Source organism: Lytechinus variegatus, chromosome 1 (genome assembly GCF_018143015.1).
Source record: "Lytechinus variegatus isolate NC3 chromosome 1, Lvar_3.0, whole genome shotgun sequence".
NCBI classification, from domain to species: Eukaryota; Metazoa; Echinodermata; class Echinoidea; order Temnopleuroida; family Toxopneustidae; genus Lytechinus; species Lytechinus variegatus.
The window spans coordinates 37993104-38262001 of record NC_054740.1 but is presented as its reverse complement, the minus strand read 5'-3'; the positions used below and the strand labels follow the sequence as shown (position 1 = coordinate 38262001).

The following is a 268898-nucleotide window of genomic DNA, read 5'->3' as shown; positions in this document are numbered from 1 at the left end:
CCACCTCAGAAAAATGTTGATTTGAATCAATAGAGAAAAATCAGAAATGCACAATGCTGAAGATTTCATCAAAATCGGATGTAAAATAAGAAAGTTATGACATTTCAAAGTTTCGCTTATTTTTAACAAAATAGTTACATGAACGAGCCAGTTACATCCAAATGAGAGAGTTGATGATGTCACTCACTCACTATTTCTTTTGTTTTTTATTGTTTGAATTATACAATATTTCAATTTTTACGAATTTGACGATTAGGACCTCCTTGCCTGAAGCACAAAATGTTAAAATAATGGAATTCCACGTGTTCAGGGAGGAATGAAACTTCATTTCACATAACAATGACGAGAAAATCAAAAATGTAGTGAATGAGAAATATCCTGGGGGCAGTCGAATATATTGCTGTACACATCGCGTGACCAAAAAAAACCGCGTTCAATAGTTTAAATGGGTGGGTTTTTTTTTAGTTTCAGACGCGGGCCACGTGTGCACTTGTTAAGGATATCGAAAACAGCAATAAAAAAGGGTAGTTTTGAAAGACTGGTCAATAGTAAATCGCAGGGTCAAACGTATTTGGGGTATGTTTTTTTTCCAAGCTTTTTTTTAAGACTAGCCAAACGTGTTTACGGTATAGCTTTTTCCCCCGGGGTCTTTTTCTGGCGACAACTTGTTTAGGGGCCAAAATGTGTAAATAAAGCCAAGAGAAAAACTCGTTTATAGGGTGTTTGGAATAATTTGGCCATGCGTATGTACAGCAATACATTTGACTGCCCCCCCCCCCCCGGATGAAATGGTGCGCAATCAAGAGAATTATGCTTCTCTTAGACCAAACGAATTCACCAAATGAGTTTAAATCATCCTTACTCAGTAGATACCGCATCATATGCAACTTCATCAAATTTTCTATGTACATACAACAGTAGGAGAATACCTTTTAATTGACAAAACTATATCTATACGTAAGATCGTATCTTTTTTGTTTTAAATGATATTTTATTTCTTCCTCTTAATATGATTTTACAATTCCAAAATCACAAAACAAGATATTCACGAAAAAAGTATCGCATATAGAAAACAAAACAAATAAGGGCATATAAATTCATATCAAAATTATCTCAAAACAATACATCTACAATATTCCTTTAAAGCCTGTGTATAGCTTTGGTAAAGGGTCAATAATGTGATTGATAATCGAATGACAGTCTTACTGAAGCGTAGAGATCGTTAGATATTTTTCCAACTACACTTCTCTGAGAAAATTTCAAATATTCAAATCTTGGATAAATAGCGCCCTCTCTCGGCGATGCTTGTTTTAAATTAAAAACAAGTGGAATGCCTCTGGCCGTCTCACCTGCATCACGCGGTTCAATATAGCAGCAGTGCTGACTTTGAATACTAATCTAACTCACACAAGATGTTCAGTGATACATGGTTACTCTTATAAAGACCAATAAACTTACAGAGATATGATGGTTATTCAACAAAAACCCCCAACATAGCCAAAGTTCATTGACCTTACATGACCTTTGACCTTGATCATGTGACCTGAAACTCGCACAGGATGTTCAGTGATACTTGATTACTCTTATGTACAAGTTTCATGAATCAGATCCATAAACTTTCAAAGTTATGATGGTAATTCAACAGATACACCCAGTTCGGCCAAAGTTCATTGACCTTTGACCTTGGTCATGTGACCTGAAACGCGCACAGGATGTTCAGTGATATTTGATTACTCAAATGTCCAAGTTTAATGAACTAGACTAATAAACTTTCAAAGTTATGATGGTAATTCAACAGATACCCCTAATTCGGCCAAAGTTCATTGACCCTAAATGACCTTTGACCTTAATCATGAGACCTGAAACTCGCACAAAATATTCAGTGATGCTTGATTACTATTATGTCCAAGTTTCATGAATCAGATCCATAAACTTTCAAAGTTATGATGGGAATTCAACAGATATCCCCAATTCGGCCAAAGTTCATTGACCCTAAATGACCTTTGACCTTGGTCATGTGACGTGAAACTCATGTAGGATGTTCAGTGATACTTGATTAACCTTATGTCCAAGTTTCATGAACTAGGTCTATATATTTTCTAAGTTATGATGACATTTCAAAAACTTAACCTCAGGTTAAGATTTCGATGTTGATTCCTCCAACATGGTCTAAGTTCATTGACCCTAAATGACCTTTGACCTTGGTCATGTGACATGAAACTCTAATAGGATGTTCAGTAATACTTGATTAACCTTATGGCCAAGTTTCATGAACTAGGTTCATATACTTTCTAAGTTATGATGTCATTTCAAAAACTTAACCTCAGGTTAAGATTTGATGTTGACGCCGCCGCCGCCGTCGCCGCCGCCGTCGGAAAAGCGGCGCCTATAGTCTCACTCTGCTTCGCAGGTGAGACAAAAAATGGCATTCAAGCACTTATTTTATAAATTTAGTGATTAGATATCCAAAAGTTACAGACAAAGAACATATCTTGAAAGTTTCAGCCCATTCCATGATTTGGAATAGGATTTAATTAAAAGACAAAAACACACAGATATTTTAATTTGATCGGGTGACCCGATCAAGTTAAATTTCCATGTAAAATCGCAAAATTTATCCTGTAAGACACATTTTTTATTTGATTTGATTTTATTGTTTACTTCTGCAATTACATCATTCGTATATAATACATTTTCCATAACATAACAAACATAGTATATTGAGAACTTTTTTGGCATGAATCATAACTAAATGTACTAAAATTATCATTACAAACAAAACTGATCTCATACCAAATTAGTTAACATTTACAATTTGCAGGAGAAGGATTGTCATCATAAGCAGATTGCTTGAAAAAATGACAACCCCAGGTTAGAACTCATTGATTAATATAATACATTAATACAGCAGAATCGATATAGTACATTTCATGAAAAACAGCAGTAATGTAATTTGAGCAATGAAGATGGAGATGATAAGGATGAAGATGATGGTGAAATGGTGAAGATGAAGGCGATGGAGAGGATGATGGTGATGATGCTTTAATGATGACACATCGACACAGAAATTTTACTTCAAATATTCTGATATCAACATAGATTTAACGTTTGCCTTAAATGAGTAAGAGACGTGGATCTTTTTATAGATTCAGGTAGAGAGTTCCACAAATCAGGACCATGGTGTCTTATGGATCTCTGCGCAATAAGCAATTTGGGGTTGATTAAATGGAAATTAGAAGAGTTCCGCGTAGGGTATGAATGGATAGATGTGTTCATAGTATAAAAATTGTGAAATGAAGGTGGGAGCATGTTATTTACGTATTTGAACATAAGCAGTAAGCTTTGAAATGAATTTATGTCAAAAATAGTTAGTCTTTAGTTTATGGAATAATGGATTTGTGTGTGATAAATATTGCGAATTAGTACAAATTCGAATTGCTTTTTTCTGTAATAAGTATATTGTATTAATTTTAGTTTTTGCACACGTTGCCCAAACTATATTGCAGTACGATATATACGGCAATATTAATGAATTGTATAGTAGAACGAGTGTAGTATGAGGAATTATGTTTTTCATTTTGTAAAGTACACCTACGTTTCTGGAGATGTTAGTAGTTATACAACGTATTTATGTTCATTCCAATTTAAATGTTTATCTATTGTGACACCTAAAAACTTTGTTTCTTTTTTCCTTTTGAGTGGAATATTATCTATGCTTATGTCGTATGGAAACTCAGTAATATGTGAACTTGTATGCGTAAAATACATGAAGTTTGTTTTGTCTATATTAAGTGAGAGCCTATTACATTTAAACCATAAAGATAGTTTAGGTAATTCACGATTAAATGTATCTACTAAAGTTTCTAAGCTAGTGTTTGAACAAAAAATGTTTGTGTCATCGGCAAATAATACAAATGATAATAAAGGCGTTACAGTAGTCAAATCATTAATATATATAGAAAAAGTAAGGGGCCAAGGATCGATCCTTGTGGAACTCCGCATTTTATTGACTAAAAGTTAGAAGAAATATTGTTGTGAGTGACATATTGTTCTCTATCGGACAAATAACTCTCAAACCATGATAGAGCGATTCCCTGAATTCCATAATTTTCAAGTTTTTTAAGTAAAATCTGGTGGTCAAGAGTGTCGAATGCTTTGCTTAGGTCCATGAATACTCCTATTATGTGTTCTTTATTTGTCATTGCATTTGTAATTTTATCGTATATTTGTATTAAAGCCTCATCAGTTGAATGCCCTTTCCTGAATCCATATTGGTTTGAATTTAGAAACTGAAAAGTATCTAGGAACTTATAAAGTCTTTTGTAAATAATCTTTTCTAATATTTTGGATATGCTGGGGAGAATAGAAATAGGCCTATAATTTGTTATTTCGTGTGGATTGTCTTTTTTTAAAACAGGATTTACCTTTGCAATTTTTAGGGAATCTGGACATTTACCGGTGCTGATCGACAGATTAAAAATATGACACAATGGAGAGACAATGTAATGTATGATCTGCTTAAGAAGGAAAGTACTAGTTCTATCATATCCCTGTGATTTGCTGGATTTGAGATTTTTTGTTATTTCAATTATTTCCTGAACATTTGTGGGGTTAAAGAATAGGGAAGAATTGATGGGTGTGGGAAGAAATTTTGCAAAACTTTGGTTTGGTCTGGCAAGGTTGTTAGCCAAAGAGGGTCCTATGTTAACGAAAAAGAAATTAAAGGTATCAGCTACATCATCTGAATTTATTGCAGCAGCATGAACTGTGAAATTGTCTTTAGGTAATACTTTGGGTTTCTTGCCAATCAAATCATTGATTATCTCCCATGTGGCTTTCATGTTTGATTTAACTTTGTTAAGTTTCTGGGAATAAAACAATTTGCGAGAAGCCCGAATTATATTGGTTAGTCTATTTCTATAAGTTTTATATTTATTTTTGTTTTGAATAGAAGGGTTCTTTAAAAATGTCTTGTATAGTTTATTTCGGGTGTGTATGGATCGTAGAATAGCTTTAGTGATCCATGGCATTTTTGCTTTCCTTTTTTTGATAGGTGATAGAGGAAAATTTTTATCGTAATATTTCTGCAATTTTTGGTTAAAATTTGTGTAAGCAATATCTGAATTTGACTCATTAAATACATCTAACCATTCCTCAATCGCAAGATCACTTTTAAACGATTCAATATTGATTGGTGTTTCTTTACCATACATTGTAGATTTAGGTGAATTTTCTTTTGAAATATCATTATCACATAATAAAAAAAAAACGGTAAATTATCAGCTATATCAGATATTATTAATCCGCTGGAAGTATCTCTGTTTAGTATGTTTGAAAATATGTTGTCGATAAGTGTTGATGAATGGCTATCAATTCTGGTCGGTTGATCTATGTGGGGATAATAACCAAATGAATGCATAGTGTGTAGGAATAGATCGTTTTCATTATTTTGGGATAACAGGTCAATGTTAAAATCACCCATTAAATATATTTGTTTATCTTCTTTTGTTATGATATGAAGGCATGTTTCAAGCTCTTCGCAAAATAAATTTGCATTGCCATGAGGGGGTCTGTAAACTAACCCAATAATTATATTTTTGCCTTTCGGCTTCATGATTTCTAAGAATAAAGTTTCACTTTGTTTTAATGATATTTCTTTTCTTATTTTAAACTGCAAATGTTCATTGATGTAAAATGCTACACCACCTCCTCTTTGATCTTCACGATCTCGCCTAATAAGATTATAGTTTTGCAAGTTGAATATGTTAGGTGAATTATTATGAAGCCATGTTTCCGTGACACCAATAATGGAGAATTTGAAATTATTTAGAGTAAAGAGTAATGATTCCAATGATTCAAAGTTTTTGTTCAAACTTCGGGCATTAACGTGAAGCAAACTGAATTTGTGTTCTGTGTCTCTAAATTTAGAAGTAAAATCTTCAGTTGAGTAATATTTATTACATGATGCATTGTTTGTATTGAAAATAGAAAAAATGTCTATGTCATTACTCGTGAAGAAAAAATGATATTACCAAGATTTTAAGATTTTCATTTTATATCCTCCACATCATAACTGTTATAGGGAATATCCATTCATATTAGCTAGCAATGAATTGGAATAGTGATAGGTGCATTTTGGTGGATTTACCAAAACTACACACAAGCTTTAAAACATTAACACGAAAATGTGTTTATGTCAAATGTTATGACTTTTTTAAAAAGTGCATGACATAAGAAAAGAAAAACGCATAAAAGTACATAATATAGAACAAAATCATACCTCAATATTTTTATCATGTTAATATCAAAATTATGTCAAATCAAATAAACCACTTTTTTCATGAAACTCTGATCCTTAAGATCACGCACCTCACACAACCTACCACACAAACATATCCACCCCCCCAAAAAAAAAAGACCCGCGCTCACACACACACACACACACAAACCCTCAGCACACATATCATACAACAGGTAGCACATCCGTTCCGGTCTGTCAGTCTGTAACTTGTATCATTGACAAAAAAATAAATAAATAAAATAAAATAGAGTACGATAAATGAAAAGTCAAAGAAATGTACCAATTTGTTCCCATTTTCTTAAGTGTACTCCCAAATTCCCTGTTTTCTTGGCTATATTATACTCTTCGTTTCTGTATACTTTAATCATATCTGTTGTTTTTTGTAGCGACGGTAGCTCGCCCTTTTCTCTAGAAATAAAAATTGTATGTTTTAGCAGAAAGATAATACAGTTTATTGCATGTATTCTCACACATTTACCAGATAGACCGATGAAAATTGTTTTCAAATCATCAATCCTAATTTCCTTTAAATGAAGCTTTTTGATGACCTCCTTCCATAACTGTTTAACCTTTAACAAATCTAAAAATAAATGTTGGTATGTTTCGACCTGTTGTTTACAAAAAGAACAAAAATTGTCTGACTTAAAACCAAATTGGAAGAGCTTCTCTTTTGTATACTCTGCCCCATGTAGGCCTAATAGTTTGTACTAAAACTCCCTTTGTTTACTATATATCAAAGCATTTTCAATCTCGTAAAGGTTTCTTTCAACTCCCCTATTTCAAGATCATATTCACAATGTCCATCAAAAACCTTTAATGTGTACTCTTTTTTAAATTGCTCAATAAAGTAATTATATACTGGTCAATAGTAAGCTCGTATCTCTGTGCTATTTGGAGTCAGCAGCGCCCCCATTTGACAAGAATGGTGCATAAAAAAATAAAAAAATCGTGAATCTACTCGAAAAAAAAATAAAAATAAAAGTATAGTTTAAGCTGCACTTTATTCAAATCCATGTCATTTTCATCAAATTCGGCAAAATTGTGGAGGAATTCGCTGAAGGGGAATTATCTTAAACAGATAAATCTAATCAGATATCAACAATTTTCTTGAATCAAAATAAGAGCTATTTGTGCTTGATTTTCCTAATCATGGCCCGTATTCTGAAGTCGGGTTTAACTTAAACTCAGGTTTAAAGTTATGGTTTAAGTATGGACACTCCGACAGCCAATAATCACTAACAAACAGTAGAGTCTATAGAGATATCGTACTGCAGCTCATTCGGCTCTCAAATCATTCATAATTGTTTAGGAACTATTGTCTGTCTTCACCATCGACGAATCAGGAAAGAGCACAGTAAACATATATAACAAACAGACAACTTAATAAAAAAATGTTGATACTTTTGGCTTCCCATACTTAAACCACAAATTTAAACCTGAGTCTAAGTTAAACCCGACTCCAGAATACGGGTCAATATGTGTAACTACTTTTTCTCTCCAAAGAACTTTGATTAGTGTGCCAGGGGCGAAGCTATAGAATCAAGAGATTCCGAAGCTGTCCCGGTTCATCAACTTACGATAAAAAACCTCTCAGCTCTGATTTGAATGTTGTAGAGAATACTAACATTCAACGGGGTTCAGAAAGATCTAGAGCTGCACAAACAAAATGAAAAGAATGATGATTCAACAATAAAATTTTATTGAATGAATGTCAATGTTAATGACATGAGCCAGCTATTGGGGATAGTTTTCTTTGTTATAAGATTATGGCAGCCAAATTGAATGAGGATGAACAAAGGGTAACTGATCGTATGCGAGCGAAGTGTACCTCATCCCCTCAGTATACAAAATGGAGTTACATGCACTGGCGGATCCAAATTCTCAAATTTCCGTTCCAATGAAGGCATATAGCATTTTCTTATTGAGAAAAAGAACAAAGAAAGCCGCTCTAATGCATAGCATTTTCTTGTCGAGAAAAGAGGACGAAAGAAATCCGCTCCAAGGATTTTTTTCCGTTACGCCGTTCCGGTCGCATTGATCTGCTACAATGAGCCGCAATTTTGGTGAAAAGCGGCCGCTGAGCGCTGTCCGACCATCGCCTCTGCGCTAGCGCACCCGGCGCGGGTGCCGCCGGGCTAGCTGCATGCACGACAGAGGTAAAGATCATACAAGACATGTTAGATCAGCAAGGAAAAGATAGAGCCTTTCCAGTTAATATAAGTGATAATTATTGACCTTGAATGGACTCCTATCGACAAATGAGTATTATGATGTGATAAGATATTTGAATTAGAGTTTAAAAAATCATTTTAGGTCAATAATTATCGTTGATATGATTAAACTCAAACATGTTCATGCCAAAATGATTTCAATTAGTGAGTGATGAAAGGATTTATCTTGGCCAGTTCGTATAGTAGAACAACACTTTATCACATACATACCGCTACCATTAACACACTGAAATAGACGAGTTCGGGATTTCTTTGAACCACTTGCATAACTTCCCAGAAGGAAAAACCAGTTAGACCAGTATATTTTTTTTACTGGTTTCCAGTATAATTTTACTGGTTTCCAGTATATTCTTACTGGGCCAGTTGATTTTTAACTGGACCAGTAAAAATCAACTGGAGACCAGTTCTAACAATTGCATTCCAGTTGAAGCAATTAGTAATACCAGTTAAATTCTTTTTCATTAAACTGGTGCTACTGGTCCAATAAATGGTTTCTAGTAGATTTTTACTGGTTTCCAGTATATGTTTACTGGTTTCCAGTATATGTTTACTGGACCAATTGATTTTTAACTGGACCAGTAAAAATGAACTGGAGACCAGTTCAAATAATTGCATTCTGGTTACTGGTCCAATAAATAATGACTTTCAAGTCAGATCATTTAATAACAAATTATGAAAAATGAATCTTGCAATTCAGAGAAACTTATCGTTATCATTTATCATTGTTATCATCATTGCTCTTATGATTATCACAATTATTATCATTATGATATTATTATGATCATTGTTGTAATCATTCTTATTACTATTATTATTGTTATTGATATTGTAATTATTATTATTAATATTATCATAATTATCAAGTATTGATATTAACATTAAAATAATTATTTCCTCTAATTATGATTAAGATCAAAGCAAGATGTATTCCTCTGATATATAGTCAACTGGTCTAAAGTAATTCAATGTTTGAAATTAAACTGGTCAAGACCAGTAATACCAGTAATTCTGATGATGCTGATCACGTGGTTTACCTCATTTGCATATTTCCTGTTTTTTATATAAAAATCAGGATTTATAATGGAATATCCTTGCAATAGCACTCATTGTTGTTTGAAAACCTTCAAAATAAGTGTGTGAACTAATTCACAATGAAAATGTGTAATTTCATACATCACATTCAAAATAACAGCAGAAAGATTAATTTACTAACTATCTTTTCCATCACATTTCACTGGCCATGGTATATAACAAACCAAATGCATGTAACAAACTGATCCAGTAAGACCAGTACGAGGACCAGTTCGACCAGTTTGAGGACCAGTTAGACCAGTATGAAGACCAGTATGAAGACCAGTGAGACCAGTAACAACCACCAGAATCAAGACCAGTATAAAATTCCAGTACTTCAAGACCAGTTTGATTTTTAACTGGACCAGTAAAATTTTAACTGGACCAGTATGACCAGTTAGACCAGTAAACCGATGTTCCAATTTCCAGAGTTACCAGTTAAAATTATACTGGTCTAACTGGTCCAGTGGAACTGGTTTTTCCTTCTGGGTTGGATAACAGAAAAATAACAAAGTAAAATTTCAAAATCATAATGGATCCAAATAGATATTGATATGATACGTATATAGTTTAATGTAAATGGTATAATAATAGCAACTGATGTTCATTTTTTTTCATAGTAATACCTCATTGCAGCTAGTCCAGGTGGATATCTATGGTAATTACCGCATGAATTTTGAAATGTGTAGCGAACCAGGGATTTAAATCTAATAGGTGGTTCTTAGGTACCGTTCCCGGGGGCCACTTACATTGACGAGTGGATACCATGCGCGACCAAAAAAACACGTAAAAAGGATGTCCTTTTCACGATAGGGCACGTTACGTACGTAACGTGAAAAGGGTGTCAAAAACACAAAAATAATGAAAAAAGGGTATCTATTTCGTTAGGAAAATTACGTGTTTAGGGTCGAATTTGCGGGGATGATAAAACAAAATTAAAATGTTTTATAAAGGATGTCCTTTTTGCCCCAACAAGTTCAAGTTCAAGTTCATTTATTTCTTTCCACAACCAAAATACAATGCATACATGTACGATATCAATAAAGTTAAAAGAAAAAACACAACAGGAATAAAAGTTTATGGACAATGAGCTAAAAAGATATCGAAAATATGGGAAAGAGGTGGTCTGTATAGAAGCAACGCTTGTTAAGCACAGATCACCTTTGATACAACAACAAAATATGTATGATACAATATATAATTAAACGTCTGCATTGAAAAAAAAAATGCAGATAAGAAGCAAGAAAAAAAAGTATAACATAAAAAAGAACAACTAACTAGAGTAGGGTAGAGGAAGGTAAGTACACACGACAAAACAGGGGCGGGGGGGTACTAATCCAGTTGTCTGTAGTAAGTATAAATGAATAAATAACAGATCTAGCATTAATACTTAAATATCGCTATGAGGATTTTTTTAGTTAGACACTCAGAATCAAGAGTTGAAGAGGAGTTTAGGCCTACAGAGGTTATATATATAAGTCTAAAATTATACATTATTTACATTACATATATAAATCCAAGAAAAAAAAACAGTCTATAAATAATAGAATAAAAAATAGTAGGATATAGAAACAGAAGAAAAGGAAAATAATATCAATAATGCAGCACGACATGTAGCACGAAATGTCACGTTTCAATGTAGGTGTACAATATACAAAATTTTAGTTTATGTTTAAAAACAGATAAGCTGACACACTGCCTGATAGAATTGTCTAGAGAGTTCCAATATTTTGGTCCAGCATATGCAAGTGAATTAATACTGAGCTGAGTTCTTACTGATGATACATGGTATAAAGCAGCTTGCCCCGTAGTATTTGTGTATTTGGTTATTCTTAACAAAAATAGATGCTATAGCCATGGGTACTACGTGTCCTATTTGCGCGAGGTGTAGAAGGTGGGGTCGTACTAAACCACTGAGGTAAAGCCGACAACCAAAGGACCCGTAACAATAAAACATTCCTGTACTTGTTTAGGGGTTCATTTCAGGGAATATTTGCCAAGAGTATCGTTTTGTTTCCAATACTTGTTAAGGGTAGGGTTTCACACGCCAATACTTGTTAAGGGGTGCATTTTCAGAATATGGAAATTACGTGTTTAGGGTGCTTTTCGAGACCCCATGGTCGCGCATGGTATCCACTCGTGAATGGAAGTGGCCCCCCCCCCCCCCCGGGGTACCGTTCTATCGACCTGTTTTGAAGGGGAAATTCACCCTGATAAATGGTTTATTGTTAAAATAGCAGAAAAAATATATTGATGAATGTTTGCGGAAAACCCATCAAATATTGGAAGTTTGTGTTTTTGATCTGTGACGTCATATTTACTTGTAACTACCCCATATTTTATGCACCAAAATGTCTACTTTTCAATCTTTTTTAATCAGTTGTTCATGATTGATAATAAAAAAGCTTTCAGGAGCGGATGTGAAATTATTTGTATATCAATAAACTTAAAGTTCAATTAAAACCATTTTATTTTTTTTCAAATGACATTTCATTGATATTTTTATTACATGGGGAAAACTGCTCGCAAATGACGTTCCCGTTAACGTATTAATGTTAGTACCTTTTTAAATCTTGCAATTTTTACCTCTGCCATTTTTACCTCCGCCATTTTTACCTCTGCCATTTTTACCTCTGCCATTATTACCTCTGCCAAAAATGTTTAAAGTGCATATTTCCTTTTATAGCTTCGTATGTAAGTGACTCGTTTGACTAACACAGGGCTCAAAATGAGTATTCACAAAAACCAGAGCAAAAATTAAATCAATATTTAAACTACATTGATGGCTCTTTCTTTCTCTAATATTTCCAAGAGCAGAAGAGGTTTAATAAATATGAAAGTTGTTTTGCTAACTGTGTCTTCAGTTCGCAGCGTTTAGGAAACTTTAAAAGTTTAAGACTGTAAACTCTAAAACTATAAAAGTTGGCATTAATGTGGGCCCAGCGTTTGTAAAATATAATCCCCATGTATGTTAGAATCTACTTGATACAACTTGAATCATATAATTATACCAATTGTAATTACCATAATATTAAAAGTTATATATTTCTACACCTAACAAACTGTTCTATCTGTATTAACGTTTCTCTTCATGTCATAATATGAACATTAATTTCAGTTGTGTCACAATTTTAATTGGGAATCTTGTACAAACTGCGAAAATGAACCATTTTATTTTCTGTCACATGGGAACAACCAAATAAACACAACACTCACATCAGCCATGCCTTTAAATCAGAAACTTTATTTCTAAAGCACTCTATGCTCTATCTCTCTCCAATTAACAATGTTCTTCAATTTCCACGCTACAAAACGTTACATATTCTTCCAACAATTACCACACTGCATAACCGTTTAACTGCCACTAAGGCTCTGCACAAAACAGATCCTGTATTGATCTGATCATGACCTCTCTGAATATACTCCTGATCCAATACTAACACATAACTTAATATCCGAATACCTTTAACGTTATTAAACACATCATTCTGAACAATCTCTACAATACGGCATAAAATATGCGCCTATAATAATCGTTCTCAAAATCCAAACAGGCTCAACAATTTCATACGTCACCATCTTTGATGAATAGTTCATACTCCGATCCGAGGAAGAATCATTGTTTTAAATCGACAAAGTCGGAGTCCTGTTGTCGCCCACCTTGCTAAACAGCACTCCTTTGGCGTCCAAAGCGGTTTTATTAATATTCAGAGTATTTTGCAGTTTTATGCATAAATTATGGTAATTAGGGATTATTTGCATATTTCAAAAAAGTTTGCCCAATATCTTTTCCAAACCTTAAGACACATTTCTAGTATTTGTTATTTACATAACACATTTATTGATACTTTTATTCAATTTAGATTTCCAGAATCATTCGAAAAAGAGGCACTTTTTAGTGAAAATGTGTATAGTTTATATGCAAATTAGGTAATGAAATGTGAGGTTGCCGCATTTTTTTTCATCACATTTCTTTTGCTACTTCCACAAAGGCTTTGCATCAATATTGACATTTCTATGAAGTAGCTTTCCATTTTTACAAGTGTATTTAGCAAATTACTAATTTTAGAGGCTAATGCTAATTAGGGTTAATTTGCATAGATACAGAGTGTCTTTTTGGATAAAAATTTTCCAATGGGTTCAAGCAATATACATGCCAACAGACACATTGTACTAAAAAATGCAGCGTGCACCTCTTTTTTGCAGTTAGCGAGTCTACTATTATACATTGCGCCAATACAGCATAGTTGAAAGCATGACGCCGGGGCATGACGTTCCTGATTTGGTTATTTTTCCATGCACGATACGTTATGACACATGAAATACCCAGTTGGACTGAATTGAATCCGTACAAAATGGATTTACTTATTCCGCTCCATTGACCTTTTGAATGAGTGCCTTTACGGATGATTATTTTCAATCGGCATGATCAGCATAGGCGGATCAAAGTGGGCCCGAGGGGGCCCGTCCCCCCCCCCCATTGGTGCAGAAAAAAAAGGGAGTAGAAAGAATCAAAGAAAAGGAAGGGGATAGTTTAGGGACTTGCCTTCTATACATTCTTTTCATAGATAAAATTATTGCAACACACTTTAGTTTTGTTTATGTTATTGATCTGTCTGTATTATAATGAATATGTATTGTTACTTTGATTATATTTTGAAAAAAAATTGAACGGAAATAAATAAATCAAAATCTAGTTACATATGCATGCATCTTGTTCAGGATCACAAATATTGCCCAGAGTGTTCAATTTTCAGGACAAAATACATAAAATTTTGAAAAACTTTAGCTCGTGCTTCATGCTCGCACTATTTGAATAGGGTTATTGAGATTACTACAAATTCATGATGTTTTATAGAAAATAAAGCCAAAAAGTGACTAAAATTAAGGACCACCCCTTGAAACAAGTAAACAAAAATCAACTTTGAGCGGCCGATATCGGGGGAAAGAATGGGTGAAAAAATCCGGGCTCTTCCCCTAGCTCCCTATTAGCTATAGATGGATTTGCCCCGGATCAGTGATCATCAACTCGAAACTCTTTATCAACACCCCTATTTGATATTGTGCACTGATGTCAAAAGTTCGCATTTCGTCTGATCTAACAAATATAGCCAGTATCGTTTGGTCATCCCATTGCAAATCGAAGGTGGTGACGGTTATCAAAATGACGCCAAGAACGCGTTCCAGTCGAGAACGGAGTGATGATGACGACACACCATCGGATCCATATCGTCATCTCGTATTGTTGGTAACGTTTCTCTTCCTCGTTCTTGAAGCTGGTATTACCAAAGCGTTTGGAGTTCTTCTCACCCCAATGGTTTTCCAGCTTGACAGCAATTTTGCAAGTGTTGGCGTCGTATTTTCTTTACCGTGGACAGTGGCACACTTTGGCGGTTAAGTAATACGTTTTACTACTTATAGGCCTAAATCTAAACACATACGCAGGTGACAGAATTATCTATCATGTTGACAACATCTCAATATATACAATATTGGATATATTTTAAAAAAATACAAAAATCTATTTTTGATAGTCAGGATAAGACCATCAGTTATACATAATGTTTTGAAAATGTGTCATAACATTAGCTAACGAAATCAGATATAATTATGTATTTATGTATGTATGTATGTATGTATGTACGTATGTATGTGTGTGTATGTATGTATGTGTGTATGTACATATGTGTGTATATACATATATATCAATTTTTTGCAGCAGCTCGGTTCTCTTAAATGTTCTAAGGTTGTCAAATATACCCTACGTTTAAAAATGTATACACAATACTATTATAGGCATTAATTGGCCTCGGATGTTTGAGATCTATAATGTCCTTGGCCTTGTCTCGACCTGGCCTTAGTCCAGGATAGAAGAGGCGTAACCTTGTTTTTTTTATAAATACAATATTTTTTGATGGTTTTTTGTCAATTCGAGGGTGCTGATTACAAATCTGAATGATGCCACTCGTGCAACCTTGAGCATTTTCCGCAAATTGGCAAAATCCAATATGGCCGCCAAAATATGCAAATTACCGATAAAAATCCTAAAATTGTCCGCACATTAGCTAGGAAATGCATGAAATTGTGTGGCAGGAGTGGGATACTCCCTGAAAAAATAATTTTTGACAAAGTATTTATTTTCCTCATATTCAAAATGGCCGCCATAGTCCATTGTATACTCTAGTATGTACAATATGAATAGGGAAAACTATAGCTTTCACAAAAGTGAGCACCAATCCGCAAAAAAATCGCCATGTATGAACGAAGTGATATATGCCAATCATTATTACTAACAAGATATATCATTTATTACATCATAAATGGGAAGATTTCTGTATTTTGATATCTAAAATGGCCGCCACTGGCGCAAACAATATTGCATACAATGCAATGGGGGCCAAAAATTTCACAAGAGTGATCACTAAAATGCATATTATTAAGATTAAACGAGTGGAATACTGACTAAAAACATAATTGTTAACGAAATATATTATTAATATGCCATGTATGTGATGAATGTTGTATTTTGATATTCAAAATGGCTGCCAAAGGTATTATGCAATATGAGAAAGAGGGGCAAAGAAATCACAAGAGTGATCACTAAAATGCATATATATGTGATAAATTAATGGGATGCTGTTTAAAAAACATATTTTCTAACGAAATATATCATTCAGGTTTAAAGTTTGTGTTCAATACTGTATTTTTACTTTCAAAATGGCCGCCAGAGACATACAGTATTATGCACAATGCAAAGTGGGAAACCAATATTCACAGGAGTGAGCACCATAAATGAAGGTATTAGTGATCTATGAGTGAAATTGTCTGAAAACATAATTTCTATTAAGAGATATCATTTATTCTGCCAGTTAGGTGATAAATACTGTTATTGGAAAGTCAAAATGGCCGCTACAGACCCTTAAGATATTATGCACAATGTGAATGGGAACAAATTATTTCAACAGAAATTGGCTTTGCCTGGCCAAATGGTGATGTATGAGTGAAATATCGTCTGAAAACATGATTTATAACAAAATATATCATATCTTATGTAATTTAGGTGATAAATACTGTATTTCAACATTCAAAATGGCTGCCATATGCCCTTTTTGTGAATATTATTTGTCTACACTCAAATTGTATATTATACGATAAGGGCTTATGTTGGCCATTTTCAATTTAAAAATGCAGTGTTTATCACCTTAAATACACAACATTATGATATATCTCGTTAGAAACCATGGTGTTAGACAATATTTCACCCTTGCATCAGAATTCACAATTATAGGCAATATTTAGAGTCAAACAAAGCAAAATTCTGTCAAAATTATATGTCCAATGTTAAAATGTACATAATACTTTTAGGACCTATGGCAGCCATTTTGGATTTCAAAGTACAGCATTTATAACCTCCACAACCAATATGTGATGTATTTAGTTAGAAATCATGTTTAAGACAATATGTTTACTCGTATATCACAGTCATATGCATTTTATGATTCTCACTCTTGTGAAAATTAGTTTCTCCATTCGCATTGTACATTATGGCGGCCATTTTGAATGTCAAAATACAGCATTTGTCACATAAATGGCATATCAACAATTATGTTTTTAGTCAGTATTCCACTCGTTTATCTTAATAATATGCATTTTAGTGCTTACTCTTGTCACCTTTTTTGCCCCGGCCATTGCCATTGTACATAATACTCTTTATGCCACTGGTGACCATTTTGAATGTTGAAATACAGTATTTATCACCTAAATTACATAAGATATGATATATTTTGTTATAAATCATGAATTCAGGCGATATTTCACTCATTCATCACCATTTGGCCAAGCAACGCCAAATTCTGCTGAAATAATTTGTTCCCATTCACATTGTGCATAATATCGTAAGGGCTTCTAGCGGCCATTTTGACTTTCCATTAACAGTATTTATCACCTATCTGGCAGAATAAATGATATCTCTTAATAGAAATTATGCTTTCAGACAATATTTTACTCATAGGTCACTAATACCTTCATTTATGGTGCTCACTCCTGTGAATATTGGTTTCCCACTTTGCATTGTGCATAATACTGTATGTCTCTGGCGGCCATTTTGAAAGTAAAAATTTAGTATTGAACACAAACTTTAAACATGAATGATATATTTCATTAGAAAATATGTTTTTAAACAGTTTTCCATTAATTTATTACATATATATGCATTTTAGTGATCTCTTGTGATTTCTTTGCCCCACTTTCTCATTGTGGATAATGCTTTTACGGCCCTTGGCAGCCAGTTTGAATATCAAAATACAACATTCATCACATACAAGGTATATTAATAATATATTTCGTTAACAATTATGTTTTTAGTCAGTATTCCACTCGTTTAATCTTAATAATATGCATTTTAGTGATCACTCTTGTGAAATTTTTGACCCCCATTGCCATTGTACGCAATACTGATTGGGCCAGTGGCGGCCATTTTAGATATCAAAATACAGAAATGTTCCCATTTATGACGTAATAAATGATATATCTCGTTAGTAATGATGATTGGCATATATTACTTCGTTCATACATCGCGATTTTTTGCGGTTTAGTGCTCATTTTTGTAAAAATTAGTTTTCCCTATTCATATTGTACATAATAGAGTAAACAATGGATTATGGCGGACATTTTGAATATCAGGAAAATAAATATTTTGTCAAAAATTATTTTTTCAGAGTGTATTTTACTCCTGCCACACGCTTTCATGCATTCCATAGCCAAAACACTTGTTTAAACATTTCAAACAACTTCTGTGCGATTCACATAGTAAACAGCGTTGTGTAAATTATTTTTAACAGTGCAGAAAAAAATGACATCATTTTCCTTCTTTATATTACAGCGGTATTCGTGAAGCCACTGGCCAGTAACATTGGTCTAACCAAGATATCAACAGCTGGGGGGTTGATAGCTGGAGTTGCCATAACAACGTCCTCCTTCGCACGTACAACCTCGGCTCTCGGAACCCTCTTCTTTCTTTTTGGTAAAAACATAATCCCTTAAAATCATGGATTGAAATTTCAAACAAAAAATATAACCAATTGCGGTGACAAAGTGAAATTCTGAAATTGTTTCTAGCCTTTATTATCCAATGCTATATTTCTGTCTTTCCATTTACAGGTATTGGTCAATGTATGGTATTAGTTCCAGCAATCATCTGTTTACATGGTCACTATAAAGGGGATTTCGCATTCGCCAGCTCCTTTGTCTTCATGGGTTCCCTGACAGGAATTCTCATCTTGCCCATCCTAACTAATGTCTTGCTCGAAGCCTACGGACCACACCAAGCCCTTCTCTGCTTAGGTGGCCTTTGCCTTAACATGTTACCATTCGGTCTCGTCTTAAAATTGCCAGAGGAAAGGCAAAAGAGACCGCCTGCGCCAGCACGTGAATATCTCCTAGAGGTCACTGGTACTGGTTCTTCAACTGACAAAGAGTTTGCTTCGGATAAAAATATAAATCAAACTAGCCAGTGTCATAATCTCTCTAAAAACACTGAATATTCCTCCAATCTCACAAATAAGAGCACAGATCCAAATGCTGACATCGATCGGTATCTCGTCGGCATACGAAGACGATTCTTGGAGCTGCTGTCAGATCTAAAGACATTCCTTATAGAAGCAAAGTTTTTCATGGCTTTCGTTTTGCCATGTGACACCCTGGGTGCATTTACTGTCATCAGCTGGACCATTTTCATCGTACCCTTTGCAATCTCTGTCGGAATCCCTGAATCCAAAGCAGTCTTCGTTGGAACAATGGGAGGTGTCGGTGGCCTGGTTGCAAGGATGTTAAGCACTGTCATCTTGTATTTTCATCCGACCTGGGTGTCTGGTCAATACAACGTGTTCTGCTCCTTGACATCTCTGATGTTCTTCATTCAACCCTTGAGGACGTCTTATTCCTACATCCTTGTCTGTTCCTTCTTCTTGGGCTTTGGTCTTTATGGCAGCTCTTGCCTTATTGAAGCATTGATTGCCAACGTCGTCAAGCCAAATGTGTTTCCCGCAGCGATGTCTATCTCGTATCTTTGCAAAGGCGTCAGTGCAGTCCTGACTACTTACATTACTGGTACGTCAATTTGAAGAAAATCTTGTTACTACATCATCCGATGATACGTTAAAGGACAAGTCCACCCCAACAAAAACTTGATTTGAATAAAAAGAGAAAAATTCAACAAGTGTAACACTGAAAATTTCATCAAAATAGGATGTAAAATAAAAAAGTTATGACATTTCAAAATTTCGCTTCATTTCACAAAAACAGTTATATGACCGAGCCAGTTACATCCAAATGAGTGAGTCGATGACGTCATTCACTCACTATTTCTTTTGTTTTTTATTATTTGAAATATGAAATATTTTGATTTTCTCGTTATTGTCATGTGAAATGAAGTTTCATTCCTCCCTGAACATGTGCAATTCCATTATTTTAACATTTTGTACTTCAGGCAAGGAGGTCATAATCGTCAAATTCGTAAAAATTGAAATATTGTATAATTCAAACAATAAAAAACAAAAGAAATAATGAGTGAGTGACATCATCAACTCTCTCATTTGGATGTAACTGGCTCGTTCATATAACTATTTTGTTAAAAATAAGCGAAACTTTGAAATGTCATAACTTTCTTATTTTACATCCGATTTTGATGGAAATCTTCAGCATTGTGCTTGTCTACTTTTTCTCTATTGATTCAAATCAACATTTTTCTGAGGTGGACTTGACCTTTAAGGGAGTGGTGTTATGGCTTCAAGTGAGACCTCACACGAAGATTGAATTGGAGCGGGTAATGATAAAAGGGCAGTGGGTACTTTTTTTTTCATCAGTCAGTCAGTAGGCAGGTCCCAAAAGTGTCTTCTTTAATCCAAGTTAACGGGGTTTTGTTTAATGAGCTTGGTGCGGACCAAAACACCTCTTTTCATTTGGTCATTGCTGCTCTAATGGTGCATCGAATTTCATGATTTTGCTATCATTGTAAAGAGGAAGAATCATTCTTACATGTCATGTGTTTGAATTTATTCAAATTCTTTGTAATGTTGGTGTGAAACTTTTGAGCTAAAATATGCTACGAAGTGATTATTTCAACCTGACAAAAGCTGCTGTTTTCACACTTTGTTTGTTTGAGCCCAAATGAATTTAGGATCATGATAAAGCTGAATATGTATGCTTTAAAATGGTATAGGTTTCAAACAAGGATTGGTTTATTCTGGTCGCATCATTTAAAGAGAGGGAGGGGAGATTTTACACTCAATTTTAATTCAAATGCTTCAAAATCTATCTATTCAACAATAATTCATATTTATTCTGAAATAAAAAGAACAAATCAAATTTTTAGCTGGCCACTATCCAGAGCCACAATGGATTGATTTCAATAACGAGAAAAGGGTTATGACTGAGAGAATAAGATAATAATAAGAGAATAAGTACCAACGTAAGCCCATGCATCATTAAACTTACCATTGACTGTTTAATATGTCGTCTATCAGTTCAGTTTAGTTCAGTTTTATTATTCAACCAATCATAAAAACAGAGAAAAATACAATGTAAAACAATTAAATGAAAGGTTTGGACCCCTATAAGAAGCAGTGCTTTTGAATTGGGGCCCAACATATATACAACACATTAAAATTGATACAATACAATACATAATATACAAAAGGGGCGGGGGGAGAAAAAAGATAAACAGATTGGCTGGACATCATTCAACACTCTCACACACACACGCCGAACACACCATACAAACACACATCCTAATCATCTGAAAGCAAATCATGCAGAAAGAAAAGTGAGAAAGTGAGGTAGAGAAAGATAGAAAGAGAAAAGGAAAAGGAAGAGAGAGGAGGGAGGAGAGAGAGAGAGGATAAGAAGAGAAAAAGGAGATGGTTAAAAAGAATGCAACAATACACCAACAATGGGTTAAGTCTCTGAAAAAATATCTTTTACATAATTCCCTAAACCTTGACAAAGTGGTACTAGACCTGATATTATCATCTAAACCATTCCATTTGCTTAGTCCTACATACAAAAATGAATTCAATGTTTTGGTAGTGCGTACACGTGGTTTGTGTAATAAAAATCTTTGCCTAGTATTATACGAATGGATGAGAGAATTATTTACAAACATATTTTTAAAGATTTGAGGAACATTACCAATATGAAAATTAAACATAAATATGAGTGTGTTTAGTGTTACAAGCTCCTGAACTGGAAGAATCTTCAATTGTACAAATAAAGGATTACTATGAGCGTTGTAATCAGAATGAGCAATTATTCGAATTGCTTTCTTTTGAAGAATTTTTAATTTGATGTAATGAGATGAAAATGAATTACCCCAAAATGATATTGCAATATGATAAATGTGGTAATATGATTGAATTGTACAATAACATTAATATCTTAGATGGAACAAAACACCTTAGTTTATATAATATGCCAATACTTCTTGATATTTTTAAAGAGATATTATTAATATGAGTCTTACAGTTCAGGAACTCATCCACAGTTATACCAAGGAAGGATATCGATGGAACACATTGAAGTGTAGTATTTTCAACAAATATTGCTTCAGGATTTTCGGGGACTCTCCTGTTCTTTGAACGAAATATGATATACTTATTTTTTTCATAGTTGAGAAGTAATTTATTGCTCTGAAACCAGGATGTCAGTTTACATAATTCAAAGTTGGCTGATGATATAGTGTGTGAATATTTTTGTGAGATAATATGACAACTGTGTCGTCAGCAAAGAGAGAAAAACGAAATATATTTGAGCATTTTGTAATATCATTGATATATAACAAGAACAGGAGAGGCCCCAAAACAGAACCTTGTGGAACCCCACATGTTATTTTTTTATAAGTTTCAAATGACACCATCGACCACCACATACTGTTTTCTGTCCATTAAGTATGGACACAGGGTCATGACTGTCATGACTGTGGGTATAGACACATTCATGACAGTTTAGATAATTTTGTTTGACTCGTAAACATGCAGCTGCATACAACAACATGAAATCAATATTTGTACATTTTCAATTCATTATTTTTTTTATTTCATTCATTGATTTTAACGGTACTGCTCTCACTCTCTTGTCGGGTTTTATCTGTTTTACAGGATCGCTGTACGATCTGACGCAATCCATTGATATACAATTTCATATTCTTGGCGTCTTGCAGGCGATCTGTGTCGGCATCTTTATCTCGCTCCTAGTCATCAAGAAGCGATCAGGGAGTACCCGAAGCAGAGAATTATGATGATTCATTTAAGGATTTTTTTTTTTACAAACCTGGGCCATAAAGTTACTATCGTATTAACTTTGCCATCCAATGGTACCTTCCCTGAAATCCTTGGTTCTGATTGGATAATTAGCATTGTCACCATGGCAGTCACCATTGGATGGCAAAGTTACTATTACTTTTATGTAACGGGGCCCTGTGAAAACATGGGAAGGTCATTTGTACATAGAGCTATTACAGTGTTTTAGAGCTCCATGCTTTGTACATGGAAGCTGCTTATATACACGCAAGTCGAGGGGAAATAGTGTCGAAAAGGGTATACCGTTAGTATACAGTCAGATGTCGTTGACGTCTTTGAGAAAAGAGTCCTGGGCCCTGTTGTACAAAGAGTTACTATTGATCGGATCAATCCATCAGTGTCATAACTCTTTTCTACGAAAAATTTGCACAATGTCCTTTTTATGCAAAGAGAGGCGCAGTGAATTAGCTTGAATTTTCAAGAAAACAATGAATGCATGAATATACATCACAGCTAGAAAATATTTTGAACAAACATGCATAATAGATGTTGACGTTGCTTGCCGTCGATAGTAGCGATTGATCGGATCAAGCGTAACTCTTTGTACAACAGGGCCCAGATTACATTTCTCGTTAGGTTTAGGGTTGCATGCTTGGTCATGCGGATTACACCATTAGTTCTGTTCGATTTTGTTTTATCAGGGACGACGTCCCTGGTTAATGAATTTCTCCCGGGGCCGGGATGATCATAACAATAGAGGGTTTTCGCTATCACGACGCCGCCGCTGTCTCCAACACACCAGTTCCTTCAAAAATACAAGTCAAATATCACAAAGGAGAGCGGCATGAGAGGTTTTGTCGAAGATTGGGGGACTGAGACAGCGGATCATCCGAAGATCTGCATCGGAGGAACAGTATTATTGCAAATTCTTATTATAAGAACCTTTCTTATTTAATCTATTGTATGCATGGAGGAGATTTTGGATTGTTGGCATGGGGGCTTAAGACTGACCATTTATACCTCTGTCATTTTTACCTCTGCCATTATTACCGCTGTCATTTATACCTCTGCCATTTATACCTCTGTCATTTATACCTCTGGCATTTTCACACCGAGCCGCTGTCCCGGTTCACCAACTTTGGACAAAAGCCTCTCAGTATCTCCATTTTTATTTGACTTGCATTTTCAAAGGAATTGGTGGATTGTAGAGAGCGGACGCGTAGTGATTGCGAAAACTTTGTGTGGGTAAATTTCGAAAGCTCATTTCTCGGATGCCGTCTCCTGGAAATAGCAACCATTATCACGATTGTATTCTTCACTTGTCGAATATGCTACTTCTGTAAAGATACATGCTTACATTGTTTATCTATTTAAAGAATTATCTATATACCGTTCATGTATAAAAAAAATATTTGATTTTTGTAGTAAGTCGTTTCCATTTTATTTGATTGCTTAATTGGTCATTTTTTGTAATATATTGGGGGGGGGGGGCTATGAAATCATTTAAGCTGGGCCTCTGTCACGGCAGCCAATCGGTGTTCATGGGGGGGGGGGGGAACTAAATTTGTTGTTCTCTAGTTGTAAGGGTTTATTTTTAGTTTGGGGGAGGGGGTCATGCAGTGGTGAAACAAGTCTAAAATTTTGTATGGGGCCAGACATGGCGTTAGGCCTTGGGTAAAATTCACAAACAGCTGTCCTATAAAGAGAGCGAGGAATAATGTTGATGTTTTCAATAAAATAATCGAATTTTTTTATATAATTTGACATGACATGAAAGAATACATCGTATTTCACCCCCCCCCCCTCCTCTGTTCCTTTCCTTTCCCATTTTTTTCTGTTCCCCTTTTTTTGGTCATGAAACGTTCCAGGGCCCAGACCCACTAGACACATACATTTTCTAATAAGAAATGACACTATGAGCCATAACGTTTCTTCAAATATACATTTATTACTTTTTTCCACTGGAATGATATTATTTCATGTTTATATATATATAACTTTATTCCATAATCCTTAAAACGCGATTTGACAATGAAACAACTCCATCTCCATGTTACAGAAAACAGAAATGTAAGAGTTGCTTTGATGAAAAAGATTTCATTAAACAAAGTGAAATTTGATATGAAGTACACTATTCACTTGAAACTACTAGAAAATTCTCATTTACATGACTGAACAAAATAATATTATTTAAGAGAAGAGTGTCTAAAAACTACTTGAAAAATAATAATTAACAAGAGTGTCGCTAGAGCGAGCACATTATACACCCGTCTGTAACACGGAAAATGAGTTATTGGTCAAGCAAGAAAAGTAGAAGGTGGCAACTTCACCTTTGACCTTCTGACCTCAAAATCGATAGAATTGCTAAGATCCATGCTAGTATCATACACACCAAATTATATGACCCTAAGTTAAGTTGAACTAAAGTTATCGCTTTTACAAGGACTGCGGAAGGGATAGATGAAAATATGTCACTGTGATTTTGACCTTTTGACCTTCAAATCAATAGGCTTCCTGGGATCCAGGCTAGTATCATACACACCAAATTATATGAGCCTAGGTAAAGTTAAACTGAAGTTATTGCATTTACAAGGACTGCAGAAGGTCAAGAAGAAAACATGTCAGTGCGACCTTGACCTTTGACCTCCAAATCCATAGACTTCCTGGGATCCACGCTGGTATCATACACACCCAATTATATGAGCCTAGCACGTTTACAAGGAAAAGTTAACGGATGGACAGACAGATGGGCCGACACCGAGCGTGATACAATAATACGTCCCGTCAGGACGGGCGTATAAAAAATGTAATCACCAACTTATTATGATTCTACATACAATATATCGATAAATTTAAAGAAAATCAAAATCATCCAACTGCTTTGAACTTACAGATTTTTTTTTTATTTTCAAGAGACTTGGAAAATGTTCAATGTATGCAAAATTACCTATAACTTACCAAGACTAACTATTAACTGCGAGGACTAGTTCCACTACTCACATAAGATTTTTATTGCACACACTTTAGAATTATCTAGCAATGCATCTCGTGGATTCAATACTGATTATCCAAGACTTCTAAGGCAGGAAGCAATAATGTCCCATATTTTTTGTAGACAAAATATAGTACGAAGGGGAGCCCCATTGACTGTGTACCCAAAAATTTAACTTTTTAATAAGATTAATCATGATTTTTGTATAATTTCACCAAAAAATCCTTACATTCTTGTGAGCCAAAATCTCATTAAAAATTGACAGAAATATATGATTTTCTTAGAAAAAACCTCGGCCAGTCATTTTCAGGTTGAACAAAAAGATGGGGCTCCATGTCTGCGCACCCATTTACTTTACACACGAGTTTGGTGTGAAAGACGGCAGGTTGAGGTCATCACATGAAATGCCAGAAATTCATTATTTTTCCACTGTTTTGAGTCAGATATTTCAATTAATATATTTCTTTGTAATGCATGTGTAAATTTTGTAATCGCTTACCTTCTTTTACTAGAATCGTGCAGAATCACACAGATATTAGTATGGTGTTATCTGTTTGATAAAAATAAAGTACATGATTGAACAGCATTCAATCTCCAAGCACATTATAATGTGGGCCTTATCAGAGTGTTAATATTAACTTTCTCATGTTTATTTCTTATTGAAAACACCTGCTCTTTGTATCAGTTAAACAAACAACTCGCATTTTATAGATGATCTTCATTTATCCAGTAAATATCTGATGTTGGAGTATCATAACATTTGTTTTTTTGTAAGTCAATTAAAATTCTTTGTTGTCAACTTCTTAAAGTCAATATTTTTCCTTTAAATGTCAATCTGATTACAACATACATGTATTGTCTTTCAAGGCATAAACATGTACAGTATATCAAATCTTCATAAACACACAAGTAAAAAGTGTTCATGAACATGAAGCACACAATTTTTTTTTCAAAATTCTTGATCTGCAGTCAATAACCTTATAAACATAATTTTTCACTAATCCATTCCATAGGAACTAATAGAAATTATACAATGAATTCAAGAAGTTCTAAAATTAGATAGAGAAAGTAAGGAAACTCTCAATCACTCTTTCATAATATGATTATATAGTTGCTAGGTAAATTGCCCCTGGCAAGAATTGAATTAAACTTATTTTAATCACTGACAACAATAGCACAACTCAAATAAAGAATAGGAAATTCCTGACCAACATTAAAATCAGACTGATATCAGAATAGCAGAAGAATAAATAAAACACTTGAGCTTGCAAGATTGATATAACAGTACACAATTCAGTATCATACAAATGTCCGCAGGGTATAAACACATATTCTACAATGCATAATCATCCTGAGCTGATTGTTTTGTTCCACTTTTTCTTGGAAAATATCATACTTAAAAAGAAATATTACTATAGAATGTTTCAGTGACGGATTAGGGAAAACAAATATATATATCATGTTGACGTTTCTGGCAAATGCAGTATAATCAATATATTGCATACGAGAAATCCATGTATACCAAGTCCTACAATGAACTCCTTTGATTCTGACATGTCAGAATTGAAATATATATTTTCCTCATTTCATTCAAATTCTCTTTTATTGTAAAGCCATGAAATCCAGCACATTATAAGAATCGCTATAAGTTACATTTTAGAACTTTGAAAATGTAATTCTGGGAAGCCAGAGTACTCAGTAGTAGTAGTAGTGATATACACACTGTCAACCACAATAAACATTTCAGAACACTTACAATTAACAAATTAGTTGAATACTACAAATAACAAACACTAGAATTGATTGGCATCAAATTGACAATTTCAGTAGCTTATTATTAGTATTATGCTACTTGACATTGATCACATTGATTGTGATAAAGGCTCCAGGTAGACTATGTCAAGAAATGCAATGGTGAGAAAATTCCCTTTTTAGAAAGTAGTATGGGAAATGATTAAATACATATTAAATTCTACATGGATCAATCACATTGTAAGTGTATCAATATGAGGTCTGAAAAGTTAAGACTAATTTTCAATAAATTTGCATCTTGTGCCTTGCCAATGTCTTGGTGTAAGTCTATCCTCAGCATAATCTAGTAAAGTCATTAAACTGTTAAAAACTCATATCAACCAACACATGTCTCCTGTGTATAAACCTTCAAACACATATCAGTAATACCAGATGTGGGATTTTTGGACCCAAGGCCCGAATTCACAAAGGTTGTTTTGAAAACCCACGGTTGAATCCATGGTTTATGCAGATTTCCTGCATAAATTATGCTTAATTTAGCGGGTATTGGGCAAGTGTACAAAAAATGCTGATGCCCGCTTTTGTCACAGTACGCTAATTTGACGCCTGTTCCCATGGTTAGATACGCTATTTTATTAATGAGTCCACTGTTTGAAGAGTGGACTCATTATTCAAAACAGTGGACTCAATAATATAGTGGGGATAACCACAGCAACAGGTGTCAATTTGGCGCACTGTGGCAAGAGCGCCCATCAGCATTGGACATTTTTCAACATATGCTGTAAAATAAGCGTAATTTATATAGGAAATCTGCATTAACCATGGACTCAACCATGGGTTTTCTAAACCACCTTTGTGAATTTGGGCCAAGGATTCTAAAACAGATGATACATCATCAGCTAGGCATAAGATGTGAATCCAAAATTAATCTTATTTCTCAGGCATACAGTAAAATTATAAACCTAGTAAATATGAATAGAATCTTAAAAGGTAAAAAATTCTTCTAAGACCCCATTCCAGTAAGTTGCAAAGCCATTGATTTTTTTTCATTTGGTTTTCATGTGTCTATAAGTCATGCAAATGAGATTTTAAGCTACCTAACTAGCATGATATTCTGAGAGTGCAGCATTTAAAAACACATGGGATATGAGAATCTTACAAATTCATATCTAGATTGTCAATGACTTAAGAAGCAAAATATGAAATATACCTCCATGAAATTTCATTAAAAAGCAGAAATATCCCATATTAAATGATAATAATAAACAAATAAAGATGGTAAAAAAAGTTAAAACTAAAACTGGCACTACTATTAGTAGTACTGATAATAGGAAACTAAATCATTATAAATGACTTTCTCATTCAAAGATTAACAATGTTTCCACAAAATGACAGATAAGCAGTATATTTGAATAAGAATATGAACAGAAATAGAATATTGAGTACAACTAGAAAAAGAATGCCAACACCACCAAACCAATTTTCAATGCATTATTTCTATTTTTGAACAGGAGCATATATCTCTTAAATCAATGTATTACTGTGAAACTCACAGAAAAGGCAAGCAGGTTATCATGATTAAAACTCGTGCTATTCTAAATTGTTTATATCATTTTAACTCTTTATCTTCTTGTGAATGCATCATTTAATAAATAGTGCTATAGTTAATCATATCATATATTATCATTAAGTCAGTGTTACCATCTCATAACAACTCATATCTGTGTCAAGCCACTACACATTAATCTAATCCCCAGATTTACTGATGATGTTTTGTAATCTTTGACCATTCCTATTTCCAATTACTCTTCCTTGAAAATTCATGTTTCATCCATTCAAACTATTATTTGTTTCAAATGATGTGTGAAAGAGGGATATTTAACCCTATATAGCCCAGGCTATTTTGAAATTGCATAGCCCGGGGAGGGGGGGGGGGCCTATTAGGCACCCCCCCTCAGATCTCGGCCGTTTATCGACCGATTGCGACCAAATTTAGTGTGTGGGTGTCTCATTATGTATTTTACAAGAATGCATTGTCAAATTTGTGATATTTATTGTCATTTTTTATTCATCTAATTAATTATGCAAATATTCAAATTTTTTCAAGGAATTTTCATTTTTTTGTAGTTTTCCCCCCATTTTTTGAGAAAATGCAATGGAATCAAGCATGTTAGTAGCCAGTCATGTAATCTAAAAGACAGCTCACTCAACTGTATTGAAATTGTACAATTATTAGATTATAATAGTAATTAATTATGCGCATATGCTAATTTTTCTCGAAATTCTGAACTTCACATATTGATTACCACGTCTGGGCATACATTTTTTTTCTAGTTGTGTACTGAAGAAAGGTGATATTTACTTTATATTTTTATTTACTTATTTTTATTTATTTACTTTCTTATTTTTATAAAATTATATCATCAAAAAGTGAAAATACTTATGCAAATTAGAGATAAATGAATATTCATTAGCAGCCAGAAAGTTGAATGTTTCAAAGTAATTTATTAGATGTTGGATAATATTCTTGTTTCCTTCCGTGTTTCCAAATTCTTATGTATTTCTTTGTTTTTAATTTATTATATATTTCTTTGTTTTGAAATCTCTTTTTTTATTGTTCTTTTTTTAATCTAGAATAGTTGGTGATAGCCCAAAAGAAAGTTATGTGAGGAAAAACAGAAAAAAACATTCATCTGACAACACTTCTTGTAAAACCCATACATTGTACACACCGAAAATTGCCATTTTCGGTGACATTGGTCACAAATATGTGCTATATCTCCGCAAGTGTACCCCCAATTTTCGCAAACAGGGTCTCAAAATGTGCGGGAGATGTGAAAGAAAAAAGTCATGAAATTTCAGCGTATTATTTTTTGCATTTAGAAATTATCGCAAAAAATGTCGAGGGGGGGCCTTTCAGGCCCCCCCCCCCCCAGGGCTATATAGGGTTAAGGTTAAGAGCATGACATGTACTAGGAACCTTAAAATTTAGAATGACCAAATGGCTGAAAAACCACATAGAATTAATTAGGTATAAACACAATTAAGTAAAGTATGGCCATAAATAATTGAACCGGCTCCGAGTCCCAGCATTGGCATGAAAATGGTCATTGATATTTTTCTAAGTTATTGGTTTCAATGAATAGGGTGAAATCAAACAAGCTGAAAATTTCATGAAAATCGGATGTAAAACCAGAAAGTTAGAGCAAGAACACTTTATGAAATAAGATGAAACTTAAAATTTCATCTCCAATTTTATTATACATCCCATACTGATGAAATCTTCACTGTTATTTGATTGTTTTCATTCAATTCATACTAACATTATCTTGAGGTGAACTTTATCTTTAAAAAGGTGATTTCAACCTTTATTGGCTTCGAACAGCAATCAGAAAACCTTCACATCTCTCTCAACAGGTTTCAGGTTTCTATAACCCAAATATGAATTAACACATTTACAGTTAAATGTCATATCGAATACAAAAGTTAAGGCACTTGACAAAAATATCATGACATAGTGTGAAAGATTATTGTCATTGAAAAGATATGGCTCAGCCATGAGTATTGTGATTGTATTGGAAGCAAGGAAAACATACATGAACATAAAGACACAAACAATACATTCATCACTCATATTGTAATTATTCTACAAAGAATAATTTCATACTTGTGAGAATGCTCAAGTATTAGAATATAGTAATGTACAGAGAAAAGGTCTTGGTGATTTTATAAAATGAAATTTTGTCTCGTGGCAGGTATTCTCCTTTAGAAAAAAATAAAGATATACATTTTTTTTCTAAAAAGCTCTTTTATTGCATGGTTTGTTTATGTCTGAATGTATCCTCTTTCTATCTAACTGAAGTTTTTATTTTATTGAATGTAAAAAGGAAAAAAAATCCACTACTATTTTTGAAATATTTTCTAATATTCTGCTGCAATATGCAGCATTCCTATCGAAAAAAGTAAATATCTTTATTCCATGCTTAAAAAGTCAATATAACTTATGATGGAATTATATGTTATATAGTCAAAAGGAATACAAAAATAGTTCTGAAACTTTTGATATTGAATCACAGTTCCAACATTTGATATCTTAGTCTTATGTGAAATATACAATGAAATATATTACTAATGCTAATAGAAACATTTCAGCAAGTTTAGTATTGATAAAAATGTCAAACACACAACACATTTATATATGAAAAACCTAATGAAAATTATCATCAATTAATCAAGAATGTTCTATTTCTTAAGTTCAATCCACATATAAGAATCAATGAAGGATCTAACAAGAAAACATGATTTAAATGTACTAATGAAACAAAGACAGATATCTGCATACTACTGAATCTTAGCTGGGATGGCTGACAAATCTATAAAACAATATATCATTAAAATATGAAACCAAATATGGTCAGAAATAAAAGAATGAAAGTACTGGTATATTCAATCAAGAAATTGCATTCTGTGCAAGGCGTAACTCCTGTGACATTATTTGGTTGTTTTTAAGATTATATTTTGCTAACATTCAAAGATGCTTGAACAATTAATGCATATTTGGGGCTTACACACATTATGTGTCATACATGTAACATATTAATTTGTTCTACTATTGCTATCATTATATCACCATCAATACCTCACAGATTTATTTTGTCACTGATTGCAATCTAATATCATGAAAATCAGAGTGTCCCTATCAGGAATGGTTGTGAATTAAAAGTAATGTGCATTTCTTTTTATAAATTCAACATATAGTACTCAACATTTAATCAATACATTCTGATTTTGGAAATTTTTGGATCATGGACCCATTTCATAAAACTTGTTATGATAACAAATTTCCAATAACAGTTATAAGCTACTGAAATCCTTCAATATGATTGGCTGATCGTAAATTTGTTACTATTACTTTTATAGCGCATCACACATAGAAGATTGCATGTCCCTATATGCAAAAAGTATAGGAAAAGAAAAGAAAAAAGACTAAGACTGGGATATAATAGCTAAAGTTTAAACATAGAAATGAGACAAGAAAAAGTTTTAAAAAACAAGCCATGTTTGGATTTGGATAAGCTTTGATATATCAATAGAAAATAAATCTGGGCTTCATGACACAAAACTCAGAGGCTTATCACAGGATTAATGTTCATGAGTGATTTTTTCTGTAAGTGATCAAATTAATCAGTCATAAACATCAGTCCTATAACTAATTGCTAAAACTATTAGCTTTTTATGACAGGGCCTGGATGATTAAATTGTAATCCATCATTTAAAAAAGATGTGAGAAACAAAGAGAGTACACATTAGACATAAAACTCACACAGTGAACAAAAAAATATCTGCACTTAACAAAAATCTTTCATCAAAAGATTGCATGTTTTTTAACTAGTTCCCTTAGCTTTTTAGAGTTTGGTTCCGCCCAGGTCCACTTTAAATTCTCTTTACCCTCGACGCAATGAGACATCACTGTTTTGTCACCATCGACAGATAGACACAGGTGCGAGACTGGATGATAGATGATATGACGTTCCTGGTGTATTAAAAATCAAAGTGAAAACTCTGAGTAAATATTTTGAAAAATATGTTGACTTGATAAATATTGAATAATGATGCATCGACACATTCATTATCTTAAAGGGGAAGTTCACCCTGACAAAAAGTTTATTGTAAAAATAGCAGAAAAAATAATGAAAAATATTGCTGAAGGTTTGAGAAAAATTCATCAAATAATTGAAAAGTTATTAGAATTTCAATTATTTGATTTGTGACGTCATATGCGAGCAGCATTCATACATAGCGAATGGTAAAAAATCAATGAAATGTCATTTTCTCAGAAAATTGAAAATGGTTTTCACTCTAACTTTTGTATATCAAAAGACAAATTGTTTCACACCCGATCATGAAAAGAAAACAAAATTAAGTCATCAGGAACCATACAAAATTTGAAATTCATACATTTTATATTACATAACACATGGGGCAGCTGCTCGTTTATGACGTCATAAATCCAAAATTTTGAACTCTAATAACTTTCTCACTCTTTAACGGATTTTCCTCAAACCTTCACCAATATTTTTTACTATTTTTTTCAGCTATTTTTACAACAAAGTTTTCTTCAGGGTGAACTTCCCCTTTAAGTAAAGAAACATCTACGTAGCTCAGGTATGGGATTGTAGGCAGAATAGACAGATTTGCAGAGAAACAGTTTTAGTCCCACTTTTTCATCATGCACATGACATGCAAGAGACTGAACGATCATGATCATAATGTACATGTATGGTAAAGGGAAAATGAAACTAATTCAAAAGCTCTTTATAAATTACTGAGTTGATAAAAAAAATTAAACATGTTGGATGAAAAAAAGATTCATTGATATCACAAGGTTCCCAGCTTATTAAGACAACGAAATTTTTTTCCTGATTTTACCCTGATGAAGTTTGAAACCCATTCCCAGTGTTACATGTTTTGTAAGTTGTTGCAGTGAATTACATGTATTTTTACTAACAAATTTTGTACTGTAGTCAGAGAGGTTACACTAAAAAAAACACAACACCATAACTAGTCATTTAATGGATGTTGTTTTGATATGCAACAAAATATAACAGAGTCTGACTGACTATCATGCTTTCGACTTTGGAGCAAATGAAAATTCCCTGGTTTTTCCCTCATTTGAGGCATTTTTCCCTGATTTGAGGTATCTTTTAAAAAAATCAAATTCCCTGATTTTTCCTTTTCCCTGACTGGAAAAAATGAAATTAATTTTCCTTGATGGGTTGGGACCCCTGTATCAATAACACACTGTAACTACTGCTATCACTTTGTTTCAAGAATACTCTTCCTTACTTGTATTATCAGAAGCATTGGTACAAATCATATTAAACTTTAATCACCAATTCAGACTTGTTCAGAGATGCAAGAAAGTGCAAGTAATTTTTCAGACACAGGAAATCTTTTCTGTGTTGCCTTGCTACAAAATACTTAAGGCCAAATCAAATTGAATGCAAATTTTGCAGAAAATAGTCTGGTTCAGAGTAAGGCAAATTAACTTTGATGCCATGTTTTTGGACAATATTTTTATTTTAAAAGCATAAAATGTGAAGTTTATGAGAATGAGTGGACTAATTTGTTGCACCAGGTTAGAATACTGCCAACCATTGTCGCATCATATCTAAACAAGATTCTACTGTTTGCATCATATCTAAACAAGATTCTATTGTTGTTTATTCAAACATTCATAATCTGGGGTTACTTTGTCATTTTGGTAGTCGAGCTGGCAGAAACACTCGTCGTCGTATCCCAATTATTGTTGACCTTTTGGTAATTTCTTATCACTTACTGCTGTATTTTTTCCATATTTTCCTTCTATTTTTCTTACTCTCCCCTTTCTGCTGGTCTTCTTTTCCATATTATCCCTTCATCTTCCCCTCCTTTACATTTCCTATCTGTCTCTTTCCACCCACTCTCTTCCCTTTTCCACTCTTTTCATAATTCATCCTCTCTCTTCTTTCTTTCTCTTCCTTTTCTCATTTGCTTTTTTTATATTTACTGTTTCCCGTAATATTGGTTATCTCTCACTATCTTTCTCTCTCTCTTCTTTTTTTTCTTTATTTTTGTCCCCATATTATATGGTAATACATGTATGCCCTAGTTGCGTTCTGTTTGAATTACACCTTCACACTTCTTGACGGTTTCTACATGCTTTATCGATCAAAATGTTACTTTTTAAAGTGTTTTTTTTTTCATTGTTTTTTCTTTCCTGGTATATCTTTTATGATTGTGTAATATGATTATCGGTTGGTTGTGATTTTTTGCTTATATTTCATCTTTATAATATTGTACTTTGCCTTTGTTTATACTGTACACTGGATTTTTCAGTTTTTGGACTGTTTTGCAAGTTTTCTTGATTGAATAAAAATACCATATTACTACATACTACTTGTTATGAATATTGCCATCAAATCTCACCTCATCATAAACCCAGAGCTGATTTCCTCCTCCATGATGGCAGGGATAAAGGATAGGTTCTGCACCTTCCCTTCCGTAGGGGAAGTCAACGCACTGCTTACGACCTTTTGAGCCTGGTCTGAAATCATCATGCCATGTCATTTCCCAATACTACAGGGTGATAATAATAATAATATAATAACAATGACTGTGAATTCATATTGTTCAATCTTTATGTGGACATCAAGAATACAGTGTAGGGGGACCAAAGGCTATACAGCTATTCATTTAGGTAAATCCTTCAATTCTTGGTTAGGATACTGATACAGCATAACATCCAATAGGGAAAAAAAAACTTCATTCACACTCTTGCTGACATTCCATGACATATCTTCTCAAAAAGGGAAGCCCTAAATAATTGGGATGATATAGCTCTGGACTACTTGTACTACTAAAAGTACTATCAGGGGCAGATCCAGAATTTACCAAATGTGAGGGGAGGGGGGCAAAATATTTTTTGAAAGTAAAAATCGGGGAAAGGGTCAAAGTTCATCACTTTCCCCTGAAAAAATAATGACATACAAAAACAAGAGTGTCACTAAGGTGAGCACATAATACGCCCGCCTGTTACACAGAAAATGGTGTTATTGGTCAAGCAAGAAAAATGGATGGTGGCGACTTCACCTTTGACCTTCTGACCTCAAAATCAATAGAATTCCTGGGATCAATGCTAGTATCATACACACCAAATTATATGAGCCTAGGTTAAGTTAAACTGAATTTATCGCATTTACAAGGAAAAGTTAATGGACGGAAGGACAGAGATGGACAAACAGACGGACGGACATCGATACCATAATATGTATAAAAAACAGAACCACTAAAATATAAAACAAAATTAAAACTAATCAGGAATGCATGGCTAGAAGTAATGCTGCATCATCTTGTTCGACGGCTCCCCCTTGATAAAAAAGAACTGATCTCGCTTACCTGTGAACCTCCCTCCCTTTTGAATCTCGGTGAACATTGCTCTATCCTCAATTCATCTTTACCCGCCTGGGATAACGTGAGGCACTTTCCTGTACTCATATGTGTTATCTGTAAATCAATACATAGAGATCAAGTCTGCATGATGATACAAATGATATGAACCATGAAATCGCTTATTTTCCAAGCATATTTCATTTATTTTCACAAGTTCTAATTGATAACAGCCTGCAGTATCTGTATACACAAATTTTGATCAATGTGGATATTTTTTCAGCAACCTTATAAGGCCATTAGAGCCTTTGAACTTCTGATTTAATTCTTGTACTCATCAAGAATTGTAAGGAAAGGAAAGGGATAGGAAAAAGGGGGATGAGAGAAAGAAGAAAATATTAGAGAAAGAGAGAATTAGAAAAGACTGTAGGTCTAAATGAAAGATACAAGATGCAGAAAACAGAATGTGCTGAGGTACATGCATTTTTTCTTGTTCAAAACAGATTGTTGCATCTTTCAAATCCTCTCTCCTCTTCAACCTTTCAAAATCAACCAAGATATAATTTGATCACACAACGCAATTGACAATTCGATGTTCCATACTTTGTGAGCATGCGCCAAAAAAAAAAAGATAAATTCTTTACAGGCAACATCGGTACAAATATATCACACAGGGAGTGCATTTCAATCATGCCTCCTGCTTGCTTCGGGTTTCAGCGATGGGGAGCAAGAATGAAACTTGAACTTGCAATCCAAACTGCATTCCTTGACAGGAAAAAAATATATAATCTCAACATGGGATCATCATGCATGCATGAAGCATATAGAAGAGGTATGCTCACACTTCCATAGTTTCCGCGATACGAATTAATGTCTACCAACGCCTGGAATTCGAAGTCCAAATAAATACCCAAAGAGGAAATAACTGAAGACAGAATAGATAGCACCAATGGAAACACAGAAATAAATGGCATAAACACAGACGCATCATGTGTGCTCACATTAAGGACACAAGTCAACCAGGAGATGTTTCATAAAGCTGATAAGTAAAGAATGAATAAAGGAGAATATGAAATATTATGGCAACAAATACCATGATAGTTGATAGAGAGGGGAAAAGTAAACAGAATAAACTCATGAATGAGGCAAGATTGTTATCAGTTCTATTTTAGTCTTAAACAGTACAAAATACTGCAATAAAATTTTAAATTTCTTAGAAGCAGGAACAATTTTTTTCTTCAACATTACATACTTCAACATTTGGATTGTTCCAACTTAAATGGAGAGCAAGACTTTATCTATGCCTAAAAGATCAGTGGATTCTGTTTTCATTTAATTCAAGAAGTACAACTAATAAAATATCTCAAGCTTGTTCTGCTGGCTATAAAGCACATTAAATCATGACTTGCATTCAGACTTACATGCCCCTTGGCCCCGCCTTCCGGCTCTACTGGAGGATAATACTGAAGGATGTCTGGCGCCACCTCAGTCAGAAACCAGGTGAAGTTTTTACACTGCAGTCTCTCTCGCAGGGCCATCTGCTTGCTTATATCACCAAAGTTTTGCCCCTTGAGGTACGGCCGACGTTCATAGAAGTACTTGCCCCATTCATCCATCCATACCTCAACCACTCTTAAAAGATTCTGGAGAAAGAATTGTAAATTTGAATGTCAAATAAAGTGATGAATTACTACAATAATTTTTCTCAAGACACATTATACTGCCTTAAGGAATTAGTGTTTGCTCGAAGGTGTAGAAATAAGCAAAATTACATGCATAATACATAGACTCAATTCTGTCTAGTCATATGCCCTGAACATGAAAATACAAGAATAAGACTACATGAATACAAATTCTCAGTTCAACTATATCCCTTTACAAAATTATACAATCTGGACAAATTCGCTAAATGTGGGTTCTAAATAGACTAACATTTAATTCTAACCACTTGAGCTCTCCTCTCAGTCTCAACATTTCAAATAATTTAATTGCTATCCCCCTTTTTTACAATTACAAATAAAGCAAATTATCAAATCTGTTTGACCAAAAAAATATATTTTCAACTCTATGAATAAAATGAGATGGAGCGATGTGGATGGTTTTACCCCAATCATGAGGATGTGCCAAGCTAATTTTCAGCTGAAAAGAGCGGTATTTTTATTCTCTCTTTGAAGAATCATGCCTGCCAGAACAAACTGAGGAATCTTCACACATCATTACTCAAGTCCATCAAACTCACTTTATTGATCACACCTGCGCCTCCAGGCACCGTGTAAGACATGAATTTTCGGTAGATGTGTCCGACCCGCGAACACGGTATCTCCTCCATTTCACCCCCGCACATCCATACCTGGGAGAAAATATGAATAACATGTAGAGATCTAGGAATAAATGATTCATATGGTGTTAATTTGTCAGAATAACCAGTGACAATTAAAGAAAACTGCATTGTTCTCAATGCAGCTCAGGGCAAGAAGGGATGGCAATGGGACGAAAGAAGAGGTAACTGTAGAGTGAAGAAGAAGAGAGATAGGGTATGGTGGTTGAAAAGAGAGAAATTTAAAAAGAGTTGGAGAAAGAGGAGAGATAGATAAAGAGACACAGATACCCTTTTCATAAACCTATCCTCCAATTAACCGCCTTAGAGTAATGCGGATAATTCAATAAAAATTGCGTTCATAAACTCCGAAAATAAGCCGCATTATTTTTACGAGCGCCCGTCCTGAAAACGGCGGATAATCGCCATGACAACTGGACATGCCCCCTCCGATGCGGTTGTGTTGGAAAAGGGTGACCTTGTGACCGCACCATGGCAATTATCCGCATTATTTGGAAATGCATTCATAAACTCAAAATCTTATCCCGATGCCGCTATTATGCGGATAATAGCAGCATCAGAGTAATGCGGATAACTCTTGTCCTCCAATTTTATGACCAAATTATGCTGCTATTAGCCGCCTAATTCATAGTAATTGGGTTTATGAAAGGGGTAAGAGAGACAGATAGAGAGAAAAAAGGTAAGAGTCACAGCATGGCTTTAGAAAGATATATTGTTCATAAGGTTATGGCAGAGGGAGTGTTCCATAATGCTGTTAGTGCCTTTTACTGACACATCAATATATTTTTCATCACAATAACATCACAAATCATAGGGGTTTCCCTATAACTTTTTATTGAATCAGCATAGAAAAGAAACAATTTTTTAAATTGTCTTTTGTCTACCATTTTACCCACAATATATCTTACTTTACTTTGAATGACAATTACCTGAAATACATGTATGTACTCGAATAGAAAATGATGAAAGCCTGAAAATATTGCATTATGTGACACTTTATATTCAAATTGTTTATGGCGTCATGACTAATAACTTCACAAATGGTTACAAAACACCCCTAGATATTGCCTATACTTACTTTGAAAGACAGATCATATTGTTCTCCTCCCCATATTTCTAATCCTTCATCATAGCCACCCAACTCCTCCATGAAATACTTCCTGTCCACTGCAAACAAGCCGCCAGCCATGATAGGGGTTCTAGAGGATGAAAAATATCATGAAATGAACATTACTTCAAAAGGATGAAATTCCATCATCATCATTTTTATCACCCTCATTCTGATTATACTCATTTTGTTCATCATTGTTTTCATTGTTACTTCCTTCACCGACACCTCCATCATCCAAATCTCTCCCTAATCTCCCTAATCCTTCACCTCCTCCTAATTCTCCCCCTTCTTTGTCATTCTACTCATCACCATCAGCATTATGATCATCAAATAAACTATTTTTTTTTCTTCATCATCACTATTCTCTATTCCCTTTCTCTCCCCCTCTCCCTAATTCTTTCTCTCTCTCTCTCTCTTTCATAATATTCTAATGGAATTTAAATCAAAATCAAACTCAAAATTTCAATTATAATTATGTATGCCAAATAATCCCATAATTCATTTTCACACCCATTTCCTGACCCCCTTCCCCATAGGTTTACCATCTCATTTCTTCTGTTTTGTTTGTATTATCATTGTTACCTTTTTCACTTTTATGTACTTTTATATCTTATGTATTGTGTGCCCCACTCATCAAGCTTCTGCTTTTAGGGGTACCCTAATCATTTAACTTATTTCTTTAATTGTGCTTTCATGTATTATTTGTATTTAATGATTGAATGAAATGAATTGAAATGAAAATTGAAAAATTCACCCTTTATCAAGTATCCAATTAAAACCTGGGTGGAGAGGAGCACATGTAGATACTGCTGTGGTTGGGATTTGAACCTTGGACCTGACAGTTCTTTCTGTCTTATTCACAACACTTACAACTGTTAAACAAATTCTTTCTTTTTCTCTCTCTTTCTTTCTCAATCTGATACCCAATTTCCCCCTATTCAATATTTCTCACTCGACCTTCCTTTCAACACTATCTCTCTAATTCTTTTCCCCATTCCCATCTCTTCCCCAACATGTATTTTCTTTTCTCTCACCCTATCTCTCATTTTTTCCCGTCTTGCACATACACACCTCCTCACCCTTACAGACACACTTTACAGTACAGCACAGGGGATCGGTTGGAGGAATTGCTGGATAGAAGCTGATTCATTATTGATTCTATATGACCACCGCTAATATCAAAGCCTGTCGGTACTGTGCCGTCGTGAAGGCAAGCACCAAAGCATTTAAACAGCCTGCTAAATGTTCCTTTCATCTGAGCATATGTGTGAAATTTGCCCACTAGGGAGAAGTTTCCACATGGGGCTGTAATAAGGTAATACCTGTACAAAGATGATGATAATAATAGTATATTGAACTTATATTGCCCTTTATCCACTATGTAGAGTGTTCAAGGTGCTGTAAATATATTTTTTTCATGAAAATAAGAAGAATAAAAAAGAAATGTTTCGGGTGTTTTTTTAAAGTAAAATATTTTTAACAAGAGATGCTCGGCAGGTTGCGCAGCTGAGCACATGTATCCCCCAAACCCACCGTGTCATCCGTCATTGCGATATATACAATGTAGAGCTCACACAGAAATTTGACCAAAAAATACAATTATCATGGCAACAATGACCCTAGCATGCAGGTCCCCCAAGTCCATCTACCATCCAAGTGTGGTTGAAAAGCGACTTGTGGTTGCAGGGAAAGAGAATCTTGCTTGTTAACTTCAAAGTTGACCTGAAAATGACCTTTGACCTTACCATGTGACCTCTGACTGCAGCATAACATGCAGGTCCCCCAAGTCCATCGATCACCCAAGTTTGGTTGAAAAGTGACTTACGGTTACAGAGTTAGGTGTCATAAGAGAGTTTTGCATGTAAACTTTAATGTTGAGCTGTAAATGACCTTTGACCTTACCATGTGACCTCGGCCCACACCAAAATCAATAGGCTTCTTCGCTATACCATACTCAACCTTCATGCTAAATTTGAAGACGATCGGAGAAGAAATGCAGTTGATAAAGTGCTCACAAGGAAATCTCTGTGGCGGACGCGGCGGCCTGCACATAAAATAAGGGAACAAATGATCTTTCCCCAAGATTTTGGAAACATTGGGGATCACATGATTCAGAGAAAGTCCTATTTATGCCAAGATAATACTATTCCAGGTCAAGAACAGAAATTGAGCATTAAATTTATCATATGATTATAAAAGAGGTTTTCCCCACACCAATACTTGTATGAAATCAGTATATGATTTTTATGCACGTATTACACACTTACAGTAATTTGTAAACAAATTTTCAGCATTACTCCTGTATGTGTTTAAGATCGCATGCTCGATCTGTAATGAAAATCACAAGTCAGAAAAGAAATCACACATAAACATAATTTAACCCTTAATAAACACATAGCAGTAATGCCCAAAATTTGTTTACAAATTATAATTTCCTCCTATTAAAGCCTAGTTGTTCACTACACTTACAGTAGTTCCATGACATACAGATATCATTCAGAGCATTTATAAAATATTAAGACTTCATTGAAGCTTACTACATGTAAGTGTAGTACATTTGAGATGACACTTAATTCTGCAACCGACCACTTGATCTTCATGAATGTCAAACACATTGTGGATACGTCTTTGAATATTGGAGGGGAGAAAATTGACTAGCCCCCCCCCCCCCTATGTGCCCCAAGTGTATGGGTAAAGTTAACACTAGTTTCTGAGGGTAATGGCCCTTCAAAAAAAATTCTTTGTAGTTCAGTCAGGCAAATGTAGGAATTCTGAATACAATACAAATAAATATATAAAAATAAATAAATGAATACAATACAAATAGCAATTTTTCATACTTTGTCCGCCCCTATCCCCACCCCTACCCCTAGACACGCTATACTCCCATATAGATATTAAAATTACACAATGCTTGCAATTTTACATTCGTTTTTAAAATGGAGAAGTAATTTTGCATTTTCATTAATTTTATCTGAATACCTGTATATATTGGTCAAAAAGCACATCCCCTGTAAAATATTCGACATACATGTCAACCAATAAAATATTTTCTCAGATACATGTATTAAAAAATCATAAGTATGCAAAGAAAAAAACAACAACTTTGCCGAGCAATAGCAGTCTGAAGGCAAGGGGTGGAAAGCTAGACGAATGATCTCTCAATAATTCAAGCTACAGCTCTCTGCAGTTCTCCCTATTGTGACATATAAAACAGGCATTAAAGAGCCACAAGGTAGTTTCAGACCGCCTCGAAGTTTGCCAGTTCCAGGTATTCTCTGATCGGGAAATTTACCCCGATCAGAAAATACCAGGTATTTTGGTAATGTGAAAGCAAACTACGCGTAATTTCCCTGAAAGAAAATACCCGCTTAAATAGTAGGTACTTGGCGAAATTACGAGTACTTGGCGAAATTACGAGAACTTTTGTGGGGATTTTTCCAAGGTCGCAGGTATTTTGGCCATGTAAAAGCAAATTACGGGAACTTTTAGCCCAGCGTGTCGTTGGGCGCGGCGGCGTGGGTGGATGCTGGGCTAGTGATTTTTAATCTCGCGCCTTGCCTGCCTATCAGACCACACTGCGCATGCTCGTAACTTTGGGAACTTATCCCGAAGGATGTGTTTCGGGGCGGTGCGAATGCAGGAATAATTAACGGGTATTTTTTAGCCTTAAAAGTTCTTGTAATTTAACAGGGATTCTTGTGATCGAGGCGGTTTGAAACCACCTATAGTATAATGAAAGATTCATGGATAAAGGCTATCAGTGGTGGTGGAAATAAGGAGGCACCATAAAATCCCCCTCCCAATCTCTTTAAGAAAAAAATTGAGAAGAAATCCAGTCAATTGAAAATTTCTTTCCTTGCCAAATACTATACAGTATATCCCCCAACAAAACTGCATCCTAAAATTTGTTGAATACATTTGTATTTTGGTACAACTGTCAAACCACATGCATCTTCCCCCTCCCCTTGCTACTCTATAAAATCCTCAATCTGCCCCTGGCTTGGGAGAAAAGATCCTTGTTGGGAGACATGCTAAATGGCAAAAAGGTACGTTCTTCTGTTCAGGCGGGTTATCATTTATTCACCCTGATGGGGTGCAAAATATATGTAGGGCTGGAAGCAAAAGTGTTTAAAAATTTAATTGGAAGAAAGGTTCTTGAAAGCAGTTCTATTAGATATGACTTTTAACCAAAAAAAATACTGATATCTTCAAAGATTTTTTTAACAAGTGCACACCAGGTTACCAATAATGCATGTAGAATTTCCATTTATTTGAAAGCAGGATGATAAAAGAGCATTGTACATTAAATGCCTTGCTCACGGGCATAGATGCCACGGCCGGGGATCGAACCCCAGACTTTCTATGTATAGCCAGGCACCTTAGACCACTCGGCCACGGCACCTCCACTTAGAATTTTCTTCAAAGATATGTTTTTGAATGTTCATGTAAAATACAAAAGCAAATTTTCAATCATTCTATATATTTAGCAAGCCAAGTCTTGCTTGATAAAAAAGTAAGCAAAGGAGAAGACGACAGGTTTGATAACTATCTATTTGCACTATTTTATAACAATATAATATTAAAGAAATATAATTTGATAACAGGCACGTTTTCCAATACCATACAAGATGAGAAAACCTTAATAATGATTTTTTTTTTGAAATTCAATTTTATATTTGCCAGTTGGGGGATTCCATATATCACGTGACCAATGAAAATCATACAGATAATGAAAAATAAACAATTCAATAGCTGATTAAAGTAACATTGGCTAGATTCAGAAAAAAATAAAAGAATATCGCAACTGAATGTACGAATTTTGTTGATTTAGTAGGGAAGCTACTTATACGTATTGGAGTCATATTCATATTAAACACATTACGTAGGAGTTGCTGATTGATAGTGGACATTATTTACATGTATGTGCACTATCAGAGCTTATTACTGACATGTTCAAACTCATAATTTTGCCATGTATTTTTTTTAAATTACATTCTGGATTCTTGCAATATTTAAAGCTTTTCTTTTCTGCCAGATTCAAAGTTTACTGTTTTAAGTTTGGTTGTTTAATACTTAATTTTGATGTATGTTTCAATAATGTACTGAATTGTACTAAATAACAAACATTTTGTGTATATGCTTTGAAAGAAAAGAAGAAGAAAAAACCACCTAATTGAATAAAGCACATATAGGAGTGAATATGATAGGGAAACATGAGAGATGCACACCAATCCCAATCTTAAAGGGGAATAAAACCTTTGGAACAAGTAGGCTTTGGTCAAAACAGAAAAATCAAAGAACGAGAACAAAGAAATTCTGAGAAAAATCGGACAAATAATGAGAAAGTTATGAGCATTTGAATATTGCAATCACTAATGTCATGGAGATCCTCCTATTGGCAATGCGACAAGGATGTGTGATGTCACATGCGAACAACTTTCCCTTACATGAACTATGAAATACCCCCAAAATGTCTCTTTTTGCTTTTTCTTATGGTGATACAAACTCTTTATCCATGATGTATTCTTTAAAAATCTGTATTACATGCCCTCCTATAGAAAGAACACATGATCTATTGATAGATGTGATAAAAGAGGCAGTTAAAGCGAAATATATACTTACAATGTAAGTAATGGGGAGAGTTGTTCACAAGTGACATCACACATCTTTGTCGCTTTGCAAATGTGAGGATCTCAATAGCATTTATAGTGATCACAATATTCAAACACTCATAACTTTCTTATTATATGTCCGATTTTTCTCAAACTTTCTTTAATCTGTTTCTTTGATTTTTCTGTTTTCACACAACCTATCTTGTTTCAAAGGTTTCATTTTCCTTTAATTTGTTGGGATAGGTTTGGGAGTTATCTTGAATGCTCCGAGATGAAGAATACAAACATTCATTAATAATTGACCAATTGATTTGAGCTCTCTGATCACCGTGAATAAAGAACGCATTTGATCGTGATGGGGAGTTGGGGACATGTACTATTCATGCATTGCTACAAGGAATTGACAAGCTCCTATGACTTGTGATTTCCTACATATCAGTCTATTCATAATAGCCTACGGGGATGTCTTTTCACTATTATAAAATAAATAAAACTTAATAAATAATAAATCATTATGCATTTAATAATCATTTAGGATGATTGAGAGAAGAATCCAAATGGAATACACAATTTGTTAATAGGAGAACAGAAACTAAAAACTAGGTATGTTGAAATGTTATCCTATGCAAACTACATGTAACACTCATTATATCACAATATTCAAATCTCACTAAATTCATTTCTGTTCCATTTTGCTTACCATAAAGGATCACTCTCATGACTATGTTTTTTATTGTCTTCCTCATTTTACACCAAAACATTCAGGATAAATGCCCCCCCCCCTCACTAAGGTCACTATCCTCCCTTTCCTCATACCTGAGGAGGTAACAAATAACAGGAGATATAATTTCATAAATGCATTCTATAAATTACTACACGTATGTATCCTAAAATTTCGTTCACATCAAATTTAATTCCATCTCACCTGAAAGGATCACTTTCATGACTCCGCCTCTTATTCTCTGCTTCGTTGATTGGGATGCGTTTATAGTAAAGCTCCCAGTCGAACGCCCCCCTCATCACATCACCTGCCTGGGACTCGTAGTGGAAATCCTCATTACTGATCACATCAATCATAGGACAAACGATGCGGCGATGATTAAGAGCAATCCGTTCTAAAGAGTAAAAAAATAATACAAGGATATATTAGACAAATAAATGACAAATTAGAACAGGACGTGTTGCACACACGATGCATCTTTGATGCATAGTGATGCATTTTAAACAGGGCAAAAAAATTGACAAAGAATACAAAATCTCAAAACTATAATAGACTATACTCAACAGTATGAACTTCACAAGTGATCCATCCATACAAGGACAGATAAAACTTACACTGTGCATTTACTTCATAAAGTCACTGTCATGTATTGATTCACATTTGTAATGAATGATAACATAGCCATAGTATGTATCAAATGTTGCATATTCTTATTATTATTAGCATACATGTATATCAAAATAATTTTTATTCAAATCTTCGCTCCTGCTGTATTTTTTCAGGTAAAACAGTGATTATGAAAGAAATGTCTTAAATATACACTGATTCCTTCATTTATATACTACAGAGTCCATAATGCAAATAATCTACCAAATTTACTCTGTGGCCATGCCTTTTCTTTTCATTCCTTCATCATCCTATATCATATACGGAGTCGCTGGTGTTGAATGCTTAATTACAGTTCACAGACAGACTTTGATTTTAGCAATGCCTCAGGATGATCAAGAATGCTTGATTAAACATGTGGTGCAGGGAGAAGTGTGAACAGATCTATTGAGTTACAGGGTATGGGGGAAAATGGAGCAGACAACTAGATAGAGATATTCTCTTGATTTATTTCTTTGCCTTCATATTTCCCTCAGTGCCCTATTCCTTGCGGAGGGAGGCGGCAAACATGGGCAAATTCGTCTGGAGTCTATTTTGAGTGTTGTGCAAGACATAAAAGACTGAAGATTTCAATCCCTGCACAGTATTATGAACATTTTGATTTATCGCGTTCTATGTGTCTTCCATTCAAAAATAATTTTACAGCTCCAAAGAAATTCCTATTTCAGAAGAACAAACTGAAGGCATGGATGTGCTGACAAACTGATATTTCTAGCAATAGCTTCATGCAAAAAGTAAAGAAATCAAAAAGCTCCTGATATTCAAATCAAGCCAAAATAGAAACTTTCATCACATTATTTTTCCCCACCGACGGGGGGGGGGGGGGGGGGGGGAGGGCGTCAAATGTATTACTGTACACACGCGTGGCCAAATTATTTCCAAACACCCTCTGAAAGAGTTTTTCTCTGTGTGCAAACTAACCCCCAAACAAAATTTTCGTGAGCTTCATTAACACATTTTGGCCCCTACAGAAGTTGTCGCCAGAGTATGACCACCCCTATTAAACAAGTTTTGTCTTCTTGCTAATAACTTATCTCTCACCTGATATAGATAAAAATTTTCAGTAAAATGCTTGTTTGAATTTACCCCAGGGGTCAGTCAAATATATAGCTGTACACATGCATGACCAAAACAACGCATTTAAAGGTGTTTTTGCAGTTTTGGACGAGGGCCGCACATGCACTCATTAATGGTTTAAAAACACCCATTTTCAAGAAAAAGGGTGGTTTTGAAAGTATTAAGGGTATGTTTCTTTTCCACAGCTTTTCTTCTTTAAAAGACTAGCCAAATGTGTTAAGGGTATGTTTTTTCCCCGAGCTTTTTCCTTGAGGTCATATTCTGGCGACAACTTGTTCAGGGGCCAAAATTTGTAAATAAAGCCTGCGAAAACCTTGTTTAGGGGATTATTTTGCACACAGAGAAAAAACTTGTTTAGGGGGTGTTTGGAAATAATTTGGCCACTCATGTGTACTGTAATACATTTGACTGGCAACCCCCCCCCAGGATTTTACCCTATTGATTCAGCTCAACTTTTCTTGGGAACTTGGCAATTACAAAGAAAAAGTCACGAACACCACAAGTCTGATGCATGGGGAAAGGAAGTGATATGAAGGAGGGACGTAACAATAGTAATAGAACATTTAGACAGATCAGGTTGGCTGGCTGAAGGAAACATTACACCATAATGATACACATGGGACTATCATGGAGACGGGTGTGATCAGAATTACATGAGGGATGAGAGAAGGCATGAGATCTCTTTGCGATCACGGCATAACGATAAGTTGGTGCCAAAATGGGGAAGATAATGAAAGCAAATATGGAGAGAAGAAATGTGATTCTTTTTGTCTAGATTAAGTAAGAGTGAAACACATCATAAGAAAATATTTGTCATGTACAAATTATGAAGAGAATATTCCTAGATGAGCAAATGAAATACCACTCACTGGCATCAAACTGCGCAGCAAAGCATAAAGATGGGGGTCAAACTGAGCAGCAAAGCATAAAGATGGGGGGGGGGGCTATCTGTCATTCTAGATCCCAGTGCCTACCCTAAATACAACTTTGAGTGTGTTCTATTGGAGAAAAGAATATATAGTACACATCATTTTTTTGTAGTTAATAAAACATATAAAATTGTGTGCAAGAGGAAATCATCATAGAATCTGTGCAGCTCAGGTGGTACATGTACATGTATGTATATACATGTAGCACAGCTGTTTGACTACGTTATATGAATAATAATCTATTGGTAAAAGGATTCAATCAATATTTGACAATCAATACAATCTGCTTCAATATGGTATGCTAGGCTGTGAAAAAATGTTTTGGAGGTTAAAATGATCCAAAAGCTTATGACTCTAATTCAGTGGGCATTGGACTTGGTCATGAAAATAATTCAGAAAAATAACAACGTAATAAAATGATGGATGCTGGAAAGGAGAGGGAGAATGGGAGAGGAGCGAAGGGATGGGGAGGAGAGGGAGGGGAGATGGGGTATGAGATAAGGGGGAGGGGAGAGGGGAGAAGGGGAGAGGTGAGAAGGGGAGGGGGAGGGGAGAAGGGGGAGGGAAGAAGGCAAGGGGAGGGGAGAAGGGGGGAGAGAAGGGGAGAAGGAGAAGGGAGGGGATGGGAGAAGGGGAGGGTACAGAAGAAGGATAAGGGAGGGTAAAGAGAGAACGAGAAGGGAGGGGAGAAGGGGATGGGGAAGGGGAGGGTAGAAAAGGAGGGAGGGGAAAGAGAGAACGAGAAGGGAGGGGAGAAGGGGATGGGAGAAGGGGAGGGTACAGAAGGAGGGAGGGTAAAGAGAGAACGAGAAGGGAGGGGAGAAGGGGATGGGGAAGGGGAGGGTAGAAAGGAAGGGGGGAGAAGGGGAGGGTAGAGACGGAGAAGGGAAGGCAGAAGGAGAGGTACATGTAGACAAGGAAAAGGAGAGGAAGGAGAGGGAAGATGGCAGGGGAGGAGACTCAGGAGAGAGAGGTAGAAAAGAGAGGAAAAGTGAAGAAAAGTGAAATAAAAGGGAGTAAGAAGCAAGAAGAGAAAACGAGAGAGAGGGATAAAATAAGTAGGAAGTAGATAAGGAGACAGAGAAAAAAAAAGAGCAAGAGAAACTAATACAGAGCCGAAATAATAGGGGAACAGCATTTGAAGATAACACCATTCAGAAAGTGTGGAAAATATTACTGTGCATAATGGGAAAAATATCTTGCCTTCTTTGGTCATGATCTAGTGTTCTTAAAAAAAAAAGGCACAAGATCTAGATTTAATGCGAATCTGAGGACGAACGCAATCATGTTCAGACTTACAATATTGATTGTACCTTATTGTGTAAGATCATTATTTTTAGCAGGCTAATTATCCAAACTGGTCTAGCAAACAAGCTTTGGCAAAACTTTGCCACGAACAATAGCATGTCATACTCTACATAGTTCTTGCCTTACTCGGCATCATATATGAAAATCATAAGACTTTTGGAATAAAGAGTGATCTATCTGGTTCGGGTTGGTTTTAAATTATATTTTGATCGTCTCTATTATAAAAATCATACAGAAGTTTTCTCTAGTCTGAACAGGGCTTGCAATTGAAGACGAGTGAGAACCATTGCTCCTGTGAGAGAAATCTGAATCTGTTTTTATGAGACCTATCTTATTCCAATATGTTTTGCATTCTGTGATAGAGATCAAGAGACTTGATATCTGGAGTATTAGGATGTGGTCCAAATAAAACTCTCAACAAGGAAGAAAAAAAGGAGAGTTAGAAGGAGAGGACAATAAGAGAGATGGACAAGAAGAAGAAGAAAAAAAAGAGAAAATGAGCATGGATGAGAAAGGACATTCAAAGGAGGGAGGAGAGGAATGAAGATTGAAGATTAAAGGTTAAGTCTACCCCAGAAAAATGTTGATTTGAATGAATAGAAAAAAAACAAACTAGCATAATGCTGATAATTACATCAAAATCGGATGTAAAATAAGAAAGTTATGACATAAAAACTTTTGCTTATTTTTCACAAAACAGTAATATGCGAATCTCAGTGACATGCAAATGAGATGGGTGATGATGTCCCTTACTATTTCTTTTGTTTTCTATTGTTTGAAATATACAATATTTCATTTTTTTAACGATTTGACAATAAGGACCAACTTGACTGAACCACATAGTATCAAACAATGCTAATTCCACATGTTCAGGGAGGAATTAATTGGTGTTTTACTTGACAGAGAGGAGAAAATTCTAATATTTCATATTTCATATAATAAAATACAAAAGAAATAGTGAGTGGGTGATATCATCAGTCTCCTCATTTGCATACAGACCAGGATGTGCATATATTAAACTGTTTTGTGAAATTAAGCGAAACTTTAAAATGTCATAACTTTTTTACTTTACATCTAATTTATTCTAGTTGGATTTTTCTCTTTTATTCAAATGAACTTTTTGTTTGGGTGGACTTGTCCTTTAAGAATAGGAGGATAAGATGTACTTGATGAGATTAAAAGGGAAGAAATAAAATAATAATTATGATAATAAAAGAAATATAAGAAGTGGAAAAAAGGAAGAAGGGAAACGATGGTAAAAAAAATGTGAAAGATAATTTAAAAAAAAAGTAATTCATTTGCCATAGGTTGAACAAAATCAATAAAAACTGGGTTGAAAAACAAGTATAGATTCCACATTTTTCACTTCTGAACGTAAACAGGGAATTAATGTTTCCCCCCACCGACTGATCTTTGCAAAGCTATTTCAGGCGTTGCTGCACCATCCCGAGTTTGCTCAATCTCGAGATTTTAGCCCGATCAGCCCTCTTCGCGATTAATCTCGAGATTTAAGAAACCCCGTCTCCACCATCGCAAGAAGAGCGATTCTTGCTCCAGCGAGGCAACAAGCCCGATATTCCGAGCATGCGCACTTTCGATCTTCACTAGCACTTTCGCTGAATTCGACCGTTGTTATGCAACAATCCTTCCTGCTCAGCCGCGCTATAATTATAAGCGAGTGAAGAATTATTCGTTTAATATGATGGCGGAGGAGGCAACGACAGAGGGGGAGAGAGAGAGAGAGGAAAAAATAAATGCTATTTGCTCACATTTTGCGAAGGAATAAGACGACACTGCTGTCAGTATTGTTATCGTCGATATAATGAGCGCCTACCCCATCGGTCTGGTCTCTCCCAAAATCCATTCACTGGGGGGCTGGGGGACACCATCGTTGCTGATTGGGGAATTGATGAACGCTATTCGCGATAAAGTTGACTTTCGCATGCATTCGGTACAATCGCGATGTGTTTATGTTTTGACCAAGGCGGAAATGGAATGCGAATTGCATCATGGTCTGAAAGTCATGAATAAATTAACCCAAGTCCAATCCCGAGTGCGTCTGCACCTACGAATTAGCGCGATAATTCGTAAATAGCGCGCTATTTTGCAAATAAACCCGAGTTGACTTGGGATTGCAATCTCGAGATTAATCCTACGAACTAGCGCGATAATTGCGTCTGCATTACAAACAATCTCGAGATTTTTCAGATCGGGATAATTTGCCAGATCAGAAATAGCGCGCTAATTTGAAAACTCGGGATGGTGCAGACGGCCGTTTTGAGGTGCTTTTATATCGCATCTCTCAGATGCCACAGTGAGACAAATCTATCCACCTTCTAACCACTGACTGCTTCACACCTGTGCGGAGGGTTTGAATTGTCAGCCTGAGGTGACAAACATCGGTTTGGGTGGTGAACCCAAAGCACACCTATCATTTACACCAGGGTATTCATGTCATCGTCTTTAATGAAGACATCCACCGGGTATCTATTTCAAGTATTGCAATGAGGTATCCAAGAAGCTTGTAAGATAACTTTGAGGGTGAACTTAGGGCACATCTAGCAAATACACAAGGGTGTTCATGTCAATGTCTTAAATATTATCTGTTACTCAATTTCAAAGTATCCAAGAAGCTTTAATACAAGCAATAGCTTCCGGATTTGAACTGTAGAAACACCTACCGAATACACCAGGGTCTTCCACTTCTCTGATCAAAATGTCTCCCTCTAACTCCAACTTCCAAGATATCAAGAAATCCTCTTATGGATAAAGGTATTGTTGAGGAGGTGATCCTAAGAAACACCTGCCAAATACACCAGGGTCTTCTTGTCAACTTGTCTGTTGGAGAGATCTTACTTGTAACTCCAATTTAATGAACTCTAGAAACATATACCAGGGCAATTCAAGATATACTGTATGTTTTCTAGAGGCAAAGAACCCAAGTCCCATCTAGATGTAGTTCATACCATTTCCTTCCCAAATTAATGGGAAAGGTTACTGTTTAGACCAGGGTAAACACTCTGAAAACTTTGAGCATTATCCTTGCATCTCATGTGGATTTTCATTTATTCAAGTTGTTTGTAATGTAATTTGTAACCATGGTGAGTCTAAGTCTTTACTAAAACTGATCAAGTCTAAATTGTGACTTACAAATACAAAGAAATTAAATAAATTGGCCTATATACATGTACATGTATTGTCCTGGCAGCAATGTACATATTTATTTGAACTTCTACGAGCCCAGACATTTCATAAAAACAATGACGCATCAAGCCTGATGCAACCCAATAGGGGTAGCCAATTTCACATTACAACATCATGAACCTAAGAAAGTTATGCCTCTGGCAAGAATGAATCTCAAAAGGAAAAGCCCAATAGACCCTACAAAAACAGTTCCAGTTCTCGGAGTATGTCGCTTTGACAATATGAAAAAGGTTATGCAAACATTCATCAAAAGGATCTGCAATCGATACGAACAAATCATCACAGACTCAAAGATGGTTGGTGACAGTTTCTCACACCTTTATATCATCTGAAGACATTGCCAAGCAGGAATGGATACATGTTTACTCAGACCTGTTCAGTGCGTTCACACGGATGTTTGAGACTAAGGGTGCATTTATCGGCCACTTTTTTACCCTAGAATCATGATCTGAATCATGATTCAAATCATGATTCTGCAGAATCATGATTGCGTTTAGTCGAAATTGAATATAATCATGATTAGAATCACAAACATGAAACACGAAAAAAGGGGCGTTTGGAAAGACGTTTCTGCAGAATCACGTACGAAAATGTTTGAATAAACGATATCGTGATTACAATCATGATTCTATGACCTCACTGTTGTGTCGGGCTACTTTCGGTTTGACTCTTGCCAGGCTCAAGGCGCTCTATTGCTCACTGTATGTACAGGATTATGTACTATGCATGCATTTCTTGTCATGTTCAAGTTCTGTGTTGGTCATCACACTACTTTTCATTTTTTGGTCATGTCTTCAACTTCAAGTTCTAGTAAATGAATTAACTGGACAGACAATGATCTCAGTTGTTGTTGAGTATACAGTATCAATATTAAATTGGATCTACGCTGAAATTCACTTCCGAACATCATTTTGGATAAACTAACAAGATGAATAGAAGCATATGGACCCTATATGATAGAAGTAAATGAGGTATAGACTGAATTCTGGAAGCAAAAGATTTTTCGAGAGCAGAAACACATGCGAAAAACTTCCTGTCAATCTGCGCACTAGGGCTGCGTTTATGCGACCTCAACCCAGAATCATGATTTGAATCACCATTTGAATCATGATTCAAAACAGCAACATGAATCACGATCCGACAGAATCAGCATTTATACGACCATCTTTCTAACGCTGTTTCTCCATGAATTCGGGCCGATCCAGTGCGCATAACAGTGCACAGTTTGACCCAGAAAGTATAGGTCAACATTTTCGCGCGTGTTTCTAGCTTCACGTCGGCTGCTAGATTTTTGCTGCCGCCGGAGCTAACGCGCGATCGTTTGTGCAAGTGCAACGTTTACTCGGCTTCCGAAAAATAAATCTTTTACTTCCAGAATTCCGTGTATTGTACCTCGTATTGTTTTTGTTTACTTGTATTAAATCTTATCGGTTCATCGAAAATGGTGTTCGGTACGTAGCCGTAGTACTGGGCACGAATTCTTTTAATTTTGTCTCGACAGGCGGTGCCACATCTCCGTTGAAATCCCTCCCTCGCAAGCGCCGCTGAAAGGGACTCGTAGATCGTCTTATTTCTGTGAATCCCGGTAAGGGATGCTTGTGCTTCAGGCCTGAGCCCAAAGCACAAGCAGAGCCCTGAGTTCGTCGTCAGTCCAATTTGTGCCTTTTGATGAAAACAATGAAATATACAAATGACGCTACAGTACAACCCCGGGGGTACAATACACAGAATGATAATTCCTAAATGCAATTGGCATATACCGGTACTAGTACACTGGCAATACTGCTACACGAAAAGTAAGCTGCATGCACGAAACACAGCGCGCGCCTTTGAGTCGAACCCGGAAGAAGCACGACACAATGACGTCATAGAATCATGATTCAAATCACGATATCGTTTATACGACCTTTTTCGTTCGTGATTCTACAGAAACGTCTTTCCAAACGCCCCTTTTTCCGTGTTTCATGTTTGTGATTTGAAAGACGTTTATTTCCACTTTCGACTAAACGCAATCGTGATTCTGCAGAATCGTGATTTGAATCATGATTCTAATCATGATTCTAGGGGTAAAAAAGTGTCGAATAAACGCACCCTAGATTAGCCCGAATCTGAGAAGAAACAGCATTGGAATGAAGGTCGTCTAAATGCTGATTCTGTGATATTGTGATTCATGTATGTGTTTTGAATCATGATTCAAATCATGACTCTGGCTTGAGGTCGCATAAACGCAGCCTAAAGCCTACATTCATTTTGTCCTTTAGATCACAGAATATGAATCCTTCACTCAAAACTTTGACTAAGTTACCAGTATTTTACTATAATCTGGAGCAAATTTGATTTTCACTATTATATCCCTTACTTATCAAGACTTTGTATTTAGAGTGTACACAAGGAGAAAAAGAATAGTTTTACTAAGAAAAAAGTTTGCCATGAAATAGTTCATTTTCCTTGCTGACGTCATGCATAGTCCATTTTTTTCCCTATGGAAAAAGTGAACTATACTTTTTTTCTACCCCCCCTACCTCGCAATTCGCGAGCTATGCGGCGCAATGCAAGCAGAGCACTGCTCAGCCTAACGGTACTCTGCACTGCGTGCCACAGAAAACTTTCGGCGAGCTGCACTAACCAGGTGCGCTCGCTGAACAGACAATCTACAATGTACACTGCAAGATTTATTATTTTCTCAACTTCTCAACGATTGTTCTCTATCAACTTTTAAAAATTGTTTCGCTGTAAAATAGTATGAGTGGAAGGGATATAAAACAAATATACAATGACCCATTCTCGGAACAGGCTAAAACTATTCGCACTCAGGAACATCACATAGTACTATAGTACTATGTGATGTTCCTTCGATGTGAATAGTTTTAGCCAGATCCTCGAGAGTCATTGTATATTTGTATTCACTGCCAATGAGCATACTATTCAAGCAAAAAAAAGATAACAAAAAATAATACAAGGACTGCAGATCTAAATAAATGTGAAAATCCCAGATAAAATTAAGATTTAAAAACTTCATGAATTTATAAATATCTTCACCAATCAAATATAAGTTGGGAAACAATCCTGCAAATGTTGTTTTGCTTTTGTATGTTTTGACAACATACAAATCATGAGTTGACTCTGTAGTTCCGGATTATTTGTAGAATTAAAAAGGCCCATTTAAAAAGGCTTCGGCTTCTATTTGTTTCTAACCATTCTTACCATGTGCTTCCCTATTTTCTTTCTATATGATATGAACTTGAACATTTTACAACAATATAAAAGGACTTTATGTTACAGTTGTTACCCAAACAATACTTTCACCACCAGGTAATCAGCAATTCCCACAATGCTGAACATTCTCTACTCGTACGTCTGAGGCCTATTAATCTTTGTTTTTGAACATCATCTATTTCCGAATACTATATGGTTTGTAACATGTACGCATACAATTGTTTTGTATGAAGATCTGTTAGAAGAAAAAAGTTTGTGCACTGGTTGCTGGAGAGGACACAGTAAAGCACAATATTTTGCACAATATTAACATTAAAAAACATATGGGAAGGCGAATGTCCTTGTACAGACATACATGTATAGTTAGCATGGTACCAAATTGAAACTGAAATTCACAATCATGTACTATAAAAAGTACTTCAATGAGATGTTTATCAACAGTCATGTCAAAATGAAGTGTACATGTGCATCTGTGCATTTTCTTCAATAAAAGCACATGACATTCACAGACAGAGTAATAAATGAAAATTAAATAACATAAAACCACTCTGCAGGGCCAAAGGTGTGTATATTATGGAGTAAATATGGTTTCAGTGGTTGTTTTTAATTCAAATAAAGAAAATCCGCTTCTTGTTGCCTAAGTAACTGGGTGCTCACTGTACAAAGTCTATTGGACTTAAATGAAATCAGTATTCCACTGGCTAAAGAATTGGGAATTAATATTGTATCCAAACACAACACAGAATACAAAATATAAATAGTTTCTGACTGTTCCAATGGCTCCGATGACTGGGAATGGCAGCATTTTAACAATGTGGGACATGATTCAAATCTCACTATACAGTATTACAGCATCCATTGCCAGGGGGCTCAAAATGATGCAAAGTTGATGAATGTACCAACTATAAAAGTGCCAGCCCCCAATGTTTGATTGCTCCCAACGGGTAGAAATGTTTGTGTGCAGGAAACAGGAATCAAATTACTACTAAAACAATAGACATGCCCAGTTGTACACAAGACACAAATATGGAATATAATGACTGATTAATACTTGATTCCATTTCAAATTGGTATTTAATTTCCCCAGATACATGTACATGTAATTGGTTGTTAACTAGCCATCATGTCTCCTGAACATTGTATTTGGAGAGAATAATACCTGCCTCAATGCACCAACATTGCCATCAATTACTGAGGATTGCTAAATAATACCAGTAGGTGGTTTCAAACCGCCTCGATCACAAGAATCCCCGTTAAATTACGAGAACTTTTTTAGGCTAAAAATACCCATTAATTTATTCCTGCATTCACACCGCCCTGAAACATACCCTTCGGGATAAGTTCCTGAAGTTACGAGCATGCGCAGTATGGTCTGATAAACAGGCAAGGCACGAGATTCAAAATCACTAGCCCAGCAGCCACCCACAGCTCCCGCACCCAACGACACGCTGGGCTAAAAGTTCCCGTAATTTGCTTTCACATCGCCAAAATACCTGCGACCTTGGAAAAATCCCCGCGAAAGTTCTCGTAATTTCGCCAAGTACCTACTATTTAGCGGGTATTTTCTTTCGGGGAAATTACGCGTAGTTTGCTTTCACATTACCAAAATACCTGGTATTTTCTGATCGGGGTAAATTTCCCGATCAGAGAATACCTGGAACTGACGAACTTCGAGGCGGTCTGAAACCACCTATTGAGGTTTTCCGATTAAGACCAAATTGGTTGGATGGTCTCTTGTGAACCATCCAAACAACATTGGTTTCATACTCCTATTATAGCCATGAATATTTCAGACTGTACTACTGAAAATGTCTATCAAGGACCGTCTGCACCATCCCGAGTTTTCAAATTAGCGCGCTATTTCTGATCCGCCAAATTATCCCGATCTGAACAATCACGAGATTATTTGCAATGGAGACGCAATCGAGAAGTATAACATAGATTTCCGCCTGTATTCCTTTATGGAATATTAATAAAATTGACTTGCATTGAACTGAACTGATAAAGTCAAAATTTGGAAAGGACTCCCTAAATCTGCATCTCAAACCCAAACCCAATTTAACCCAATACTAGACCAACATATATTGCTTGTGTAAAAATGGGAATATCCTGGTTAAGGGTATGGCCGAGAAATTATTGAAATTCCTGTTTAGGGTATGCAAATCTACAGGTATGACATCTGCATAAAATCAATGTTTTGAGTGTCACAGAGGCTTGCCCTTGAATCTTCGTTTAGGGTGCCTTTCCAGGGCAATTTTTATGGATGCTGACCGCTATTATGCTTTTCACACTGCACTTTTTTCTTAACCCCGGGAAACTGGTGGGGCTAAGGGGGGGCGCCTTAGCCCCACCAATTTCCCCGCTCTGTATGGTAAAATCATAATATTCATGAGCTTTGGGATAGTCCGGGGTTAAGGAGTTAACCCCAGCTAAGCAGATAGTATGGGGTTAAAGATAGTCTGGAGTTAAGGATAGTATGGGGTTATTACAGAAATGCAATGTGAAAAGCATATATGTCTTTAAGGAATTTTAAGACTCACCTAACAATGGTGGTAGCCAGTTGTAGTTTGCCTCACAATGAGAATCAAGGAAGAGCACCACCTCTCCTGTAGCAGGCTTGGCACCTAGCAGTCTGGTCCTGATCAGACCTTGTCTCTTGTCTAAGCGGATGATCTTCACCTTAGGAAACCCTGACATGTAGTCATCCAGAGGTCCTTTTAAATAAGCTGCAAGAAAGGTTTAAAAAGAAAAGAAGTTCATGCAAGGTGTTGCTCTAAGAAGGATAAGTTTATCTGCTGATGGCCAGTCATCAAACAGTCTCCGAGTGAAATCTCTTGACCAATGGGTAAATGTTAAATAGAACTGTGCTTTTCTGAGGACCTTTCAAATGCATATGCTGTAGAAAGAGTCCCCTGACTGTATTAATACAGTGCCTTCCTGCACAATGTATGATCATTGTTGCCATTCTCCACCAAATTGTTACCAGTACAAAGAGCAACAAATGATACTGGAGCATCTGGACCATCTTGCCTGGTGAAATAATGTGTCATAGGACAAGTTCCTGGAGTATTTTGTTCACTTTTCCGGCAGAAAGTTTTACTAGCATGTTTCTTGACTGATATCATTGACAACCTAAATAAACAAATACTACCTTGGCAATTTTTGTTTCTTCCATTTACACATTATTTCTGACTACACTTGTATAAGTTGACTAAAGCCCCTTTTACACCTTCACGGATGCAACACGGATGCAACACGGATCTCAGTCCGTGATGATCCGGGGTGCCAAATTTGTATTTTCCTAGCATTCCCGGAGTGAGTACGGAGTTAACTGGTTATTAACACGGATATGTACGGAAAAGTACGGAGTCTACAAGGATAGGCAAGGTAGCAATAGGGATCCTGTTTGATATGCTCCCGGAGCCATACCCGGATGATCACGGATGTTACTGGGTCTTTACACGGACCTTACCACTTCTTGTCGCCGGCATCTTGCTAGAATGAAGTTTCGTCCATTTTTGCAGCATCTGGAGCATGCTCGTGCTTGGTTATAAATACGGACTATTGTTCATGTACGCAAACAATACAAACATTTGACCCCGGATAAAGCCGGTATCAACAAGGATCACCCGGTTCTTACAAGGAGCCTCCCAGATGAATTCGGCAGCTACACGGATGTACAAGGAGGCTACAAGGATGAACATGGATGATTATCAATCCGTGTACTCCGGGATGAAAAATTGAACATGTTCAATTTTTCTCCCGGACATGCCGGTACATCAAGGATGGCGCCGGATGAGTAGCCGGAGTGTACACGGTAGTCCCGGACTGTACACGGATGACCCCGGACTGACAATCCGGGATGATCCGTGTTGCTTCCGTGAAGGTGTAAAAGGGGCTTAAAAGTCATATTCACTCATGAAGCCACATTCATACAAAGAAACCCATGATGAGACCTTTGAGAGTTTCAGTTTAAGGGTAGCCCTAATAGACCCTACCTATAAAGGAAATTCAGAAAACTCAGAGAGGAAATTATTAATTTGATGCCCTGGCAGTACAGTAGCAGAGATACACAGAAAAAGAGATTGTCTGCAATTCCCTTGTCTACCATTGGATCTACCATCAATTGGAAATTCTCTGAAACATCAATTGATTTTAAAAGGTATCACAACTATCTATAGGCAACTACCCTACACTCTATAACTTACACATACAAGCATGGCAATCAGGATCTTTTAAGCTTTTGGTGATATGATTTGAGTTAATATCACACATTTTAGACTACAGCTACATTTACATGTATAAAGAGAACTATAGAATCTTAGGAGTTATACTAGACAAGCTCATGTATAGTGACTTTTCCCTACGATTGCAATTCATGCATGTTTTTTTTCAAGTGAAAAGCAGAATGGTACACTTCATTTTGCTACAATCAGACAAACTTTTGATAGATGATCTCAACAAAATAGTAATTAGCCATTTTTAGCATTGTTCTGGTGAAATGTTTATCATTGTGAACTTTCATATATTTTTTTTCAAGACATAAAGAAAATATGCAAAAAGGCTTAAAACAGATGATTTTCATTATATGCTCTACTATCCAAAGTACATGTGTGAACAAAACAGATATTAAAGACAGGGAAGTGGGAGTTCGGGCTGAACATTTGTGAGTAATCCCATACATGTACGTACATTACTATGTGGAGTGCCTCTATCAAAGCGACAGCAGCATAGAGTTAATTTCTTATCACTTCTGTAATTGCATATCTTAAGAGTATATAGGGCCGTCTGCACCAGCCCGAGTTTTCAAATTAGTGCGCTGATTCTGATTCGGCAAATTATCCCGATCTGAACAATGTCTAGATTAATGGAGACGCAATTATCGTGCTAATTCGTAGGATTAATCTCGAGATTGCAATCCCAAGTCAACTTGGGATTATTTGCAAAATAGAGTGCTATTTTGAGAATTATCCCGCTAATTCGCAGGTGCAGACGCATTTGGGATTATTCATTCACGGCGTCAAGACCATAATGCATCAATGCCTCGCTCGAGCAGGAATCACTCTTTTTTGCGATGGTGGAGACAGGCTTTCTTGAATCTCCAGATTAATCGCAAAGAGGGCTGATCGGGCTTAAATCTCAAGATTGAGCAAACTCAGGCTGATGCAGCACCACCTCATAGACCGTGCACTTAATCAACACTTCCTAATCACTTTCAATCTCATGAACAGAAGTTGTTTACCTTTATCAATTACACAAAATGATAATTAGTTTTAGTGGATGTAGTTCAAGAGATGTTTGAACTTCAGAGGAATGCATTTAGGAAGTAAAAGTACTACAAAGTGATTTAGGGAAATAGAAAGAAAAGAAAGAGGCAAAATTACCAGAAAAAATTGGTGAAGGTTTGAGGAAAATCCATTAAAAATCAAGAAAGTAATCATAATTTTAAGTTCATGATATGTGATATCATAAATGAGCAGCTGCCTCACATGTTATAAAACACATACATGTAAATATCAATGTTTAAACCTTTTTATATTTTAGTCACCATGAACCGTTAAACTTCAATGGTTCATGATGGCATAAATATTTAGGTGTTTCTTTCAGGAGTGGGGTTGCAATAATTATCTATTGATATATTGACTTTTACAATGACCATTTTCACTTTTTTGAGAAAATTACATTTTTACTATGCAATTTCATTGCTTTTTTACTATGTTCATGGGGAAGCAGACGTCACAAATTAAAACATTGAAATTCTATTTTTTTTTTCAAAAATCTTAAAAGGATTTTCCTCTGACCTTCTCAAATAATTTTTATTACTTTATTCCTATTTTTTTTCAATAATTTTTTTTTCAAGATGAATTTCCCCTTAAACAAAGTGGTATTCAACAATCAGAAAGAGGTAACAATACCCTGTACGCTGTACCCCGGACAATCTGAACATTGAAGATGGCATTAAATCAAATGGCTACAAGCCAGACTGGTGACAAAAAAAGAAAAAATGATTCAAAGAAATATCAACTATACAGACTACAAGAAACTTGATGTTGGCACTGTGAATCACCATTGCTGACATAATAGATTAATTAAAGGGGGGTTTTCTGGGCGGAAAATATATCTAAATAAACAGGGTGAAATTCAATGTCAGAGCGATTCAACAAATTCTGATAACAAATAATATTTTGTTGAAATAGGGCCATTTCACATGTGAATCTTGAATCATCATTGTATTGATGACTGCAATTCGTCTTTAAAATCCTCAGACCTTTCGCACGCTCACTCGAAAACTGTGATTTGAATTCCAATTCCCGAGCGAAGGCAGTATATGTCCTGGTGTATTGGTGACTTGTCAATCAAAGCACTGCATCGATACGATGAGTGCATGACAATTGTATTATCTACGGAAGTGCTTGAAAGGACACGTAAGCTCTGCCCCCAAAAGATGTTTGGGAGGTAAAGCCTTTCACACATAAAATTTGTACCGAGTGAAACTTTACTGGAACTCACCTCCGGAGTAGAATTTGAATTCGTGATTGTGATTAGTGTTCGTGATTCTAGTTTGGTTTCACATGCGCTAAAAAATCTGCAATTTTTTTCACTATATCAAAGGGTGGTAAGTTTCATGCATGCCAACATGAATATTCATTAGGTGGGTTAATGATGCCATGCCCCTGGTTTCCTTTTTGTAATATTACATGAAATCATAAAAATTTGATTTTTTTTTTCATCAGTCTGTGTGTATGAAATATCTCCTTAGTAACAAAATAATTTGCCACAATTATTATCCTATGCATTTAATTGTCGATCCAATTTGTTTAATTCTTGGCTGAAATTTTTTCATTGAATAATATAATTTCTGAAAATAAAAAAGAATAAGTGGGGATGTATATGACATCATCAGCTTGAATGTAGCATATTAATGAAGACATGCGAAGAACTACATTTTTTCACTGAAATAATGCAAGGCTTTTAACATGTTGTAACTTTGTTATTCCTTGTCTGTCTGAATATATGATGAAATTTTCGTGTTTTGTTTGTTGTGATTTTTCATCTGTTCATATCATATTATTTTCAGCCCGGGGAGCGTTTCATCAATATTTTCATCCGACAAGTTGTCAGATCTGACATCTTTCCATGATTTTGATTGGCTGAGAGGCACTGTTCCTATGGTAACTGTCGGATAAAATGGGACTTGTCGGATAAAACGTCTGACAAGTCCTTTCATGAAACGCCCCCCTGGAGTACCCCTTTAAACCTCTTTTCTAGTGGAAAGTAACCACAAACCATCATTTATCACAACTATCCTGTCATGTTCCCCTTTGTTCTGAAACCAAATTTTATTTACTTTAGATAAATAATGCTAGAGCTTATTTCTGTTCCTCCTGTCGTTATCCTTTTATTGTGATGATATCATTTGATTTAAACAAGGCTCTTTTCTTTTTATTTCCTGTCATGTTCTCATTTAGTTTCGTCATCAATATTTGATTTAATCTAGATAAACAATGCTCTTAATAATATTTCCTCTTTGTTTACTCACCCATAGCATGTACACAAACTTATTAAAGTTATCAAATGACTCATTAATCACCACATGCAAGCAAGTTTTGTTTTGTATGATGATGCTAAATGTATTTCCTGAAATTCAAGTTTGTATTCCTAACATGTCAGAGTGTCATTGTGTATCTGATACATGGTATCAATTTCACTTTCTGTGACAAACTCATAGCAAAAAAAAAATCCTGTTACTAATACAATAACTACAATCGTTAGAAATATACAATGAATGCAATGATACAAAATCAAAGTCTGAATATACACATTTTTATACACAATACCATATAGTGATTTATGACACTACTTAGTACGAATTATTATCTCATGATTAATAATACTTTGACCCACTTTACATATACCTTGAAATTCTACTTTGGGTAAAGATCATTTTCATAATTCATGCCAAATCCAAACCAAAAAACAAAAAAAAACATAGAAATAAAACCATTCTATGTGAAATTTTAAAAGGGATCATAAAAAATATCTGCCTATTATATGAAATTAATAAAGGTCATAATCTCAAATATTTATCACAGATATGTACGTGAAAACAAAATGGGCAATAGTGAAAACCCATATTCTAGATGTGTTTGAAAACATTTTCTTTGGATAGGCCTCTATGCTGGTACATATACAATTAATATTCCTGTGTGAAGCAACCTTAGTGGATTCAATAAGAAATTCTGGCTTTAGAATTTAGGGAGAGGTACACTATACACAAACTGATTGCACTGTAAATATGAGAGACAAATTCAAATTTGAACATCTGTGACATGGTAATAGCTGAAATTAAAAAATTGATTGATCTGAAACTTCAAAGCACTAAAAGAGGATGATCAAATCAAAAAGAGAAATACGAAATAATTAATAGGGGAATGTGAAAGGAAATAAAGGGGCAATTACAATGGAGAAAAGAAATTGGAGATTGGAAGAACAAATCATGCATAGAAATTATGATAAAGCAAGGGAAGAAAGTAGAATGGGAATATACCAATGAGAGATGCAACAGAAAGAAAGAGACACACAAAATTGAAGGCAACCCAACAAACAAAGAATATGAATACTCTGTGAGAAGGATATATCTAACTTTGTAATTTTGGTGAATCTTCATGAATTAAAGAGTGCATGATTAGTGATATTTATTTCTTTTGCACTAATTATTAAACAGACACTACAAATTGAACTACTTTCATTAAAAAAAATGTTGCAGACTGTTCATGATTACTGATATCTATAATATCTATAAGTACATGTACTACTGATGGGCAAAGGAAGTAAACTTGTTTGCACATCATTGAGTAATTTCTTTTTGTAAAAATAGTTTTTCTTATTGTACTCACTTCATACCAAATATATGCCCATCATATACACAAAGGAGTTGATCAGATTGTACTTGATAAAATAGCGATAGAAATTAGGTCCTTGCATATCAAAGATGGTATTGCAAAATGTAGGATACACTTTTGAAAGGGTCATGAGCGACACCTTTGAAAACGAACCAGCACTACTTCAGGGGCGGAGAACTCTTTGACACCTGATCCCAAAACACACATAATACAGACATCAAATTACTCTGTAAATCAATTAAATATTCCATCACCGTGACACACAATAATAATCATAGAATTTGCCATCTGCGTAGGACCGGTGCATAATTACAATATATATGAAATAACAGGCTTTTTATCTTCCATCATTTTGAAAGTTCTGCACACTTGCAATGCAACAGACTGTCCAGAGCTGAATAATTGATATTTTATAGGTTTCTGACCTACTTAACAAGCTCATCTCACATGTTTTATGCACACCCTCAGTGTTTGGCACTTACCAGTACATTGACATTGAAGTGACAATAGTGCAGCAGTGCACACAGGAATGAGGGGGGGGGTAAATTTGTCAGGCATATAGGCAATATAATTTTTTTGCAAAAGACCATTATTTATCGTCCCAATGGATATACAATTTGTACAATTGCTAGGTTTTTATATTGTGCAAAATGTTGTTGCATGTGAAGTAATCAATTAAGTAGAATTTTGAGAAAATAATTGTAAAAAATATGAGAAAAAAAATTCATACAAGCCATCAATCATGTTGGAGAGCGAACATAACTGTATTTTCAAGATATTTTTTATCCACAATAATCATGCTTATCCCTCTTTACAGATATCATTTTTTTCATGCCTATTCAAAATTAATAAACTAATGGAAATGGAGGATGTCTAATTTGGCAACCCCAAAAGCCATATTTTTATTTATAATGCTTAAAGACTGACAATGTACGTGTAATTCTTTACATCTACTGTCCCTTTAATAATATTCCTAAATGATCTTGACCTATCCCAGAGTGTCATGTTCCCGGGGCGAGCAAATCATTTATAATCTAATAATTGAGTTGTGTTGATGAATAGTGATACAGACAGGAGGGCAAAACAAATGAAGAATAACTTGGAAGTAAACAAAATGCCCACCCCCCCCCCCCCCCTTCTCACTTTTCTATAATTACCCTCATGAAATACCAGATTTAAAACTCATGTTTAAAGTTGACAAATAAGAAAAGTTACAAAGAATTCACCCAAAATGAAAATTAAATAAATAATAGAAATAATAATGAGAGATGTGTGTTCATCAAAATGGTGATCAAAATGTCTGTTGAGACTTGATCAAGAATGATTAGTTGTCTACATGTAGCATTAAGAGATGTAATAAAAGAATTGCAACAAGAGGAGACATTATAAAGAGGTGGAAAACAGTACTTCGTACACACAAAATAGGGAGAAGTTATGATTGGAGGATTAACAAAAAAAATCAACAGCAAATAAACTGACATTCTATTTTGCTGTAGGCCGGAAAGGACTTAGTTAATAACTTTTTAGTAATATTGTCAAATGATTAATGAAACCATTTTGGATATTACTTCCTTTACCATTTTATAAGAATTACGACAATTCCTCATTTTCAGGTTAAGATGGTAATAATAATATATGAAAGAATAAAAACCCTTTGGCTTGGCTTTACTTCATTCAAGAGCCGAAAATGACTGACCTTTTGTGCCGCATTGCATTTCTGGCATGGTTTAATGAGGGAAGAGCATCTACTAGGCTTACCTCTATCACTGTAATCATCCACCAAGATTATCTCATGAATGAGTTCTGGAGGGGAACGGTTGAAGACGCTGTGAACGGTTCGCTTCAGGGTGGAGAGGGCTTCATTATGGAACGGGATAATGACACTGACATTGGGCAGCTTGGCAAGATAGGTGATTTCCTTACATCTATTGAGATGAGAGGGGAAGAGAAAGAGAGAGATTAAGGGGGAGGTAAAGAGAGAGAGATGGAGTAAGAGCGAGAGACAGAAAGGGGGAGAAGGAAAGCGAAATAAGAGAAAATAAATACAACAGATAAACACATGTTTCATCTTCATAATTGTCCAGGAATTTGAAAAAATAAACCATAATTAAAAAATCCCCTTCATTTTCGCAGACTATTAAATAATCATATAATTTGTATTCTGAAACATGAATTTGTGCATGCTGTATACCCCTCCCAAAAGCTGTGATTTCATCTAGAAATATAACATGGTTAGTATATGGAGATGAGATGGTGAAAGTAATCTATTCAATAACTCCAAGTAACAATGGTCCCGGATATAGCCTTTATCTGAACGTCGGAAGGACAGAAGAGCAATTCTCGATTATGCACAATATGCTCCAATCTTTACGAGCTACACAACCAGACATTTATGGGACTATACAATATCTCTTCAATAGACAAGTGATACTCGATTCATTAATTTGATGGATGAATATATTTCATTGAGCGTTTCAACAAAGCTAGATGCTTTTAGATTTCATTTTGACATTTACATGACAGCAATGAACGTTTCTCTCTGTATAAAACAATTCTATCTATACATTTCTTAGTTTAGTGTTCACATAATCTTTTGTTCATCTCTGTGGCCTGCATGTGAACACATGAGAGTTGATATCAAAGAAACATGTACACTGTATTTATTTGAACAAGGCATCCCATTCTTCAAACACTAGTAATTCCATCAATGTATTACATACTACAAAACTGCATGACAAATAACATGATTGAAACAAACAATTCACTTCCTCTGTGCTATAAGAGAGATGAGATCCACCTACTTATTAATTGTCATAGCATAACATCTGATGACAGGGGTATAGGCAATACATACATACAGAATCATTGTTAATTAAACTTTATGTGAAAGGAGAAAAAAATCATAAGAGAAAAGAGACAGTTTGAAAGAAATTTGACAGGGGATGAGAAATTATGTTTTAAAAGTGAATAGTCTCAAATTGGTATATTGGTGAGCATATTGATATACATGTAGGTCCTAAAAAGAAGAAAATAGCATTCTGAGTGGGGTTTTTTTTTAAGGTCAAGTCCACCCAAGAAAATTGTGGATTTGAATCGATAGAGAAAAACCAAACAAGCATACATTGAAAATTTAATCGAATTCGGATGTACAATAAGGAAGCTATGATATTTTAAGGTTTCACTTAATTTTCATAAAACAGTTATATGCACACCTCAGTGATATGCAAATGAGAGAATCGATGATGTTCCTCACTCACTATTTCTTTTTGTGTTTTATTATTCTAAATACACAATATTTCAAATTTTACAGATACGACAACTTGAATTAACCATAAACTTTTAAAATGGAAATTCCAAACGTTCAGGGAGAAATAAAATTTCGGTTTACATGACAATGAGGAGAAAATTTGAATTTTTAATATTTCATACTAAAATAGAAAAGAAATAGTGAGTGGGTGATGTCATCAGTCTGCTTATTTGCATACTGACCAAGATGTGCATATACATGTACATGTAACTGTTTTGTGAAATTAAGCGAAACTTTAAAATATCATAACTTTCTTATTTTACTTGTGATTTTGATGACATTTTCAGGGTAATTCTCATTGGATTTTTCTCCTTTTATTCAAATCAACTTTTTATTGGGGTGGACTTGTCCTTTAAATTTCATTCATTTTATGTACTTAAGAAAGTGGAGAAGTAGTGTAGTCTAAACCCTACATCCCACTATCATGTATGAAACCATTTTGAAACCTTCTTTCTAGCTTTGTACTTTCTTGTATGTCCAGTTCTGTTCAAACTATCATCTACATGTACATGAATCTGATTTAGTCTGCTGTGCAAACCCTTCACTTTAATCGAGGGTCTGAATGTGCTATAGTCTTTGCGTGGAGACACACTTGCTGACCAAAGTTGTAATCAGGGTCTGTGCCTGCAGACTAAATCTGATTCACCATTTTGTAGCAACTTTACCATTTTGGTTGGACTCCCCTTCACTATTACAGGATACAACTGTTACACTCATCATTATCAACAATACATTTTAATAACTTCTATCATTTAAGTTGATAACACTAAAAATACAACATTGGCAATATATTTTCTGAAAGAGATGTCCACAATATTAATTTACAAACCTTTGGTTTCTGATGTCTGGTAGCGCTCTGTCAAGAGAGATCATATCACTGACCCTTTCATTGAAACCATTAGCACTTGTGTCTTTCTTCTCGGTTTTCTTCATCTCTGGAGTCAATTTTACTGCCACACCCCTTTCACCAGGACCTAGATGGGTGATCAATGAAACAATTTCTGAAAGTTAAATCAATCAACCTGTCTAACGAAACATTTCTGATGATTGTCAATTTTGTAAAGGAAATGCAGTGAAATTGCAATGCAGTATAACCTGTCTCTAAAGGCAAAGGGAGACAAGAAACTTTTCTCTTGGGGCAAGTGGTCTTCATGGATAGGTTTCTGTAATGCATGCTTCAATGGGGATATCATTTTCAGGGAAATACTGACTGTACAGTGTGCAGCCCTAATGAACTCATTTTCCAACCATTGGTAGACAGTATAATGTAGCTACATGTATAATGTACAGTGGTTGCTATGGCAAGAGCTGACTAATTAATTTAAATGAGGACATCCTTTATAACATACCTGTTCTAAGCTTGTCATTTTCCATTGCTCTGGAATCATGCCAGTCTTTTCTTTTAAGCTCATGTTCACCAGCAGCGAAGTTTACTGGGTCATTCACTGCCTCTTTGTTCTACATAAAGAAAAGGATTTTTGAAAAAGAGAGCTCTGTCTATAAAACAATAAGTGATATATTTCAACCTCACTAGAACAAAAGAAAAGAAAAAATATTTGATTTAAGTTGAGCTTATACTGTTAGTACATGCATATGTGACATGATCAGACACCATCAGCAATTGCAAATAAACATTCTTTCATGAACTATTTTGCTGGTTTAATTTTACTCTATTTATTCAACTCAAGTATTCACCAAGTATTTCTGGTGGTTCTGGCCTTCACAAATACACCCCACAATTTTCTTGCTGTAACCAACATCCCCTCCACAAACATTCAGTACTGAGTAATAGTGCATGTACTTCCAATTCCCTGGTTGTACATGGGATTAATCCCAATATGTGGTATACATGTACATGTACATACATCTTGTGAAATCTCATACCACCCTTTACCATCAGACACTATTGCTCTTGATCAAGAGAGACATATTCTTTGACACCGTTCCCATTACACATTCTAAAACTGGTTTACTGGAAACCGGCTCACGAAACCAGTTTGTAAGATCGCTTTGCCAGCGTTCCCATTTGATCACCCGAAAGTGGTTTTTAAAACCACTTCACGTAAAGTGGTCTTGCTGCTACAGGAACACACTCAGTGGGGTGACAAGTTTCATATGAAATTTGAAACCACAGCGTAGGCATTCCACATACAGTGTGTGGAGTAGCACGCTCGAAATGTGCAAAGATCGCTTCCCGAAGAACGGTCGTGTCCTAACGCTAAAACCAGTTTAACCAGGCAAAGCGATCTTCAAAACTACGCCACAAGGTGGTTTTCTGAACCCGTTTGGAAGATCGCTTCCAAGATTGCTTCGACCGTTCTCATTAAACCAGTTTCCACGATTAAAACTAGTAATACAGTATACAGTGTCATGACGTGTACATGTAGCACTGTGAAGTGTTCAGAGTTACAGCAAAAAAAAAATTCACTTGCATAAACTAAAACAAATCTGTTTCTGAATGGGCCTATTCCTTTTAATAAATTCAATACCGTACATCTTTCTTGAATCTCATGAATTTATTTCGCCAAATTAAATAGAATACAGTATACGGTAGGCATGGCAATATTATTGATTTTGTGCAGGCTAGTTAAAGCCTACAGAACTGTCTTTCAGAAAATGTCAATGACACATTATCATGGGTGAAAGAAATGTTACAACACAACATCAACAAACCCCATGAAATCATCACTGTCACCAAACAATCTCTTTCTACCTACGGCCTGTTTCATAAAGATTTGCAACTGTTGTAACTTTGCCATGATGGCAACTACCATAGTTAGTAACCATGACCATGATGACTTTGATTGGCTGCTGAGTCCTGTTGCCATGGTAGTTGCCATAATGGCAAAGTTACGACAGTTGTAAAAAAAAAAAACTGTTATGAAACGGGGGGGGGGGGGTGCCCTGGAAATAATTTACTACCCCCCTTCCTCCATGTCTCCACTCGCACACATACATGTATGTCATGTGCGTCTCCCATTAACCAGCTAACAGACATTGATCTACAATGTCTAGATATTATATTACCCTTACTAATCCAGTAACTCCGTCTTGGATTAGGATGTAATCTTTCCTTACAGGATATCTAATCTTGTGTTCATACAATCATGACTTTACCCATTTACAATGAATAAAGTGAGTATGTGCTCGAATAGTGATGTTTGATTCAAAATCAGCACTTTCAAGCAGATGTTTTCAGACTTTCCAGGGGAATCTGCCAGAATCTGCTTACCCGGATATCTCAGATATTGTTCCATGTATGTTCACTATCTACCTCTCTGAAATATACATGAATCTGAAAAAATCTTGATCTTTTTTTAAAAAGGTGATGAATGTTTACATGTACATGTATGATGAAACTGCACAAGTTACTTGTACATGTACATGCAGGCTTTTTACTACATTTATTTATTGCCATCTTTTTCAAAATTCTAGGCAATCTGAGGTTAGCAAATGCTAAAGATAATTCATTAAGCCTACAAGAAGAATATACATGTCTTTGAATCTATTATTGCACTGCAAACTTGTGCATTTATTTTGATGAACATGAAAACACAATGGGAAAAAACATTGACTTAATTTCTTAAATTTAAGGTTTTCCCCCTAAGCCTAATAAAAATACAAATTTGCCTGAGACATAGGCCAATAAGAAAACTAATTATATTAGATTGTTTGGAAAAAAGAGAGTGACCAAATTTTAATAAATTGTCATTGTTTTATGAGGAATGAATTTTGATAGTTGAAAGAGAGCAATGAAACGTTAAAGGTGATCTTCAAACCTGTACCAAGTAAAAATTATACAGGACCATGTACACAAGTGTACAGTATATGGACAGATGTGTTTACACTTGTATGACCACAAAGCATGTAAACAAGGGCCAATTCATAATATTACATGTACATGTAGATTGTTATGTACTAAAGTAAATCATATACTGTATGCACGCCAGCCAATTGCTACTAAAAGAATATAAGTAAGGCACTGAGGTGGCTTGGCCTGGGTAAGTATTACCATTTTCAAAGGAAAAGAGAAGTCCACATGTACATGTATGCAATGCCATTACCACATTCAATAACTGTAATCTGAAGACTAAAAGATTGACTGCAAATGAAAAAAAAAATGTTTTTAAACAAATGTCTTTGGCTCTTTATCCAGAATAGAGTTGTCTTTCAATTTATACACCCAGGCTTGTATACACTCCATAATAAAGTATAATACCGGTATACATGTAAAAATATTGAAGATGGCCTTTAAACTTTGTTGTCCTTTCTTTATAAAGCAAGAGAACATCTGCTCAATTTGTCTCTCACACAGGTAGCTAGCTGTCTCGTGTACATACATGTAATCATTGGTAATCAAAACACATGTTGCACATTACATACAGTATTTGCACATCCGTCTGCTTTGCCTTCAGCCCTTTTTGGCAACAGTTCCACATTTAGTGATTCGGATTCACAACATCTCTTTTAATTTATATCCCATTCATTGCATTGAAAATATGAAGAAAAATTACTGATTTCTCAATCTGCTATTCATAAGTACAAGTAAGGCTTCAACAAAGAACATACATTGTACATGTAAGTACTGACCCCCCCAAAAAAAAAAAAAATTTTCAAACAGTATGCCAGCTTCAGTGAAGAGCATTAATTTTCCAAATACAACCTGTATACGTACATTTTTTCATACAATGCAAATAACCATGCCAGGCATACTGCAGCATGACTGATGAAATATACCAGATATAAAATATTTCCTAAATAAATTCTCAAGTCAAACTACAGTGTGAGGATTATTGTGTACAAGAGACTGATAAAAACATATTTTTCATTGCAATTTTCTGACCATACAGCACCATATAAAACCATTCTAATATGAGTAAACGGCATAAACCTCCCATCTCCTCAGTGTGAAAAAAATCCTGAATATAGATTCGACTGTTTCCACATGTGCATTAAATGCTTTTATGCTTCAATCAAGAACACCACTGATAAAGCATTGAAAGGCCTATCATCTAGAATAACTGTTTCTACATCCAATGACATCACACTGTATATTGATTCAGCATTCTGGTTGTACATGTAAGAGAAAAGCTTCCAATGTTTTAAACAGTCCTACATTTAAAAAAAAAGGCTACACAGAGGAAATTTTTGTGAATCAGTTAAAATCTGGATGAAACTGCAATGTGATATCAGGAAAATCATTCCCTGGTTCTGTGGCTTGAAAATGAGTTGATAAAGCCTGGTCTCAAGCTTTTTATAGCCAAAGAGAAGGCATGCATCCTTTTTTAAGGATTCAAACATTCCATGAAATCTTAACCCTCTTTCTTTACTTTGTGAATTTGAGCCAAAAAAATAGCTCTCTGGAACACATTCAACATGGAAAAATGTTGTCTCCAACCTATTAAAGGGGAAGTTCACCCTGATAAAAACTTTGTTGTAAAAATAGCAGAAAAAATAGTAAAAATTATTGGTGAAGGTTTGAGGAAAATCTGTTAAAGAATAAGAAAGTTATTAGAGTTCAAAGTTTTGGATTTGTGACGTCATAAACGAGCAGCTGCCCCATGTGTTATGTAATATAAAATGCATGAATTTCAAATTTTTTACGGTTCCTGATGACTTAATTATGTTTTATATTTATGATCGGGTGTGATATGATTTGTCTATTGATATACAAAAGGTACAGTGAAAACCATTTTGAATTTTCTGAGAAAATGACATTTCATTGATTTTTTACCATTCGCTATGTAGGAATGCTGCTCGCATATGACGTCACAAATCAAATAATTGAAATTCTAATAACTTTTTAATTATTTGATGAATTTTTCTCAAACTTTCGTCAATATTTTTTATTATTTTTTCTGCCATTTTTACAATAATCTTTTTGTCAGGGTGAACTTCCCCTTTAAAGACCGGACACTGTGTGCACACTATAGCAGAATGTACATGTAGGCTACAGTGCGTACATGTACATAAGAAATCAGTTACATGTACCTGGGTACAGGCATGCATAAAGCAATTTCTTATTGATCACTAAGTACACAAAACTGTCATAAAACTGAAGTCACACTAACCTTAAGCTCGTATTAAATAAATTTGCACTATATTAAACTGCATTTCATCGCATGGCTAGCAGAAAGGCATTAGCATTATTTTTTACCGAAAAATCATTTTGGGGTCTTTAGTGCTGTATGTAGTTCTGATAGCACTTCCATTTGGTATTCAATTGTATTGTAATTTGTAATTGCCTACAATAACGTAATAATGACCTACATGTAATAATGCATTGTGAAAGGACACAAGCATTCCCTGTCACACCATTTAATACTAAAAAACTACTTTCCAAGGCTTGGGCAAGTTAATGCCCATCTGCCAGCAGCGCAAGGATTTATTCACTCGAGGCAATCTTACAAACTGGTAATAAGAAATTAAGGAATTATGAGGAGATGGGCAAAAATTACATAGATGTATTGCAGTTCAAAGACTGTCTATGACCAACAAGAGAAAAAAAATTGGTTCAATTGTCTAAGTTTTTTTTTTATTTGCTTACTGTCCAAGTATGGTTTAATAAGTAGAAAAAACTACAATACTTACTTTTTCAAAATGTCTTTCTTCCTTCCAATGATTATTTTGGTCCCCAGGAGCATTGAATTTTAGATGTGAGTCACGATCATCTACTCGTGGAAAGTTTTGTCCCTTATCACTAATTGCTGGCTTTGAGCTTAAGAAAGCATACATCAACACGCACACAACTATAAATACAATTAGAAAACGGAGAGTCCGTCGTGTTCGAATCCTAAATATGTTCATGATGAAATTCAATTTCACTCCAATGGGTAGAATTGGGAACTTTCCGAGCTTATAATTGTGAAATCTGGAGTGTTATCACAGAAACATGGCTCAGAAATTCTTAAGATGTCTTGGATGAAATCTGTCCAATATCATAATCAGCAAGGCAAGTTTGCAAAATCAAAACACAATGGATACAGCACTTTATCCTTGATTTACTGATAAATAATTCTAAGCCATCTGAACAGCAAATGATTTCATAACAATACTAGTACACTGTTTTGACATCCCTTTGTCTCCTTTGCTCTTCATGACACCAATGTTGTTGTTTCCATGAAAATGAAATGTTCCTCCATTCAATCCTGCATCTTTCCAGACAAAGTATTATTAATTTGAATCATCTTCATCTAAAATAAAAGAACATGAAAGAAGAGTTTTTTTAGTCAAAGAACTTTGATCACTTAAATTTGATCATCAATGATAAAGTTTTATTTCTTGTATGAAAATCACCAAAAGAAAAAGGTTACTGTCATGTATGAACTTTCTTTATACCTTTATACCTTTATACCGCATCTACTGGAAAAATACAGTTGTGTCTGCAGTCAAGTTTCCAGGTCTATCTTGTACTGTACTTTGTCTTCCTAGCTTGGATAAATCACTATCTGTGCTATTTGTCCTTTGCTGTGCCAATGCAGTGACTAGTACTAATCCCATGCATGAGCATAATGCCATGCAGACCAAAACTTGTCTAGTTTTGTTTTGAAGTTATTGACTGTTCTATTAAGATATATTGTCATTTGTTAAAATATAAATGGAAAAACCATCAGCAACTTTAAATAGTGTAAGAAAACCTTAACTTCTCAACAAGCAAAAGGAAATATCAAGCGATGTCTTTAAAAAAAAAAGAAAATATGATACCAATCGAGTTTAAAAGCACTTCAACTTTGATAGCAAATTCCATCTGATAAAAAAAACATTGGTTTTGTCTCTGCCTTTCATCTGAAATAATGCACACTTTCAGGTTTGGCCTTAACACTCACTTGATAATCACATGATCAACATAGAATTTTCATATTGTGATAATGACAAATCTCTTTTGAATCAGATCGAGTCTTGAATATTTTGGACCAAAACAGTTAATAAGCCTTTAAAGATAAATGAAAGTAGTTGCAGTAAACACTGATTACACAAGAAAGTGTGTGAAACCAAGCTTAATTGTCACTATATCATTAAGGATCTAGATCTGGTACAGTTACATAAAACTGAACTTTGTGAAATCTTGAAATCTATGCTGAAAAATGTTCACACTGAAGATAACCAACACAGATAAGCGCATGTGGGACAGTGTATTATTATTGCTTTGAATGTTGGCCAGACGCTTGAGCCTTGACCCGAATCCTGTGCTCATTTGCTTATTTCTCAGCAATTACACAATTTCTTCCAGAATCCTTTGGCACATATTTTTCATTTATACAAACAGACACTTGTCTTTGGACTTTGGTGGTCACTTCATTGGCAGAGATGCCAAGTTCAAAGACCAGCTATGCGTGAGATTTTCTGTGAATCTGAGTGAGATCACAGACATTGTGTACAATGTATATGGGGATAGGCTGTGATAGTTGCGTGAGACAGAGTTTTGAGGGGATGAACAAGAGTCCAAAATGCTTGAGTCTCACGCATAATGCGTGAGACTTGGTAGCTCTGCATTGGATTCTGTACAAACTCATTTTGAATTTGAGCTCCTTGGTGTTAGTTACACAACTGGACATGCTGGAATTTAATCATTATTTTTTAATTTTAGGCATATAATCTGAAAGTGAAATCCAACTATCCAAGACAAGAAAAAATATGATGTACACACACACAAACTGAGGAAAAATAAAACACCTTTTCTAGTCAAATGAGACATACCCTGATTGTAACATCGCAATTCACAGAATCGTGATAACCCCAATAAATTTATGTGAGCATAAATGATAAAATTGCATGCACCGGTAATTAGTTGTTATTACCGAACGGTACCAGGAAATTGAACTTGGTATTTTTACACTAACACTGACTAAGAAATGAAATAGTGCAACTGTGATCCATTACCTTCGATATCTTTTATCTGCTAGTATCAGGCCCAGTTCAAACATTCGCAAATTCCTTCCTCAACTTAAGGGCTCCAAGTTAAATTTACAGAAGCACCGAGCTCGTGACGGCGTCCGCAACAGCATCTGCATGAATACCGGTATGCTTAATCCTCGCGATGCCCCCTTGCTTGCATTGCGCTCGCTCTCTCCGGCCCGTTCCCGCAGCGACACTCGTCTAATGCAATGCAGCTGCTGCAGCAGCCCGAGGAATCTCTCACTAGTGTTTCATAACCGGTGCGGAGAAAGTGGTGGTGACTTTGGTATGGGGGGGGGGGGTACGCGTACGTCTGAAGTAGAGGAGAGGAGGATGTGGGAGGAGTATTGATGCCGGGGTATAAAGATGGAATGCAGCAAATATTTTCGTTGTTAAAATCACAAAACTATAGGGTCCATGGTAATTAGAGCATACAATCTCTATATAGTGTTGAAACCACGTACTCCACTAAATCCGCACCTGCCCCATAATCTATATGCAAGCAAAGGGTAGGATTTGGTCGGGGAGGGGTGGGGGGGGGGCTCAGCCGTTGCGGCATTCTGCTTTCAGCCATTTTTTCAGTATTTCTGACAGGGGCGGCAGAACGGGGGGGGGGGTGCAAGGAGGGGGCACTTGCCCCCCCCCCCAGAAAAAAAATCCCAGTAGGAAAAAATGCCATTGTACAAAATGGAAAATGCTTTTTCCCATGCGCGTAGCCAGGGGGGGCGGTGGGGGCGGTCGCCCCCCAAAACGTCCCCAAAAAAGAAAAAAAAAAGAAGGAAAAAAGAGAGGAGAAAAGGGAAGGGAGGAAAGGGAAGAAAGGAAGGTAGCTTTGTGTTGTTTATTTCTTTTTATTCTTTATTTTTTTCTCAAAAGAGAAACTCCTTCACTCTTCTTGCTCTAAATTTATAAATGAATTTTGCTTCCGCGCTGCGCGCGGTTAGATGACAATATTGAAGTTCTCCATTGTTTCCCCCACCTTTTCTCTAACCCTGTTTTTCCACCTCAGCTATGTGCTTCTTGCCAGTTAAAGTTAAAATTGTATACATTAGGGCATGAATTTGAGTAAGGTTAGGCCGAAGTAAATATATGAAGTTTTTTTCAATTGATCGCGCAACTTCTGGGCTGGTCGGCTCCGGGCGGGTAAAATCTTTATATCAGTTTCTGCCGTCACCTCCATAAAGTCAACTTCTCCCGCTTTTCAGCTCATTACTAAACAACCATAATTTGGGGGCAAACAGGTTCCTAATTTAAAAAGAGGAAGGGTATGAAATTCGTGTCGTATTAAATAAAAAGTACAATATTTTTTATCAAATTGTATTAAACTTCATGTCATTTCCCTGTATACATTCATCTCCTGTCCTGTTTTGCGCCCTCAGTTTGAAATTTTGAATGACACTTAAGTTTCTTTATATTCAAAATGAAGCGCTTCAGGATAAGTCAAAAAAATTAGGCATCTTTTTTATAAAGATAGATAGTTTCAATAAATCGCAGAAGTTTCAACTATTTTTGCGCACTATTTTCCTTGTAATGAAGTTCAATAATCTTAGAAAATCAATTGAATTAGAGCCGATTGGGTATTCATCTACATTTGATGAAACGTCCGCCCTTTGAAATTTCAGAGTTTCATTGCTCTGCGCGGGGAGGAATATCTTCCTCTACCAATCTTATCCTCTGTTTTGCGAGTTAAAAATATGCACTGTTGCTAAATTGTTTGTAATCAAATCTGATCTTTCCAAAGAAAGTATTCAATATATCTTTGAGAAAACCCTTTTCTCGGGACCCTTTTTATGGCAAGAAAAATTGATAAAACGCTTTAGCTTCCGCGCGGAGTTATTATCATTTTAATTTCCTCCATTGTACATGTATATACCTCTTTTGTGCATTCAAAATCATTTGAAAACAAGGTTCAAAATCGCAATATAGTCAACCAAATTGGAGGTACTAGAGACAAGAGAAACGGCTCCTTTTAATTTTAATTTATGAAACACTAAAAGCTTCGCGCTTCAGGGGGAAACTCCCCCTCCCTGCACCCACCCCCTAGGGAGCGCGCTTCGCGCGCTCTGTAAGTGTTGGCACGCTTTGCGTGCATTTACCGCCCCTCCAAAATTAAATCCTGGCTACGCGGTTGCTTTTTCCTTCTTTTTTTTCTCTCGGAAATAAAGCCATAATATCTCTTATCAATCAGATATCATCTAAAAAGGCTTGGCTCAACTCAATTACCGGGTAACTACAAAACACACAACTACTTCACTCGCAGAAGATAATCTCAGATGAAAACGTCCATTGTCACCAAAGTGCCCTTTTTGGCTTTGCCTCCCAAACAAAAATACGTTCATCTGCCCCTGATTTCTGATAATTGAAACTTTCAAAAGGTGTTTGAAATATCGTTTCAGTTCAGTAAAGGCCCTTATTAATCAGCTTCGTTTGATTTGTTCTGTCATAAGTTGATTCTTTTAGCTTGCGCATCAGAAAATTAGATACGAAGAGGTACGTCTGTGCAAGTGGGTGAGAAAAAGGATACACCGACGCGTTAAATGGCCAGATATAGGCCTATACCGCCCAAATTGCTCTGCTCCCATATTATTTCAAATCAGCCTTCAATAATTATAACTTCATGAATTTATAGAGTCATGAAATAATAATATTCAATAAAAAAGAATGGGAATGGATTGAGAAGTAAATGCTTATTCCCATACAATTAAGTATCAAAAAGTTGGTGTGAATTATTACAAAGAAAATCGAACAAGAATAATTGAACATTTTTTATTGAGATTAACCGGAGTGTGAAAGAGAGTAATAGTACAAGTATTTCATAACGGTTTGCTTAAAATATTTGGGGAATGAAACCTTTGGAACAAGTAGGCTTGTGTCGAAACAGAAAAATCAAAGAATAAGAACAAAGAAAGTTTGAGAAAAATCGGACAAATAATGAGAAAGTTATGAGCATTTGAATATTGCAATCTCTAATGCTATGGAGATCCTCCCATTGGCAACGCGACAAGGATGTGTGATGTCACACATGAACAACTTTCCCTTTGATGGACTATGAAATACCCTGAAAATGTGTCTTTTTGCTTTTTCGTATGGTGGTACAAACTCTTTATCCATGATGTATTCTTTAAAAATCTGTATTACATGCCCTCCTATAGAAAGAATACATGTTCTACTGATAGATGTAATAAAAGAGGCAATTTAAGTGAAATATATACTAAAGTAATGGGGAGAGTTGTTCAAGAGTGACATCACACATCTTTGTTGCATTGCCAATGTGAGGATCTCCATAGCATTAGTGATTGCAATATTCAAAAGCTCATAACTTTCTCATTACTTGTCCGATTTTTCTCAAACTTTCGTTGATCTGTTTCTTTGATTTTTCTGTTTTCACACAAGCTTTCTTGGTCCAAAGGATTCATTCTCCTTTAAAATAATTGGGATATAATGGTGACAAGTAATGTCTGATGCATTTTGTATATATATATATATATATATAATAATCAAAATAAATGAAGAATAGTCAAAGAATGCTCAAATATTTCACTTTAACTAGTTTCGTCTTTAATTCTTCAGAAAGTGAAATATTGATTAACAACAAATTCATGTGTGTGTATATGATATATACACACACATATATATATACATACATAAGAAATAACCAAGGGGACGCGGCTAAAAGGAAACAACCTTCTTGGATTTCAACCCCCGCCAACACGACGATCATCAATGTTTAGAGTAGAGGGCAAAAGCGGCGGAAGCGGGGGGGGGGGGGGCCCTAAAAAAAATTGATAACCTTTTTTTTTTCTTGTCAAATTTTTTACTTGTGTCCATCCCGAAATTTCTGGTGGACCCCCCCCCCCAAAAAAAAAAATGTTTTGGCTTCCGCGGCCAATGGTAGAGGTTACGGGACGGGATGAAAAACTCGAGGTGCTTTGTCTGAATGAGTCCACGAAGCAATATGGCACTGGTTGGACCCAGAGCATATGCCTCCATAGTTGGAGGAAGAGTGGAAGGAAAAGATAGACTCGGGGTCCGTACGAATATGTTTTGTAGGCCTTAAATGAATGTTTTATTTTTTTTCAAATCTGTTTTTGAATTGGTGGGGGTAGTAATGGGGTTTTCCATCACGGTCGGTCAGATATGAGGGCTAATTAAGGACATCATAATTTATTCGCAGTCTCCTTGTGTTTCTACACCAAGTCAGACATGGGTGAATTAAGAATTTTGTCCTGTTGCCGATGGAAGAGAGTCGGGTCATTGCAAGGATGAAGTTCATTTCTAAAGATATAACTTAATTCCATCTGTAGATGAGAGTTTATGTTTGAACCACAAGATGGCGCACGACTGTATCTTCTGACTCAAAACTGTGGGAGGTGGTGAGTTGAAGTGAGCTTGTGTGCAGAGGCGTCGATCCTGGGGGGGGGGGGGTGGCAGGGGGGCTATCGCCCCACCAATGAAAATATTGGGGGGCAAACATATTGTTTTGCCCTCCCCCCAATAATTCCGCTGATCAATGTGTAAAAATAAAATAAGATTGTAATGTTACACAGAAATCAGCAAGCGAGATTGAGATACCAACTCGTTCTTTATCTAAAATTGTGCTCAAAATGTCCGCTTTTTAGATTGGAATATAAAAAATTTCAGCTCGCGCTTCGCGCTCGCATCGTTTATGTAGCAAAAACGCAAAACTCATGATTAAATAGGTGAATAGAATGTCCCGTTTTCATTATTTTCTTAACCTCAACAGAACTCCCTGGATATATTTCTTGTTCTTTATCAAAAACGTCCATTAAACTGTCTTTTTTCAGATCGAAATATCAAATTTTTCAGCAAGCGCTTCGCGCTCACATCTATTGTTCTTTTAGATACCCATCTTAATCATTGGTACCAAAAATGCTTAGACTATCAAGCTTTCAGTTCAGAATATAAAGAATTTTCAGCTCGCTCTCGTCACTCGCATTATCTGTGTAGTGAGATACATGTATCTATCCTCATGAATTACTACAAACAGTCCTAAACAGGAACCTTTTTCCTGTTTTCATGTCAGTATACTAAAAAATTTCAGCTCGCGCTCGCATTAACTTATTGGTGAGATATCATAAGTCATATATATATATATATATATAAATACCTATGTGTCTGTGTGAGTCCCGTGTGTGAGTTTGTACTTTGGGTGTGATCGAGTGCCTTTGGAACTTTGATTCATGATTTTGCCCCCCCCCCCATCTGAAAAATGGATCGACGCCCAGGCCTGCTTGTGTGAGTGTCTGGGGAGAGAGATGGGGGGTGGAGCTATGGGGTAAGGTGAGTGTGTAGGGACATTTTTTAGGCTAATAATCTTCCTAATTAACCTTTACACTAATCTTTAATCATTTTCTTCTTGTACGATTTATATGTGCAAAAGAAATTATTTTCTATTCTATTCAGGTAAAAAAGTCATCTTTTACAAAGTCTGTTTTTTATTTATTTATAATAATGGTAATTATTGGTACATCAAAAAACATTCGTTGCAGCAAAAGGCTGAATTGCAAATGCTAGTACAATTTTTCTTCTCCTTAATTTCATGGAGCTAGGCGCTTATCATATTTCCTAAAATGAAAGCAAAGTTAATGGGAAAACAAATTTTCAAATAAAACTTCAAAGGATCGAAATTTGAGACGCCTTGATCAATTGATTGGAGGGAGCATGGCAGTCCAAACGGTTTATATTCATCAACTTGGTGTAAACGCATGGATGTAGCTACAGAGGGGGCAGGGGTGATCGGCACCTATGATTTTTTAAGTTATTTAAATTGAGGGACTGAGGAAAGGGGGAAGGGAAACTAAAGGGATCGAAGAGTATAAAAAGTAGAGCCTTGGGTCGTGTTACGGTAAGATAACCATATAATTCAATGGAGAAAATGTCGGCGTCCCATATAAGTCGTCTTGCCCTCTGCCGACCACCCCGCCCTACACCATCGAGGTAAGTTGTGTCCTGGTGCCGCCCCTGTGCATTCGGTCCCTCCTCTCAGAAGCTTCTCCAAAATTTTATTAAAGAGCGCCATCTCTCGATAATTTTCGGTCATTGAAATGTACACATGTGTGTCATGCTATGCCTAGTATGGTGTCATGTCACAGGAACTTCGAGCAGTCTGGAAGTAAATTATCTGCAAGACAACCATAAAAGAACGGCAATTCGTGCACCTTTTTTTTGCCAACTTCGGATAAGAGTAAGAGGAAGAAAAAAAATTTGGTCTTTTATACGGTAAGCTAAGAATAGAACGTAGAGTATGTTGTCTAGTGCATGATGCATCATTTGCGAGCGCGCGGTTTCTGTGAGCTGTGTGGATGTGGAATGAATGAATGAATGGGGTTAATCAATGACAATGGCAATGTTCACTGGCGGAGGTGTAGTCTGTAGTGTATAGATCTGTAGACAGTAGTGTAAGTGTTAATACTGTGTATTGGCATTATATGGTGCAACACCATGCACTATCTTTGTGTGTAGACATAAATCTAGTCCAGTTTTTAGCTAGTAATATTTTACCCGCATTAACTACTGAAGCTGCCTAGCTAGAGTAGAATTTATTTAGAAAGGGTTTTTTTTCATGAAAGTGTCTTTAGGATCATAAATAACGTTAGGCCTAGGCTGTGCCCTTTTTAATTTGCTGATATTTTTTTAGTTTCAAAAATTGTTTTGACATAGGGAGATTGCCTTTGGCTACGACGTAGATCATCTCTATCAATATTTGAAATAAAAAGTAGGCTCTAAAGTAGCTATGTGCGAATACGGGGCATCGCGAGCGCTGGTTTTGGTGGCACGGTTTTCGCGCGGGTTTTGCTGCGAGTGGCATCGCCTCTGTCTGGGAGGCTCATTGAAAATGGGGTTTAATGCGCATGCGCACATAGTAGGTGCAATCTCGTGCCTTTTAACAGACAGCTGAAGATGTGCTCTTTCTGTCCATATAAGTTTCAATGTGGAAACTCGCCTGTAAAGTGTGGATATCGGAGCTTGAAAGTTCATCAAATTTTTGGACGCGTAAATGTTCGAAATTTTTTTATGGTAAGTAAAACAAGAATCCGATTAGGTATACAATTTGACTGGAAATATATTTGAATTATCAAAAAATCCAAACTTACGCGATTCTGACGTTGCGCAGTCCAGATATAAGAGATGCCAGCTACCCTTGTCACAGCCGGTCTCTCGGCAGTTGAGCTGCCCGATGCGCCTGCGGTTGGCAGGGTGATGCTACCCTTGTCACAGCCGGTCTCTCGGCAGTCGAGCTGCCCGATGCGCCTGCGGTTGGCAGGGTGATGGGAGCGGTCGATAGTGAGTCGTTCATGCTGGATTGAACTAGATCGTAAATTGCTTACTTGATGATTATGTTGTGCCTTTTTTGGGAAATCTCTGTCATTATACCGTAGATAATTATTCTGATATTGATTTTAATACATACATTTGTCACAGAAAGATTTTATCATCCCAAGGTTATGTGACTCAAGTCAAAGAGTCAAGGTGGTTGTTTATCGTTTCATTTGGAAACTGGATTTGCTTTTGACAGTGGAATATCAATGTTGACTTTTCTAAAATTAAATTCATGGGTGGAAATCCCAGGGGGACACGTCCCCCTACCCAAAATAATAGGGGGACATGTAACAATAATACATTTTTTTTTCTTTCTTTTTTCGTCAAACTTTTTTGGGTTAAAATGAACAGTTTGGGGATAAACTTTTTTTTTAACTTGTCAGAGTTGCCAGCATCCATAGGCGGCGAAAGCTGGGGGAAGTGTACCCCCCCCCCCTTAATTTGAGGTGGGGGACGATCCCCCCACCTCAATTTTTTTTTTTGATAACCTTTTTTTTTTTTTTTTTTTTTTTTTTCAAATTTAGTTTTCTGCGTCCCCCTATAATTTTTGGTTGATAACCTTTGGTGTATTTTTTTGATTATCAAAATAATTTGGTGGTCCCCCTAAAATTGTTGGCTTTCGCCGCCGATGCCAGCGTCCCCCTACCTTTGGGGCCAATTTCCGCCCATGATTAAAATGCAAAAAATTTGTTGTTTAATTTTTCACTCTCAGAGGAAATATTTCACTTCCACATGGCTCTATTGTCTATTTTTTTTTCTATGTTATTCATTTTTTTTCTATTTTATTATAATTATTTTTTTTTTTCAAGAAGGGTGCAGGAGGGGGGGGGGTTGTGTTCATAAGTTGAAATGGGGATGGGATTTGTATAAGTTTTTGTGTCACTTTTGTTCTCTTGTTTTGAGTGTTGGAGCTTTGATGCCTGTTTTTGTTGCTGTTCAGAGCTTTATTTATGTGCAGTGATTTCACGCTAGAATATGAACTTATTTTTCATTAAAAAAGGAGTGCTCGAACATGGCCTTTGTTGTAATCATACATATCTAAGAAATGCATATATTAAAGCTTAATTTTTATGTTTCCTTCTTGATACTTGAATTACATGCAATGCTACATCTTTACACCCTCAGACTCTGCTGCTCATCCTTCCTAAAAAAAATTGGAATCGAATGCCCACGGTCTCCAAAATGAAAGCTACATTATCCATCTATAAACAAATTGTTGAAACAATAAAATACATAAATAATTTGTGAAACAATCAAATACATCAGAAAAGCACACTTGTATTTTTATACCATACAAAGTACATGTACAAAAGGAATGATATTTTTCATTTGTAAAAAAAAAAAGACCCCATACATACATGTACACAATACTAAAGTTGAAAAAGAGCTAATTGTAATTTATATCAGAAAAACAAAGAAATACATTAGAAATTACAAAAACAATACTTTAAACAAATTCATTTAGGAAATTATCTACATGATGCTGTGTTGATGCCAACTATATTATATACAAATTATCTCTCATTATCACCTTCATTTGGCAAAAAAGAGGCGAGTAATTGTAATTTGCATAATTAATTAGAATTAATTAAAATAAATCATTTTACACATAATAAGAAGAAAAATTACCAAGTGAAATGATTACACATCAATTGAGTTTTCTTTCACCTTTCCATTGATACCTAAATTACTTCAAAGGGCTCAAAAACAAAGAAGTTAGAGCCCGTTGAAGACTTGGGTTCAAAATGGTCACAAAATGGTCACAAAAATCGGTTATGCACTCCATTGACTTTACATTAAGACAATGACCACAAATTTGGATCAGTATGCGCGACTTAAACTGGAATAACTTTATAATTTCTTGATGAAAATTTGAGTTTTTGGTATCATTTGAAAGGTCTTTTTAAGGGCTTTCAAATGATACCAAATTCATTGAGATTTGAGGATTTTCATTTTTTTTGTCACATACCTATCTAAAGGACTAAATTAAGTTTAGATGACTCAGAGTCTAATTGTAAAAAAACCTAACCCAAAATCTAGGTTATCCTCTTGGCTTGCAGCTGCACGTAGCAGAGTCCCTGTGTATAGCTTGTAAACTTTTGGAATCCATTTTACGCAATGAGATCCTTGATCATATGAATTCAAATGGATTTTTTAGTGATAGGCAGTATGGGTTTTTGCCTGGTCGTTCTACTATGCTGCAGTTGCTTAATGTTGTTGATGAGTGGTCTAAAGCTCTTGAAGAAAGGGGTACAATTGATGTAATTCATTTAGATTTTATGAAGGCCTTTGACAAGGTACCTCACCGTCGACTGCTTGAAAAGGTCCGTAGTTTTGGTATAAATGAACATGTGGTTAGTTGGATCGAGGCATTCCTTGTTGGAAGGAGACAGAGGGTGTGTGTGAATGGCGAGTTCTCAAGTTGGGGTCATGTAGAAAGCGGAATTCCGCAAGGGAGTGTCCTTGGCCCTGTGTTATTTTTGTTATACATCAATGATCTTCCAGACGTTGTTACTGAAAGTAATGTTTATCTTTTTGCTGATGATACCAAGCTATTCAAGTTTATAAGAGATCAGAATGATTGCAATTCACTCCAGAGAGATCTTGACCATCTGAAATGCTGGTCAGAAAAATGGCTGCTGAAATTCAACCCCAAGAAATGTAGTGTACTCTCTATTGGTAACACGCAAGACCAGCAGGAAGCTTTTCCATACACTTTAATGAATGATGCGCTTGAACATGTCACCACCGAAAGGGACTTGGGTGTTGTAATTGATGATAAACTCAGCTTTGAAGAACACATGCAATCAAAAATAAACAAGGCCAACAGGCTTATGGGCTTGATCAGACGAACTTTTGTTTATCTTGACAAAAATAACTTTGCTCTGTTATATAAGTCGCTTGTCCGACCACAAGTTGAGTATGCCCATGCTGTGTGGAACCCTATACTGAAGAAACATATACATGCATTAGAGAACGTACAAAGAAGGGCAACAAAATTAGTCCCTGAATTAAGGAAGCTTTCCTATCCACAACAACTTAAACGGTTAAAAATCCCAACTCTGGCGTATCGAAGAGTTAGGGGTGATATGATTGAAACATATAAACACTTTAATTGTAATGATCAATATACAAAACTTAATCTAGAAGAAAAATATAGTGAACATACCAGGGGTCACAGTAAAAAATTGTTCATACCAAGGACAAAGACCCAAAAATATAGGAATTCTTTTTATGTTAGAATACGTAAGACATGGAACAGCCTAAGTAATGATGTTGTCACTGCCCCAAGTGTGCACAGTTTTGAAGCTGCCCTGGATAGATGCTGGAAAAATGAGCCAATAAAATATGACTATGAAAGCCCTGTTCCCGGAAGTGAGCCAGCCATCTTGAGGAGGAGAAACCTAGAACTGAATACAGAGGCATAACATGCCTACATTCAGAAACTTCCCTAGGTATCCCTAGGTATGAGCCTCAATTTGTTGTAATTGTATGACTGGATGGGTTGTTTTCTCTGGACAAGGTGGCATTTTCAGTAACATTTTGGTCAATTTTTCATTAATCAATTGAATGTAATGTTAGCCAATTACAAAGCAGAAATGTTAATTTTTTTTTATATAGAATGCATAAATTTTGAGAAAATCCAGAGCAAGAAGTTTGAGATTTTATTTGCTGAAAAATCAAAACATCAGATCCCTTTCATTGAATAAGACTACTGCAGAGTTGCAGAATGAATAAAGAGCTGGGAACAAAATGTCAGGGTATTGCAGTCTTCACTTTTCATTAATATTTTCAATTTCATGATTTACGAATATCATCTTTTTTTTATTTGTTCTGGAAACAGCAAAAGGAAAACTGGGTGAAGGCCCAACTTACAAGATACTTTGGTGTACATGTACATGATAAGTAGATCCTTAGTGTAGTAGGTTTCACTCGATGTTTCGACAAGTGTGTTCTTGTCGTCCTCAGGAGACAAGAACACACTTGTCGAAACGTCGAGTTTGGGTGGTCCTTTTCAGGACCAACATTTGTCCAAGAAAGATACATGGTGTACCGTGAAACCTACTACACTATTCTTCTTTGCCATGGAAACCTTCAGAAGTTATATACTAGATCCTTGATTGGGATTGAAAGTCATGTAGGATGGAAGATTCAGAACATTGTGAGGGGCAGGGGCTGAATGAAAGGGATCAGATGACAGTAAAATATTCTGCTTTGAAAATATGCCATCTTTTTTTGTTTGCCTTGTGTGGTCATCAGATTGCAATTCAAGATCACCATACATAGGCTCTGTAGTTTTACATTTTATACTCCTGGGAGTATTGAGGATATTTGTTTTGAATGATTTTATGAGCTGTCTTTATCACGTGTAAACTGCATGACTGGATGGGCCTTGCTTGTATTTGGTTGACTTTTCCTTATTCCTGGCAGTGCAGCCAGGTACTGTAGTTATTGCAGTATTCAATCATTTTTTGTGTGTAATTTTTACATTGATAGAATGACATGTTGAAGGTTTGATTCTATTCTTTTGTGGAATATGTGTAGCAAACAGCTGATTTCAAACTGATTGATACAAATGTGTTGTGTGTATATTAAAATAACATTCTACAGAATAAAAGTAAAGCAAAGTACAATAGAAATAAATTGAACAATAAATAGACAAAACTGATGGTCTCCTAAGTCTAGATTTACCAATATAATGGTTGATACACGACTTAATTCTTGAATTAAATTAGCAAGCATTGATTGGTATTCTGTAAAGAAAAAAAGGCAAAAAGCCAAATCGATACAAAGAGGATCTATATCATCTCTCTTTCCAGGTTCCACGACCAGTGGGCTGTTCTCTCTCTGACTAAAGTATATAGTCAGTCATATCAAGATGGCCTCCTCAGAGAAACTCACAAGGATTGCCATCGTCAACAGTGACAAATGCAAGCCCAAGAAATGCAGACAGGAATGCAAGAAATCATGTCCAGTTGTCAGAATGGGTAAGAAAAAAGAGGTCTATTTCTTTTAAATTACTCTCTTTCTAGGGAGTGTAGCTGCATTTGTATGTAAAAGGTTAACCAAAACAGCTAATTTATCTTTAAAGGAGATTTCACTTTTCAGACAAAATCAGGAAGTCGTATGTTTTTCAACATATATTTCTGGCTTGAGCGTATAAAATTACGTGTTTTTTTAATGATTTATCATTTTCATTTCATCTTCAATCCTAAATAGGTCTCTTGCTACCATGGATGTGATAAGTCCAGAGTCGGGACTGATTTGATTTGAAAAGAATTGGGTGTAAGGATTATTACTGTAATTTCTTTGTTGACCTAAAGGGCCATCAAGAAAGTTCCAGTCAACACTTTGGTATATATACAAGATTATCAATTTCTGTGATGTTATGGAATCAGAAAAGAATTCATGAAAGTTCTGCCATTGTTTGCTTGGTTCAACTCGCATGTATTTGTTTATAGTGTCTGTGTAAATACTGTATGCATTGTATAATTTTCTCTCTCTTTTTTTTTGATAGGTAAACTATGTATCGAAGTAGTCCCAACCAGCAAGATAGCAGCAATATCAGAACAACTTTGTATTGGATGTGGTATTTGTGTCAAGGTAAGTACTATGGTTATTGATCTGAATTATATGATCATTGTCATAAACTCTGATCACAGTTTTGAAAATAGCAGTTAGGTGGATGCTTCATTATACTTTATATGGAATAAACTGCTAGAAAATTTATTTAGGCAAATTATTTTATGAAAATGACAATTTTTTTAGTTATATCCATACGATTTCATAACCCTTCTATTGAAAAGATGGAAATAATTCAATTGATTTTATTTGTATTTTTTTTACAGAAATGTCCTTTTGAGGCCATTCATATCATCAATTTGCCAAGTAATCTTGAAAAGGATACCACGCACAGATATAATGCAAATTCATTTAAGCTACACAGGTAAGTCTATGGGAATAACTGATCTTATTTGATTAGGGTGGTGACCCCATAATTGTGTGTCCTTTCATTTGCATCTCTGAGGCTTGTCATCAATTTACAAGATAGTGGGAAGACATTCATCGCAGGAAAGCAATGGTTGAAGGCTTTATATTATTTGGATAAAGTTTTGGTCTCGGAAAGGTGAAAATGATAAATTTTTCTTTATCTGGATGTATAATGAACTCCTCATGTAAAGGTGAATGAATTTTGGAGGGCAGTATAATAAGTCTGCATGCATTGCTCTTATATTCTCTAGATAACCACCCTTTTTTTCATGTCCATCCTCGTTCTTACCTTTAGTGTTTCGTACAAATATATCTAAGCTTACTGGAGGCCACTCCTTTCATTTATCATTGAATGTAGTGAGTTCCATTATTGGTAAAAACTGAAACTAAAAGAAATTAAGAGGAATAAGTTCCTCCTGACCTTCCCCATCATCCCAGTCCACTGAAAAGGTTCAATAACAATGACTTGGGTGAAGGGGGGGGGGGGGGGGTTACATAAAATGATATTCTTGATTATGTAATTGATTTGCATCTTTCATGTAAAAGGACCCAGAACTTAACAAATTTCTATGGAATCCCCATAAAACTGAAATTGTCAAACCCTCACTAATACTGATTGTTGAATTGTTATATTATTTTTTCATGGATGTCCAGATTACCCACCCCAAGACCAGGTGAAGTTCTAGGTCTAGTAGGGACTAATGGAATTGGCAAGTCAACAGCACTGAAGATACTTGCAGGAAAACTCAAACCAAATCTAGGAAAGTTTGATGTAAGTGTTAAAATCAACCTTGCACTTACTGAACCAGATAATGCCTGAACAAAGTAACTAGGAATATTAAAAGGAATTCATCAGTCAACTTTTTGATGATGATGATGATGACAATGATGATAATGATGGTGATGATGATAGCGACGATGATGACAATGATGATGATGACACTGATGATGATGGTGATGGTGATTGTGACGATGATGATGATTGTGGTGATGATGATCAAGATATGCAAAACAATGATCTTTAAAGATCATTCAAAACTGCCAGTATCTTTTTCAAAAGTAGAATTCCTATTCCTAACTGTGTGTACATGAGTTTGATTCTTGCACTTTTACACCTTGATACATTTTTTCAGGCATTAGCTTACTTTCATTCAAGTGTATGAATACCACCAATCTAGAACTAATGATTACTTTGCAACTTTATGTCACTTTTTTTCACACCCAGTCTCCTCCAGATTGGCAGGAAATCTTGCTCTACTTCCGAGGTTCTGAGCTCCAGAACTACTTCACCAAGATCTTAGAAGATGACCTGAAGGCTATCATCAAGCCTCAGTATGTAGACCAGATCCCAAAGGCTGTTAAGGTTAGTCTAGACTGTATATCTTGTAGGAATTGTTGGGGCATCGTGGTCTAGTGGTTACGACTCACGTCTTTCAATGGGGGGGGGGGGGGGTGCGTGGGTTTCGATTCTCAGCCAAGGTGTGTTTTCCTTCAGCAAGAAATTTATCCACATTGTGCTGCACTCAACCCTGGTGAGGTGAATGGGTACCCTGCAGGATTAATTCCTTTAATGCACCGAGCGTCTTAAGCAGCTGGAGCTACAGCCAGGTTGATATTTCATGCGCCATTGAATAGGAAACTAGATAATATCGGTACCCTTATAAATGCTATATATTATTATCAAAAATTAGTCCTTCAAGTGCCTGTGTGTTGTCTGTTGTGTAAATGCTTTCCAGGCTATGGCCAGGGTGACCATATTCAAAATTCTTACGAAGTACATGGAGACCTAAAATGATAACATGATATGCATTATACAGATATGGAATATCATTATTGTTATTCCTGTATGTCCAGTGACGCTGAAGTGTATGTACTCAAAACAAGCATGCCTTTTCAAATTCAAAAGATAAAAAAGTTCATATTTTAGATTCAAGAGAGTACGGTCCCCTCTTTATTATTATTTTGTTCTTCTCTTTCTCTCTGCCCATCTTCTAAATTTTAGGGTACCGTTCAACTCTTGTTGGATAGGAAAGATGAGACAGACACACAAAATGACATATGTGAACGACTCGGTAAGTCTGTACATTGTTTGCTGTTGGTGATTTGAGAGTTATTAGCGAACTGTCCTAAAGAATCGGTGGCTCTCATATGAAATGTGCACACATACAAAACACGGCTTTTGTATAAACCGAATCTGATCCTAATCCGCATCTTCTCGTTATGCTGATTAAGAGTTTGATGATAATGTGCAATGGCACTTTACAATGAGTAATGTGCTAGTGAATGAAATTCATCATATGAGTAGTACTTCGACTTAACCTTGTTGGCAAGGGAGTGCAAAACACCCAGATTTTTTTCCTTAGAACAAGTAAATTTTGTTGCCGATCAGTGATCTCTCAAATGATATGTGACATGTCTGTGTGCAAGATATTACAGATTTAAACAGACAACATCTACTGAAGCACTTCATAAAAAATCCTCTTTTTCAAATAAAGTGATAAAATTGTGCTAATTATTGTCGTTCTTTTGATGTTTCAGACCTTACAAAAATCAGGGATCGCAAAGTAGAGGAGTTATCTGGAGGAGAGTTACAAAGATTTGCGTGTGCTGTAGTATGTATACAGCAGGCTGATATGTAAGTAGCTTTCAATTTCATTTGAATATATCGATTGGGTCATGTATTAAACAAATCATCTTTCATTATGGGGATAAATACCAGTCCATGCCATTGCTTTCATTGAACAAGACATCATTCTACATTCCTGTACTGGACTCAAGTGAGCAAAATGGGTACTTGACTTAGGGCACAACTTGTCAAAATTGCCCTTGTTGCAAAAAATTATCACTTGTTTTCATGCAAGATGCAATTTAGAATTAAGTGAGAAAGAAAGCATTTCCTTGTTGATAATTGAATCACCACATTTTTATTTACAGTGGAGATATATACATATATATTGATTATGGATGTGCTTTTTGTACCATATGCTTATATGATATCACCTGCCTTATAAAATTATCATGCAAGGTGCCTAATCCATCAATGTCACACTGTGAGCTTTTAGATTCATGACTCTTGCCGTGTAAACAGAGGTTCATGTGTTCGAATCTGCGGCCTAGCATCCTTTGGCAAGGCATTAATCTGCAATTTGCCACTCTCCACCCAGGTGCCAAATGGGTACTTGCCAGGATGTGAAAGTCACAGTAGCTTGTTCAATATTGTGTGCACCTCAGTGGCAACTGGTTGTACTACTCCCCAGGGAGTGGAGGATGTGCATACCTTGTGTGCAGGAATGACTGATTGAATCCGATGACCAGGGTAATTGGAACTCGTGAGCGCTTAGATATGTACAATGTATACATATCTCTTAAGTACATTATGAATGAAAATAACCAGATTACTATTATTATTACATGTTTTGTTTTTATTTTCTTTTGAAGCTACATGTTTGATGAACCATCTAGTTACCTTGATGTTAAACAACGTCTCAAAGCAGCCCAGGCCATCAGATCACTTATACGTTCTGATAAGTAAGCTCTACCTTTTTTTTCTTCTTCTGCTTAACATTTCATTCGCTGGTGTTTGATGGCTGAAAGGGGGCTGTTACTGCTAAACAATGCGTATAAAAAAAGGGGACAGTTTTGAAAAGTCTATAAAAAAAAATTGTTTCAAATCATGATATCTATATTTTGATGTTAATAGATGTTCTGAAATCTTATCTTTGGAATATCATTTTAGAAAATTAATTTTGGTCATGCTTGAGCGAACACGGGATGTCTTTGTCGGGGGGTTCAAGAAGAGGCTTGCGCCAAAGTGGCAGTGAAAAAATTGATCAGAATTCTTGCTAATCAGCAGAATTTCTTTTCGTTATCTTTGCCATAATTTTTGTCTCACCTGCATAGCAAAGTGAGACTATAGGCGTCGCTTTTCTGACGGCGGCGACGGCTGTGTCGACATCAAATCTTAACCTGAGGTTAAGTTTTTGAAATGATATAATAACTTAGAAGTATATGGACCTAGTTCATGAAACTTGGCCATAAGGTTAATCAAGTATTACTGAACATCCTGCCTGAGTTTCATGTCACATGACCAAGGTCAAAGTTCATTTAGGGTCAATGAACTTAGACCTTGTTCGGGGCATCAACATAAAAATCTTAACCTAAGGTTAAGTTTTTTAAAATGTCATCATAACTTAAAAAAAATATATGGACCTAGTTCATGAAACTTGGACATAAGGTTAATCAAGTATCACTGAACATCCTGCATGAGTTTCACATCACAAGGTCATTTAGGGTCAATGAACTTTGGCTGAATTGGGGTATCTGTTGAATTACCGTCATAACTTTGAAAGTTTATGGATCTGATTCATGAAACTTGGACATAATAGTAATCAGGTATCACTGAACATCCTGTGCAAGTTTCAGGTCACATGATTAAGGTCAAAGGTCATTTAGGGTCAATGAACTTTGGCCAAATTGGGGGTATTTATTGAATTACCATCATAACTTTGAAAGTTTATGGATCTGATTCATGAAACTTGGACATAATAGTAATCAAGTATCACTGAACATCCTGTGCGCATTTCAGGTCACATGACCAAGGTCAAAGGTCAATGAACTTTGGCCATAATGGGGGTATATGTTGAATTACTATCCTAACTTTGAAAGTTTATGGATCTGATTCATGAAACTTGGACATAAGAGTAATCAAATATCACTGAACATCCTGTGCTAGTTCCAGGTCACATCAAGGTCAAAGATCATGTAAGGCCAATGAACTTTGGCCATGTACAGGGGTATTTGTTGAATTACCATCATGTCTCTGTAAGTGTATTGGTCTAGTTCATAAAAACGTGGACATAAGAGTAACCAAGTATCACTAAACATCTTGTGCGAGTTATAGTAGTTTTCAAAGTCAGCACTGCTGCTACATTGAATCGCGTGATGCAGGTGACACCGCCAGATGCATTCCACTTGTTGAATTATGCTGTCAAAATTCATGTACAAATTCATTTATTTACTTGAATTACTTTGTTCTTTTCATTTAAACTTGTTTTACCTTTGAATTTTCGTTTGTAAGTAAGAAAAGAAGATTTTTATTTCAACCCAAGAAGAATTGCCTTATTATATGGGAGAACTTGTAATTATTCAAATGTGAAACGAATTATGTTATGGTACAAATAAAAGAGATGAATCCTATTTTCAAGGGGTTATTGATTCCTTGACCAAGTTAAATTATTTGCTTGACAGGACAAACAGGAAGGGATTCATGTCTTTCAATGGCAATGGTGTACATGTATTGAGTCAATTTTAAAGGAGCTAGATATGGCAGATCGGGTAAAATGTATTAAAGAGGTGTAAGCAAGCGAAGCGAGGAAGCAAAAATGTCATTTTTTTAATTAAAATATCAAATTTTGTGATATATTTTGACATAATATTCAGAAAATAAATCATATTTCACTTTCTATCTTTCCTTTAATTTCTTTCCATTTTTTTCTTAGTCATGATTTTTTTAATGGGGGAGCACTTCAGAGCCCCCGCCCATCTGTATGCCACTGTTCAAAGGCACCATAAATTTGTAGCACACATTGAAAGGATTTGAAAAAAAAAAAACTCTCTCCCGTACTTCAGATGAAAATTTTTTGTTTTTGGTTAAAGAAGGAATATTGAAACCTAAAGGAGAACATATCAAAAAGAAACAACAACAGAACAATTCAAGCAAATAAACAGATTTAAAAAAGAATTTTGACTGCATAATTCGAAAATTATGTCAAAGATATTGAAAAGGTTAAGAGGAAGTCTGCTGTTTAGCAAGAGGTCCGATCATCATATCATTTTATGGCATTTTGGCGAAAGCCTCCTTTTTAATCCCCAGAAAAAACATTCCGTGTTCGCTCAAGCATGGACAAAACAGTTTTTTTTAATAACATTTGAAAGACAGGACTTCAGAGCACCTATTAACGTCAAAATATAGACATCATAATTTGAAACAAAAATTTTATAGACTTTTCAAATCTGTCCCTTTGGTTTTTGATACGCACTGTATAAATAGGGATGATTGAAACTCTCAGTAGGGTTACACTATCCGCTTGATATTACAATATACAAGACTTTGAAGTGTTTTAAATTTAATGTAGTTTCCATTTTGGAGCTTAAAAGTGGAATCCAATGGAAATAAAATTGTTTTAAAATGAAAAAGTAAGATGAAAGAATCTGATTGGGGAAAGTTTGAACAAAATTGAATATTCCAGTTGGATATTCACATTGGCCTGACAATGTAGACATAGAACCACCAGCCAATATACAAAATGGCTGAAATGAATTTTCTGAGGATTTTTTTTTTACTTTGTGATTCCCCCTCTCATATGCTTTGGAGAAAACCATATATTCCTGATAAGTAAATACAAGACAAACAAGTAGTCCCTACCACTTGTCAAAATCTAACAATGACATTGCCAATTTTTAATTTGCATTGTCTTGTTGTTTAGTCATGTTTTACAGTGAACCATAAGTCACCTTTCTTTTGGCATATAAGCAAAGTATGTAAATACTACAAACTCAAGCTCACAACTTTTCTTTTGGATCTATGTTACCTTTTGACCAGTCTTCCAAGATGGGTCTGGTTTTGACTTATTCTGGTATTTTCTCCATATCTTTATTTATAGGTACATCATTGTAGTGGAGCACGATTTATCAGTGTTAGATTATCTCTCTGATTTCATCTGTTGTCTCTATGGTGTTCCCAGTGCGTATGGTGTTGTCACATTGCCATTCAGTGTTAGGGAAGGTAAATATTTTGTCTTCGTTTTTTTTCTCCAAATGACAATGCGAAATCGTTGTATCATGTTAGTGATTATCAAGAGCAATCAAGTATTTCATGAGGTTTCATCTAATGTTGATTTTCAAATTTAGACAGCAACATGAATCATGATTCAAATCCCTGATATGAGATACAAATATTGTGTTCAGTGTCCCCCATTCCTGGTCGTAAAAGTAAACAACTGTCAGATCTCGATTTGGAGGAGAATTTGAAAACCAGCAAAGGTACATTTTGAAACGCGATCAGCATAGATTTTACCCCTCTCAGCGTCACAAATGAAAAGAAATGCAACGCTGAACATGAATGAGTTTGGAGCTGTCTTTAACCCTTTGCATGCTGATGTTGCATTGCAATCTTGCACAGTTGTACGGTTAAATTCAACAATCGTAATAATTACTTTTCCACACTAACTTTATATTAGAGAATAAATGACAAAAGTTCTTGGACAACATCAATGGTTCAAAATGGAAATCTTGATTTCAAAGAAAATAAAATGGAAACAATTATTATTAATCCCCCTAAAAATAATTCAGCGTGCAGAGAGTTATATGTACTCACATTGGAAGCTTCACTGATGGTTGGGGATCGATGATTGTTGTATAATCAGCTTCAGATTTTCAATGGCCGTGTTTATGCTTCCACTTTTCAGGCCAGAATCAGCGTTTCCAAACGAGATAAGCCCAAAACACGGTTGGGTCCATGCTTATTTTCATTTAAACGCTGTTTCAAAACACCGATCGTAAACTGACAAAAAGGTGCGTTTGTAAAGGTCGTCAGACCAGAATCAGGCTTTCTGGGGAAGTATGAACAGAACCACGATCTTAAACGTGTTTAAATATTTGGTACATGCTTCCGCGGTGAGATGAATTATCCGCGGGCAAATACAGTTGCATTGCTCCATGTTATCTCCACGTAATAACAACACTCAGAAAAAAACTTTCGAAAAAAAGGCGCGCCCAATTTGACCTCGCTTTCCTGCGAAGCCAGCTGGAGATCATGATTTCGCCTCTGAAAAGTTAAGCATAAACAGCACTCCCAGAACCACGTTTATGATCGGCATTTGGAATCGACATTTGAAAACGCTGATTCTGTCCTCGCAATGGAAGCATAAACACACCCAATGATGACTCGTGTACTGCTGGTCGTGCTTGTGTTCTGTGCTTTATAATTGCATTTTGAATCATGAATTATGTTGCTGTTTAAATATGGAAATCAACATTGAACACAGTCTAAGACAACTATGTTCCAGTTCTTCTCGTCTTGGGCTATTTGATATGGGGAAAGACTTGGTTAGGATTGGCACTTGTATGTTCTTTATCAGGATTGTAATGGGTTTGACCAAGAGTATTGATAGAAATATGTGAATACTCATGACTTTTTTTTCACTAAGTTACGCTTGAATGAATCAGTTTAGTTGTCTGAATCAAGTGACTCAATTTCTTGATTAATATTGTGAGGGTGATGTATCACATAACTGAAAGACACCATACTGTTAAGAAGACATCTATAGATTTAATATAGCATATCTCGGTATGTGTTAGTTTTTTATAAAAAAATATAAATAAAAGATTTATTTATTCTTACTGCAGTCAAGACAATTTCAGTTACTCCAGCATTGTCAATATAATGTGGAAAATATTATCTTTTGATGACTCGAGGTCGAAATTATAATTAAAAAATCATTTTTTCACCCTGTCTCATTATTGGACTTCTCTGTATTTAGGAATCAACATTTTCTTGGATGGCTTTGTTCCGACGGAGAACCTGAGATTCCGAGAGACGTCACTGGTCTTCAAGGTCTCTGAGAATGCAGAAGAGGAAGAGATCAAGAGGATGCGACGATATCAGTACCCAGGAATGAGCAAAACATTAAGTATGTGGGAAAGGTGGACAAAGATGGAGGTAGAGGCGAATGAGAGGAGAAGGAGGGGAGAGAGAGATCAAGAGGATGTGACGATATCGGTACCCAGGAATGAGCAAAACATTAAGTGTGTAGGAAAGGGGACAAAGAGTGAGGTAGAGGCGAATGAGAGGGAAGGAGGGGAGAGAGAGATCAAGAGGATGCGACGATGTCAGTACCCAGGAATGAGCAAAACATTAAGTATGTAGGAAAGAGGGACAAAGAGTGAGGTAGAGGTGAATAAGAGGAGAAGGAGGGGAGAGAGAGATCAAGAGGATGTGATGATATCAGTACCCAGGAATGAGCAAAACTTTAAGTATGTAGGAAAGTGGGACAAAGAGTGAGGGAGAGGCGAATGAGAGAAGGAGGGGAGAGAGAGATCAAGAGGATGCGACGATATCAGTACCCAGGAATGAGCAAAACTTTAAGTATGTAGGAAAGGGGACGAAGAGTGAGGTAGAGGCGATATGAGAGGGAAGGAGGGGAGAGAGAGATCAAGAGGATGTGTCGATATCAGTACCCAGGAATGAGCAAAACATTAAGTATGTAGGAAAGGGGGATAAAGAGTGAGGTAGGGGCAAATGAGAGGGAAGGAGGGGAGAGGGAGATCAAGAGGATGCGACGATATCAGTACCCAGGAATGAGCAAAACATTAAGTATGTAGGAAAGGGGGATAAAGAGTGAGGGAGAGGCGAATGAGAGAAGGAGGGGAGAGAGAGATCAAGAGGGTGCGATGATATCAGTACCCAGGAATGAGCAAAACATTAAGTATGTAGGAAAGGGGGAAAAAAAGTGAGGTAGGGGCGAATGAGAGGGAAGGAGGGGAGAGGGAGATCAAGAGGATGCGACGATATCAGTACCCAGGAATGAGCAAAACATTAAGTATGTAGGAAAGGGGGATAAAGAGTGAGGGAGAGGCGAATGAGAGAAGGAGGGGAGAGAGAGATCAAGAGGGTGCGAGGATATCAGTACCCAGGAATGAGCAAAACTTTAAGTATGTAGGAAAGTGGGACAAAGAGTGAGGTAGAGGCGAATGAGAGAAGGAGGGGAGAGAGAGATCAAGAGGATGCGACGATATCAGTACCCAGGAATGAGCAAAACTTTAAGTATGTAGGAAAGGGGACGAAGAGTGAGGTAGAGGCGATATGAGAGGGAAGGAGGGGAGAGAGAGATCAAGAGGATGTGTCGATATCAGTACCCAGGAATGAGCAAAACATTAAGTATGTAGGAAAGGGGGCAAAGAGTGAGGTAGAGGCGAATAAGAGGGGAAGGAGAGGAGAGAGAGATCAAGAGGATGTGATGATATCAGTACCCAGGAATGAGCAAAGCATTTAAGTATGTAGGAAAGGGGGCAAAGAGTGAAGTAGAGGCGAATGAGAGAAGGAGGGGAGAGAGAGATCAAGAGGGTGCGAGGATATCAGTACCCAGGAATGAGCAAAACTTTAAGTATGTAGGAAAGTGGGACAAAGAGTGAGGGAGAGGCGAATGAGAGGGAAGGAGGGGAGAGAGAGATCAAGAGGATGCGACGATGTCAGTACCCAGGAATGAGCAAAACATTAAGTATGTATGAAAGGGGGACAAAATTGTTAATAAGCAAAACTGCAATTCAATATTGTCCGTTGTCCTGGTATAATTTTTGTCCTTTCCTTGCATTTCAGAGTCATTCCACATGGATGTTAACCCTGGAGAATTCACTGATTCAGAGATTATTGTGATGTTGGGAGAGAATGGAACAGGGAAGACCACTTTCATCAGGATGATGGCTGGTATTCTAAAACCAGATGAAGAAGGTGGTAAGTAGATCATCTAGCATTTGCCCTTTGTTTTTTGTCTCACCTGCATAGCGGAGTGAGACTATAAGCGCCGCTTTTCCGACGGCGGCGGCATCAACATCAAATCTTAACCGAAGGTTAAGTTTTTGAAATGACAGCATAACTTAGAAAGTATATGGACCTAGTTCATGAAAATTGGACATAAAGTTAATCAAGTATTAATGAACATCCCGTTCTAGTTTCAAGTCACATGACTATAGGTCAAAGGTCATTTTGGGCCAATGAACTTTGACCAAGTTTGGGGATATTTGTTGAATTACCATCGTAACTTCGAAATGTTATGGATCTGATTCATAAAACTTGGACATAAAGAGTAATCAAGTATCACTGAACATCTTGTGTGAGTTTCAGGTCACATGACCAAGGTCAAAGGTCATTTAAGGTCAATGAACTTAGGCCAAGTTGGGGGTATTTGTTGAATTTCCATCATAACTTTGAATGTTTCTAGATCTGATTCATAAAACTTGGAAAAAAGAGTAATCAAGAATCACTGACAATCCTGTGCGAGTTTAAGGTCACATGACGAAGGTCAAAGGTCATTTTAGATCAATGAACTTTGGCAATGTTGGGGGTATTTGTTGAATTATCACGAAAACTCTATGGCCCGTATTCTGAAGTCAGGTTTAACTTAAACTCAGGTTTAAAGTTGTGGTTTAAGTATGGAGAGCCAGTTGTTACATAAATCACTAACAGTAGAGATATCATATTTCAGCTCATTTGCCTTTCAAATCATTCACAATTCTCTAGGGAGTATAAATAGATGATTGTCTTCACCATCGATGAATCAGAAAAGAGCACAGTAAACATAAAAAACATACAACTTAATAAAATTTTTGACACTTTTGGCTTCCCATAATTTTAGCACAGAGTTAGACCATGGTCTAAGTTAAACCTGACTTCAGAATACGGGCCCATAAGTGTATTGGTCCAGTTCATAAAACTAGGACATAAGAGTAATCAAGTATTACTGAACATCCTGTGCAGGTTTTAGGTAACATGACCAAGATCAAAGGTCAATGAACTTTGGCCATGTTGGTGGGAGATGTTGAATAACCATCATATCTCCGAAAGTGTTAGGATCTAGTTCATAAAACTTGAACATATTAAAGAGTAAACAAGTATCACTGAACATCTCATGCGAGTTTCAGGTCACATGGCCAAATTCAAAAGTCATTTAAGGTCAATGAACTTTGGCCATTTTGAAGGTTATTATTACATTGCTGTCATAACTTTCAAAGTTTATAGATTTAGTTGATAAAATGTGGATATAGGGGTAATCAAGTTTCACCGACATGTCTTAGGTCGCATGATCAAGGTCAACTGTCATTCATTGTCATTGAACATAGTATTGTATCATGACATGAATTGTGTTTTTGTGAATAATTATGTAATAGTTGTTCTCAAAGTCAGCACTGCTGCTATATTGAATCGCTTGATGGAGGTGAGACTGACAGAGGCGCTCCACTTGTTTTATGGGAATGGAGAAACGATCACTGCTAGCCATAAATTTTTTTTAAAAAGTTGACATTCAGGAAAAACATCTTAATTGGAAGATCCATGACAAAGGAATGCCTTTCAGATGCCTTAATTGTCAAAATATGACCTGAATATTGACTGAAAAATTATGTGTAGTCCTATACATGCATTTATGTGACCAGTGTATTTGATCTTAGCAGTATAGAAATAATATTTGATCTTTTTCCTCTTTCCATAATTTTGCGGCATACACTAGTTATTTGATTCTTAGTGAGTGAACAACATTTCTATGTGTCTCCTGCTCATGAGCAAACTATGAGAGTTGTGTATTTAGTGTATTTCCATTCTGGGGCAAATCACATACTTCCACATATATTGCTGATGTGGTTTACGGTACACCATGTGGAGTGTTATAGAAGCAGTGGATAGAAGAAGAGAAGGAAGTGGATAGGCGAGAAAGTGGAGATTTGAGAATAGAGTATTCTTTCTTGAGAATAGTCCTGAAAAGGACTGTAAACCAGAAGGAATGTTGAGTGAGAACAGCTTGAGTAGTAGAGCTGATGAGGAGATGCTGGCTTGCGTCGGCGAGTAGAGATGATGAGTAGTAGAGAGACTCGACGTTTCGGACAGGTTGACTGTCCGTCTTCAGGAGTGAGTGTTCGCTCGGCGTGCGGCGGTACTTATGGCGTGCGTGCGGACGTGGGGGAAAGCTCTAGGCCGGCGGTCACGGCGGGCTGACGTCGTAGGTGGCGCTCTGTGTGTGGGTCGGCGGTTTTGGCGGGAAACGAGTGGGCGTCGTATGCGGACGTGGTGAGTAGACGGCTGCGTGAGTTACGGCGGCGTGTGTGTGTGTCGGCGGACTCGTCGGGTGAGCTTCGGCGGGAGTGAGTGGGTGGCCTGGTGTACGGATGAGGTGTTGGGTCGTCGGCGGAGGTTGTAGCGAGGTGTCGGCGGCGGTGGTGTGTGTGTCGGCGGAGTTCCTGGTTGAGTTGGTGATGCAATCAGACTGCTGTTTTGGGTAGGAGGGCTCGGTGGAGTGACGGTGGACGGCTGGTTGTTTGTGGATTGGTTAGAAGTTTGATGGTGACGTAGGATTGGGTGCCAGATGCTGTTGATGTGGAGGCCAGGGTCTTGAGGCACAGTGTTGTGTTGATGTATCTCAATGGCTTCCCTGACCCTTCTGGTATTCCAGTGCCGGATGTTGGTGATTAGGTGGCTCCTTTCCCATTCTATGCGGTGATTCTCTTGTTGTGCGTGCTTGACGATGGCGGATCGGTCCCAGTCGCTGCGTCGGTGGTGGGTCTTGTGTTCCTTGAGTCTGGTGTCGAAGTCTCGGCCGGTTTCCCCAATGTAGACTTTACCGCAGTCGCAGGGGATCTTGTAGACGCCTGGTTGTTTGTTGGATGGGTGCTTGTCCTTATGAGAGTGAAGGATGGAGTGTAGTTTTCAAGAGGATTGGTGTCTGACGAGGATGTTGGCAGAGTGAAGGATGCGTTGTAGTCGGTGTGAAGTCTTGCCGATGTAGGGTAGTACTATGGTGGCGACGGGCTTGGTTTCGGATGGGTTTTCGGTGCTGTCGGTGATGGGTTGATGGCTGGGTGGTTGAGTCTTGATCCTTCTTCTGGGGTAGTGGTTGATGGTGGTGAGTGCATTGGTCACGTGCTTGAGTTCTTGATGTAAGTGTGCCTTGTCGCTGAGTTGGTGGGCTCGTCTGATGAGAGTGTCGGCGACTGATTGGTGGATGGACGGATGGTGGTGTGAGCGGAAGTTGAGGTAGCGGTCTGTGTGGGTAGGTTTTCGGTACACCTGGTGAGATGGGAATCCAGACGGTGTCTTAGTGATGAGAACGTCTAGAAATGGAATTGAGTTGTCGCGTTGGGTCTCCATGGTGAACTTGATGCTGGGGTGCTGGTTGTTGAGGTGGTTGAGAAACTGGTGAAGGTCGGGTGTGCTGTGCGGCCAGATGACAAAGGTGTCGTCGACGTAGCGGAGCCAGAGTGAAGGAGGTTTGTCCGCAGTCTTGAGTGCTTGGTGCTCAAAGTGTTCCATGAAGATGTTAGCGATGATTGGTGAGAGAGGTGACCCCATGGCTGCTCCTTGTAGTTGTTTGTAGTAGTTGTTGCGCCATTTGAAGGAGTTGGAGTTGAGACAGGTGAGGAGGAGGTCGAGGATCTGGTCTGGTGTGAGATTGGTTCTGGATGCTAGGTCTGAGTCGGTGATCAGGCGTTGCTTGATGATGTCACATGCTTGGTCTACAGGTACGCTGGTGAAGAGGGAGACGACATCAAAGCTGACGAGTGTGTCGGAGGGCCGGATCTTGGTTTTGGAGATGACGTCTATGAAGTGCTTGGAGTTGGTAACATGGTGCTGGGTCTGGCCTACGAGTGGTTGGAGGATGTTGGCCAGATGGCGTGCTGTGTTGTAGCAGGGTGACCCACGAGTGGAGATGATAGGGCGGAGAGGAGTGTTAGGCTTGTGTATCTTGGGTTGTCCGAATAAGATAGGTGACTTGGCTGAAGACGATCTGAGTTGGAAGTAGAGTGCCTTGGGTAGTGCATCGGATCGATGTAGGGTCAGCAGTTGTTGGTTGATTTTCCTTTCGTTGGCCTGAGTTGGGTCTCTGTTGAGTTTGGAGTAGGTGTCCTTGTCTTGGAGAATCTCTTCGATCTTGTCATCGTATGCGTCTTGGTCCATGATAACGGTGGCGTTGCCCTTGTCAGCCTGAAGGATGTGAATGGCTTGGTTACGTCGGAGGTCCTGGATAGCAGAGCGTTCGTCTTTGGATAGGTTCTGTTTAGGTGGCTTGGCGTCGGAGAGGGCATTGGTTACCTTGAGTCTAATTGCGTTGGCGGCCTCTTTGGAGAGAAAGCGGAGCTTGGGTTCGACTTGCTGTACGGTGTCGGAGAAAGGGATCTTCTTAGGAGCTACGGCGAAGTTGAGTCCGAGAGAGAGTACTTTGTGTTCGGCTTGGGTAAGTTGGTGTCGGCTAAGGTTGATTACGGTATCCTTGGTTGCTTCGGTCGAAGGTTGTTGGTTGGCTTGCGTAGGCTTGCGGGAGTAGAGTCGGTCGAACTTGTTGATTTGCTTGAGCTTGGTGGACTGGAAGGTTTTGCGAGATGTGTAGTCGTTGAATGCCTGAACTTTATCTAGATCGTCTGGTTTGAGTCGTCGGCTAAGTTGAGTTTGAGTAGAAGTGATGCTTGAGTTCAGATCGTGGAGTTGGTGTCGGGTGCGTGCGATGCGTTCGCGAGTGAGGTCTAAGCTGGCTTGGTGCAGGATGCGTTTGGCTTTCGGGGTGTCGACGGAAGATTTGAGTTGGAGTCCTGGCGGTATGATGTCGGAGTCGCGGCAGCGTTTGAGGAAGGTGAGGTGGTTGGTAAGCTTGGCTGATTTGACTAGGTCGCGCTGAAGTTGCCTGGCGGTGCGTTGAGTAGGCTCCCCGTAGAGCTGAGTCAGATGTTGTTTGAAGGTTTGCATGGTGGCATGTACAATTGCTGATGTGGTTTACGGTACACCATGTGGAGTGTTATAGAAGCAGTGGATAGAAGAAGAGAAGGAAGTGGATAGGCGAGAAAGTGGAGATTTGAGAATAGAGTATTCTTTCTTGAGAATAGTCCTGAAAAGGACTGTAAACCAGAAGGAATGTTGAGTGAGAACAGCTTGAGTAGTAGAGCTGATGAGGAGATGCTGGCTTGCGTCGGCGAGTAGAGATGATGAGTAGTAGAGAGACTCGACGTTTCGGACAGGTTGACTGTCCGTCTTCAGGAGTGAGTGTTCGCTCGGCGTGCGGCGGTACTTGTGGCGTGCGTGCGGACGTGGGGGAAAGCTCTAGGCCGGCGGTCACGGCGGGCTGACGTCGTAGGTGGCGCTCTGTGTGTGGGTCGTCGGTTTTGGCAGGAAACGAGTGGGCGTCGTATGCGGACGTGGTGAGTAGACGGCGGCGTGAGTTACAGCGGCGTGTGTGTGTGTCGGCGGTGTGTACATCAATGGTGGCGTTCCGTGCGTGTTGGTCGGCGGACTCGTCGGGTGAGCTTCGGCGGGAGTGAGTGGGTGGCCTGGTGTACGGATGAGGCGGAGGTTGTAGCGAGGTGTCGGCGGCGGTGGTGTGTGTGTCGGCGAAGTTCCTGGTTGAGTTGGTGATGCAATCAGACTGCTGTTTTGGGTAGGAGGGCCACATATATGTTTCAGTGGATTTTTTTAAAGCAAATATGACACAACAGTGGAAGCATTCTGAGAATACATTTCTACCAGGTACCCATTGGATGGAGAGTGGCAAAGGTAGATTTTGTTTGATTAAAACAATAGATAAGATTTATAATCCACTATACAGAGTGCTCATGGCACACAATGAATGAAATAAGAAAATGAATATGTATATCTGTATTTAATATAGATATACATATTCATTGATAAATTGAAGAATAGTATACAAATGATGCATGGGTTAGAGTGGGTCAGTAGGAACTCTGTGTACAAGGTAACTTTGGCATGGTTTAGACCATGATGCCAAAGTTACCGCGTGCACACAGTTCCACTGACCCACAAAAGAAACCCATGCATCATCTGTTTTATAGAATGGAAAAAATTTATTGAATAAACCACAAAAATTAATGATTTACCGGATGCATGATAATTTCATGCGTCTGGTAAATTCAATTTACCAGATGCATGAAAAAATTGACCGGACGCATGATTTTTTTTACCAGACGCATGATTTATTTACCGGATGCATGAAAATTCCAAAATGTAATGCAGACACTTTGATAACCCTGGACAACATAAATATGGGCTTAACTGGATAATATGTTGGCACAAAGGCATTATTATACCCAAAATGCCAGATAAAGCTTTGCATTGAATAGGCCTAGATCTAAGTTGAGGCAGCCTCCGACCTCCAATAGCTGTGTGTGTATGCCCGGGCTGCACCGGAGGCCAGCGGCTGCCTGGGCCTGCAGTGGATATTTGGCAGTGCACAGCCAGCCCAGGGTAGTAGATCTAACGTTAGATCGTATGTCTGGACTTCTCAACTAATGAGTATGCGGGCAGTTTTAATCCCTATGACAATTACGGTGCCATATTTGTACTTACAGATCATTTTGCATCCTTTATTTGATTCATTCTGCCTAACAGTACATGCGCGATGACATCACAATGACCTTTTCGGGCGATAGCTTTTTTACAGTGGATATCGTTCTTGCAGCCCAGTAAAAATTCTTGCATAGCTCTCAATCAGATTTTAGGGATTTTCTCATCCATTCTAAAATGATAATTATAGCTGGATTTCTAAAGCACTCTTTGCCTGAAGATACAAAGCGCTGCTATTATTATTCCACTTTTAGCTTCGCTGCCCATACGGACACTCAAGCATTTGAGGTTTTTCTTCCTACCTGTACCTGGTACCCATTCACCTCACCTGGGTTGAGTGCATCACAATATGGATAAATACCTTACTGAAGGAAAACATGCCTTAGCTGAGAATTGAACCCACGTCCCTCAGATTGAAGTCACAACCACTAGACCATAATGCCCTTTAAAGAAAAGGAGTCAATGACACTTGAGGATCAGAAGCATTAATAATTGAACAATTTTGATGCTTTTTTTTCATGTTGCAGTGACAGTCCCTCAGCTTAACATCAGTTACAAGCCACAGAAGATCAGTCCAAAGTCTCAGGGTACAGTCAGGATGCTACTCCATTCCAAGATCAGAGATTCCTATGTTCATCCACAGTTTATCACCGATGTCATGAAGCCACTTTTAATCGAGAGCATCTTTGACCAAGAGGTAATCATTGGTGATGGTGATGAGGCCTCTTATGACATTGATGTCGACATATGAAGGATTTTCAATGTTTCCGACATGTCGACATGCATGCACCAACATCAACATGTAAACATGAAATTCTAGCCCAAGTCATGAGTGTAAAGCTTACCTGAAAAGTTGGAAGCATTTATGCACAGTAATTAGCGCAATTGAAAGGTTTATCGAGCTAAGCAGCGCATTAGATTAATAAAGAATCCTGCGAGCTGCGCGGCAGCAGAAATATGCTGTTCATCTATGTATTATTTTTCAAATAGACGTGAGCAGCAGCAAACAAGTGTTTTCGTCAAAGTTGTGACCGCTGTAATTGAGCGTTTTCGTCATTTCACGAAATCACAGAAAACTTGCATTCCTTCGATTAGAGATCATTGCGCGGATCGCCGCAGAAGTGGTACTGAAATTATTGATAGATTTTTATTTTCTTTATTGTCAATTTGAGGAGCTTGCGTTTGCAGCACATATGCACCAGCGTATACTACGCAATGATCACTGTTGCAATTGGTGATTCTAAAATTGGCTCTGAGTGTGATTGCGCAATGCTTTTGAGACCGGATCTTTGTACAAATACTTGATTCTACAGAATAAGTATGGATTGAATTGGCAATTTTGGAAGCTTAGTCGAAATATGTTTTCCTGTATTGAGCCTGTATAGATCTAGATCTAGTGTGGGGATATCACTCGTGTCAAAGTGAATACATTTGATTGAGAGAGTGGTATATGCCACAATCGAATGATTGTAAAGACAGAAAAAAAATGTTAGGAAACCTAAATTACGGTCCCTTTTCCATGTCAACATTGTCGATGTCGGGATTAATTTTCAAGCGACATGTCGACATGGAATTTTGTTCCCGACAACAGCACTAGATGATGATGGTGATGATGAGGAGAGTGGTGGTGATGGTGAGAGTGATGATGATGTGTAGAGTTGTCTTGGTATAGCGGTTCTGACTCTCGTCTTTCAATGAGAGGATCGTATGTTCAAATTCCACCCGGCGCTAGCGTCCTTTGGCAAGAGTTTGATCTGCATTTGCCACTCTCAACCAAGGTGTTAATTGGGTACCCGATGGGATGCGAAAGTTATTGTATATTCTAATTTGTCAGCGCCTATTGAGGCTGTGATGAATGTAAGGAATGCTCCCCAAGGAATGGAAATTGTGTACTTTCATGAGGGATTGAAATGAATCCAATGACCAGGGTAATAATATGCTGGAAAGTGCTTTGAGCCGAAATATAGGGAATGCGCTATAGAAAAACTCGCTATTATTATGATGATGGTGATGGAGATGATGATGATGGTGAAGGTGATGATGATGACGACAACGATGACGACGATGAAAAATTATGGTGATGATGATCGCCATCAATATAACTAATGAATATGATTTTGATGTTTATTATGCTTCATATTAATTTCTTGATGATAGTGATGCTTTGATTGCTTAGAAATTTGAAGGCATCAAGTCAATATTTATAATCTAAAACAATGGTAATGAGAAGCAAATCCACTGATCAATAAAAAATGAACTGCTTGAGAATTAAGCCACATCTGGCTAATCATAGCATGAATGCTGAATTCAACTGAGTGAAGTAAATCGAAAAAAATCCCCTTTAGCTACATATTCATCTTTTTATGGATAACAGGTTCAGAACTTATCTGGTGGTGAGCTGCAACGTGTAGCCTTGACTCTATGCCTTGGTCAACCAGCTGATGTGTATCTCATCGACGAACCATCTGCCTATCTTGACTCAGAGCAGCGTCTCGTTGCCGCTAAGGTCATCAAGAGGTCAGTTTGACTTTGATAGATAATTACTGACGCCTAACATCGTATTAGCATCTTTTAAAAAGAAAAACAATTTCTATTCTTCTTTGTGTTAGGGGTTGATACATTCTGTGCGTGAGAATATAATAATCATATGAATGGCCAACACCTATACATGTACCAAAATCAATGCTTAGTATGTTTTTATCGATGGTACCCAACTAGGTTTTATTCAGTAGAATATGATGAGGAACCCTTCGCAGGGGGAACCAATTTTCTCATAAAGCACTTCCACCGGATTAGAAGTCATTCTGAAATTAATGAAGAGGGGCTTGCCAGTGTGGACATTCAAGTGATTCAGTTTATTTGTACAAGAATTAACTCCTCTATCTATTTCTTGATGCCCTGTAGGTTCATCCTCCATGCGAAGAAAACAGGATTTGTAGTGGAACACGATTTTATCATGGCTACCTACCTGGCTGACCGAGTCATAGTGTTTGATGGCATTCCATCTATCGAGACCAGAGCTAACACGTAAGTCTGATGATGACTGCAGAGATACTATTTTCAGTTTGCAACAACATTTTCAGACAGGGGAGGATTCAAGAGTTGAGACGGCCGAGGTCATTTTAACATTAGGATACCAAACTCCTGAATGTGTGAAACGAACCTGACGGGCATCTGCAATGTGGTAGAAAGCCGGTTATAAATCCATATTAGATGATATAATATAATAATGAGAGAACAGTGTTTGTATAGCGCAGTACACCTTACAAAGGTCTCAATGTACTTTAGGAAAAATATGGAAGATAAGATGAGGGAAAGCTGTTGATAATACTATGATATTATTATATGATGATGGTGTATAGGCGCATATTAAGATTCCTTTTATTCAGCCTTGGCAGACCATATTTTCTCCATCTAGTGTGGCATCGAGATGTTTTCCACACTTATTTTTTACCCTAGCAGAAGGAAATATTCTAGAATATATAATTGCAAGGCTTCATTCTGCAGCCTAGAGGATCTTCTATGATTGTTACTTATTACATAAAGTTTCATTATTATTTTCTCGTTTTGTTTTGCAGGCCACAGTCATTGCTTGTCGGAATGAACAAGTTCCTCGGGTCACTCGATATCACCTTCCGCAGAGATCCAACAAACTTCCGACCTCGCATCAACAAGCTCAACTCTGTCAAGGACACGGAGCAGAAGAAGGCAGGCAACTACTTCTTCCTTGAAGATTAAACACTTCCAATCTAGCTCATTATCAAGTGTTATCTACATGGAAGCCGTAAGGCCCCTTGATTCCTTCGGAATAAGTCAGTTCGGGGTTAATACATGTATGCAATGACCTTGAAATTGATCAGATATTTCAAAACACAGAGAGATTTGGGGTAATGTACCCTAAAGTTAAAGGGATGTCCAATGAAAAGCTTTAGTTCCCTTTAGAATAAAATTATTCCAACACTTTGGTATCATGGAATACACTGAGTGAACAATGATGTGATATTCCTAGTTGGTTAGGATTCCAAAGTTCATCTGTGAACGTGTCGTGTTAATTTATTCCTGCCTTTTAAATTCAATAAGCCACAATGATTGAAATCAAGCCCTTGCACATTGCATTGTAAGCAATCTTCTTGCAGTTCTGACATCATTGAGATTTAGATTTGACCTGGTTTAATTACAGAATTATGTTCAGATCTTATCCATGAATTGGCTTATTCTTTGAGGAATGTCCTTGAAGGTCAATAGGGAGATATGTCATTACACGGGGTTGCATCTGTTCCATGAAGTTCTGCATATTATATATTTCAGCACAGACTATTGTGTGGCAACCGTTAACTCTGCATTAGTTGACCTTCATAAGTCAAATAATTGCCCAAGTAGAAACAGTTTTTCAGACCAGGGCTCCGTTGCATAAAAGTTACTATTACGGTAACTTTGCCATCCAATGGTAACTACCATGATAACGCTGATAAACAGCCAATCAAAATCAAGGATTTCATGTAAGTTACCATTGAATGGCAAAGTTACCATTATGATAACTTTTGTGCAACAGGGCCCTAATCATGCAAAACATGTCATTTTTTTTTAAGTTAAATGTCACTTTCAATTTGTAGAAAAGGTTTCATTCCTAGAATATTCAAATTTGAAATATAGACCTGTGTGTTGTTTCATTAAGCTTTTTGTAACATTTCAAATGACTTAGCAATTAAACTATTGCATGCCAAAAGTTATACTCCTTCATTTTTAATTATCATCTTCTTAGATTGAATCTAATTATGTATTCTTAATGATTATGTTTTCATGCAATTGTACTGCTGAAAGAAACACTGAAAATATTGAAAATTTGTATCTCTTTGGTACTTCATATTCCAGTCATTTGTTATGTTGTATGCAACTCTACAAAAAGCTTCATGAAATGCCCACCTGGACCCTGTCACACAAACTGTAGTCATTGATTGTAGGGCAGATTCTTACCCTTGATTACATTATGTGCAATCAATTGTACAATCAATTACTACGTTTTGTGTAACAGGACCCTGGTCATATGAACTGACTTTATAAGGGAAATCTGTTAATTGTACTTTTAGGGGATACCTTATCTCTCTGTTACTCCATGTTAAGTCATGCAAGTCATTATCAGGTGCATTTCTCCTTGCAAAGACTCTCATTCCAATTGAGAGTTATTCTGATTTTTATTCCACTTTGTGAATAGGACTTCTTTTTTTTGCTCATTTTAAATAATTTATTTATCTCTCTTGTTGCTTCATCTATGACCTAAGTTTCCACTGTTTAAAGAGAAAAAAAAATGATCCTGTTCTTTTTGGGTTCATCTCTACAGGTATATTATTGTATGTTTAGAGGGCCTTTTACACAAATTCGTCATGTGCAGAGTACAGACATCCTTAAGGGATGGGTTTTAAATTGAATTCATGGTGTAGTGTAAAGGGCCACATTCTGTACTGAGGGGATTGCACAAATAGAGGCTAATTGAATTCAAAGCCCAGTATATTATAATGTGTATTGCAGTCACGTTGCTTTGTTCCAATCACTGTATTTACGATAAGAATGAATTCACAGTTCAGTACATCAGTGATACTTCGTACTAGTGGTAGTTATATATTTTTTTCAAAGAAAATGCCAGTTCTCCGATTATTTATAGACCTGTTCAGGGGTGTGAGAGTTCAGATTTTTATCTGATTTCAGATTTTTTGTTTTGATTTTCAGCTTAATTTCAGCTTTTTTTGGCTTTCCTCTGCACAGAAAAAATGGGAGCTCGTTCTATTTCAGATATTTTCAACACTATTCAGCTTTTTTCAGATCTTTTTATTTGTGACCACTCACACCTCTGTACTTCGTACTAGTGGTAGTTATATAATTTTTTCAAAGAAATGCCAGTTCTCTAATTATTTATAGACCTGTTCATGTTTTTGCCTTTAAATTACACCAGCAAAAGACCGGTTTATGCGGTGATTGAAATCTTCAGCAGATGTCCATGTTAAGGCGACCGCACACCTTACTATTGGTCTGCGACTCAATTTTGGAATAAAATGTAGTAGAATTTGATTCTAATATTGACACTTGGAATATCTTACTGTGTAATGTTCTATATCATCGTACGAATACTTATGTTCAAATCTGTGACTATGCTATCATCCTTCTTAGAATAAAAGCAAATTTAATATCTAGTTGTAATGACATCATAGCAGTCATACGATTGGCTACGATTTGAAACTAATTTGGCCTTTACTCCAAAGGCTTACAATGTTACAAAATGGTTATATTAGTATTCTTTCAACTAATTTTAACCTCAAATAAAATATGTTTCATTCACATTTTTATAAGATGAGCAAAATGCGATTTGTTCCAAAATCGGATCGCGAACAGTCTTAAGGTATGCGGTGGCCTTTGTGTCAAGAAACAATTTTCAAGCTACTGAGTGTGCAGACCATGTTTCATAAATGTGTTATAAGCTCCTGTTACAAGCCACTAATGGTGCCATTGATCATTTGGTCTAGGAACAAGTCGTACAATTCTAACATTTTTTAATTGGCAAAAAGTTTTGCGATAAGGGCAAATAAATACAGAGAAATAGCTCCTTTTTTAATAATGCCACATTCTTTTACATCGCCCGCATACCGAGATAGTTAATTTCATACTGAGAAATTGGTTCTATTTTTGGGATGGAATTGGCCACAAGAAAATGACAACATGTACATTTGGAATGACCTCTAGTCTATTATAACAATTCTTTGTCATGGGACTCTTACTGTATAGAACTATCAGTGCACACATATTTAACTAAATAATTATAATTTATGAAGTGCCATGGCAAATATTGAACTGCATTTCCTTGAATATTTTATCTTTTTTTTTGCATGTATTATAATTCAAATGCAAACTATGCATTGCTCTGTAAGAATGCAATGGAAATTTTGTATTGTAATTGAAGTTCAGATGGAAACAGTTGTTGTATATGGAACTTTTGATTCTAGTGGCATTATCAGCTGCCTTTGTCTTCTGATCATGTGGGCAGAATCAGATTTTATTTTATAAAGATATAAAAATGACTTGAAAACAGGTTCAAATGTCCATTTTATAATGTTCAAAATGGTACGACTTCATATGTATAATCATAGAACTGTCTATTCTGATTAAATTGTGTGCATGAAATGAAGAAATGTATCAGATAAGTTTTTTGGAGTTTGAATGGGATCAAGGTAACAGGAGTGGCACCAAGATATTGTTATTGGGGATGGGGTGTGTACTAGGGGGGGGGGGGGGGTGGGCATGACAACCTGAATATGACAGGTTTATAATGGATGATACAGAATTACATGACTCAGAAACATTTATATTTTTCTTTCCCCCCTTTCTTCTCTCTTTTTATTCTCCTCCCCTTTCTTGTCTCCCACTCCTTGGAAAATCATGGGGGGGGGGGTGGTGGCATTGTCCCCCTTCTGCCCAACCTTGCATGGTACACTTGTGTGTTGAGCAGTGGAGTACAAGTGAAAAAGATACAAAAGAACCCAGGTGGCATTTCATAAAGTTATGCACACCTTGATGCACGATTACTCAGTTGAATGAGAAACCCATTTTTTTCGGTGTGAAAAGAACTGGAGTGAATTCCCTATAACCATAATAAATTTCACAAGATAACATATTTCATACAAGGCATAAATGAATACATATGAAACAACAAAATATACAATCAACATAATGAACATACAAAGTATGGATATATCATATACATGGCTTTATTATTGGATTTCATCCAAATGAATATTAAAATTATCAATTAAATTACATGTCATTCCATTGATTTCTGGATTGAGTATGAAATAAAATTCAAAGATTAGATATCATGTTGCACATGTAAAGCATAACACATTGGAACTGTATGATTTTTGATAAAATGAATTATGAAATTTCATATGAATATCAAAATGTTAACATCTTGATGACAAGTTAAGCTCACTTTCTAAATGAATATTAAATAAGAGAGAGGGTAATTATAATTTCCTGTCCTTCGCCAGGGGACATAAAGTTTAATTGGAACAGCCAGTACATGCATGTGAGAAACCAATGAGGGTTCCATTCACCTGAAGAGAATGTATTATTTGTGGCGATTGCTATGAAGGAAGGAGGAAATCAATTGTGCTAACAATCCTATTGCACTCATCTCAGGATACCTGCGACCCATCTTACAAAGAGTTGCAATTGATCCGATCAATTGCAACTATGGAAAGCCAGCAAAGTCAACATATAAAATGCATGTTTGTTCAAAAGATTTTCTAGATATGAATGTATATCCATGAAGTCATTGATTTCTTGACAATTTGGTGTGTTCTTGCTTACAAAGGACATTTTGCAAATAACCTGTAGAAAAAAATCATGGCACTGACGATTGATTGGATCAATTGTCACTCTTTGTAAGACGGGGCCCTGAAATTCAGTGGAAATAATGATTGAAATATATTATCAAAGCAACCTCACACACATGGGTATTGCAAGAAACTTGCATTCAATAGCAACTCACAAACCATTAAGCTTGATTCACAATTAAGCATAAGCTTCTTGCAACATCCTAATAACTTTAATATTGGCAGACAAACTGAGACTATGAAAAGTGGATTTGGGTTTCAAAATTATGGAAATAACACAAATAGGCGATTCCACGCTAGAAAAATCAGCCATTTTCACAACATTTTTCAACCTGCTGTCCAAACAAATGAAGAACTTCAATTTGCTTTGTGGTAATATCAAAGTACTACTGGGTAGACATGCATAAAACTGACAACCAACAAAAATATGTTGTCCATGGGTGAATTAGAGTTTAAAATGTTGTGTGTCGTACGGGACATTTCTGCGTCCCGTACGACACAACATTTTCACCTATAATTTACTGATAATAAATTTTTTTGTGTTGATTATTAGTTTTTCACATGACTACCCACTATAGCTTTATCATTGACGAAAAAGAATATTTTATTGCTCAAGCATTGGGCTAGGAATCTAGAAATTGTCAAAATGTCCCTTACGACACAAATGGAATCGCCCAAATTGAGTTGTGTTAGGGCTTCAGAATGAAAGAAAATTGGTCTGAATTTGCACAAGAGGTTTAAACCCTATGGGGGGGGGTTACAAAATCATGGACTATAATTGCGCTTGATTCGGCATGTACACTGAGAAAGGACCAATAAATACACACTGAAATAGGCACAGTTATGCATGAAAACTACATGTCCACCGTATGGTACCCCATCTTGGTTGAAACTTCTTTTGTGAATTCCTCCCATTATGATATTCTGAGCCGAGCTGGCCAGCTTATACATGAAGCCTATAAATTGCCAACAATAATAAACGGCCAAAATGGTTTGTCAGTAATTTTAAATGAAACATACAGCTGCAATTTATACGAACATATTCATCTGAACAATCACAATTTCTTAAAAACCTCATGAAAAGTTAAGCAAATTTGGCTGTTATCAAAGTTGTTTTAGGCATTGATTTCCACAACATAAAAAGGTAACAATGTCAAAACAAAATACAGGGTGTCCGTATCTCATAAAGCTATTGTGTAGCACTAAGCAAGATGGCATTTTGCGTTGCCATTATGGGTACAGAGTTCTACCTATTCAATGCCTTCCCTCTTCCCAATGTTTATGATAACACAATGTTTCTGGTTTCAACGTATTTCATTCTCTTGTTATTTATTTAACCCTTGTTCCTGTCAATACAAATCAATTTGATGGTCTAGCAGATCAAAGAAAAGGAAATTCAACATTTGTGTTGATGCTCCAAAAGTTTTGCACAGGGAAACAGACGATTTGCCTTTTCTTAGTTTTTTTGCAGAATTCATTATGCACATGCCAAACCCTACAAACCGTTGACAACATTTCTGAACCCAAGTGCAAATTTTAGCTTATGAATAAAAACACACTGCATTTTTGTAAATAGCCATGCCTGTAAAAACCCATGTTTACATAAGAGAATGAAACCTTTGGAACAATATAGTTTGTGTGAAAACAGAAAAATCAAAGAAACAGATCAACAAAAGTTTGAGAAAAATTGGACAAATAATGAGAAAGTTATGAGCATTTGAATATTGCGATCACTAATGCTATGGAGATCCTCACATTGGCAATGTGACAAAGATGTGTAATGTCACTTGTGAACAACTCTTTCCATTACTTTAATGTACATGTATATTTCACTTAAACTGCCTCTTTTATCACATTTATCAGTAGATCATGTGTTCTTTCTAAAGGAGGGCATGTAATACAGATAAAAAAAAATACATCATGGATGAAGAGTTTGTATCACCTTAAGAAAATGCAAAGAGACATTTTGGGGGTATTGATTGATTGATCGCATTTATTCTTTAGAGTCCATCAAAAGGAAAGTTGTTCACATGTGACATCACACATCCTTGTCGCATTGGGAGGATCTCCATAGCATTAGTGATTGCAATATTCAAATGCTCATAACTTTCTCATTATTTGTCCGATTTTTCTCAAACTTTCTTTGTTCCTATTCTTTGATTTTTCTGTTTCGACACAAGCCTATTTGTTCCAAAGGTTTCATTCCCCTTTAAGTACACATACATGTAACATGGAACCTTGTACAATAGAGTTGCCACTGTATTAACAGATATAAAGGGAATCTTGATAAGTAATGTAATCAATACAGATATCATTCCACTTGAAGAGACAAGTTATCCATTTGATGTATTTTTCCCATCATAATTCATGAAGCAAGACAGATTGGTAAGATTCATACATTTGAGGTTGCGATCATAACGTCTGGGATCAGGAAATCAGACATGAAAAATTTCTGCAAAACGATAGGGCTTGAGTGTCACAAAAGTCAAAGGTTTTAAAGATAGAGATGATTAATGGTTGATACTGGGTTTACACCTGCATGGTGTGAGATTTCCAGTGGGAACTTTTATCTGTGAGCATTTTCACAAATTCTCCATTATACAGTATGATTTCTTGAATCAAATTATCAATGACTATTGTTATAAGCTACACAAATCCTTACTTCTGATTTTCATTGAAAATCACTTTGGCCGAATTCACAAAGGTGGTTTTGAAAACCTACGGTTGAATCCATGGTTTATGTAGATTTCCTGTATAAATTACGCTTAATTTAGCGCGTATCTGGAGCATGTATAAAACATGTCCAATGCTGATGTGCGCTTTTGTCACAGAGCGCCAAATTGACACCTGTTACATGAAGCATGGTCAGATACGCTTTTTTATTCATTAGTCCACTGTTTGAAGAGTGGACTCATGAATAAATTAGCGTGGATAACCACGGCAGCTAGCGTCAATTTGGCGCACTGTAACAAAAGCGCGTATCAGCATTGGACATTTTTTTTAATATACGCATTAAATAAGCATAATTTATACAGAAAATCTGCATAATCCATGGACTCAACCATGGGTTTCAAAACCACCTTTGTGAATTCGGGCCTTTTCGTTTCATGATACAATCCCCTGGCTTAACCAGGTTCTAAAAATAAATTCCACACTTGGCAGCTGTAAGCATCTCTTACTGAGGAAGCTTACGCATGGTGAAGAATCCGAAGGTGACTCAGTACTTTTTGCCGCAACATGAGAGTTCCATCAATAAACATGTTGATCTGTTCTCACTGAAAGACCTTAAACAACTTTCATTGGCAGAAGTTATACCAGTAGTTGGGAAGTTCCACAAAACCATCCGTAAATTGCTACCAAACTTGATGTCATATTTATTATCATAGGGACAAATGGATTCGCATCCATTGACACATTTCCAGTTAATGGGTTTTCAGTGAGTTTATGAAACTAGACCTGTTTGCATACATTTCCGGTTGTTCTTACATGTACATGGCATAGCAACAAGTACAGTGTAAAAAGACTTCAGTAATTGATCCATTCATACCAGGTTATTGAAATACCTTGTTGCTAACGCATGTCCCTAAAACTAAATATTTGTAAATGTCATGAACAGGTCTTTGATGGTTTTGTGAAATTATACCATATTCCATCCAATGACGGTCAGAAGGACTTCAATGCAGCAGCAGGAAAAGAAAGTCTCTTGCATACCAAGCTTACAAGCACTTCTTCAACGTTGCCTCACATCAAGAAATTTGCCAGTGTTATTTATGAATCTGCTTCATATGCCATAGACCATCGTTGAGATAGTGGATGTTATCAATCCCAATTCCCTTGTTGACGTTCATTCTGAATGGATGAATGAAAGAACACATCACAAAGTTATGCAATATTAAACAATATCAAAATTAAAAATGAAAGCACAATTATTGCACCATACAAATGTGGGAACTGTACAATTTTTCTCTCTCTGTATCATATCAAATTAATATGAGAGATGCCAAGTAGCCAAGTTTTGTTTTCCTCTTCCAGTGTGGGTACTGCTTCCAGGTGATGAAGATTCACATTCTACATACACACATTATTTCAGTATGTCTGTGTATGTCCTGCAGGTTGCTTGTCTCTTTGAACATATTTTCTTCCTTGTTTAATATCTTTTCATTGTTTGTACTTGTTAATATATTTATACATGTATTTGTTACTCGTATGCAGGGCCCCCAAGAAAAACAGTGCTTAGTCCACTGATGGGGTTACCCTGGGTACACAAAACAAAATACATAAGTAAAAATAAATAAATTTGAATACAAGGCAAACACTGCTTGTCCCCATACGAAAAATCCTGAATCTCACCGAAAAAAAATGTTCAGAGTTTTTGCATTTACTGCATTGATTTCAAAGTCAATCAATTTTTAAAAGTGGAATTACTACATAAAATGTGTGTTATACTCTACATCCTTTCTGAATAAAAAAATGTCCAAGGTTAATAAAATTTCTTTAAAGATTGAATTTCAAAGTAAATCACAATGAATTACCACCAACTTACATTTCTTCAGAAGACATCTTCATTAATCCTATTGCAAGGGCATGTGTCTTGCCTTCAGCCATTATTGCCTAAAAGCACAAATTGTGTTAAGGAAATTAAATATACAAGATTTATCAGAGCTAACTGATATAACTACATGTAGTTGCCTTTGAAGGAAGTACACATTAATATTGTATTCAATCATACACTCTCCAATAATGTACAACACATGAAATTAATAATATTTAATGAAAAGAACATCAATGAACACATAGACTTCACTTAAGTGCTTTGCAACCCTGATTATCAGTAAGTGCATTTGCCAGTATGCTTAAAAGTTCTCGCCAAGGGGTACAAGTGAGATACACAGTCCATAAAACATGATGATACTACTTGTAGTTTAACAAATTTCAAAATATATTCTCCTTTACATGTACAACCACATTTTTCACAAGCATTCACCTTTCACCTATGGCCAAAAGCTCAATTTCTTACATGTAATTGTATGTTTATCATATTCACAATCCATTTTTTATATGAAAAATTACATTTTGCATTATTTTTTGAGTGGCTCATCTACGGAAAGTGAAAAGGGCAAGCGCTGATATTGCACCCATTCCAAACTTTTGCGGGTTGCTTCTTTTTCTCATCACAATTATAATTCAAGGTCCCCCTTTTCATACAATATGGCCCTAAAAGCACTGGTCTCCCAGCAAGATGAATAGAAACATATACCACTGTAATAGTTAAATCTTGAATAGTAAGAGAATAGAAATTAAAGGATACAACAATTTTGTCTTTTTCAGATGGAGCTAGTTTAGCCCCTGGAGATGTAAGACCCGGACACATAATGTTAGCACCGCTCAGTACAAAACGAATAGCTCCTTTATCTACTTGCTGCCATGGTAGTATCGTTGGATCTGTATTTAAAAAAGTGGGATAATTCATTTCATTTTGATATTACATTACATTAGTCAGATTTAAAGTTACAACCACAATTTGTACAGAACTGATTAAAAAAGTGCCAATGTCATGATTCTACAAATGTTGGGTTACATGTATGCATCTCAAAATCAATATTATAAAGAGTGATCGGTAATTGTAAAAAAAATCAAATTTTAGAAGGCAAATGAAGAATCTACAATAAGTATCGGTCATACATGTTCATGTAATTGTAAAGGACAGGGGGATTTTTTTTCTTCAGAAAACTGCAGATTTGCATCTAGGATCCATTGTCACTATATCATAAAAGTCAGCAATCTAATTACAAACAGAAAGATAAACATGGAGCTCTTTCTTTTTCACGAGAGCGTTAACATAGTAGAAATATCTGGTATATTTCAATGGAAAACTAATAAAGCATGTAATTACAATTTCTTATTTCAAAAATTAGCATTCCATAAAGGATTTCTTTAAAGCATGAGACTGTCAGACAAAATATACCCACAATTACTTATATTTGAATAGATAGGGGAGACCAGGGTTAGTTGGAACATGGGGTAAGTACCGTAAGTTGAAACAATGTAATTTTCTTTAACGCCTGTAAAATAAATTCATGCAATACTGCCCTCAATTTATTGCGATTATAATTCAACACTGTTGTATTATTAATAGCAATAAATTGAGGGCAGTATTGCATGAATTTATTTTACAGGCTTTAAAGAAAATTACAATGTTTCAACTTACCCCATGTTCCAGCTAACCCCGGTCTCCCCTACAGAATTAGTTCTCTTTTCAACATCATGCATACTCCACACTGTATATAAGTTGGAGAATAACAACAATTAAGAGGGACACACTTTTCTTGACCTTTTTAGAATAATCATTTTAAGGATAAAGAGCAGGTCAAAATAATAAATTATACACATAAAACTAACACAGTAATAAACAATCCAAGGATGATAATGTTTTGAAGGCTGCCAAACTGAGGAACTTACATTTATGTAATAACTTGAGACAAGGCATGTAGGGTCCATCTCGTTGCTTGAAGAAAACTGGTTCGCCTCCAACGGCGATGATCTCTATCCTCTCATGGCTTCAAATAAAATTCAAGTGGTGAAAGAGAGAAACAAGAGATTGAGTATCAATATGCCATATAGACTCACTAATCTAGTGGAAGTAATGGAGGCATGTCTTTTGGATTCCTTTTAATTATTGGTTGGTTAAAACCATTCTTGTTAAAGCGCATGTGGCCTTAGCATTAAATTCAGAAGTACATTGTGGTACACTGTATATTGAGTCTTACCCCTGCAATTCCCTGGACAACAAATCCTACCTGGGCTGTTTTGAGGTGTTTTTTATCATTATTGGCATCCATTTTAAAACTTCTTTGGGAAATAAGATTCTATAGTCTCTGGAGCTTTGATCCATCTCACAGATTGAAAAACAGGATCTAGTATGTACAGGCAGATACAGGTAGAGTGAAAAAAAAAGTTCTTGGGAACTGCTTTGATGAATATCTACTGAACCAGTATGAATTGTACATGTATGCAGCACAATACATAAAAAGCATTCTATTTTCATCGTGAACCTAATGTAGCTTATCTATCCTTTGGCAGTGCCACATTTGTGCTGGATCGCTGGTACATACCGTACATTATATGGCCATTGGCCAGACAGTGTGCTTACTTTATCGCAGCTGGTGTGTATCACAAGCTGCTCCAAGTAGTAGCCAGCTAGCTCATGTAGTGGTGTGCAGTGTACAGCTTTCATGATATTAATGGTTGTGTCAGAACAGGCCATGCGATCATTGCCTCTACGCTCTATTAATCAGGGTGCTACATATGAACTTGCCCAATTGCCCAGGGCAAGTAAAAGTTAGAGTCGGGCAAGTGTCTTGAAGTAAAGACCAAAACTACTTGCCTGAATTGGGCAAGCAAAAGAGACAAAGGTCAATGGTTTATAAAACCGCAAAACTTTCTTTTGAAGAGGTAAAACTTTTTTTTCAAGGTTTTTTTCAAGCTAGTGAAATATATTTTTGGGCAAGTATATTCCAACTATTTAAAAATTTACTTGCCTGACCGGGCAAGTGCTTCTAAAAAGTTATGTAGCACCCTGCATTAATGCATGCGAATGGCTTCTCAGTGAAACTAAGTACCCAGAGAAAGTGAAATTGAGGTCTACAAAAGGGGGTTGTCAAAACAGCACATCCCCATTTCACATGAGCACCTCCCCCACAAAGAGAGCATGGCAAGGATTAAGCACCTGCTTAAAACTGAACAAGCATCCAAACATAGTGGCTGAGCTATGCACAAAAATCCAGTCCAGTTCAAGACAAGCAATAGTACAATAATAACTTGTAAATGCCAGAAACAGAACTTTTTTAGGCATTTAAACTCCACAAACCTTTTCTGACTTTTCACATCCCCTCAGCCAGGCAAAGCATGAAAGAATGTATACATTCCACTGGCTCCTGCTTTTCTGACCCCCCCCCCATACAAAGTTATTTCAAGGGTTACTTCCAGTAAATCATCAATAAATGTTTGGGATTCCCTTGTTAAGAAATCCTTACACTTACCACTTAACAAGATTATATGATTCCTTCTTTGGTAGAATTTGATCTTGAAATTCTCCTAACCCTGGATAATCTTCAACCAGCCGAGCTCGAACCCCACGTATAGCTGATGACTTCATTTGTGTCACACCTGACACATTTTCTTTTGCAACAAACCTGCAAGAAATAGAGAAAAATACACAGGCTCGACACGTTTTTTATTAATAACTTGGAATCACATTTGTTTACATTTCAACATGGTCCTACTTACAAGAGTGTCTTGGCTCCATGATGAAAATATCAATATCATATCATACTAAAAATTTCATCAAGAGAGTCCCCTTGGCTAGGTACAGGTACTTGGATATATAATAATAGCGGCATACTTAACCAGGGTAGCCACTGTTCTTCTAGCGGGCCCTGCTATTATTACCCAGCTAAGCTAAGCTACTGATTCAGGTGCACACAGCTTTTTGAGGAATTATTTCATGCCGGTACCCATTTACCTCACCTGGGTTGAGCGCAGCATAGTGTGGATAAATTTCTTGCTGAAGGAAATTACACCACTCTTCATTTTGCATGCTTAGACTTGACCTAACTAGAATAGATTCTAAAAGTAATAAATAGGCCTACATGTAGATCTAAATAAGAATTTATTCCATGGACATGCATTGATAGTATCCGAATTGTCTCTCCTTGTAGAAGCTTATAATTCATCAAATGCCTTAGATTTCTTTCTCATTTAATATCTCACAATTTTTGGAATGTATCTTGAATTCTTGATTGATTACTTGATTTTCTAATACTTTGCAGTATATATGTTCCAATCATAACTGAAAGTCTATGTTTCACCTTCATAGAATTATTCACCATTCCCTATACCGTGTATAGCTCTTAACTTTATAATTCATTAACCCTGGACTATCACACAGCTCATGAATATCGATGATTTTAACATACAGAGCGCGATTAATGTGCAATTTCCACTTCTGTGATTGGCTAATGCTTAGCCCCACTTTTCCTTAGCCCAATTTCGTTTCACACTGCATCTCTTAGCACCGCAATTGTTGTGCTAGCACCACAATAAGTCGGCTAACCCTGCTTTTTTGCAGGGCCAGATACATGTAGTACCGTACTATTTACCACTTTGCTAAAACAAGTGTGAAAACGAAGTGGGCTAAGCTTAACCCCAGGAAATTGGTGGGGCTAACCCCCCCCAGCCCCACCAATGTCATGGGGTTAAAGAAAAAAAGTGCAGTGTGAAAAGCATATGAGGCTTTTTTCGTTGATTATGCTTTGGCTATGAATCTTGATTATCTGATATTCTGATTGGGTTATAGTTACACATTAACATGATCAATGTATTGTCATGTATTCTAATTTATTTCAAACCTTAAGTTAAAATTCAAACCAATTGACCAACCACAATTTTTATAATTGATGAACGATTATGCTCACTTTAATTTAATTTGTATTAAGTCCAGGGGTGGTATTCTGAAAACGTTCTTATCTTTGTTCTTATCTCAATGAGATAAGAAGACGCTAAAATCATTGCAAATCGGTATTCTGAAAATCTTCTTAACGCGTTCTTATCTCTGTAAGGACTGCCTCCTTCTTATCTTCAACACGCCCATTTTTAAGATATTACCAATCAAAATGCGCTTTATATTGGCAGTTTAACCAATAGAAGCGTTCCTTATTTGTGAAGAGAATATCATGGGCGCTGCGCGTACACTGTTTCTGGCGCATTGCGCGAATAGGCATTTTATACGCAATGACTGATTATTATTTCGAGACACGTGCACAAAATAAAAAAAGAAAGTAAAGAAAAGGGTAAAGAAAGCAGTTACGAATAAGAATAAAACAGGAAGAAAGAAAGTAAGTAGGTCAGTAAGAAGACAGAAAAGGGTCAGAATGAAGCAGAAATTTAAAAAATAAAAGGATCAAAGCAGAAAACAATGAAAGAAAGAAAAGGTAAACGAAAGAAAGCAAGAAAAAGAACTTAAAAGAAAAAAAAAGAAATAAAAAAGGAAAGAATACAAGAAAGAAAAAGGAGGAATAAATAGAATGATAATCAATGATAAAAATAGGAATAAAAAATTGAAGGAAAAATAAAGAAGGAAATTAAAGGAAAGAAACTTAATAAAGGAACAAAAACGAAAAAGGACAAATTAAAAAGGATAAAATAAAGGAATAAAGAAAAAAAAAGTTAGAAAAAACGAATGAAAAAAAGTAAGAAAAGGAATGAATAAAAACATGTAAAAAGTGAAGGAAGAGAGAAAAGGGGAAAATGAAACAAAGAAATAAAGAAAGAGAGGGAGAGAAAGAAAGAAAGAGATAAGAGAGAGAAGATAAAAGATGAAAGGAAAATTAAAGCAAAATTGAAAACTAAGTAAAGATAAAAAGAAAGGTAAATTCAAAGAAGGAAAGAAACAGAAGGGGAAAATAAAAAGGCAGGAAAATGAAGAATGAATGAAAAAAAAGAAAGAATTTAATGGAAAGAATAAAGAAAAAGATTTTAGAAATTAATAGAAAAGTAAATAAAGAACAAACGAAATGAGAATGAGCAAAAAAAATAAATTAGAATAAAGTAGGCCGAAAGAAGGCACACATTTAGTGTCATAAAGCAGAAATAAAAAGAATGAAAAAAGAGCAAATGAACGAGCGAAAAAAAAAAAAAAAGAACCCCAAAAATAAAATGAAAGAAATTATAAGAGAAAGAAAAACAGAAAAAAAAGAATGAGGGGAAAAAATAGAAAATTAAGAGAAGGAAAAAAGAAAGAAAAAGGGAACATATAGAATGAAGAAATAAAAAACAAATATAAAGAGGAAAGAATGAATGAAAGATAGAAAAAGAATGAATAAATAAAAAGTTAACAAAAAATAAAGTGAAGGATGAAAGGAAAAGAAAAACAGAAAGATTGAGAGAAAAGGGGAAAGAAAAAAACTAAAACTTAGTAAAGAAAAAAATCGAAAAGGGAAAATAAAAAAGGACCCCTCGGTAGACCAGCAGCACCATGATTGATGCTGCTGTGTATAGGCCCATCCTCCCGTTTTTCATTTATCAATTCACATGTATCATTTTATATGTATTGTTATTTGTTTTAACGGAAATAAATTAAATTTAAAAGAAAAAGAAAGAATAGACAAAATAACGCAAAAGAAAAATAAGGAAATTAAAAGATTTAAAAGAATAAAACAAAATGAAGAATGAAAGAAAGGAAAAAAGACAATCAGAAAGAAAGGAAGAAAAAGTGAAAATAAATAAATGAAATAAAGAAAGACAGAACGAAAGGAAGAAAGAAAGAAAAGAAATAAAGAAAGAAAAGAAAGAAAGAAGGGATAGAAAAGATAGACAGGCAAAATAAAGGGTGAATGAAAGAAAGGGTGGGAGGAATACTTGTTACTACCAGTGGCCATCGATTTTTAGCAAGAAAGAATGCGGACATCCCGAGATGTGATAACCCTCTATAGCTTTCTTAAATATTATCATAAATATCGTAAAGAGATAAGAAAGAAAAAAGATAAGAACGTTTTCAGAATACCACTTATCTTCATTTTATTCTTATCTTTTAGCGCGCTTTTGTATCATATGCGCGAATTATAAATTTACGCGCTCAGCATTGGATGGAAAGCAAGATAAGAACAAAAGATAAGAACGTTTTCAGAATACCACTTATCTTCATTTTATTCTTATCTTTTAGCGCGCTTTTGTATCATATGCGCGAATTATAAATTTACGCGCTCAGCATTGGATGGAAAGCAAGATAAGAACAAAAGATAAGAACGTTTTCAGAATACCACTTATCTTCATTTTGTTCTTATCTTTTAGCGCGCTTTTGTATCATATGCGCGAATTATAAATTTACGCGCTCAGCATTGGATGGAAAGCAAGATAAGAACAAAAGATAAGAAAAAGATAAGAACGTTTTCAGAATACCAATTTGAGAACTTGACGTAGATAAAAACAAAATTAAGATAAGAACGCTTTCAGAATACCGCCCCAGTTCTTTTTATTTATTTTCCTGAAATAAAGTATCGATGAGCTGGCATCGTCAGGGATATTTTGCATTGTTAACCCCCTAATGGCGGCTGCACAATCGCGAAAAAAATCCTCGGAACAGACGGCTGCCAGCTGTCTGGTACTAACGGAGCCTCCTTGATTACCATCGGGGTAGACTAGGGGCATCTTGCTCAGTCGCTCCGCTGAACTGGAGCTAGTATGGTACCGGTATGGCAAGCTGTTCGATTTTTCAATTTTTAAGGCATTCACATGAATAAACAATCATTCCAAAAGTCTGTTGTGGATGAATAGGAAGATAAGTATGACATAAATAACAGAAATACTCACTTTTTGAACATCTTCACCTAGAAAAGCTCATTAAACATTAAACACTAAAGTAAACTGAGCAAAATGACTCTCGGCTCGAGTCTCGTGTCAGTTTAAGAGTTTTTCGGCCGGCCGGCCGGCCGGTACCGTATGTAGGCCGCGCCGGCGCCGGCCATAATGCGCGCGCCAGGCAGCGCAGGCTACATAGAGCTAAAGTTATACAGTGCGTCCCAGAAAAAACGAAACCGAGATTTAGCGATCATTTATCATTAATCATAAATAAAATAAACAAATGGCCTACCAATTTAAAGCTTAGAATCTCCTCTTTCATCTGATATTACTTAGATTATTTCTCATTCACGCATGAGTGAGCAAATGCAATTTGAAGAAAGGATATCAAAAACTCATTTGGAGGGGTACGTATCTGAGTTTTAAAAAGAAAACCACATTTTTGAAAAAATTTCAATATCTGCTCTTTAATTTGATACCTAAATTACAGAAAATGGTCAAGAAATAACAAAGTTCTGGTCATTTGAAATAAGGCTTGAATTTCAATAATTTCATAAAATGTAGACGTACATTAAAGCTCGTTATCTCAAGATTCACATTTTGAAGAGCACGTAGAATTTGTATCAATGAAATGGTGTTTTCACCGGTTAAGCTCTCGCAATCATGGTGAACAAAAGATTTAATGCATGTTTTTGACACCCTTTTCACGTTACGTACGTAACGCGCCCTATCGTGAAAAGGACATCCTTTTTACGTGTTTTTTTGGTCGCGCATGGTATCCACTCGTCAATGTAAGTGCCCCCCCCCCCCCCCCGGTATGGAACTTTCAAAGTTGAGGGTTTTGTGATGAATTATAATGATCAATTGTGATCGGATTGATATTTGAGAAATTTCATGCGTTATTGAATTGAAATTTGATCATGAATTGCATTTTTAAGTGCATCATTACGTGAATCCTGTGTTTAAAAAATACCCCACCAGCTTATAACACAGGAACCCCATTGCCCTGCGTGTTATGTCAATGGGAGGTCAGGTGGGGAATCTGAAACCCCAATTTCAGATTTTGGGAGAGCTTCAATTCTCTCGTTTAAACTGGGGTGGGGTTCATTTGACTGCTGATAAGGCCTTGCGTGTAAGTCAATGGGAACTCAAGTGGGGTATCGACACCCCATTTTCAGTTTTTGGGGAAAGTTAAGTTTTTCTCGTTTAAACTGGGGTGGGGTCGACTGCAGCTGCTGATAAGAGCTGAACAAACACCGCGCTGGAAACCGCAACATCTCTCTCTCCCTCTCTCTCTCCCTCTGCCTGGCCGTATGAAGGTCACTTCTCCTTGGGGGAAGGTGGATTATCTGGGAGAGTGTGTGGTTGTTTACTTAAGGATTACCATTCCTGCTGATATCGGGATGGGGCAGTGAGAGAAGCTTGGAATTTGAAATTGGGGTGTCAGAGGAGATCTGTTTTTAAACACAAATTTTCGTAATGTTATTTTGACTTAAATATCATGTGGTATGTGGATCTCGGCAATGTGTTCATGAGAGTCAGGACGATAGGTGGAAAGATAGGACTTGAGTAGGTGATTAAGTACGTTGATGGGATGGGAACATTGAGCAACCTCTCCCTCCATCTCTACCCCCCCCCCCCCCACTTCTCTCCTCGTTAGAGAGGGAGCTTTGCTAGGCTGGGCAGGAATTGACCTTACAGTTTTTGAGTGGTTAGTCCTTTGGAACTTATAAAGCTAAGGGTGTAATGCTAAATTAATGAGTGAGATAAGTTTTGGTTTCTTAGGTAAATTTCATGAGTTACTAAATTGAAATTTAATGCATGAGTGAACAGGAATCGTAATTTTAGTGTAGTATATTCATCTTGTGGACCTCAGCAGTGTGTTCGTAAAAGTCAGAGTAATGTGATGGTACTTGTTTCAGCAAGAGGGCGAGATAGACTTGGGTAAAAAGGCATATTCCTCGTCCTTTTACAAATTATAAGTCATATGACCCCCCCCCCTCCACCTCCATGTCCCAGGCTCCTCTCTCTCTCTTCTTTCTCATTTCCTGGATTGTAGCCTATTCAAAATTTAACTGTCAAGTGACCGGTGGCTGATGGTCAGGTTTTTTTTTCATTGAATGATTACCAAGAAATTGACTGATTATGATGATTTATTAAACAATTCATTGAAAAAATGATTGTTTCATTGATCACATTGCATATTGAATGACTTATTGATAAATTGAATGACTTATTGATAAATTGTCGATTAAAATGATTGATAGGAAAAAGTTGATACCCCAATTCAGAATTGATCATTAAATCAACATTCTGCTCTGGACTTCACGCGTACATGACAGTAGCAATCAGTCTCTCAACAGGAGGGGAGGGCGGGATACTTGTTGAAATGTTCTGTTGCTCCTTATTCCATCAACCTTGTTCTCCCACTGAAGTCCCATCTCACCCCCTGCAGACTCCAATGAACCTATTGCTGGGAACACAAGATACAGTTGAAATGCTGGCTGCCCGAGTCGACTTTCTACAAATTAGGATACCTGGTTGCCCCGGCTAGGCCGTCGTGATATGCCTGGTGGCCCCTTGAAAAAAAAAATATTTTTTATAATTGAAAAATGCTTGAAATAGCCCATATTCCTTTAATTTTGTGAATTTGAGCCCCCAAAATGTGCATTCGCCGGGTCAAACTAGTGTTTATCTGGTTGCCCGAGTCAAGTTCTACAAGTTAGGATACCTAGTTGCCTCGGTTAGGCCGTCATGATATGCCGGGGAGGGGGCCTTGAAAATATCTTAAATATCTTAATTAAAAAATGCTTAAAATAGCCCTATATTCCTTTAATTTTGTTAATTTGAGCCCCCTAAATGTGCATGCGTCGGGTCAAGCTAGTGTTTATATGGTTGCCCGAGTCGAGTTCTTCAAGTTAAGAAACCTTTTTACCCCGGCTAGTAATAAAAAATGCTTGAAATAGCCTATTATTCCTTTCATTTGGTTAATTTGGTCCACCCATAGGCGGCGGAAGCGGGGGGACGGGGGGGACGTGTCCCCCCCTAAATTTTAGGTCCCCCCCTAAATTTTGTTTTGATAACTTTTTTTTTTTTTTTTTTTTTTTTTTTTTTTTTTTTTGCTTGTCAATTTTTTTTCCTGCGTCCCCCCCTTAAATTCACGTGGACCCCCTTGACACGTGTGTTGTCCCCCCCTAAAATTTAGGTTGATGACCTTTTTTTTTTTTTTTTTTTTTTGCTTCTCAAAAATTTTTGGGGCGCTTGTCCTATTTTTACATGTGTCCATCCCAAAATTTCAGGTGGACACCCCCTTAATTTATTGGCTTCCGCCGCCAATGGGTCCACCTAAATGTGTATGCATATGCACGGGGTCAAACTAGTGTTTATCTGGTTGCCCGAGTCGAGTTTTACAAGTTAAGATACCTGGCTACCCCGGCTAAGCCGTCGGGATATCCCTGGGGCCCTTGAAAAAATAAATAAATAAAAAATTATATGCCCTTCAATTCACTGAAGTTGGTCCCGTACTTGGGCAAGCCAGTGTTTTTATGGTCGCCCTGTTTACCCCCCTAGTTAGCTTTCAAAACATTTAAGTTTTGAATATCGAATATTGGCCCAGCTTCACACGCGTTCGAATCTCGAACCTGAGTATCAAACCAACTTCACAGTTTGAATATCGAATATCGAATATCCAACCAACTTCCTGCCGGTCAGGTCTCCACACAGTAACGACGGCCGTTGGTGTATATTAGAGCACCTACATAAATACCCTTTTTACACAGGCTAAAATTTCCTTAACCCCGATATAGGTGGGGCTAAATTGCTATTTAGCCCCACCTATAGTACGGGGTTAAGCTTAGCCCACTTTCTTTTTACACAGCATTTTTGCAAAATGGGCTAACCCCACCTTTAGTACGGGATTATTTGGCCCTGCAAAAAAGCAGGGTTATCCCAGCAATTGCGGTGCTAAGAGCGATAGTACGGGGTTAAGATCGCTAGTGTAAAACGAAAGTGGGCTAAGCTTAACCCCGTACTATAGGTGGGGCTAAATTGCCATTTAGCCCCACCTATAGTACGGGGTTAAGGAAATTTTAGCGTGTGTAAAAAGTGTACGAGTGAAGTACTTGTACTAAGAATGATCGACAAAAACCACTAGTCCGGGGTTAGTGAGTTTCGTGTGTGAAAAGCAATCATTCCTAGCAATAACAATTTGGCATATGTGAAAAGGAAAAAAAATAGTACGGGGTTAAGGATAGAAGGGGTTAGCGATAGTCCGGGGCTAAGAAAATCCTGTGTAAAAAGGGTAAAAGAGTACCTACAGTGTATATACCTATATAGCGCCATCTTAACGTCATCGATGCCCAATCTTTGGAAAAATCGATCTCGTTATTACTTCGAGCCATATTGAAAGTATAAAAAAAAGTATTGTAGACCTAACAGCCAGATACAGATAGATTATTGAATTTACTTTTCCCCATCCCAATGTCCTCTGACAAAACCCTGACCATCAACTGAAAGATTGAAAGAAAAAAATAGATTCAAAAAATCTTTCACTGCAGGTAGAGAAATAAGAAAATAACCCCCACAAACAAGGTTTACAGGATTGAAAGGGAACAGATGGTAATGCCCCCATCACATCAGATAAGTGCCTACAGAGAAACGAAATACAGATAGAATCATGGTAGGGTCCATGATAGAATAAATGCTGATTGAAGGACAGATCGATTGTTAGGCCATGTAGGGTCCGTGGTTAGGCATAGGCCCTCTCTATAATACCCCTATAAGCACGGGAGCACGGTTTTGCTGATCCAGTCGTGCAACAAGCCGATCAACAAGATGTTGTTGTCACCCAGGGGGCCACTTACATTGACGAGTGGATACCATGCGCGATCAAAAAACACGTAAAAAGGATGTCCTTTTCGCGATAGGGCACGTTACGTACGTAACGTGATAAGGGTGTCACTAACACAAAAATAATGAAAAAAGGGTATCTATTTCGCTAGGAAAATTACGTGTTTAGGGTCGAATTTGCGGGGATGATAAAACAAAATTAAAATGTTTTATAAAGGATGTCCTTTTTGCCCCACCACTTCGTGTTTAGAGCCCGGGGGGGGGGCACTTCCATTCACGAGTGGATACCATGCGCGACCATGGGGTCTCGAAAAGCACCCTAAACACGTACGTAATTTCCATATTCTGAAAATGCACCCCTTAATAAGTATTGGTGTTTGAAACCCTACCCTTAACAAGTATTGGAAACAACACGATACTCTTGGCAAATATTCCCTGAAATGAACCCCTAAACAAGTACATGATTGTTTTATTGTTACGGATCCTTCGGTCGTCGGCTTCACCTTATTTGGTTTAGTACGACCCCACCTTCTACATCTCGCGCAAATCGGACTCTAAACACGAAGTGTTGGGGCAAAAAGGACAGCATCATTTATAAAACATTTTAATTTTGTTTGATCATCCCCGCAAAATCGACCCTAAACACGTAATTTTCCTAGCGAAATAGATACCCTTTTTTCATTATTTTTGTGTTTTTGACACCCTTATCACGTTACGTACGTAACGTGCCCTATCGTGAAAAAGACATCCTTTTTACGTGTTTTTTTGGTCGCGCATGGTATCCACTCGTCAATGTAAGTGCCCCCCCCCCCCGGGGTTTAGAGTCCGATTTATGCGCGAGGTGTAAAAGGTGGGGTCGTACTAAACCAAATATAAAGCCGACGACCGAAGGACCCGTAACAATAAAACATTCCTGTACTTGTTTAGGGGTTCATTTCAGGAAATATTTGCCAAGAGTATCGTTTTGTTTCCAATACTTGTTAAGGGTAGGGTTTCACATGCCAATACTTGTTAAGGGGTGCAATATCAGAATATGGAAATTACGTGTTTAGGGTGCCTTTCGAGACCCCATGGTCGCGCATGGTATCCACTCGTGAATGGAAGTGGCCCCCCGGGTGTTGTCAGTGTTTTAGACTGGGCAAACTACCGGTAGTCAGTTTTTAATATTGTTGCCTTAACATTGAACACCCGATTGAACACGTACAACCAATTGAGTTGAACAGTGTGTCTATAACTTCGAAGGTAAAGAAAGATTCGAGAAAATCGCAGGACAATTAACATCTCCTGCCAAATAAAGAGCCATCCCGAGTCAAGTTTGACTGTGTGTTCTGAGCTGCTTCCAAAGCACGCACTCAGTCACTTTTTTCTTTTCTTTCTTTTGTCCAAGGAGCGCTCAAATATTGACATTTTGGGCCGTGTTTTCATCACTCGTTTTGCAGATTCTATTATGTTACATTGGACACGGGGTTCATTTTGGTTCGAATGCTGAGACTAGTCCAATTACAATGGAGCTATCTGTAATAGCTTCATGGTCCAACTTGCCGACTTCTATATAGAACTATATGCTCACACATTCTTAATGATCTGAAGCAGAATTGTCCAATGTTCTTTTTTTTGCAAGAGGTCTTTCAGACAGTGCACCCAAATACCGATTTCAGAAAATTTTCCTAAAAATCTGGTTGATTGTTCGGTTCATTCGCTTTAACCGCCAAAAATTCAGCCCCCCCCCCTCTATATTTTCTTCATGACATCAAATGCTTAGATATCAAAATTTGCCAAAATTCTCAAGATTGCTAAGATACAATATAAGAGACAATTATGAATTAATTCTAATTAATTAGTTAATTCTAATTTCTTTAGGAAAAAGGCAACATCATTTGACGGATTTGCCAAAATCATTATCAACCAACCAAGGTAACGATCTGACAAGATGCTAAGAACAGAAAGTTCGAGGGAAGGCTGATATTGACAATCAATACAAAATCGCAATCAAATTATATATTGTGAGATTTTATACAGGTTTAATGAAAAATACCATCGGTTCAGTCGAGACCTTAGCTTTGTTGGTTTACGCGTATTTATAAAATGTATCTATTAAGCAGTAAATGCAATTATCATGTGAAGCGGAACCTCCAGCTATATAACTTGACTCTCTCGTCTTGCCTAAGTTCCACCCCTTTTAAAAAAATTCTGTCTACGTCCGTGTTCAAAATATAACTTTTTCCCAAGTGACATATTACACGGTATTCAAGGATGTATACTCTCGGCAGGGATCAAATTTCATACCCTTACTTTTCCTTTTCTGAATATGAAACCCTAAAAAAATGTCCAAAAAGGTTTTACTCATAACCTGGTTTATCTCTCCCCTCTTAATTAGGCTGTTTTCACCCGCAGACATTCGAGATGAACCATAATAATGCACTTACTGACCATTCCCTGATAATGTTTCTACCCCTTTTCTACCAAAGATTGTAGAGCATCGCGAAGCAGAGAACCATAGGCTATGGTCCGAATACTATTTACATCATGGTTCTCGACTGAAACCTTAAAGTTATAAATGGTCATCGCGCCCTTTGCACCAGGGTATATTGTTGTGAGATGAGATGGTGTGCACGCTTCAACGCACTGCTTTTAAACAAATCATAATATCACCCATTCAGTGCATGCAGAGCTCAAAAACGTGCACAACGCAGCAGACTGCTCCTGAACTTACCTCGTCAAATCAATATCGTCTGATCTATTGAACGCTTACATCATCTAAAGAGAAAAGACATAAATCATGGAGTTATCACACGACTCGTATATGGTCGTCGCATTGATAAGTTATATCATCTCAGCCAGAAAGTGGTAAGACAAGATTTATTTTCTGTAATCTCATGTCGAACTCCATTCTATTATAAGTTGTTTGTATCATTTTGCTGGATATTGTAGAGGCTCTTATTCATTCAGACGTATTTAATATATGTAAATGTTTTTGTTGTTCTGCTCTGGAGCGCCTTGACCATCTAATCAAGCCAAGTGCGCTATACAAATCTCATGTAATATTATTATTATTATTATTATTGTTATTGTTATTACTTTTATTATTATCATCATTATTATCATCATGTATAATGACTGTGTAGGCTAATTATGTAGCCCTCGATCAGTGTTGCTGATCACTCCGCCAGTCGTCTGCTATTTACCGCCTTGGCCTGGTCTTCGGGGGGGGGGGGGACACTTCCATTCACGAATGGATACCATGCGCGACCATGGGGTCTCGAAAAGCACCCTAAACACGTATTTTCCATATTCTAAAAATGCGCCCCTTAACAAGTATTGGCGTGTGAAACCCTACCCTGAACAAGTATAGGAAAACAAAACGAGATACTTGGTAAGTATTCCCTAAAATGAACCCCTAAACAAGTACAGCAATATTTTATTGTTATGTCAGGGGTCCGTCGGTCGTCAGTTTTACCTTAACACATCGTTTCGTTTAGTACGGCCCCACCTTCCACACCTCGCGAAAATCGGACTCTAAACACGTAGTGTTGGGGCAAAAAGGACATCCTTTATAAAACATTTTAAGTTTGTTTTATCATCATCGCAAATTTGACCCTAAACACGGAGTTTTCCTACCGAAATAGATACCCTTTTTTCATTATTTTTGTGTTTTTGACACCCTTATCACGTTACGTACGCAACGTGCCCTATCTTGAAAAAGACATCCTTTTTACGTGTTTTTTTTTGGTCGCGCATGTTATCCACTCGTCAATGTAAGTGCCCCCCCCCGGGCCTGCATGGCCTATATATAAGGTGAATTCATAGGCTAGCTCGGGGACTAGCTAGTGATTTGGTATTGATCTTCTGGCATTATTATCTGCTGCATGGTGTGATAATTTAAATACAAAAATACTTCAACTGTTAGTGGGATTATCAAGACCCTCGGCTGGCAGACTCTTCAGCAGAGAAGAAAGATCAGTCGCCTCTCCATGCTGTTCAAAATAAACCTTGCACATTGCCCAATAATAACTCAAAACTTGTCCCACTACCAACTCGCCTGCGTCGTTCTCACAACAGACAGTTCCAACTGATCACCTGTATAGGACTCAGTACAGAAGATCTTCATTCTGGCCTCGCACTGTGAAGGACTGGAACGGGCTACCAGCTGAGGTAATGGATGCTGCAACCCTTGACACATTTGTGACAAGTGTCAGTATGTAAACGGCATCACCAGCAATGTCTTTTTATCTTAATATGTTTCAACAGTACAGTAGGATACCGCAGACTCTTTTTTTCAACTTTGTCACAATAGTCAACACTTTGTGGGCACCAACGGAAAGCAGTGGCGGCGGAAGGCAACAAATTTAGGGGGAGGTCCACCTGAAATTTTGGGATGGACATAGGTAAAAAAAATTGGCAAGCCCCCCCCCCCCAAAAAAAAAGGTTATCAAGCTAAATTTTAGGAGGGACCACCATTTTTTTTTGACAAGCAATAAAAATAAAAAATAAAAAAATAAAAAGGTTATCAACCAAAATTTTAGGGGGGACAAAATCATTTTAGGGGGTACACCTGAATTTAAGGGGGGACGCAGGAAATAGAATTGACAAGCAAAAAAAATATAAAAAAGGTTTTCAACAAAAAAAATTGGGGGGACTGTCCCCCCCCCCCCCCACCTTGGCAAATTTAGGGTGCAGATTATGACGGAAAGACAAGACAAACGATTTTAAAACTTTCGGAATGAATTTGGAAAAGATGGCCTAAACCATTTCGTGTTTGGGTGATGACAGCCTAGGGGATTTAATCTATGATTAAAAAAAATAGGACCTATGACATTAATGATAAGCGTTTTGAGGTGCGCCTTTTGTCTGTATAGTTTCTGTAATAAGACATTGTCCTGTTATTCACAACCCAACAAAATGATAGCAATCAGAGTTTAAACTTGAGCATGATGATGCTCTATTTTCGAATGCGTAAAAGAAAGTGAAAAGAATGCTTTTTGTGACATTGTCGACTCGTTTTGTTTGTTTGTTTGTTGGTTCACTTTGAGATTGTATTTCGGAAAGCTATATTATATAGGACCGTATACACAACATAATATAGTACACCTTCTTAAATAACTGCTGGTATACATTTTCCATGGTTTGTGATGATAGTCCGAATTGCGTCAACGCCGTACTGACTACAGAGATGATATCGATCTAAGTCTGAACTCTCATCTATCTGGATAGCTAGATTAATTTTTATTATCATTATTACCTAGTTTTGGAATAATATCTTCTATTTCCTTCTTTTACCCTCCATTTTCGTCGAAAAACTATACATTAAAAACAATATAGGCTACAGAACTGGAGTAGATAAGAGAGCAGCAATATCACTACCATTTTTTATGGCACTTTTTGTTTCATATTTTATGCGATGCAGGTAACCAAATAAGAAATTACTGGTACCCAAACGCAAAATAATATAACGATAAGAATACGGATGGCTATGGGATTGATGTTATCGAATAGAAATTGTGAAAAGAAAATAGAAAATAATATTGACATGTATAGCCGCGCAATCGTAAGTAGGCATATTGTTTTTAATTCTGCTTATGTATTCACTCGTTTCTTTCTGGTAGCTCGGATTGAAATAAATTGCAGGAACTATTCAACCTTTAGGCCCTATTGTTTTATCGCGGTGGCGAACTAGATTTATCTTCATATTTTTGTGTGCGTGTGTTCATTTTATCAACGATGATATCATGCAATTCTCAACCCTTTTCATGACTGTATCGAGTCGTCCTGTATGTATTTAAAAAAAACTCCTCTGAATGCCATTATACGTCCACTGTGGAAGAAATACATACATGTACATCTCCACTAGAAAAAAATATATAACACCATCTGTATGCATCCAGAAAAAAATAATCGGCGTCCATGTCGGTAGTTGGTATTATATGGTAGTGATTGTATCACCTAAATCGCAATTATTGTTAGAATAGTCAGTAACATAGGTCAATCGTGAAGTATATTGACCTATAATATTCTATTGATGCCTGGAATATATTAAAGCCCTGATCGTACGATGGTTGCATTAGATACCGCTGGATTTGATTCGACCAAGGTCATATACCTGTAGACAGTCAACGCAGAAAATCGAGTCGTAATACAATGAGTGTGTGTTCTGGTGATTAATGGATCAACACAGACAATGGCTTGATGACGAAGCAGTTCCAATCATACCGTTTTGCCCTTTAAAGATATTTGTTCAGTACTTTCTCATCACAAGGGAAGTTATACGAAAGGACTCCATGTAAGACGCCATCATCTTGGTTGCCATGGCAGAGGAGAAAGCGATTACGTTTGCTGTGAAGTTGACCTAGAGGTGCATATTTTCTGCTATCTACGGAAGACATTTCATTGAAGTGTATACATGTAATGGGATGGCGAGATTAAGTGAGTTTTCGCATTGCTACGAAATCTAAAACACAGTAAATGTATTGAAAATGCCCGTCGGCCGCTTGAAGGTCTTTTTTCAAAAATTGTTGAACATCAATTCATCCTCAGTTTTCGAGCTGATGGAAGATTGCAAATTTGACCAGGCGCGGATCCAGTTGGGCACAGGGGGCAGGTGCCCCCCCCCCTGTTGAGAAGAAAAATTAAACTTCGTAATGTAAAAAATGCCATTGAAACCGAGATGTGCCCCCCCCTTGAAATTGTAGACCCCTTTTTTTTTTTTTTTTTTTGGCTTGTCTAAATTTTCCTCTGAAAAAATTGCCTGGACCCGCCCCTGGATGTATCGTTTATCCAAAATCCGGGACGAAACTGCTGTTTTGATTCACCAAAATAATGTCGACAAAGACATATTGGTTGCTAGTTGTCAGCTTGTCATGAAGGGCATTAATTTGATAATACATTTTCTATGCTCTTAAAAGTGTTCTGCGTGACGGTGAGAAAACCCGGTAATAACACGAGAACGTTTTATTACCGAGACTTCGCAATGAACAAAAATCATATTTCATAGGAAGCCATCAGTTTTCTTGTATTTACATCTCAACTATCGGCCCTATATCTTTCTTAGATTTTTTTTTATGATTTATAGATCGTGGTGCAGATAGAGGTTATTTTAAGTAACATCTTAAGCCCACGGATGTCAAATCGGAGAGCAATTAATGTCTGACCCAGCAGTATCAATTCGAAACAATGGCACTTGCGTCTTTAGATATGCCCATAATACTAATATGAATGTCCACTCAAGTTTGTGCGGTCACCTATATCCCGTCGCTTTACTTTGGAATTACATCATCATTATTTCATTATTTTGATGAAGTTATATTTGTGGTAATGTGTATTGTTGATGAAAAAAACCTTCAAAATATGAAAAATCTTATGTTACTTGCTGTTCGGGCCACAGGGTCGTCATGCAATTTTGTTCAGATATTGGAATAAGTCGATCGATGGCATGAACAATCTATTACATATTTTGTGTTAAAAGGATCTTCATTCAAAATTGTTGCGAGTTGGGCGCTATATCTCTTTCACCATCCCTTACTTTAAAAGGGTACTCCAGGCTAAAAATAATTATGTATAAATAAATCGAGTAAACTTTACCTAGCAAAATGCTGAAGATATCATCAAAATCTGTTTTTAAAAAAATAACGAAATTATTGAAATCTAAAATATGGCAATATTTTTTCCAACAGTTTTCTTGGGAAAACAATATTTATTTTTAATAAAAAAAAATTGAACATAGACGAAGACGAAGACGGGGAAGAAGCTTAGGCGGATGGTGCTTGTCTGAAATCATTATCATTACTTTATATTTGCATGCATTTTTGTACTATAAATCTCCCTTATATAATGAAATAAGTTACAACGAATACATCGTAAAATCAGTGGTCAATCCTATGTCTTTACTTCTTGAAGACAAAATTTGAATGAACGTAACTTCATGAAAGAACAAAGGAAGATATTTTGAAGACATTCATAGAACTGTTTCATCATAGTGATGCAAATCTTTAAAATGGAATAAATTTTTTATATTAAATTCTGATCAGATTCCAGTGTTCTGTTCGTCTTATTTATCTATATATGTTCATTAGTATTATTTTCAGCCCGAAGTACCCCTTTAACAAATAATCATATTGAAAACTTTGTTTAACTGATTGAGAAGCACTTGGCCCACCCCGCCCCGCCAGCCTCCTTTATGCGCACATTATGGCTCTTATTTCTTTCAAGACAGTATTGTAACTGTTTATGGGCGGTCAAAAAATTGACGTATTATTACTTTGTTGTGACAAGGTGGATTATCATTATTATCACTTTTAATTGTATATTCTGTGCTTTTCCCATTGTTGGGATATGCGTAACAGGAATTACAGGATATATTACGTTATTTATTGTCGTATTACTGAAGACTAGACAAAAAGCGCACCTAAAATGCTATATATTACTATTTGGAAAATATAGATGTAGGTCTATAGGCCCTAATTTTCAATTCAATTTTATTTTCCAGAACTGGTAAAAAGGATACAAGTGCAAATACAAATGCAACACATCCATGAAAAATGAATGCAAAGAAAAACGCGCAACCGAAAAAGGAGGGGAAAAAATACATAGAAAACTAACAACTACATGGAGGGGGTAACCCCACAAAAGCAAAATATGCTTGTCTGGGTTATCCCTATAACCATAATATCAAATCAAAAAAGGCAGGAAGAGGGTGGTCAGTACAATCTTTCAAATATCAGATTATGAAGAGGGATTTGTTTTCGATAAATATTTTTTGAAGTTCCTTTTGAAACTTTGAAGTGATGATGATTTTTTCTTAAAGAATATCATCTAAATCATTCCAGAGGACTCGACCTCTGTATTCAATACTCTTTTGCCCTTGAGTTGTTTTGAAATAGATACTCTGATACATATTTGAGTTACTGGTATCATAATTATGAATCATTTAAGGCGTACCAATTAGAAAATTGTTGCGGTAATTGACTTTTGGTATATCAAGTTGCTATATATATATATATATATACAGGTCACCTAGTTGATAAATTGTCAATACATTATATTTATTTAAAAAAAACTGAAGTATATGTGCTCTACCTTGTCAATGACTCTCATAACACGCCTTTAATGACGTAGGACTGAGTTTGCAGACTCCTTCGGATATTACATCAGTTGATGCATTAAGTTTACGAACATTATCTTTCCCGAATGTGAATTTAAATTCAGTGAAATAAAAAAGATAAACGTTTTAAAGGCATTATCAAACAATGATTGTTCAAAGGCTGTTGGAGTAGATGACATACACCCCAAGCTTCTTAAACCGTGTAATCTGTCTGCTCCTTTTAGTAGAACCTTTGGTATATTACATTTATACAATATGACATTGCGAACATGTACTATTTTAAGAGATTTAAAGACGGCAAGAATTACTCCAATACACCACATAGAGGAAGATCATAATGATGTCGATAATTTTACACCTATATCTGTTCTATCTGCCTTGTCTAGAGCAATCTACAATCAACTTTACGAATACTTGAATGAAAACAAACTGCTAACGAATTCCCGTTCAAGTTTTAGTCCTTTGCTTGCATTCTACTACTACATGTCTAACTGAAATTATAGACTTTTTTTATAAATGGATCAGGGGCGAATGATATATATTTTGCTCGATTTACGAAAAAATTTGATGTTATAACACACAATTTCATTTTTCGAAAACTGAAGAATGATATTATGGAATTAAGAGTATTGGATGAAAGCATATTTAACAGACAGGAGACAGTTTGTCGTAGTAAATAATTGTATCAGTGTCTCAGTGAAAGTGTAAAACTTAGATCGGGCGTCCCACAGGGATCCATATTGGTTTTTTTTTGTATTTTTATCAAGATTAAATGTTAATTCCAAAATTTGTCTTTATGCAGATGATACTGCTCTGTTCTGTCATGATGTTTTATCTATAAGGAGGTTCAGAAAATCTACAAAGTGATTTTGATGTTATCTGTAACTAGCTCAACCTTAACGGTATATGGATTTGCATCCAGAAAAGACAAAAGTCACGACTTTTGGTCATAGGAGAAGATTGACAAATTATGCTTTAATGATAGAATATAGAAATGCATGATCCCTTAGAAAATATAAATATGATCAAATACTTGGGTGTAACACTCGACTCTGGCATGACTTGGAGGAAACATGTATCTTTATAGTATCATTGTTAAAATATCTCGTACGATATGCTGTGTAACGAGAATCAAACAATTCCTTCCGCTTAGGATTCTTAAGAATTTATATTTTGCCATGATTTTTACTTTGATTATTGCTGTATATCTTGGGGAAGCTGTGGAAAAACAAACAAAATAAGATACAAAAACTGTAGAATAAGTATGCCCGAATAATTTTGAATAAGGACTGTTTTACTCCCCAACATGAATTTTTGTCTAAACTCAAATGGCAAACAGTGGGGGAACGTATCAAATATAAATGTTGTGTTCTCGCTTTCAAAATACAAAACGATTTAGCCCCAGCCTATTTGGGACCACTTATCTGCAGACGTAATGTAACTTATAAAACACGATATTCTGAACAATGTCCCCTTCAAATACCCTGCCCAAGGACGGATTATAAAAGAAAATCTTTTGAATATGTTGCTGCCGTTTCTCCCTTGTGATATACAAAAGTACCATGCATTACAAGAACACTGTAAATCATTAAAATTCTGACTGTCATACATGTAATAACACCGAATAACTTGATGTAGATGTAATGATTCCATGATAATTGTTGATTTCATTCTATATAATGTATTCTGTTTGTGTTTTTATTTTATTATGTTATACATACATTAAATCGTTCAATCGGTCAATAATAACGCAACCATCATTGTAATGAATTTTAGAGACATAGCTTTCTTTTTTTTTGTTCTGCACACCATGACTTTCTACTATCTTTTTTATTATCACAAATTTTCTTGGTATAATAGTCTTGTTTGGCAATTCGAATTATTTTTGTAAGAATATTTTATAATTTTTTTTTGTATAATTTTGTGTGTTTAATTTCTGATGGATTCTTCAAAAACTTCTTATACAAACATAGCTTTTCTTGCATGATCTTAAAATGTCATGCGTAAGCCAGGCCACCTTTTGTGTGTGTGTGTGTATATATATATATATATTAAAGATATTATTTTTTATGAAACTGTTATATGCAATTTTTTTGCCGTTACACTTTATCTCCCGGGATATTTTACTGAAATGATTCCGAAACTCGGAATAACGTGTTTTAGGCATATCATGACATACAGGATCACTTGAAAATTTTGCATGATCTACTCTTTGAGTGCGGGTAAATGTAGGTAGCTGGTCTGATATAATCATCTGCAATCAATATACCACTCTTTTAAAATCCAATCCATATCATAAGTGAAAATGTGGCACAAACTGCACTATTTTTGTAGGTTTTATTGTGGGATAATAAAAAATAGTTTCTATAAGTAAATTCTCATTTCGACTTGTGCTCACGTTTAGTAGATTCAGATTTAAATCTCCAAGTATATAGTTTTGTTTATTTTCATTACACATTTTGGATATCACATCTGTTAATTCTGAAATAAAGCGTTCATCACTAGCTTTGTTTTGGCGGTTTATACACAACAGCAATAACACTATTTTTACCCTTTTTCACGATTTCAACACAGTGAAGCTCTATGATAATATCATTGAATACATCCTATCGATCCTTTACAGTAAACTTTGTTTATGAAGATACCGACTCCAGCACCATCACGAGTCTCTCTGTTTGTTTTATAAAATAAATAGTTAGGTATGTTGACATAGAAATCCAGTCCACCCGAGAGCCATGTTTCAATGACATCAAATTCAATTTTTAACAAGTGTAATTAAGTTAACACAGCTTCATGGTTTTTACTCCAGCTATGGCAGTTCATATGAACTAAAGATAGGTTTCTATAATATTTAATATTGCATTTACAAACCATAATCATTGAGACTGTCTGGGGAATAATATGAATTAAGAATCATTATCATACACTCCATCAATGATTTCATCATCTTTAAATGTTGACTGAGTATTATACTCAAATAAATTTCTAAACTATCTTCTGAAATTCCAGACTGACCAGGTACTACACACCCATCATAAAAAACATACATAAAATATAGTCTTACTTAAAGGGGAATGAAACCTTTGGAACAAATAGGCTTGTGTAGAAACAGAAAAATCAAAGAATAAGAATAAAGAAAGTTTGAGAAAAATCGGACAATAAATGAGAAAGTTATGAGCATTTAAATATTGCAATCACTAATGCTATGGAGATCCTCACATTGGCAATGCGACAAGGATGTGTGATGTCACTGATGAACAAGTTTCCTTTTGGTGGACTATAAAATACCCTCAAAATGTCTTTTTTGCTTTTTTTTATGATGATACAGCCTCTTTATACATGATGTATTTTTAAAAAATATGTATTACATGCCCTCATGTACAGTGGCGTAACTACGGGGGGGCATGGGGGGGCACGTGCCCCCCCAATCGGCTGGCCAAAAAAAAAAAAAAAAAACGGGGAAAGGGAGAAAAGAGGGAGAAAGGAAGGGAAACGTAGTGGGAAAGAAGAAATGATCAATTTTATATTATATCATAATTATGTTATATTACTGTATATTACATAAACTTTTTTTGTAATATCTTTATGAAACATGATTTGCTCAGGGCTCATGTCTTTTTTCGGAATACTATAGTTTTCAAGTATATTAGAGAGATGTGACGTTGTCAAATCCAGTCACCAAATAGGTTTCCTCGCACTTTGAGCTATTATTGTTTTATGTAGTGACATATGCTTCTTTTTCATGACTACTTAAAGTGATCGCCCCATTTTAAGGTCTTAATATAAAACATTTCCTGTCCTTTTTTCTGATCTGAATATCAAAAAGTTTCAGCTCGCGCTTCGCGCTCGCATCAATTGGTTAGTGAAATACGTACTATGGTCTTAGTGAATTCCTACAAACAAGCCTTAGAATGTCCCTCCTCAGGTCTGAATTACTTATATTTTCAGCTCGCGCTTTGTGCTCGCAATATTTCATTAGTGAGATGCGTATAATAATTATGATTACACTGACTACAAAAAGTGCTTCATGTGTTTAGATGTAATTCTCACCAAATCAGCAAGCGCTTGGCACTCGCATTAGATGACTATGGTGAGATATGTATACTCTTAATGGATTCCTTAAAAATAGTTCTCAAAATATCATTTTTTCTTATCTCAATTTCAAAAATTTGCAGCTCGCGCTTCGCGCTCGCATCATTTGGTTAGTGAAATACGTAAGGTCTTAGTTAAACAAGCCTTAGAATGCCCCACTTCAGATCCGAATTTCCTAAATTTCAGCTCGCGTTTCGCGCTCGCAATATTTGATTAGTAAAAATGCGTATGTGAATCATGATTACAATGATTGCAAATGCTTCCTGTGTTTAGATATAATTCTAACAAAATCAGCAAGCGCTTGGCACTCGCTTTAGATGAATATGGTGAGATATGTTAAAGTCCTTAAAATGTCCCTGTTTGGGGTCAATTCAAGCTTGTGCTCGATCGCGCTCGTATTGTTTGTTTAGCGAGACAGGTATGTAACATGATAACAAAAATTTGCTTATAATGTCCCTTCCTAGGTCAAAATGTCAAAAATTTTCAACTCGCGCTTCGCGCTCGCATGATCAGTGAGATACATATCCGTTTAATGGCACTGTCCTTCAAATATCACTATACCTGGCAACTGAGCGCGCTTTGCGCGCTCACTAGGTGACTCAAAATTTTTGATGGTGCCCCCCCAATGCCGTGACCCACGGTACGCCACTGCTCATGTAGAAAGAACACATGATCTATGGATAGATGTGATAAAAGAGGCAATTCAAGTGAAATATATACTAAAGTAATGGGGAGAGTTGTTCATCAGTGACATCACACATCCTTGTCGCATTGCCAATAGGAGGATCTCCATAGCATTAGTGATTGCAATATTTAAATGCTCATAACTTTCTCATTTATTGTCCGATTTTTCTCAAACTTTTGTTGATCTGTTTCTTTGATTTTTTCTGTTTTCACACAAGCTATCTTGTTCCAATGGTTTCATTCTCCTTTAAAGTACATTACCAAAAAAGGAACAATGGTAACAATTCAAGTAAAATGTGTAATAAAGTGTAGACATAGTGCAGAATAAAATACTTTGAATTTGCACCAATCAACCATCAGAAAGATATTGTTTCTATCATTTGTACAAATTAAACAGGTTGATCGAGGGTCTGATATAATTTTTGTCAGATCTTCTCTGCACGTGATGAGCTTTCTCCTGTGATTTCCCGTTCTATTTGGAGTTGACACGAATATTCTTCCATTTGAAGACCATGCACCATTGACTGTTCCTTTTTTCAAGAGATTGTATATGCTTCTTGAAGCATTTCCCTGATCTTTTCTCTTAGGTCTCCTTGAATGGTTATATGCATGTATTCTTTAAATGTCTTCTATTATGTAGCAATACTTGCCTTTTGCGATATGACTGAAGTTTGATTGATAATTGGTCGATCTCATTTCTGCGTTGTAGAAGTGGGGTCTCCCACACGAATTCACTTCCGATCGCTACTTCACACACGAAGGCATCTGTGTACTCGCATTGCTTCTCGATAGGGATGCTCCGGGCTGAAAATATTTTTTTTATATAAATAAATGCACTAAAATGCACAGAGCAAAATGCTGAAAAAAATCATTAAAATCGGATAACAAATAACGAAGTCATTGAATTTTCAAGTTTAGCAATATTTTGTGAAAACAGTTTACGTCATGAATATTCCTTAGATGTGCTGATGATGTCACATCCACATATTCTTTTTTCTCAGTTATGTTATTACATGAAATCATAATTGTTTCATTTTTCATACATGTATAAACGATGTGTCTCCCTTATGATGAAATAACTTGCAGCAATAAATAACTAATGCATTTGGAATAAACTTAATTTCATATAATAAAATACAAAATAAAAAGTGGGGATATGACATCATCAGTCCACTTAGTGAGTATTCATAAAGACATGCCTATATTAACTGTTTCACACAAATAATGCAAATCTTTAAAATTCGATAACTTCGTTATTTGTTATCCAATTTTGATCAAATTTTCAGCATTTTGCTCTTTGAATTTACTCTATTTATTAAAATATACATATCTTCAGCCTAGAGAGCATCCCTTTAAAAACCAAGAATCCACAAGCCGCCTTGAGTACTGTTCTAAGCTGCCAACTTGCCGCTGTAGCTTTGACATTATTTTGAGAGTGGCATCCAGGCATCCAGTTCACTTTGGAAAGGTTTGAATGATAACTCCCTCTCGTTAACACGAGTATTTGAATGGCTTGTAACAATGGATGAAGGAAAAAAAATCATCATGTAATCTTAAAACTACAAACTAGGAAAGGGATGGGTCTTTATAATGCCTTTCTGAAAATTGCCGTAGACTGTATAGGCCTATCTGTTGACAGGGGAACCTGTCCCACCAAGGGCAGATTCGCTTTTGGTTTTACTGTTATGTTTCTGTTAGTTGTAACTCCCGTAGGAACTCGGCAGGACAGCATTTTTTGCTGGTAAACGCCAAGCTGGCATATAACCAATTACCTTTGAAACGTTTCACGTCTAGGTTAAGTAGTCATAGTGGCTGACGTTATATACGACAGATATCACTCTCGGGCCTTTTTATCAGAGTGGAGACAATGGTAGAGTTGGGATTCGAACTCACAACCTTGCGAATATGAGTTCAATGCTCTAACCACTGGACCACACGACCCATTGTTACTGAAATTCGTATCACAACTACTTGCCAAACCACACTGAAATGTCACCAGCAATGTAATCTTGCCCCTTACCATGATAAAGCAAAGATCTTTGAGTATTCTCCTCAGTTTCTCTGTAAATTGTTATGTAGGTTTCCTAATCATCTGCGAGACATGACTACATATATGGCTTCAGAAGTACGCACACGGATTTCATGGCCATGTAGGCGTAGATAGATCATTAATAATGCTTTTTTGTAGCCTCCCCCCTTGACTGATTTATTTTGTCATTGAAAGAAAATACAAGGATTATTAAAGGCGTATATTGTACAGGATATTGAGCGATTGTATATCCCTTACCCCTGCCCCTATTTTTTTGCCCCCCCCTCTATCCCACTCACTTATCTCGCGCGATCCCCTCCCTCTCTAAATCTTTATCCTCTCTCGCTTTCTCCTATCTATTGAAATAAATATATTTTCAAATTTGAGAATAATTATAGAGCAAGAACACAACACACTGTACGCTCTTTTCATGAAATTAGTTGATTTACAGATTGTATTTTGAAAGAAAGACACAATAGATATCCATATTTTGGAATAAGTCCGACCCCTTTTCTTTGATAATTTTGTTTAAGTACTCATTTTTTTTCAATCTCATGTTATAAGAATAACTTCGCTCATCTTCACTATACTGCAAAATCATAGGGTATGGTGGGTGTCCCTGTTTAGCAACATAACAACATGTGTATTGTTGTTCAAGTTTATTTGTGAACGTATAAAAGTGGCACATTTATGATCATCCAAATTGATGAAAAAAGTGGTGTACGAGTAGAAGTCTACTTTCATTGTTACATGAATTCGTCACTACATTCCGATTACATTATATCATAATGATGTTAACCAACTATTGAACAGGATAATTCGAATAAAGAACAAAAATCACTTGTATTCACTGTTTACATTATATTCACTGCTCACTGCTAAATTTCTGGTTTACAAATATGCAACTTTTTATATTTTACAAAACCAATTCACGTATTAGATTGCAAACATGACAAAAGCGGATGTTCACAAGACTGGTTCTTTCGAGCATGTCGAGCAACCGTTGTGAAAATATCTCAGTGCTTGCAAAATATTGCATTTCTAAAGGACCCCCCCCCTATGATCATGATCTTACGAGATGTGACCTTTGTGTCGTCGGTCACAATTTCGTCAGCCCCGTCGTCACCCGTGATTGAATAGTCACGCCACCTAGCTTGTCGACAATAATAGTAACATAACGTCATCACGTGAACAAACACGTGATAGGCTGTGGAATTATGAACTTATTTCATCTGATCATGGAGGTAGAAAGATCTAACCGCGGCTCTTGGTCAAACTGATCTAAGAACATACTGAAATGAATTATTCTTTTATAACTGAAAGAAGTGGCTCCTTAGCGGGAATATTTTTAAATGTTCATTGTTCACCATTCCGTAAAATGCTGTTATTTAACACAGTTTTCGATCTAGATTCCTATGTCAATGATGGGGCTACGGTGAGGTCTTAGAGATATATTATACTAGTTTATATCTCTATGGGCGAGGTACAGTATATCGTACTGGTGAAAGTCAAGCCAATCCATACGTACGATATGAATTGAGTAGACTGAAGAATGTTACATGCAACAAACCGCCATTATGTTTATTATTGACACGGTTGGGGTTCCCAAGATGATGATATTTTTATCTGATTGTCGCAGGGCCGGGCGACGCAGGGGTGTTTCGATAGAAGAGGGGAGCAAAACGACTTGAAGTGTTTTTATTTACATAAATACAAAAGGCTCCCTTTTTCATGCTGTTATTTCTTCCTCCCCCTTTTTTTCTCCTTTCCACTGCTGTAAAATAAACGGGGGCGGTACGTCGCCCCTGTCCCGTGGCACCACGTACCACTTGATTGTAGGAACAACCGGCCTGTCTTTGTCAAAGGTCTACGTCACAATCTAGTGAAAGGCAGGGAAAATCTAACTTGCATATGGAACCAGGGGCGTCGCTAGGCCTTTTTCATTTTTTTTTTTGGGGGGGTGAAGAGCCCATAATTACCGACAATTATTGGTACCGACGTCCGACGACCATGAGTCATGGTAGAGTTCCTATTCTCCTCAGCCACATTTTATTTCATCATACCCAGGGGCAGATCCAGCTTTCATCAATAGGAGTGGCCGGAAAAATTCACATTTTCCCAGTCGCGGCCGCCAAAATCCAATTCTTCTTACTTGTTTAGATGTTCGTCCTAACTACATTTTCATTCTTATTAGAAACAAGATATGGTATTTCATATGGCCAGAATATCAAATACCATGCGAGCGCGAAGTGCAAGCTCAAATTTTTAGAAATATTTTATATGTTTAGATCTCAGAATTTAACATTTTGAGCAGCTATTCATGAACAAGATGCTACTAATGCGAGCGCGAAGCGCGAACTGAAATTGCTACTACACTGGCCTGCAAATAGACCTGTTAAAGACTGTTCGCAGCGATTCATGAATAGAATACATATCTCTCAGATACAAAAATGCGAGCGAAGCGCAAGCTGAAATTTTTTTGCGACCTGAAAACTTAATTATAACTGTAAAAAGGATGGGTTGATTAATAAACAATTGATGCAAGCGAGTAGCGCGAGCTGAAATTTTTGATTTCCTACCATAAAACCAGACATTCTAAGCACTATTTGTATGGATAATATTATGAAGTTCGTCGTTTGTTTGGACATTTGGTTGAATTTTTTTTATATTGGCTGTTTTTTCTAGCATGGAATCGCCCATAAGTTCCTTGAGAAAGAAAACAACGTGAACGTCAATATTAAATTAAAAAAAGTTGGTTTCATCATTTTTGCTAATATTGCCGTCTTCACGATCACAATGGGGGATGTTTCATATCATATAAAGTATTAAAGTATACAATATTAAACCCAATTTTACATAGTCTATATCTCTCCTTTTGCAATCCATGATGTAGATAAACTGCGCTAAACTATGACTGGAGTTGTATGGTATGATCTTCAAAAAGCAATATTGCACCAACCGACGCCCATGACATCGACCACGCCTTCATCGAACACGACAATGGACTTCGACAACAAGGACAAGATTTTGGTTTCAGAAGATTTCTACATTGGTCTTACCCTTGCAATCTGTTCCAGTGGGTTCATAGGGTCAAGCTTCGTCGTCAAGAAGCAAGCTCTAATCAAGATATCATCATATGCAGTGAGAGCAGGTTTGAGATTAGATCTTTATCTTGTAATGATTTTATTTTATACTCAGAAACAACTGGTTTTTTTTTTCGTTTTATTCAGAATTCTGGACGTGAATTCGACTTGAGAGTCAGGGTTCAGAATTTGAAGGAAATGGTTTATTTCAATATTCTTGATTTAATCAGAGTTATCCAAAAGGGATAGGACTAGATATTCTACAATTTTATTGATCTATGTAGATCAGTGGTCGTCACTCAATCATTTCAATCCATGTGACGCTCTTTACATGTATTGTGGTGACCTGGGGAGTATTTCATCAATATTTTCATCCGACAAGTTGTCAGATCTGGCATCTTTCCTTGATTCTGATTGGCTGAGAGGCACTGTCCGTATGGTAAATGTCGGATAAACTGGTACTTGTCGGATAAAATGTCCGACAAGTCCTTTCATGAAACGTACCCCGATCTACACATGACTCGTGACTACCAAGTACTGATCTGTTTTTGTACAGAAACATATATGCTCTCCTGCTCACTCACAGTATCTAGAAAAAGTGCAACATATCCCAAACCCACCCCAGAAAGAAATGTTTGCTTCACTTGAAAATGAATGATTCATAATGGAAAGATTTTATTTCTCTGTGGCGCAGGATTATGTCAAAAGGTCGTCGAGACATATCGAGACTGATAGAAAAAAATATGCAAAATTTATTTCTATTACAAAGGGAGGCACAAATAAACCCTAAATTCAAATAGATATTAGAAGATATTTCCATGACCAACAAGAAATTCTACAGCTTGAGGTCCATAATCAGGGGCAGAGCTAGTAGGGTAATTTTGATCGGTGGGAAATACAAAACGACCTAAAGATGATGAGTATGTCAATATTGAATGACAGGGATAATACTCTGTGGAAGTTACACAAAACATGCCTCTCTTTCTTATCCTCTCCGTATTCATTTTATTGTTCTTGTTTTACTTACATTTTTTCTCACTTTTTTCCCTACTGCAAAACCATCGGGTTCGGTTGGTGCCCCCCCCCCCCGTAGCGCCGTCCCTGCCCGGAACATTAATTCCTCTTTAACATTGTATCAATTTTGTAGTTTTCAATCGAATGTTATAAGCATAACACACTTTTCTTCCCTACTGCAAAATCATAGGGTATGGCGGGTGTCCCTGCATGCCCCCCCCCCCCCCGTAGCGCCGTTCCTGTCCAGAACATTAATCCCTCTTTAATCTCCCACTAACAGCCTATTAACGATAATCTTCACTGCGGGCAACTCTCACTAAAAAACGCACACACACTTTCACACCCTCACACACAACGTTTTGCAGTAACCAAATTAATACAATAAAATTAGCTTGAGAACATGAGAACAAACATGAAATACACCAACCATAAAAATCTTCCACACTCATTAAATATAATGAGTGAGTTGGTACCAAAGACGATTATTGTTGATATTCACAAATATGTCAACAAGGAAGAAAGGTCACTAACATAATTTATAAACATATAAAGTGAAATTGGATGAAAATTCAATCAGAAAGTACTTTGAGATAATAATAAACAGATATAATCTGATTATACACAAGGTGTATTTTCCAACCCAAAGTCCTTTTAAGGTTTCGTATTTTGAAATGATTTTTATTGTAATCTTTTCGGTAAGGGTCTGATCATATACTTCTGCAAGGAAGCAAAGCGAGACAACAAACAAATCTGACAGGCATGCTGAAAGATATGTTGTTTCATTTCATATACAGTTATTTCCGTTAAAGTTTACAAGTGTGATATGAATATCAGAAACGACCATTCACAACGAAAACTGAAAGCAATATTAAGGCAAAATAAGGGTACTGACATCGTATTTCGAATAGGGCTTGTCATCACAGCGGATCAACTTATAAAAGAACCCAATGACGGAGACCTTTTATAATGAAATAAAAGTAGAATTAATTATGCCATACGAAATTGAGAATATTTAAACAAACCTGTGAAATAAGAGGGAAAATAGACTTTAAATGAGATTTTAAAAAATCAAGGATTTTCTGGATTCAAACTAGGCATTGAAGTCCCATTTATGTATGGTAAGCCTCCCGGGGGGCGGTCAAATATATTGCTGTACACACGCGCGACCAAGGAATTTTCAAACACCCCCTAAACGAGTTTTTCTCTGTGTGCAAAATAACCCCCCTAAACAAGTTTTTCGCAGACTTTATTGACACATTTTGGCCCCTGAACAAGTTGTCGACAAAATATGACCTCGGGGAAAAAGCTTGGGAAAAAACATACCCTAAACACGTTTTGGCAAGTCTTGAAATAAAGTTTTGAGGAAAAAACATACCCTAAATACGTTTGACCCCGCGATTGACCACTGACCAGTCTTTCAAAACCACACTGTGTAACTGTCATGAACAGCATTTTTTTTTTCAATTTTAGAACATTTACCTGACAATTTCTATGTAGATATTTAATTGTTATTTTGTTGTTTTGTGTTGTTTCATTATTGATTGTTATTTATTTTGTTTCATTCGAAGGTGATGGAGGACATGCATACTTGAAGGAGTGGCTTTGGTGGGCGGGGTTTATATTACGTAAGTATTATCAAAGCCTAATTGTCTTATTTTATCTTTTAAATTTATGTAGTCTAAACTTAAAGGTCAAGTCCACCTCAGAAAAATGTTGATTTAAATCAATAGAGAAAAATCAGACAAGCACAATGCTGAATATTTCATCGAAATCGGATGTAAAATAAGAAAGTTATGACATTTCAAAGTTTCGCTTATTTTCAACAAAATGGTTATAATTTATGAACGAGCCAGTTACATCCAAATGAGAGAGTCGACGACGTCACTCGCTCACTATTTCTTTTGTTTTTTATTGTTTGAATTATACAATATTTCAATTTTTACGAATTTGATGATTAGGACCTCATTGCCTGAAGCACAAAATGTTAAAATAATGGAATTCCACGTGTTCAGGGAGGAATGAAACTTCATTTCACATGACGATGACGAGAAAATAAAAATATTTCATATTTCATATAATAAAATACAAAAGACATAGTGAGTGAGTGATGTCATCAACTCTCTCATTTGGATGTAACTGGCTCGTTCATATAACTATTTTGTTGAAAATAAGCGAAACTTTAAAATGCCATAACTTTCTTATTTTACATCCGATTTTGATGAAATTTTCAGTGTTGTGCTTGTTGAATTTTCTCTTTTTATTCAAATCAAGTTTTTGTTGGGGTGGACTTGTCCTTTAATAAGACCATAAGGTTTGTGATTTTAGAAACTGAAGGTCGTAGGCCTATAGCCTCATCCAATCAAGTGCATATAGTCATGTTTGTTTTATTATTATTATTTACTATTTTTTCATTATTTATCTTCATTTTAAAGTGGGACTCGGAGAACTCTGCAACTTTATGGCATATGCCTTCGCTCCTGCCACACTTGTCACTCCGTTGGGCGCCCTCAGCGTCATTGTCTCGTAAGTTTCAGAAATCGTATGGTTGCCATGATGATGATGGTATCGTAATCCTGAATATTTTTGTTTTTTATTCTAATCTGAAACAATTTTTTTCAAAATTAAGAACGATCTGTGTGAGCGTGAAGAATTAGCTGAAAAAATTTGGACATACTGATCCGATGGAGAATCTTTCACAGTTAAGAAAATTATTTCGAAGTTATATAGATCTCAATAATTGAATAATGCGAGTGCGAACTGACTTTTTTTTGTAAGTTAGACCTTGAAACAAAACATTCTATTCACTTGTGATAATCATAAATATGAAATGTATGTAAATGAACAATCAAAGCGAGCGCGAAGTGCAAGCTGAAAATTTGTTGATATTTTTGTCTGAAAACAGGAAGCTTTAAAGGGATGGTCCGGGCTGAAAATATTTATATCCTAATACGTAGAGTAGAATTCACTAAGAAAAATGCCGAAAATTTCATCAAAATCAGATAACAAATAATAAAAGTTATTGAAGTTTAAAGTGTAGCAATATTTTGTAAAAACGGCCATCATGAATATTCATTAGGTGGGCTGATGATGTCACATCCCCAATTTTCTTATGTTATTACATAAAATCATATTTTTTTCATTATTTCATACTTGTGTGAATAATATTTCTCCCTTGTAATGGAATAAGTTGCAGCAATAAATATATAATGCACTAAATTAGTTGTCAATCCAATTTTTCTAGTTCTTGGAAGAAAAATATTGAATAAACCTAATTTCATATAATAAAGTACAAAAGAACAAGTGGGGATGTGACATCATCAGCCCACCTAATGAATATTCATGACGACTGTTTTCATAAAATATTGCTAAACTTGAAAAAATCCAATAACTTTTTTAGTTGTTATCCGATTTTGAGGAATTTTTCAGCATTTTGCTCAGTGAATTCTACTCTATTCATTAAACTATACATACTTTCAGCACCTTTTCGATAAAGAACAGATTAAACGAGCCTGAGGCGTGAGCGTTTTTTTTTTCAATATAGATCTTAATGGGACATTATCATCACTTTTGGTTATCACGAACAGGATAGATATCAATTTAAACGAATGATGCAAGGGCGAAGCGCCAGCTGAAAATTTGTAATATTTTGGCATGATAAACTGAACAGTTTAAGCACATGCACTTTTATGAAAAACAAACTATACGAGCTGATTTTTTTTTATTTAGATTAAGACCTAAAAACGGAGCATACAGTATTTTCCTAAATAAAAGTAATGATGCGAGCGCAGTTGCTCATATACTGACCCGATAGGGATACTTTTAAGCTAATTTTAACATTTAAGAAAATTGAATAAGATATGATAGGCCAAAATCTCACTAATCAAGTTATGCTGGCGCGATGGGCCATTGCCCTGGGAAAATTTGGGGTATACTGGGGTGTTGAAGCAAAAAAAAAAAAAAAAAAACGCACACCCTGACCCAGGCCCATCATGTAAACGCTGATCTTTGTGTGGGTAATATCTTTTTTTTTTCAGTATACTGCCCTTGATTTTTCCACTTTCCACTTGTTTACTTCATTCATAAATATCAGTGGTATTACTCTCTTTCTTGATCTTGTGTTGTCTCGTTCGAAAGTATTTATTAATGTATTCATTAACCGAATGATGTATCTATTTTGTCTTCTAGAGCTGTGCTGTCGTCGTACTGTTTAAATGAGACCCTAAATCTTCTAGGAAAGATTGGGTGTTTACTCTGTATTATGGGGTCTATTGTCATCGTCTTACATACACCTACGGATGAGGCTGGTCATACTCTCAGCTGGCTAGCCAAAAGATTGCAATCACCGTGTAAGTTTTAAGAATTCTTATTTTTATGCATTTTGTAAAATTATGTTTTTTTTCTAAGTATCTACTTGTTACAATCTTTTAATAAGGGTTTCAACATATTGCCTTTCATGAATGTCACATTTAAATGCATTTTTATAGGCTTATTTCCAATTCGTCTAATGCCAATTCGTCCAAATGCTAACTCATCTACTACCGTCCATCATCAGTTCATCTACACACTACATGGTCTACTTTCATTTAGTCTAATGCCATTCCGTCTAATAACCAGTTGGTTCAATAGCCATCTAGTCCATACACCATTTGGTCTAATTAAACTATAGTGTTAATTGTGCAAAATGAATGATAAGAAAATGGGTATTAGACCAACTGGTTTTTAGACGAAATGGTTATGGACGAAATGTTGTTTAGACGAAGTGATGATTGGACCAAATGGTTGTTAGACAAATGTTGATGGACAGAATGGTATAAGACTAAATGAAGGTAGACTATGTGGTGAGTGGACGAGTTGGCAGTGGACGACGGTCCAATAAAATAGCTTGTGTTTCTCTCTTTAAAAAAAAAGTATAATTAATGGTTGAAACGATTACAAAAGCTTATTTTCTTTGAGAAGAGATCTCAAGGATTCAGGAAAACCCAATTTTATTGTAAATCATAGACGGTAGCTAAGCACTTTCAGTCAATGAATGGATGAGTTTCTGCGTGAAACATGTGAAAAAGGCTACGAGAAGGCTGAAAGCGGGCGAAACTTAGAAGCGATTTTCTCGTAAAAATACTTTACCTGGGACATTTAAAGACTATATTCTCTGCAAGTACTATGTCCCTTAGCATGTGCTATATACCAACTTAAAGCTAGAGAAATGGAGAATCATAATCATTAAAAAAAATCATATTTGAAAAATCGAATTCTGTCTGCTTTTGACGTGACGTGTCACATTATTAGGGAGCTTTAAACATGTCACTCATGATGCAGAATCTTCTGATTGAGGAAATCAATGACGCTATTTTGTTTGCAATTGCTCTATTATCAAAGTATGAATAAAACAAGATTATTCAGGATACTGAAAACTCATCCTTTTTCCAAGTAGAAATATAGAACTCGAGATAATTTTTCTTTTATTCAACCATATTAATTTCGATTTATTCATTAAAAACCTTGTTCTATCTTAATCTTATCTATCATTGTCTTCCCTCTCTTATCACAGCGTTCATATCGTACGTATGTTTGGTAGTTATCAGCTGTCTTGTTCTCATATTCGCCATCAGTCCTCGCTGGGGACAGTCCAACATCATCATCTACATCCTTATCTGTTCTCTGGTTGGCTCCCTCACCGTCATGGCGTGTAAGGGCGTCGGCATCGCGATCATCCAGTTCTTCGACGGGACCAACACCCTAGCTTCCCCCTTGACATGGATCCTCATCATACTCATGATCGTTTTCATTACCATCCAGATGCACTATCTCAACAAATCTCTCGATATCTTCAACACCGCCGTCGTCACTCCTATCTATTATGTCTTCTTCACCGCTAGCGTCCTTGTCGCGTCATCACTCCTCTTCCAAGACTGGCGGAGGATGACGGCCACCGATGTCATTGGTGCCCTCGATGGTTTCGGTGTCGTTATTTCAGGGATTTTTCTCCTACACACCTTCAGGGATTTATCGATGTCGTTGAAAGACTTGCCATCGACCGGGAAGATGACGACGACGACGAGCTCGTGCGCGGCTTCAATTCATGAACCACGGCTAGACACTAATGATTGTTGTATTAATGTAGAGTCTGTCAGTCTGCTTAATGACTTAAGCATTCAGAATGACATATTGTCAGACCAGGAGATGGCGTAACACACGCAAGCGGGTATCATGAACAGTAGTAACGAACTTCAATATTTGCCAGTTTATTTTGAAAGGTCAAGTCCACCCCAGAAAAATGTTGTTTTGAATAAATAGAGAAAAATCAAAATAGCATAACGCTGAAAATTTCATCAAAATGGGATGTAAAATAAGAAAGTTATGACATTTTAAATTTTCGCTTATTTTTCACAAAACAGTGATATGCATATTTAAGTGACATGCAAATGTTATTGAGACAGTCGATGATGTCCTTCGCTCACTATTTCTTTTTTTTTGTTTGGTATGTTTGAATTATGCGATATTTCAATTTTTTTTTACAAATTTGACAATAAGGACAAATTTGACTGAACCATATAATGCTAATTCCACATGTTCAGGGAGGAATTGATCGTTGTTTCACTTGACAATGAGGATAAAATTTGAATATTTCATATAATAAAATGAAAATTGAATACATGCATACCAACCAGGATGTGCATTTAACTGTTTTGTGTTTCCGGATTCCGATTTGTATGAAATTTTTAGTGTTATGCTTCTTTGATGTTTCTCTTTTTACTGAAATCAACGTTTTGTTGGGACGGACTTGTCCTTTAAATGAAATCATGCAGTTTCGCTGTCTATCTTCCATATATGCCAGATAATTTTTAAATATTGGTGCCTATTCTGGATATGAAGAGCTCACTTGCAAGAGGGGTTAGGTCCATTTTTTCATCAAATATGATTTTTATGTCTTATTGTATAGATTTAAAGTAGCTCATCCTTCAGGGGTTTATCGATGTCGTTGAAAGTCTTGCCATCGACCGGAAGATGACGACGACGACGACGAGCTCGTGCGCGGCTTCAATTCATCAACCACGGCCAGACACTGATGATTGTGTCTGTCAGTCTGCTTAATGACTTAAGCATTCAGAATGACATATTGTCAGACCAGGAGATGTTATCAAAGAGATAATACCAGGAGATGATACCAAGATGCAGTGGCGTACCTGGGATTTTCCACAGGGGGGGGGGGGGGCAAAACCGGTCGAAAAATATGACAAGCCAAAAAAAAAAGGTCTCCAATCAAAAAGCTCTTCAATAATTCAATCGTACCCAAAAATAATTTGACAAACAAAAAAAGGTCTTCAACCACGTTGGGGGGGGGGGGGGGTGCAAAAAGGTATTCAAGCTCGTCAGGGGGGCAGGGATATGTCTTTTGCATGGGTTGTGACTCGTCAAGGGGCGCAGACTGCCCCCTCTGCCCCCCCCCCCCCTCCCGTAGGTACGCTAGTGCCAAGATGATACCAACGAAAAGTTAAAATTCCAATTGAAAAGAAAAATCAATTGTTTTTTTTTTCAGAAGGGGTTAGGTCCATTTCAGTTTAGTTGCAAAAGGGGTTAAGTCCACACAGAATTATTTTAGAAAAGATTACCTTTAAAATATGAAGACAGGTAGATTTATCTTGTACTCAATGTTATGTTCTCATGGTACGGTATCATGAAAATTCAGTTTCGCATAAGAATATTGCAATATGCATGGGAGAATTAAAAAGATGATTTTCTTGGAGTGGACCTAACCCCTTTTGCAACTAAATTCTTCTGAAGCACTCATTTGTCAAAAGGACAATTTTTAATACATTCTATTGTTTTCTGTCTCTAAACCTCTAAATTTTGGCACTCTGATGATACCAAAGACATTTGAAATTCAAATGAAAACGTAAATGAAAGTGGCAAAGAAAAATCACTCTTTAATCAAAAGAGATTGGATTCATTTCAGTTTACTAGCAAAAAGGGTTAGGTCCACAATGATTTTTTTTTAAATATATAGAAAAAAAATGAAGACGTTGATTTCTTTTATACCCAATTTTATGTTCACATGATAGGGTATTGCATCATGACAATTTAGTTTCTCATAAGAATCTTGCAGTAAGTGAAAATAAAAAATGTTTTTTCTCGGAATGGTCCAAAGTGGACCTAACCCCCGGGGGGCCACTTCCATTCACGAGTGGATACCATGCGCGACCACGGGGTCTCGAAAAGCACCCTAAACACGTAATTTTCATATTCTGAAAATGCACCCCTTAACAAGTATTGGCGTGTGAAACCCCACCCTTAACAAGTCATTGGAAACAAAACGATACTCTTGGCAAATATTCCCTGAAATGAACCCCTAAACAAGTACAGGAATGTTTTATTGTTACGGGTCCTCCGGTCGTCAGCTTTACCTTATTTGGTTTAGTACGACCCCACCTTCTACACCTCGCGCAAATCGGACTCTAAACACGAATTTTTTGGGGCAAAAAGGACATCCTTTATAAAACATTTTAATTTTGTTTTATCATCCCCGCAAATTCGACCCTAACCACGTAATTTTCCTAGCGAAATAGATACCCTTTTTTCATTATTTTTGTGTTTTTGACACCCTTATCACGTTACGTACGTAACGTGCCCTATCGTGAAAAAGACATCCTTTTTACGTGTTTTTTTGGTCACGCATGGTATCCACTCGCCAATGTAAGTGGCCCCCCCGGGACCTAACCCCTTTTGCAACTAAACTCTTCATATATAAATAGATTAGTCGAAACATTCTTGAACCCATGGGGAGAGTGACATGAAATATTCCTACACAGGAAACTTTGAGGAAAGAAAAGAGTTAAGTAACTTTGTATATCGGATATGGTTCCGTTGTGCAAAAGTATAGCAAGTACTATAGCAAACTGGAAACATTATAAATAGGAAAAAGACATTTGTGCTTTAGGGTTCAGGGTGAATTCTATTTTATATAATGTACATGTACTTTAAATTCTGAATAATTCTTCATTTTCTGACCCCACGAATATAAATGTCAATAGCTAGACATACGGGTATGATAGATATTCTTGTAAGCCAGTCAGATTTGTCTGATATCTATTTAATTATTTGCCTATCATCGTGGACGTATTGCCTACTCTAATAAGAAAATTAGAGTGATTATCTATTGATATAATTGAATGATGTGCTTTTTTATTACTATTGTTATTATCATTATTTTCATTATCATTGTTATTATTATTATCATTATTATCATTATCATCATCATCATTATTACATCATCATTATTATTATTATTTTATTGTTATTGTTGTTGTTGTTATTATTATATTAGTTTATTCAATTTGGTAACAGTGACGCAATGTTTACTTATAGCACACCAGCTTTCAAGACTTATCTTTGACAAAGTCATAATTTATGTTTTTCTTCAGGTCTGTTTTGTTTGTATAGATTAGTTGATTGTGTGTGTTTTTTATTTGTCGGTTCCCTGGTAGCAAGAAAAAAAATATTTATTTAAAAATAACGGTGGATGCATTTCATGCCGTATTGATATAAAATCTGAGTTAGTGAAACTGTCTATTTTATGCAATAGTTTCCTAGTCACAATGTAATTCAGAATAATGTGAAAATAATTTGTAATTTAACCTCTTGCATCAGTAAAACTTTGTATTGTTTTTGTTTAGTATTGATGAAATAAAGGGTATATGCTGTGTTTATCATTGTTATATTTATATTATCTTATATGTTTTGAAATGTAATATCTTCAAGAGTACTCAAAACACTTTACCTTGATATTTTTAAACCTTTGTAATAGATTGTGAAATATATAAATGAGGCTGATATAACTTGATATTGCTGATCATTTGTGTTGTTTTAATTATCTATGACAACGTAATATGTATATTTGAGTCGGGCATGAACAAAATTTTGTCCCATTTCCAAGTACAAAATGTTGCGCAACTTTCCGATCGTTGCGAAATTGGAAAAGGGTCAATTTGAAAAATGTTGTCATTCCTGTAGTGAGCCCTCTATTGTTGTGAAAGACTGGTATTGATGATAGCGATAAATCAGTGCAGCATTTCATCAACATTTACATGTATGTCCGACAAGTTGTCAGATCTGACAACTTTCCTTTATTTTGATTAGCTGAGTATCTGTTACTCTGTCGGATAAAGAAGGATTTTCGGATAAATTATCAAACCAGTCATTTCATTAAACGGTCCCAAGAGCTGTCATTAGATATATTATGTGCATGACGGTGGGTTTCAATCATACACTGCATGCGTCATCAGTAATCACTATGTTCTGGGGGTTTTAAGGCTTATGGTCGCTTTATGTTTTGGCATGGCACCGTTTTATTGGTCGTTATAAAACCGGGTGATTGCTGCTTTTTTTTTCAATGATTAATTGAAATCGAATCGAATTCGATAAAATATGAAATATTTTTACAATTGAAATTATTTAGGCAAAAGGCTTATGATCGCTTTATGTTTTGGCATGGCACCGTTTTATTGGTCGTTATAAAACCGGGTGATTGCTGCTTTTTTTCAATGATTAACTGAAATCGAATCGAATTCGATAAAATATGAAATATTTTTACAATTGAAATTATTTAGGCAAAAGGAAACACAATATTGAGATAGTTTTCAAACGGAACTTTAACCATTTTTTAATAACAGGGCAATTAGCATTGAATCATATTGTTAGCAATACTCTTACATTGATTGGTCAAAGTACCAATTTTTTGTCTACTGTTGGTGAATTTGAGTCCAACGGAGTAAATAGTCAATGGTCAATATCAACGAAAATTCTGATAGATTTTAACTAATAAATCGACTGAAATTTATATTTCTGTCGAACACAATATTCACCAAGACATTTTGGATATTTCCATCAAACCATGCATTATATTCGTATTTAACAAACGTTATGTTATCATATAGTGGAAAGATCACCTACCAAAATACCCTCGGATTTTGTTAAAACAAAACACTGGTTAATAGTTTCTCTGAAGCTTAGAATAATCATTTCAAGACATTCATTGGATATCACATGTTGGCCTTTATGGATGGGGGTGAGACTGGTGTTGCAAACAATATTGTAACTTTTTTTTAGACTCGTGTCCCTGCTTCTCCCTTACATATACACTTTTTACCTTCCATCAGAGAAGGTGAAAAGTGTGGGGGTGACTGGTATACTCAGGGGCGGATCCAGGATTTTCCAAAAGGGAGGGCACATTTTCTCGAGGAAAATTTGACAAGCAAAAAAAAAAAGTTTTCACCCAAAATTTAATAAAATTTAAGGTCATTTCGTTCACGGAAAACTTGACAAGCAAAAAAGTCCTCGCTTTCAAGGGGGGGGGGGGTGGCACACTTGTGCTAGAATGGCATATTTATATTACAAATTTTGATTATTCTTCCCCAAAGAGGAGGGGCACGCGCCGGATGTGCCCCCCCCCCCTGGAACCGCCAGTGGGTATACTATAATATAATGCAACGAGGGGGTATAGGGTTTTCCATTCAAATAGCTACTAATCTCTATAGATCTAGACATGAACACACGCAAGAAAATGATATTCAATCGATCAATAATTTTGATTGCTCCATTCAACTTTGTGGTTACTTATTAAAAAAGTTACTATGTCATATTAGCGAGCGAACAATCCAAAGACAGTACCCATTTTTCGTAATAATGGTCGGTCGGCCATCTCTCTGGTTATGTAATGCGTTTGATGTCTGAAATCATGACTACTCTTCAGGGGCGAGTTTAGGATTTTAAAAAGGGGATTTTTTTTCAGAACAGAAAGCCAAAAGAGGGAAAGGTCTTCGCTTGCGCACGGGCCTACCTCGCTATACCACCCACTGACCGTAATTTCACTTTGCTTGCTAGATTCACTTGACTTTTAAGACCACGTAAAACCACTAATCACTCTTTGGCTCAATGAAGTTATCTTAATAATATATTTTCCAGGTTTTCCAAATTTGTCCACTTCTCAATCCATCCTGTAAGTAAATGAAAACAAGGGAGGGCGGTGAGCGAGGAAAAAGAAAACATTTTGTTTTTCTTTTGTCTGCTTTTTCCATCAAACCTTTCCCCATAATTTTGCCCTTTGTTATTTCTTTCTTCACATTGTCACCCATTTCCTCTATATACCCCTTCTCGCCTTGTTTTGTTGCAAATTTACCGATTCCCCTCCTGAAATATTGACACCACCTCTCCTCCGCCGCCCCTTCATAATCTTCTCTTTCTGTTCTACAACCCCCTCCCAAGTCTTGGCCCATCAATCCTCTAGATGAAAAACTACGACGTTATAGAGAAAAGAAGGTGTGGAAAAACAGATACACGAGGGGAAAAGAGAGGTAGAGGATTATTTTTGTTTTGAATAATATTTTATTATTAGATTTTTTTTTAATTTTAATAAAATAAGATTTTTTTTAAAATAATAATTAGAATGGAAAAGCCTGATGGATATACAACGCCATCTATCGTTGGTGTAGAGGAATATTATTGGATGAATTTCGTTTCTGACTGAGTTTATCCCATAGAGATATATACTAATTAGTATACATCTCTATGGTTTATCCTCTCTATATAGATTTTGCGACAGAGCAAATTTTCGATGTCCTGGCTGGATTCCATGGCATAAAATCAATCTTAAACAGGAAGGCCATAATAATAATCGATTAATGGTAACTGCAACTTTCCGTCAATTTATTGTATCAGCCGTACATGCTTTGTTTTTATTTTGATCGGCTAATGAAATTTACACATACCTACAGTACTTGTAAAAAAGAGGTTTATAATATAATTCAGACGAGTATAATATTTGTATTCTTAAAATGAGCACTCTACTTTTTTCATGAAATCAATTGTTATAAAACATGATACCTACAAATAGCAATACAATTTATCGACAATTGATGTAAAATTCATTTCATTTATATTACCTGTTTACTCAAGAATCGAGGGGAGCGAATGGGAATCATGTTTACTTCAGTGTTGAAGTTTTCGGTTATGCATGATGCTCGCCTTGTGAATGGCATTCAAATAAATATAAAGGGATCAATCTTTTATATTGATGAATATAATCACAATTTCTTTTCATCCTTTAAAAGTGAAGCTATCGTAACGCTGAAATCAAAACCATTTCAATATGAAGAGAGTATAAGGATTTCAATCGATTTTTAGAATGGGGTAGGAGATGGTAGATACTAATTTTATATTTTCAATCAAAAAAATAAATAAACCGACCAGAACTCACGAGTGAGGGGTGTCAAGGGCGTCATGATGCATTTTTTTTGGGGGGTGTATATACCGTATTTTTCAAGAGCCCCCCCCCCCTCAAAAAAGTAATAAGAATAAATACATGAATAAATAAATAAATAAATAACAATACAATGCAGTAATTGATTCGATGATATAGGTTCCGACTGCCGAAGATTTCATTGGTGGATTCAGGTTTCCCAAGGAGATGGGTCCAAAGCGGGACCTACTCTTTCTTTAAGAATTCTGACAAGCCCTCCAAAAGAAGATTAGTGGTCACGGCATTTGCAACTTTCTCGGTGATTTTTCTTTTTGGGGGGAGACAACAAAGAAAATTGTTAATCGCTCCAATCATACCCACCGACGCCAACATCGGGGCAAAAGAATTGCACACTTTCTCAGAGAAGTCACTTTACTTCCCCGCTTTTCTGTTGATGATATCAATTTTCTTATTCTCGGGGGGGGGGGGGTAGGGGCAGGGCCCCGGCTCTGTGATCTGGTTTGATTTGCTTTCTGTTAAATCCTGATCCGCCAGGCTGAATTTGTTAACTTGATCAGACCAGATTAAGCCATTAGAGACACAGGAATCTGAGTGATAAACTTGTTATTTCCCTTGAAGACCCTGATGATAAAATTTAACAATTGTATTGTGTTTTCCTATTCCTCCATTCCGCTATGCATGCAGTGGATGTGGGTGTGCTGCCCGTTTCAAATTGCGGGTTTCTATTAACATATTTTCATAAATTGAAACTTAAAGTGTTTGTAATTCGCGTAATGTGTTGAAAAATACTGACTGTCATGATTACAATCATGCAATGCAGTAATTTCTGTTATATAAAAAATAGACAAAGGGGAAAATATTGTACGTCATGCGGCAGTGATATAATAGGTATAGAAATTAAGGAATTTAAGGTGGCATATATAGTATTATGTGGCGTACCGGGGGAATTTTCAAATATTCACGACCTCGTTTATCATGTGTGTGTTTGGTGCACTTCTATTTTGTATTCAAAAAGACTTAAAAAAAAGCAAACTCAGTAAATCCTATAGGAATTAACTTACGTTATTGCTACTATATACGTGCATAGCGTGGAGAGGAAAATGTTGTTTTCCAATACAACTGTGACATGAATACAAATTACCTTTTGGGGAGGAGTAGATGGGCCGTATAAATCAGAGCAAATCAACTTGAAATTATTTTTCATTTCAGAAAATCAATTATTGATGTTTGTGGATTCCAACTCAATGTAGTTGCGTTCACGCCCCGTTTAATCAGTTGGCCTACCAATTGTTACCCAGTTTAATCGTATATTCAGATTGAGTTACATTTTTGGGAGAGCAGACACCACTTGGGTAATGAGCCGACAATTTTGAGATGGCGTATGGAACAAAACTCTATAAAGCTGCGAGATAGCAAAGCGATCGATCAAATTTTTTGACGTACTACTCAGAAATTATTTTTTTTATTTCATTATTTCCCCCTTTCTCTCTTTTCTCCTTTTCTTTTTGGGTTACATTCGTAATTCCGAAGGTTCGTTATTCCAACGGTTTGAATATTCCGAATGTTCGTAATTCCGAAGGTTCGTGTACGCGAAATGAAATAATGTTCGGTAATCCGAAGGTTCCTTAGTCCGTGGACGCAATAAGGAACGTTATTGATCTGAAGGTTCGTTTGTCCGAAAACGATATTAGAATAATTTATTTCAGTAACGAACGGCGTTGTAATTTAAAAAAAGAAGAAGGTTTTATGCAATAATCAACGGAAGATGATACATGTGTTTGTTGTGGTCAAAGCATGTATTGCATCAAGAATGGGCGCGTGGATCAAGCACTCTTGATTATGATTTTCTCTGAGCAATTGCTGCATTAGCGAATGGATTAAAAATATTGGGGACTGTATGTTGGTCACAATATGAATAACATACAGATGATTATAGGGAAGAGCGTGTCATTTATAACAGCTTCTGTTGATTATGTTTTTTTTTAATCGTCTCAGGAAAAAATACCTCTTTTTCAAAATGAAATGTGCCCTTTTTCGAAATCAAATACCATTTTTGAAGTACAACATAATACATAATTATATCAGGTTAGAAAATCATTTTTTTTTGGCTCGCGCTTTGAGCTCGCCTAAGTTAATTTGTAGTAAGGTTCTCACCCTGTTTCTGGTTGTAAAAATGCTTATAGAATATCCAGTTTTCCGGTAGGAATATCATACATTTTCAGCTCGCGCTTTGTGCTCGCATTATTCTATTGGGTTACTCAAGACATGTATTATATTTATGAGTCACTGAATGTCGTCCTTAATAGGTTCAGTTCTGGTCAGTATATAAAAAATTCCAGCTCGCGCTCCGCGCTAGCGTTCATTCTTTTAGTTAGATACACATCTTTTTCATGATCACAATCTACTACTCGGTATGTTAGATTTTCATTTCTTATTGAAATGTAAAAAAGTTTGAGCTTGCGATTAGCACAATATCTCGCGAGGATGCCCTTTTGACAGTAGGACCTAAATAGCCTCATAATTGACCAAAAAGTGAGCTTTAGAACTTCAGATTTGAACATTTTTCCAAACCGCGTAAAAAATCTATAATTATAATATATCTTTTAAAACAATAATTAAAAAATCACTTCAAAAAGGCTTTGCTCAACTTGATTACTAAAAACACACGACGACTTTACGCAACTGCCAGAATATTTATTAGGAGGCTGCACTCTACAAGCTCCACTTTTTAGCAGCCTCCTCCATTTCCAACCTGATTTAGTGTAATAATCTTGAATATAATTTTCTGTACAGGAATATTTGAAATATGTTTTGTTATTTATATATGTCAACATGTACAGAAGAAACTGTAATTGTTGAAAATGGAAATAAACGAATGAAAATGATAACATCATGATGAAAATATCACCAAAATCCCATTTTGACATACAAGGGCCCTTTTGGGGCTTTGCCCCCCCCCAAACGCCGCACCCCTGCCTTCCCATCCTCCTAACAATAAATATTGAACAGCAACCCCTCCCCTCCACCACGCTTGCCCTTCCGGTTTCCCCGGCATCGCCACAAATTATTCCATTTTTCGGACCAACGAACCTTATTTCATTTTCGGATTAACGAACCATATTTCGTTTTCGGATTACCGAGCCATCGGAATAAGAAAACTTATTTCGTTTTCGGAATAACGAACTTCTGGAATAGCGAACCTTATTTCGTTTTTTAACTTACAAACCTTCGAAATAACGAACCCTTTTTGTTTTCGGATTAATGAACCTTCAGAATAACGCCTCAAATATTCGGATTAAATCACCCCTTTTCGTTTTCGGATTAACGAACATCGAGGTGTGGGCAATTAACGTGTTTCGGAACTATCCGAACCTTCGGAATTACGAAGTGTAACCTTTTTTTTCTTGGTCGTGAAACCTTTTTTTTGAGCCCTCGCCCGTCTGTACGCCAGTGACAGACACAAGGGTAATGAAATCGCAAAAGTCAATACGCTAACGCCACCCCCCCCCCAAAAAAAAGAAGATGCGTTATTTCCTTCAGAAGTATGAGGAAAGTTTATTTGTTAGTTATTATGACAGTCAGAAGATAAATGTTGTAGTATTATGTTGAAGCATCATATAAGTCTTATTATTTGCATGTTTTATTGAATCATGAAAATCAAATCACGATAAAATTACAATATTTAGAAGAAATCAGGTTATCGTAACAAATCGTAACCAAGGCGGCCAGGAAGAGTGCCCCAGCCGCCGGCGGAGTCAAAAAGCCACATAGGTACATAGGTAAAAAAAGAAAGATCAGGTTATCGTAACAAAAAAAACAACAACAATAGTCTATAAATTACAGTTGCTATGTAGGCTAATTGATATACATGCTGCTAGTCATGTGACTTGTAAAAAAAATCGAAGTAAGACTCTTCAAAAGAATTAGACGAACTACATGCATGCAATCTGCGTATCAGGGTTAGAACTAAAATTTCCTTTATTTTTAATAAAAAAAAGTGTAAGGAAATTTTATTTCTCTTCTTGGCTATGGATTTGCTTTCAGTTGGTGGCCAGTGAGAAACTTGTAGCACAAGCCTTCAATGGTGGCAAATGCAAACCCATATGAAAAAAGAAATGAATGAAAATATCGCATTTCTTCCACAAACAGCGTTGAGTTTAGATTAATTTCTTTACATGAACTTTATCACTCTCGACCAATTAAAACGCCTCATAATTATTATTCAACACTTTGGAAGGCCCCACCCTTGACCTTCACCGAGGGCATTTGGAGCCCCTGGATGAATTCGACTCTGGGGACCGTTTCACAAAGGACTTGAAACTGTTGTAACTTTGCCATTATGGCAATTACCATGATAACCTTGATTCTGATTGGCTGCTGAGCCATGTTACCATGGTAGTTGCCATTATGTAAAGTCACCACAGTTGCATGTCCTTTATGAAACGGGCCCCCTCCTGAGCTCTTTCACTTATAGCCGCCAACAAAAGTAGATATGCAATGAGCCAGGTGTGTTGCTATATATGCCAATGCATATTTTGTTAGGCATATTAACTTGAAGCCCCCCCCCCCCACCCAGTTAAAACAAATTATCTTAAAAAGAGCACTCAAACTGAATTGGTCTATTCATATATAGCCTCCCTTGCTTCTCATGGTGAATCGTGGCGCAGTATTCCGATAACAAAATCATGTGTCACTATTCAGCAAAAATGACCATGTTCTACATGGAATAATTAGTCAAAAGAATAAGACAAATGGCGCATGGGCTATTCCAGTGGCTTATACAGATGGGGGGGGGGGGCTTTTTCACGACCAAGAAGAAAATAGAGAGAAAAGGAAAGGCTGCCGCCCTATAACTTAGTTCTCTTTCGGCATGAGTGAGAATATAGATCAGGATCGGTTTGTTTTCTATATCCTTCATCGATTACTTACATAATTAACTTATTGATCGAGTAATAATTTTGAAAATTCAAAGTCATCTTTCCAGTAATTTTGTCAAAGTAACCATTATTTTCCTGTTAAATATCTCCTAAATTATTGAGGTATTACTAATGAAGACCTTACACGCATACATAATGCGCTTGGGGTGAGGGGGAGTTTGCCTTATTGCCTTCATGCGCTCGAACTTTCTTTTGGTATGTTTGGTCGTTCTGCTGTTAGAAAAAAACAGCAATAAATCCTGTGTAGAGGAAACGCCCCTTAATAAGACCTATATGGCAAGATGCGTAATTCAGGTATAAACGATCAGAAATTTACAACCAAGTCATTCCCATGACGAACCTCTTAGGAACAACAATTCATTAATCTTAGTGATTAATATTCGGTTAATATTCTCCCATTGTTTTCCCTATACAAGATTGGAGGATACAGGGCAGACCCATGGGGGCATACAATGGCCCCCATTTCTCATTAAAACGATATTCCTTTTATTTCAAATTACCCACCCCCAGATCCTTCAACATGCTCAATTTCAACTTTTGAAATGAAATAAAATGGTATGACCAGCTCGGACACTTCGTTTTTTTGCCTCTCAAGTTTTGAGTCCGTAATCGCCCCCCCCCCCCTCTCCCAGGGGAAAGATTCGTTACCTTAGAGCACTGTGTACCACGAATCACGCCCTCAGTTTATATTATCACACGATCCGTCCATATTGATGAGACAACGCCCCTTAGCCTTTACACCCTGTATGCTATGTTCCGGTGAACATTGATTACAGCATGACCCGCCATATCCGACTTCCCAACATACAACTCGGCTGATTCTTATCTGTGGCGTATCCAGAATTTCATGGGCGAGGTCGGGTGTATGTGCCCCCGCCCTTCGCCTGTCGTGTATGCTCGTTTCTGCTCATGCGAAGAGATAAAACATATTTTATTTTCGTTTCTTTTTTCAGTAAGGACAGCAGTAGCCAACTTCGTACTTTTTGCCTAATGATATAGCGTACCTAGGGGGGGGGGGGGCACAACTGACGAGTCACAACTCATGCATGCAGTGGACGTATCCCTGCCCCCCTGACGAGTCACAACTGATCCAGGGGACGTGCCACCCCCTATGAAAAGCCAATTTTTTTTTGCCTGTCATTTTTTTTCTGGTAAGAAATCCTTTTTTGGGGTTGAAGACTCCCCCCCCCGTTTTTTTTTGCTTGTCAAATCTTTTTCTCAGACGAAATATCCTCTAAAAACAGATGTACCCCCCTTTTGGAAAATCCTATAGGTACGCCAGTGTATAGAGGTATATAGGCCTACCATTAATTTGGTAAAGCAGAGGGCACAGTATAAAAGCAGCCCATCATAAGACCAGAGCAATTTCGGTATTATATAATAGCATGATCAGAGAAAGAAACACGAATGGGAATTTGCGAAAAAGAAGAAAGAAAAGATTACTTTGACTTTATATGTAATTATATACTGTTTTGACGCAATCAACTTCTCCCTTCCATGCTTTAATTATCCGACAAAATTTGATTATTTGTAAAAAAGAAAAAAAAAGTGCCAAATCATCAATTTATTTTTCGACATTCTTTTTAAGGTAAATAAAAAAACAAAGCGTGGATGATAACATAGAAAGGCCACTCATCGGTAGTATGGACATTAAAAAACACCGTTAAATGTCAAGTGCAAAGGGCCGGGGTTTGTGGACGATACCTCTTGACCTTTCTAATGTCGAAAAAAAAATCATTAAAAATGATTGTCGTTGTAGAGAGAGAGAGGGAGAGGGGGAGGGGGGGGGGGGGGGGTAGGGGGAGAGGGGGTGGGGAGGGGAGGGGGCATGAAGGGGTACTGGACTATAGGGGCATTGAAAGCGAGAATGTGGAGATGACATAATTATCATCATTTCCCTTCAGTGCAGTTCTTGTGATTAAAACATTATTTTGCACATCTCCGCCTCTGACAAAAAAATATGGGGCCTACCATTTTGAAAAATGCAGCTATAGTAATGTGTTAAATGAGCAAACATGTCTCTTTTTTTAGCTTCCTTAATTGTTTTCATCTGGTTGATCTTGATAGCATAAGTGTTTGCTTGAAATATATTTATGTACCCGGGTTCATGACTGTGTCTTGACTTGGGCAAAGACATGGCACCCGGGGGCTTGACCACGTACGGCGCCCCAAACCTGTGCCCCACCCCACACTACCCTCGAAATTCCTTTACAATTGGTATTTTGCATATAGGCCTATAAAATAAATAAATTGGTCAATGAGTGAACATATTTCCTTTGAAAACAAAGGTTTGCCTTAATCATAATGCAAACCCAGGCCCCAGGCCTCCCCTCTTTTGAAAGGGTGCGGTGATATGAATGCCGATTGACCTCGGGGAGGTTCCCTCTACTCAAGAACCCGGATGCTGAAAGAGGGTGTGGCAATTATTATTGTGGGCGACTGTCAAACGCGAAAAGCCTGCAATGCAATGCGAATATATCACCCTCGAAGAATCTACAATCATGGAGTGCGTACCTTCAAGCTCCGTGGAAGCCTCGTTGAAAAAACTACGCCCAATTCTCCCGGCAGAAGAAAAGAGGCGAGACCAGGGGGCAGACGTCATTGGGAAAAATAAGTACTGTGCTTACTCCAAATGCAACGAAGATGGTGAGTTTTCTGTGCTGTTTTATCTGAATTTAGTAATAGTCTCATTTTAGGTTATGTGATGGTGAAGGCCCCTTGCATGCCAAGCCCTTCGCCGTACGTGCCCAACCCAAGCCTTGCCCGTGTTATTATGCCAGTCTGAATATATATAACGCAACATACATACACACACCGCACGATGTGTAGGGCGTATGCATAGCGAGAATCGGGTGCGGCCGCAGCCCTTTATTGTATACAACGGCTGCGATATAATGGAATCAGTATGCTTGCTGTATAGAAATTCCCCGTTCTCTTGTATGTGAGTGTATTGAGTCGAATCGAACATAAATTGGTTAATTTGTGATTCTAGACCCTGTGTCATGTTTTAACCATGAATGAAGGAGTTTGCCAATAATTATAGATAAAACGTTGGGAATGTTCACCCTTGGAAATGAACATAATTTCTAAATTTAATTTAATTCTGTCATGCCTGTCTCTCAAATCATATTATAATATAGTCAGTACATAGGTCTTTATGTTATCTTTGTAATAAAATTTGTATACTGAATTAAATTCTCATGATGTATCATTTTATGTATTAAATGAAGTGATATATTTTGTTGTGTGGCATTTAATACAGTATAGACCAACAGCTATGTTCAGGATGATCTTTACTCCCCTGGAATATTACAAATCTTGTTTTACATACCTGCTCATTTTACTCTAACTTTTCACTTAAAATGTTTTTGTAGTATATTTACATTATATTCGAACATTATTTACACTAATGATTTGTGGAATGTATAAAATTGTAACTGGAGTCATCCTGATATTGTGAAGAATTTGAAATATTATGTATACTTCATGTTATCTTTGTATGTTCTCCTGTTAATATATTATTATTAAAAAAGGAATTGCTTGGCCTATATTTTCACAATTTCATAGATTACAATCTCATATGGTCACTAGTATAGGTCTAAAAATATAGGGCCTATCATATGTCACGTATGATGTACCCATTGGCTATCAAAGTTTGACAGTATGTGTATGATAAAATCATGGAGCTAGCTTCGTGATATGATCAAGCACTTATTTCACCAGTGGTTTTGGTATGATCATCAACATATATCTAAGAAACAGTCCCATGTCATCATGGTATACATGCTGGTTTTTCCAAGAGAAACTCAAATTAGATCACAAGATCAGCACTGCAGGGGAGGAAGGGGGGGGGGGGGGTGTTGTATGATGTAGGAATACAGATCATATGACCTTGCTTTGAAGGGATTCTGATCTGTATGAATGACTACATGTACACGCTTCAGGGAAGAGATGGGCCTAAATATTTTGGTTCTTCATTCTTTGATCATCTTCCAAGAGCGCTCTTCCTATATCTCTCTTTCATTTTTTCTTGTACTCTCTCTCTTTCTTGCTCGCTAAATTTGAAGCCTCAAATGTTTGGTATATACATGTAGGCCTACCACTTTTTTAAGGACATCTTGAATAGAAATTTGTAGGAATCTTAATCTGTGGGCTCAACCTATTGTGGTTAGACATTTATATTAGTCATTGAGGAGTAAAATCTGCAGAAGTCCAAACCACCGCCAAAACGCAGAGGGATGGTTGGTGATTGTATGTAAATTTTTAGTGGCATTGGCCTCACACCCTACTTCCCAACCCAGGAAAGATTCCTGCCCAGTGTTATTATAGAGAAGGAAAGGAAAAGAAGGAAAAGGAAATGAAAAAAAGGAGAGAGAGGGAGATGGACAGTGTAGTTAAAATTAGAATTGATGTCTGTCTGAGCTACATGTACTGTACATGTATCTTTTCTTGGTGTTGCCATCCATTCCTTTGGATGTAATGAACAAATACATCAGACATGAATGTTGAGATAAATCATTAAGAAAACTAGTTTCTTTCTTATATAGTACCTGACCATAATATGTGGTCTTGGCCATTTAATATGGTCCATGTTTTCACCTACTGGGTATTTAAAACTAAAAGCCCATTGGCAAAGTTGTGTAATTAATTCATTTTTCCTATGTATGTACATGTACTGTTATGCAACTATCATCAAATTTATTTGTGGATATGATTGTTATAACTCCCAATATCAATTTGATTCATATTGAAATGTTTTGTTTAATGGATGTTATAAAATTGGTACAAAATTTAGACTTTGAAAAAGTTAGAAAGAAGGAAGGGAGAAAATAGGGAGAGAGTTACAATGTACAGAAATGAGAGAGACAGAGAGAGGGGAGGGTACCAAAGAACTTGCCCCATTCACGTTTTCAAAATAGAAATGTATGAGGTCATTGTTGACTAGATTATATAGGTCAGGTCATTGACCATAGGTCGTGTTCTTGTCCAAAAGTAACCTTTTCAAGGACTGAGAGTTAGTATTTTTTTTAATCTGTCACCTGACTGACTTGGAGGTCATGTGATAAACACAAGGAATGCAGAATTCAAAGATTACATTGAGCACCTTCAATAAGGAGTGGTTAAAATTGTTTTTCATTATAAAAACAGTATTTAACTTGCATTTTTTTTTTCAAAGTTCAATGTCGGTTACTATGAGATCAGGATTTATGGTCATGATCGTCTTTAATTGAATAAAAGATAAATAAAAGAATGAGCACGTTTTTAAGTTGACTCAACATGGAGCATCAGTATTAAAATTTGTAAAAAAAAATAAAAATACATTAAATGTATTTTTTTAGATACAAATCTTAGTCATGTAGTTTTTAAAGTATGAATACAGCAAGGTTCTTCATTACCATATGAATATTAATATGCTTCTTGAAATAAAAAAAATAAAATAGATGACAATAGTCTATCCTGATTCCTGACAGCATAAAAAGTAACAGAGTTGATCACTCTTGAAGAAATGCTGGTAATGCCTCTTATAATCGCTTTTTTTTTGGTGAGGGACTTCAAAATATCAAGTTATTCCAATATTAATGTATGCATTACATGTATATGTACATGTATTCCAATAAAGTGCATAAGTCTGGAGATTATAGAATATATTGGGGAAGGCGGGTTAAGTTGAGCATACATGTAGGGGCAAGTTGAGCCACCACCCCAGGCCAACAATGAATAGGCGGTTTCAAATCGCCTCGATCACAAGAATCCCCGTTAAATTACGAGAACTTTTTAAGGCTAAAAAATACCCGTTAATCCTGCATTCACACCGCCCCGAAACACATCCTTCGGGATAAGTTCCCGAAGTTACGAGCATGCGCAGTATGGTCTGATAAGCAGGCAAGGCGCGAATTCAAAATCACTAGCCCAGCAGCCACCCACGCCACTGCGCCCAACGACACGCTGGGCTAAAAGTTCCCGTAATTTGCTTTCACATCGCCAAAATACCTGCGACCTTGGAAAAATCCCCACAAAAGTTCTCGTAATTTCGCCAAGTACCTACTATTTAGCGGGTATTTTCTTTCGGGGAAATTACGCGTAGTTTGCTTTCACATTACCAAAATACCTGGTATTTTCTGATCGGGGTAAATTTCCCGATCAGAGAATACCTGGAACTGGCGAACTTCGAGGCGGTCTGAAACCACCTAATGAGTCAGACATTGTGGTGGTGTCATGTATTGATGACCCATTGCATAACCCTTTACCCAACTATATTGTTTTAGACTTTGAAATAAAAAGTACTTTTTAGACGGAAAATACAAATTTCGGCCCAAAAAGTAAAAGAGGGTGTAAAATGGAGGAGTGCTTTTTACCCACACGTCTTTAAATATAATAAAGAAATAAGAACAATATTTTTAGTCCAGTCTTCATTCTTGTCATAGTCTTTTAAATGATGGATGCATAACAATATGTGTGGATGTGAAAATATCGCATTAAGTTCGGACTGGGGTACTTTGAGCCAGCCAACATGGGGCAAGTTGAGCCATGGTAATTTTTATGGTAATAAGAATGAAAAATTAAAAAAACATTGAAAAGCCATTTATAGGCAGGCAGAAAGGTGTAAATTCACATGACACAGTTCTTTTACTTTTAGAGGATGCAAGTATTTATAGAGAATTAGCAAGTGAAAAGACTTGAAATAAAAAATTGACATGATGCTTCTTCCCGCATACATTTTGTACATAGTTTTTGTGGCGGGGCAAGTTGAGCCATTTGACATCATTTTTTTTCAAAGGTCACAATGAATTTAAGTGTGGGGGTAGAAAGTTATACAAACATGTAGGTGAAAAAATATTTCCCAAGAATCAAATTTAAAGCCAAGTTACTTATTAGTCATATCAATTCTAACATACAAAATGCAAAAAGTGTCACAACTTACCCCGCCTTCCCCTACATATATTGGAGAAAAAATATCATTGGTGAAAATGAAGTGAAAACCTGATTTAGAATAAGCCGCTATCAAAGAACAGCAAGAAACGAGTGTTGTGTAAACTCAATAAAGTGCATACTTGCCCTGTTTTTTTTTTGTTTTACTGTACATAGTGATCTTGTAGTGCTTTATTGTGCAGACATATTTCCTTTTGAACTAAGACTATGAGTTGCTAACTGGCTGAAATTGGAATAGTTCTCAAGATTAACTGTAATACTTGATGTAGTTTTTCTAAAATTTTAAACTGCTTTCAAGAAACTGAATCCTTAAATTGATTGTTTAATGAATATAAAGTAGTACTGTCTTCATGCATACATGACACATACAGAAGTTTTATCATGAAATTTCCTTCACACTTCATTAAAGATAAATGAAAGTAGTTGCAGTAAATACTGATTTCACGAGAAAGTCAGTAAAACCAGGCTTAATTGTCGCTATATCATCAAGGATCTACATGTACATGTAGATCTGTTACAGTTCATAAACTGGACTTAGCGAAATCTTGAAATCTACGCTGAAAAGTGTTCAACACTGAAGATCACAAACACAGATTAGGGCACGTGGGACAGTGTATTATTATTGCTTTGAATGTTGGCCCGACACTTGACCCGAATCCCGTGCTTATTTGCTAATTTGCTAATTTCTCAGCAATTACAATTTTTTTCCAGAATCCTTTGGCACATAGTTTTATTCATACATGCAAACAGTCACTTCGGTGGTCATTTCATTGGAATCTTTACAAACTTATTTTTAAATTGTCACCAAAACTGGCATCTATCTTTAAATACATATTGATTGTGTATACTGCACAGCCCAATAGGAACCTGCCATATAATCTCTGAAAATTAAAGGGAATATTTGAGTTCTATTGTACCAGTGTTTTGTTATTGCATCAAACTATTTAGATAAATATTTTATTTAAGTGGAATCCCATCCCCATTGCATAATGTTGATTGTTGATTTAGAAAAAAGAAAATGCAATAATTAAATAATTATGGTCTCTTGTAACACGTATTAGATGTATCAGTCTTCAAACTATTTCATGTATCCAACTTGTAACAAAGGAACTGCAATTTAATTAAATTGAAAATAATTTATTATTCTTTTATTGTTCTTGAATACATGATTTATATCAAGTGAATATTGAATTACTTGTTTTCAGGGTTTTATTGACCTGTAATGATATCACTTAGAATGGGAGGAAACCGATTCTGTACTGAATGTGTTGATTGTCTGGGAATCTCAAGATCATAACAAACCTGGGGGGTGTTTCACAAAGATTTAAGTATGACTTAGAGTTGCACTTAAATACCAAGTTGCGTATGGTATGAAAGGCTTGACAGCATTGGTCAAATCGTGTGATTAGGACGCGCACTTCTGCATGTCTATCAATAAGATCGTGCGTTCCATATCATGTTTGTGCATGCATTGCATTGTGACTTAAGTCATACCTAAATCTTTGTGAAACACTCCCCATATTATAAAACTGTTTGGGAATGCAACAGACAGGATAGTCAAATTTTTTATGCAATTCGAAGAACGGAGCGGCGAACACATGTCTCAATTATAGCGTCATTTGAGCAACCCCGCCCTGAATTAACAGCCACACCCTCGTGTCTCATTAGAACCCAACTGTTTTAATACCTTGTAATCTATCCCCTGGAATGTTTGTGATATGGAAATCGATGCTCTGCATTCTATCAAAGGGCAGGAATTGTGAGAAATTAATTATGTAAAGGTATCCGAGTGTTTGAAAAGAGAGGAAGAGAGTGGGGGGGGGGGTGAGAGAAAGAAAAGGGAAGGTTGGAGAGGGAGAGTGAGGGTGGGATGGATTGCAGTGGGAAAGAAACATGCTTCGGAATTTCCAAAGTTGTCTTAATCATACATAGATACATGTATGTGAGTGAATGAATAGTAAAATTTGCGTTTCCTATCACTTAATCATGTGCATTGTTAGTGAGGATACATGTTTTATCATGTGAATTGTTAGTGGGGATACAAACTCTTTCTAATATGTTGGCTTGTTATTTTTTCTCTGAATACAGAACAAGTTTATACAGCATGTGATGACTGCATGAGAACATTTTGGTAAGTTGATTTCCTTTAGTTTAAATTATAGTCAGGTATTTTGTATCTTAATATTCTTGTCATTGAATATGTCTGTCGTTGCTCTTTTCGAGACGTGAGCAATTTTTCATCACAGTTTTCAAGACCAAGTGCAGTGAGTCACTCACTTTCTCTGGCTAAGATCATTTTATTGTGATGCTGTGATTTATCCCAGGTTTTTGTTTTTCTTGAACATCTTTTCCCCTCTGTGTGAAAAGTGAAAATGATTTTAACGTATTTTGAGGCTTGAAAAAGTTTGTGTATTGATTGTAATCTACGGGTATTTTGGGAATTGAATCCTCTTTAGTCTGATATACCCTTGCTTTGAGCTAGTCTGCTGTGCAAACCCTTCACTCAAGTAAAGGGTCTGAATTGCAGCCTACTCATGCCTTGTGTACTGAAGGCCCTGAATTACAACAGCAAGTTTTGTCAGTGCTAGTCTTTGCATGGAGACTTACTTGTTGATCAAAGTTTCAATCAGGGTCTGTACCTTTTAATCTTCTTCTTGATGATGCCTGCTCCACCTTCCTCTCTTCCTTTGTCTACCCCACCTCCAGAGATGCCAAGTTCAAAAAAATGTTATGCGTGAGATTTTCATGACTCGACGTCTCTGTGCGCGCGCGGCCAGTACTTACACTCGTACATTTCTCATGTGCGCGCGCGTTGCGCGCGCACATGAGAAATGGGCTTCAAAAATGCGATGCACGCACGCGATTCATCGTATCACGTACTAGCTGTGCGCTGACTGCACTCTCGATTCGTCTCGCGTGCCTGGCTAGACGCGAAGGCGGTCGGCCAGTCGTATAATCTGGCGAATAATGCTACTTTTTCTCCTTTTTTTTCTGTCGGGTCCCGATGCGTGAGAAAAATGGGTGCTATGCGTGAGATCGTGAGACGGATCCTGAATGCGTGAGTCTCACGCACAATGCGTGAGACTTGGTAGCTCTGCACCTCATCTTGCTTTAAGCCATCTCAACTGCTTTCTGCTGTCCCCCCACTCTCTTAAAGTGATTGTTTAAACATTGGTTTGATTTTTTAAAAATCTGAGCTAGAAGGTCACACTTGTCACCTGTGTCTATGATATGTTTAAAAAATGAAGCCCAGAAAAAAAAATTGTGTTCGAAAATAATTATTTAGTGCTTCAAAAATTGAAATATAAAGTGACCGGAAACACCATCTTAATTTCATCCCATACACTTATGTGTACTATTTAGGCGTCTTATTTACAAAATCGGGGTTTGCCTTGTAGTTTTAGCTTTTCATTATCAATAATGGTTGTTTTCAGGGTTTATTAGTTCTAATATATGCACTTGTACACATGTTTCATCTTGAGCAGAGAATTTTTTTAAATCGGCTGCTCACAAAGTTAAACAATACCTTTAAAAACTACTGTACCATATTTAAAAATGCCCCCATGATCCTCTCCCTATACACCCCTTGCCCCCTATCCAACCCTCTTGAAGTGTCTGCACTCTGCATGTCTCCTTTCCTTTCTTTCTCGTCTCATTTTTAACCTTCCTTCTCATCCCATTTCTCTCCCACCCATTTCTTTCTTATTTTGGGCCCCACCACTGGGGGGGGGGGGGGGGGGCACTTCCATTGACGAGTGGATACCATGCGTGACCATGGGGTCTTGAAAAGCACCCTAAACAAGTATTTTCCATATTCTGAAAATGCACCCCTTAAGTATTGGCGTGTGAAACCCTACCCTTATCAAGTATTGGAAACAAAACGATACATTTGGCAAGTATTCCCTGAATTGAACCCCTAAGCAAGTAAAGCGATGTTTTAATTGTTATATGTCATGGGCGTCGGTTTTACCTTTACCTACATCATTGGGTTTAGTACGGCCCCACCTCCACTCTGCTTCCCACATCTCGTGCAAATCGGACTCTAAACACGTAGTGTTGGGGCAAAAAGTACATCCTTTATATCATTTTAGTCTTTTTTATACCCGGCCTTGCAAATTTGACCCGAAACACGTAGCTTTCATAGCAAAATAGATACCCTTCTTTCAACATTTTAGTGTTTTTGACACCTTTACTATGTTACGTACGTAACATGCCCTATCTTATAAAAGACATCCTTTTTAAGTGTTTTTTTTTGGGGGGGGGGTTGCACATGGTATCCAGTCCACTTGTCAATGTAAGTGGCCCCACCCCCTTTTACTTTCTGGCGATGCCCCTCTCTCATTTATCTTTCATTTTCCCTTGGTACTGTATGCTTGCCAGTTGCCAGGCCTTTCTTCCACTCCTTCACTCCTTCACATCACTTTCTTTTCTTTCTCTACTACGAGTCTGTTCAAGCTATCAAATTTCGCCCCTTGTTTAGGAAGCCTTTTGTTCATGTTAAGAGTATTTCTGTTGAGGGATAAAGACCTAGGAAATCCTGTCTGCTAAACTCTAATTCTCATCACCAAGCAAGGTTGTCTGTGGATCTTCGGGTCTGGGTCATTCCTGGGTGAAGTCTTGAAAGAAGAAAACTTCTTGATCCAACACAAGAAATACCAAATTATCCCCCTCTCACACCTATTCAACTGGGACATCATCTCCTACCCTGCCATTTGTCCATAACTGTCAACTTCAATTATCGGACATCTTTAAGTACACGCAGTTAACAAAAGAGTTGCCCTAAATTCTGTTTTCAATGGAAAGTCCAAAAAGGAATCATATCTAATCATAATCTTTAGCAGTGTCGTAATTTAGGAAATATGGTAATGTTAATATACCAGTGAATCTTTTACCAATTGCTCAAGGTGCATGCAATATGAAATTCAAAAGAGATTTCGTTGAGGGAGAGGGGTGAGAATTTGAAGATGAGCATTTTGATCTCAGACTACATGTACATGTACAGTCATATACAGTTATGTACTCTTGATTCTTAAAAAATATTATAATAAATTGTATCATTGGCACTATATTGAATTGATTCCAGAATAGCATGACTTTGAGTCAAAGAGAATGTACACTCTAGAAATTGCAATGTATTCTTGAAAATATGGCTTCTTAATTTATGTTGTGTTTGACTTCTTATTTTCAACGTATAACATCAACCTGTCAGATTCAGATAGTTTGTTGTTTTTATGACCTATCGCTTATGAGTTTGACATAGACTGGGCGGTCCTTGTGGAAATATCTCAATTCCTGTCTACTGGCCAAAACTGACCGCTTGACCATCTTAATCAAATTTGAGTTTAGTGGTCATAATACTTAAGTGGACCTGACAATTCTCACACCCTTAAAGAGAATCCGGCGCCTTTGATCTTAACTTTTCATTTATCTTTCGCTTGATGAATCAACGGCTAGTCGTTAATTGAGAATCATTATTTTTGTAAATTTTATCTTGGATTAAATCTCTTCTGAGTCCTCTCTTGTTATGAAATGAAAAAAATATTGTGCACCACTGGAGAACATTTGAAACCCATTTTATCATGAATATATTTTCATATTTCCATGGATCTGTATAGCTTTCACAAACCTGCAAACAAAACAGTTTGATTTGTTTGAATAATGGCAACTGACGATGATGATGAACAGCATTTCCTATTGCACTATTTAAATTCAATATGTTCATTCAATAAAGCTTAAAAGGTATATTCTCTGTTCTTTTTCATAAGAGATATTCTCTGTTCTTTTTCATAAGATATTTAATTCAAAACTTCAACAATTTCTGTTTCTGTTTTGGTCCTTTATGTTTTTTTTCAAATTCAATTTGAAGAAATGATTTGGTAGACATGGAATAGGGGTTTAATGCTTTGGTGTCCTGGGGCCCGTTGCAGAAAGAGTTGCGTTTAAACGCAAGTCAAAAAATCAATCGCAAGTCCCAAATGCGTGCTGTTGATTGGTTGAAAATAAAGTTGCGCATGATTTTTAGAGTTGTAATTGATGCAGCTCTTTCTGCAACGGGCCCCAGCCCATATAAGAAAATTCTTTGATTTTTCATTCTGAACATTATTCATACAACCCTCCTGTGGATGTGTAGATCTGGGGAGCATTTAATGAAAGGAGTTGTCAGACGTCTTATCCGAGTCTGACAAGTCCCATTTTATCCGACAGTTGCCCTAGTAACCGTGCTTTTTAGCCAATCAAAATCAAGGAAAGATGTCAGATCTGACAACTTGTCGGACAAAAATGTTGATGAAACACTCCCCAGAAGTGTCATTTTCCCCGATAACTTCCATGTATGTTAATTCAGAGGTGGGGCTCAATTTCATTTCCAGAGGTTTTACGTTAGTGCAGAAATTAGTCATGAAGTCGCTTTTTTCATATATTTTCTCACACTTTGTATGAACTTTCACTAAATACTGCAGCCTTTTTAGATGTTGTATTGTGTGAGAAGGCTTTGGTAAAGAAGAAGAGTGAATGAGGAGATGGAGGATTGGGCGGAGGGGAAGGGGGCGGAAAAGAAGATGGAAAAGGATAAAAGCACCCTGAGAGGGAAGAAGGTAATCAGCATATTACATATTAAAGACAAAATTAAAAGAAGATCTCAGAGAAAAAAAAGTGAAGTGAAACACTGAAAACTTGTTTCAGACTAAGATTATAAAGCACTTTTGAAATGCAGCGATGGCATAAATTTAATTGTTACCACATGAACAATGTGGGTTTTTTCTGTCTCATTTGAAACCAATTTTGAATTTTCTTTGAAAATTGGCATTTTATGGAATTTATATCATGTGGTTGCTGCTCACATGTGACATCATTGAATCAAAAGTAAGAAGTCCAGGGCCCTGTTGTACAAAGAGTTACGATTGATCCGATCAATCGTAACTCTATGGAAATCCATCAGTGTCATTATTTTTTCTACGAAAAATTTGCACAATAGGTGGTTTCAGACCGCCTCGAAGTTCGCCAGTTCCAGGTATTCTCTGATCGGGAAATTTACCCCGATCAGAAAATACCAGGTATTTTGGTAATGTGAAAGCAAACTACGCGTAATTTCCCCGAAAGAAAATACCCGCTAAATAGTAGGTACTTGGCGAAATTACGAGAACTTTCGTGGGGATTTTTCCAAGGTCGCAGGTATTTTGGCGATGTGGAAGCAAATTACGGGAACTTTTAGCCCAGCGTGTCGTTGGGCGCGGCGGCGTGGGTGGCTGCTGGGCTAGTGATTTTGAATCTCGCGCCTTGCCTGCTTATCAGACCATACTGCGCATGCTCGTAACTTCGGGAACTTATCCCGAAGGATGTGTTTCGGGGCGGTGTGAATGCAGGAATAATTAACGGGTATTTTTTAGCCTTAAAAAGTTCTCGTAATTTAACGGGGATTCTTGTGATCGAGGCGGTTTGAAACCACCTAATGTCCTTTGTATGCAAAGAGAAGCGCAGTGAATTTTCAAGAAAACAATGAATGCATAACAGATTAAATACAAGTGATATGAATAACAGAAATTAAAGAAAAAAATAGCAAAAATTAAATGAAATATTATGAATGAATTGAAGTAATTAGAGAGATAGTTGAATGAATTCAAAATTATGTCAATAAAGATTTAATAAAACAAGAGGCATGAAAAATTACAAGTCAGCTAGTGTGTTGGTCCAATCACAACTCTGAAATCCACTGAGCATTTTGAACAGTTTTGCAATCAACAATTCCTCCCCCCTGAAGTTTCACATTAAGAGTACAGTCAGTGGCTCTAATGTTTGCTAATAAACTCATTGGCATTGCAATAACTATGAAAATGTTGAATATAGAATAGACAGGTCAAATGGAATACAATTGAGGTATGAGAAGGGCCATCAAGTTCACCAGCATTTTGTGTCATTTCCTGTGATTACAGATACAAAGAAAAGTCAGGTTAGGAGTGGGCCCAGATTAAGGTATGAAATAGGCCAAGCATTATAAAGAAACACACAGAGAAAGTCAGATTTTTACTTCAATGTGTTACAGATTAAAACAATCTACTGACATGGAGGTTATATCTTTTTTTAGTATAAATATAACTTCAGATTAAAAATGAGATAAGCATGAGGCAAGTACAAAATTTTTGGGCTGTCAGTTTTAACCTATTCTATTTTGTTTCTGTTGAGTTTCTGACTCTTTTCCATCCATGTTTGTGTGTGGAGTATAATTAGGTGGTCTGTCTATGACAGATCACCTATTGATTTCGTCAGAATTTTCTTTATTTCTTTCTTCCTATCTTTATTCATTGTACCTATTTTTTGTCGCCAACTTTTCTCGAAATTGGCTGAATCATTTTTGCTGATTTTTTTGTCATATATAGAATCTATCATAGAGACGGCAAAATAAGCTTTTCAAGGTCATATGGTCATGATGACGTCATCTACGCGCCATTTTGTAAAATTCTTCATTTGATCATATCTTCATTATCAATTATCGAAAATTAACAATATTTACATGACATTAACTTCATGTCAGGGGTCAAATGCCAATGTCATCAAAGGTCATGTAGAGGTCATGACGCGCGCGTACGCGCGCGTCAAAGGTAAAAAAATCGTCCAAATGACCTATAAAATTTTTTGGGTACGTTTCAGGTCATTTTAAGCATTTCAAAAATTTGCGCGCGCGCACATATGCGCGCGCGTTTCCGCGCGTTACACCTTAACGCAACGCAGAAAAACCGTTTCTTTTAATATCATTGCATTGCTAATAAAATTCTGAGCAATTTGATACCTTGATCAACCTTCTACAACCATTAATAACGAAATTAACACCCGTTAAACTTTGCAGCACGTGTGCGCGCGAGCTCTCACTATAGGCCATATATGGGCAAAAACATGCCTATTGCAAATTCACTGTAGCTCTTTAAATAGTCCGTTGACCCCCAATTTTTTTTTCATATATCGATAGATTATGAGTTGTAAATTTGATTTCATGTCACCATTGTCCCTAAATTATCTCGTGACGTCATCAAATAGGCGCCCAAACTAAAAATGTCATTTATTCAAAAATGACGTCATCAAATTTATGCAAATTTGGCTGTAACTTCTCGAATATAAATCATTTTTCGCCCAGATTTCGATATGTTGTAGTTTAGAAGGTACTCTTTCTCCTCAGTTACATGAATATTCGTTTTGAGGAACGCATCATTACGTAAAACAGCGATGAAAAGAAGCATGTCATTTTTCCTCATTTTGCGTGTAATCTCTATGGGACATGACTTTTTCCCAAAACTAGATTCGACATTTCTCTATTTCGTGAGCCATATCTCCATTTTTTCTTGTCAGCTTTCCTTGAGCTTTTAACATGTTGTAGCTGAGATTCTGGGCTATCGGAAGTGTGCCCTTCATTTTTGGATCAGATGCCGGGATCATGCCCGTTTTTCACTTGCAATATTGGAATTGTAATTCTCAAAATTGCTTACGTGTAAAGTCTATGGGAAACATTAATAATCACATTGAGCAATGGTCAAAATTTATTCTTAGGATGTCTAGAATCAAGATTATCAATCATATCTAAATTATTCATTTTATACACTAGCCGACTCTGAATGAAAAATCATGACAGACCACCTAATTCGTCCGCATGACGAATTAAATTCTAGTTTATATTTGTCCTTTATTAGCACACAGTAAGTTTGTCTCTCTCTGTGAACTTTGCTTATTAGAAATCTTAATCTTTTCTCGCAATGTTACTTCCATTATTTGTTTCATACTGTGACATCCTTCTTTTTATTTCTCAGTTACCCCCCCCCCTCGACCCAGTCTTTCGGTCTTTCTGTAATTCCTGTATTTTCCTGCCATCTTCTTTTCTGTTTGGTCCAGGGTGAATTACATTGAGTTTCAGTTCTCACAATGCATTACCTACTGGGAGTCTGGATGTCCAGACTAAGTTGAACTTCACCTGAAAGAACTCCTTCTACACACCCCTGGTAGATACATACACGAACATGACCCTTTGCTGGGGTCATTGCGGTTCACCCCAGATATGGGGCGGAGGCTGCGCCCACCTTATACCTGGCTGTGGCACCCAGACAATAGACTTTGGGGAGAAGAAGAGGGAAATTCTATGATCCTTTCCCTGTAAACTATGAATTAAGAATCTGTAGCTGCTTAGTGATCCATGAATGAAAGATTGGGTGAGCCATGAAAGGATATTCATGCCTCAGAAAATAAATTATGTGGACATTCTTGGTAATTTTTCAGGGAAAAACATTAGGAAGACATTAAGGAAGAACAGACCAATATTAGTGTTGATTATTTTGGCTTAAACACTCTTCTTTCCCAGGATTCGAAATAAAAATCACATAAACCAATACTGTTTTAATTATAATTGTTTAACGTTTGGTCAGACAGGGAAGCATTCCAACTCCAGACTAATACCTTGGTCACATTTGCTCCACGGCGGCCGTATGGCGAGTCGAAAACAGCCGTTTTAACTTTTTCTTGTACCAGTTACGTATAGGTGGTTTTAATGAAAAGGAATAAAAACGGCCGCTTCGACTCGCCGTACGGCCGCCGTAGAGCAAATGTGACCGAGGTATAAATGGTCATTTAAAAATGTATTTCACAATATTTATGGTAGAAATTACAACTCTCAATAGTTAACTACCATACCATTAAAGGTCAAGTCCACCTCAGAAAAATGTTGATTTGAATCAATTAGAGAAAAATCAGACAAGCACAATGCTGAAAATTTCATCAAAATGGGATGTAAAATAAGAAAGTTATGACATTTCAAAGTTTCGCTTATTTTTAACAAAATAGTTACATGAACGAGCCAGTTACATCCAAATGAGAGAGTCGATGATGTCACTCACTCACTATTTCTTTTGTTTTTTATTGTTTGAATTATACAATATTTCAATTTTTACTAATTTGACGATTAGGACCTCCTTGCCCGAAGCACAATATGTTAAAATAATGGAATTCCACGTGTTCAGGGAGGAATGAATCTTCATTTCACATGACAATGACGAGAAAATAAAAATATTTCATATAATAAAATACAAAAGAAATAGTGAGTGAGTGATGTCATCAGCTCCCTCATTTGCATACCGACCGAGATGTGCATATAACTGTTTTGTGAAATGAAGCGAAACTTTAAAATATCATAACTTAATATTTTACATCCGATTTTGATGAATCTTTCAGTGTTATGCTTGTTGAATTTTTCTCTTTTTATTCAAATCAAGATTTTGTTAGGGTGGACTTGTCCTTTAAAAACTCTTATAGCAATAGCACTCATACGCCGTTGTACTGGCCCATGCATGAGCTTTCCCTTCTGCACACTCTGGCATTGAGTATGGCAAGTCGATTTTATTGGCTTTTTTTATAACTTTAGATAACTTCCATTTCATATGAAAATCCAGGTATTGTTGATCATACATTAGGGAAAGATACATGTACCACTCATTCTGTCTGAAGCATGTTTTTCTTCTTGTTCCAGTTTGTAATAAATTGCATTGCAGCTCAGGTTTTGAAAACCCATCAAGATACACTCATTTTATGATGAAAGTTTTGTCATGAACAAAAGGCAAGTGATTTGAATTATAATTGGATTTCTGCTTGTTTAGATGTCATTGACTGTATGTTAAGTAGACTACATGTATGGAACAATAAGTCACTGGTGATTACTTTTAGTTTGATTAGTTTTTACTTTATTACTAGTTCACTCTTGTTTGTAGGAGGAATGAATAATTTGCTTAATGATCCCTTATATCGCAGAAAATGATGCTTTATTCATTCTTTTTTAAGCAGAAAATGTGTACCTGTTTTTCTTGAAGACAGGTTACTTATCTTGGATATGCCCACCCACACACCCACTTCAAGTGGATTGCCTTATTTTGCCTATAAACAAGTTTTACATGTAGAATTCTAATTTCATTCTTTACTGGTGGGGAATTGCTTTGTATTTAAATAAGTTTGATTGTGTATTGGATATGAACTGTTAACTGTAATATTTGGTTCTCATGTATAGTGAAAGCGAAACTTCTGCACAATTTTTTTTATGGCTAGTGCATTAACATTAAATGTCAACCTTGAGTAAAATTTTGAAATTCATTATTCTGAAAGTTTAAGAACTTACTTTATAAAGGGTAAGCAAGTGTTACTGATCAATCTTTATGAATTTCAGGTCACAAAATTAAGGTTAAGGGTCGTGTGATAGTGTGAGGTCAATGAACTTTGACCATATTCTGGTATCAAATTCACATAAAATCCCTCTAAATATTACATGTACGATTTCAAATTCTAAAGCTAATTTTCAGCATGTACCCCATTTCCCCATTTTCTAATAGTTTTATTATAAAACGTAAAATTTGAATATGTAGAATATATTTCTAAACAAAGTAAACCAATATCACGACATATTTATCTAATAAAGTTATTGAACTTTTATTTATATTGTATTACATACATTCAGTGAAATTTGATACAAATGTATTTACCAATATGAGTTTTTTTTTAATTTGTAGGTCATTTTGATCTTTTCGTCCTATTGCACATGGAGATGATTTGTGGGAATGTTTGCCTTTATGAGAAATTTTCTGAAAAAGAATATGGCAAAAACCATGAAGGAATGTATCCTTCGGTTTCTGTATGCCAACCTAAAATGTTTTTCCTTCTCTAGCAGAAATAGTCTACACACTCAGACACCTGAATAACAAGTATCTGTTAGATTTCATTTTTAGATAAATGATAATTCAGGGAAACTTGAGCAAAATTTTGGATATCATGAAACTTTGGCTTCATTGAAAATTTCATATAAATGATGGAATGGTTGATTTAGTCAGTAATTCAATGATTTGTTATTCTGGACGATATATCCACATTAGATTTTGACGTAAACTAAATTCCTGTATGGAGGAAAACTATAGATGTAAAAAAATTGATCCGCCATCTCACTATCAACACAAAGATAACTTTTAATTGTCATTTATCTTGTAGTGACCTACATACCAAAGTATACCATTCCAGACCATTGCATTGTCAATATTGTGATTTATTTACAATGACCAGTGTATTTCAAAGTAAATTTAACCTCCACCTTTCCACTGCTAAATTCTATTGAATCTACAAGGTTGCTTTTGACAGATTCTTTCAGAAAAATCTTCAGCTGTCATCATTTTTATTCTGAAAGTCTTTAAATATCTGTTGTGAAAAAAAGATCCTGATCATTGTTTTCCTGTTGGAACACATATTTTCAAGATAAAGAAAGGATAAATAACAATGCCCACTGAAAAATATTATTTTCAAGGACTTTTTAAAACAGAAATGGTAGATTTGGCTTACATATAGGCCGCCTACACGATATTGCTCTGGAATTTTGTTGGTTTTGCCTTCAAGGTTGGCCAATATTAACACATTTGTGTACTTGTCATCAAGTTTATTCTGATTTTTTTTTTAATTTTGAGCACTTGAAATTAGTAAGAGCAAATAGAAAGAACAACACTGAAAGTACAATAACTATCTCATACAATTTTGAATATAATAATGACAAGAGAGAGAAATGAAGAAAGAAAGAAAGAGGCGAAGGTAAAGGCAAAATGAATTGTTAAGCAAGGCTCGACATTAGCGGTGGCCCGGTGGCCCAGGGCCACCAGAAATTCACTTCGGGCAACCATTATTGAAAAAATGTTAAGTTTTGGTGGCCCGAATCGGGCAACCAATAATTTTCAAAGTAGCGCAATTTTTCTCCCGATTTTGCACGCATTTATCAACTTTCTACAGTTGAAATTGCAAGCCAATTCGTAATGCGCCCTTTTTGTCAATCTACACACAAATACACACACACAAAGATTGCATAGTCATGACAGTATGGAGGCCTACCACTGCACTACTGCAGCATACAGTACTATTCAGCCGGCTGCGCCGGCCGTCTGGCGTACGTGAGCTTGCATGCATGAAACCACTGCAGCTATAGCTAGCTGTGCGCTAGCAGACTATTCAGAGCTCTGCGATACAAAATGTTACTGCTAAGAAATCTTCCACAGAACTTTGAAAATCTACGTCAAAGTCACATTTTACACCAATGAAATGCCCTTCTACAGTCCATATTACTAAATCCTGATTATTAGCAAGCATTAAAAAGAGGAATTATGACCTCTCTTTTGACTCAAAAAGTCCGATTTTCCAAATGCATTAATACACATAAAACTCATAGGTGAGTACATCACAGTTCCACGTGTGCATTTGTATGTATGTTGATATTTGGTTTCTTTTGAAGCTGTGTCGTTTCTAGCCAAAAATAACAGACAGCTTCTTTCTAATTTGTTTATAAATGACTTCTTAAACCACTCTTAAAGGAAGTAAATATTTTGGGAAGGCATTTCATTGATATGAAATGTGAATTTTCCATCATTTTGTCAAATATAGGAAGGACTTTTCTCACTGTTTTTCCAGATATAACTTTTGCCGTTTTCTTATTTTTTTCTTTCATTTTTTTATAGTGACTAAACCATTTATACCCCTTCCCATTGAATATGCCTGATTAAAGAATATGTTTCTACTGAATAATAATAAAAACAATTTTCCCCATTTTTCATCAATTTTGTCTTATTCATTTTTCTTTCATTTTCTTTTTTTTCCTGTTCTTTTTTTTTCTTTTCGTTGTATTTCACTTATTTATTTTATAATTTTTGTTTTCTTTTTTGCAATATACAATTCTAAAAATTATATTTGTTTCCCCCTTTTTTATTATTATTATTTTATTTGGCATTCAAAAGACAAAGAATACAAACAGATCAAAGACAAGATCAATCAAACTTGTACATGATAGAGAAAATAAGACCTGGATGAGAGTTGGAGAGGCTGCCTGGGTATGGAAAAGGCTAACTTAATAGCCATAACCCACAGGTCTTTTATGCATTGTTCTAATTTTTCAACATATTTTTCTGTGATTTTCTCCTGCTATAATAATACCTGGGAACAATACAATTCTTTTGTTCTCTTTCAATCATTTCATATTTGCAATGATAGAACAATTTATATATTACCACAAATCAATAAGCATAGTAAAATGAATGCAAGCACGATTCACATACAAGATGTGCAAAGTGGAAGTAACTTAGTGGTAGTGGCTGCAGAATTAATATTTCAGAAATTTGTTTTATTCATTTTTAATTATTGTTTTTCTTTATATTTTTCGGGCCACCAAACTTTACTAACGGGCCACCAAAAAAAATTATTTGAAGGTTTTGGTGGCCCGAACGGGCCACCACCAAAAAAAGTTAATGTGGAGCCTTGTGTTAAGCATGAGGTAAAGGGGGGGGGGGCACAAGTAAGAACAATAATATTAGAAGCCCAACCCAAAGCAGATCAGCTCGAACCAGGAAGCAGACAAAACAAACTGCACCCACCTTCCCCACAAGAACAAACACTCAGCCGACCCCCCAAAAAGGCAAAAAGTTATCCCTCTATTTGACCAAACAAGAAATAATAACTTTTTTTTCATAAGTCATCCTTCAATGACTCGATTTGACAATTGTGCTCAATAGAAATAACCTTGCACCCACAGACCATTAAACTCTTGCATGTTTCCCCTAAAAAAGAGAGAGAGACAACCTCCCTAGGAAGCTGAGGCGTTATTCACCCACAACTCAAAGCACCTGCTACCGACCCCTATTCTTTATTCCTTGTGTCTCTGCTGGAAAAAAGAAGATAGGCCCAGAAAGGAACGTGAGGCAGGAAGTTGCGAGCTGTTCGAGATTCCTGCTGAAAATGTGTGAATATTTGTTTGGCGAGAGCTATAATTGGCCTCTTAATCATAACACTGCCGCCGCCGTTTGTGGAATCTTATCCTGTTTTCTGTGCACATGTTCCGCTGAGCCGCGGAGTTCCCTGACACCTCATGGATTTATACTGGAAATCAATGTTCTATCATGACTACCTTATGTACATGCACCTACTGCATAGGTAAGAGTTTGACTTTCCAAGTTCCTAATGAGGCAGACAATTGTTTGTTCAAATTATTTGCTTCTGATATCTAGTAGATTTCATAATTAAGAGGTCTCTTCTGTTAATCTTCTCTAATTTATTGTGATCTGTTTGATTGTGTTGATAATGTATCCAGAACTCTCAGTCTCGACAAATCTTGGTGATAAGCAATGCCTCACAAACCAATGTACTGCACATATGTTCTTATTAGCTGCCTTGTGGTAGGTGTGTCCAGTCCTTGTATGAATACCCTCTCACTCTCAAGAGAATAAACTCTCTCTCTCTTTCTTTGATTAGCTCCTTGTGATGATATTTCATTTTAACCAAACCTGGGACTTATGATGATTGTTAATATATATTTCCAAGAGAAAAAATACACCAAGTGTATAGAAAGTCTTTTTTCCTCTAAAAAAATTTGCTATACTATAGAACACATTCTAATTTTTTCTCCAACATTTTCTTGCCCCTCTCTCTCTGCGCCCTTTTTGCACCCTTCTTTGCACCCACCTGTGTACCCTTTCCTGTACTCCTTTCTTGTCTACCCCTCCGACCATGAACCCCATCCCACCCTACTCCGCATACATTCGTAATTCCGAAGGTTGGTTAGTTCGAAGGTTCGTATTTCCGAAGGTTTGCTAGTCCGAAAACGAAGTGAGGTTCGTAATTCCGAAGGTTTGTTAGTCCGAAAACGAAATGAGGTTCGTAATTACGAAGGTTCGTTAGTCCCAAAACGAAGTGAGGTTCGTAATTCCGAAGGTTTGTTAGTCAGAAAACGAAATGATTAATGAACCTTATTTCGTTTTGTTTTTTTCTGTGATATAAATATTGTGCATCAAATCTGTTAACATTGAACCATTATGAATTTCCCTCATTCAATTGGCTACAGGGGAGAACTTCACTTTTGTAAACCCATCTTGGTCAAATGAATGATAATAATAATATTAATATTAATGATGATGATATTGATAATGATATAAATAATAATGATGACATTAACAATTCAGACGTTTGTTTGTCTTTCTTGCAGTAACAAACACATCAATAGTGGTATACATCCATGTCAACAACAGAAAACAGCAACATTGGTAAGTTGCCATGGCATCTATCTATTCATACTAAAAGTTATACCTTTGCTTTGGAAATTTAACATGCAACCTAAAACAGAGCCTGCTCTTTGCATTTGCCTATATATGCCAATTTGCTACTCCCATTTTTCCTGCATTGTCAATGTAATGATGTCTTTGATGCAGTCATTGACCTAATTAATTTTCAAATATTTGTCTCTGTCCTATTTGAGAATGATGGACAGTAATAAAATACACTGAGCAAAACTCAGTCAATTCTCAGGGTCTAGACAAATTCGAGACCAACAATTAGTAGATTTGAATAGAGGGCGAAAAATCAATCATTACACTAAAGATTTCATGCAAAAAAAACAACTTAACAGACATTCTGCTCCAATTTTGCATTGATATAAATTATTTTCCCAACTTTCAACTGTTCCAACTTAGGATACCTCTCTTTGATTGGCAGTCTATGACATAGCATAATGTTTTTTTCTTTTCTTATTGATGCCCATCTCACGAAACTACAGGGACCCTTAACAGTAACACATACTACATCATCGGGCACCATGCATGACGGGGTAATAGTATACCGGTCCAACCCCCCTGGATGTAGTAGTATAGAAGACAGTAAAACAGTGAGTATATCTCGTAATTATAAGGCATGGTCATACATACAGGGAGCTTTTTTATTTGGGGTTAGGGTCAAGATTCAAGATTTCCTACAAGATACTGATCTTTCTAGACTGCTGTGGTGAGATTTTCCACTATGTTCAGTACTTTTGGTTGTGTTATGTCACTTTCCCAGTTTATTTGTATTTGTTAGTTTGTTAATTTATTCATTCATTCATTTGTTCATTCATCCATTCATCTGTTCATTCATTCATTCATTCGTTTTTTTGTTTGTTCGTTTCATTTATTTTCCTTTTATTTATTTATTTATTTATTCATTAATACATTTATCTATCTAATTTATTATTCAAGTATCATTTTTCAAATTTGTTTATTTATAAAATGAAGTATCTACTCTCATAAATCTTGTCTTGTTTTTACAATCTGTTAAGGGGGGGGGGGGGTCTTTAGAGTCTCTAACTTCAAACTTTTATGATCAGCTGATTACAATGTATAAGTAAGGTCTTTGCGGTGACTCCATTTAACCTCCTAACCACTTTCCATGTGTCAGTGTTTGACTTCCATGAAAACAGATGAGAATCCTCATGTCACGGTTTGTGCCAAAATAGTTAGTTTATTTACCAGCCCATCACTTACCTCAAGTCACCAATTTTCATTACTTTGATGATCTAAAGATTCCAAGTTAAACTGTGAAAAGAAAGCAGCAAGAAGAGTTACAGATATTTTGAATCATGTGTTCATATGACATTCATTTTGATTTTGTAGTCATGTTCACATTCATATTTATATGCAGTGAATCCATTTCTAAATCGAGTCATTAGAATTACAATTTTAGAAAGTCTATCAATAAGTATCCATTATATTACAGATTTAATCATATTACATATTTTTCATGTTCAGTTTCTGTAAAATAACAATATGTGTTATTGTAAGTTACCAGTGATTTTGTGCATGATTACCAGATATGAAAATATAAACCAGCAACAAAGACTCGTGAACTCCACAAGAGTACAATAACTTTTGTTATTATGGGTGTTTTTTTCTAAGAAAAATATCCAAATTGGTTCAATAAACTCAGGGAAGTTGATGTCACTGTGAGGAAGTGGTGAAAGCTGTAGAGCTTTTCTTTTTAAACATTTTAAACTCTCAATCTGTTTATAATTCATATATTTTTGCTTTACATCCTTGGAAATGCAAACACAACCAGTTTGGAGAACTTTAACTTTCTTTTTGAGACAAAAGTGAAGAGAGTATGTCCTCAATAAAGTCAAAGTTTGCTTTGTATCAACCTGTTTTAGAGATTTAATAATCCCTGATAATGATAGTAAGGAAATGATTAGTCCTCATGGTTTCATTATGCAGTAGATGCAGAGTAGATTGATCAATTGAATGAATAAAGATATTGTTTCACGTACTGATTGTAAGATGAAAATACAAGATATATGAATAAATGAATAATATAGGATTTGTATCATTACCCCGGCTAAGCTAGTCTACCGATTCTGGTGCGCACAGCTTTTTGAGGAATTACTTCCTGCCGGTACACATGTACCTCACCTGGGTTGAGTCCAGCACAGTGTGGATAATTTTTTTGCTGAAGGAAAACACACACCATAACTAGGATTCAAACCCATGACCCTCTGTTTGAAAGGCGAGAGTCAGAACCACTAGACCACGACGCACCCACTATCGATCCCATTTTCTTGTTTCCCTACCCTTCCCCCTTATATGATATAATGCTACAAACAGTAAGCAACTGTACTTTAATAACTTAGATAAAGATTGAAATTCTATGCAATCATTTATAAAAGAGTATTTTCATAACATGGTATGGTGCCATGATATATATATTTCAGAAATTCAAAATTGAATTTGAATTTGCAGTAATAATGAAGATACATGTATTTACAATATTGAAATGCTGTGCAATGAAAGCTAAAAGGCAATTCATTGAGATTGAATGAGTTGGACCAACTGCTCCAGAAAGGTGTGCTTTTTTCTTTTGTTGTGAATTTTCAGAATAGGCTCAATAATATGGCAGATTTTTTTCTTTCTTTCCTCAACAATTAAGGCTCAGTCGACTAGAACATTTGCTTCAGTGATCTTGCTCTAGATTTCTATTTTTTACCATTTATTGTACCATATTTTGTTCACCCAGGTCCCCTGTGTTGCAAGTAATCATGAATACCTTATTCAAGTATTACTTTGCAGTTTTCATAATACTTTTGTTACTTTCGGCCAAAATGTTTGACCCTGTATGGTATAATAATTTGAAAAATTACTCTTCATGGTTCAGTGAAAAGCCTTTAATGGAGCCTTATAAGGCCTAGATATGGTTACCAGGTTGATGTATGCATCAGGCTTTAACGCATACTGGTGAATTTGTATTGGCATCACTACATTATGGCCGGGGGGGGGGGGGGGGGAGGGGTGATCATAAAAATCCCATAAGGTTAGACTCTATTGGGTTTTCCTTGCCTTCATATCTTATTACCTTGGGCTTTAAAAGAAGCTATCATCCTTTTTATTTATTTATTTTTGGAGAGAAAGAAATGGAAAAAAATACCAATAATTCCTTTTGGTTAATGTAATTGTGGTTATAGCTATAGTGCCAGCAGATATCTTTATACATTGCCAATCAAGTCCCAGTGAAGTATGTGTGGTTTGTCAACTGAGAGTGAAAGAAGAAAATTATGATATGCAAATCCTTTTTACATTGTTATGAAAATGAATTTGTAGTTGTGATGATCACTTAAGTTATACAGGGATTGGAAATTCTCTCTCACTGTTTCATGGTCTGGAATTTGCAAAACATAGTCGAATCCACTATGACCATCTAGCTAGAATCTGATGTATGTTGTCTGTATATATAAAAAGATGAAATAGGTGTATTTTGCTGTACATAATTATACAGTACACCTTCTGTGTGTAATTATAACTTAATTAATAATGAATGTGTTGATTATGTAAGTTTTGAAAAAATAACATTTTACTTAAAATTAGTTACCCCAAACCCCTCATTTTGTTCTTGAATTTTAAAGATCATTTAAAAACAGTAGCGGCCCATCTGTGTAGTCAAATGGTTCTCTAGTCCTGCTGTAGACAGGTGTCCTTTCATATATGTATATATATATATATTTTTTTTTTTAGTTCAGTTCAGCTCAATTCATTTATTTTCAATTAAGAATCACAATATAACAATTCATAAAATACATAGCAATTGAGAAAATGTAATCCATATATATACATGTATGCATGTATTATTAAAGTTTTTCACGTGTAATATAATAAGTTCACCATTTATAATAAAGGAAATAGGGAAGTTATAAAAACTCAGAAATTGAGTTTGTCAAGATATCTTCCCCTGAAGCATGTATTGTTTTAATGAACACGTATGCTGTTCTTTGTAGGTGTATGAGTACCAAATGTATGACAATTTTTTTATATTATAGAAATGATATTGATATTAATAGACCTAAATGATAATTATGATAACGACGATAATGAATGATTTTTGTTGCTACCTATAAAAGCATTATGTCGGATTCAGAGTTTTAGAAAATGCATACGGATCAATTTACAATCACAAAGTCAAACCCGGAGAAGTGATACAATCTGTGGTAACATATTTTCAGCTAAACCATTCCCTGTTGATCACGCCCTTCGATGAAATCTAGAGTTGATGTCTGTTTACATACCACTTTACCATAAATGTGTACTAACTACTCAAACATGCTATATGACCAGCATAATAGACTATACATGTATTCAACGAAGCAAACCATCTTTGTTTGGAGAGCGTAATTCTCTCCTTGGGTAAACATCAGGAACACGCCCATATGAGGAGCTAAGTGAACCTTAAACCTACGTTGCTTGCTTATGAATAAAGATTGGAAAAAGACTAATTTCAATTTTCAAACTGTTTAAACATATCTGTTTGTTTAAAACAAAGAATAATGGAATTTGTTATTATAAGCAAATTTGCGATTTCAGCAAGGTTTATGTGATTACTGACAGACTGCAGTAATTTGGGGGTTGTGACCTATTTGACTGTCATTTGTTGACATTTAACAAATGATGGAAAAAAAGAAGTTGTTCAAATGATTGAAAAAAAACTTATCTTGATTATTCATGCAAAGCAAGTAAGTATGATCCGTATTTACTCTGCAATGTTGTCTTTTCTTTACATTCCTCTGTTTCTCAAGAAGGTGCTTGGCAACCTGTCTCTTAAAGGGGAGGTTCACCCTGACAAAAAGTTTATTGCAAAAATAGCAGAAAAAAATAATAAAAAATGTTGGTGAAGGTTTGAGAAAAATCCATCAAAGAATAAAAAAGTTATTACAATTTTAATCATTTGATATTTGACATCATATGCAAGCAGCTTTCCCTCATATCATATGGTAAAAAATAAATGAATGTTTGTTTTCTCTGAAAATTGAAAATGGTTTTACTGTACCTTCAGTATATAAGCAAATAATTTAACACCCATTCCTAATTAAAGAAAACAAAATAAGTCATCACTAACCATTAAAAAATTGAAATGTATGCATTTTATATTACATAGCATATGGCGCAGCTGCTTATTTACATGTATGACATCAAAAATCCTAAATTTAAAATTAATGGATTTAATATACTAACCTTCAGCAATATTTTTTGTGCTGTTTTTAGAACGAACTTTGATTCAGGGTGAACTTCCCCTTTAATGAAGGTAATAAAACATGAAATAATGAAAATACCTCTTGAGTATTATTGATATAGCAGGATTTCAATATTTCAATATTTTGTTAATATGACACCTAAAAATTGATTTTTTTTTAAATATGAAATTTATGAATTTCGATGCAAAACATGCTCATGCAGTACGAGTTCGGTCTGTTGATTGTTACGTCATTACAACATGCACACTGCTTGTGCCTGCAGCTGCAGTCTCAGTGTGCGCGTGCAATGGAGTTCGAGCTAAAGCCGGGGTAATAATAATCATAACAACGTGCCTTGAATAGAATATTTCTAGATAGATGGCGCTATATAAATGCCTATTATTATTATTAATGGACAAAATCGTATGGATTCAAAATTGCATGATGAATGGATCCAAATTGCACGGTTGATCATGACGTCATTGCAAAATGGGCTGAATGAAAGATATCAAACAAGCAATCAGATCACAAGGATCTATCTAGGTGTCATATAATTAATTATGTCTATGGAGTGTGGAGATCAGACTATGTGTGGTGATTTGGTCTGCAACCATCAATGTATAAAGTGCATGAGGTAACATGGGTTAATGATTAATTATGAAGTCATGATGTCAGTTGTCAAGTATTAATAGAGGAGTTGTGGTCTTCATCGTTATGACCTGGAAATGGTTTCATCATCTCCTCCATCCTCTTTATTCTACAAAACAGTTTATTTTATGATGAAAGATTGTAAAAGCCATGTATTTTAAGGGTTGGATTAAAGACATATGGTGTCAATAAAGTTCAACAATTGACAGATTTAAAAGAAATACATGATAGGTACACATTTAAAGATAAATATCAGTTGTGGTAGCTATTTTCAAAATGAGTTCGTACAGAATCCAACAAAATGACAACCAAAGTGTCTGTTTGTATGAATAGAAAGTATGTGCTAAAGGATTCTGGAAGAAATTGTGTAATTAATGAGCAAATAGCAAATAAGCACAGGATTTTGGTCAAGCGTTGGGCCCTACAATACATTCAAAGCTATAATAATGCACTGTCCCACGTGTGCTTACCTGCGTTGGTGATCTTCAGTGTGAACATTTTTCTCTGTAGATATCAAGATTTCACAAAGTTCAATTTATGTAAACTGTACCAGAACTAAATCCTAGTTGATAAAGTGACAATTAAGCCTGGTTTTACACACTTTCCTGTGAATACTGCAACTACTTTCATTTATATTTAAAGAGTTAACCATCTTTAATTACAACATTGCTTTTGTATATTATGTTAATGATTGCTGTTCTTCAATTCTATACTGTGGAAGGGCATTAATTATATAGAATTTATAGAGTCTTTGGGTGTCATATCCATCAACCTGAGCTTAGGAGCTGACAGATAACTAAGCATCAACTTTTAATTGTAAAATTTAATACTTCTCCCTATTTTCTTTTGGGGAGATTACGCATAATTTGCTTTCACATTTCCCAAATTACCTGACCTATTCTGATTGGGGTAAATTTCCAGATCAGAAAATACCTGGAACTGACGAACTGCGAGGCAGTCTGAAACCACCTATAGAGAATGACAAAATGGAGGGTTGCAAGTGGGGGTGGGGGGCGGGGGGATGGGAGGGGTGGTTGAAATTAGTGTAAGCTCAATTCGCCTGATAGCTGAATGGATAGGTGGGAAACAGTAGGAATGGTATGGTGAAGTGCAGTGCAGAATAGAAGGCAGGGTGCTACATAAAAAATATTAGCACTTGCCCAGTCAGGCAAGTAAATTTTTAAATAGTTGGAATATACTTACCCAAATTTATTTCACTTGCCCCCCAAAAAACATTAAAAAAAAGTTTTACAGTACCTCTCCAAAAAAGAGTTTTGCGGTTTTATGAACCATTGACCTTTTTCTCTCTTTTGACATGAACTAATCTGCTTTGTTGTTGCATATTTCTTTTTCCAAAGTGATTTTATCTTGCCTGCCATGACCAAAATTAGGGTTATCGACCCTAATTTTGGTCATTCTACTGTGAAAATTTTGCTTGCCCGATTCAGTCAAGGAGTTTTAGTCTTTACTTCATAACATTTGCCCGACTAACTTTTACTTGCCTCGGGCAATCGGGCAAGCTAGTGTTTATAGGCGGTTTCAAACCGCCTCGATCACAAGAATCCCCGTTAAATTACGAGAACTTTTTAAGGCTAAAAAATACCCGTTAATTATTCCTGCATTCACACCGCCCCGAAACACATCCTTCGGGATAAGTTCCCGAAGTTACGAGCATGCGCAGTATGGTCTGATAAGCAGACAAGGCGCGAGATTCAAAATCACTAGCCCAGCAGCCACCCACGCCGCCGCGCCCAACGACACGCTGGGATAAAAGTTCCCGTAATTTGCTTTCACATCGCCAAAATACCTGCGACCTTGGAAAAATCCCCACGAAAGTTCTCGTAATTTCGCCAAGTACCTGCTATTTAGCGGGTATTTTCTTTCGGGGATATTACGCGTAGTTTGCTTTCACATTACCAAAATACCTGGTATTTTCTGATCGGGGTAAATTTCCCGATCAGAGAATACCTGGAACTGGCGAACTTCGAGGCGGTCTGAAACCACCTTATGTAGCATGCTGGAAGGGTATTGAAGGGAGTAAGATAAGGATAGGAGGATTTAAATACTCTAGACTCTATAGAGGTAGGAGAACTTTGTATCATGTTGTAAAGAAGGGGAAGGGATGGTAAGGATGGGGTTCATTTAGGAGTGGAGAGGTAAGGGGCTTTGCAGGTTTGCTACGTAACTTACATGTAGGAGACTTACATTAAGATGGGTGTTGATACCTCGGTATTCATTTCTAGTATTACCAGACTGATGCGCTATCGCATCTTATATTTTTTAAGGTTATTAGGCTTTCTCATCTGCCTGTGCACTTTTACAAAGTGAAGATCACTACAACAACTGTACAACCATGAACAATAATGAAAAGCTTCTTGAAAGGTTCAGTCGGACTGTTTGAAATAAGTCCTTACAAGGTTATTCAAGAATACCCTATCCAAGACAACTGTTAATCCTTTAACCCCAAGAACTTCAATTATCTAATTTTTTCTCAAAATATGGCAGTCTATTATTAGCATTCATTGGCTTCTTGATCCAACGTTTTTCACTTATCACGATACGTGCCCTAATACGCAGGGGGGAATTATGTTGGGGTCAATTACAAACGTGATTCAACGCTTCTCATATGTCATGTGACAACAGTTTGGATTAAGGAGTCTAACAAGTGGATTAAAGAGAGACCGCAAATGGTTAAAGAAACATAAAAGAGGATAGCGAGTCATGCTGTTTAGAAGAGTATCTTGTTGTTAATCCCTCTGTAAGGTTTTCTTACCCTCCATACTAGCCATAATTTGCTCGATTTAGAAGCAGTACGACCTTTGCTCGTCAGAGAGACAGAGACTGATGAAACTTCATTATGTATGCAGAATGTAACAGAGCTAGTTTTTGAAAGTTGGATATAAGCCCTTTTGCATATGAATTATTGATCTATAGACTATTAAAACTTTGATAATTACTGACTAGCCTCAATCTATTACTGATTTTAAATAGATGGATATCATATTATAACCATAAGTAAAGAAAAAAATTAATATTTTCTCTCATAAACCAGCTCTTTTCGTTAGTGTATAGGGGGAAAGTATCATTATGTGCCACACTATGAAAAATCAAAACAAATTAAACAAACCCAAGTCAAATTGAAACGTGTTCTTACACAGCATGTTACAGCCACATAAAATGGATATTCAGGGATGTCCTCCATTTCTCCCCATCTATTAACCTGTTGACTGCTGATTTCTTTATTTCCCATAGGCTTTGTACAAGAATCGCCCAGTTCCAGTAGGCAATGGGCTAACTTCTATCCAATTCCATGTATTATAAATCATGTGAAAGAGCACGTTGCTCATATTAAAACAAATAGTATACTCGATGGTGTCCTTTACCAACTACGCCCCCACCCGTTGAATTTGTAATCTGGAAATATACATGTACCATTGATTAACTAGATCCATGTGAAAAAAAAAAATGAAGGTATTTCATTCACAATAACTGGAACACACACTACCCTAATTATTATGCATATATGCTTCATGAATACATGTATTGACAAGTATCATTTTTTTATTTTATTCTGTCCTTATTTTGCTTAATCCTTCAACACCTATGTGAAATGTGATAGATTCTGTTGCCTTAATCGATACCAATAATGTAGAGCCTAAGTTTTTACCTAAGGACTTAATATGCATATACATCTTTTTTCGATAGCAGTTCCCATTTTTTTGATCACCCTCCACTTTCTGTGCACTTAAGTTCAGCTATATCATTTGCGATTAGTACCACCATGGTAATCGGTTGATATTGAATTAAAAAAAACTTAGTGAAAGGTGCACACAGACATAAAAAGCATGATATTTGAGTAAATATGCTACTTTTATTGTTGTTTGTTGGTTGTTCATTATTGTGAGTTTGTCTAAAGTGATGTCTGATCATATAAAGCATCTTCCACACCCTATCAATTGGCAAATTAAGGTATTTTCAAAGAAAAACAAATATGAGTAAAACTACATTTGTCAAATCAAACATTTCATATCGTGCATAGGAACATTGGGCTGTGACAACATAATCACGTTATGTACAGTCAGCCAAGAGATTGAGTCTTGTAGGCAGGAGACAAACAAATCTGATGAATATTCTCCTCCCACTAATTATGACAAATTGAATCAGGTTGAGTCTAAACCGACCGATCGAGCCTAAGCTTGAATGAAGAGAATGTGGTTTCAGCCAGCAGTAGGAAATGCCCCAGTGCAGGCTGATACAAGAGAGGTGTAACATGTTGTCCCCGTGGATTGTCACCTGTCATAAAACTGATCCCTTCTACGAATGATGTACTTGTGATATGATCTTTATCCGAGGACTAGTTGTGCTCACCTGTGCTCACTTGTACTCACAGAAGTAATGTGAGAACATGGGTACTAATTCATAGACAAGGTAATGAGGCAACTCATAAATAGTCTACAACTGTAGACCCACATCTGCAGTGTGTGTATCACAGTTGATTCAAGGAGTCTGCATAGAAGACTAGCTCTACTGGAGCTGCCATTCAGTGTCTGCATAGCAGACTAACTCATATATTAGAATTGATGGAGGGAAGGGGGGGGGTGCTCACCCTCCCCCCTTCCTGAAGTGGAAAACAAGCCTTTATTTTTTCTTTTACATAAATTTGGGATTGTAACTGAACTTGTAATAATCTAGTGAACACTGTATATGGCCTATGATTGACACCCCTCCATTTGTCAACCTATCCTATTCAGCCCCCCCCCCCCTCGAATGACCAGTCATCGGATGTGAACAGGTGAAGAGGTATAGGTTACACTTAAAGTGATATTCAATTAGAAAATCCTCCTTAATTCTACCATGCTTTATTTTTTTCTTTGTTACATGTACCTTCATTAAATTATTATTCGTCTATTCAAATTTTTATTGATAAACTCATAAATATATAAGCCCTGAATATGTACAGAAATATTGTATTTTCTGCATAAAAATCCAGCATCTTCCTCTAGCTAGGAAATCATCTCCATACTTCAGGAAATTATTGATATACTTCAAGAAAATATAGGATATGCTTTCATCTTATCTTTCATATTTCACTCCTACTTTCAATTCTACCGCAAATCACTTGCATATTTACAATGCCAAGGGTTTCGAAAGTGAGCTAGTCTATCATTGCTTAGTCCCAGATATATACTTTCAAGGGAAGCACCTAAATCTAGAGCAAGAGAAGATCAGGCACTCGGACAGACAGACAGATAGACATTCAGGACGTGCATCACTTTTGACAGTCAATTCATCTGTAATTTTTTTTTGTCAATGCCCACCTTTTCATTTGACACTGGGTATGAATCAGACTTAGAGGGCAGAAGGAAGTCTTCACTTCTAACAGTCATGTGCCTATTGAAAAACAGGAAACGCACCAAAGCCCTACTTTCCGACCCATTGCCAGAGAAATCGGCCGCCCCTGTTGCCCCCCAACCTTTAGGGTTGGGCTTGGCTTGACGTGGCTGTCAAAAGAATGGCGGTAGCACTGCACCTCAAATCTGGCTAGTTTTGATACACCAGACCTTTGGGAAGGCACTTCATGTCAATGAAAGAAAAGACAACTCTGCACGATTTGTTTATCTTCCACCATTGTTCAGTCATGAAAACACAGCAAAATTTGATCAGTATTCCATTGAAGAATACTACTCCCTTCCTTCTTATTTTTTAATGGAATTAATTGAGAAATGATTGAAATGGAAATTGATGCCAATCAGAAGTACTGAATCATATACCCCTGGGCTTCTTTAGTTATGTCTTAAAATGAAAGTTATGTGAAGTAGAAATATTGAGACAATCTATTGGAAATTAATCATGCTGGCTATTTTCAAAATGTCAGTCAAACAAGAAATAACCAATTGAAGAAGAAGGAGAAATGTCGGTATTTTTCTTACCATATTTCTTTGACTCGTTCAAAACTAGAATGACAATTTTTTTTGTGTAGACTTAAAATGGATCCCTCTGTTTCAAATGAAACTCCTGTAGTTCCTTTATAAATTGCCATCAATGAAATTCTCTTAGTGTGAAAAGTATCCAGCCGAGTATTTGGTTGTTCCGTTGATCCAGAGATCCATATCAAATCTAGGTGTGTCGCTGAGAGGTGTGGCAAACCATTGAGGAAATATGGATTTCTGCACAGAATGAAGGCAACGGGACCCTGTTACACATGCATAGATGCACAATTTACTTTCAACAAAATCTTGCTCCCAACCAATCAAATGCCATTATTTCAGTAGCTTACAACAGTTAACAACTTATCTTTGGAGAATGAAAGAGTTTTGTTTGCTAGGCCTCTCTAGGGCTTTTGTTTCTCTCTTTATGAGGGGGGGAGGGAAGGGGAGGGGTGAGTAGGTGTGATAAAATTGATCCAACGCTTTTGATTTATTTTTGTAAGTTGTACAAACTTTCAAACGTGCCAGCAAATATTTTTTTTCTTGTATTATTGTCTTTGGTATGGTTATTTTTGTCCCCCCCCGCAGACGAAGTCCAGAGGGGGCATTATAAGCGTTGCCCCTGTCCGTCCGTCCCCCTACTTGGTTTCTGTGCAATAACTCGAAAACTATTTAACAGGTTTTAAGAAAATTTTGGTGTGTAGGTAGATGACACCAAACTATGGGCCAAATTCGAATTTAGAGTCCGCAGGTCAAAGGTCACAGCTCGTTGAATATACAAGTTGGTTTCTGCATGATAACTAAATATTCAACAGATTAAAAAAATTTTTGGTGTGTTTATTAGATGACACCAAAATACAGGCTAAGTTTGAATTCGGAGTCTGCAGGTCAAAGGTCACAGCTCATTATGTATGCGAGTTGGTTCCAGCATGATATCTTTGAAAATATTCTCCATATATTTTAAATATTTTGTATCTTGGTACATGTAGATAACACCAAAATACAGTCAGGTAAGTCAAATAACCTGACTGTCATATCTTCTGTCAGAGATTATTATGGAAAGGGCGAGTCTTTAGGTCAAAGGTCTAAATGTGTTCTTGGTTTCTGCACGATATTAAGTTCTATCATATTGAATGAATTTATGATCACGTTAAGCGGGGCATCTGTGTCCTTTGGACACGTCAAATTTCTAGTTGAAATACTTAAATGCAGCAATCTTGCATTTAGCAACCACCCACTCACCAACCAGAAAAATATTAACCTGCGTAGTTTTATAGTAAACAGAATTAAAATGGAGATGAAATTAGCAAATAGAATCCCCCTCTCTTACCTCCCCCAAAATCTCCCCCACCTACTAAACTCTGCTCCCTAGTGTTATTTTCATTTCTTCTTTCTGTTCAGGATTTGTTTTTCCTTTGTATGTTTTATTTTGTTAATGAATTAAGAGAATTGCATATTTACAAAATTACAATAATGAAGGATTTGATAAAAAAAAGTGGAAAATTAAAGCGGATTCTTGTACAGACGTACAGAACAGTTTGCAATATGTCTCTTCATTATTTCCTGTACATGTACAGTTTTCTCAGTTATTTTATTCTCGTTTTCTTTTAGGAAGGGAACATTGATATGTAAATTGTTGCTATTGTTTGACGTCAAACAAATCTCTCATGATGGTGATATCTGCCGTTTACAAATTATGGTATTGGGTGAATACTTAGAAGTTCTTTTACATGTACATATATATGTAGGGTTTTTTTCATGTTAAAAAGTGCAATCCTTGTATTTAGATTTTGTATATAATACTGATATTAGTCTAATTTTTTAAGATTTGAAATTATCATTGCATTAATATTTACCAAAAATATGCAAAAATAACAGCAATACACACAAATAACGGTTTAAAAATGTGCATTTCTGTGACATGAGCAAGGAGGAGCAGTGCAGGTATTCATTAAAAAAAAATGCTTTTAGTAATACAACACACATAGATTCATTGCCAGAAATAACAAGGAGGCAAAAATATTTTTCATGTACAAAGAACTTAAATCATTTTTCATATATAACTAAAATTCAAAGAATGCTCCAAGTAGTTAGCAATGTGCTATGCCTATGAATGAAACATGTCTCTTTAGATGGTTTCAGACTGCCTCGAAGTTCGTCAGTTCCGGGTATTTTCTGATCGGGTAAATTTCCCGATCAGAAAATACCAGGTAATGTTGGCGATGTGAAAGTGAATTATACGTAGTTTTCCCCGAAAGAAAAGACCCTCTGAATAGTAGGTACTTGGCAAAATTACAAGAATTTTCGCGGGGATTTTTCGAAGGTCGCAGGTATTTTGGCAATGTGAAAACAATTTGTGGGAACTTTTAGCCCTGCGTGTAGTTGGGCGTGGGCGCCGTGGGTGGCTGCTGAGCTGGTGATTTTGAATATTGCGCCTTGTCTGCTTATCAGACCATACTGCGCATGCTCCTAACTTTAGGAATTTATTCCGAAGGGTATGTTTCGGGGCGGTGTGAATGCAGGAATAATTAATGGGTATTTTTTAGCCTAAAAAGTTCTCGTAATTTAACAGGGATTTTTATGATCGAGGCAGTTTGAAACCACCTAATGATATATACCCCTTTCATAAACCTATCCTCCAATTAGCCGCCTAAGAGTAATGCGGATAATTCAATAAAAATTGCGTTCATAAACTCCGAAAATAATCCTCACTATTTTTATGAGGGCCCGTCCTGAAAAAGGAGGATAATTGTCATGGCAACCGCACACACCCCCTCGGTTGCGGTTGCATTGGAAAAGGGTGAATTTGTGACCGCTCCATGGCAATTATCCGCATTACTTTCGAAATGCGTTCATAAAGTCAAAATCTGGTCCCGATGCTGCTATTATGCGGATAATAGCAGCATCAAAATAATACGGATAAGTCTGGTCCTCCTGCGATTTTACGACCAAATTATGCTGCTATTAGCCGCATAATTGGGTTTATGAAAGGGGTAATAGTTGTTCATCTACTACTGTGACTAGTGCTGATATGGTAAGTATTCATTCATAGCATTGTTAAAAACATTATTTTCTTGGCAAGGCCCCCCCCCCCTCCCCCGCAATTAACAGTATTAATACACAAAGCTACGTGTAATTCAATTCTATTAATGAACCTGTGTTTACTGTACATTGCCATGCTTACGTGTGCGTACTATGGAAACCATTCCTTTGTAGCCAGCCGAAGCCTGAATGAGGAAGCATTCATTGTTTATAATTCATAATGCATTATCTATTGGGTTCATATATCATGTCTCTGGCTTTTTTTTATAGTCTTCTGATTAAATTAAAAGAATTTTCATGAGGTAGAGGTTTGATATTATTTATAGTATGGGTCAAATGGAACAATACTCTATTTAGAGCAAATCTGAGATAGTTTCTCTGAATTTGAGTTTTCTCATATACGAGTAAACTCAAATTCAGAAAAAATATTTCTGAAAACATGATTTTAAAAGCAAAAAAAAAAGATTTTCTGTTGATAATGTTCTCATGCAAAAAAAAAATGATTTGTATATTTATCATAAAGTTTTTAGTTCCCACAGCTTCTAAGGAATGAACAGTTCAATAAAATATGTTTGATTAATACTGTACACGTACATTGTTTTTGAATGAGCCATTTTAATTAAAAAGTCAAAACAAATTTTGCAGATATTTTTCACAAGGTGAGAAACCTGAAAATAACTTTTGATTATCGACAGCAGAGAATTAAATTGCTGTCATTACCCAGTAATGGGACGCATCCCACTTTGACTTCATTGCTGTTTGTTTACTCAGGTCTATAGGGGAGGAAAAAGGGCTTGTACCAATTTCCCCTGCTTACAGGATACAAGTAGACTGACTTCTGTAAAGGTGTATAAAGCCAAGCCTGTAGGATTTCTTTCTTTTTAGAGGGGGGGGGGGGGGGGAGTCGGGCACCCCTTAGTTAACCTTATACAGCTTTGATATTAAACTCAGCCTTGTTAGTTTTGGCAGGATCTACATCGAAATCACAACATTAGGCTTCCTTTCTCCCTTTTTTTTTGGGGGGGGGGAGGGGATGTAGGGGGTGGGTGGTCTTAAACATTTGCCTTAAGAAAAAAAATGCAGACAAGAACCTCTCCCATACACCTACACATGAATTCCTTCCCATAGACACCAGTTGACTGTAGGGACATTATATATTTATCACCCACTTGATTGCCTTTTTAGTCATTTTCATTGTGTATATTCCAAAAATACAGTCTCGCTTGTGTGAAAAAAAGTAATTACACAAGGTGACCTCATAAAGCTACAGGAAATTGTCTTTTAGTCACGATTCTTCCTCTTATCATTTCCTCCGAATTTTTTCTCATTAATTCAGGTCTTATTGCATGAAATAAGTTCATTTTGAAAACAAATCCGAATTTGCAGACTTTTTCTGTGTTTTAAAAAAGAGTAGTAAAAATGTTGAGAACAAAATACATGTTTCTTAAAGAAAATATTGTGAATAGCCAGATATGAGTGGAAAAGTGGACGGATAAGGGGAGGAAAGGATAGTAGGAAGAAGATGTAGAAATAAGAAAGATAACATAAAAAAGAAGAGATGGAATGAGTGATAGGAAGAAATGAAGAAGGGAAGGTAGTGGAGGAAATGTAGAGAAGGTGGGTCAAAAGGTCGTACAGTGGAATTTTGGGTAGGATTATGTAAAAGGGAAATAAATATTCATAATGATATTTTGTTCTGTGAAAGGTTTTTGTCTCACCTGCAATGCAGTGTGAGACTATAGGCGCCGCTTTTCTGACGGTGACGGCGGCGTCAACACCAAATCTTAACCAAAGGTTAAGTTTTTGAAATGACAGCATAACTAGAAAGTATATGGACCTAGTTCATGAAACTTGGCCATAAGGTTAATCAAGTATTACTGAACATCCTGCCTGAGTTTCATGTCACATGACCAAGGTCAAAGGTCATTTAGGGTCAATGATCTTTGACCGAAATGGGGGTATCTGTTGAATTCCCATCATAACTTTGAAAGTTTATGGATCTGATTCATGAAACTTGGACATAATAGTAATCAAATATCACTGAACATCCTGTGTGCATTTCAGGTCACATGACTAAGGTCAAAGGGCAGTGAACTTTGGCTGAATTGGGTGTATCTGTTGAATTACCATCATAACTTTGAAAGTTTATGGATCTGATTCATGAAACTTGGACATAAGAGTAATCAAGTATCACTGAACATCCTGTGCGAGATTCAGGTCACATGATCAAGGTCAAAGGTCATGTAAGGTCAATGAACTTTGGCCATGTTGGGGTTTTTTTGTTGAATAACAAGGCATTCCACTTATTTTCATTTAAATTCTCTGAACACTGTAGATGGTAGTGAGTTAGGGTCTGTATCTGAGTGCCATTTTGGTTGGATATGTCATTTTATGAATATCCATCATCATTGGTATTATTAATATTATTGTTATTAATATCATTATTGTAAATATTATTGTATTAATACATGGTAAATATTATTTATATTAATTAGTTTTGTCATCATTCTTAAATATTTTCATATCCTATCTGTACCATTCTCTTCCCACTTATCGCAGACGTACAGTTCACCTTCTCCGCCCACCGTAATTGAAGACCCGGAACCATACCAAACAGAACCAGTCGACCTCTCTATACCAAGGAAAAGAACCAACTCACAGTCAGAAAGCAATAAAACCACAATCTATCCAGTCAAGACTTTCAAGGCATATCACAAAGTAGACAGTAAGTATAGCTTGCACTTCCTTTGTCGCCCTCAATAAACAAAGTAATTATTTGATTAAGATTCCTATTTGCTTCAAAACAAACTTTCCACTTTCATCTAATACGCTTTGTGAAGGTGAATTTCACTCACTAGGTGGTTTCAGACTGCCTCGAAGTTCGTCAGTTCCAGGTATTTTGGTAATGTGAAAGCAAACTAAGCATAATATCCCCGAAAGTAAATACCCGATAAACAGTAGGTATTTTGCGAAATTACGAAAACTTTCATGGGGATTTTTCCAAGGTCGCAGGTATTTTGGCAATGTAAAAGCAATTAACAGGAATTTTTAGCCCAGCGTGTAGTTTGGCGCGGGCACTGTGGATGGCTGCTGGGCTAGTGATTTTGAATCTCGCGCCTTGCCTGCTTATCAGACCATACTGCGCATGCCCCTAACTTTAGGAATTTATTCCGAAGGGTATGTTTCGGGGCGGTGTGAATGCAGGAATAATTAATGGGTAATTTTTAGCCTAAAAAAGTTCTCGTAATTTAACGGGGATTCTTATGATCGAGGCGGTTTGAAACCACCTAAAGTAAAGTCACATATTTAAAGAAATTTAAGAGCATTTTGTCCTTGAAAATTCAAATCGAGTCTCTTTGACAAGGCAAGAGTTTGTTTTGTTGGGTGAAATACAGTCAAATATCTTTTTAACCTTAATACTTTACATGGATAATAGGGTGTTGCACATTGAGCTATGTTGAATCAATTATTCTACATTGCTTTAATGATGTTAGGAAATCCCTTCTTTATACCCAAATGGCCACACCTACTTCCTGCAGTATCATTTGTATACATGACTGTTTGATTGAACAAGAGATAAATATGTTGAAAACAGCAGAAAATATGTTTGCCTGATCAATCCACTGTTCAAGTCAAACATTTACCTTGTGCCATGAACCATGAAAGAATGTAGAACAAAGTCCAATTTTTGAGGAAAAAATTGATTTTGAATACCTTTGTGTTTTTGTTGTTTTCCTCTTGAATAGGAGCATCATTTAATTAAAATTGATAAATTTAATCATTTGCATGATGCATATATGTATGGGGGGAGGGGTAGTTGTTTAAGGAACCATATTGGTATGTATTTGCATTGCAATTTACAAATTTACATTATAATGTCCTTTCATCACTGATTCAGTGATTGTAAGTCTTAAAAAAAGATCTCTGGAAATTTGATAGAGCTATACGATTGAATAAAACAATCAAAATGTATATATAGGAATTGGGGGATATGTATGGCCATTGTTTGTAGATCAATACATATTTTACCCATAAACTATGCATTGCTGAATATTAAATGTTTCCCTGATCTGACATTATGCTCAACAGGTAATGGTGCTTTAGACTTGAAGAAACACTCAGCAGCGACACTCAATATCCCATCGCCAGTTCTAAGACACAATGACCGAATGCATGACAGGGATGGTGTCTTAATAGCAGATGACAACGATGAGGAGGATGACCAGGAGGACGAGGATGATGACCAACCCAACGTCACCCTCGAGAGTATCACGAGAACAGGCGCTGGCGCCCTTATTAAAATTACTAGAGCAGCTGAGTAAGTTATATAAAAAATGATTTTTGTGGTATGCCTCAACCTTGATGGGTGTTAATGTATTTGTTTTTCGGTTGGCCTTCTACCATTCTGTCAGGCTCACCATAAAAGTTAGTTGGCACTTTATCTTCATAAGCAGATTTTCATGACACTGCAACTGGGTCTAATAGTAAGAGAGAGGGCTGTCATTTGAGATGTGAGCGTCCTGATGTCAAATATCAATGAACAGGTTGATATATTTTTAAATAGCTTGTAACACCATATCTAATGGACCGACTCAAAATCCTTTGTTAATAAAGATTGAACAAGAACTCTTTTGGGAAATTGTCATAACCTACTTTTTATTGCAAATCTGAAAAAAAAATCTGCCAAAGTATCCATCAGTTGCTTCAATATCAGTTTAAAAAAAAAATAAATTGTCCTTGGTTGCTTCACCTTTTTCTTATACCTTGGAAACATTTGCTCTACAGTGGCCGTGCGGCAGTTTGAAAAGAGTCGTCATATTCATTTTTATTCAAACCACCTATATGTAGCTGGTACAAAAAATGTTAAAACAGCTGTTTTCGACTCGCCGTACGGCCGACGTAGAACAAATGTGACCAAGGTATTATTTTAGTTGTTGAACATCTCACCTATTGACTCACAAGGAAACACAGTGTGTGGCCATGATTGGATACTAGTATTTGATTTTTAAAAAAAATGATGTACTGATTGATTGCAATTTATTTCAAAAATTATTTATTACGTAATGAATGCTGATATTACCACTGACATGTTTACTCAAACACACTTTCCTCTACTGGTCTCTCCCCCCCAGTAACCTCATCTCAGACAACCTAGCAAGGACGTGGCATCCACCTCACTCCATGAACCAATCCATCAACCAACCCTCAGGGAACAGAAGACCAAGGATGGTGGTACCTACTGCAGGCGATCCTAACCTACCCCTTAGTCTACAGACTGTTGTCATGGATCATGGGAAGAGGAGACGGGTCCACCAGTGTGACTTCGCTGGGTGTAACAAGGTCTATACCAAGAGCTCGCATCTCAAGGCACATAGAAGGACACACACGGGTGAGTTTGTCATTAGTTTCTTTACTGAAAGATATATTGATATTCAATCTTATGTCATATATTTTTCACCCTTGGAGTTTTTTTTAATTTACTCCTTCATGGCCTTTAAGCTGTCCGGTCAAAAGATGATGATGGGGCCCTATAAAGCTGTTTATTAATTACAGTTGAAATATGCTCTTTGTTGATACAAATTCTGACATTCAACAAGCATCTGAATGCAATATTCAATACCAGGAATAGACCACTTAAAAATACCAAAAATGTCAATCATTTGGGTGCAGAATATCTATATTAAAAAGTTTAAATTGTATTTCTGGCATCTTTCAACAGATTTCCCCTACAGAAACACCAACTGCTAATTCTTGTGTGAATAAAATTCCAATTCTCCAGTTTGCAAATTAAACCATTTCTTTCCTGCTGTGATTGCTAATTTCTTTCCTGCTGTGATTGCTAATTTCTTTTCTCCTTCCTATCTGTGCAGGTGAAAAGCCATATAAATGCCAATGGGATGGGTGTGGTTGGAGCTTTGCCCGTTCTGATGAACTAACCAGACACTATCGTAAGCACACGGGTGATAAGCCTTTTAAATGTCCTCACTGCGAGAGGGCTTTCTCAAGATCTGATCATCTTTCACTCCACATGAAGAGACACTGACTTACTATTAACCAAACCGGCCATGTGGATGTGCGTCTTTTGATTTGATGTTGTCATACTGCAATGGTAGAGGGCAGCAGACTTGATGTGGTTCTAAACCAGGGAGAGCTTGGGTCATGCAGAAGGAAACATGGTGACTATCTAACCAAGATGTTTCTTAGATTGCTTGATGGATCAATGTTTCCAAAGCCATTGAGCTACCTGAAGTCTGAAATAGAAGTGTGTTCTGATAGAAATGTTTCGTATCTTTGTGTGAGGTAGCGAGATCTTCAGGATGGCAGGAAGACTACTCAAAATCAGTCTTTGCAAAGCTGATGCTTCCTTGAAAATTGGCAGAATCCTTCCTTGGATGATTGAAAGACTATCTCATTCATTTCATCCTCTGTGATTGGATCATTGCTTTTCTTTTAAGCCATCTGGTATTTTTATTAGCTGATTCCATCCGAAGGTGTGTGATGAACCCATGTGGTCCATTGTCGTGATAAGAACTTCATGCATCAAGTTCTCTGGAACCATGGCATCTCTTTGTACTCTTTAGAGCGGTAAAGAAGGTGGTTCTAAACTGAATTTCAATTGTAGAGGCAGGAAATGCCTGTAGAAGATCTCAGGTATTAAACAGTGTCATTCTTGACTCCCGTTTATGTATAATATATGCTTACGTTCGCATCTGTATATGATAAAAAAGGATATCTTTATCATATGATTTGGGTATACCATCACCATATTATCATGTTATAAAGCAAGTAAGTATATACCAAGTAATGCACAAGACCAAAGGTACATGTATGCAAAGTTCAGAATGTACTTTCACCCAAAGTTAGATTTACGCTGTATTTACTGTAGTAAGTTGTTTCATTTGTATGTTGTAGTAAAACATTTTGAAATTCTAGATTATTTCTGTGCATTCATAGATGAACTATTAATCTGTTGAAATACTCCTATTTTGTCTTCTATGATGACAATTATAGCAAATGATATTTCCACAATTCGGTTTCAAAGCATTTATTGTCATGGTATGCTTTTCTGCTATTTATTCCTTGTAAATTGTCTTCTAGATGAATTAAAATGAGATTTATATTCCTTCTTATTTCTTCCACTTCTTTCTCTTCAGATTTATGAATTATAATTTTTTAATTATTTGAACATGAAATAAATGAATTGAATGCTGGTCTGATCTCTGATGTTTATAAGGTGTTTAACAAACAGAACTACTTGCATTAGATGATAGCAAAGTTTGATTAAATAACCTGCTCCTCAAAGAAAGGGAGTCCATGATTTTTACGTACATAATAGTGTATCTAACTGACAGGAAGAAGTTTCAGTCCATTTTACCAGTCTTCATGACTTGAAGGATATCGAATTAACTGATTTAATTAGTCTGATATAGGCAAATTGTATAACAACATTTTTGTCTATCTTGATTTTAAGTGGTTTAAGGAAAAGGTGATGTTTCAATTTTGCAATTGTGCATTCACATTTATTTAAAAAAAATCCATGTTTTAGGTTGTAGATTGTAATGAAATATCTCAGTGATAAAGACAAGAATGTTTCTTCAAATTAGAGAGTAGAGTTTGAATTAGATGGAAACTTTCTTTGAAGAGTCAAGATGATGATGTCATCATTTTATCCTGGAATGTTTTTTTTCTGAATAGTTTTTGTCTCTATGAAAAGAGAAGAAGAAGAATATCAGGAAAGAAATTGTCTTTACTCAATGTCACCAGTTATATGTGTATTTTTGGGATATATTTTTATGTGTTTCAGTATCTATCTATACTAGGTTGAAGGTGTCCATGTGTGAAATTATATGGTAATGAAATTATAGTATGTTACTTATAGTTATTATAATGTGGTTTAATTTTTTCCTTTTTTAAGTGGTGCTGGAATTCACCCAAGTCTAACAGCCGACTTACTCAATCACCTACCCTCAAACACTATATTACATTTTGCCATTTTATTGGTTATCATTCATAATCAGAATTATATATTATTATATGCCATTTATTGCTGCAAAATTGTGTAACATTGTCTCAGTGCGTGAGTGTGTGAATGTCTTTATGTTTATCTCTTTATTTTGACTTATTTTTATAAGTGTGTTTTAGAATTATGTATGTTATTTGGTACAAGGCTATGATCATTGTTTTAATAAAACCAGATATGCTGTGCATAATTGAATTAAAGAATAATGGTTTTTAAATTCGAAAATTTCAGGAACTTTTGAAATTGATTATCATATATTCTCATTTTGCTTGTATGGATAAAATAACTCAATGAAATAGAGAAAGTGTTTTAAATATAATTTTACACATTTAAAGGAAAGTATTCCGACAGGCCTCAAATAGCTAAGTTCACTACATTTATTCAACCAATGATGTTCTTTCATGTTTTTTCTATTGTGCAAGATCACTTCAAACTTGTCCTTCTCTAAAGGAAAATTTTGAGAACACACAGGCTTTGATAGTAATTAGTTTAAAACACTCTTTGTTTACTGAGATTATATAAGAAAGTGTTCTGTGTCTTGTTCTTTATTTATTTTCCAGAGATATATCTTTTATCTATTTTTCCATCACTTGATATTGATAATAGAGAGTGGTGAAAGATTGTTTGAAAGTGTAGAGAGTTCTACTTACGATTTTCGTGTAAAGTGTAATGAGAAATAAAGTTGAAAAGACCATGACACATGACAAGACATCTATATACAAAGCTCCTTCTAATGAAAGCTAAGCAAGGCAAACCATGTGACCTACAGTATTGTATGAAGGTCTCATATAATCAGCTTTTACTACTCAAATTGGCAATATCAACAATAAAACAAACATAGAATTATTTTCCTCTCATTTTTTGCTTTACAAAAGGACATGCTGTACAAGTTCAAATGAATAATGATTAAACGAAATGATTAAAACCTCTCAAATTAGAAAGCATACCCTTAAAGTTGTATCTCTAGAGGATTTATTTAGAAAGCAATTATTATGTGAATAGAGTAGATATTAACATAGTCTTCAGAATAATGCCCTTGATTAATGTGAGACCATTTTTGTCTCTGTTGATTTAGTTGGGTTCATCCTATAGTTTCACTCTAATGCAAATCTTACTATTTATCCGTCCAAAGTGTGTAAAAAGCTTGTTCAATAGATCACCAAGGCCCTGTTTCATAAAAGATAAATTACAAGTTTACTATTAACCAATCAAGTGACATGATTTCAGTAGCTTATAAGAGTAACATATTTTATGAAATAGGGCCCAGATATTTGTATGGTAGTGTTTCTAATAGAGGAAGGGAGTATCTGTTTCTGGTTTTGGATCATTTGTAGATGCACTTTGTTGAAAATATTGTGAAGAGAGTTTGTTTGAAAACTTAAAAAAAAGAAAAAAATCAAAATGTTTTATTAGATGCAAAATCATGCAATGACTCATTGATAATTATTTGCATTGTACTGAGAGATTCTAGAAAGTGTGATACTCTAAATTGAATCATTCTGAATCCAAAATAGCTAAAAAGAATATAATTATGTATTTTCTAAGGGTATTCTCAAATGAAGGATATTAAAACTCGTGAATTATGTTACTTGCCAATCTTGTTTCTTTTTAATCTCAATTACTTTTAGTCACTTGTTTCTTCCTCTGTTTTTCTATTGCTTTTCCCTTTTCCATCTCTCTGTCTTCTATTTTCATATTTGATCTGTCTGTCTCTTCACTCTCTCCCTCTCTTTCATTTTAATATCAATGCATTTTGGAAATCTTTATCTTGCTGTCTTCTCTTCCCCATACCCCCCTCTCTCTCTGTGCCATGACTCCCACTCTCTCTTATTACATTTGTTATTGCTTTTCAAATCTAAAAAATTGTATGTTTCAACACGAAATAACATTTCTCCGATTTCTACTTACAATTTGTTTCTCAGTGAAAAATTATTTGATATAGTGAGTTAAAGTTATAGATATTTCAAATTCTGATAAGTTACTGATAATTTGAAATATATAATTTGCAAAGTTTGATTGCAGGGTTGCAATCTAGCTTTGTTTTATGTTGGAAGTAAAAGTCTTGTAATGTGTGGAAAGTAAATGTTTTTGTATGCTGTGTTTGATATATATTTGATTTTTTTTGTTTTAATTGGTCTGACATGCAAAACATGAACATTTGCTCACAGTAATTACTTAGACTTCAGATTCAAACTTTTCTTTTAATTTTGAAAGCTTTATTCTTGGGAATTGAGTAACAATGTACCTACCATCCAAACAAATACTGTTTGCATTTTACTTTATTATATTATTAACTTAAACAAGTCTACAAGAATTAGATTTGGTACTTTGAGTGTGGAAGACATTTATTGAGAGTTGTTATGTGTTTATGTAGGCTTGGATTATAGGCGGTGTATATGTTGAAAGTTTTGTGCTAATCTCTATGTAATCTTGTCTTTATTACAATGTAAATAGCTAAAGAATATATATGTGCATTATATTCATGCCAAACTCAGATTTTTTCCTCAATAAAAGTAATAATGAAGCCCTTTTGAACGAAGTGATTTGTTTATTTGCTTACTTGATATGCTGAGTGGATTATTTATTTTTGTGTGAAGTAGAAAGTTTAATTATATTATGTTACGAGATATTTTATATAACCATTTTTATTTAACTTCAGGGTAAGGAAGGGGGTTGCAAAGATTTAGTCTGATGAAAAGTGATGCTTGTTAGGGTCATCACACATATGACATTTCAGTGGTCATTCTAGCCAGATTAGACATATTGCTTTCATTGGGGTCACCATTGTACACAACTAAAACAATTTTGCCTGTATGTGTCTATAACCTCGCTGGATCCGGGGTGACATTGAACGTGTGTCCTTATTGAGCAATATGTAGTAGTGCGTGCTCTAAAGCTTGAGATGAACAATGTGGTGATTATGTTATCTGAACAATGTGGTAATATATTATATACTGCATGCACATTATATTATAAGCCTGGACACCATTCCAAAAGGGACTCTAAATAAGTTATCATCCTTTGATCTCAGAAAAACCCTAACAGGTATTTTGTAATGTTCCCCTCCCCCATAAACAAGCAAGGATAATGCTAGAAACATTATTTCTTTTTATCCAGATTTTCTTAATTTTGATAAAATGTGTTCAAGGAGGAGTTGACTTTGTTTCACATTATAATGAGGCAAAATGAAAATATGCTATATAAATGAAGATTCCATATTTCATATGTGAAACTGACATCATCAGCTCCTTCATTTACTTAAACCCCCATTCCACAGAGACCAAGACCGCTGAAAGACCTTTGAAAGAACATGAATTTTGGTTGATCTTGCAGAGGTCTCTCAATGAACCTACAATGGCCTTTAAGGTCTTGCACGAGTCCTGACCAATCTTTCAGTGGTCTTCATGGTTGATGGGCTCCAAAACTTTTGAAACGGTTCAAAACAGTCTTACAATGGTCTTACAGGAAAATGGTCTTTCAGCAGTCTTTAAGCAGTCTTTCGATGTACTGTCAAAGGTCTTAATAGTCTTTCAATGATCTTTTGGTAGTCTCTCAAGATTTTTGCGGAGATCACTGTAAGACTTGTGAGAGATCATTGAAAGACCAGGCATAGTCCATGGAAAGAATTCTGAAAGATCACTTGTTGCATAAGATCTCTGAAAGACCATTGAAAGATCTCTATAGACTAGTATAAGACCAGTAAGACAAGAAATATCCATCAGTCTTTCAGAGTTCTTTGAGGGGTCTTTCTAAGCCATTCCACAGAGATGACGATCAACACAAATTTGTTATCACTTTTATTTATCTTATGCCCGGCGTACGGTACCGTAATTGTTTTTTGAAGTGTGCATAGATTGAATTACGGTACCGGTACGTACCGGTAATTAATAATGCAGCTGCAGACGATGCGAGGTAACGTTAATAAAAGTAACAAAGCCTAGATGTTTTTATCCTGTGAAATAAATTGCAACCAGTTATGTACAAATATAGTATATTTACGAAGTATGCATGCCATACTTGTAAATCAACTCACGTAGCATGGAGAAATGTCAATAATATGTTCAGATCTGCCCGATCTGTCGTGCGATCACTGAACACTTCGCTACCCGTAACTTCCCGGAGGGCTGGCAATGGAGTCCCGTTGGCGTTAGATGACAGTGGTAAATTGGCGACACAGACAAAATCACAGGTTGGTGTATATAATTTTGTAAACCTCTTAATTTTTTTCTTGGTCCTTCTACATGATCTGGTGAGTGGCTGAAAATGGCACAATATATATCGTGACTTTATCACGATTATGCCAAATTAATATCTCAACCGGCGTAAATTATGCCAGATCAGCCTAGTCTTGAGAACGCAATGATGATGATTTTTTTAGATATGTCACAATAGTCAATGATGAAGAAGTACCGTATATGACATATCTAAAAAAATCATCATCATTGCGTCCTCAAGAATAAGATCAGCCTATCTGACCTAGGCCTAGACTTTATTTTCTTTGGTTGACATTTGCCAAATTAAGCAAGGCAAGCAAGGGCAAGGCAAACATTTCATTTATCAATTGAAAATGAGTGCTGTTCAATACAAGTACCGGTATGCCTTATTGTGTTTTATCACAATGAATTAGCCTATGCTATGGCTATACCTGGGGCAAGATTCTCAAGTACTTTAATTTTTAAATAACCAAGAACAAAATTAATTTGAAAGTTCAAATTTCATTTCCAAGTCAAGTGTGTGCACAATTTTTTTTTCCTGGAGTTTTTTTTAAATCCATGTGAATATATTAAATAAGACATTCTGAATCAACATTCCATAATTTTGTAAACAAGACCTGAGTTGGCCTGAAATTTTCTTTTTGTATTTAAGTGAACAATGTATTTAAACTTAGTGACATCTTCACATTTTCTGGCAGCCAAGTTGATTATCTATAATTTCAGAGGCTCATACAGTCCTCGGTCAGTATACTTTTAAATGCCTATTTTTAGCCACTAGCCCATACAGTGTAGAAATGGACCAATATGCATGCATGATTTTATGGAGCATTTAAGCCTTATTTTTCACTATTTTAGGAAATTTTGAGGTAAGTTTTGAGCAATGTCTGTGATAATAATGCTAATAAAGAATATATTAAGGTAATACTTTTTAGTAGAAATGCTGTTTCATTTCTTTTTCTGTTGTCCTACCTACCTATGCACCAGGATGAGAACAAGCTTGACATGTCCGAATTCCCTGTTGAGAATATCAGAAATTTTAGTATCATAGCACATGTGGATCATGGCAAGAGTACCTTAGCAGACAGACTCTTGGAATTAACTGGTGAGTGACTAATGATTAAATCAATAATTTTTATATACGTAAATGATGACATGGTATTTAAAAAAATTATCACAATTGTTAAGATCTTTGAATTTGGTTGCAGTAAACTATGTAATCACAGGCTTCACAATATTATTGAACAATAAATTGCTTTTGATCATTGTGTGAGGGTAACTTTAATACTGCTAGAGTGATATCTATGTATAAAAAAATTACCATAATTTATAATGTTCCAAGAGCATTTGCTATTATTTTCTTCCCGAAAGCAGACTTGATGTGGTTCTAAACCAGGAAGAGCTTGGGTCATGCAGAAGGAAACATGGTGACTATCTAACCAAGATGTTTCTTAGATTGCTTGATGGATCAATGTTTCCAAAGCCATTGAGCTACCTGAAGTCTGAAATAGAAGTGTGTTCTGATAGAAATGTTTCGTATCTTTGTGTGAGGTAGCGAGATCTTCAGGATGGCAGGAAGACTACTCAAAATCAGTCTTTGCAAAGCTGATGCTTCCTTGAAAATTGGCAGAATCCTTCCTTGGATGATTGAAAGACTATCTCATTCATTTCATCCTCTGTGATTGGATCATTGCTTTTCTTTTAAGCCATCTGGTATTTTTATTAGCTGATTCCATCCGAAGGTGTGTGATGAACCCGTGTGGTCCATTGTCGTGATAAGAACTTCATGCATCAAGTTCTCTGGAACCATGGCATCTCTTTGTACTCTTTAGAGCGGTAAAGAAGGTGGTTCTAAACTGAATTTCAATTGTAGAGGCAGGAAATGCCTGTAGAAGATCTCAGGTATTAAACAGTGTCATTCTTGACTCCCGTTTATGTATAATATATGCTTACGTTCGCATCTGTATATGATAAAAAAAGGATATCTTTATCATATGATTTGGGTATACCATCACCATATTATCATGTTATAAAGCAAGTAAGTATATACCAAGTAATGCACAAGACCAAAGGTACATGTATGCAAAGTTCAGAATGTACTTTCACCCAAAGTTAGATTTACACTGTATTTACTGTAGTAAGTTGTTTCATTTGTATGTTGTAGTAAAACATTTTGAAATTCTAGATTATTTCTGTGCATTCATAGATGAACTATTAATCTGTTGAAATACTCCTATTTTGTCTTCTATGATGACAATTATAGCAAATGATATTTCCACAATTTGGTTTCAAAACATTTATTGTCATGGTATGCTTTTCTGCTATTTATTCCTTGTAAATTGTCTTCTATATGAATTAAAATGAGATTTAACTTGATATATTCCTTCTTATTTCTTCCACTTCTTTCTCCAAATCAGTTTTATGAATTATAATTTTTTCAATTATTTGAACATGAAATAGATGAATTGAATGCTGGTCTGATGTTTTTAAGGTGTTTAACAAACAGAACTTCTTGCATTTGATGATAGCAAAGTTTTGATTAAATAACCTGCTCCTCAAAGAAAGGGAGTCCATGATTTTTACATACATAATAGTGTATCATCATCTAACTTACAGGAAAGAAGCATATTTTCAGAGTCAATTTTACATGTACCAATCTTTATGACTTGAAAGATATTGAATTAAGTGATTTGATTATTTTTATGCAGAGTCTGATATAGGCAAATTCTATAACAACATTTTTTGTCTATCTTGATTTTAAGTGGTTTAAGGAAAAGGTGATGATTCAATGATATTTTTGCAACTGTGCATTCACATTTATTAAAAAAATTTCCATGTTATTAGGTTGTAGATTATGAAGAAATATCTCAGTGATAAAGACAAGAATGTTCCTTCAAATTAGAGAGTAGAGTTTGAATTAGATGTAAACTTTCTTTGAAGAGTCAAGATGATGATGTCATCATTTTATCCTGGAATGTTTTTTTTCTGAATAGTTTTTGTCTCTATGAAAAGAGAAGAAGAAGAATATCAGGAAAGAAATTGTCTTTACTCAATGTCACCAGTTATATGTGTATTTTTGGGATATATTTTTATGTGTTTCAGTATCTATCTATACTAGGTTGAAGGTGTCCATGTGTGAAATTATATGGTAATGAAATTATAGTATGTTACTTATAGTTATTATAATGTGGTTTAATTTTTTCCTTTTTTAAGTGGTGCTGGAATTCACCCAAGTCTAACAGCCGACTTACTCAATCACCTACCCTCAAACACTATATTACATTTTGCCATTTTATTGGTTATCATTCATAATCAGAATTATATATTATTATATGCCATTTATTGCTGCAAAATTGTGTAACATTGTCTCAGTGCGTGAGTGTGTGAATGTCTTTATGTTTATCTCTTTATTTTGACTTATTTTTATAAGTGTGTTTTAGAATTATGTATGTTATTTGGTACAAGGCTATGATCATTGTTTTAATAAAACCAGATATGCTGTGCATAATTGAATTAAAGAATAATGGTTTTTAAATTCGAAAATTTCAGGAACTTTTGAAATTGATTATCATATATTCTCATTTTGCTTGTATGGATAAAATAACTCAATGAAATAGAGAAAGTGTTTTAAATATAATTTTACACATTTAAAGGAAAGTATTCCGACAGGCCTCAAATAGCTAAGTTCACTACATTTATTCAACCAATGATGTTCTATGTTTTTTCTATTGTGCAAGATCACTTCAAACTTGTCCTTCTCTAAAGGAAAATTTTGAGAACACACAGGCTTTGATAGTAATTAGTTTAAAACACTCTTTGTTTACTGAGATTATATAAGAAAGTGTTCTGTGTCTTGTTCTTTATTTATTTTCCAGAGATATATCTTTTATCTATTTTTCCATCACTTGATATTGATAATAGAGAGTGGTGAAAGATTGTTTGAAAGTGTAGAGAGTTCTACTTACGATTTTTGTGTAAAGTGTAATGAGAAATTAAGTTGAAAAGACCATGACACATGACAAGACATCTATATACAAAGCTCCTTCTAATGAAAGCTAAGCAAGGCAAACCATGTGACCTACAGTATTGTATGAAGGTCTCATATAATCAGCTTTTACTACTCAAATTGGCAATATCAACAATAAAACAAACATAGAATTATTTTCCTCTCATTTTTTGCTTTACAAAAGGACATACTGTACAAGTTCAAATGAATAATGATTAAACGAAATGATTAAAACCTCTCAAATTAGAAAGCATACCCTTAAAGTTGTATCTCTAGAGGATTTATTTAGAAAGCAATTATTATGTGAATAGAGTAGATATTAACATAGTCTTCAGAATAATGCCCTTGATTAATGTGAGACCATTTTTGTCTCTGTTGATTTAGTTGGGTTCATCCTATAGTTTCACTCTAATGCAAATCTTACTATTTATCCGTCCAAAGTGTGTAAAAAGCTTGTTCAATAGATCACCAAGGCCCTGTTTCATAAAAGATAAATTACAAGTTTACTATTAACCAATCAAGTGACATGATTTCAGTAGCTTATAAGAGTAACATATTTTATGAAATAGGGCCCAGATATTTGTATGGTAGTGTTTCTAATAGAGGAAGGGAGTATCTGTTTCTGGTTTTGGTTCATTTTGTAGATGCATTTTGTTGAAAATATTGTGAAGAGAGTTTGTTTGAAAACTTAAAAAAAAGAAAAAAAAATCAAAATGTTTTATTAGATGCAAAATCATGCAATGACTCATTGATAATTATTTGCATTGTACTGAGAGATTCTAGAAAGTGTGATACTCTAAATTGAATCATTCTGAATCCAAAATAGCTAAAAAGAATATAATTATGTATTTTTTTAAAGGGTATTCTCAAATGAAGGATATTGAAACTCTTGAATTATGTTACTTGCCAATCTTGTTTCTTTTTAATCTCAATTACTTTTAGTCACTTGTTTCTTCCTCTGTTTTTCTATTGCTTTTCCCTTTTCCATCTCTCTCTCCTATTTTCATATTTGATCTGTCTGTCTCTTCACTCTCTCCCTCTCTTTCATTTTAATATCAATGCATTTTGGAAATCTTTATCTTGCTGTCTTCTCTTCCCCATACCCCCCTCTCTCTCTGTGCCATGACTCCCACTCTCTCTTATTACATTTGTTATTGCTTTTCAAATCTAAAAAATTGTATGTTTCAACACGAAATAACATTTCTCCAATTTCTACTTACAATTTGTTTCTCAGTGAAAAATTATTTGATGTAGTGAGTCAAAGTCATAGTTATTTTAAATTCTGCTAAGTTACTGATAATTTGAAATATATAATTTGCAAAGTTTGATTGCAGGGTTGCAATCTAGCTTTGTTTTATGTTGGAAGTAAAAGTCTTGTAATGTGTGGAAAGTAAATGTTTTTGTATGCTGTGTTTGATATATATTTGATTTTTTTTTGTTTTAATTGGTCTGACATGCAAAACATGAACATTTGCTCACAGTAATTACTTAGACTTCAGATTCAAACTTTTCTTTTAATTTTGAAAGCTTTATTCTTGGGAATTGAGTAACAATGTACCTACCATCCAAACAAATACTGTTTGCATTTTACTTTATTATATTATTAACTTAAACAAGTCTACAAGAATTAGATTTGGTACTTTGAGTGTGGAAGACATTTATTGAGAGTTGTTATGTGTTTATGTAGGCTTGGATTATAGGCGGTGTATATGTTGAAAGTTTTGTGCTAATCTCTATGTAATCTTGTCTTTATTACAATGTAAATAGCTAAAGAATATATATGTGCATTATATTCATGCCAAACTCAGATTTTTTCCTCAATAAAAGTAATAATGAAGCCCTTTTGAACGAAGTGATTTGTTTATTTGCTTACTTGATATGCTGAGTGGATTATTTATTTTTGTGTGAAGTAGAAAGTTTAATTATATTATGTTACGAGATATTTTATATAACCATTTTTTTTAACTTCAGGGTAAGGAAGGGGGTTGCAAAGATTTAGTCTGATGAAAAGTGATGCTTGTTAGGGTCATCACACATATGACATTTCAGTGGTCATTCTAGCCAGATTAGACATATTGCTTTCATTGGGGTCACCATTGTACACAACTAAAACAATTTTGCCTGTATGTGTCTATAACCTTGCTGGATCCGGGGTGACATTGAACGTGTGTCCTTATTGAGCAATATGTAGTAGTGCGTGCTCTAAAGCTTGAGATGAACAATGTGGTGATTATGTTATCTGAACAATGTGGTAATATATTATATACTGCATGCACATTATATTATAAGCCTGGACACCATTCCAAAAGGGACTCTAAATAAGTTATCATCCTTTGATCTCAGAAAAACCCTAACAGGTATTTTGTAATGTTCCCCCTCCCCCATAAACAAGCAAGGATAATGCCAGAAAAATTATTTCTTTTTATCCAGATTTTCTTAATTTTGATAAAATGTGTTCAAGGAGGAGTTGACTTTGTTTCACATTATAATGAGGCAAAATGAAAATATGCTATATAAATGAAGATTCCATATTTCATATGTGAAACTGACATCATCAGCTCCTTCATTTACTTAAACCCCCATTCCACAGAGACCAAGACCGCTGAAAGACCTTTGAAAGAACATGAATTTTGGTTGATCTTGCAGAGGTCTCTCAATGAACCTACAATGGCCTTTAAGGTCTTGCACGAGTCCTGACCAATCTTTCAGTGGTCTTCATGGTTGATGGGCTCCAAAACTTTTGAAACGGTTCAAAACAGTCTTACAATGGTCTTACAGGAAAATGGTCTTTCAGCAGTCTTTAAGCAGTCTTTCGATGTACTGTCAAAGGTCTTAATAGTCTTTCAATGATCTTTTGGCAGTCTCTCAAGATTTTTGCGGAGATCACTGTAAGACTTGTGAGAGATCATTGAAAGACCAGGCATAGTCCATGGAAAGAATTCTGAAAGATCACTTGTTGCATAAGATCTCTGAAAGACCATTGAAAGATCTCTATAGACTAGTATAAGACCAGTAAGACAAGAAATATCCATCAGTCTTTCAGAGTTCTTTGAGGGGTCTTTCTAAGCCATTCCACAGAGATGACGATCAACACAAATTTGTTATCACTTTTATTTATCTTATGCCCGGCGTACGGTACCGTAATTGTTTTTTGAAGTGTGCATAGATTGAATTACGGTACCGGTACGTACCGGTAATTAATAATGCAGCTGCAGACGATGCGAGGTAACGTTAATAAAAGTAACAAAGCCTAGATGTTTTTATCCTGTGAAATAAATTGCTACCAGTTATGTACAAATATAGTATATTTACGAAGTATGCATGCCATACTTGTAAATCAACTCACGTAGCATGGAGAAATGTCAATAATATGTTCAGATCTGCCCGATCTGTCGTGCGATCACTGAACACTTCGCTACCCGTAACTTCCCGGAGGGCTGGCAATGGAGTCCCGTTGGCGTTAGATGACAGTGGTAAATTGGCGACACAGACAAAATCACAGGTTGGTGTATTTTGTAAACCTCTTAATTTTTTTCTTGGTCCTTCTACATGATCTGGTGAGTGGCTGAAAATGGCACAATATATATCGTGACTTTATCACGATTATGCCAAATTAATATCTCAACCGGCGTAAATTATGCCAGATCAGCCTAGTCTTGAGAACGCAATGATGATGATTTTTTTAGATATGTCACAATAGTCAATGATGAAGAAGTACCGTATATGACATATCTAAAAAAATCATCATCATTGCGTCCTCAAGAATAAGATCAGCCTATCTGACCTAGGCCTAGACTTTATTTTCTTTGGTTGACATTTGCCAAATTAAGCAAGGCAAGCAAGGGCAAGGCAAACATTTCATTTATCAATTGAAAATGAGTGCTGTTCAATACAAGTACCGGTATGCCTTATTGTGTTTTATCACAATGAATTAGCCTATGCTATGGCTATACCTGGGGCAAGATTCTCAAGTACTTTAATTTTTAAATAACCAAGAACAAAATTAATTTGAAAGTTCAAATTTCATTTCCAAGTCAAGTGTGTGCACAATTTTTTTTTCCTGGAGTTTTTTGAAAATCCATGTGAATATATTAAATAAGACATTCTGAATCAACATTCCATAATTTTGTAAACAAGACCTGAGTTGGCCTGAAATTTTCTTTTTGTATTTAAGTGAACAATGTATTTAAACTTAGTGACATCTTCACATTTTCTGGCAGCCAAGTTGATTATCTATAATTTCAGAGGCTCATACAGTCCTCGGTCAGTATACTTTTAAATGCCTATTTTTAGCCACTAGCCCATACAGTGTAGAAATGGACCAATATGCATGCATGATTTTATGGAGCATTTAAGCCTTATTTTTCACTATTTTAGGAAATTTTGAGGTAAGTTTTGAGCAATGTCTGTGATAATAATGCTAATAAAGAATATATTAAGGTAATACTTTTTAGTAGAAATGCTGTTTCATTTCTTTTTCTGTTGTCCTACCTACCTATGCACCAGGATGAGAACAAGCTTGACATGTCCGAATTCCCTGTTGAGAATATCAGAAATTTTAGTATCATAGCACATGTGGATCATGGCAAGAGTACCTTAGCAGACAGACTCTTGGAATTAACTGGTGAGTGACTAATGATGAAATCAATAATTTTTATATACGTAAATGATGACATGGTATTTAAAAAAATTATCACAATTGTTAAGATCTTTGAATTTGGTTGCAGTAAACTATGTAATCACAGGCTTCACAATATTATTGAACAATAAATTGCTTTTGATCATTGTGTGAGGGTAACTTTAATACTGCTAGAGTGATATCTATGTATAAAAAAATTACCATAATTTATAATGTTCCAAGAGCATTTGCTATTATTTTCTTCCCGAAATTAATTCATGATGCAAAGTCTAGTTTGGATTCACCATTAACTTTCATAGCAGTTATTTGCCTCATTTGCTCTCTATAAATTGTCTACATGAGAAAGTAAATTGTATAGCTTACTCTGGTAAGTTATCCAGAATCAACATTTGCTCAGTGATTGTGCTAATAATGCTCCAGTGGTATATTTTTTCAGTGACATCATGAAATGGTACTACTTAGGCAACAATGCTTGACTACTGCTCAAATTCCAGATGACACCTTACTCATACGTAATATAAAAGTGGATAAACCAATTGTATTTTGAGTTGCTGCAGAAAGTACATGTAGATATACATCAGAATTTTTTTATTCTGAGCAGCAGGTTTCTGCAATTACATAGGATTCTGCTGTGATATACTATAAAGTGAGCAGGTCACAGATTTTGAGGGTAATGTTCTTAGAGAATATGATATCGCAAACCATGACAGAGTGCTACATAACTTTTTAGAAGCACTTGCCGAGTTGGGCAAGTACATTTTCAAATAGTTGGAATATACTTGCCCCAAAATCTATTTCACTTTCCCGAAAAAAATCCTTGAAAAGAAAAGTTTTACCTCTTCAAAAGAAATTTTTGCAGTTAAAACCATTGACCTTTTTCTCTCTTTTGACATGAACTGATCTACCTGCCCTGATCATTCTACTGTGAGAATTTTGCTTTCCCAGTTTGGGCAAGTAGTTTCGGTGTTTTACTTCAAAACACTTGCCCGACTCTAACATTTACTTGCCCTGGGCAGTCGGGCAAGTGCTTATGTAGCACCCTGCATGAATACGTTTGATCTAAGACTGACACAAACTTGTTTATTTTACAGGTACAATTTCAAGAAAGGAAGACAACAAACAAGTCCTTGACAAACTTCAAGTAGAGCGAGAAAGGGGTATCACAGTAAAAGCCCAGACTGCATCTATGGTGTACCATTATAAGGGAAAGAAATACTTGCTCAATCTCATTGATACACCTGTAAGTATTCTTTGATATGATGATGACAATTAATAAATCAACAATTCAATCTTTCTATGAAAATTAGTTCCATAAATTTTTGATGTGATGCACCCATCATCATTTATTCCTTTTCCTATTCAAGACCTGACACTGGAATATACATTTGATTGGAGATGGAAGTCTATGGTATGCAATAATAAATTCATTGAAATTGATTATAAATATTGTTGTATCTCTCTTTATTATGAAGCCTTGAAGTGATCCTTTTTGTTGACACATTACTCCAAGAATTTTGTACACTTCCAAACTTTTGCTCAGCTTGTGATCCTTTAAAGAAATATGAGTTGCTCTATTAAAGAGGCAAAGTTGTTGCTGTAGTTCTAAGTCTCATGATCTTCTATGTAACAAACTTCATTTATGCATCTCACTTATGTGCATTTTGCTTGTGTACATTGATTATGATGATTATTGAATTGAATTGTTTGTGTCAAGACATGTCACAAAGAAGTGATTTCTTATTGCAATTAATGACCTTTTTCCATTGTATTCACACCAACTAAGGTAATGTTATGTAACTCTTGAAACTGATCAGTAATATTTCCAATCATTATCATTCTCTCATGTAGGGTCATGTAGATTTCAACTACGAGGTGTCTCGATCATTAGCAGCATGCCAGGGGGTCTTACTGTTAGTAGATGCTAACCAAGGAGTCCAGGCACAGACTGTTGCAAACTTCTACCTCGCCTTTGAATCTGATCTGACTATCATCCCTGTTATCAACAAGGTATATAGAATGGAAAATTGTTTAATCAGTAAACTTTCTCTCTGCCATTCTTTTCTTCTTGGTCATCAGAAAAATTTGTTTATTCAATTCAAAGTCTTCTTTAAAGGAGAATGAAACCATTGGAACAAGATAGCTTGTGTGAAAACAGAAAAATCAAAGAAAGAGATCAACAAAAGTTTGAGAAAAATCGGACAAATAATAAGAAAGTTATTAGCATTTGAATATTGGGATCACTATTGCTATGGAGATAGCAAATTGGCAATGCGACAAAGATGTGTGATGTCACGTGTGAACAACTCTCCCCATTACTTAAGTATATATTTCACTTGAATTGCCTCTTTTATCACATCTATCCATAGATCATGTGTTCTTTCTACATGAGGGCATGTAATACATATTTTTTAAGAATACATCATGGATAAAGAGTTTGTATCATCAAAAGAAAAAGCAAAAAGAGACATTTTGAGGGTATTTTATAGTCCACCAAAGGGAAAGTTGTTCATCAGTGACATCACACATCCTTGTCGCATTGCCAATGGGAGGATCTCCATAGCATTTGTGATTGCAATATTCAAATGCTCATAACTTTCTCATTATTTGTCCGATTTTTCTCAAACTGTCTTTATTCTTATTCTTTGATTTTTCTGTTTCTACACAAGCCTATTTGTTCCAAAGGTTTCATTCCCCTTTAATCGCATAAAAAATGCACATACAAAGATAAAAAAAAAACAATACTTTCCAGTTTACAAAACAAACATAAAATAATAAAGCAACAACAGCATATTCAACATATAAAAATACACTTAATGATGTATATTGATGTTTGACAAAATACACCAGAAAATTAGATACAGTAATAACTCTGGATTGTATTAACCCAGGGCAGACAATTCAGCTATTACCTAATTTTTCAGTGAGACGGTGACCCTGCATAAAATGATATTTTATCACATTACCCATCTCCATCTTCTGTCTTCTTGTCGAGCGCCTGACAGGAAGGCAGAAGGTCCCATTTTTAAAGTCTTGTGTATGACTCGGTCGTGAATAGAACTCCCCAAATTCAAAGAAGTGTATTTAGGTTGAATCTTACTTGGAAAGAAATAATTTATCATTTACCCAAATCTTTTGATGAGCTGGTGTATGTGGTCAGAAATATTTTTCTTGAAATTGAAGTAAAGGATAGAATAGATTCAAGGAATTGAAATTGTAATCTTGAAACGTGTGCATACAGATTGACCTCAAGCTTGCTGACCCAGAAGGAGTTTCCAAGCAGCTAGACACCTTATTTGACATCAAAGAAGATGAAGTCCTGAAGATATCAGCTAAAGTAGGAACAGGGATCGATGGAGTATTACCATCTGTCATTGAAAGGGTTCCTCCGTAAGTTGATTTCCTCATAAAACCTATCATGAATACCATCCTTTATTCTGTGCTTTCTTTGATTACTTTCTTTTTAAAATTTAGAATCTTTAATGCATGCAGGATAAACATTTATAAGGGAATAATGATCTTCACATAATTGATCTAATTTTGAATGAGTGATACCGGATCTATTTTAAATTCATAACCTCAAGTTCCATGACTTTACGCAATCATTACAAATAGGTTATAATCATTCAAGCAGATACGAACCATTAGCGCCATCTCGAGTCCTCAGCTACTCATACCTGGCCAGTTTCCTGACCCATAATGCTAGTGTAGTCTAGTAATATAGACCCACTCGAATGATAACAATTTCAATTAACTAAATACATTTATACCGCAATAATTATGTTACTAAGTAGCAAAACAATTACTTTTCCTCTCAAAACATTCTAGTTTATACAAGTACAATTATAAGTCAATTTATTCTGTGTAGTATTAGTAGATATCTTAACACGTATATAAATAAGACTATATAACACACAGTCAATGAGAGCCCACACACAATTCACTCTTCCTTTAAGGGGAATGATTAGGGATAGAGATTCAATGATATTTACTTTGGGAAAAAAATATGGATTCGAAAATCTGCACCAGAAAACCAAAACCCTATCACAATCCTAACCCTATGTCTTCTGAAATTTTTTTTTAAAATAAACAAGAGCAATTGTTGGAGCAATTTTTGTGACACCTGAGGCGAATACTTAAACTTTGCTGTAAAAGTTTGCTTTGATTTGATTTGATCTTCTACCAACAGCCCACCATCCTCTCATGAAAGACCAATGAAAGGACTCCTTCTTGATTCCTGGTATAACCAATACAGGGGTGCATTCATCAACTTTGCCCTGGTAGATGGGGTCATCAGGAAAGGAGATAGGGTCATGTCAGCGCACTCTGGGAAGACCCATGAGGTTCAGGAGGTGGGGGTTATGCATCCTGAGGCTACCCCTACAAATGAATTGTGAGTTCTCATGCCCTATGCACCTGCAGAGAGAGAGAGAGGGAGGGGGGCGGTGGGGGTACATTCGGGAAGGGGGGAGAGATGGGAATTGAATGGGAGTGGAAGACGGGTTGATACAAAGATGCTCTCATTTTAACCCCTTCCTGTCTTCTCTTTCATTATGATGCTAATGAGTATGATCTTGAGCACTAGAGTACCTACGTACCTAGGGGGGGGGGGCAGTCTGACGATTTTTTTTTGGTGGGGGGGCTTGTCAACTTTTTTTCTGGTACGAAATCATATATTATTTGCTTGTCAAATTTCTCCCCTCAGTATTTCTCATTCACGCTTTCCCACCTCTATCACTTACACACAAATAAATACAGCCACTGACCCTCTATTTTCTACTATTCTATATGGAGGAACTTTTAATCTTGTTTAATATTGCATATCTTGTCAAAACCAGTCTAATATTTACAGGGGCGGATCCAGCATTTTCTAAAAGGGTGTGCCTATTTTTTTGAGGAATATTTTGACAAGCAAAAAAAAAAAAGATTTTCAACCACAAATTAAGGATATTTTGTACCCCCAAAAATTGAACAAGCAAAAAAAAGGTCTTCAATTCAAAAGGGGGGCACACCTCGGTTTTTCTTCTCAAAAGGGGGAGGGGCACATGCCCCCTGTGCCCCCGCCCTCCCCCCTGGATCCACACCTGAATATTTAGTTCACAGCTCTCTCTGTGGGTCTTTAGCACTCTATATGAAAATGTATTTTTCTTCATCCTGATCTCAGGTATGCAGGCCAGGTTGGATACATAGTACCAGGAATATATAACATCAAAGAAGCTCATATGGGAGATACCTACTACCATCCCAATAAACCCGTAGATCCACTGCCAGGATTCAAACCAGCTAGACCAATGGTATGAACTGTATATGTTACAATCAGGCGCAGATTTTTTTTTCTTTTTCGTAAATCCCCCTAGCTTTTGTAACCTGGATCCGACCCCGCTTGCTCTTTCATGTTGATCCAGTAACGAGGTATTGCATAAGACTTCAATCATGTATTTATTTGTTTATACTATGCAAGTATGCATGGAGTCATGCTTTCATGTATTTTGGCACTATGCCTGTTAGTGCTTAGGCAGACAATCAGGTTCTGTAAACCAATTGACTAATTTCCATTTTATCCAATTGCAAAGTGTGAGAGCTAGATTTTATTGTTGTAAAGAAAATATTTTCTATTTCACCCCTTTCCCATTTTCAATTAACAAGAGAGAAAATTAAAATTATTATTGTTCAAAATGAAATCTGAAAATTCTATTTGCCCAATTGATCATGGGCCAGTCAGCCACTGTGCAGTGCAGATCAGTTTTGCTCTATCCATTGAATTGTTGAACGCCAAATAGGGTAGCAGCAACTCCCATCTTTGAACTCCTTTTTTTTGGTCTGATGTGGCTTTGGGCTTAAATTCCTGACTGTCCGATGGTGATATTCTACCAACTGAGCCAACACACCGGTTGGGGAATGAAATAATTTTGTGATCATAAGAACCCAATCAATATCCAGAATTCTTTCCCTTTATCTTGACTGCAAATTTGCAATTTTAAGCCAATTTCTAATTATTCATAATTGCTCATTTACATGAATATATTTTTCTTGACAAACTATGTAAGACAGGATTTTTATGCGAAAGATTCCTGATATCTACATTATGGGTGAAAATAACAACTACAATCAACATTTTTTTTCTTCGCTCTTCTATAGGTATTTGCTGGTCTCTATCCAATTGATCAGTCAGAGTATCTTGCCTTGAGATCTGCTTTAGATAAACTAACTCTCAATGATAGCAGTGTTTCTGTAAGCAGAGATAGTAGGTAAGATACTCTTCAATTTTTTTGTTTTTTCTTTCAATTTATAGGTTTGAAAAAATACTTTTCTATGATAAAATTGCTCTCCTATTCCTTATTTTATTTGTTTCTGTCATTACATCTTCTTTTGGATATTTAAGACTTGATCCAGCTTAATCAGGCTTCTTATTCAAATAAAAATGAATTGATAGTTTGAGATTTCATTCCATTTATATAAATCACCCCATGAGTACTGGTCTGAGGGTGATATTTTGATGGCATTTTAGGGAATTTTGAATTGCAATCATTTGCTTTTAGTTACAATTATTCTTCCTTAATTGCATTATAATGTGAACTCTTGATATTAACTTTTCTTTTTTTTTCCTTAGAATTCAAACTTCTTTCCAAGATTATACATATAATGTCGTTTTTCTTGTCTCACTGAAGAGAAACTTTTAATGAGTTCAAATCATTTTCCAGTCCTGCTTTAGGTCAAGGTTGGAGGTTAGGATTCCTTGGCCTGCTTCATATGGAGGTTTTCAACCAGCGTCTAGAGCAGGAGCATAATGCCAACGTCATCGTCACTGTACCCAGTGTTCCATTCAAGGCTGTTGTCAAAGACACCAAGGCCAATAGACAAGAGTATGGACCTGATCCAGAGATTACGGTCTATAATCCATCGGTTGTAAGTTTTACATTTTCTCAGAATAATACGAGGAGGAGGCTTTGGCCACATTTGTATTTGGAGTGGAGAAGTCCCCTCTAAAAGACTAATTGGTCTGTTAAAAGTTTGAATCATAAATAAGATCTAGCTTTCTAACAGTCTGGGTGGTAACAATGGACAGTTTGATTTAAAAAAAACACAGAAAATATCTCTTCTTGTTTGCTGATAAATGAACACACAAATATTTCAATGGCATCTCAGTAAATAGCCTTTTAAAAGTGAAGCAAATATTTGGCACTAACTTTTGAAAAATTAAGGAATTTATTTTGGATTAACTGGTAAACCTTGTCGCAAAGCTTGAAAATATTGTATCTCCCTGATACTAATTTGAAAGTGTGATATTTGTATTTTATACAGAGAAGCAATATATGAGAAATAAATTAACTTCTTTTTTTTTTTACATTTGACCACTATTGTGTTAGACTATGTGCATGGTTTTATAGAGATGAAGAAAGTATAAGCTAGTTAATAGTGATAACCTCATTTTTCCACCTGGCAAATATACAGTACTTTATCTTTATTCTCCAAATCTCTTTTTGAGTATTCTCTTTCAGACCTGCTAACCTGTACGTTTTTGGCGTATCTAGTACGTTTTTGCAACCAAAATACAGTACGGCAGTAGGTTTTTTCTTAAAAAAATGCATTTTTTTTTTTACAAAATCGTAATTTATTGAGAAAAATCATCTATATATGTCTCTATTTCGTAAAACTTACACAAATATGGTTATTAGATCAATGTAATTTCAGGTAACTTTTTTTTTTTCAATCATGTTGTTAAAAGCAGGGTGAGATATACACATATTTAAATGTTTTTTTTTTATCTGCAAGAACAGGGATGCAGCTTGAGCGCCGCGATGAGCGAGTGCGCCAAGCATTTTATTATGAAATACACCATTTTTTTGGGGAAAAAAACTCTTTTTTATCACAGAATACAATTTTTCATTCCCAGAGGTTGTTAGGTCTGCTCTTTTATGCTCTTTTACAGTTTCCAGATGCTCAGAGGGTAGAGGAGTATCTAGAGCCTATGGTCATTGGAACCATCATAGCACCAGACGAACACATCAGCAAGATACTTAGTTTATGCCTGGTAAGTGTTGATCAAGGATGCCTTGGGGGCAATCTAAAATGAAAATCAGCCTTTTGGTGAAAACGTCGTATTTTTCACAATCATGAGATTTTAACGGTTTTTGCGAGGTCTCACTTGCGAGGCTGCAAACTTCATCAGACCTCGTCAATAAGGCATTTTGATGTGATTGTACAATCGACCAAAAACTAAAATGTATGTGCAAATATGGGATAGGAGTGAGGCAGATGGCTTTGATACTGTCACTATGAAATATGGATACCACATGACTTCATTTCTTTTCTCTCATTCACTCTCTTTCAATCTCTCTCCATCATAGAGCAAGCGAGGTGAACAGGAAGAGTACACCTACATTGATACCAAGCGAGTTCTTCTCAAGTACCGCCTACCTCTCAACGAGATTGTGGTGGATTTCTTTGATCAACTCAAGTCAATATCATCAGGATATGCTAGGTAAGGATATTGTGGCAGATTTCAGTCCTGTGTGTCTTCTTTAGGGTAGAGTAAAAACCAAATGTATGGCTTGCTCTATTCCTTCTCTCTATCTACCAACTTCACTTGGGTCATGCCTTTTTATACGCCCATCTCGACAAGACGTATTATAGTATCACGCTTGGTGTCCGTCCGTTAACGTTTCCTTGTAAACGTGATAACTTCAGTTTAACTTAACCTAGGCTCATACAATTTGGTGTGTATGATACTAGCATGGATCCCAGGAAGCCTATTGATTTTGAGGTCAAAGGTCAAGGCCACTGACATATTTTCATCTTACCCTTCTGCAGTCCTTGTAAAACTCCAGTTTAACTAAGCCTAGGCTCATATAATTTGGTGTGTATGATACTAGCATGGATCCCAGGTAGCCTATTGATTTTGAGGTCAAAGGTCAAGGTCACAGTGACATAATACCCTTCTGCAGTCCTTGTAAATGCGAGAACTTCAGTTTTAACTTAACCTAGGCTTTGGTGTGTATGATCCTAGCATGGATCCTAGCCATTCTATCGATTTTGAGGTCAGAAGGTCAAAGGTGAAGTCGCCATCTTCTACTTTTCTTGCTTGACCAATAGCTCCATTTTCCGTGCTACAGATGGGCGTATTATGTGCTCGCCTTAGCAACACTCTTGTTTTCACAGAGTAGGCATACTAAAGTGAAATATGTCTATAGTTTCTACCCAAGGGAAACACAAAATGTGACCTTCATAGACAGATAGTTCACTCATTTCTATTATAGATCTATTCAAATCATTGGCTGTGCCGCATCTTTTTTTTTCATAGTCTAGTATGCACATTATATGTACATTATATATCATGAAAAAAAAATATGCCATCAATTACGAAGATGTTAAAATTATCAATTGCATTTTGCAAATCACAAAGAAAATTTACACACAAATTTGTCAATCACTAGTAATAATATTGTTTTTTCTCCCTATTAAGTTTTGATTATGAGGACTGTGGCTATCAGCAAGCCAACCTGGTCAAACTGAGCATTCTCCTCAACGGTCAGGAGGTAGAGGAACTAGCTACAGTGGTTCACCAAGACAAGGCCAGGGAATCGGGGAAGGCTGTCTGCAACAAACTCAAGGAGAGCATCCCAAGACAGCTCTATGAGGTAGCCATACAGGCCGCCATCGGGAGTCGCATCGTTGCCAGGGAGAATGTCAGGGCACTCAGGAAAAATGTTCTTGCCAAATGTGTAAGTAGCTTCTCTTGATGAATTCCACTGCCATTTGGTCTGGTAGGTGCTTCATAAAGTTGTTTGTAAGTTATGAGTGACATTTTGCACAACTGGTGGCCCCTTCTTTGCTACAGGATAATCCCTATGTAACTGACCTGGCACATAAGGTCATGTTGTAATGGTGCGTAAGGTCGGGCATAGCTTTACAAAGAGCTTTATGAAACACCCATCTGATCTTATTAACTTATTGGCAACCAGTGACAGCTGTACAGTCTATGGAATTTAAAGAATTTGTTATTCCACAGGTTCATTTGATCTTTCTTGTGTCATCGCATTATATCTTGTGGGTGTTTCATAAAGCTGTTTGTAAGTTAAGAGCAACTTTAAGAACAACTGGTGATCCTTTCTTATGCGCTGAACCATCGCCTATGAATATACCATTTACCACAAGAAAGGATCACCAGTCGTTCTTAAAGTCGCTCTTAACTTAACGAACAGCCTTATAAAACGGCTCCCTTGTCCAATTAACCCTAAATAGACTGGGCTGTTTCAACGCCTAAGAAGACGGGGGGGGGGGTGATTCAGCCCCCCCTTATGATCTCGGTCGTCCATCGCGTCAAAAATTGGCATGCTCGTTACAGATGGCATTATCTACAAAACTGATATCAAATCCTGCGAAAATCTCATTCCTCATTAATTATGCTAATTTATGCATAAAATCATAAGTTTGCTCTAATTAATGAAATAATGCCCCTTAAATGCTAATTTTTGTTTCACATACTCTAGATAGGCATCTGACCAAATTTATTTTTAAAAAAATTTCAACATCACATTTATTTTCTTATGTAATCTATTGTTTTCTAAATTTCTTATGTATTTCTCTGTTTTTCGACTTTTTGTTTTTTATTGCTTTTTCAATGGAAATTGTCGGGGACTTTATTTTGACCATAAAAAAGATAAAATCGATTAATTTTAAGCAGTAAAAGGAAAAATAATGATACATTTATGAATTTTGGCTAAAAACACTATTTGCATTGGATTTGTACACAAATTCACGTTTTTGAGTAATTTGGGGTCTGCATGCACTTACAAAATGTGCGTAATTTCAGAACCGCGTATCTGGGGGTCACAATTTTTATCTCAAAAGTTGCGTGAGACTTAGAAGTAAAATGTCAGCGAGCAACGAGGTCAAAAAATTTCAAGCAGCAGATTTATCGCAAAAAATGTCAAGGGGGGGCTGAATCAGCCCCCAGTCTTTTTAGGGTTAGACTACAATCCATTCACTCATTAATAACCATTTGATTTAATTGCCTTGCAGCCCAATTAAAATTTGTCTAATATTCACTTGGTCTAACAATACTTCTTAAGTTTGTCTTAATGACATAAGAGAATATTGTGAGCATGTAAGTAAAATAAAATCGAAGTCAAGATGAAATATGTATATGGATGGCTGTGTTTTTACCAAAAAATCCGGAAAGCAGCAAACAGATTGAATGAAATGCATTGGATATGTTACAAACAGTGATATTTAGAACATATCTCATCATGCGAGAAAATTCCTCAGTCCACCTGTGATCATTTCCAAACATTTTTCCAAATGTTTTGATAAATAATTCCTGCTGATTTTATGATTTGAGACTTTCAGGATGTAGTTTTTAAATTACCAGTTCACATCATACATTGATACCATTTTCAGGTATCTGAATTTGCTCTTTAAAGTATAACAGCATTAACTACTCACTAGATTAGTACTGGTAATATACCAGATGGTAATTAGACAATGAAGGAAAAACTACGAAGTTGCTGTTAGACCATAGCATTTTGGTCTCGCCTGCGTAGCAGAGCGAGACTATAGGCACTGCTTTTCTGACATCGGCGGCGGTGTCAACATCAAATCTTAACTGAAAGTTTTTGAAATGTCATCACAACTTAGAAAGTATGTGGACCTAGTTCATGAAACTTGGACATAAAGGGTAATCAAGTATTACTGAACATCCTGCCTTGGTTTCTGGTCACATGACCAAGTTCAAAGGTCATTTAGGGTCAATGAACTTAGACCATGTTGGGGGATCGATATCGAAATCTTAACCTACATGTAAGGTTAAGTTTTTTAAATGGCATCATAACTTTAAAAAGGTATATGGACCTAGTTCATGAAACTTACACATAAGGATAATGAAGTATTACTAAACATCCTGCCCGAGTTTCAGGTCACATGACCAAGGTCAAAGGTCATTTAGGGTCAATGAACTCTAGCCATGTTGGGGGTATTTGTGGAATTACCATCGTAACTTTAAAAGTTTATGGATCTAGTTCATGAAACTTAAACATAAGAATAATCAAGTATCACTGAACATCCTGTGCGAGTTTTCAGGTCACATGACCAAGGTCAAAGGTCATTTAGGGTTCACTGAACTTTGGTCATGTTGGGCGTATTTGTTGAATTGGCATAACTCATAAAGTTTATGGATCTATTTCATGAAACATAGACATAAGGGCAATCAAGTATAAATTATCATTTTGCACACTTCTTAGATCACATGATCATGGTCAAAAGTCAATTTGGGTCAATGGACATAGTATTTTATTATATGATTTTTTTCTGTTGTGAATGATTATTCAATAGCTGCTTTCAAAGTAAGCACTGCTGCTATATCGAATTTCGAAATCCAGGCAAGACTGCCAGAGGCATTCCGCTTGTTAAGTCATCAAACTGCATAAAGCTCAAGTTGATATTCGATGAAGCAATGATCTTAACCAAACAGTAATCATACAAAATTGATCATTGACAAAACAGGTTTAGTATTGATGGTGTAATAAAATTACCCCTCCCTGTCTTTTATCTTTCTCCCCCCCCTGGCCCCCTCTCTCTCTCCTTCCCTCCATCTCTCCTTCTTCCTTCCATCCATCTTTCTTTCTTTACCAAAATAATTAGTTTTGTGCTGCATTTGAAACTCTGTATAAAGAGATCAGGTGGCCAATTGCAAAAAGAGTTGCAATTAAACCAAACCAAATGCAACTTGATATTAGATTAGATTTTGTATCTTGATCTACCAGCATACATGTACCATCCTTGATCCAAGAAGTTTACATTTTAGGGATTTTTTTTGCAATGTAATGAAGTAAAACTTTTGATGTAAGAAGAAATTTGTGATAATCATGTGTCCGAGGAATAAAGTAGTTTCCACACTAGTATGACGACCATAGATAATTACAAATTACATTCTAATTAATTTTCTTTTATTGAAAACTTCAATAATCTTTTCCTTCCTTTATCATGGAATATATGCATATCACAGTGATGACTTTTAATGGCAACAGGTACTTTATATGAACAAGAAGTTATACAAATTTACCACTACACATATCTTATTTATCAACGTTTCCCAATCAATAAAACATTTAATCTCACAAATTATGACAGACATTTTGCCTATTCAAGGAATCAGAAGTGACTAAAACTATGCTGCTGCTTTCATCTATTTGTGCTGACTGATCTCAATTGTATATGAGACTTGCATTGTAAGGTATTCGTAAAATACTTGGTTTTGAAGGCTAATTCAGTGTTCATGTCTTATTCAAGTCAGTGGACTTTACACCATCTCTGGATCCCATTTTTTCAATTTGTCAGTCTTACTCCTTGGACAGACAAAACAGCATATCTAAATGCAAGTTTGCATGGTATATTCATGAAATTACATAAAACAAAGATATTACGATTTCATAAAAATACCCCAAGTAACCTTTTCGTTTGTTTTTTAATATTCATGTCATTTGTTTTCATCTTTAAATAACATTTTACTTTCATATAAGTGGCATACAGAAAAGGGTGGATTCCATCAGATGGTTAATTACAGGGAAGAAATGACAGCCATCATCAAATTTGGCAATTCATAACATGTTGATTTAAAGTCTAGAAGACTGGACAAATTATTTCAGTTTTTAAGTACAGATCTCCCAACACCAGACATAAATTGATAGACATATAATGTTCAAAATATAAATATGAATTTTGAGAAAAATTATTCAAATTCTTGATTTGTCAAGGCAGGTTAATTACAAACTAAATCTAATCATACACACATTTATTTGAAGAAAAGAAAAACTGGCTAAGATTCTAAGAATTTATATATACCTTACACAAAATGTTAAACTAATCAATTATAAAAAGTACATACATAAATATAATCAAATTTTTGTGATAGGATTCATTTCTATTTTATTGTTTTGGGTGTCTGTTACAATAATTAGTGTATTTTGCATAGCTGTTGTGTTCTAATCTTGCCCAAACTTGAAGTAGATAACTCCACAAGAAAAAAAATATATTTCTTAAAATTTAAGTATAACTTTCTTTCATAGCACAACACAATTCAAGCAAATACCATGTTACATTTTGTGCAATGTGGTCCAGGAATATTGTTTTTTTTACCAGTAATGAGCTCTCATCCAATTGCCTAAACCTGACAGATAGTAACTCTGCCATTCCACCTTTTACATTAATGTTTCCATACAACAGGCCCATTTTTGGGCCCATATTCACTGTTTACCATACTACATAAATTTCAGTCTAATTTTGTGAGTTGTCTTTGGTTTAAATGCAAAGGAACTGTTTTTTCAAAAATAATTGGGTTATATTACAATTATACAACACATAATCTGTTTCAGAAAAACAACCAAAGACCGTGTACCGTTATGTACATTCACATGATGAAATATACTTAATATTGTGTAAATTATACCAAAAAAAACCCTTAGAAAAAAAATCAATACTTACTAAAAGTCCATATGTTACACATTGACATTTGCTCAAATGTGTAACAGAGACCTTGTTCCCCTTGAGAATATATTATTAAAAAAAAATTAAAAGTGGCACAAATAAACAAGGTATGCATGAAGTCATTATTAAAGCAAAATATTTTTTTAGAAATATGCTTTTCTCATGTGAATGTTCTAGTGTAACCCTTCACTTCTTTCAACGAAATAATATAACCTGGAGATAATTTATCAGATTGGTGATCTAGTAATAAGATTACCCATGATTTTATAGTGAATACACTTTCTTTAAATTTATGATTTCAAACCTGGCGGGGACATCTTTTTCTATTTTTTACTTCCAGTGCGGAGGTGACAGCTACTTTATTTTCGATTTTTTTACTTCCAGTATGGAGGTGACATCACCAGGAAGATGAAACTCCTTCGTCGTCAGGCTGAAGGGAAGAAGAGGATGAAGAAGTTTGGCAATGTTGAAGTGCCCAAAGATGCTTTCATCTCTGTTCTCAAGAGGTGACCTCTGTCTCAAGGTCATGCACAAGACAATGAACCTTTAGCACCATCTCTGGGACAGATCTTCCAGGAGTCTTGTGGACCTTGGATGAATGCGCCTGGACAGTGAAATCTTGCCTCCAGAAGAACCTTTTGTTGAACAGAACATAACTGTAGGATAATAATGTACATCATTGATACGAGAGCCTACAAGCTGATGGACAACTGGCTTCAAGATCAACTAACAGGCATATCAATTGGACTCTACATGATTTGTCAAATATACATTGGACAAATGACCTTTGAAGCTATCAGAAATAATGAGTATGTGATTACAGATTCCTGCACACATATACCCCAGAAAGTTTCTCTTCTATATTTGAGTTTAGAATTTCAATTTTGTGATAAATAATTCTCAACATACATTTGCTTTGAAATCTCAAATTTCTTTTGAATATATCCAACAGGTTACTTTATTTTGTTTAAAGGACAAGTCCACCCCAACAAAAACTTGATTTGAATGAAGAGAGAAAAATTCAGCAAGCATACCACTAAAAATTTCATCAAAATCGGATGTAAAATATTAATTAGAAAATGTGACATTTTAAAGTTTCGCTTATTTTTAACAAAACAGTAATATGAACGAGCCAGTTACATCCAAATGAGAGAGTTGATGATGTCACTCACTATTTCTTTTGTTTTTTATTGTTTGAAATACGAAATATTTTGATTTTCTCGTCATTGTCATGTGAAATGAATATTCATTCCTCCCTGAACACATGGAATTCCATTATTTTAACATTTTGTGCTTCAGGCAAGGAGGTCCTAATCATCAAATTCGTAAAAATTGAAATATTGTATAATTCAAACAATAAAAAACAAAAGAAATAGTGAGTGACATCATCGACTCTCATTTGGATGTAACTGGCTCGTTCATATAACTATTTTGTTAAAAACAAGCGAAACTTTGAAATGTCATAACTTTCTTATTTTACATCCGATTTTGATGAAATCTTCAGCATTGTGCTTGTCCGATTTTTCTCTATTGATTCAAATCAATATTTTTCTGAGGTGGACTTGACCTTTAATGTTGCTGGAATATTCAAACCTCATTTCTCAATTTGAAACTTAAAAGATAGCTCTGGAAAAGTTTTATTTCAGAGTTATGGCACATAAGCAGGAACCTTCTTTTGCTTAACCCTTTGAACCCTAAATTATTTGCACGTATCGACCACATTGACAAAATCCCATGATTTGAGACCCAACAGCATCTCCCCCACTAGTACCCAGACCCAGCCGGCTGAAGTCGTTTACCTTCTTGTAGACCTAGTCTGCGAGAAGGTAAAAATCTACTTTTTTGTCTGTTTTGGGCTCAAAATCACTGTTTTCACCAAAGTCAGATACATCAATTTCTTCCCCAAAGTAAGCATGTGACTCGCCGCGTATTACTGCACATACGACAGGAGAAACCGCAGAAAAGTTATCAATTAAATATTCCTACATGTACTAGAAAGATGACGTCATTTTAAAAGATCACCTGACATAATTTAGAATCCATGTTTTTGAAGTCACATGGCTGTAGGCCGGTAGACCGTGTGCGTTCACTGGTAGGCCGGTATCAGGTTCAAAGGAGTTCATTTTTCAGACAATAAGAGGTTGCCATCATTGCCTATTGCCATATTTCTAATATACAGCTTTTTCTGAGCATTTTGAATTTATGAGATACATTAATGAAACACCCTAGCAATGCTATATTACGTTGGGATATTAGATAAATCGATAATGGCAATGAAAATGAAAGAAAATATATTTATTAAAAACATATATTATTTTGAAAATCAATGTGCAGGTGTCATTCTGTGCTATGTTTTTTTTTTTTTTGTATTTTGGATATTGATAAGTACTCCACTCAAAGTGAAAATGAAAGATAGGACATGGAAGAATGATAAAGACAGAATAAAATAAAAGAGAGGGAAGATGGTTGACCAAAATGCGATGATCAAGAATGCTAGCTATTACCTATAAATTCTTAATGTTTAAAACATCAATACATTAAACATATTTTAAAAAAGTAAAGACTGTTGACAAATCAATCAGGTTCACAATTGCATCTACATCTGTAATTCTTCCAAAAACGAAGATATTTACCTCTGTAAGACCTATCATACTTCATTCTGAAGTCTCAAACAGAGCAGCAAAGACTGGTTGTATTTCTGGTAGCATCTCTGTCGTAGTCATTCCTCTTCCATGCTTCTCAAAGGCTCTACTAGAACATCTTTTAGTCAACAGGCATGCACCATATGCTGCACACAGGGTAGGGCCAAATATCTTCAGGTATTCACTGAAAGGATCAAATGACAAAGTATACAGATTATCTTCCAAATGTGGAAAAGAAAATACAAATGAACTTTGGCAAAGAAGTTACTTTCTGGCTGCTCTAAGATAAAAATTACCAATGCAGGGAATAATTTTAATTTTCAAATTTAATAAGCATTTCTGGTTGCTAGAGAAAAGCTTTCATCTATGTTCGGTACAATCTTGTGTAAAAAAAAAATTGTTACACAAAGGAAATTTTTGTGTAGCAGTCTAAAAACGGGGGGGGGGGGGGGGGGGGGGGGGGGGGGGGGAATTCTGATGCGATACCAAGCGATTCGTGCAATGACTTCATAGAATTACACATGACATTTTGAGCAATAAATCATTCTTATACATCACGTCTGGAATTTAGTCAGATCAGGGGTCTGTTGCAGAAAGAGTTGCGGTTAACCGCAAGTCCAAAAATCAACCGCAAGTCCAAAAATCAATCGCAAGTCCAAAAATCAATCGCAAGTCCAAAATGCGCACTGTTGATTGGTTGAAAATCAAGTTACGCATGATTTTTAGAGTTGCGTTTGATTGCAACTCTTTCTGCAACGGGCCCCAGAAGGGTCTAAACAAATCATTGATCTCACTTTGAGGAAGCCAAAAATCATATGATGAGTATATAGTATAAAAATACATATGCATATGACACATTTACTAAAAGCAGTCTAGTGATGAATAGGAATTGTGCATGGAAATCCATACAAATAATGATTTAAGAAAATACAATTTACTTTCAAAGAGAGGAAAGTGAAAGAACTAGAGCAATAAGGAAGGAGGAATGGAAGAGAAAGTGAAAAGAACTAAACTTAAAGGTCAAGTCCATCTCAGGAAAATGTTGATTTAAATCAATAGAGAAAAATCAGAAAAGCACAATGCTGAAAATTTCATCAAAATCGGACGTAAAATAAGAAAGTTATGACATTTCAAAGTTTCGCTTATTACGAGCCAGTTACATCCATATGAGAGAGACTATGACTTCACTCACTCATTATTTCTTTTGTTTTTTATTGTTTGAATTATTGGATGTAACTGGCTCGTTCACATAATTATTTTGTTGAAAAAAAGCGAACCTTTTAAAATGCCATAACTTTCTTATTTTAAATCCGATTTTGATGAAATTTTCAGTGTTTTGCTTGTTGAATTTTTCTCTTTTTATTCAAATCAAGTTTTTGTTGGGGTGGACTTGTCCTTTAAGATATAAAAAGAGATGTTCTTGATAAAGCAAGATTTGAAACATGGGGCAGACAAGATAAACAAGATCACAGAAAAGAAAAACCTTACAACTCATAAACTTGTGTGATACACATTTCAAAAAAAGAATGAACTTACTTCTGGATGTTTGCCCTATGTAGACAAGCTTGATGAGCCCAGAATGAGAACACACCCAAAGTCCCTGATAGAATATCTCCTTGCCCGCCACACCTTCGTGGGCTCCCTTCGCCACAGCATACCAGAACTATGTGAATGTAGAATGAAATGCTATCAGAATCATTTGAAAGTGTGGTGAGCCCAGAATGTGAACACACCCATTGTCCCCTGTAGACAATCTCCCTGCCAGCCACATCTCCTTGGGCTACCTTCACTACAGCATACCAGAACTAGGCGGATAGAGAATCATGAAATGCCCAAAATATGAACACACCTTGTGTCTTTGGTAAAATGTCTTCAACAGCTTGGGGCTACTTTACACGACTAGCGTACCTATGGGGGGGGCAGACCCCTGACAAGTCGCAACCCATGAAAGCGACGTATCCCTGCCCCCCCCCTTGATCTATGACGAGTCACAACTAATCCCTGATGAGCCAATGGCCACCCTCCTTTGAAATTGAAGACTTTTTTTGGGGGGGGGTGGGGGCTTGTCAATTTTTTTTTCTGGTGCGAAATGTCTTTTATAACCTGTTGAGGACCTTTTATTTTTTCTTGCTTGTCAATTTTTTTCTTGTATGAAATCCTTTATTTGTTGTTGAAGACCCTTCTTTTTTGCGGACGATTTTGCCCCCCCCCCTGTGGAAAATCCTAGGCACGCTACTGTACTGCTACTTTATCTACCACACAGGATACCCTAACTATGAATATAAAGAATCATAAATGCTTTGAGAATTTGCACATTTACTTATCTTCAAGAGCTATCATCAACAAAATTTGTATGTTTCATTACGCAAATTGCATTATTACCCATACGATGATATATACTGTGCAATATAAAATTAATACTAGGATATTATTGAAAGAAAGCCAAGCTCAGACTGGTTTGCAGTAGTTCAGGTATTTTATTCTACGGAAAACAGCCTCGCGTCCACTACTCTCAATATCTCTAGGTTACTCTACTCTGGTAATTAGGCCTAAAGTGTAGATGCAAACATCCTCTTTAGTGAGGTTGAGTTGTACTTTGACTCAAACTGACACGGGGAAGACAACCTTCTTCTTCAAAGCTCAATCTCTTCTGCCCTCTTCCCACCAAATTTGTGCTCTAGCTGGCTTGAAAAGAAAGCCTCCTATACCTATTGGGGGTACATTATTGCTACCCCCAACTGACTCTTGATTGGTCAAGAGATCAACCCAGCCAAGTATATCCAGGGATGCTTAAATGCATACCTGAATACACTTTGAACAATAGCCATTGTTCACCAAACTACAGCAAATTTAAATAGCCTGATACAACCCAATAGGAGTAGCCAATTTCACATTACAACATTATCAACTAAATGATCATAAAGAAATATAGGTATATAGGTAAGTAAAGTGGCTCACATTAAGGTATGGCACATTAACTTGTACTTACCATTGTGACCATCTGAAATGATATCATTCTCCCCTTTCCTGCACACGGTAACATGACCTAATGATCTACTCAATTCCATCACATCAGCTTGAGGTTCAGTTGGGTTGACATCAGATCCAACCTGAAGCATATTAAGATAATATTTCATCAATATCAGATACATGATAGTGTCACATGATTCATTCAAATCACATGACCTAACAATCTACTCAATGAATTCCATTACATCAGCTTGAGGTTCAGTTGGGTTGACGTCAGTCCCAACCTGTAACAATGTTAAGATAATGTTTCATTCGTATCAGTTAATCACAAAATCTAAAGACCAGCTTCGAAAGGAGTAAATTATATGATACAGTCACAAGACCAAGAAATATACCGTGATCGATCCATGACAATAGACATGACCAATAGAAATACCAACTGCCACTCATACACTGTCACAAATATGGCAGGTGTCATGCTATATTCTTTCACTTTTTCTAACTGCACCATAGGACTGAATATTTGAGGTAAGAGTACTAAAGTTCTGTCAAATATGTCTTTAAGCTGAACTCCCCCCCCCCCCCCCCCTCTTGAAATGGCATTCAAGAAGTTCAAGTCTTTTGGTTAATCTTCCATAACCCAGCTTGCAATGAATAATGATGTTAAGCCTATAGCATGAACATATTCATCCATACTTGATATAAACAAGTTATTGGTAACAAAATTTCCAAACTTACCACACTCTTGAAGAGATGTTTGAATTCCACCTGGTTGGGTGTTAGGATAGCTTGTCTGTAGTCTCTGATCAAGTCTGGTGATTGTGTTAACAGAAATACTCCATCCTAAAAAGGCAGAATGAAAATTGATGGGATGGATAATAATGTGCATTAAATTATTGTGAAATTCAAAATGAACTTAATATTTTGAGTCTGTTGTTCATACTTTACTATTCCAGCTCTGTTTATTTAATCTCCAAGTACTAGCTTGGGTACATGAGACCTTTACCATGATTACTATCATTTATTATACAACTCATACAAAGATTCTTGTAATTTGATTGGTTGAAAGCCATTCAATATTTGATCCATTTTGTGCTGCATGCAAATTTTATTTTCCATTGCACGGCGACCATGCATTTTTTTATTTACTCAGCCTAACGGCTTTGTGCAATGGATTGAACACAGCCTCAACTCACTTGAGGATAGATCGCCTAATGAACTTATGTGCATGCATCATTTGTATATTACGTCATGCAAATGATCATTACATGGTAGCCTATAGTAGTACATATCTCACCTGGAATACCAATAGAAGTTTACATCAAACAATAAACATATCATACATGAAGGTAAAATAATGATACAAAAATTAGAGATAATTACAGATAATGGATAAAATAGTTTTATTTTTCCAAGCAAATTGAAGAGAAAAGTTACAAATAACTGCATGCAGTAGCCAAACATTTATATTTGTTTACTTCTACTTATTTATTATTTATTAATCAACTTATTCATTTATTTAGATTCACAGAATTCAATTCCAAATTGTACTTACTGCATCAAAAACAAGAGGCAGTTCCAATTCTTTGGCTTCAGCTATCACACTCTGGTATGAACAACAAAAGACATATGAATAATTTAGCTTTTAGGATAATTCAGAATTTTCTTTCCAAAATGATTTACAGAGAAATTAACTTGCTAAAATTCTGTTCAACATCAGATTCTACATGAAATTTTAATACATTTTCTAAACATCGTTGTCATGCATTAATATTCTGTTCTATTAAAGCAATATTGCCACATGTATGAAGTTATATACACACAACACACATGATGCTTGTAAGGTAAATGGTGTACATTACCACAGTAATCACAAATTTTGCAGAAGAAAAGAAAAAGTGAAACAACTTTAATCCTGTGATCTACCATATTAATTTCATTGTCTGAGAATAACATGTTAGTTTCATTTTCCCTGATAAAGATTGTCTCCACTTACTAATTAAATATGACTTGGTCATATAAAGAATAAGGATGCACCTCCTGTCTCTACTTTATCAGTACTAGATGATCAAGTGCTGCACAAGACATATTTTGATTTGTCAAGTACCTTCTGGTCCCTAACGAGACCAGAAGCAATAACAGAATGCACCTGAGGTAACCAGATTAGATTCTTTGACTCTCTTCTACCACCCATACCCCCCTCTCTTTCTTCTTCATCAATTGAGGATGAAGCGTTGTACAGGAATACCTTGACTTGGTCTAGCAGCTTCTGGTCCCTACCGAGACCAGGACCAATAACAGAATGCACCTGAGGTAACCAGATTCTTCCACTATCTCCCCCTCCCTCTCTCTCTCTCTCCTCTTCATCAATTGAGGATGAAGAGTTGTACAGGAATACCTTGACTTGGTCTAGCAGCTTCTGGCCCTACCGAGACCAAGACCAATAACAGAATGCACCTGAGGTAACCAGATTCTTCCACTCTCTTCCACCCCCCCTCTCTCTCCTCTTCATCAATTGAGGATGAAGCGTTGTACAAGACATATCTTGACTTGTCCGATGGCTTCTTTTCCCAACCGAGACCAGACCAATAACAGAATGCATCCTGGTAACCACTTCCTCACCTTTTCCATCCCCCCCCCTCTCTCTCTCTCTGCTTCATCAATCCTGGATTAAAGTTGAATTAAGAAGGGGGTGAGTTTCCATAAATATGGTTTCCACACATAATATAAAGTATATATCAGTTGTTCAAACAAATAGCATATCACAAAAATCTTCTGCCCTCTCGATATTTTGCTTTGAAAGTCTATGAAATTAACCACCTGTCAGAGCCCGAGAGACGAGTGTACAGAAAAATCACTCTGAGTGTGACGTCACCGGAGGGAATTAAGTGTAAGAGGTGCCTGGGTGTAATACAGAAATGCTATGCAGAGAGTGAAAGATGATTTTACAATTTTTTGTCAAAGCAACTCAAATCAAACAAATAGGAATCAGATGTACAAATCTTTACTTTACCTGTATAAAGAACAGTATGAATAACTATCATGAACTCTTAAATCATGATGAAAGATTGAAAACAGTGAGTTATTGAATGATATTTTCACTATTTCTCATTTATTTTATCACGATGTTCCATCAAGTGAGTAGCTGGAAAGTAATTCCGGCGGCTAGCTCAGCTCTGCGCGCGCTGCATGCCTATATACAATACACTCAAGTACACCCAGGCATTGAGTGTACTGCACTGTATAGTGGGGAAGTGTTCTGGTATGTCGACCCCCAGACCATCCCCATATATATCTCTATGGTCGAACCGCAGTTCATGACCATGCAGCAATCCCCTGACGTCTTTTTCTTCTTTCCTTTTGTCTTTGACTCCATTTTTATATCCTGTGGATCATTTCCACTCATGGCTCATTCCACAGAACAATCTTGAATCAACTTACTATTCTCGGCCTCCCGAGTTGTTTTCTACATGTATATTTAATTACGCTAGAGGTCACCGTCAAACATACAAATGCAATTCGCAAGTGAGTTCAAGACAGCATGAAAGGTATGCGGTCCGGCAGCTCGACAGCTAGCTGCGCCGGAGCGGGTGGCCGGTCGGCACAAAGCAATTCCGCAACCAACTGTGTTTTTTGCAAGAGCCGCGTCACACGCGGATAAATATATCATGATAACACGTCTGCTACGTTATCGACTGGTGAGAAGATCTTGGTCAAATTTCATATTATTCGTCTTGAAATTATTCCTTTAGGGTCTATGGTATCATTATGAGGGAATTTACATATTTGGAATAATAGTATGGCCATAAATATAATTTTAATCATTTCCTTTTTGCAAGTTCTCCGGCTCGAAATACAACTTCAACTGCAGTTTATTCAATCGTTTCGCCACGGACACAGTCCGGAACGAAAACAAGGCATTAAAATCGTCTAAAATTGCTACAAAGAAGAACAGTTTTAACAATGTAGGGTCATATTATTGACAATATGTCTTATGATAATTATTACTTCCTTTCAACATCGTTCACATAAAATCAATAGCGATAAAATGAAGTTTTGACACAAAAGTAAATATGAAGGCGTACGTGCATAGTACACAAAACAGCACTGCCTTGTTTACTACGATACCCCCAGGAACGTCACAGTCAAAGAACACCCGTCTCGGTAGGCATTGCAGGAGCGAACTCGAGGAAAATGAGTAGGGATAAATCGTTCAAATTCACTATTTTGAAAAAAGAAAATGGGGGGTTGAATCACCTCTTAGTGTTTGGTGGGTTGTAAGGTTGATATTAATGTAAATATCTCAATATTTTGAATCGTCTTCTTAATTCAACTTTAAGTGTTGTACATGACTTACCTTGACTTGGTCTAGCAGTTTCTGGTCCCTTCCGAGTCCTGGACCAATAACAATGGAATGCATCCTGGGTAACCACTTCTTAACTTCTTCCACACCATCTGTGGCGTCTCTGTAAAAGGTCAAGGATCAACAGAGTTCATGCCACTTTGCAATTACATCATGGTCAGCATGGATAAATTCAAAGCTATTGGACTAAAAAAAAATCCCAAACAGTATCTTACGCATAGTTGCACAAATCTACAACCATGTTATTTTGCAGTGAGTTTCAAGTTTTGTTTATATTTTCTTCAAATATACACCAGACTCACAAAAATGCTTTTTACTTTTAATAAAAATAGTATGGTAGTACATTCTTAATGTATGATTGCATCCTTTTTAGTTTTGCTAAATTAAGAACTGTTCTCTTCACATATTTTGTCTACTTCTCTTCTTGGAAAATGTACACTCACTTTTAGTCAAACAACTATTGATTTGGTCTGTCAAAAGACAATTTGAGAAGGGGATATTCTACATGGTGACAAAAAGCTGTCATTTTTTCAAGAATAAGGCACATTTTACAAAAGAATCACTAAAAACAACCTCTCCCTCCCAGGCTCCCCCACCAACTGATAAATGTTAGCTGCATTTTGATAATCTAAACTTCCAAGCAATAAGCATAAATAGAACACAACATAAGAATTCATTTTACAAATGAGCCCCTTGCTCAGATGCCTGTGTATCATAACTTACAGACATGGATGAACAATGAGTTCAGGACTGTAGGACTTGATAACTGTACCAGCACCAATAGTACAGAAGACATGGGAGAGATCACAGCCCTATACATAAATAAGGATTATAATGCAAGAAAAAATATGAGAATAGGTGCAAAATGAGTATTATTAACATCTATAGCAAAAAAAGGTAACAATCGATTACTAATGCTCATAATATCTCTTCCCTTTGCAGGGCTACTCTGCAGTATCAGCCCTTCTTTTGCCTAAGCCAAAGATACTACAAGGGGAAGATCGGACACTTCGGCCATTTTTTGAAACGCTCTATAAATGCTTATAGGGAAGGGCGCCCAACAGCGTTGAGTATTAAGTAAACCTTCGCATATTGGCACGCGACTGTGTATAAAACATATGGGGAAAATGAGAGAGTGGAGTTTGGAGAGGGCTCATGGGTGGTTCGTGAAAATATTTCCACATTTTATCATCTGAAATATATTCATCTCAAATGTATAGGGGGAAAAATTGAAGAAAAAAATTTGAAATGTAAAAATAGTCTATCCTTCAACCCTTCACCATTTCTCTCATATGTTTTGTACACAACCATCTCGCAATATGCAAAGGTCAAAAAAGGTCGTTACTTACTCAACGCTGTGGGGCGCTCTTCCCAAGCGTTTCATTACGCGGTCTACTAGTATGTACTGTCCAATCTTCCCCTTGTAGTATCTTTGCCTAAGCGTAGTTCAGTAATTATCCAGTACATACATTTCCATCTCTGAACCATGAATACAATTCTAAAAACATTGTAAAAATTTTTCAATAGAGAATCATCGTAATACCGGTACCGTACTTAATGTATGTATTACTATAGGCCTATACATGTACAGCATATCACAATTGGTTCATCACTGTCAATATACTTACAACACGGAATGCAGATATAGCAGCAAAGTATGGTGCACCGGTGTACTCTTGACAACCTCCTATTGTCGCTATACGCCCATCTTGTCCTTTGTGCTTGGTATAATCTAATGGAGGCACGATGGATCGTACCATTTCTATCATGTGTCCTCCATCAGTCAGTGTTGTGATAATGTTGTCCCCACTTGTAGATAGCCGTGCTATGGGGATATTCAAGTAAAATATAATGGCCATTCACATATAAATGTCAATATCAGATTGTCACTTCATAAAGCAGTTAAGAATTTTGAATAGTTGTTTCACTGAATTATTCTGATAAAAGAAATTACTTTTGTTGAAAACAATCTGACATTGTCATTTTTTTTTACAAAAAATAAACTGAAGGTAGAATAACTACCGTAAATTATGACTTAAGCATGGAACTTTCACAATTATGAATTGGTATAGTCAGTCCTTAATAAAAGTTCTTCAGTGGACAAAGTTTAATTTAAAGTGAATACTTATTTTACAAACATATTTGAAATAAGATTATTAATTACAGTAAAAAAAAAATTTCTCAAATCCTACCAGAGGGTGAAGGCCTTGCTCGGTTGATGAGTTGGCAGATGATCGTTTGTACAGTAAACATCTTCAACATTTAAGTACTCTCCTCTCTGTTACAAAGCTTTTACAGAAGCTGGTATCCCCACTGCATCAAACAACGTGAAATGCTATAAACAGTATACATATTGAAGATTCATATATATGATATTGACCAGGAGTTGAAAATAAAATGAATCTTTGAAAAAAAAGATTACCATAAAAAATATTGTCAATTATTAAAGAAGCTCTGTTCAATCAGAATTCACTTATCTGGTAAAGTTTATTTATATTTTGTATGGTTTGTTTTAGCAGGTTGCGTTGTCCAGCGCACGACACTGGCACTAGTCTGACGGTCCCAGACCAGTAAATAGTGCTGTTGGGCCAGTACCTTTTCAGAAATACCCAGATTTACTGGTCCCACATGACCAGTAAAAATATATCAAACTGATACAATTTACAAAGGATCTTTTCTCCTCTTTTGTAAATTATAAAAATGGCTCTCCAAAATTGAGAAATTGCTCTCATGAATTATGTAGTGTGTACTGTTTATTTGTATTTGACTTTGAGGGGGAATAAAACATCAATAAACAACAGCATAATTTTTAATGTTTTTATCAAGTTTGGGGGACCAATAAATTTAAGTACAGACCAGTAAAAATTTGAAAAACTGGGTATCTTCTGGTCCGACATGAATAGGTTGGACCAGTAAAAAAAGTGTTAGTGTGGAGCCCTGGCGTTGTCATTGATCCCCTTTCAGTTTTCTAGAAAAAAGGGGGAATTCTCTTAATCTGTTAATAATGGACCATTCATTGTAAAAAAAAATGATAAAAATTAAGTTAAACAAAAGCACTCTATTTGGAGGTCATATTATACATTAATAAAAAAATCATTCAATTTGGATTCTAGCCAAGAATTAGTTTGAGAAACAGGGCAGCAAAACATGTGCCAGAATTTTGAATAGATCTACAAGATATTAATAAATCTTGATGGGGTTTAACATACATGTAATACTGAGTAGACCTTAAATATTGTCGTAGACTTAAAAATTAAAATATTTATAACCCGCCAGTGAGCAGTGAGGTCCATTTTCATGATTTCCAGAATCACCCATAAAATATATGCAAGGTTAGTGTATGGCAGTGTATCCTATTGCCGGACACCTTTATTTCAGTGCTTTAAAAATGACAACTAGAGGAAATACAATGAAGAAAAATTATACCTTGCTATTCCAAATATTCTGAAAATTATGAATATGATGAAATTATTTTATATTTTCCAACCGTTTTCTTTGCACCGCACTTGCCGCATACCCCTCCGCGAAAAACAATTATTTTCGTGCGTGACAAATTACATCATAATTCCGGACGCGCGACGGACGGGTAAAAATATTCTTGATTATAATGATGTAAGAAAGAGTTGGTGTGATTTTTTTCATGATATATCATCTCATGAGTAAATTCTAAGTTTTTGTTTGCTTTCTTATATCGATTTTGAGCAGATCTTTGTAATAAATTGGTGCTAATTTGCTAACTTATTTTATTTTATTTTTTTTATTGCGTGTTCGATATGGCACTTTCCAGTATTAATGCTCGTTCATATCGTGACCCTCAGTCAAGTTCTATCGATGCGCAGACGATCGTTGACGGCTTTCTATCTACCTCGCGCACGGACGGCCGGGGTACATACCTTGAGAACTAGCCGTCGACGATCTGATCGATGGAGCGGACGAGATTGAAATTCAGCGAATCAGGCCCGAAATTAGGTCCGTATTGCCATCAGAAAATAGATCAATTGGGATCAATTGCTAATGCAAAACTATGTTATATGTTATTTTAAGCATTTTCTGTCATTTTAGAGAAAAATAAGGTAAAAGTTGGATTTTTCGCCTTGTTTTTGCAAACTTGTTCTTTGAATTGATCTGTCATTACGAAAATCTCCTGTTTAAATCTCTCCGAGTTAGCCCTGGCAAACTCGGAATTGAAACATTGACTTCTCTGCAGCACCCCAAGAAAACTTATCTGTCCCCCAGACCACAGAATGCCCTCGGGTGTGATAAGGGCATAAAGGGCTTGATAACCACAGAATATACAACTACTGAATTCCTACTAAGCTGCATAGTTGAATGATACTCTCCTGTCACAAAAGTTGTCTCTTTTTAATATTACAATGGAAAAGTTGTTAACAAGAATTTGTATCCCAGAATAAGCTTTAAAGCATGAAAATTTGATTGGAAATAGATGAAATATTACTCAAGAATCCTCTAAACACAGACATGATCAACTTGCATTGCGAAGGGAGTAGCCAAAATATGTTGTTTACACAATAGTCATCGCCCATCACTGACCTTGGCTGTGGTTTTTAGTTTTACCCCGGTTACCGCAAGTGCAGATTAATCTGACTAGCTTGAATTTCTGGACATCATGATTCGTTTTCTTGTTAGTTATTTCATCTTCATTTTATAAATAAGACTTCTTAAATTGATAGCTACCCCAGATATAACTTTGAATTTCTGAAAAGGACCGAGTATAAGCCAAGATATGTTATATTCAGTGTCTCTCTGCTGAGCGTGCTGTCAACGCTCTTCATGTGTTCATATCGAACGGACGCATTTTCCTCGTTTAAATTGAAACATTGACTTCCGAGTTTCCCATGTAGACAGTCTTCGGGAACTCGGAAGTCAGTGTTTCAATCTGAAAGACAGCAAACTCGTTATCATTGACTAGTCTAATTCATAGACCAGGCTACTGTTCTATAAGTGTATTTTTGGTTTCTTATGTAAATGAGAGGGGTGTGAATCACTTCAAAACTATAAATTCAATGATGGAATTATGAGGTTAAGCGTGGCAATGATAATACTCCTAATAATATTTCTTAAAGTATGAAAAATTAGATCGCAATAGATATTAAAGAGTGAGTATGCACTCATTATTAATTGCACAGATGGAAATTGGAGTAGATAGTGAAACAGCTAGGAGAATGAGGAAGGAGGATGAGGCAGAAGGGAAGAAGAAGCAGAGGGAGAAGTAGATAAAGAAGATAAAAAGAATCAATGAATGATGATATCAAGCATAAGAGTATAGAAGAAAGAGGGAGAGAGGAGGAGAGAGGGAGAGATGACCATGACAAAGTGATACAGGCAGGAGCAAAGAGAGAGGGGGAGAGAGATGAACGACTATAAATTGCGCCAACAAATGTCTGAGTACAAGACTATCCAACCTATTAAATGGGTTTCATTGATGCGGTTAACTGTTGCCCACAAGGGGCTACTTGTGTTTACTTTCTTTGATAAGCTTCTTCGAGTTGGAACTCTCCCCTCTTTCAAAGGCAATGACTCAAAGTTTAAACGAGAGGTTTTCGTCATGGAAATTGAACTGCGGAAGTCTTTCGTACGCAGTAATATGCGCGTCCGGAAATATGATAGTGTCCGGTAATACAATACTTCACTATACCAACAAATGCTAAACTAAAGTCAACCCAGGCCTGAAATTTGCTGTAGATCTACCACAAACTTGCGTAAGTTGTGATTACCGATACCGCATTGGATGTGTGCATCAAAACTGAATGCACCGGTACTGCCATGCATTATATAGCCTCCGAATCCGATCCTGTGAATGATGCCTGAGATCAGTGATGCGATTGTGACTGTGACCTGTGTATCATGACTCCGCCATATACTCGAGTTATAGTTTTTATAGTACGGTACCGTATACCGTATAGCGTACCCCGGTACCGGTGAAAGGGGTAGAATACCTGAACAAGAACCAGACTTCAGACAGGATAGTTTTAGAGTCACACAACATTAAAAGGCTTTATTCTATAGATAACTCATAACCAAGACCATAGCTTTAGCAGCTTTCCCAAAAGTCGCACTCCCCTCCCTTACATGTATCAAGCAGTCCTCAGTAATATATATGAAAGCTTCTAGTGTAAACAATACTGTGTATGTCTGTAAACCCTTACACCGGTACGTAATTTAGATCTCGTATTACAACAACACTGACTGAACAGAGTTAGTCTCTGATTTTCTTTTGTAAAGTCCAGTGTTTAGTAGGCTGTATGTTCTTATTATAACTGATAATCACCTGAACAAAGAGCTTTAATACCCAATACTTACATTCGGTTCGGTCATCCACCAACTAATTTTCTAACTAAATTACGGTGAAGAATATATGATTATGAATCATGGACACAATTTCTGCACGTCCACCACCGAGTTTTTGTTTACGAGTGACTAGTCTTCTTCCAGTTTTTATTCTATTTAACCGGCGGATCTATGTGAGGACGAAGATCAGGAAAGGCTAATGTTCATCAAAGTTAAAAATAATGGTACATATGAAAACATTGTAAGATATTTTCTATCAACAAACACTGACTTTTTTACATGTAGTTCCACCAATGTGTACTTGTAATCTTGAAAATAAAATCATACGCTTTAGTAAAGAATAATCATGGCGTCTAATGTGAAATCTCAGGGGAATCTGAAAGGTTCATAAGCCCCTGTATATAGGGTAACGCCCATGTTTACACGTTTCGACCTTAATGCCGATGACAATCTTAATTTTTTTTTACTCTTAAATGTTTCCCTATAGCTTGGCTTTTTCCCTGCTGATTTCACAATTGTCATTCAATAGTTGGCAAACGGTCTACTTTATTGAACTACAGTAGCTTTCATACTCCCCGGCTTTCAATTTCACCTAATTTTGACGGACATTTCTATTAAATAATAGTGGCCACTGTGCCAATGTTCACTGAACCTTGGTTTATGACAGATCATCATCAAATAAAATGACTTGTCTATTTAGTGTTTTGTAATAATATAATTTGTTGTACTATCGATATGGAATAAACAATCGTCAGGTTAAAAACCAAAATGGGATTAACTTTATCAGTATAGCAAAAACTACACAATAAAACAAAATGAGATCCTGTCGAGTTTCGAGATAATTGTACAAGAGACTTCCCCATTTTCTAAAATCAGCGCTTCGAACTCAATATTTTGGAGAGCTCTAGAACAATCATGACTTATTCGGTAAGTTTTCAAATAGGGACTTTAATTTTTACTTACACTAAATAGACCCATATATCTGTATTTATGATAAGTCTGTGATGCCGAACAAACTGTATGAAGGCCTATCGTCAGAGTGTTGCTTATCTTTATATTTCGCATTCACTTTAAGTCACTACTGTACTGGATTGATAACGGCCAGAGTTTCTTTTTTTTGTAGACAATTAAGTCTTTCAATAATACAGTTTTCCTGCAATTAACCTGTTTTTATCTTAAACATTTTCATTGCATGTTTTATCATAAATTATGATTCCTTGCCTAGGCCTATACCCTGACTGCTATTCTGTAAATCCGTCTGTCACTATATAACTGGTTATTCAGATTTATTTATTTGTGTTGATATCTTATCAATTGTTATTATTATGTCAATGTCGACCATGTCTATAATTTAATCAATAATTTTGTATTTAGTTTTTCATCATTATTATGAAATTTTGATTATTATCCATCAATTAATTCAGAAAAGCCTGCTAGAAATATAACTGAAATAATTGAATAGATACAAAAATAACACATGAATGAATAAGTGAATAAATTAACAAATAGATGAAGTGATGCATCTTTTCTTACGACCCCGGCATCTTTTTGTGGCTTATTCTGTTAGCCGTAGTGTAGACGCCCCATATATTTCCCAGCCATATAGGCATATATTAATTTACCCAAGTAAGATTATAATTTATAAACAAATTGTAATTTACATTTTATGCTTATTGTTTTTCAAGGGCAAAATAGGTTCTTATTTGACAGTTTTGACACTTCTCATTGCCAATGTAACAGGTAATTAATAATATTTAGCTGTTCTTTAATTAATGCATGCTCTTTTCCTTTTATGATTTTAGTATCTTTTAAGAGCATGTGATCAAAGCATATTGCCTGTAGAAAGGGGACCGGGGCACTTGGTCTTTTTTTTATTTTTTTTTATAAAGAACAGTGTGCTTCATTATCTCTCATTCATATTTTCACTGTAACGCCCTTTTTGTCTATTCAGACTAATGGTGTTGCACGGGCCGGGGAACGGTTTTCAAGTAGGGGGGGGGGGCTGACCATGCAAAAAAAATCACAATTGTATAGTCATTTTTGCGTTTTTGTACACCGTGTTTTGGAAAACCGCGACCCCTGTGTTGTCTATGTTTTCTTGCAAATGCTGCTTCTCGAAAGCAATTTCTATACTCATAAGCTTTCCGAAGAAATGTGACGGGCTTAGGGGGCACGTATAACCCTTTGACGTTTTTATAAATTTATGAATATACTAAGTCTATACTACTAGTGATATTCATGATAATCTTACTTTTTATTCAGCACATCATCATCACAAAACAATTAGTATCGTAACAGTTGAGTTTCAATCATTATGCCACGCCTATCTCGTCGCCTTGGAGACGACTTCCTGCTCCCCGGAGCTAACCAGTATCCTATCCGCTGGTCTGCAATCTCAATCTTTCATTCAAATGGCGGACGAACGAAAGTTGTGTGACCAAGCTTTCAGAGGTCAGAGGTTCGAATCTGCTTGCGAAGTGCTTGATAATATCTGCGTTCAGGATATGAGTTTTCTTCCCGATGTTGTTGCTTGTTACGATTCAGGTAAGTTTATTTTAAAGACTAATTTCTGTATAATGAAGTATTTAAAAAAAAGGAAAGTTTCTCAATGATTTTTAGGCATCGATTATGTTATAATTTAGTTGTATTTGATGTATTTGTTTACTTATTCATTGATCAATTAATAAATATTAAATTTTATAAATCTATCTATTCATTTAGTACTTACATAATGAGTTATTTAGTTAATCTAGTTATTCATTCATTCATTTATCTATTTATTTGTTTATCTATCCATTCATCATTAGGGAAGGATAGGCCTATTGTTATATGCAATTTCTCCTTCACTTTATATTGATTTATATATATGTGTTTCAATGGACATGTATATCCTCTACCGTAATTGTTATAAACTAAATCAGCATTTATATGAACAGACACAAATTATTTTTCAGACTCAATTACATATTGGTAGGCATATTTTTTCATATTTATCTGTTCTATGAAATTGTGACTTATGTAACTCGTCTAATAAAAATAACAACAAATGGATTGCATAGTAATGATAATATAATAATACATGTAATTATAAATATATAATAATAATACAATAATATCAAATGGATTAGATAGAGGGGGTGGAATCCGCCCCTCCACATTTTTTTAGGATATTAAGTCCGCCGCGCGAAATCTTTCAACTACGCCGCTCGCAGATTCTTTACTTTCAAATCTCGCACAACTTTTGAGACCAAACTTACGCAACATTATATAAGTGCATGTCAAACCCAAAACTGCTCAAAAAGAAAAAAAAGGAATCATGTCCAAGTCCAATGCAAATTGTGTATTCAGCCAAAATTCATAAATGTGTCCTTATTTCTACTTTTACTGATTAAACTTAATTAATGTTGTCTTATTTATGATTAGAATTAAGTCTGCAACAATTTCCATAAAAAAATGCAATAAGAAAGTCGAAAAACAAAGAAATAGGGCCAACAATAAGAAATAAAAAAAATGCGATTCCATTTTTAGGGGCTGTATGATGGTTCATTAGAGCAAATGTTTTATTTCATGGATAAATTATCATAATTTATTCATTAAAAAAAATCTTATTATTCCCCCAAAATATCCAAACAGCATTTTATCACACTACCACCATGCAAATTTTCGCGGCCCTCGGACGATCGAAGGCCGAGATATGGGGGAATTCGCCCCCGCCCCCGGCTATGAGATGGGTCCAAACCCGGCTCTTTTAGGGTTAAAGTTTCATTCATTTTCAAAGAATCTTGTTCATTTCCTCTCGTTCTGATTCTAGATTCCATCTCAACATTCAATTAAATTTCGATCTTAATTTTTTTCTCTCTGTATATCCCCCTGCGGGACCCCATTCTCTTTCTTCATTCTTTATTTTCTCTCCCCTTCTCGCTCTCTTTCACTCCATATTTCTATCCACCTATATCTCTTAAATCTCATCCTCTATTTCTAATTTTAGGTCTCTGATTCGGAAAAACGACCATCACTTCCCAAAACACAAACTAAAAAAAGCTTATATACCGGCTCGATGCAGACACTGACATGGATGGGTTTTAAATCAGCTGCAAACGTCTGTCGCCGTGAAATACAGATATTCTGAGAGAAAGCGGCCGTTTACTTCAGTGTGACGTTATTTTTCTCATGAAAACGAATTTGATTTAAGATTTATAAAAAATAATGGTTGTTTTAAGTAATTATGTGTGTATATTTTGAAAATTTATTTGTACTTTTTACGCATACAGCAACGTATGGTGCCACTGGTACGTGATATTGCAGAAATAAATCGTTTTCAGGTTTTGAAGTGCAGAAGTACCCCCACTTTTTATTTATTGAGATAATATTTGATTACGAAAAAGGAAATCCATAAAACGTATGCATCAAGCTATTAAATCAAGCATTAATTTAGCATCTATCAAATGAAATTATACTAAAACACTATGTATTCCTAGATATTACTGTACATAATGGTCAACTCATTCTGTTACCATTTCAAGTCTGCATAGAAACCCCAATCGTTAATTTCAACCTAAGTAGACCTTTGTTATCGTTCCAATCTTTGTAATAGAAGAAAAGAAAAGCTATAGTGCAATGTCAATTCATTTTTTAATAGTACTTTTATTTATTGTGAATAGTATTTTCACCATTAATTCGATTATCAATTTTAATTCAATTTACTCTCTTCTCTTTGACAGAGCTCATATATCTTTTACCTAAGATACAGCTAGACTCTTTAATTCATTTTGAATGAAATCGAGCTAAATAAAAAATTTCATTTTCAGATTAACTCACCTTTTTGTTTAGTTGTTTTATATATATATATATATATATATATATATATATATATATATATATATATATATATATATATATATATATATATAAAATATACATATATATATCTCCACATCATCAAAAATAATTTATCTTTAACCTTTAGCCTACATTTTTTTCATGGTTTGTATTCAAATAAGTCCAAAGAAAAGCAAGGTTATATCAATTTTAAGTTCATTTCTGTTATTTTCTTCATTCTTTGTAGTCTTATTAATGTGAAATAAACTCGCCCCAGTATTGAAGATCATAATTTTTTTAACCTTAGACCTACTTTCTTAAAAGAATTCAGTTTTGAAATCAAGCCAAAGAAAGCAAGGTGACAAAATACTTAGCTTTATTCGATTTTTCTGGTTTTCCTTTTGTCATATTCCCTTTAAAAATACACCATTAATTTTCTTTAAAATGTGTTTAATTCTTAATTTAGTGTGTAACTCTTCACTTCAATGTTTCATAATATTGTACATGTTTCATTCATGTTGATTGTCGCATGAAATAAACTTCCTCTTTTTTGTAAAGATTCTTATCCTGACCTATAACCTACATTTCTCATTGTTTATGTCTCATGAATCAGTCAAAAGAATGCATTTTGAGGCTTTTTCATTTTTTTCCTTTTTGGAGGGGTTTGGGGAGAGGGGGAGGGGTATGGTGCTTATATTTTATGTTGTTTATATAAAAAAAATATGCCATGAATGAACTCTCTCTAGTCTATTAAAGGTCACTGATCTACAACTTTAAATCTATATTGTTTCATTGATCATGCCTTTGAAATCAAGCCAAGAAAGCAAGGTTAGATCAAAGTTAAGGCCAATGATGATCTTGTTATATAGAATCGACTGATGAGGTATATGTGAGTCGGATTGAAGAGGGAGAGAAAGGGGGACCACAGAGAGAGAATGAGAGCTATATATAGGGGGTGATAAAAACGGATATGAAAACTTACAAAATATGAAAGGTTTAAAAATGGCTGGTTACAAATTGGAAATAAGATATCAAACATACACGACTTTTCAACAATTTTCCAGAATGAAAAATGACCAAGGATTGAAACTAATACATTTTATTTAATTTCCTTCTGACCAGGCGCGTAGCCAGGGGGGGGGCGGTCGCCCCCCCCCCAGAACGTCCCCAAAAAGAAAAAAAAGAAGGGAAAAAAGAGAGGAGAAAAGGAAAAGGGAAGGGAGGAAAGGGAAGAAAGGTAGCTTTGTGTTTTTTTTTTTTATTCTTTATTTTTTTCTCAAAAGAGAAACTTCTTCACTCTTCTTGCTCTAAATTCATATATGAATTTTGCTTCCGCGCTGTGCGCGGTTAAATGACAATATTGAAGTTCTCCATTGTTCCCCCACCTTTTCTCTAACCCTGTTTTTCCACCTCAGCTATGTGCTTCTTGCCAGTTGAAGTTAAAATTGTATACATTAGGGCATGAATTTGAGTAAAGTTAGGCCGAAGTAAATATATGAAGTTATCT

General features: G+C 36.0%; 8 protein-coding genes across 12 annotated transcripts; 5 read left to right on the top strand and 3 right to left on the bottom strand.

Moving 5' to 3' along the window:
* Positions 1-14700: 14700 nt before the first annotated feature.
* LOC121406425 (monocarboxylate transporter 12-like) lies at positions 14701-22930 on the top strand. Its single transcript, XM_041597450.1, has 4 exons — positions 14701-14996; positions 18485-18625; positions 18763-19710; positions 22755-22930. Exons 1-4 carry the CDS (start codon positions 14768-14770, stop codon positions 22892-22894), a joined length of 1458 nt encoding a protein of 485 aa, XP_041453384.1. The 5' UTR covers positions 14701-14767; the 3' UTR covers positions 22895-22930.
* A 9606-nt stretch (positions 22931-32536) lies between these two features.
* LOC121413439 (polypeptide N-acetylgalactosaminyltransferase 10-like) lies at positions 32537-76170 on the bottom strand. The gene is made up of 12 exons (XM_041606262.1): positions 75554-76170; positions 70312-70420; positions 69792-69936; positions 67414-67580; positions 59293-59478; positions 46557-46746; positions 39984-40104; positions 38807-38917; positions 37989-38210; positions 36577-36684; positions 35608-35757; positions 32537-33172 (listed from the first exon to the last, which is right to left on the bottom strand). Exons 1-12 carry the CDS (start codon positions 75767-75769, stop codon positions 33005-33007), a joined length of 1893 nt encoding a protein of 630 aa, XP_041462196.1. The 5' UTR covers positions 75770-76170; the 3' UTR covers positions 32537-33004.
* Positions 76171-83914: 7744 nt separating this feature from the next.
* Positions 83915-113019, top strand: LOC121413425 (ATP-binding cassette sub-family E member 1-like). 2 transcript variants are annotated; one of them, XM_041606249.1, is made up of 16 exons: positions 83915-84062; positions 90019-90186; positions 90717-90802; positions 91048-91145; positions 91844-91961; positions 92415-92552; positions 93192-93261; positions 93728-93824; positions 94628-94717; positions 97852-97973; positions 99730-99879; positions 101565-101699; positions 108827-108996; positions 110674-110816; positions 111204-111326; positions 111878-113019. In XM_041606249.1, exons 2-16 carry the CDS (start codon positions 90078-90080, stop codon positions 112035-112037), a joined length of 1809 nt encoding a protein of 602 aa, XP_041462183.1. In that variant the 5' UTR covers positions 83915-84062; positions 90019-90077; the 3' UTR covers positions 112038-113019. The 2 variants fall into 2 exon arrangements, with proteins under 2 accessions (XP_041462183.1, XP_041462176.1); XM_041606242.1 differs by having other exon boundaries at positions 83915-84097.
* A 7124-nt stretch (positions 113020-120143) lies between these two features.
* LOC121413415 (malignant T-cell-amplified sequence 1-like) lies at positions 120144-129120 on the bottom strand. Its single transcript, XM_041606231.1, has 6 exons — positions 129047-129120; positions 124720-124872; positions 123140-123237; positions 121989-122122; positions 121224-121291; positions 120144-120529 (listed from the first exon to the last, which is right to left on the bottom strand). The coding sequence occupies exons 1-6, from the start codon at positions 129055-129057 to the stop codon at positions 120445-120447; spliced, it is 549 nt and encodes a 182-aa protein (XP_041462165.1). The 5' UTR covers positions 129058-129120; the 3' UTR covers positions 120144-120444.
* A 7281-nt stretch (positions 129121-136401) lies between these two features.
* On the top strand, positions 136402-160198 carry LOC121413402 (magnesium transporter NIPA2-like). Of its 2 annotated transcripts, none has more exons than XM_041606210.1 (6): positions 136402-136729; positions 152675-152932; positions 155447-155503; positions 156311-156401; positions 158064-158224; positions 159427-160198. In XM_041606210.1, exons 2-6 carry the CDS (start codon positions 152692-152694, stop codon positions 160065-160067), a joined length of 1191 nt encoding a protein of 396 aa, XP_041462144.1. In that variant the 5' UTR covers positions 136402-136729; positions 152675-152691; the 3' UTR covers positions 160068-160198. The 2 variants fall into 2 exon arrangements, with proteins under 2 accessions (XP_041462144.1, XP_041462152.1); XM_041606218.1 differs by lacking the exon at positions 136402-136729 and adding an exon at positions 139421-140302.
* A 14315-nt stretch (positions 160199-174513) lies between these two features.
* LOC121413389 (Krueppel-like factor 12) lies at positions 174514-221479 on the top strand. Of its 2 annotated transcripts, XM_041606189.1 has the most exons (8): positions 174514-174713; positions 181086-181128; positions 196009-196066; positions 196576-196683; positions 213495-213660; positions 215025-215253; positions 216068-216324; positions 216806-221479. In XM_041606189.1, the coding sequence occupies exons 1-8, from the start codon at positions 174530-174532 to the stop codon at positions 216976-216978; spliced, it is 1218 nt and encodes a 405-aa protein (XP_041462123.1). In that variant the 5' UTR covers positions 174514-174529; the 3' UTR covers positions 216979-221479. The 2 variants fall into 2 exon arrangements, with proteins under 2 accessions (XP_041462123.1, XP_041462133.1); XM_041606199.1 differs by lacking the exons at positions 174514-174713; positions 181086-181128 and adding an exon at positions 194634-194960.
* Positions 221480-230214: 8735 nt separating this feature from the next.
* On the top strand, positions 230215-247127 carry LOC121413367 (translation factor Guf1, mitochondrial-like). The gene is made up of 13 exons (XM_041606161.1): positions 230215-230674; positions 231679-231796; positions 232903-233051; positions 233660-233818; positions 235050-235198; positions 235998-236201; positions 236973-237102; positions 237947-238056; positions 238510-238714; positions 239739-239840; positions 240157-240290; positions 241272-241530; positions 246674-247127. Exons 1-13 carry the CDS (start codon positions 230462-230464, stop codon positions 246797-246799), a joined length of 2058 nt encoding a protein of 685 aa, XP_041462095.1. The 5' UTR covers positions 230215-230461; the 3' UTR covers positions 246800-247127.
* Positions 245694-262671, bottom strand: LOC121413376 (ATP-dependent (S)-NAD(P)H-hydrate dehydratase-like). 2 transcript variants are annotated; one of them, XM_041606170.1, is made up of 11 exons: positions 262586-262671; positions 258457-258577; positions 257893-258089; positions 256988-257076; positions 256259-256367; positions 253457-253507; positions 252640-252744; positions 251921-252041; positions 250468-250594; positions 248923-249115; positions 245694-246924 (listed from the first exon to the last, which is right to left on the bottom strand). In XM_041606170.1, exons 2-10 carry the CDS (start codon positions 258524-258526, stop codon positions 248944-248946), a joined length of 1041 nt encoding a protein of 346 aa, XP_041462104.1. In that variant the 5' UTR covers positions 258527-258577; positions 262586-262671; the 3' UTR covers positions 245694-246924; positions 248923-248943. The 2 variants fall into 2 exon arrangements, with proteins under 2 accessions (XP_041462104.1, XP_041462111.1); XM_041606177.1 differs by lacking the exons at positions 245694-246924; positions 248923-249115; positions 250468-250594 and adding an exon at positions 250601-250736.
* Between the last annotated feature and the right edge of the window lie 6227 nt (positions 262672-268898).

Excerpts from the sequence above, each read along its gene's own strand:
- LOC121413367 (XM_041606161.1), top strand. The coding sequence starts at position 230,462 with ATGTACAAATATAGTATATTTACGAAGTATGCATGCCATACTTGTAAA. Across the intron at positions 233,052-233,659 it reads TCAATCTCATTGATACACCT|GGTCATGTAGATTTCAACTA; the intron begins GTAAGTATTCTT and ends TCTCTCATGTAG. Across the intron at positions 241,531-246,673 it reads AAAATGTTCTTGCCAAATGT|TATGGAGGTGACATCACCAG; the intron begins GTAAGTAGCTTC and ends TTTTACTTCCAG.
- LOC121413402 (XM_041606210.1), top strand. The coding sequence starts at position 152,692 with ATGACTGGAGTTGTATGGTATGATCTTCAAAAAGCAATATTGCACCAA. Across the intron at positions 152,933-155,446 it reads ATCATATGCAGTGAGAGCAG|GTGATGGAGGACATGCATAC; the intron begins GTTTGAGATTAG and ends TTTCATTCGAAG. Across the intron at positions 158,225-159,426 it reads CAAAAGATTGCAATCACCGT|CGTTCATATCGTACGTATGT; the intron begins GTAAGTTTTAAG and ends CTCTTATCACAG.
- LOC121413389 (XM_041606189.1), top strand. The coding sequence starts at position 174,530 with ATGCAATGCGAATATATCACCCTCGAAGAATCTACAATCATGGAGTGC. Across the intron at positions 213,661-215,024 it reads GGCATATCACAAAGTAGACA|GTAATGGTGCTTTAGACTTG; the intron begins GTAAGTATAGCT and ends TATGCTCAACAG. Across the intron at positions 215,254-216,067 it reads AAAATTACTAGAGCAGCTGA|TAACCTCATCTCAGACAACC; the intron begins GTAAGTTATATA and ends TCTCCCCCCCAG.
- LOC121413415 (XM_041606231.1), bottom strand. Across the intron at positions 123,238-124,719 it reads TCATATAATCTTGTTAAGTG|CCATGAGAGGATAGAGATCA; the intron begins GTAAGTGTAAGG and ends TTTTATTTGAAG. Across the intron at positions 120,530-121,223 it reads AAGATGTCTTCTGAAGAAAT|AATGAACGTCAACAAGGGAA; the intron begins GTAAGTTGGTGG and ends TCATCCATTCAG.
- LOC121413425 (XM_041606249.1), top strand. The coding sequence starts at position 90,078 with ATGGCCTCCTCAGAGAAACTCACAAGGATTGCCATCGTCAACAGTGAC. Across the intron at positions 93,262-93,727 it reads TGACATATGTGAACGACTCG|ACCTTACAAAAATCAGGGAT; the intron begins GTAAGTCTGTAC and ends TTGATGTTTCAG. Across the intron at positions 101,700-108,826 it reads AAAACCAGATGAAGAAGGTG|TGACAGTCCCTCAGCTTAAC; the intron begins GTAAGTAGATCA and ends TTCATGTTGCAG.
- LOC121413439 (XM_041606262.1), bottom strand. The coding sequence starts at position 75,769 with ATGAACATATTTAGGATTCGAACACGACGGACTCTCCGTTTTCTAATT. Across the intron at positions 59,479-67,413 it reads GGATGATTACAGTGATAGAG|CTTATTTAAAAGGACCTCTG; the intron begins GTAAGCCTAGTA and ends CCTTTCTTGCAG. Across the intron at positions 40,105-46,556 it reads CATGAAAGTGATCCTTTCAG|AACCCCTATCATGGCTGGCG; the intron begins GTGAGATGGAAT and ends TTCATCCTCTAG.
- LOC121413376 (XM_041606170.1), bottom strand. The coding sequence starts at position 258,526 with ATGTTGAAGATGTTTACTGTACAAACGATCATCTGCCAACTCATCAAC. Across the intron at positions 258,090-258,456 it reads AGCAAGGCCTTCACCCTCTG|CACGGCTATCTACAAGTGGG; the intron begins GTAGGATTTGAG and ends ATATCCCCATAG. Across the intron at positions 249,116-250,467 it reads CATAGGGCAAACATCCAGAA|TGAATACCTGAAGATATTTG; the intron begins GTAAGTTCATTC and ends TGATCCTTTCAG.
- LOC121406425 (XM_041597450.1), top strand. The coding sequence starts at position 14,768 with ATGACGCCAAGAACGCGTTCCAGTCGAGAACGGAGTGATGATGACGAC. Across the intron at positions 14,997-18,484 it reads GACAGTGGCACACTTTGGCG|CGGTATTCGTGAAGCCACTG; the intron begins GTTAAGTAATAC and ends TTTATATTACAG. Across the intron at positions 18,626-18,762 it reads AACCCTCTTCTTTCTTTTTG|GTATTGGTCAATGTATGGTA; the intron begins GTAAAAACATAA and ends TTCCATTTACAG.